The 251,225-nt window shown below is 47.5% G+C and overlaps 2 protein-coding genes and 1 pseudogene across 7 annotated transcripts in view; 1 reads left to right on the top strand and 2 right to left on the bottom strand.

Annotated features, from left to right (window-relative positions):
• Window positions 1-23,523: 23,523 nt before the first annotated feature.
• Window positions 23,524-41,067, bottom strand: LOC118082869 (transmembrane protein 121 pseudogene; annotated as a pseudogene). Its single transcript, XR_015949167.1, has 2 exons — window positions 40,022-41,067; window positions 23,524-25,910 (listed from the first exon to the last, which is right to left on the bottom strand). The product of XR_015949167.1 is annotated as a transmembrane protein 121 pseudogene (transcript).
• Window positions 41,068-67,483: 26,416 nt separating this feature from the next.
• LOC118083080 (phosphofurin acidic cluster sorting protein 2) lies at window positions 67,484-237,569 on the top strand. Of its 2 annotated transcripts, XM_035111139.3 has the most exons (25): window positions 67,523-67,849; window positions 181,858-181,945; window positions 202,572-202,661; window positions 204,622-204,747; window positions 205,993-206,152; window positions 206,722-206,813; window positions 207,437-207,517; window positions 209,292-209,351; window positions 214,060-214,211; window positions 217,984-218,077; window positions 218,759-218,830; window positions 220,106-220,233; window positions 220,887-221,019; window positions 221,741-221,845; window positions 223,552-223,658; window positions 225,115-225,269; window positions 225,563-225,673; window positions 226,315-226,417; window positions 226,779-226,850; window positions 230,970-231,012; window positions 231,317-231,359; window positions 231,663-231,804; window positions 232,068-232,291; window positions 232,914-233,027; window positions 235,351-237,569. In XM_035111139.3, exons 1-25 carry the CDS (start codon window positions 67,644-67,646, stop codon window positions 235,464-235,466), a joined length of 2,817 nt encoding a protein of 938 aa, XP_034967030.3. In that variant the 5' UTR covers window positions 67,523-67,643; the 3' UTR covers window positions 235,467-237,569. The 2 variants fall into 2 exon arrangements, with proteins under 2 accessions (XP_034967032.3, XP_034967030.3); XM_035111141.3 differs by lacking the exon at window positions 226,779-226,850 and having other exon boundaries at window positions 67,484-67,849.
• Window positions 237,570-240,557: 2,988 nt separating this feature from the next.
• Window positions 240,558-251,225, bottom strand: part of CUL7 (cullin 7) — a 37,230-nt gene continuing 26,562 nt past the window's right edge. For all 4 annotated transcript variants that reach the window (XM_035111145.3, XM_035111142.3, XM_035111144.3 and 1 more), the window contains exons 17-30: window positions 249,317-249,422; window positions 247,956-248,051; window positions 247,676-247,851; window positions 247,063-247,196; window positions 246,775-246,960; window positions 246,404-246,519; window positions 245,672-245,854; window positions 245,032-245,189; window positions 244,311-244,551; window positions 243,979-244,153; window positions 243,415-243,560; window positions 242,467-242,572; window positions 241,926-242,122; window positions 240,558-241,839 (exon numbers count right to left, since the gene is read on the bottom strand). In XM_035111145.3, coding sequence (XP_034967036.3) covers window positions 241,555-241,839; window positions 241,926-242,122; window positions 242,467-242,572; window positions 243,415-243,560; window positions 243,979-244,153; window positions 244,311-244,551; window positions 245,032-245,189; window positions 245,672-245,854; window positions 246,404-246,519; window positions 246,775-246,960; window positions 247,063-247,196; window positions 247,676-247,851; window positions 247,956-248,051; window positions 249,317-249,422 — 2,305 coding nt within the window. In that variant the 3' untranslated portion in view covers window positions 240,558-241,554. The remainder of the gene's footprint in view (window positions 241,840-241,925; window positions 242,123-242,466; window positions 242,573-243,414; window positions 243,561-243,978; window positions 244,154-244,310; window positions 244,552-245,031; window positions 245,190-245,671; window positions 245,855-246,403; window positions 246,520-246,774; window positions 246,961-247,062; window positions 247,197-247,675; window positions 247,852-247,955; window positions 248,052-249,316; window positions 249,423-251,225) is intronic.

Raw genomic sequence — 251,225 nt, 5'->3', positions numbered from 1 at the left:
TAACAAACCTACTAGCCTTTAAGATACTGTGGCTGCATATAGCCCTGTCCAAAGGGCTAGAAACTTGAAACACACGCATTCTTTACTGTTCTAGTCTCTAATATGGAAGAGAGCCACACTGCTGGAATCCACTTCACATAAAACCATAGTTAATTTTAAACCATGGTCCAACAATACATGGAAACTGAGCTACTAAACAGCTACAAATACAGTCTAAACCAGGCATCCCCAAACTGCGGCCCTCCAGATGTTTTGGCCTACAACTCCCATGATCCCTAGCTAACAGGACCAGTGGTAGGGGAAGATGGGAATTGTAGTCCAAACATCTGGAGGGCCGAAGTTTGGGGATGCCTGGTCTAAATCAAAATGCTAGAATCCACCTGAAAAGACTGAACGTGATCAATAAAATAAGCAGGGGTGTTGCTAGCTGATCTTGTCGTGTCACAACACACAGCCGAATCTGCACAACCAGATTCCCTTGGAAAAAACATTTTGAAAGGTGATGTAGAAGTTGCCTCTGTGGCATTGGAGTGGGGGCTCATTCTCACACAGAAGTTGTGCTCAGATGCTGCAGCCCTGTGTACAGATATGATGAACCAGCAAAGAAGGGGAAATTAATGTTGGGAAAAAGAGGCACAGGAACTCTGGGTTCAGTACTCAAAACAGTCCTAGTGCACAAGCAATAAGGACAGGTTGTTTTGCATCTGTCTTCTGGCGAAAGATGGAGAAATGAGTTACACTTTTCTGCCTGCCTTTTGAGCTTGGGCTGCAGCCAGGAATGTTTGGTTTTCAGCCAGCCTGATTTTAGAGATGGAGGGACTTTCTTCCCGGCTTGGCCTTAAACACTAGGCAAGTGGGGATGTTCTGTAGCTCAGTGACAGAGCATCTGCAGACAATCCCCGGCATTTCCGGGCAGAGCTTGGAATATGCCCTGCCTGAAAGCCCGGAGAGCTGCAGCCAGTCAGTGCAGGCAACACTGAGCTAGATGGACCGACTATTATCCTGTGTTCAAAATTGTAAATTTGCAAACGCAGAAATGAATGAAGGTGCAGACAGTCCTTTGCACCTTGTCTTCGAATGCTAACGAACAGACAATCTGAAAAGTAAATTTAAGCAAATTGATGAGCAAATGAGCATAGTTTCTTCACCTGGGCTGCATCAATAGGAGTATAGCATCTAGATCTAGGGAAGTAATAGTACCACTGTATTCTGCTCTGGTCAGACCTCACTTGGAGTACTGTGTCCAGTTCTGGGCACCACAGTTCAAGAAGGATACTGACAAGCTGGAACGTGTCCAGAAGAGGGCAACCAAAATGGTCAAAGGCCTGGAAACGATGCCTTATGAGGAACGGCTTAGGGAGCTGGGTATGTTTAGCCTGGAGAAGAGAAGGTTAAGGGGTGATATGATAGCCATGTTCAAATATATGAAAGGATGTCATATGGAGGAGGGAGAAAGATTGTTTTCTGCTGCTCCAGAGAAGCGGACATGGAGCAATGGATTCAAACTTCAAGAAAGAAGATTCCACCTAAACATTAGGAAGAACTTCCTGACAGTAAGAGCTGTTCAACAGTGGGATTTGCTACCAAGGAGTGTGGTGGAGTCTCCTTCTTTGGAGGTCTTTAAGCAGAGGCTTGACAGGCATATGTCAAGAATGCTTTGATGGTGTTTCCTGCTTGGCAGGGGGTTGGACTGGATGGCCCTTGTGGTCTCTTCCAACTCTATGATTCTATGATTCACCTGGAAATCACACAGGAAGAGCATTGCAAGCTGTATTTCCAAACTTTGGCCCTTTCCCCCCCTTCAGGGTTTGTAAAAAAAGAAGAACAATAATCTTGCTGGAGACGTTGAGTTAATGGCTGGCATAGCGACGGTGCCAGTGATCTGAATTATGGATGTGTTGAGTGATAGAAAATATTTTCTAGTCTCTATAGAGAACACTAAATCCAGAAGACTTGGCTTAAGGCCAGAGGTTAAGGGACAGTTGCTCAAAAGAGATTACAGGGCATTTTCTGAGTCCTTGGTGCTTGCAGAAGAGCTCTGCGGCTGCTTAGCCGCCTTTCTCGAACCATAGTCTCTAGGGTGGGAATTGCCAAAGTGGCAGCAATGGGCAATACCACCTCCGATGCCCATGAAAGATCTCAGTAAATACCCCCTTGGAAATCCACAAGGCACGAGCGACAACTTCCAACACCACCACCTCCCAATTTTCTTCCTCCGATCACTCGTCATCGTCCCACCGCCAATCCCAAGGCTCTGAGCAGCCTTCCTTTGGGGTTCCCGCACCTTGTGACTCTCAACATTCCTTTGTGTCCAACCAACCCATTGCTGGATGAGGGTGGGGATTGAATTGAGGTCTTCTGCATGCCAGACAGATGCTCCACCAAGTTATGGGCACTTTTCAAAGCTGTGAGATGGGGATGGGAGAGGCTGGAATTTTGAGCCTAGTTGTTCTCACGCAGTAGTAACAGTGTTTCCCCATGAGCACGATTTCCATGGGCTTGCCATACACCCTACCCTTGTTGCATGCTGGCAGAAAAGCCTTATAGCAGTGATGGCGAACCTATGACACGCGTGTCAGCACTGACACGTATAGCCATTTTTGGTGACATGCAGCTGCATGCTGAGACCATACTTCCGGCCGGCGGTGGAATGCCGCAGGCGACACATCTCCGGGGGCCTTGTGGACTTCCAGCGAGGCAAGATGGCGGTCGATACGGAGCCACGGAGCTCCTGAAAGTGACCAGCGCTGCAGGAGCTGCCGGACGGGCTCCTGAGCCACCGAAACCACCACCGCCACTGCCCAGACACTGGGGGTCACCAGTGCAGCAACCGGGGAGCTGCCGGATCCCACCCCCACCCCACGAACCTGATGGCCGGCCTTTTTTTTAAAGGGGAAACAATTATACATTTTTGTTATTTAAACTCTAAATATCGTGAAATAATGGTATTTTTCTCGAAGTGACACACCACCCGAGTTATGCTCGGTTTTTTGGCGAATTTTGGCACACCAAGCTCAAAAGGTTGCCCGTCACTGCCTTATAGGCTGGCATTTGTTGGCGCTGCCTGCGTATGAGCTGATGTGCGGGATAAGAGCATATTAAACATGCTGGGGAAGTGCATAGGATGCTAGCATGTGCGCATGCTTTAGCTGCGGCCCACAGCGCATGGAAAGCAGGCCATGGTCACGGAGGAAAAGCAAGCAGCTACCCTGGAAGACCTGTTGTCTTTGTCCCTGGAAAAGACCCTGATGCTGGGAAAGATTGAGGGCACAAGGAGAAGGGGACGACAGAGGACGAGATGGTTGGACAGTGTTCTCGAAGCTACAAACATGAGTTTGACCAAACTGCGGGAGGCAGTGGAAGACAGGAGTGCCTGGCATGTTATGGTCCATGGGGTCACGAAGAGTCGGACACGACTAAAAGACTAAACAACACCCTGGAAGGCACTCACAGCACCCGAAGGAGTCATTTCACATCAGGGTTGGGGACAGCCAATACAATAGGAGGAGCATGTAACCGTGTCGGTTCGAAGGGACATTTCACAGCTCAATTAGCACAGTCGGAAACTATACCGCCACATGGCAAAGCGCTTGTCTGATCTTGTCCACATGAGCGGGCTAATTTTCATCACCTGCAATCAGTCTGGCTGGGCCACAGAGCAGTCAACCAACCGCTTCATTGCACAGCCAGCTGTAGCATGTCATGTACTCGAGGCAAGTTTTTGGTCATGTGGGATAAGCCCTTGGGCTTCAGCATGAGCTTTCAACTGCAGTCGGCCTTACAGAGCATCCTATTCGAGGCAGTTCATCTTCAAAGGGAATACTGTTCTGCAGGCATGTTTGCTTGGGAAGCCATACAAGATAACACCAGCCAGGTCCCAGAGGGTGCCGTTCTATGAGCCTGGATTTTCTGCAAAGAGGGGGAAAGTCCAAATATTCATACTGAATGAGCAGTAGGTAGATGCGTGGATATACATACAGATTTATTTGTTTTTTTCCAAGGGAACAAAAGAGTCCTTGAGGCTTTCGCCTATCTGCGTACTTCAGCAGAAGTGGATCTACTTGAATTCTCATTCCTATTTAATCAAGGTTGTGTTCAAGGCAATTGTGTGTTGCTGCTCTCTCATCTTGGATGAGCCACCGCACAGCCTACAGCAGACCCGGCAGGGCTTCTAGCATGGCATTACTGCAGAAGTCCTAGGGGACCACTTCGCTTTCCCGGAACAAAACAGAAGTTTGCACTGCCATAGCTAGAGCAGTATCCTTTGTGAGACAGATGCCACTGAGCTCCCTAGGGCTGTGTCCTGCTACCATATTGACCCCCATGCCAGCCCCGCTGGACTTTCCCTGCTTCTACTGCTGGCATACAGGGCAACTAATCTGAAATATACTCGGAGTCGAGAGTGAATTTCATGCTCTTTATTCAGCTCATATTCATCAGGGAGAAGAAGAGAAGACGAATGGCTCTTTTCCCAAAACCATCTGCTTATATACATTATTTACACAATGGGCCTTGCGTGATTGGCTACTTCAGGGCTACACCTGTGGGCCAATTATATTGTGGATTGACTTCTGCCTGCAGCCTGATTGGCTGCTCCTACAGGCCAATCAGGTAGCAGATTCACTTCTGCCAGCCGCCTGATTGGCTGCTCCCGCAGGCCAATCAGGTTGCGGATTCACTTCCACCTGGAGTTGGATTGGGTAGCTCCCGCTGATTCTGAATCCTATTGTTCTAGGATTCAGCTCAGTACATAACACCCCTCCCCTCTAAGTTCCAGTCCTGCCCGGGAAGTTGCATTCGTAGTCCCCAAGGTCTGCTGGCCGCCTCCGTGTGCGTTGTGGCCTGGGGTGTTCCTTGGTCAGGGGTTCTGGTTCTGGCTCGTGTTCCGAGGCTGCTGGCTGTGCCGGGGCTGTCTGGTCTGGCGCCACTGAACCACTAGGTTGTGACTCTGGTTCCGGTGTCCTTCCAGCCTCGGGGCGCCCCTCTGTGCCTACTGCTTCTGCTTCCCCTGCCCACCCCTCTCGCTCTACAGGCCTCACTGCCCTGCTGTCCCCTTGGGACCCCTCTGTCCCGCTCTCCTCCCGGGTTCCTCCTGGGAATCGTCGCCGTAGCTGGTCGCAGTGGCGGCGCCAACATTGCCCCCCTTCCGTTAGTACCTCGTACGACACGGGACCGGTCACCTTGGTGACTGTGGCGGGTACCCATGCTGGGCCTGCCCCAAAATTCTTTGCATACACTGGGTCCTGGGCCACAAATGTCCGGGGGTTCCTGCCTTTCCCCACCACTACCTCATCCTGAGCTCTGTCGGGGTGAAGTCGGTCCAGTCTAGTTGCAAGGCGCCGGCCCATGAGTAGTTCAGCTGGGCTCCGGCCCGTCGTTGTGCTTGGGGTGCTGTGCTGTGCTAGAAGAAATGCGGCAAGGCGGTATTCCCAGTCCCCTTGTGTTATGCGGCGGAGGCTGTCCTTGGTGGTCCGCACCATGCGCTCCGCTTGGCCATTGGTGGCAGGGTGGAATGGTGCTGAGCGGATGTGGCGGATGGCGTTCTGCGCTGTGAAGGTCTGGAACTCCTCTGACGTGAATGCGGTTCCATTGTCCGAGACGAGGGTGTCAGGGAGCCCGTGGGTTGCAAACAGCTTACGTAGTACCCGGATGGCTGCCGCCGTAGAAGTGGACGGTACCAGTGCGACCTCCAGCCATTTGGTGTAGGAATCCACCACTATGAAGAATGTTTTTCCCTGGAAGGGTCCAGCGAAGTCCACGTGCAAGCGTGACCATGGATGTCGGGCGGACTCCCAGGGCTGGACTGGGGCCCTTGGGGGATCCGGGCGGGATTCTTGGCAGGTCTGGCAGTGTTGGACCCAGGCCTCTATCTCTCTGTCAATCCCCGGCCACCACACATAACTCCTGGCAAGGGCCTTCATCCTCACTACCCCTGGGTGTGTCTCGTGTAGGGCTGTGAGGACCCTTTTGCGGAGGGGCTGGGGAACAACAACCCTGCTTCCCCATAACAGGCACCCCTTGTGGGCCGACAGTTCATGTTTGCGGTTTGTGTAGCCAGCGAATTCTGGCCCGGGGCTGCTGCTGGGCCATCCTCGCCACACCCAGTCCAGGACCCGGGAGATGACCCTATCTTTTGTGGAATGGTGCGCAACTTCTTGTGCCTGAATGGGTCGGTCGGGAAGCAGCTCCAGGGTCATAACCTCTTGCGCAGGCGCTGGGTCGGGGCCTGTTTCTGGTAGTGGTAGCCTGCTGAGTGCGTCTGCGTGGCCCATCGCCTTCCCAGGGCGGTGGATTAGTGCATACTGGTAGCCGGCAAGGAAAATTGACCACCTGAGGACACGTGGAGACAACACTTGGGGGGTCTGCTTCTCGGGGGCAAACAGGCCAAGCAACGGCTTGTGGTCAGTCACTATGGTAAAGGGCCGCCCGTACAAGAAATCATGGAATTTTTTTACGCCCTTCACGATTGCCAGACCCTCCTTGTCAATCTGTGAGTAGTTTCGTTCGGCTGCAGCAAGCGTCTGGGAGAAGTATGCCACCGGCACCTCTCTTCCATCCGGGAGTTGGTGTCCCAGGACAGCGCCGATGCCATAGGGAGAGGCGTCGCATGCCAGCACCACTGGCAGCCTCTCGTCGAAGTGTGCCAAGACCGAGTTCGAGACGAGCAAGTCCTTGACTGCCTGGAATGCGGCCCTTTGTCGCTGGCCCCACACCCAAGGGGCCCTTTTATCTAGGAGTCTGTGTAGGGGCTCCGCTACCGCTGCCTTATGGGGAAGGAAGGCATGGTAAAAGTTCAATAGTCCCAAGAATGACTGAAGTTCGGGCTTGCTCTTGGGCGCTGGGGCCTCACAAATGGCCCGTACCTTGTCACCGGTTGGATGGACCCCTTCTGCGTCCACCTTAAATCCCAGAAAGTCCACCTGCGGCACTCCCAGTAAACACTTTTCCCGCTTCACCTTGAGGCCCGCCGTCTGGAAACGGTGCAGGACGGAGCGGAGGTGGTCCTCAAATTCCTCTGGTGTGGGCCCGGCGATCAGTACATCATCGAAGAAGGGGGTGACGCCAGGAATCCCTTTAAGGAGAGAGTCCATTAGATTCTGGAATATGCCTGGTGCCACGCTAACGCCAAATTGCAGCCGCTTTACTCTGAATGCCCCTCTGTGCGTCACAATCGTCTGAGCCTCTGCTGTGGCTTCGTCCACAGGCAACTGTTGATACGCTTGGGCCAAGTCCAGTTTGCCAAAGATTTTTGACCCAGCCAGGGTGGCGAGGACATGGCTGACCACTGGCACTGGGTATGCATGGGCCGTGAGAGCCTTGTTTATGGTGCATTTGTAGTCTGCACAGATGCGGACCGAACCGTTAGGCTTGACGGGTGTGACAATTGGAGTTTCCCAGGGGGAGTTGGGCACCGGCTCCAGCACTCCTTGCTCCACGAGCCGGTCCAATTCCTCGTCTATGCGGGGTTTCAGGGCGAACGGGACCCGGCGGGCCTTGTGCCTGATGGGTCGTACAGCGGGGTCTAGCTGTAGGGCAATGGGGGGTCCTGTATATCGTCCCAATGCCCCATCGAAAACCCCTGGAAACTCTTTGCATATGGCGTCCACGTCCACTTGTAAGCTAGTGCGGTTCACCCCGGTAACGGCTAGCCCCAGAGGTCCAAACCATGCCAGTCCCAGTAAGCTAACGTAGGGGCCCTTAACTACCAGCAAGTCCAATTGTTGCTTTCGCCCTCGATATTGCACCCTGAAGGTCCCCACCCCCATTGTAGGGACCTTACGTTTCTGGAAGTCCCGGAGGGTGAATGGGGCCGGCCTTAGTTTGGGACCCCCATTAGGGCACAGTTCCCTTAATGTTCGGGCCGAGATTATGGATAGAGTTGAACCCGTGTCCAGCTCCATGCGGCATGGGGCTCCCTCTATCTGTACCTCTATATAAATTTTCTCTGTGCTGGGATGGGGCAACTGGAATACCTGGTAGTCCGTGATCTCCGTCGAGTTGCCTTGGTGCATGGTGCCGTGTGACCTGGGGCTCCTGGGTCGGTCATCTGATGCTTGTCGACGGGTGAGTCGAGCCCGACACACCCGGGCGATGTGTCCCAATTTTCTGCACTGCCTGCACTCTGCGTTGCGGAAACGACAGGTCCTCCTCTCGTGGTTCTCCCCGCAGCTTGCACAGTTCCCTCCTTCTCGTCGAGGCTGCTGTGGTGTGTGTGCTGCTTGAGTGCGCCGCTGTACTCGGTGTACTTCCTCCCTGTCAGATTCGGATTCGTCGGTGAGGTCTTCGTGGTAGACCCTCGGTTGGGATGGCGGGGCCGGTCGTGCCTCTTGCGTTGACCTCTCGGCGGCTTCGGTTGCCAGGGCTTCCTCCAGAGCAATCTGGAACGTGAGGTCTTTTTTGGCGTAGAGGCGTCGTTGCAACATCTCGTCCCTCAGGCCACCGACGAGGCGGTCACGAAGCATGTTCTCCAACTCTGAGAAGTTGCATAACCGGGCGGCTTGGCGGAGGGAGGTCACAAACCCAGTTATGGTTTCCCCCGGGGCTTGCCGCTTTGCGTAGAAGGCATTTCGGCAAGCTACCACCGAGGGCTGTGGTGAAAAGTGCTCCTTCAGCCGTTCCATTATTGTTTTGTAAGAGACGGTAGCGACATCTCTAGGTGCAAGGAGAGCCCGGGCGATTTCAAACGTCTCCTCTCCACAGACGCTGAAGAATGTCGCCCTCTTCATGGCATCGTTGGTGACTTCTTTCGCTTGCAGGAGGAAGTTGAAACGGGCGGCGTACCCTTCCCAGTCTCCTGATGCTGGTTTGAATGGCAAGAAGCTGCTGTCGGTTGCCATTCTGGGTTCCTTGGGTCCTGGAGCTGAAGCCTGGATGCACGGTGCGATGCAGCGGTGCAGCAGGTGGCGGTGCTGCGGTGCAGTGCGTGGTGGCGGTCAGCTCAGCAGGATCCCATCCTCGTCGCCAGTGAAATATACTCGGAGTCGAGAGTGAATTTCATGCTCTTTATTCAGCTCATATTCATCAGGGAGAAGAAGAGAAGACGAATGGCTCTTTTCCCAAAACCATCTGCTTATATACATTATTTACACAATGGGCCTTGCGTGATTGGCTACTTCAGGGCTACACCTGTGGGCCAATTATATTGTGGATTGACTTCTGCCTGCAGCCTGATTGGCTGCTCCTACAGGCCAATCAGGTAGCAGATTCACTTCTGCCAGCCGCCTGATTGGCTGCTCCCGCAGGCCAATCAGGTTGCGGATTCACTTCCACCTGGAGTTGGATTGGGTAGCTCCCGCTGATTCTGAATCCTATTGTTCTAGGATTCAGCTCAGTACATAACATAATCCAACAGCCTACAGATTATAGGCAGGGAGCCATTGAAGCCAGGTCTCTGTGATCTGAATTCCAAGGTCTTGGGCTGCTTGCACAGATTACGTTCAAAGCACAATTTACTCCGAAAGAATCCTGGGAACTGCATTTTGGTAACTTCAGGTTGCTGCCCGATCCTGCAGGCTCCCTCCAGGGTGCTGGGAATTGTAGCGCTGTGATGGGTGAATCCTGGTTTCCAGGATTCTTTGGGGCAGACTGTGTGCTTTAAACACATCAAGGGGTCCTGATTCCGTTTTCATTTTTTATTTGTGTGTGTGTGTGTGTGTGTGTAATTTTTATTAGATTTTCTGCTTTACACTTTAAAATATTCATTTAAACAACCTTAAAATGTCAATGACTTCCCTCCTTCTCTTTCCATGGTTCATTTTGCATATCATAAATCCCTGCATATTTTACACAAACTAAACCATTCAGTATTCCATTATTACATCCATCAAAACTTGTTTACTTTCAAGTGTACACAACCCCCCCCCCCCCAATATATTCAAGAAACATTTTCTAGTCTTCTTTAAACGTATGTTCTTCTTGTTCTCTTATTCTACGTTAGGTCCTCAGGCTGCGCATATTCCATCAGTTTAAGTTGCCATTCTTCTTTAGTTGGGACCTTGCTTGTTTTCCATTTTGGGGCTAACAAAACACGGGCCGCAGTAGTGGCATACATACGGTAAATAACCTTTTCTGACACCTGGGAATTTCCATCTGAATCATCCCCAACAAAAAGGACTGGGTTTTTTGGGGGGGAAGTATTTTTAAACATGTTTTTCAATTCATTATGAATTGTTTCCCAATACTCTTTTACCCTTTTACAAGTCCACCACATATGAAAGAACAGTCCCGATTCCGTTTTCAACGCTGTTCGTGCCTGCAACTGTGTTAAGGCGGTCCTATTGCTTCGTTCTGATCAGCTCATATTCCACAGCTGCCTGTTGAAATTCTGAAACGTTTCATACAGCAAATGACCCGGTGGGGGGCTTTTGGCCTGCTTTGTTGCACTACAGAGCAAGGATGCCTCATCAGATGGCAATCTTGCCTTAACGCCTAATAAGCCAGAGCGATGCGCGGGCGGCAGCCCGTTGTAAAACCGCCACTGATGCACTGCCGCTGCATCAATGCCATGTTGCAAAATACACTGGCATAAGAAAAAAAAACACACACCCCAGTCTGGAAGGGCACTAAGACTTCCTCCCAAAGGTGAGCTCTGAACTGGGCACTCGCCGGGTCTCAGCTCAGTCTGTTAGCATCTTCGCCCCAAGGATTTGTGATGCCCAACGTTCAGGTGGGGTTGGGATTTGTGGGGGCCTGGTGCCCCCCTCCCCATGTATGGTATGGTATTTCATTCCTGGAATTGCCTTCGTGCGAACCGGCTCCTACAGAATCAGCGTGAGAATTTGTGGGCGTTCTGACGGAACACGTAACACTCTTTCTTGCCTACTCTTGACCCTTCCTTTGCAGCCCCGAGATGCTCCTCCGGCAAGAAACCTTGCAAATTAGCAGTTCTGATTTAGCAGGCTTAATTTGCTTCCTTAGCTCCAGAAGTGGTGTTGATTAGCTCTTGGGGGTGGGAGACAAGACAGCCAAGCCATGCATGATGCCTCCAGCCGCATCTGCAGACAATGGCCCTTGCTTGCAATGAGTGGGTGTTTCTTCTTCTTCTTCTTCTTCTTCTTCTTCTTCTTCTTCTTCTTCTTCTTCTTCTTCTTCTTCTTCTTCTTCTTCTTCTTCTTCTTCCCCTCCCTCCCTCCTTCTCTCTCTCTCTCTGATCTTTTTATTAAAGAGAAGAATGTTTGAAGCATTAGAGGAGGGTGAAAGGTTGTTTTCTGCTGCTCCAGAGAAGCGGACACGGAGCAATGGATTCAAACTACAAGAAAGAAGATTCCACCTAAACATTAGGAAGAACTTCCTGACAGTAAGAGCTGTTCGGCAGTGGAATTTGCTACCAAGGAGTGTGGTGGAGTCTCCTTCTTTGGAGGTCTTTAAGCAGAGGCTTGACAGGCATATGTCAAGAGTGCTTTGATGGTGTTTCCTGCTCGGCAGGGGGTTGGACTGGATGGCCCTTGTGGTCTCTTCCAACTCTACGATTCTATGATTCTATGAAGCAACCACTGCTAATCCTAGAAGCTTGCAATGAGTGCTTCTGCAATGCCCAAAAGGTCACCTGCTATCAAGGCAGGTCAGTGTATACTACAGCAAAGTTCATCAAACTGCAGCCAACCTACCCCGGGGTCATTGTGTGCAATGTTTTAAGTGCAAGCCGCTCAGCTAAGGCGGCGCTCGAGGATTAGAACATTTGTGGCTGCCAACCACACACTGCCCCAAAAGGGTTTCCCAGGCAGGAGACAAGTGCTTTGTGTTTGCCCTAAGGCACAGTTGTATCTCGGGCCTATCTGTCTAGACACAGACATAAGAAGCAGCTCTGTGTCTCAGGAAGTCATCTCTCGCCAGTCTCTGCGGTGTCTCCATCCTTTCAGTCTTCTCATTGGCAGAGGCTGAGGACTTGCTTATTTGGGAGCTGTTGGCTCATGAGAAAATAAGAATCTGCTGGATTAAGCCTCTTTCAAACGGCCTTTGGACCTCTGAAAGAACAATTGTCTGCCTCTGCCTGGACATGCATTTCAGCTTTTCATGCACCTGGGCTGTAATGTCTGAAGAGGAATGCACTTTGACACTTGCAGGAATGCCCAACTTCGCCAGCATCTTCGCCCCTTCTTGCCTTCTCTCCAGCAATGGTTGGGCTGCTGCTACGGAATTTTGATTCTTTCTCTTGAGCTGCTAAAAAGCAGGTCTGGGAAGGCATTGGCCGTCCAGGTGATGTTAAACTATAGCTCCCATTGCCCTTGCCCCTTGGTCGTGAGGGCCACTGGCTCCCCACCCCTCAGCCCAAAAGGGCCACATTCAACGGGTGTTAAGGTTGCCTTCAGATCGCAAGAATCAACATGGATGCATTTTAAGACCAATAAGCAGGCCGAAGGTGCAACATTCAGACAAGCAGAGGGCTCAATGTGGCACAGTGCTTCCATCAAACAAGATCAGCTCCAGCGTCCATTAAGGCGAACTAGGCAGCTGCCTAGGGCGCCAAAATGGAGGGGGCGCTGGCCAGCCTGCCCACCGCTCGCCGTCCCCCGGTGCTGACTGGGGCCGCTTCCACTGTGCCTGTCAGCTGTTGAGCGGCTTCAGGCCGCTATCCCGAGACGCGCATGCCTCCAGAGAACGGCCTGAAGCCGCTCAACAGCTGACAGGTGCAGTGGAGGTGGCCCCAGGCTCGTGCTCCCTGCGTGAAGCTCTAGAGGCGCGCAGGGAGCACGAGCCTGGGGCCACCTCGTCGCGCCTCTCAGCTGTTTTTAATTTTATTTTTAATTTTTCTATTTTCTATTTTTATTTATTTTTTCTAAAAAAGGTCAACAACTCTGGGAAATGGGGGGGGGGCACCAGAAGGTGATCTCGCCTAGGGCGCAAAAAACCCTAGCACTGGCCCTGATCAGCTCTCAAGCTTGGTCTTCCAGAACACAGAGAGGAACAAAGAGGGCAGAGGAAAGAGAGACAAGAGGAGGAGTCTCAAGTTGCTGGGGAAGGACTTGGGAGGGAAGAGTCTTAAAGAGCATTGGGAAGGCAGGGTACCTTCAGTTCTTGTAGGGGAAGACCTACTAGGAAGATTTGCTGTGATCACTAGACCTGCACTGATTTGGTTTCTTAAAGAGTTAACTTCTCTGACACTGGGTGTCTTACTGCTGACCTGCTCCTCTGACAGCCATGCTATCCAAAGCCAGCTGCCTTCAGGACCTTGTTACATTTGCATTGCATCCAACCCTTCCCCTATAACCTATGATATAGGTATTAACCAGACCCAGCCTTCCTTAGCTCCAGAATTAAAATGGCAAGACTTCTGAGCTGGCCCTTGCATGGTTAAATTTGCACCTCCCCTGTGTGTGCTGCATGCCGATTGAAGGCCTGTTTTCAGGGGAAAGGGAAGTGGGCTAGGCAGCTGCCTAGTGACCAGGCCAGGGCTCTGCAGAGCCTGGGAACCGTCCATTGATGGAAGGGCTTCTGCTATTTGGCGCAATCGCTGCCACGCCTGTGCGCAGGCAGTCATTAAAGGGAACCGGGAGCACTGAGCGTCTGCAGTAATTTAGCACCATGCATTAACCCAGGCCATGCAGGAGGGAGAGCACTCCATAAATCCTTTCCCTTGTCGGCCGACTCGTGTACGCAGGCAGCTTCTTGCCCTGTTCCCTGGAAAAGAGCCAGTCATGGCAGCGGCCGCAGAGGGGTTTCAAAAGAGCTGGTGCTGTTCCAGGGGCAAAAAGGTGGCTGGGAGGCAGCAGAGAAGAGAGAAAACATAATCCAGAAAAAGATACTGAGTAGATGGAGAGCAGAGCTTCTCCTCCTCCCAATGTTTTGCAGACAAAAATAGATACACACACACACACTTATAAGCTGCCCAGCGCCCAAACCGAGTCTCGCTATCTGTGCTCGCCACCACTTTGCTGAATGCTCTCTGTTCATTTGCTCTGCCATCAGCTGCCCTCCGCAGATTTAAAAGCCAGGTTGGTGTGATTTTGTTCTTTCGGTTAAAGTTATGCTTTTGAAAAGCCTGCAAATGCCTACGAGAGATTGCAAACATACTCCAGCAGCAGCAGCAGCAGCAGCTGCAGTGTGAAATGACAGGTTGCGCATCCTACAGTGCTGCATGCCCATAGGAACCTGCCTTATCCTGAGCTGGTCCATCTAGCTTAGTATTGTCTACACTGACTGGCAGCGGGTCGTCAGGTTTTCCAACAGGGGACGTTCCCAGCATGACCTGGAGATGCTGCTAGGGATCGAAGAACCCAGGACCTTCTGCATGCAGAGCAGATGCTCTGCCAGTGAGCCGTGCAAATCAGAGTCGTGTGTTTACATTTACACGAGAAAAGATGCCTATGTCCCTCACTTAGAAATGGAAACCCTAGACCAGGGGTAGGCAACCTAAGGCCCATGGGCCTCAAGCGGCCCACAGGGGGTCGTTTAACCGGCCCCTGGGCCGCCCCCGAACTGAGCTGCCCGCTCGGCGAGCCCCCGCGTGCTGCACTAAACTGGCGCAGCACGGCGTGGGGACTCGTGTCTGCGCATGCTCAGATGCTGAAAATCGCATCAGTGCAGACGCCGGAAAGGAGTCAGGCCGACGAGGAAGCCAGAGGGTCTCCTCCTCTTGTGGCAACCAGCACCCCTCCTCGCTGGTCTCCCAGAACCCAAAGAGGTATGAAGAGGACGGAGCAAAGACAAGCAAGACAAAGGAGCCTCAGATTGCTTAGGAAGGAGACTTACCGTGTTTCTCCGAAAATAAGACACCGTCTTATATTTATTTTTCCTTAAAAACCCCCACAGTGGCTTATTTTCAAGGAATGTCTTATTTTTTTATTACATGTCCAGCCTCGCCTCTTCCTTGGGACCCTCCAGAACTGCGCCTATCACTATGTCTTATTTTCTGGGTATGTCTTATTTTAGGAGAAACAGGGTAGAGAGCTATGGGAAGGCAGGGACCTTCTGTCCTCACTACTGCCTCATTGGGGCAAGACGGGCCGGGAAGTTGCCGTGCTCATTAGGGCTAAGCTGATTTGTTTCTTTGAATAAAGAGTTAACTTCACTGGCACTGCCTGAGTTATGGCTAACCTGCTCCTAGCTCCCGCCCCTGGCACTGGAAAATTTGGGGCAGACCAGAGAAAGTACCTCTTCACACAGCACATAGTTAAACGATGACGTCCACTCCTGCAGGATATAGAGTTGGTCACCACCTTGGATGGCATGGAAGGTAGGGCTGCTATGGTAGTTATGATGGCTGTGCCCTGCCTCAACAGTCAGAAGCAGCAATACTTCCAAATATCAGTTGTTGGGAATCACAAGTGGAGCAAGCACTCTTGCACTCAGCCCCCCACTTGTGGGTTTTCCATTGGGCATTGTAGAAAGAAGGTGCTGGGCCAGATGGGCCTTTGGTCTGATCCAGAAGATCTCTTCTTATTCTGTTCTTCAATAGATTATTAGCAGGTGTCAGTATAAGATATGACTGCTTGCATCCATCCATAACAGGAACGGAAGTATGATTTGCCCAGTTCCCCACCACCAACACCGACATCCGGCAAATCTGTTCTGTGTGTTGACTGAGAAACACCGACAGAAAATTCTCAGCACTCTCAGAAAACTACAGCTCCCAGGAGGTTCCTTGAGGGAAGCGATGACAGCTAATCCAATATTATGACTGGTTTCTGTTCCGCGTATGGATGGGACCAAAGCTCTCCTAGGAAAGGACGGGTGAACAGGGCTGTCAGCCGATTTAACGGATTTTTAATCATCTGTCTTTGAACTGATCGCTTGATTAATTTGTCCATTAAATTTTAATAAAATGTGCACATTGCCAAATACTGCCTTTTTTTTTTTTTGCAGTACTGAATGAGGCGCCAGGCAACGTACAATTTAATTAACAAAAGCTACCGCTTGCTGTGAGGAGAAACAGCCGCCTTTAGTATTTCCCCTCCCTGTCACTGAAAGGCACCAGAATCGAGGCAAACAAACAAGTGAAGCCCTTAACTTGCACAGAAATTTATGGAAGGTTTTTCCCCATGCCAATTATTCAGCTGAGGCCTTAACTTGAGGAATCTACCAATTAAAGCTTGCTTGCATCCCTTCCTGGGACACCTCGCCTCATCTGAGGTAAAGAACATTCAAGGCCGGCTCTACCATTAGACAGATGCTGGAAGTGGGGAATGTCAGAGTGCCAAGTGTGCCATATGGCCTGCGATGTGAAGATAGTCTGCTGCTCTCAGGTGCGGTGGAGGATACTATCCTGTGGCTGGTGTTGGAGTAATTTTCAGCTGCCAGTTTGGTCCATTTGTACTTATGGCAGTGCCGGCCCACATGTGAGGCAAGGTGTGGCGACTGCTTTGGGCAGAAGAATCCACGGGAGCAGCAAATCCAGCCTCCCAGGAATGTCTCACCCGCTGCTGCTGCTACTACTACTACTCAGGGGCGTACCCAGGATCAAAACTGGGGGGGGGGCAAGCCATGGTCGTTATGGGGCAGGGCCAAGGCACGGAAGGGGAGGGGCCACAAAGTGGGAATGTGGGCGGGGCTACAGGGCCAGCGGGCCTGACAACATCGTGGTGGCGGTGGCGGCAGCGGCCACCTTGTGCTTCTGGGGCTGGCAGCTTCGGCGGCTACCCTGCTTGGCTGGAGAGGACGGGAGGGTCGGGCAGGCGGGAGGGGGTGGCAGGGCGGGTGAGGGCGAGGCAAGGCACGGCCGCAGTCATGACGGCTCCGAGGCGTTGCTGCATATCAGCATAATGTTTCAACCATGTCGTGGGTTCAAGCCCCACCTTGGGGGAAAATTCCTGCATTGCAGGGGGTTGGACTAGATGACCCTTGTGGTCCCTTCCGACTACAATTCTATGATTCTATTGCTATATTACCATAGCATATGCATCATTCTGCTTTCTTGAATTCTCCTACTCCTAGGCATAGCAGCCAACTCCTAGAGGCCTAGGTGCCTCCCCCCCCCAATTACTGGTAAATACCGTATTTGAAAGAGTCATCCCCCCCATGTTGATGGGCTTTCTATGTGGGGCTTATCTCTCTCTCTCTCCCCGTATTTTATTAAGGATGGAAGAGGGAGGGAAGGAAGGAAGGAAGGAAGGAAGAGCTTGACGCATAAGCTTGCAGAGCCACCTTAGTCAAATTGAATCCTCTGCCCCCTCATTAAATCGCCAATAGAACTCTTAATGCGATCCCTGAATGCTCATTAACAACTCCCACTGAAGAACAATAGGGTGAAGTGGTGAGCTATCGAATCTTGCCTGAAAGGGGATATCTGCTCCATTGTCTTAACTGCTTAACTACCGGTAGCCACTTTGCTTTATTTATTTGATGTCTTTTTGTTACAGCTGTGTTCCCGCCCCCGCCCCCAGCAAGCGGAGACCGAGCTGCTCTCACTAAAGCAAAGCCCTTTCCACTTCAGTTTTTGGAGGGGGAAAGTGCTGGTTATGGTCTGTAAAATACATTAATTTTTTGCTTCTGGGGGGGCAACTGCCCCCCCCGCCCCCTGCCTACGCCCATGCTACTACTACTGCAGTGGTAGCAACAGTTGCAGTGTGCTACTTGGAGGCTGGATCTTAGCCTTCTCAGCAGCCCCCCCCCCCCCATGCTGCCTCTACAATAGCCTCTTGGCAAATAGGAGGCTCTGCTGGTCTCCTCCCACCCCGGGAGGAAATGGCGGGGCTGCCCTCTGGAGTTTCCTGGGCTCTGCACTTGATTCAGAGCGAGTCCCTCCACTCTCCAGTACGATTGCCTTGAATTCCCACTTCAACCAGCAAGTAGGGTTGATCTGATTCCCTCCTTCGTTCCTTGTTCCTTCACCCCTTCTTCCCTGGTGAAGGGAGCGCCATTTTGCAGTTCACCTCAGGTGCCAACATGTCTTGGGTCGGTGCTGACTCTTGGAGAGGGAGCCGTAGAGCATCTTGTTCTTCCCCCACCTGCACTCTGCGTTTAAAGAAGTATTATACCGCTTTAAATGGCCATGGCCTCTTCCAAAAATTACTAGGCATGGTCCCTTGTCAAGGGCACTGAAAGTACAGGTGAAACTCGGAAAATTAGAATACCGTCGAAAAGTGCATTTATTTCAGTAACGCGACTTAAAAGGTGAAACCAATATATGAGATAGATGCATGGCATGCAAAGCAAGATATGTCAAGCCTTTATTTGTTGTAATTGTAATTATTTGTCGTTAGGCGAGTCAATTATAAATGGAATGTAATTAATGATATGTAATAGTGGTGTTTATTTTTGTATTATTGTAACTATTTGTTTTATTACTGTGGAATTTCCAAAAGAAAGCATTTGTAAAAATTAAAAGAAAAATAAAAAATAGTAAGTTGCATTACTGAAAGAAATGCACTTTTCGACGATATTCTAATTTTCCGAGTTTCACCTGTTGTTAGGAGACCCCTGTTCTCCACACAGAGCCACAGCTCCCAGAATGGGCTTTAGCAATCAACCCCTCGCTGCTGGCATGTATCGGCTATCAATTTAACTTGAGCCTTCTGATTACTTTATGAACAGCTTGATCCACAGCTTTCTCGAGCTGCGTCAGGGCTTGCATATAAGCTGTTTTAGTTCCATTGTCCTCAGCTGCACTGAGGCTGGCTTAAACCCAAGGACTTCAACCTTACTGGAGGTTGGGCTCCCATATTGGCAATAAGGCTGCTTTTGACAATGGGAGTCTCATACACATTGAATCAAAGCTTCAATAGACAGTGAACGGGCACCTCCTTCTGCCTGCCTATTTGGGCTAATTCACACAGGTATGTTAAGCCCCTGAGAGATGGAACATCAGCTGGTGATTTGCATGTGCGAATCAGCTGCAGCAGGCAGGATTTCCATTTTGCCAACCTCAGCACTTTCCGGTGGAGTCAACTTGCACATTCCGTGGCCCTGTCATCAAGGGATTGTTTGTGAAGGCACACTCATCACTTGATGGCTGCAACATCAAGCGATAGCTTGATGCAGGAATGGACCCCCTCATCGGGGCCCAGCCATCAAGTAGACAGCAGTCACGTTAAGGGGAATCAAATCATAATCAAATCATAATCAGGTGTTATCCTGGCTCCCAGCCCATTTCCAGGCCCAGTCCTAGGTGCTAGTTAGCCTCTTTAAAGTCCCAAATGGTTTGGTTCCAGTATACTAAATCAACATCTCCTCCATTCCACGTTACCCAGCCTGCTTATTAATCAGCAGTTTCATGAGGACTAGTGACCAATCTATGGCTATGACGACACTCCTCTTTGACAATTACATGCCAGCCAACACTCCCTATCACAACCCCGCCAGTTGGGAATAATGAACTGTATTTTCCCCGCAGTGGTCATATATTATACCCCCGAGGAAATACGATGCCGCAAAACAAAGTGCTTCTTTGAGAGAGAAGCCATTATGGGCAATAGCTTTGAATTTGATGCGCTATTAACAAATCATCTGGAAAAGTCCAATGAGGGTAGGATGAACAGTGTGGCAGGAGATAAACCTGGGAAGTGAGCAGGCAGGGAGACCGGGAGAGAAGAGGAAGCAAGTGTAGATCTTTAAGCATTTTGACAGCGGTAGTTGTGATCAGAAGCAACAAATAGGAAGCTGCCTTGTACCGAATCAGAACATTGGTCCATAAAGCTCAGTCTTGTCTGCTCTGACTGGCAGGTCTCCAGGGTTTGAGGCCGAGGTCTATCCCCTGCCCTACTTGGAGATGCTGGGATTTGAACCTGAGACCTTTATTCATGCTAGGTGGATGCTCTGACACTGACTATGACCCCCATACCTGTCTATCTAGGTGTTCAAGGAACTACTGATACATGACTCAGCTTCTTCTTTCCAAGCCAGCCAACCTCTCCCCCCCCCCACCTTCCTGCTCTCTTTCTGGTAGTTACAGGTAGGTAGCCGTGTTGGTCTGAGTCGAAGCAAAATAAAAAAATTCCTTCAGTAGCACCTTAAAGACCAACACGAAAGCTCATACCAAAATATAAACTTAGTTGGTCTTTAAGGTGCTACTGAAGGAATTTTTTTATTTTTCTTTCTGGTAGGTTATTGCATTCTCCAGCTGCGAGACCCTGGAGAGCTGCTGCCGATCAGAGTAGGCTCTATTGGGCTGCAGGGACAAATGTGTTATGTCCTCTCTCTCTTTTTTAAAAAAAGTGTTTCGTGATAACGTGTGGCAAGTTTGGAAAAGATGAGAGTCCCCAGCCAGCCCAGGATCGTCCACTTAATGAATTTGAACGGTGGAAAGTGTTTGCTTGCAAATGTAAATATTACTGTGAAGTTCATTTACATGAGAATTGATTAAAGTTTGTGTTTACCAGACCAGCAAGCTCAGGCAGGCAAGCTCATTAGACGGAGCGGTGGGGGTCCCACTAACAGAATCCCTGACAGTGCAGGAGTGGCTATTAACACTCTTGTGCCAAAAGCTGCGTTCAGTTTGGCAGCAACCACTGTGCTAGTCTTCTGGAGGAGCTGAACTGGGGAAGGACTACCGCTCATCTGGTTGGCATGTAGAAGGTCCCATCAAGCCCAGCATGGTTTTCTCACTATGACCAGGTTTATTTGTTTTCTGCTGCTCCAGAGAAGCGGACACGGAGCAACGGATTCAAACTACAAGAAAGAAAATTCCACCTAAACATTAGGAAGAACTTCCTGACAGTAAGAGCTGTTCGGCAGTGGAATTTGCTGCCAAGGAGTGTGGTGGAGTCTCCTTCTTTGGAGGTCTTTAAGCAGAGGCTTGACAGCCATCTGTCAGGAATGCTTTGATGGTGTTTCCTGCTTGGCAGGGGGTTGGACTGGATGGCCCTTGTGGTCTCTTCCAACTCTACGATTCTATGATTCTATGATTCTATGACCAACTAGACACCTACAGAAAGTCCACCAGGAAATCACCATGTACGAAAACCCAACCTTTGGTCAACAGATTATGTGGCAGAGCATGTGTTTTGTACGGCCGCAGGCCCGGTCTTCAGTTAAGAAAGGACGTTGTGTAGCAGAGGTGAAAAGGACCTCTCCCCTGAGGCCCTGCCTATCAGGAGCAGATTGCCCCAGTGGTGCAGAACCTCCTGACAACAATGTTGCTGCCACATACCTGCATGAAAGCTCAGTACGTAACAGATGCAATGGAGAGTGGTGTCCATGAAGCCTGATAGGGTGGAAGGTAAGGAGGCCAACAGTAGGGGGAGCCAGAGCCAGCAACAGGCACAGCTAAACTAAATCCACATTCGCAGCATACATTTAAAGTCGTGGCTGAGAGTTGTTAGGAGACCCCTATTCCCCTCCCAGAGCAGCAATTTCCAGAGTGGTTTAACAGGCAATTCCTCTTCACAGGGAACTCTGGAAATTGTAGCTCTGTGAAGGGAACAGGGGTCTGCTAGCAATTCTCTTTTTTAAAAATTTTTTTTACACTTTTCAAGTTTATACATTTCATTAATTTTACAATCATTTTAACATTCCAAAGTTTGACTTCTTTCTTTCTGCGGTTCCATAAATTCATTTTTTAACTTCTTCTGCATATCCAAATTCATTTAATTCACTCATTTAATTATCTACTTTAAATATATACTCTTGTGAAACTGCAGGTTATTACAATAATCCTGCCAATCCTTTTATCTTTTTGCAATTTATCTGTAAATAAACCATTTCCATTCTTTTATAAAAAGTTTGTTATCTTGATTTCTTACTTCTTCCGGTAAGTTTTGCCGTTTCTGCATATCCCATAAGTTTTTGTATCCAGTCTCCCGTCGCTGGGACTTCTGCTTCTTTCCATTTTGGGGCGAATAGCATTCTTGCTGCTCTAGTAGCATACATAAATAAAATTCTATACAATCTAGGTAGTTCTGTCCCTATAACTCTCAGTTTCTGGCAATTCCCAGCGCCCCTAACAAACTACAGCTCCCAGGATTCTTGGGGGGGGGGGAACATGCCTGTTTAGATTCACTGTACTTTAAGTGAATGGTGTGAATGTGGCTCTAGATTTGTCCCTGTCCTCCTCCCTGCTAAGCTCCACACATTTAACCAAAGACCACTAATGCCACCTGCTAGAACGGTTGCAAGGACATAGGCAGGTAGGAGCTGGCTGAACGTAGAGCAATCTTTTGACTTAAAATGTGGTTTTCAATGCATTCGTGTACCCTTCTGAGCTGAGAGCTGTACCTAAAAATCCAGAGACGTGCAAAATCTGAAAGATAATTATGATCCAAATCGGCACATTAGTCTGGGAGGCGTGAACTAGGTCACTTCAACTTTAAAAAATGCGGACTGAGCAAAATTCTCCTCCGTCCCTAGACTAGAGTGTGTTGCGATAGATGGACAAACGGCTTGGTTTTTATATATGGCATCGTCAGGTGTTCATTTGCTACACGTGATGCATTTCAAATTTAGAAGACAGATATTTTTTTAAAAGCACACGCCTTCTCTCAAGGAGAGAATATATTGTGCAGGAAATCTGGAAGGAAGATTGCCCCGATTTTTAAAAGTGGCATTTTTATATGCAAAATGCATCAGGTTTAGGGGAGGTTTCTGGAATTCTTTCCGCACAGAAGGGTTGCGTCACCCCTTTTAAGGCTTGCCTCTCTTTCGGCTGGGCTCTTCCATCTCTCCAGAGGCTTTCAGAATTCCCACAAGACATCAGGCAGGGTCCAGCAGCAGGTATTTCAAGGCCCTGGCATACAGCTAATTATTCCAAGGCATGAGTCATACCCAAACCATTAATTTGGCTCTGAAGCCATGACACCTGACTGCACAAACACTGCAGACGTTTGATGTTCTCATTTAATTGCTTTCTGTTTTCAGAGGCGTTTAGGATACACTTTTAGGCACACACACACACTTTCAAGGTTTATCTCCAAAACAAAGGGCTCCCGCTTAGCCTCGTGACCCACTGCATTGCCTAAGAAGGGCTGGTGGTGATGGAAAGTTGACCATGGACCGAGAGTCTGAAAGAATAGGCAGCACGTTAAGAATGGCAGGCAGGCACCAACAAGAAGTAAAACATCTGGACCCCATGTATAGACTTACGGCTATGCATGGAATGGTGTCAAGAGGTTGGACTGCAGCAGGACTATTGGTTCTAAGTTGTCAATATTATTAAGTAACTAGTGTATTTCAGTCCGTTCAATAACGGGCGCTAGAACATCCTGGGGTTCGGAGAAGCGCTGCTTTCTCCTCCTCCGTTCCTTTCCCCAAGCCGCGGACAGGAAGGAGGCATCCCGGGACCTGTCCTTGCTGGACGCACACATGTGCGTGCTCCCCCCCCCCGCCAACGCTCAGTCCAGCCAGGAGCGGCGGTTGGCAGCCGCAGGGAAACGGTAGGTGGGGGGGAGAGAGAGCGTGTGTGTGCGTCCAGTCTCTGCTGTCCAATCCCTGTGTCTCCTATCACCCCCAACCATTAGATGTGTTGGGAGCTGGAGTCCAACATAATGACGTAAGCAGAGTCCGCTGGCTCAGGCTAAAGACCCATCTAGTCCAGAATCCTGTTGTCACAATGGCCAACCAGGTGCTTACTTGCGAGTAAACCCCTTGGAACTTGTACATGTACAGCTTCTGGCTGCAAGCTACAGAACTGGAAGATGGATGAAAAACAATAAATTAAATAAGCTTGAAATGTAATCAAAATATGCATAGATTATTTTTTAAACAACAACCACAACCACCCCAAACCCTGAACACTCCTGCAGCTGAAAGAAAATACTGTAAAAGGAACCGCCTCGTCCATTCTGTCTTTTTTCATTCTCACGAGATCAGTCATATCCACAGCTGTCTCTATCAAGTTACAAGAGCATTGTCAGGCTTAGAATATTGTTTGAAAAAAAAAGCCTGCACCTGCTCCTTGATTCAATAAGAATAAATTTTCTACCCAGTCCCTGGATGAATGAACAGAGAATTTTCAAACAAGAATTTCAAACCACGCATTAGGTGAGGGTTTTGTTTAGTTTCGTTTTAAAGGGATTCAGAACAGAGCAGTAACACAATCCTTGGGGTGACAAATTTGGAAGCTATTTTGTGCCCCTTAGTCCTTAGTTTGATTCCTGCAGCCAAAACTTGTTTTTGCCTTTCTCGCCCTCCTGGAGAACACCATATATTTTCCAAATTGCTGGGGGGAAAATGTCATCTGCAGAGAGAGAGAGAGAGAATGAGAGAGAGAGGGAGAGAGGGAGAGAGAGAGAGAGAGAGAGAGAGAGAGAGAGAGAGAGAGAAGAAAACCTCTGGGATTGGCCTTTTGTTTTATTGAAAACATTTTCATGTGGGGAAAGAAAGAAAATAAATGGACATGAGCCAGCATGTTCCCACTGGGGGAAGACAATTGTAGATGGAAACCCTATGCTAGACTTCCTCAACCTGTTTGCCTCTCCAGATGTTTTGGACTACAATTCCCGTGAGCTGCGGTGACTGAGGCTGACGGGAGTCGTGGCCCAAAACATCCGGAAGGATTCAGTTTGGGGAAAGGCTGCCCCAAAATGTCCTCTCCCCTCAGGCACTCCCAAGGCATGTGAGCAGGCAGGCAGTAGGACCAAGAGCCTTTTGCCCATCCCAGAAAGGAAGGTCACCAGCTTTGTAAAAATGTGTGTCAAACAGATGCAGAAAGGGCGCTTTACCAGTTTTCTCGAGGTCTGCCCCCAGGCAATCCAACTGGCTTACGTTCCAGAGCAACTTGGGTGACAGATATGAATGAGTACACAAAAGCCCAAGGAGGGAGTCGAATTGCTTGCTGCTGCCCGCTATCCATTAAGCAGATCTTATCATCCCCAAAGCCGCCACTCTCCAGTCTCTGCGGCCTGCTAGCTTGCACCTTGGAGTCAGGGTTGGGATCCGTTCTGCGCCACTCTAGAAGTGACCCCACCTCGGGCCCAGGGCAATTCCAGGACACGGCCAGCAAGGGAGGGAACAGGTCTCTTGCAGACTTTCTGGAGGGACCAGCACTGGCTATGCAGGGCCCAGCCGGCGTGGTTCATCTTTGCAGTTGACCCTAGTGACCATAGACAGGTCCTCCTTGCCGCCTGGTGTGGGAAGGACGCCCAGCGTGTCATGTGTTCTCCTGGGCCAGCCCTTCGGGACAGCGAGTCTGGTTTTGGGGTTTCAGCGGGTGTATGGCAGGCTGCGCCTGGGCAGCGGCGTGGTGCTGGGGGTCTGCTGCCGCGGCGCCAGATCCCGCCGGCGCGTGGCGCAGGTGCTTCCTGTATTGCGCGAACATGCAGACCTTGAGGGCGATGGCCAGCACGTTCTTCCCCATGAAGATGCCCGAGACCCGGATGTCCCTGAAAAACACCATGTTGCTCCCCCTGATGAAGATGGTGGCGATGTTGATGGTGAGCATGCTCAGCATTGGGTAGAGCATCATGCGGTGAGGCACGATGCTGATCCCTTGCATGCTGATTTCGCACAGCGAGACGCAAGGCAGGACCAGCAGCAGGATGTAGCAGTAGAAGAACATCAGGCCTTCGGCCCAGATGGGCAGCCCTTTCTTCTGGGGCTCCCAAAGGTTGGCCTGGATGTCGAGCACATCCAACATGTCCACAATGACCCAGAAGAGCCGGTTGCGGAGGTCCTCCTTCTTCTTGAACGTCCTGACGTATTCCATGTGCTCTGTGGCCACCAGCAGCACGTACAGGGCTGGGATGCAGATGGAGAGGAGGAGGGTCAGAGCCTTGCGCGCCATGAGGTCCAAGCTTTTGCGGTCCACCTTGTAGTTCTGGTAGATGAAGTAGACCTTGATCTCCAGCACGAAGACGTACAGGAACCAGAGGATCATGGCATAGCCCCGCTTGGCGGTCCTCACCTCGGCCCCGACCCAGACGGCCACATACCGGAGCACAACCAGGAAGCAGATGTCCCCGACGGAGACCATGATGCAAATGCCCAGTTTCTGGGAGCCCTGGTTCTGCTCCACCAGGTAGGCGTCCATCAGAACCATGCTGCTCATGATGAGGGTGGTGGAGAGGCAGACGTGGGGCTTGTTAATGGGTGGGGGAGGCACCATCCTGCAAAGAAGATGCACACGTTAGTCAAAAACATTGTAAGGGCTCCTGAGCCATCGCGGCCATGCGCCCTGCCCATCCCGGACGTACTGTGCATTATGCAGCTTTTGATAAGGATGTCAAGCCTTCTGTATCTCCAAATCAATCTCCTCTTAGTTCCCATGGGGATCGTATGACCATCGTACTCTAGCCCTGAAAACTGAACAGGGGTGTTTCATTCAAGCTGTCCTGAATGTACCTGAATGGAAGTGCTTTCCAAGCCAGAATCTATAACATTTTGGGATAATGGTACTGTACTTGGAGCACTTTGGAGGAAAGGTTACGTAAGTACCAAGTTTCTCTCTTCTTATTAAAGAAGAAGAAGATGTGCCAAAAATTTGCTAGGAGCTGACAGTCCCAACAGGGCAAATAAAATATTTTGGATTACAGGCAACTCCAGGGCAAATAAAATATTTTGGATTGCAAGCAACTTACGTTCCAGGCCCCTGTGCACATACGGTAAGCAAAATGAACTTAAGTGGGGGACACCCTCTACACACCTGGTTTTCTTCTTCTTTTTATACAGTACCTTTGCCTCCGGATCACCAGAAAGGGCAGGGAACAGTGTGCCCGAGCTTGCTACAAGGCATCTTCCTACCAAACAGCTGCTAAGTGGAGCAACAGCAAGAGATCCCACAAGCCTATAAGTTGAAGCTTTTTAAACCACAATTTCGGCTCACTGACATCCTCCGGGAGGGTCTCCTCATGAGCCACGAGGACGTTCCAGCTCTCTCCCGCCATTCCCAGGTCTGAATTACTTATTTCCCAGTGCTGCGCATGTGGGGAGTTGCATGCGCTAAGTACTATTGGGAAGTTTCAAGGTCAGGGATGAGGAACTTTTTTTTCCCAACCCAAGGGCAATGTTTTTTTTTATCAACCTTCTGGGCAATGTTCTGAGGGCCACAGGCCAGTGGCAGGTGAAAGAATGAATGTGATTTTCCCCCCCTTTGTGCTGTGGACAGGAAAGTTTCTATACCTCCTTCCTTAACCTCCATCTAGACAAGCAAGAGGAATTATGGGAGTTTGAGGCCACATTCCAGCCAGGCAAAAACACTTGGGGTGCCCGGGAGGGGTGTGGCCTGGAGAGCCACACCCCCTCCTGCACACCGGTGGTGTAGTGACAATAAAGGTTTGTTTTATTTATTTTATTTATTTTTTATTTTATAGAGAGTTCTGAGGGCCAGTTAAAAGGTCCTGGAGGGCCGCACTTGGCTCCTGCGCCTGAGGTTCCCCACCCGCAGAAGGAAATGCAGTTCTCAGGATGAAAGGGCCCTGCTCTGGATTCTAGATCCCAGAATCCTTTGCAACGCACTGGTATTCTACAGGGGTTGCGTAGCAGATATTACGGCAAGATGAGAAACGGCTCCAGGAAAGTAAAGTCTGAAAAGCACCCCTGTAAACCGAAGCTGGTTAGCATTTGGGAGGAGAGAAAACAACATAATGGCTTGCTTTGCGCATGAAATCATTCCAGTCGTGGTGTGCCGCTGAAATGTGGGCCCTGCCTCCTTATTGAGCGGAATGGCTTTTGAAATGCAGATGGGCTGGAGGCTATCAAGTTAAGCCTGCATTCCCACAACCACCACAGGCGTTATGTTTTCATTACGTTTTTCTGTGCCTCAGCCTCTTGCACGCACGGTGTGGGTAGGGCTCGGAATAGCAAGGCTTATTAAGTCGGCTGCTAAGGCTGCCTTTAAAATTCCAAGGCTTGCAATGCTCCCGCTGAGCCAAGAGACCCCCTGGGCCAGAGAGGCATCAGCAGAAGGAGGGGAATGCTAAGATGCGCTGGGGAGCATCTGAGAAGGAAATGAGATGCTGAGTGGGAGAACAAGCTGAGGAGGAAGGAGAGTCTCTCACTTAAAACAATATAGATCAACTTTAGGTGAAGGGTGGTAGCTCAGTGGCAGAGCAGCTGCCTTGCCTGCAGAAGGCCCCGGATTCAATTCCAGGCAAGGCTGGGGAAAGCTCCTCTCTGAATACCCTGAGAGCAGCTGCCAGTCAGAGTAGACCATGCTGGGTCTTCCATAGGAACACAGGCAGTGCCAGTAAGGGGTGAGGTCCACGGAGAGGAGGTGTGATTGAAGAGGGTTTGTATGCGTTGCAGGGGGTTGGACTAGATGACACTTGGGGTGCCCTCCAACTCATAATTTATTTATTTATAAAATTTCTAAACCCCTTGTGGGTTTTTTTAAAAAAAGAAAAATCTGACTTTGTATACAGCAAACCTCCTTTCCTATGTTCCTATGAACTGACCCCAGCCTCTGGTTTCTGGGATGTAGCCACAGCACCAAAACAATCAGGTCAAAAACTGACTCTCTCTATTCCAGTGGTTCTGGGAGGCTCACTATAGCACAGAATGGGGTTTGTCCAACCTAAAGTAAGGGTCACTGTGATTAATGAAATCTCATGAAGGCTTAAATGCCCCATGTATCTAAAAGGTTACGGTAAGGTAAAGGACCCCTGGACGGTTAAGTCCAGTCAAAAGCGACTATGGGGTTGCGGCGCTCGTCTCGCTTTCAGGCCGAGGGAGCCGGAGTTTGTCCGCAAACAGTTTTCCGGGTCATGTGGCCAGCATGACTAAACTGCTTTTGGCGCAACGGAACATTGTGACAGAAACCAGAGCGCACAGAAATGCTGTTTGCCTTCCCACCGCAATGGTACCTATTTATCTACTTGCACTGGCGTGCTTTTAAACTGCTAGGGTGGCAGGAGCTGGGACAGAGCAACGGGAGCTCATCCCGTCATGGGAATTCAAACTGCCGACCTTCTGATTGGCAACAAGCCCAAGAGGCTCAGCGGTTTAGACCACAGTGCCACCTGCGTCCATGTATCTAATGCTAGACTTCCCAAGGGTAGTAAAGTTGGGAGGGACCCCCCAAAGGTCATCTAGTGCTACCCCGTCCAATGCAGGAATCCCAACTAAAGCATCCGTGATGGCCACCCAAGCTCTGTTTAAAAACCTCAAGGAAGGAGAGTCCACAACCACCACCCCAAGGGAGTCAGTTTCACTGCCGAACAGCTCTTACTGTCAGAAAGTTCCTCCTGATGGTTAGTCGGAATCTCCTTTCTTGTAAGTTGAAGCTCTTGGTTCGAGTCCTACCTTCCGGAGCAGGAGAAAGCAGGCTTGCTCCATCTTCTATGTGACAGCCCTTGAGATATTTGAAGATGGCTATCATATTTCCTCTCAGCCTCCTCTTTTCCAGGCTAAACATACCCACTCCTTCAACCATTCCTCATAAGGCTTGGTTTCCAGACCTCTGATCATCTTGGTTGCCCTCCTCCGCACATGTTCCTGCTTGTCAATATTGTTCTGAAACTGTGGCACCCGGAACTGGACACAACACTCCAGGTGTGGTCTTGACCAAGGATGAATAGAGTGGTATTATTACTTCTCTTGACTGGAACACTGGGCATGACTGAGTTGGCTTTGTTAATTGCAGCGGGTGTACTCTGATACAACCTCACAAGTGTAAGTGAAAGATTTTATCTACCCAAGCCTCTGAATCTGCCCAACAGAGACTCCATTTCCTTAGAGTATTGCGAAAGAAGAAGAGTTTGGATTTGATATCCCGCTTTATCACTACCCGAAGGAGTCTCAAAGCGGCTCACAATCTCCTTTCCCTTCCTCCCCCACAACAAACACTCTGTGAGGTGAGTGGGGCTGAGAGACTTCAGAGAAGTGTGACTAGCCCAAGGTCACCCAGCAGCTGCATGTGGAGGAGCGGAGACTCAAACCCGGTCCCCCAGATTACAAATCTACCACTCGTAACCACTACACCACACTGGTGGTCAGAAAGATGTCAATCAACATTTGATGACCTCCTTCTACAATAGAAAGTGTCCCTTTCATACTGCATCACGGTGTGTTACGCTGGCTTGACATCAACGGATAGGAAGTGCCTACAGAGGGTGGTGAATACAGCACAAGATATTATGGGCTGTCCCGTGAATCCGCTGGATGACATCGCGGAATACCGTTGCCTCAGGAGAGTGAGGAAAATTCTTAGGGATGAGTCACACCCTGGCCGGCACTTTTTTGATCTCCTGCCCTCAGGCAGAAGATATAGAAGCATGATTAGTCGCACCAACAGGGTAAAGAACAGCTTCTATCCGTGGGCTGTTAGGCTGCTGAATGAAAAGATAACAACAGGGCAACTGACTTTCGGGTTTGGTGGGTGTGCGTCAGTAAACGAGGGGAATTAAGACTAAAGAGAGCTGAGTGGGGGCACTCGTGTAATCTCACTGTATACAAGTTGTACAAGTGGCAATAAAGTACTGTATTTCAATTTCAATTAAAAGTGATTCACTTTGTCTTCTGTCCCTGTGTAGGCCTATAGTTACAGAAGTCGATAGCGACATTCCTTTCTGGTTTCCCGGGTATAAATTGTATTAATAATATTATTCTGATGTGGGTTTCATTGTCAATTTCTTAGCACTGCATTTGAGCAACGCGGGGGAAACAGTTTTGAGACATTACAAATAAATACTTCAATGGAGAGGCGGATTTTAGCATTCTTGTACATGCAATGCGTTTCTAATTGCTTTTAGTTCTGAATTTTCAATTGTTGTAACCCGCTCTGGGGACCTGCTGGTGAAGGGGAGGCGATAAATTTAATAAACAACAATAATAGCCACTTTTAGGTTGGGGGTTGTCCAGCAAAAAACCCTTCTCAAAAGCCGAGTTTCAAAAAGATACATAGGTATTGGACTTAACATTGGGACAGCGATCAAAACATTTTGCATCTCATTAATCCATACTGCAATTCAGGTGAATATTACTATCCTCATTTTAAAGGTGTTGGGGAGTAACGCTGTGGCCGAGAGATAATGGGTAGCTTAAGGCCACCTTCTGAGCCTCACAGCAGAGGTGAGATTTGAACAGAGTCTCGCGCAGTACGAATCCATGCTCAGTTATTTGGGAGTAAGCTCTATGAAAGAGGCTGAGATTCAATCCCGAGCAAACAATAGGATCAAGTTGTTAGTTGCTACGCTGTGCAGGCTCTGAAGACTCTCAGGTTACAAAGGGCAGCGACTGCGAGGACGGCTTTGACAGGGGAATCGGGGATTTGTTCAGCGACGACTTGAGAAGACAGGCTAATGGCATTCACGACTGCAGATGTGGGGAAGCTGCAAGTTCCAGCAAAGACAAGCAAAACGCAACAAAAGAAACTACGAAGATTAGAGACAAGAGCAGAAAATAACACGGCAAACAATCAGGAGTCGGAATCAATGCAGATAACAGATCTGCGGAGAAAAAATCCCAAATGAGGCATGGGAGGCAGGGACCGGAACACTTTCAGGCTGCTTAAAATGAGGTATTTTCCTCCACATGCAGCACTTTTGTGCGGGGTGTGTGTGTTTGTGTGTGTGTGTGTGCGTGCAGAAACGTGCACGCTTGTGTGCATGTTCCCTTCGCTGGTCTCCCCTCTTTGCTGTGTTTGATCCTCCTTGCCGCTTGTATATCTATCCATTGATAAAGTTGCCAGGAGCCCTTACGAAGAGCAATATTAGTATAGATCGCTCCGTGCAGAATTTATGCCTCTTCCAGGTTTAACTGGTTTTTAAGAGCAACGTATTAAGTAGTGCCACAACATTAAGTAGCGAGCAATAAAACAGCTGTCACAGGCTCTAGGCTCTCATCTAGTTGAGCCAATATGCTTCTCGTGCCCAGACCTAGCCCTAGTTTGACCGCAACACAGGACGGCAGGTACAGACTAATCATTACTGGGCTAATGGTAGCTCCCTTCACATGCTGCAGGCAGGTAAAGACGGGTGATCGACACAAACAGGAGTGAAACAGAGGCGACATCGATGCACCACCTCCTTATTTAATCTGGTTTCCAAACTCTCCTCTCCTAAAGAATATCCCCAAAAGACAGTGCACGGTCAAGGATGAATTTATGAATTCCCAAACCGAAAACCCAGGAATGTTCCTAAAAGAAGAAAAAAATATTCAAGGGATGTAAGAAAACATGCCTGGCGTGCTATGGTCCATGGGGTCATGAAGAGTCGGACACGACGAAACAACAACAACAACAAGAAGAAAACAACAGGAACGGGGGAGATTGAGTGATAACCAAGGCTAATCCTATTTGGATTAGATTGTGAAGCTGAGGCTCCAATACTTTGGCCACCTCATGAGAAGAGAAGAATCCTTGGAAAAGACCCTGATGCTGGGAAAGATTGAGAGCACTAGGAGAAGGGGACGACAGAGGACAAGATGGTTGGACAGTGTTCTTGAAGCTACAAACATGAGTTTGACCAAACTGTGGGAGGCAGTGCAAGACAGGAGTGCCTGGCGTGCTATGGTCCATGGGGTCACGAAGAGTCGGACACGACTAAACAACAACAACAACAATCCTATTTGGAGCAGACCCATTGAAATAAATGGAGTTATGGTCAGTGATGCCAATGTGTCTATTCTACATTGGGCATCATTCACTGTTTTTAATATTTTGTTGTAACTTAGATGCTGGTTTATTTTATTTTATTTTCTAAAGGCAGGACAGGACAGTTAGAAGTTACAAAGCACCCACTTCATGTAACATGGGGGAGGGTGGAGAAGATTCATCTGTCTGTTAGTTGATTTGCCGCTGGTCGGTTTCTGACTACCAATGGTTTAACCACGGCAACAACAAAACAATTCCTTTTCCCCACATCCACATCCTAGTTATATTGCTGAGATGAAGAGACCTTTGTGTAAGCAACAGTGGAATGTTTCGTGCGGGAAGACGGTAAGCTCCACTCAGTTCCGCAACTTGGACCAAAATGTACCCGGAATCCAAATTCTTTAATTGTGTGCCTTGGATTTTGGGGATCTAGTAAACAAACAAAGTAGACCCTGCAAGCATGAAGTCTGTCCACTGCGAGTTGTAAGGAAAGAGCCTTTGGCGAGGAGGAAAAAGTTACAGCTGGCAAGAATTAGGCTGCTTTACAGAGAGAAAGAAACAGCCTCTGCTGATAGAGATGGAAACAGCATCACAAAATCATGCAATTTAGAGGTACAAGAAGCCTTTGGGTTAACATTTACAATTTCGCAAAAAGTGTTTTCTGCCAGGGGTGAGGAATCTTAAGCCTGGGAGTCGAACGTGGGCCGCAAGCCTCTTTATTAGGCCCCTGAGGCTTTAACTAGGTCACGCAACCTCCCTGATCTTTGCTCAGTGCCCTCCTCGCGTGCTTCTGCCTGACTGGAATATGTGATAATCCCTCTTGCCTGCCTGTATGTTTGATGGAAAGATTAGAGTAGGTGTGGAAAACTCTGAATTTTTACACGGATGGAATGTCGTCTCCTGTATGAGAGGTGAGAGTAACAACCGTTTGCCCATCTGCTTTTAGCTCTGTCCCAACCACTTCTGCCACTAGGGAATGTGTCCCTCCAGATAAAAAAAAAGGTTGCTCACTCCTGGCTTCTGAGATAAACAAATCTGATTGGAGCCATCAGTCTTCAGACTCCAGGAACTTATCTGGGCGGCTGTCAGACAGGATGGAGCAGCTTGATCTAAGATACAGAGCATCATGTATTTTAAGTGCTTTGAATCCAATATTGGACTGTTTGTATTGCTCAACCTAAGGCAGGTGTGGGGAACCTCCCCAACCATGTTGCTGAACCACAACTCCCATCATCCCTGCCCACTGGCTACGCTTGCTAAGGCTGATGGGAGCTGTAGCTCAGCAACACTGGAAGGGGCACAAAGGTTCCCCAGTCTCAGGGGTGCCAAAATATTGTGGGGGCCCAGGTAAGCCCTGCCCCGTATAATCAATCACATGACGCAGTGCACACATGCCATTTGAATTCCCATCAACTTTGTGGGGGCCCAGCCCCCTTAAAATTTTTATTGTGGGGGCCAAAGCCCCACACAGCCTCTAGGAGCTGGCTCCTATGCCCAGTCCTAAGGAAAGATGAGCAGGTAAATTGAGAAGTTGTGCCCAAAGTGGCCATCATTTGGCTAACAGAATGCACACCACACAGGTTTTTATGTGTCCTATTTCTATCTCTATGTTGTACGTCGCAGGTATATTTTTCATACTTGTTAGGTTAAGAATGTGTGGGACACCAAATTTGCATCCCAAGATGCACTGCTTCTCACTGGCTGGAAATGCGCGGAAAAACCCCCACCCCATTTCAAACACACACCCATCACATATTTCTTGTCACTGATGAATCTGAAGTTGCTGCCACTCAGTTCATGCCTTCATATTGCCACATGACAGCGAATCAAGTAGCCTGTCCTAATTTATTAAAGAGGCATCACTCACAATGAACAGGGGTGGGAAGTGAGTGGAAGATTTTATTATGGGCAACGAACAGGGAGGGAAACTCAATTGATACTTTTAATGTGACTTCTATTTTGGGGTCTATTTTCACATTTGCACCCCGCCTTTTAGTCCCACCAAACCACAGCCCGACCTCCTTTAGAGTTGATCCCTATTAATGTGCGGTTTGCTCAGGGCAAGTTAGAAGCAACCACTTTTATTAGCAAAGTTATTGGGGTTGATGTGCACATCTGCAGATCAGGTTGAGACTTGTAGAAAAAAAATCAAGAGTACGGGATAAGTATTCTGGAGGAAACTTTCCAATCCTTTCTGGGTAGCAGGGTGGGGAACCTACGCCCCGCCCCCCGCCCAGATGTTATTGGACCCCAACACCCATCAGCCATGGCCAATGAATAATAATAATAATAATAATAATAATAATAAATTATTTATACCCCGCCCTCCCCAGTCAAAACCAGGCTCAGGGCGGCTAACACCAATAAAATTACAATAAGACATAAAAGAAAAGAAAACAATTAAAATACAACATTAAAATGCAGCCTCATTTTAAGTAGTCCATAAATCCAAACCATGAGGGAGGAAAACACAGGGCTCAGGCTGAATCCAACCCAAAGGCCAGGCGGAACAGCTCTGTCTTGCAGGCCCTGCGGAAAGATGACAAATCCCGCAGGGCCCTGGTCTCCTGTGAAAGAGCGTTCCACCAAGGTGGGGCCAATACTGAAAAGGCCCTGGCCCTAGTTGAGGCAAATCTAGCCATCTTATGGCTCGGGATCTCCAGAATATTGTTGTTTGCGGACCTTAAGGTCCTCCGTGGGGCATACCAGGAGAGGCGGTCCTGTAGGTACAAGGGTCCTAAGCCGCATAGGGCTTTAAAGGTCAAAACCAGCACCTTAAACCTGACCCTGTACTCCACCGGGAGCCAGTGCAGCTGGTAAAGCACTGGATGAATGTGATCCCGTGGCCGGGACCCCGTTAGGAGCCTCGCCGCGGCATTCTGCACCCGCTGGTCAGTAACAGTGGGAAATGCAGCCCAGCAACATATTGTTGTGTGCACCCAAGTCTCTAAATGGCGAGAGACTCTGAGGATGCCCACGCTGACCCAGGGTTCAGCTTCCTTGGACTGAAGGTCAGTGGAAATTCTGGTGTATTTAGGATATATGCTTTTATTTACACATACAGTGGTACCTTGCTTCTCGAACTCAACCCATTCTGGAAGTCCGTTTGACTTCCAAAACGTTCGCAAACCAAGACACGGCTTCTGGTTGGCCCTGGAAACAATGCCAACAGCCGAAACAGACGTTCGGCTTCCGAAAAACGTTCGCACATCAAACACATCCGGGTTTGCGGCGTTCGGGAGCCGATTTGTTCATCAACTAAGTAGTTCAGGAACCAAGGTACCACTGTACTGTATATAGAACCTGAGCAGAGAATGGAGGGGTTCAAAGCATTCGCACCCGAACAGATCCGACTCCCCTGTTAGGTTTTCAAAGAAGCCTGAAGTCACAGATTTTGGTCTACCCAAGAGCAGACATGCCTGCGTCTCTCCAGCTTCCAGCACCAGCCAAACTCAGCGCACAACATTCTAGCTATTGTTCTTCTACCTTGAGATGATGTCCCTTCCAACCAAGTGAGGAGGGTTACCCCCATTTGTTTCTTTGGCAACATGGCAGCCTCTTTCTAATGTAAATGGCAGGACTTAACTGGCTGGCTAGCAAAATGAACGGGTCTGACTGGTTTCCTCTTATAGATTCAATTCTCATATACACAGGATCACAGCTTTGGAAGTGTTCAAAATTTGCCAGGCGCATTTTGCACGTGGCTATCGTGGCTACCTGTGACCAGGTGAAGATTCCCCGGGCGCCAGGATGGTGCCTGACATCTCCACCACCTGGAGGTGCATGCCTGGGGATCCTTGGATCTTGCCTGTTTTCATACACATCCTGTAGAATTTATCTGTGATATTTTATCTGAACTGTCAGAATGGATTCAGGAACCACCTGGCCCTGAAATGGCAACAAGACATTCCATATTGGCGACTGCAGCTCTGGTTCAAGGAGCCATCTGGCGTCTAGCTTATATATCTGAATTTCTAACACTGGACAGGGACCCATGGATATCATCTAGTCTGACATGCCCCCAGAGCCACTGTAAGAGCCACTGTTTCCCCATGCCTACAAGGATGGCCAAATGGGTTTCCTTCAACAGATGCTGCTCAGATGAGTATTTTAGTTGGAATCCCCCGCTCCTGATACCCTTGTTCTTACCTGGCAGGTGCCTCTCCATGTGGGAAACAAGAGACACTGACTATGTTGGCTCCGACTCATGCAACCACCTCCATCCCTGTAGGTTAAACCACAGAGCCTAGGGCTTGCCAATCAGAAGGTCGGCGGTTTGAATCCCCGTGACGGGGTGAGCTCCCATTGCTCGGTCCCAGCTCCTGCCAACCTAGCAGTTTGAAAGCACCTCAAAGTGCAAGTAGATAAATAGGTACCGCTCCAAGCGGGAAGGTAAACGGCATTTCCATGCGCTGCTCTGGTTCGCCAGAAGTGGCTTTGTCATGCTGGCCACATGACCCGGAAGCTATACGCCGGCTCCCTCGGCCAATAAAGCAAGATGAGCGCCGCAACCCCAGAGTCGGTCACGACTGGACCTAATGGTCAGGGGACCCTTTACCTTTACCTTCCTAGCAGCAATCTTGCCATTCCATCAGATGGTCTCAGCATGAGAGAAACGAAATAGGGCTCATTCCATCAAGACCAGCTTCATCCGTCACCTCCTACCCCTGAACGCTGCCAGATGGCCATTATAAGAACTGTTTTTAAGGATTGGCCATTTCCCCCAACTTCCTTCCCCTTCCTTTCCCCCTTATGAGTCATGTTTTCTTTTTAAGATTGCGAGCCCTCAGGGTAAAGGACTCTTGTTTTAATTTATTGTACGTAAGCCACCCCGGGGAGCCCTTTTTGGCTGAGGAGGGGGGTACGAACGCTACAAATTAATTAATTAACCGCTGTTTGCTCATCGATGCCCCTAACTGCAAGATGAATCCCACTTGGTAACACGCCTTGAGTGGGTGGAGGAAACTCACCCTTGGGTAGCTGATTCCCATGGCAAATATAAGGCTCTAGGCTAGGGCAACTCTTGGGAAATCAGAGTTCAGCATTAAGGCACCTGTCCTTCAGACACACCTCCTGCTAACCCCCCACCTGAAATTGGCCTATCTCCTCTCCTTCCCTTAGGATAGGACTCATGGGTCAGCAAACTTTTTCAGCAGGGGGCCGGTCCATTGTCCCTCAGACCTTGGGGGGGGGGCAGACTATATTTTGAAGGGGGGAAAATGAACGAATTCTTATGTCGCACAAATAACCCAGAGATGCATTTTAAATAAAAGCACACATTCTACTCATGTAAAAACACCAGGCAGGCCCCACAAATAACCCAGAGATGCATTTTTAAATAAAAAGACACATTCTACTCATGTAAAAACATGCTGAGTCCCAGACCGTCCGCGGGCCGGATTTAGAAGGTGATTGGGCCAGATCCGGCCCCCAGGCCTTAGTTTGCCCACCCATGGGATAGGATAGGTGTTCTCACTTAGGGAAGCGCTCAGAAAATTATGGGCTGGGTCCCCACTTAGCAGCTTATCATGCAGCCCTGGAAGAGACACCTCTCTGTTCCCCAGAGTGATATGTGTCTATCCAGTGACGAGACACACAACCCCATTAACTGAGTGAGTTCTACATAAGACACACCTGATGGGAAAGAGCTTTTCATAATTGCAAGCTGGGTCATGGATGGTGAAGATGATGGTCAATGAGAAGGAAGGTTAGCCCCTGCCTTTCAACACAGCAGCAATGTCTCAAACCAAACATACTGCATTTCTCTCTGTCTGTATCTAAGAGCCCCTTCTCCAATTCTCGAGCGTTCACACGCCTCTGGTCTTCCTTCCTTGTACGTTGGTCTGGTTAAAGGGCTTCTTCCTCCATGCCAGAAGGGTCCCAGGTGGCGCAGTGGGTTAAACCACTGAGCCTAGGGCTTGCCGATCAGAAGGTCGGCGGTTCGAATCCCTGCGACGGGGTGAGCTCCCATTGCTTGGTCCCAGCTCCTGCCAACCTAGCAGTTTGAAAGCACGTCAAAGTGCAAGTAGATAAATAGGAACCGCTACAGACAGCGGGAAGGTAAACGGTGTTTCCATGTGCTGCTCTGGTTTGCCAGAAGCGGCTTTGTCATGCTGGCCACATGACCTGGAAGCTATACGCCGGCTCCCTCGGCCAATAATGCGAGATGAGCGCGCAACCCCAGAGTCGGTCACAACTGGACCTAATGGTCAGGGGTCCCTTTACCTTTTTACTCCTCCATGCCAGAGGTATTTGACCTAACCTGGGGCAAATGGCAAAGTTCAAAGGTCATCTAATGGAGACAAAGCAGCTACATCCTAAAAGCCGGAAAAGAGGTTCCCCATCCTTCCATTCACCAAACCACAAGCCCTTTCAAAAGCTGGAAGTGTCTGTCTGTCCATCCATCCATTCCTCTCTCGCTGGAATGCTTTCACCCAATTCTTTGCACCCTTCGTCCCTTGCTAAACGTGGGACTTTTGGGGGGGCATTTGATCACAATTGCAGGGTTTTGAGCGGCTGTGAAGGAAGCGTGGAAAGAGAGACCAGCCCAGCACATGGCATGGAAACGGTCAGCTGTCCAGTTTGATGAGGAGAAAGTCATAACATAAACAGAGAATGCTGTTAGCCACAAGCTCAAACGGTCATGTGAATGAGAGGCAAGGCAACTTTGCCTTCTCAATTCCTCCAAAAGCAGCCAAAAACATCGTAAGGAGGGGTTATGGGGAAGAGCCGTAAGCTCAGTGGTAGAGCATCTGCTTTGCATGCAGAGGGTCTCGGGTTCAATCCCCAACATTTCCAGGTAGGGCAAGGCGAGAGACCCGTGTCTAGAATCCTGGACAGCTGCTGCCGGTCAGTGTTGACAATACTGAGCTCAAAAGGCCAATGGTCTTGCTCTGTATGAGGCAGTTTCCTATATTCCTACGCAGCCCTACCCTTTCCTGCACAGCTTATCAAACACATGTGTTTGAGTGAGAGAAACAGAGGGAGAGAAAGAAAGGGAGCTGCCTGCCTAGATAGTTAATATTAGGGTCAAACTATGTGTGAATTCGGTGCACTGGAACTCCCGAGTCTTTATGTTTTGAAAAGCCAGCATAGGGTGGGAGAACCAATCTTGCTGTGGTCTCTGAAACAGACAGAATGGGGGCTCTAAGCCCTTCCAGTTGTGGAGCAGGGGCAATCCACACTAGCTACCCACCCATCCTCGGGCTGCTTCTTTTTTTAAAAAAAAAGTTAAACCACAGAATTCCTTCCCAGGTCACATATCATTTGATTCCAAATAGCAGATTTAATATTCAAAATATGGAGGCTATGAACATTCCTGATTTAATTTTGTGAAAGGGGGAGGACATACACACACAGAGTTTCTCCCCCTTTCACAGCTGAAAATCACATTCCCCTGCCTGCCAACACTCTTGAGCTTCATACGGTCACAAAAAAATCGCCTGGAGTTACTAGCAATCACGTGAGAATGCCATATATGCCCAATATCCAGACTTCCACCATATGGTTCACAACGAACCCATCGCCGCATTCATACAGTATCGGTTATTTGATTTGTCAGTCAGTCTGCCTGAGCAAAGCTTCTGGGCACTTTCCAAATAAATCCGAGAGCTTTTCCTTTTTAGAAAAAGAAATCCAATTTAATAAGGGCCTTGTCTGAAGACTTGTTACTATTACTATTATTATTACCTAGTGCCGTTCTTGGAAGCCCTGGGACGCAGGAGGGACTGGTTCCCTGAAGAAGCCTGATCCGGTCCGGTCCGCCGATCCGCCGGGTTGGAGCGCGAGAGCGAGATCCGTGGGAGAACAGCAACCTCCCGGAGCCAATGAACGCCGCCCAGCAAGTTCCGCGCGTGGATTCCGAGCGAGCTCCTCCGCTCACACTCCGGGAACCGGATCCCGGCCGCTGCGCCGCCGCCCGCCTCTCTCGCCGCCAGCACCGCCAAACATCACGGCAACTCCACAGGCGGACTCCTGGAGACAGAGGGCGCCGCCGTGGCCATCGCCGTGGCTCGCAGACCCAAGTTGTCCCTCCTCCGCCTGCTGTTGTTCCTCCTCCGCCGGCCCCTCCAAGCTCCAGCTCCCGGGGTCCCGTGCCCGCCCAGCCGCTTTAGCGCAGCCCGATCCCCGGAGCGCGCTGCGCCGCTGGGCTCGCCCTGCCTCTCCGCCGCGCTCCTTCCCCCGAAAGCAGCTTCCTCGCCGGCATAAGGGACGAGCAACCCTCGGCCCGGAGCCCTGCAGGCCCCGAGCCCCGCAACGGCATTCCCCGCGATGCAACCCCGGGCAGCCTCTCTCTCTCTCTCTCCCCCTCCGCGAAGGTCAAAAAGCGGTTCCCTCCGACCGGAGGCAGCTCGAGGTTTCCAAGTCCAGGAGTGTGATTCTGCCACCCAGTTGCCCGGAAGGTGGTGCGTGCGTGTGTGTGTAAAATGCAAACACCCTCCGACCCACCCCTCTCCTATGGGCTCCAGGGGAGCCGGACTTTGCTCGGCTTGTGCAGGCTGGGGCTGCCGGTCGGCTTTCGCCTTCTCTCCGCCTCGGTGGATCGCGAATGCTTTCCTTTAAAATAGAAAGGGAGGTTTTTTTGGGGGGGGGCAGTCCCAGGCAAAAGCTGGGAGAGCCGCGCGGTCGCTGCCGCTGCTGCAGTCTGGCAAGCGCCAACTGTGCTCGGCTCAGGCTGCTGCGAGCGCGGCTGGGATCAAGCGAGCCTCTGTATCGATTTGGAGGCGAGCGAGAGCAGGCAGTGAATTAAAGTGAGTTAGTCAGGCGGCAGGTTGGCTGAATGGCCACTCCCGCCTGGGGGAGGGAGAGGAGGAGAAAGAGCGGGGGAGTGATTAATCCGTGCTAATCGAGGGCTTGCCTCGCTGTGAGGCCTTTTTGGAAAGTGGGGGGGGGGGAGACTAACGCCCCCCCCCCGGGAGGTGGGGTGCTGCCGCGTGCGCTCGTTTTTTGCAGATCGCGCTTGCAAAAGCAAGTCAGAGCACAAGGTAGGACAGGGCGGCCATGGATGCATGCCCTCCGATGCTCCCCTATCCATTAGCGGTCTTTTCTCGCGCAGAGACGGAGCTTTGCACTCCTCATTCACACAAACGTACAGTGTACACAGCACGCTTAATCGCCGCCGATTCTGCACCAAGCGAATTGGAATTCTTCCCCGGCTGAATTCTGAAAGCAGTGTAAATTACGCAAAATAAAGGGATTCGTTTCTCACAATTCTGAACCTGTTAATCGCTAGGAGGAGCACAAAGGAACCCCAACACACTATGCAGGGTCCCTGTGTTACTGGCTTGTGACATTTCACCGGCTGTTTACTGAACGCTTTGCAGCCAGAAAACTCGCTTCATATCCAATCGGGATAACTGCTGCCAGTCAGTGTAGATAGACAATACTGAGCTAGATAGAGCAATGGTCTGACTTGGTATAAAACAGCAAGAGCACACACAAGCATAGAATGGCTATTAACAGGATGTGACCACTGCCTAACTAGAAGGTGCCAGTGGTCCAAATATATAATTCTGTTCCAGAGTGAAACTATTACTGTACATGGGTTCCGTTCATTTTCTTAAACTCCCTCTCCAGTTTTTTTCTTTCATCTCAAAAATTAAATGCAAAAAGAAACAAGAAAATCAAAGGAATGACAACTATGTAATTCAAAGCTAAATAAAACAGTGCCATTTCAGTATCAAAACTCCCCCATTACAGAAAACCAAAATGACATAAGCGATATATTCGGGTTGCAAAAATAAGGTAGCAAAGTTAAAACATTAGGTCTCTGATACACAAACAGTATTTTGTAATGACGAAACTGTTTCTGTGGGTCTTTTGGAAAATTCTGTAAAATGACTTCAGGCAAGTAGGAATTCATTTTTTATTTCCTGGGAGATACTGTGAGCGACGTACGTTTTTCCATTGATCCCTCAGATTTGCACAAAACCAGAAAACTGCATTAGCAAACCACATAAAAAACTTCTACATCAGATACTGAGGAGCAATCGGAAAAGTGTGTGCCTGGAGAATTTACAATCATTTTCATTTCCTTTTTCCAGCACACTTGTGAACCAGAGATATGCAGCCTTTTTTTATTGTGGTCCCTCAGATTTGCACAAAACAAGAAAACTGCTGAGAATTCACAATTGCCCAGCCATGTGCTTTTGCACACTTCCTGGGCAGGAAAAACTTCAATAGTTTTGCACATTCCTTGACAGCACTTCCTTGATAGAAGCAACAATTTTGAAGGCAGGGACAAACAAACACAAAATGTATGAGCCCACGAGTACGAACAGGAAAGATCAAAGGTACTCTTCGTATACAAATTCATATACATGCAGATGTGAACTATTAATTTGAATGGGGGAAACAGCAGATTAACAGCTAAATAATGCTCAAATGTGGAGAAAGTATTTGACTCTTAAGATACTTGAAGCACTTCCCTCTCCCTCTTTCCTTATTCTTCTTCATGTACTCTGAAGTGTCATGTAGAGTGAGCATATTTGCATAAATAAAATAGACTGATTTAGTACAATTAATGGCGGCTTCAGTTTCCCAAATTCTTAGTGATAAGCAAGTTCTTGTACATGCAACTATAGACATGTAAATGCCTGGGTCACATGATATGCTAATGATGTGAAGTCAACACAAGTTGCTAGTTATTTTGATACATGACCAGCCTAGTAAAAGCTTTACCAAACAGACAACTCCCTGTGTCCTTACTAGGTTAACAGTTCCAGAGTTCCCCAGGACATGATGAGCCACAATCTCAAGTCTTCTTGGATCTTACAGAAGCAGAAGCTGCAGGCTTGCAGGATCTACAGTTGTTGATTTTTACTAGAACCTGATGTCCTGCTGGAGCTGGATGCAAAATGCTGGTTTAGGGGGTGAAACCAATTAGTTTGTGTCAGCCCCCATATGCCATACACTGGAGAATGAACAGCATGTTTAAGTACATATTTACACCTGGGTTACTATGAACCAGGAATTCAAAGCGACCCAATTTGGAGACAAAGGAAGTTGTTTTGTTTTTGCCGCGGGTGGCGATGTGGGTTAAACCATAGAGCCTAGGGCTTGCCGATCAGAAGGTCGGCGGTTCGAATCCCCGTGACGGGGTGAGCTCCCGTTGCTCGGTCCCAGCTCCTGCCAACCTAGCAGTGCGAAAGCACGTCAAAGTGCAAGTAGATAAATAGGTACAGTGGGAAGGTAAATGGTGTTTCCGTGTGCTGCTCTGGTTCGCCAGAAGCGGCTTAGTCATGCTGGCCACATGACCTGGAAGCTGTACGCCAGCTCCCTTGGCCAATAACGTGAGATGAGCGCCGCAAGCCCAGAGTCGGTCACGACTGGACCTAATGGTCAGGGGTCCCTTTACCTTTACCTTTAAGCCTCCAGTGAGAGGCCTGTGCTAAACAACAAGATAAGCAGTGGATTTTCTCTTTTGACAGCAGGATGCCCAATTTCAGGTTTGAGAGGGCTTCTTTGGGGCACAGCCTGGTACCAGGCAGGAGCGTTTTCCTTGAAGGCAATCAAGCAACAGGCAGCGCCTTTGAAAGGATTCCCCTTGGGCATGGATAATCCAGCAGTGAGTGACAGGTTTGTGAAAGGATTCAGCGTGGGCACATTCAGTCACCAAGGGTTAGGTCTCAAGGGATTCCCTTTGTGAACAGCCAGTGTGGCATCAACAGCAGGCAGAGAAGGCAATCAGAAACGGAAACAGCAGTCCGGAGATATTTTTTTTCTTCCACAGAAACAATCTGGCACCGACAATCGGATGCGGGAAAGAACACAGAGAGACCGTGGCACTATGCGAGGATTATTCTTAGCTGTAGAGAGAGAATTGACTTCTGGTTAAGCACCGAGGGCTGATTTGAGGTTGCTGTCAGGCGTAAGCTGGCCAGTGTGAAAAGCAGCTTTGGGCAGTTCCCTTCAGGGATAAGTGATTGTGCTTCCCTGCATTCTGATTCACACCTAGTGGTGCCGTGCTTTCTTCACTCCAATGCACTCGCCTGTATCATGACTTCAGTCCAGCTCTCAGCTCTTACAGTACTGTGGTTCCAGATGATAATTTAGCCTCCAGACCTTAACTGTGTTCCCATTAGTGGTATAAAATTAAGTTGCTGAAACTACTGCAGACATCTGTTTGCTGCTGACATCAGATTGGGCAGGTGGGATGAGTCAACTAACAGTGCTCTCTTGTACAACACCGCAATTGCTCCTTTGTGTTTCACTAAAATGACTAGCTTTAGAGCTATGGTTTTCCCAGTTGTGATGTATGGAAGTGAGAGCTGGACCATAAAGAAGGCTGATCGCCAAAGAATTGATGCTTTTGAATTATGGCGCTGGAGGAGACTCTTGAGAGTCCCATGGACTGCAAGAAGATCAAACCTATCCATTCTGAAGGAAATCAGCCCTGAGTGCTCACTGGAAGGACAGATCCTGAAGCTGAGGCTCCAATACTTTGGCTACCTCATGAGAAGAGAAAACTCCCTGGAAAAGACTCTGATATTGGGAAAGATTGAGGGCACAAGGAGAAGGGGACGACAGAGAACCAAGATGGTTGGACAGTGTTCTCGAAGCTACTAACATGAGTTTGACCAAGCTGTGGGAGGCAGTGGAAGACAAGAGTGCCTGGCGTGCTCTGGTCCATGGGGTCACGAAGAGTCGGACACGACTAAAATGACTAAACAACAACAACAACAAAATGACTAGGTGGTTGTTCACATCTGTTTGCTGAGTGCTGATTGCTCAGTTATTTGTTAGTGGCAATGTAACATGTCCCTTGACCTTCAAGGCAGCCATGAAAGTTGGCATGCCTGTTTTGGATATACTGTAGGTTTTCATTTAAAGTTTTAATATGAGCACAGCCTGCTCACTTGTTTTCACTCGGCTCACAGAATTGTGTACTGTACTCCCTGTGAAACTTATTATGTCCCTAGAACAATAAGATAGAATGGCAAAACATTGTTTGCACGTTCAGAACTTCACTTCTTTATGCTTTTTCAGGTTCAGAAACTGGCTGGATCCGTCTAGTTTTCAAAAGAGGTACTGTACTTGGCATTACTAATGGACTGTGGTCCCACAATCACTTGTACAGATTGGAATTGCCGCTGCACTTGAAGGCCCTCCGTAAGATCATACTCTTAAAACCACTTAATGCAGATTAGTTAACTATTTTAGCTTTATCTTGGCATAGAAAGGATGGGAATATGGACAGAACTCGATGTTACCTCAGTAAATGCCTGCTCCCAAACCTGCATTTGTGGAGATGGCATGAATGTCAGGGCAGAAGGCCTTGACAGGAGAGAATTAGTAGAAGGGATATAGTTACATCATTTGTAAGGTGGTCACCTCAGGAACTGGTACGGGAGAGTGGTGGGAAAATGCCAGAGAGCAGAGTTGTGTGTGCTATAAAGTTCATCTTGTGTCTCCTATCCAGCTAGCCTTCATCTTTGACAGCAGAATTTCCTGGGCTGACGCTGCTTGTGTTGCAGTAAATCTGTGTTTGTCTCATGACATGCAGTTCCGCCCTAATATCAAGGAGAAGGTTCTTTCTAGCATTGTGGGAAAGGAAAATGGTGGGTTGGTCCTGAGCCCACCCAGCTACCCAGCACAGCAGGGTAGGGCAGGCATTAGTAAACACATTGCCCTTGCTTGGGTTCTAGGGAGCCAGTAGTTGCCCAGGCAGGACCAGCCTACGATGAGACATTGAGAGATGACCGACCGCCTCAGGCGGCAGGATCCACAGGGGCAGCAGATGCAGTCTTCAAGGAATGCATTGCCTGCTTCTGCTGCCAGTGGCAGCAAAAGCTGTGGCACGCTCCACAGTGGCTGGATTTGCCCCTCCCTCGGCAGCCCGCCCTCCAAGGTCACCTCTATCGTAGCTCCTTGGCGAATAGGAGGGGCTGCTGGTCTTCTCCCACCCCCTTATGTATGGGCTGCCCTCCGGGGTTTCCTAGGCTCTGCAGCTTCCCCTCCAGCGCAATGGCTTTTGATTTCTATCTCAACCTTTGGGCAAGGTTGATTTGATGCCCCCACCCCCATTCCCAATGTAGACCTGTTTTCCTTCTTTGTTCCTGAAGTACATCTTCACTTGCCCCTTATTCCCGGGGGGGGGGGAGGACGGACGGACGGACGGACGACAACACACCATTTTGTGGTTTGCCTTGTGTCAAAATGTATTGGGCCTGTCCTTTCCCAGGGGGGAACTATGCGCTTATTATGCTTAAGCCTGGGCCTACAAAATCACATGGGTTGCCATGGGCAACACCAGCCTCTTTCATGGAGAAGGCTCTAGCCAAGGCTAGCCAAAGCCATTGAGCAGATCATTCAGATACTTTCCCGCAACAACAACATCATAATATATGAAGTAACCTTTAACAGCGCTTGAAAACAGCAAGCTGAGGCAGCCAGCCGCTATTACTCCAGCTCAGACTTAACCCAACCCGGAGTTCTAGACGTTTGCTGGGCTACAATTTCCATCATTCCTGACCGTGGAACATGCTGGCTATGGCTAGCGGGAGTTGTAGTCCAACCAATATAATGGAGGGGATCAGGTTGGGGGATTGTTGCTGTAGCTAATGGTGAGGCTGAGCCTGATCTCACCAGCAGGAGAGCTTCTCTCTGCCATGTTCTTATCCAATATAATTGAGGTTGTCAGATATAAATATAAAGAGCTTCAACCAAAGCAGCCACTGGGTGTCACTGAGTCTCTACAGAGAAGCTGCTGATCCGACATTTCTCTGGATGAGCAGGGGGTGGTTTTTTTGTGTGTGCAGACAGCAGATGTTACAGGACACAGGATTCGCTCCCAGCTTCCCAGTTGTGCTGCATCTGTTGAGTACCCCTTACGGAATAATCTGCAGCATTTCCATGGCTTCTTGCCTTCCCTGTGGGCCTTTAGTCCACTGACTTGATGCTTCTGCCAGATGCGGCAATTTTTTTTCTCCTGTGGGGCAAATTTTAAAAGCTCTAAACAAAAAGTACTAAGTGGACTGTTTATTTAGTAAAACCGTACCCTAGTGGTAATGTCGCATGTATTCCGTTTCAGGAATGTCGGGAGTGTCTCTATGAATGTCTGTTTCTGCTTCACTTGCTAGAGGGGAAATTGGCTTAGAGCAGGCGGCGAGGAACCTTTTCCAGAGCAAAGGCTCCATTCTCGTCTGGGCAACCGGAAGGGGCCACCTGCCCGTGGTCTGCAGGGTCAGGAGCAACAAACACACATTTCATCTTTGTTCATGAAGCTAGTTTCTGCACAGATGTACCCCTCTCTGTGAACCATCCAGGCAGCCAAGAAGCGTTTTCAGACTTTGACATGTTCCAGCCAGGCAAAAACTCCAGGAAGGTATGAAGCAGAGCTTGTGAGGTGGGTTGTTTTTATTTGTTTTATTTATTTAGATCATCGATTGTATCCTGCTGTTTTAATTAAAACATGGCAGCCCTTGCCCATAGGCTTACAATCTAAAAAAAAAAACACGAGGAAAAAAAGGAAGAGGGGGGGAATGCAAACTCAAGCATCAGTTTGTATAATGACCAGCTGGAGTAGAAACCAGGATGTGGGGCAGTGAAGGATGTCAGCTGGACTCTAAATCAGAAATGATGTGGCCAGGCAAGGAAATGATGATGATCATATGCTTGGAAGCGGAGCGGGAAACCTGTTTTTAAGAAATTGCATTGCATTAAATTGAATCTGGTTTGATTTGTAATAATTTGGAAAATGAATAAAAATAATTTGGAAAGGGGCAGTGTTGTAAGGAGGGTCCCAATGGCCAGATAGGGAGCCGCATTTGTCTTTCTGGCTTGAGGTTTCCCACTTCTGAATTACAGGATGATGAAGATCTGCAACAAGTTCAATCAGTTCTTTCTCTCTTTTTTTGCAGGTATTGCTGAAACGTTGGAGCTTCTCTCCACGGGTGCTTTCGGATGTATTGTGGGAGGTGTGAAATTCACATACAAAAGCCACATGCTTTTTATTCCTATGTCTGAGATGTCTAGTTGCCCAGAGCAGGACTCCCGCTACATACCTTTAATAGCTGCAGGGGAGAGAGAATCTTGTCAAATGCAGCTTTGCTCGTTTTCTCTTCCACAAGGAGCTTCTTCCACAAGGAGCAGCTAAAAATGGCTGCCAAGAGTAAAAAATGTTGGCCACTCCGATATATGACACCTGCTCACCCTAGAACATTGGTTCCCAACCCATTTTTTTCCCCATGCCCCACCTAGCATCTCTAAAATCCTGGTTTCTTCCACCCCCTTTGACATATAATTCTTATTATTCAAAAAGTGAACTCCTATTCACGTGGAGGAAGCCTAAAAGGCCATTCACTGTTAATAATTCTGTTAAGTTGTGGGTAAGCAGCAGACGACACAGCGATTCTCCAAACAGCTCTTTATTTGAGTCAGAACAGAACTGAACTGAAGTGCTGAGCCAGCCAGCTTTTATAGAGGCTGGCTCAAACAATGTAACCAGACATCATTCAAAATTCCCTCCTAAAGTTCCCTCCTAAAACAACTGCCACGGACCTGAGGGAAAACTATATACAGTGACTTCAATACATAACAAATTCATTCTTGAATTGCCCCTCTTAAAAATCAAATTGCCCCCCCCCCGTGGGGCGTGTGCCCCACATTGGAAACCACGGCCCTAGAATCTACAGCTGAATATGGATTTGGACCTGAGTTTAGGGCAGGCATCCCCAAACTGCGGCCCTCCAGATGTTTTGGCCCACAACTCCCATGATCTCTAGCTAACAGGACCAGTGGTCGGGGAAGATGGGAATTGTAGTCCAAAACATCTGGAGGGCCGAAGTTTGGGAATGCCTGGTTTAGCGGCAAGACACCATCTACCAGTTGAATCATATATACTGTACTTAGTGCAGAAACTGTGCACTCGGGGCAGTTAACCATTTAAAATGTGAAAAAAGAAGGAAAGGAAAAAAGTATCAATAGACAAAAGAATACAGAGCAAAAGATAAAACAGCATAATTACCGTATTGGCCTGAATATAAGCCTCAAACTCCCCCCCCCCCAATTCCAACTGTGAAAAGTTAAAGTCCGTCTTAAATTGACGACCTTACAAAAATTGGCTTTTACGATATCGCTGCTGAAACAGACATACGGTAAAACCTAACGGGTGTGAGTGCCGGCAGAATTTTAAGGGAGCAGCTTATATTAAGGTATTGACCTTTTCCCTTTTGAATTTTAAAGGTGCGGCTTATATCGGGGTGCGACTTATATTCCGGTCAATACGGATTTTGGGGTGATTGTGCAGTGACTTCAGAGGCTGATGGCATGACCTTCTCGGCCTGGATTCCTCCTCTTTTGCCTTCCCCTTAGATGAGGTAGTGTATTAAGCTGGAAGTTAGGGGGTGAACTCCCCCAGCTGAATTATCAAGGGCCCCTGGGGTAGGGATCTCTTCAGGATCCATAGTATGAGCTCCTTAGCCTGCCTTCTCTTCTCTCTTGGCCCTTGTGGTTTGGAATCTCCACTTTAGCCAGAGAACACCATGAATCACCCTTCCCTAATGTGGACTCCAACTCCCTTCATCTCTAGACAATGTGATGGGAGATGTGGTCTAACAATACCTGGAGACAGCACCAAGTTGGGGGAAGCTGCCACAAAGAAATCCATGGGGAGAGGAGGAGGAAATCCCCTGCAGTTGTTTGCTTGAAAAATCGTATTTGGACGCTCTAGAGAAGGAAAGAATTTATGTGTAATTCTCAAAATATCTGTGTGATGAGTAATGTAATGTCCCAAGGACTTTGAGAGATTTTGTTTCCCTTAGGTTTTTGGCATAAGGCAATGTAATTTTAGCCACTACTTAAACTTTCTCCAATCTTAAAACCACGGTTAGGGCATCCACATGGTTAAGCTTGCATGGTCCAAAATGAGAAGAGAAAGGCTCCCTTTTCCTCTCATTCCATGCCTTGTACCATTGCCACAACGTGCATTTAATTCCATTGTTTTCAGCAAAGCGTGGTGGGCCAAGTAATTGGTAGAGCTGCTTTGAGGGCCTTTTATTTTTGAAAAGCCTTCTGCTTATTTTGAAGCATCACAGCTCCAGGGAATGCAACAGACACTCCATTTTGCATCCAGCCTCACAAATGGATGCCTCTTTTCCCTCTCGCTGTGGGTATCTCAGATCCTAAAAGCCGCCTTCGCAGATAAGAGGAATCAGGCAAGATGCTTCTACGCTTGTGTCTCTGATGAGGAGTAGAATTATCTGCTTATTAGTCACAGAGCCCATCAGGCATTCCCTGCTGGAGGTGCTGAGACAAATAGAAAACACAAAGTTAAGATGTTTCTGGCACCGAGGTTAGAAGCGTTGGGAGTCTCATGCCTGTGCATGTTTTTTGAGTGGCACATAGAACGGGAACTCCTTGTGGACTGGCATGCCTCAGCGTTTGCAAACACAATCTTTCTGCTCAGAGATCTGTTCAGGACAAATATGCCGGTTCATCATAAATCATTTCAGACGACTGACAAGGCATGCTAGAGAGGGCTGAGAGTATAAAAAGTGTGAGTGCTGCTTTCGGGAGAAACCTCCACTCTCCATGTTCTACAAGTGTGAGCACAGAATGTGCATCATGTTGCTAAAACCCCACTGGGAAATCTCTCAGTGGTGTGTGGCCGGTGGACTAGGGGGATTAGGCTAGTTCCCTAAATGTTCCCGGTAAATTAGAGTACTGTATTATTAAAAACCTAGCACCTCATTTCCAAAGCCCGGGAAGCTTCTGCTTGGCTTAGGGAGGGAGGTGTGATGCTTTGATGGGGTCCAAGAGCCTTCCCAGCACCTTCTCAAAGCCCACCTGGCTTTGGGAAGGAGGCAGGAGGACTCCAGTATCCTGTCAGAGGCCTGGCGCCTCCTTCCCAAAGCCCGGGAAGCTTCTGTCCAGCTGAGAGAGGGAAGTGCGATGCTCAGGCATGCAACGTGGGGATGTCACAACATCACGTGTGCAATGTCGCACCCCACAGTTGCCCTCACAAACCAGCACTTCTGGCGCTAACTGTTCCCCTATGAAAAATTTCATCACATGCCACTGAAATCTCTACAGTATTGCCTGCACTGAAGTAGACCTTTTTAAAAAATCAGAAGGGATAAAAAAGAAATGCCAGAAGGGATAAACTTTTTGAAAAAATCCATCAAGCTTTCTCTCTCTCTCTCTCTTACTTTCTTTCAGCATTTTTAAAAAATATTACTCTTTATTTCACATTTTTTCCATAGAGCAATGTAACACATGTGAACAATATACAACCAAAACCAAGATCACTGCCCTGCATGTACAGCAAAGAAAGGTTACAACAAATATATTCAGAGGGCACCATAGACACAGATTTTAGGGAAAGCTTCTTACATACTTTGGTTGCCGCTTGTAGAATAACAAATGTCTAGGTAGGAGGTCCAGCCAGAATGATTTAAAAGGACTTGGAGATTGAATTGTCCCTTTCTGATCTGTCACATACCATAAGAAAGGTTGACACATGTTCTCAGATGTGGTTTCACCACATAAGGCACAGCGCTATTGGGTTAGTTTTTCCGCTAAGGTGATATTGCACTCCCCCTGCCAGCCTTTGTATAGTAAACGGTGTGGCATATTTCCTATGTTGGGCTATCTCCAGTCTCGCAGCTGCAGGAAAAAGGAAACGGATTAAGTCCTTATGCAAGAGTCCAAGCATAGTCTCTTGAAATGGGAGCCAAAACCTGGGTCTGGGTAGACAATTCGATTGAGAATAGCTGTGATTTCTTGAAATATCCTGAGCCAAAAAGATTGCACCATGTACTTCCAACATCATATGAAATAGTGTACTGATTTAGCCAGAGCCCTTCCAGCACGTTGTGAATAAATCTAACATTGATGTGCCCCAATTTAACTGGGGTGACATACCACCTGTAATTATTATAACAAATTTAACAAAAAAGAAAGAAAAGGGTTAATACCCATCATCTCCCATCAGCAATACAATAACTGCAACCATCTCTGTTTAAACACATCAGTCAATATATGCCATCCAAAGGTCTTGATAGTTATCCGGACCAAAATCCATCAAACTTAACAATAAATCAACAATACTGCTCCCCCTCCACACATAAAAAATAACGCAGAAACACAGCAGTTAGCATGATAATCGTACGTTTCTGAGCACAATTCAAAGTGTTGGTGCTGACCTTTAAAGCCCTAAATGGCCTCAGTCCAGTATACCTGAAGGAGTGTCTCCACCCCCATCGTTCTGCCCGGACACTGAGGTCCAGTACCAAGGGCCTTCTGGTGGTTCCCTCGTTGCGAGAAGCCAAGTTGCAGGGAACCAGGCAGAGGGCCTTCTCGATGGTGGCGCCCGCCCTGTGGAACGCCCTCCCATCAGATGTCAAAGAGAAAAACAGCTACCAGATTTTTAGAAGACATCTGAAGGCAGCCCTGTTTAGGGAAGCTTATAATATTTAATCTATTATTATTATTATTTTTCTGTTGGAAGCCGCCCAGAGTGGCCGGGGAAACCCAGCCAGATGGGCGGGGTAGAAATAATAAATTATTATTATTATTATTATTATTATTATTATTATTATTATTATTACTACTACTACCTAAAATGCCTAGGAGAAGAGGCATGTCTTAATCTGGCTCTGAAATGATGTTGGTTGGCTCAGTCGGTAGAGCATAAGGCTCTTAATCTACAAGTCAGTGATTCTGTGATTTTAATGCTGACGCCTGGCAGGACTCTCCGGGGAATGCATTCTATATAGAGCATAAATATTTATAAGCCCCTTTTTAGGGTAAACCTTCCCAAGGAGACTACAGCAACACAACATATAAAGCGTAACAAAACTTAAGGAGCATGGGGGGGGAATCACAATAGCTAATTAATAGCAGTTACAGCAACAACGTTAAAACATCACTCAGCCCAGCGAAACCATAACATTGCAAAATCAGTTAAGCTAAAAAAGCATTAAAGAACAGGAGCCCAGTTAAAATCTCTAATCACAAAAGGCAGTAATGAACAAATATGTTCCAAAGGTTCCCCCACCCCAGCAGTGGGAACAGATTTGCCTTCTGCAAAGCCCGGTGTGCAGCCTGCCAGTTTCAATCAATTTACTATCAATTGCTAGTAGAAGCAGCTGCAGCTGATCCTATGTCTAATTAGGTCTCTCCTCCAAAAGCCCGCCCGAAATCGGTGCATCTTAACCACCCATTTGGTTAAGAGATGGAATCAGATGCACCTATGTAGGGAGAGAGGTCCACATGCAAGGAGCCAACACTGAAAAGCCCCTTCCCTGGGCCTCCACGCCGCATTCTGGGTAGGGAACAACCTGGCAGATCTCACTGTATGGCCAATTTTTCCGGAAGTTATTTGTACTTCCGGCATGGTCATTTCTTCCTGCCTCTGTTCACTTCCCCTCTCTATCTCTTGTTCTGCTCTTTGATAGTTGAGAACTGACTTTAAATTGTTGGAAGGAAGTGATAGTGCAGGGTACCTTCTGACCTTATTTGAAGTTAGACATTATTTGGAGGAATGCGCAGTATTGGAAGAGGGGGCTAGCTAATTAATAATCTGCACTAGCTAGTCGGACAAGGCACGTGGGCTAACAAGTTAGCTATCTATAAATCGGATGGTTTATTGGGCATAGTTCAGAGAAGCTCGTGCATGGACTGATTGACCACAGAGCCGTGCAAACTGGGGCCACCTGGGGGTCACTTTGCCACTTCTTGAGAGCTTCCCAGTGGCAGATCATAGTGCTTGCTTGGTAATGTATATAAGGGTAAAAGGTAAAGGACCCCTGGAAGGTTAAGTCCAGTCAAAGGCGACTATGGGGCATAGCTGTCAACCCTCTATTTTTTTTGCGGGAAACTCCCTTATTCCAGTGCCGTTTCCCGCTGCTATCCTGGATTGTTAGATATACTGTAGACCAGGCATCCCCAAACTTCGGCCCTCCAGATGTTTTGGACTACAATTCCCATCTTCCCTGACCACTGGTCCTGTTAGCTAGGGATCATGGGAGTTGTAGGCCAAAACACCTGGAGGGCCGCAGTTTGGGGATGCTTGCTGAGTCCCCGGGACAGGTGAGGCTGCTGATCCCTTATTTTGAAATCTGAAAGTTGACAGCTATGCTATGGGGTTGCGGCACTCATCTCACTTTCAGGCTGAGGGAGCTGGCGTTTGACCACAGACATTTTTCTGGGTCATGTGGCCATCATGACTAAACCGCTTCTGGTGCAATGGAATACCGTGCCGAGTGCCAGAGTGCACGGAAACGCCGTTTACCTTCCCGCTGCAGTGGTACCTATTTATCTACTTGCACTGGCATGCTTTTGAACTGCTAGGTTGGCAGGAGCCGGGACAGAACAACGGGAGCTCACCCCGTCAGTGCTTGCTGTTTAGAATGAAATCTTTAATCTTCTCATTCACTTCTGTTTGCATTGCTTCTGAATCTCAGGCCCGGCTCGTCGTAGACCCCCGGTGGCGCAGTGCACCATGGCGCAGGGCTGGTAAGCTGGGTGCCGGCCTGGGAAGGAGGGCGCCGCGCGGAAACCAATTGCGCCCTGCGAGGGCGGGGCGGGGGGCGGAGCGATCTCCGCCCCTCAGCACCAGGGCGCGCGATCTGCTCAAGACGGCCCTGCTGAATCTCATTAAAAGAACCACCTTGTATTTGGCAAGACACCCACCTCCCTATCTTAAAGCATAGGCACCTTGATATGGAAGAAGGCGTTCTTTCATATATTGGGATCTCAGGCCATTTATAAATAAAATCAATTATAGCACCAAGTTAGCACAATCCACTCCATCCTCAGATATACTACATATAAATAAGGAGGTCCTCAAAGGATTCAGCAGAACTTCCCCTGCTCCCATGCACCACGACATATCAGCCCTTGCCTGCTACGGGTGACTCCTAAATGCCATCTGTATAGAAATCTATCTGCCCTGGGGCTGCCAACAAAGCAGAGCTTATTCATGCTTTCCTCTCACTTCCACTGATCTAGCATTATCAACAAATTCTTCCTAAATTAGTTTTTAAAAATCATGTGCTCATGCTGTGCCATATGAAAAGTAGTGAGGACAACACTTACGGAAACTTTACCTGTGGAACTTATGGGCTCAAATTAAGCAAACATGGGGAAATTTTACATAATGAATCTTTCTCCTTTTGGATGTTGTTTTTCCACTAAGGGCCTTGGTAACGGAGCCACCAAGATATCTTGTGATTTTCTTAAAAGGCCTGTGCAGCCATGGGTGTAGCCAAGGGGAGGGGGCAGGGGGCAGCTGCCCCCCCCAATAAAGTAAGTCAATAAAGATAAGTAACTGAGGTTCTCCGCCCCCTCCACAAACATGAAGCCTGCCCCCCCCCCAACATAAATCCTGGCTATGCCCATAGATGCAGTGGTGAGAGGTCCTATTTAGAATTGCGGTGAAGGCATTTTTGGAAGTTTTAAAAAATCCTTCCACTTACACCATTTTCCTTGTCGGAGTTGCCTTAATTAATGGCTGTGTTTGCTCTTTACTAAGATATCAGGAGCTCTGACTGTGGATTTTCTGCCATTTCATCTATTTTGGCCCTTGGAAAACTAAAGTAAATACATGGCGCTGAGTGCTATCCGCTTCCTTAAGTGCTGGCAAGACCTACTTTCCAACGGCACTGGAGATGTATCTGTAATGTTTGCTTTATTTACAGCTGAACAACCACAGAATATTAGAAGCAAATGTACGCCACAGAATATTAGAAGCAAATCCACACTTTGGAATCATGTTCCCACTCTCAGGGTGCTTCACTACCAGCCAATTCACAATTCCAAAACTCTCTGTCCTCCTGATTCTCTCAGAATTTAAACGTACTAACTTGGCTCCAAATGGTTTCTCGGCTTGTTCTCTTGAAGCTGGAGGCTACCAACTTCAACCAGCTCTGTCTGCTAATGCATTTCAAAGACTGGAGAGGAATAATTCCCAACTATCAAGGAACATTCACATAAATCAACAGTTGTCAAACTTTTACCCACTAATGGTGTTCAATGGGTTTTAGTGGTTTGCTTTAACCTGTTAGGTGACAGCAGTCACGAAATCAAAAGACGCCTGCATCTTGGGAGAAAAACGATAACAAACCTAGACAGCATCTTAAAAAGCAGAGACACCACCTTGCTGACAAAGGTCCGTATAGTTAAAGCTATGGTTTTCCCAGTTGTGATGTAGGAAGTGAGAGGTGGACCATAAAGAAGGCTGATCGCCGAAGAGTTTATGCTTTTGTATTATGGTGCTGGAGGAGACTCTTGAGAGTCCCATGGACTGCAAGAAGATCAAACCTATCCATTCTGAAGGAAATCAGCCCCGAGTGCTCACTGGAAGGACAGATCCTGAAGCTGAGGCTCCGATACTTTGGCCACCTCATGAGAAGAGAAGACTCCCTGGAAAAGACCCTGATGTTGGGAAAGATGGAGGGCACAAGGAGAAGGGGACGACAGAGGACGAGGTGGTTGGACAGTGTTCTCGAAGCTACAAACATGAGTTTGACCAAACTGCGGGAGGCAGTGGAAGACAGGAGTGCCTGGCGTGCTCTGGTCCATGGGGTCACGAAGAGTCAGACACGACTAAACAACTAAACAGCAACAACAACTTTAACCTATTAACTCTGGTGCTATATTCTAATGGTGTCTGATAATAATAATAATAATAATAATAATAATAATAATAATAATAAGGCAGCGGAGGAGTAAGAGACATCAATCTCTTATTGTGGCATCATCAGCTTCCCTGGACTATAGTCCACTTCATCAGATTCATGAAGTATTATCCTGCATTACAAGCATGTATATTTCAACGGTTTGTGGGGATTTGTTAACAGTGAGAATCATAGAATTATAGAGTTGGAAGGGACCCTGAGGATCATGTAGTCCAACCCCCTGCAATGCAACTATGCAGCTGTCCCATACAGGGATCAAACATGCAACCTTGGCATTATCAGCAGTGTGCTCTAACCAGCTGAGCTATTTCCTCAGCTTAGGTCAGAGAGAAATGGAATATAGAAAGTACAGAGTAACTGCATAATTAGAGGTGGTCATTCACAAAAAAAGTTATTGAGTACAATCCAGCAATGCTAGGATGTTTGCGTTATCAACAACTGCTTTATGAAGGACCACTGATTACGTAATTATCACCAGCATTGCATTTTCTCCATTTCCTTTCCCTCCGACCTCACTATTTTCACCCCACATGCACCCATAACACCATGCCAGGCAGGGCCGGATTTAGGCTTGATGAGGCCCTTTCAGGGCCGTCTCAAGCATGTCGGGCGCCCTGGCGCCGTGGTGCGGAGATTGCTCCAGCGCCCCCGCCCTAGTGGGCGGGTGCAGCATGCAGCACGGATTCCACACGGCTTCGCCGCACAGCGCCCCCCTGCCGGCCCGGCACCCCGCGTCACCCAGCCTACCCCTAGAGCCAGCCCTGGGCCCTTTATATGTCCAGCTGTCCTTTGTCAACAACAAATTGTCACTGTTTTTGTGTTGAATTTATGGTACAAATGGTATGGTATATGGTAATTTATGAACCTAATAGGTATCTAAAGCCATTTGCACACAACAAAATATGTATTTGATCAAAGTAATTGTTGAACTTAATCTTATATTTTGCAAATGTACATCTAGTTTTTTCCTTTAATTTTTTTGGGGGGCCCCAAGAATGGGGAATGTAGCCCACGAAAGCTTATGCCGGAATACATTTATTCGTTTTTAAGGTTGTACAAGACTTCCACGGCTACTCATCTACAAATAATAACAAAAATAAACTCGTGTGTGTGTGTGTGTGTGTTGGAATACAGTGTAAACAGTGCTGATCTTCTTTATTAGATTCCAGATGACGGGAAGTCCAGATCTTTATCACACTTTTTCAGTTGCCTATTTCTGGATACTTCTGTTCTACCCAATATTTTCAGTAAACAATCATCTACAATGCCAACACGTGCAGATCACAGAATCTGCCATGAACTGTGCTGAGAGGGGTGATATGATAGCCATGTTCAAATATATGAAAGGATGTCATATGGAGGAAGGAGAAGGATTGTTTTCTGCCGCTCCAGAGAAGCGGACACGGAGCAATGGATTAAAACTTCAAGAAAGAAGATTCCACCTAAACATTAGGAAGAACTTCCTGAGAGTAAGAGCTGTTCGGCAGTGGAATTTGCTACCAAGGAGTGTGGTGGAGTCTCCTTCTTTGGAGGTCTTTAAGCAGAGGCTTGACAGCCATATGTCAAGAATGCTTTGATGGTGTTTCCTGCTTGGCAGGGGGTTGGACTGGATGGCCCTCGTGGTCTCTTCCAACTCTATGATTCTATTATTCTATGAGAGTGTTCTGTGAGATTCTGCTGCTAATCAGCTGCCTGAGCACTGCCATCTCTGTTCTTGCTTCTCCAGAAGGAAGGAAGGTCTATAAAGTGTAGACGTATCCCATTGGCAATCATATGTTTTATGAGCCCTGAATAGATTTTACTAGAGGTCGGGAGTTCTGCTTAGACGAGCCCCCGGGCATCACGAAATCCAAAGAGCGTGACTCACAGAGTCTATCAACTCTTAGGAAAGCTTTGTGAACTCCATAAACCCAAGGAGAGTGAAAACATTACTGAATTCTTCCCTAATGTAGCTTGGAGTTGTTGCTTCTGTAGAGAATAGATGGACCACCAGCAGTAGCTTCTCCCAAAAGCAAGCACTCCTGGAAATGTGCAGTAATTTTTTAAAAGATAGAAGATGCTAGGATTGTGTTTTGTGTTGGAAAACCCTCTGAAAGCCAGTGTAGCCCTGTCAATAATGCTGGTGTTGAATCTGGCCCCAGTCCTATCTCAACCATATTATTATTATTATTATTATTACTGTATTATTGTTATTATTATCCTTTATAAAAATATGTATATACCGCTGTAAAAATCACAGTAATTTACAACAATGTAAAAACTAAACCAGGCAATAAAATAATTAAAAGTTGAAAACAAGTTAAAAGGAAATTTTTTTAAAAACAATTCCCCATGTGATCTTTATAATCCATTATTTTAGCAAATTCTGCATCCCAAAAATATTGTGAAATAAACATATTTTATAACGCATTCATACCCACCTACCTCACAGACTTGGGTTTTGCACACGCTACAGTTTATGGTGCTGGTTTTGCACTTGCAACAACCCTGATCCAAAAATATTCTGCTTCTTTTGATGAGATGATTTATTTACCCCCTCACATACCAGTTTTAATGTGAAAATATATTTTAAAACTGAATAAATTTGTATTTCAGCTCCATGGAGTACTGTGTACATAATTTCAAGGTAACATTACACTTTATTTCCACTTTTTCACATGAGGCTCGAACTCACAACCCTGATCATTAAGCATCTCACGCTCTACCTACCTACTGACCTACTACAGGGTTAGCTGTATTTCAGCTCTATGTGTACAAATGAAAAACAGGTGAGCAGTACTTTTCTTTTGCGGGTTGTTCCCTACCACACTGATGTGTGTGTATCCCAGCAGAGCATGTTGGGAATCCACCCAGGCAGTGGAAATTGCTCCCAGTACTAGGCACCACACAGAAGCAGAGAAAGGTTCAGATAGTTTACTGTTGCAGAAGATAAGGTAAAGGTAAAGGCGCCCCTGACCATCAGGTCCAGTCGTGTCCGACTCTGGGGTTGCGGCGCTCATCTCGCTCTATAGGCCGAGGGAGCCGGTGTTTGCCCGTAGACAGCTTCCAGGTCATGTGGCCAGCATGACAAAGCTGCTTCTGGTGAACCAGAGCAGCGCACGGAAACGCCGTTTACCTTCCTGCCAGAGCGGTCCCTATTTATCTACTTGCACTTTGATGTGCTTTCGAACTGCTAGGTTGGCAGGAGCTGGGACCGAGCAATGGGAGCTCACCCCATTGCAGGGATTCGAACCGCCAACCTTCTGATCAGCAAGCCCTAGACTCTGTGGTTTAACCCACAGCACAACCTGGGTTGTAGAAGATAAGGCTCAATAAAACAGTTTTGGATGTAGATATATACAGCTTGTAGGCTGATAAAGATATGTACAAGTACAAAGCTGCTCTAAATAAGTACATTAATCAAGACATAACACTGCAAGCAACACTGACTGGCAAACTGACTAACAGACTGACAGACAAACAAACTGCACATGTGTGAGGGACAAGGGATACAGGGAAGTCCCTCCCATCTTAAGTTCCAGCCCATCACCAAGCGCTGGAGAGAGTAAGGAGAGCTCTGCCTCCAGCGGAGAGTCAGGAAGTGGTGTCCGAGGCTCAGGCAGGGTTGTGGAGCCCATGCCTCAGGTGGGACAGGAAGTTGGACGCACGGGGGGGAGGCCAATCCCCCCAACTCCCGAATTGCGACGCAAACGTAGGGGGAAGAGGTTGGGTCTGCCAAAGTTGTGGTGCTGGAAGAAAACGCGCCAATCGCCATTCGGGAGTTCTGACACCTCACCTTAAGGATGCATTTTTACTGCTCTGAACACTGTAAATAGTCAGCACTTAATAAAAGCCTTAAAAGACCATGCTGGAGTCGTTACTCTAGAGTAGCCATACCAGGCCCTCTGACAGCAACTCCCGAATCTTTTTTGGCTACTTTGGAGTGCAGCGATGAGCGCTCAAGAGGCTGAGCATTGGAGGCTGGAGGCTGAAGCAGCGAAGCAGGAGCTACAGACCCTCACAGCGCACGCACAGCAGCAATTGCATGCCGCTCAGGAGGAAGCGCGAGGGGCGCAGGAGGAGCTGAACAAGCTGGTGGACCAGGTGAGGACAAAAGAGGAGACTGAGAAACAGCTAAGGGTGATGGTATTAGACCTGCAGAAAAAGTTGGAAGAGGAGAAAGCCGCTAGAGGTGGGGGGGCACCCCAGCCGCAGCTAGTCCAAGTGAGAAGGGGACAGAGCCTAGTCACCAAGTTCAGCGGAGACCCGAGGGAGTACCTCGGATTCGAGACTGAGATAAATTATGCGCTGGAATTGCATGCAGCAGAATTCCCAGATGACGCGCACAGAGTCTACTTTATCATAGAGCATTTGACGGGGGCCGCCCGGGAATGGGTAAGACCGCTCATCGCGCAAAAAAATCCTTGCATGAAGAACGCAACTTTATTTCTAGAAGCTTTAAAATTAATGTACGCTAGCGACAGTGAAATGGAGGCCACTAAACAGGAGCTTCATGACCTAACACAAGGAAAATCGACAGTTAGAGACTACTGGGCGAAATTCACCATGCTGGTGCACAAACTGGGGTGGGATCTGAACAGTGAGCCAGTGAAATCAGCCTTCTACCTGGGTTTGCATGCAGACGTTAAGGATGAGCTGGCAAGAGGTCCTAGACCGCAGACTATGGATCAGCTCAGCAAAGCGGCGCTAGCGGTGGGGGTGAGGCAGGAATCCAGATGGTATGACAAACAAGCGACGCGCGCAGCAAAACCTTGGTTCCCACGCTCTCAGGACAGACCACATCACCAAAACCCACCCCAGGGACCGCCCCCAGACCCGCCCAGACCAAGCCCAGAGCCGGAACCGATGGAGATCGGGGGAGCGCGCGCGCGGGCTTTTCAAACCCCGGCGGCGCCAAAACGCAAGGAGGGAAGAGGCGGGAATTGCTTTCTCTGCAACTCCCCCCGGCATCGCGTCAGAGACTGCCCTCATCGCAGGGAGTGGCAAGGAAAGGCGGGAACGGTTGTACCTTCCCCCACTGACGTAGCACCACAGCAGGGAAACGAGACAGCCTGGCTGCAGGAGACAAGGGGCAGCAGCCAGGCACAGTCAGCAGTGAACAGCCCCAGCCCGCCCACCCGCACAGAGAGGAGCAGAGCCAGCCCACCCCTCCCAGAGCAGGAGTGGTTCTAGAAGTCACGCTGACGCTCCCAAATGGCTACCCCCTGACAGTCCTCGCCTTAATTGACAGTGGGGCATCTGCCAACTTCTTCTCGAGAAACTTTGCAGAAGAGCACCAAATCCAACTTCTGCAGCTGGATTTTCCCCTGCATGTGGCCACCATTGATGGCAGAGAGTTGCTGGGAGGGGCCATCACTCATCAAACCCCCCCCCATGAGAATGACTGTGGGAAGGCACTCAGAGACACTGGCTTTCAACGTCACGACCATCTCAGACCCCCCCATCGTTTTGGGAATGAGCTGGCTGGCGCGCCACGACCCTTCCATAAGTTGGCACCAGAGATGCATCACGTTTGGGTCGGACTTTTGTCTGGAACATTGCATGCAGCACCAACCAGGGGAGGGGCCTCCGATAGCCACGGTGGCCACCATGCACGTCAAAGGGGGTGAGGCGATACCCAAGCCGTACTGGGACCTGCAGGAGGTCTTCAGCGAAGCGGAGTCCGACCACCTACCCCCGCACAGGCCTTTTGACTGCCAGATCAACCTGGTGCCAGGGGCAACTATACCCCCAGCCAAGCTGTACGCCATGTCAGACCAGGAACTGGAGGATCTGCGCGCTTTCATCGACAAGAACCTCAAGCGGGGGTTCATCAGAGAAAGCAAGGCAGCAGGGGGCAGCCCGGTCTTCTGGGTGGACAAGAAAGACACGCAACAGCGCCGCCTGGTGGTGGATTTTAGACGGCTGAATTCGGTGACAGAGCCAGTGGCTTTCCCCATGCCCAGAGTGGATGATCTCCTGACAGCGGCACGCAGGGGCAAGATTTTCACCAAGCTAGACCTGAGGGGGGCGTACAACTTGATCAGGATCCGGGAAGGCGATGAATGGAAGACCACGATGTTCACGCCTCTGGGCTCTTTTGAATATCTGGTGATGCCCTTCGGGTTGCAAGGGGGCTCAGCCTGCTTCCAGGCCTTCATGCACCACGTCCTGGGGTCCCTCCTCTTCAAGAACTGCTTGGTCTTTCTGGATGACATCCTTATCTATTCCAATGACCCAGTGCAGCATGTGAAGGATGTCAGGGAGGTGTTGCAGCGCCTGAAGGACAACCACCTGTATGTGAAGCTGGAGAAGTGCAAGTTTCACACCAAGGAGGTGGACTTCTTGGGCTACAAGCTGTCAGACAAGGGGCTGGCAATGGACAAGGACAAGGTGCAGACCATCCTGGACTGGCACAGCCCCAGGACGCGCAAAGATGCCCAACGACTACTAGGCTTCGCTAACTTCTACAGGAAGTTCATCCAGAACTTCTCTCGGGTCACGGCTCCCATCACCGACTGCCTGAGAGGCAAGCAGAAGTTCAGGTGGACACCAGAGGCACAAGCAGCGTTCGAAAGCCTCAAGAGGGTGTTCGCGTCAGACCAGCACCTGTTCCACGTGGTGCAGGATGCGCCCCTACGCCTGGAGACAGATGCTTCTGATAAAGCTGTGGGAGCGATTCTGTTGCAACTGGACGCCAACAGAGAGTGGAGACCCTGTGCCTTCTTCTCCAGGAAGCTGACCCAGCCTGAACGCAACTACACAGTGTTTGATAGGGAACTTCTCGCGATCCACGCGGCGTTCCAGCACTGGCGACACTTCCTGGTGGGCGCCAAGCACCCCATCCAGGTGTGCACAGACCACAAGAACCTGGAGTTCTGGAGAACGGCCAGGGTGCTCAACCAGCGGCAGATACGGTGGGCAGAGTTCTTCTCGAACTTCAACTTCTCCATCCACTACATCCCGGGGGAGCAGAACGTCAGGGCGGATGCCCTCTCCCGCAAGCCAGAGTACATGGAGGAGGAGTTGCCACCAGCACCCAGGCACGTTTTCCCCCCATCTGCATGGTCATGCGGTGCAGCAGTGGTGAGCGAGGCAGAACTCACAGCACTGACGGCAGCGGATGAATTTGCCACCCGCATCTTCAGAGACCTGAGAGGGGGGAGGGAGCAGGCCAAAGACTTTGAGGAGAAGAGGGGTTTGCTTTTTTACAGGGGAGCCCTGTACCTCCCGACCAAACAGCTGAGAGGTAAGGTTCTCAAGCAGATGCACGACAACCCAACGGCGGGTCATTTCGGAAGGGACAAAACCACTCACCTAGTCATGAGACACTTCTGGTGGCCAGGGGTGCGGGAGGATGTTCGGGATTATGTCAGGGGATGTGACACCTGCCAGCGAGCAAAGGTGGTCAGAGCGCCACCAGCAGGTTTGCTGGAGCCATTAGCCACACCGCACAGGCCGTGGGAAGTAGTGTCCATGGACTTCATCACAGACCTGCCGTCGTCCAGGGGCAAGACCGCAGTGTTGGTGGTGGTGGACCTCATGTCCAAAATGTGCCACTTTATACCGTGTGCCAGGGCGGTCTCGGCAGAAGAGACGGCCAAACTGTTTGTGGACCACGTATTCCGACTGCATGGATTGCCTTTAAGAGTTATTTCGGATCGTGGCCGCCAATTTGTTTCCAGGTTCTGGCGACGGCTCATGAACCTCCTGCAGGTGGAGGTCAGCTTGTCGACGGCTCGGCACCCGCAGACCAATGGACAGGCGGAGCGGGTCAACGCCATTCTGCAGCAGTACCTGAGATGTTACGTCAGCCAGAGGCAAACGGACTGGGTGGATCGCCTGCCACTGGCAGAATTTGCCTACAACAATGCGGTGCACGTCTCCACAGGGGTGTCGCCCTTTAAGGCCAACTATGGGCGCGACCTCAGATCTTTCCCGGAGAGGGAGGGGGAGGAGGAGGAAGAGGGCCCACAGGCCGAGGATTGGGCAGAGGACCTGGAGACGGTGCACCAACAGCTCAGAGAACACTTGGAGAGGGCCAAGGAAGCGTACAAGAAGGGGGCAGATCGCCACAGGCGGCCGGGAGAGGTCATCAGGGTGGGGGACAAGGTTTGGTTATCCTCGGAAGGTCTTCCCACCAGGGGGCGATGCAGAAAGTTAGCACACAGGAGGCTGGGCCCCTTCACGGTCACGCAACAGGTCAACCCGGTAGCCTTCAGGCTAGCACTGCCGGAGGACATGAGAGTGCACCCAGTGTTTCATAGATCACTGCTGTCGCCGTACAGGGAAAGTACCAGGTTCAGGGACAGCGATCAACCTCCAGAGGGAGGGGGGGAGACGGGAAACGCCCGACAGCTCAATGAGGCAACTGAGATTTTAGACTCAAGGAGAGGGGTGAGAGGACTGGAGTACCTGATAGCATGGGAGGACACTCCGCCATCCCACAATGAGTGGATACCGGCCACGGAAGTACCTGAGGAATTTTTAGTGGAAGAATTCCACGCCCTGTTCCCCCACAGGCCCAAGCCCTGGCACATGGAAAGGGAGGGAGAGGGGGAGGAGCAGGAGGAAGGGATAGCAGGCAGCAGCTCCCCATGGAGATGGGAAGCGGAATTTGAGGACACGGAAGAAGAGGTGTGGGTTTCACCGAGGTCAACGACGTCAGAGGCAGGAGAGGACTGGCAGAACATTTTTACTCCCACCAGCTCTGATGCCACTGACTTCTTGGGATTTCCGTCTTCTCAGGGGGAAGGAGAGAGATCGCAGGATTGGGGGGAAATTTTCACACCCACAGGCTCGGATGCCACTGACTTCTTGGGATTTCACTCGTCCCCAGCAAGCAGAGAGCCACTGGGGAGGAGGAGAGAGGAGCCTGGGAGGGGGGTGGATGTGAGGGACAAGGGATACAGGGAAGTCCCTCCCATCTTAAGTTCCAGCCCATCACCAAGCGCTGGAGAGAGTAAGGAGAGCTCTGCCTCCAGCGGAGAGTCAGGAAGTGGTGTCCGAGGCTCAGGCAGGGTTGTGGAGCCCATGCCTCAGGTGGGACAGGAAGTTGGACGCACGGGGGGGGAGGCCAATCCCCCCAACTCCCGAATTGCGACGCAAACGTAGGGGGAAGAGGTTGGGTCTGCCAAAGTTGTGGTGCTGGAAGAAAACGCGCCAATCGCCATTCGGGAGTTCTGACACCTCACCTTAAGGATGCATTTTTACTGCTCTGAACACTGTAAATAGTCAGCACTTAATAAAAGCCTTAAAAGACCATGCTGGAGTCGTTACTCTAGAGTAGCCATACCAGGCCCTCTGACAACATGAATGAACTACTGACCTGATACCCATTAATCACAGATATAGTTGGGGCACTGGACCATTACTATAGCAACTTGCTTGGCTGACCATGCATCTGTGATTAGCTCATCCATGGAGTGATTTATACTCATGCCCAGTCACTCCAACATAGCATCCAATCACAGAGAATCATAGTTGGTCTTAGCGGCAGAAAAAACCCACCCAAGATATATTATGAAAATACTTGTGATTTGTCCTAGAAGTGAGTATCCTAAGCTTCACCAGAAATCCTCACTTTTTTTCAGTGTGAATGTGCTTGAAACAGCAGCCTCACATATATGGTAATTTCAATCAGATGGGAAGATTCCTTGGAGATGAGCCAATAAAATAACATCATTTTCATGTAAGTTACTCCTTTCACTGCTTCTTACCCCAAAGTACAATACGTACAATAAAATAAAAATAAAACTCTACCTTGGGGTAAGACTTTTCATTAAACTGGAAAGACAGGCGTGTCAAAATAGAATTAGAAACTGAACTTGTCATATGAACACAGCTAACAATTATTTTCCCGGTGCAGTGACTGAGTTGCATGGCTGGGTACTTACACTGTTGCTGAGAATCGCAAGGGCAGAGAACACTCTTGCTTCCCGTAAGCGTTGTAAGAAAAAAAGGACCAAGAGATTGGGCCACATATATACTTATAAATTGGTGTTAAATGCCAGATTGCACAGGTACTGTAAAATGAGAGGCGGGGATGCACGGCTTCTGCTGTCAACCTGACAGCCATGGATTCAATCGCAGATGAGCACCTGAGATTTCTGGACTGAACCAAATATGTCACATAACGAAGCTTTACACATTTGAAGGAGGAATCCTATATTGTACTGAAGATCCGCTGGCTGAAGGGGCAACGGCATGTGACAGTGGAATGTGAGGTTTGCAAACAGAACACCGAGGTGAACCAGTGGAGTCATTGGCCAAACAGCCACAGTGGCTATGCATATATTTCGTTATTGGGCGAGCCCCGCGTCACTCAGCTCCTCTCCGATCCTTCGAGGGTCCGGCTTTGCCCCACCCCTTTCTCCAGACTCTCCACCCCGAGGCCACGCCCAGTCGAGCCTTTCCTCCTTTCAAAAGCCTGCCTCCCGCGCCTCCGATTGGTCGGCAGCCCAGAGCCGGCCGCTCCTCCCCACGCTGGTTGGCCCGAGGCCGCGGCGGGCCCCGCCCCTCCTGCGCGCCTCTCACGATTGGTCCGGCGCGCGCGAGGCTACGCCCCACTCCGCCCGCGCTGTGAGGCGGAGGTCGGGGCTGGGCCGAGGGTCCCGGCCGCCCCCCGACCGCCGGCCCGCCCTCTCTCCCCTCCCAGCGCACCCAGCCTTCGGCTCCAGGGTAGCGGCGCGATGGCGGCGGCGGCGACGGCAGCGGGAGCAGCGGGCTCTCTGGGGTCCGGGCCCGGGGCGGCGGCGGTTGCCGGCTCGGCCGTGCCCGCTCCGGGTCCGTGCGGGGCGGTGTCGGGGGTCTCTGGGGGTCTCGGGCCGGTCCCGGTGCCTATGAACCTCTTCGCCACCTGGGAGATCGACCGCTCGGCGCCCAGCTGCGTTCCCAGGTGAAGTGGGCGGTCGCTGGACGGAGCTCCCCACGCCAGGGCGGGGTGGGGGCGAGGCGGTTGGTGGGAGGGGAGGTTGACCCTGTGCGCGCGCGTGGTTGTGGGGTTCACACGGCGGAATGTGGGGGGGGGCGCGGAGGCGTGGCGGCGCCGACATAACGGGGTGTCTGCCGGCAGGGTGGGGCGGATGGGGTGGGGCTTTCCGTGGGGTGGATTTTTATTTTTAAGGGTTTGGGGGCTTGGCTTGGGTGGGCCGAGTTAGGCTGGGGTGTTTGAGGTGCGTGCCTTTGTGATGTGCAAAAGGGCTGATGTGGACTTTAGGGATGGTGTGCAGGTCACCCCACCCCCCTTACAAAAAAGAAAGGTGTACAGTACATTTGTGGAACAAGGGTTTGTGTATGGGAGAGTGAACACAGATTTTTTTTTATTGTGTGTATACACACATCACACTTGCACAGAGGTATGCATCTATACGCATATTGTTGTTTAGTCGTTTACTCGTGTCCGACTCTTGGGTCGCAGTGAGAAGCCAAGATTCCGCTCAGATCTTTTGAGGTTCTTCAGGAAGTTTGTGCAGGGATATGTGGGATGGGTTTTAGCTCATCTAGGAGAAAGGCATTATCCCTAGTTGGTTTGGTTTTTAAAAAATGTGTGATCTGGAGGATAGTTTGGGGTTTGCTGCCTTCCATAATGGATGCGATAGACACCTGTTCATAAAGAGGGATTGGACAACAGGTGGACCACCGGAGTGCTGATATTTAGCCCATAATTGCCAGTAGTAAAACATGACTAGTGTGGATGTATAATTTTTTTGGGGTGGGGGTGGGAGAATTGAACTCTGGGCTTGACACGTGTAAATTGGTGGCTGCAAAGGGATGTACAAGATGAAAGGAGAGAAGGGTGTGAGGGACTCACTGAGGCCTTACACAATTATTTACTCCTCTGCTTCACTTTGTGTTGTGTACTTTGTGCTGGCTTTCCCTAGTTTAACTTTTTAGCAAGGCAGCAATGGCAGCTCTTGTCCTAGAAATCTGCACACTGCTAATTAACATTGGTAATAATGAAGATGCTGATGGGTGTGTGTGTGAGATACCACTACATAACATCCATCTGTTCAATTGCTTTCACCCAGCTTATTCTATTTGTTTTCTTCACTTACTCATCAGTGCTTGTTCTCACCTCTTTGCGCCTTGTTGAAATGAAGATTGGTCTGATGGTAATGAACTGTTACTGTCAAGAGCGGCGGGTGGGGCAGATGAGTTTGTTTTTTTAATGCTACTTGGGTGTTCTGTTGGTAGGATGGATAAAAAGCGTTGATGTACTGTACGTGGTTAGGTATTTGGGATTGTTTGGCCAGACAGCCTTCATCCTGACCTGATGTATGCACCTATTACAGTATTCACATTGAAATTAATGGCTTTAGGTTTCAATCCTAGAGCCATTTATTATAGAGTGAGCCCCACCGAACTCAATGGGGACTCAGCTTCTGAGAAGACAGATCATGCTCTTAGATACTGTATCCATTTTAGTCTTCCTGTGCCTGTCAGTTAAATTGTGGTCAATAAGCAATTTGCTGTAACTGCTCCAGGACAACTGTTATACCAAGGGATGGAAAGTATGTCCTCCAAGTCTGGGACTTGGAATCCAACAACAACTGGAGGGCCACTGGTTCCTTATTTTTGATTTAAACAAATAAAATAGTTGTTTGGAATACTTAAGTTTCTGTTAAGAGTGGAGAGCTGTATGGCTGCATGTGCATTGCAATAAACACACATGCCATGGCTGGCTATCACATATATCATAAGGTCACAGGCTGTTTCAACAAATGGCCAGGACAAGAAGCTCCTGGTTGAAAGGGAGAAACCCGCACTCATGCTCATCCTATTGGAAAAGAAGACTTTTGTGTTTATCCTGGCTGTGTACCTCATTCTGCCATCCTTAGTGGCATGAAGAACAGGGGTTTTCCTCTTCCTTCAGTTTACTTGGCTCTTGTTAGAAGTGTCTTTGGGGGTTACAAATGGTGCAGACTAAAGGAGGGGTAGCTAAGCCTGTGACCCTCCAGATATTAGAATCATAGAATTGTAGAGTTGGAAGGGACCCTGAGGATCATCTAGTCCAAGCTCCTGTAATGCAGGAATATGCAGCTGTCCGATATGGGGGTGGACTCCAACTCCCACCAGCCTCAACCAATGTTGCCAATAGTCAGGGAAGAGGGGAGATGTAGTTCAACTTATGGAGGGCCACAGCTTGTAGCACTTACTAATTGATTCCCTGAGCTAGTTTGCTGAGATTAATTTGGGGGAGGAGAGGGAAGGAAGATTAACCTCTCAAACTGGTAAACAAGTACGGTATTTATGCAAATGCTGTACAGAAGAGGGTATGCTACCAAAGCAAGCTGCTTTTGAAAAGCTTTGTGTATCCACAGGCTCTGTCACATTCCATGGCAACTGATGGGGACTGTCTCCATGCAGACAAATCATGACTTGGAATCTTGCTTCTATTAGCAGTTTGTATTGTTTATACAGCTCATCATTTGTGCTTTTCAGCCAATGTGTCCTGCTGTGCAAAGTTTGTTGGGCCTTAACAAAGCAGGTACCTCTTTTGCTATATGCAGGGCTGCAGAGCAGCCTGTCCCAAGCTGGTGCCCTCAGAAATTTTGGACCACAGCTCTCATGCTCATCTCAGATGAGCATGGTCTGTAGTTAGGGATGATGGGAGTTGTAGTTCAGCAACATCTGGAGAGCCAGAGGTTCACCATGCCTGCTTTTTAGGCATCTTGCAAAGCTGCAATGGTATTTATGAAAACAAGCTTGGCTTAAGTTTTGCAGGAGATTCATGAAGGGTGGTTGGCTGCCTTTCATAAATGCATGCATGCAATGTCTGAAGAGTACTTGAAACTTGTGTATTATTTCTCAGCCTTGATGTGTATGTGCTATACAGTTATATTAACAGATCTGGAAGGTGCACATCTGAATGTCCCCAGATTTTTAAGAGTGAACATGGTTGCTTTATGCTGGGGAGAATCCTGGCAAATTATGCTATAGTTGGTGAAGATGGCTGTTCCCATTATCAGCATTTGCTAATAGCTCTTGCTTCTGCTCTACAGGTTCAGAATTTTCCTGGCAGATGAACATGTGATGATGAACTTAGACAGAGGGAGCTAAGTTTTGGTGCCCACTGCTCTGTGTTAAGATGTTCTTTAGTTGTGGTAGGAATAGGAACTAGTCTGTTGCTGAGAAGATTGAGGGCATTCTTTACTGCCAAGTTCGTGTCCAAGTTCCTAACCTTTTCTAGATGTGTCCTTTGTTGTTGACTGACAAAACAGAAAGTGGCTCGGAATCTCATGCAGGAACAGTTTCCTTTTATGTTAGTTGGCAAGGGGATCTTTGGCACTTGCATTGTGGGGCTATTTATGGCCAATTTTCTGTGGTCCAATCTCTAATTTTTATTTTCACAGGTGCCACGCTGGTGCTTGGAATGAGCACAAGCTGTGATGTTTGAGATACTGATATATTGGAACACTTCAGGTTGCTTAGGAACAGGAGAAAAAGAATACCATGGAAGAGTAGGAAGTGTCACTTTTCAGAGAAAGCACAATCTCTCTCTCTTTCTCCAATCCTAAAGCAGAGACAAAAGGCATCTGTTGGACTCAGCTGTGTTAAATTGCCGGGTGAGGTGCACCCAAGGATCCATGTATTGCTGAAACCGACAAACAAGGCTTTCAACAAGGTCCCCCATGATATACTTCTTGGCAAGCTGGTAGAATGTGGGCTGGACGGTTCTCCTGTTAGATCGGTTTGCAGCTTGTTGATGGACACTTGTCAATCTGGAGAAAAATGGCATGTGAGGGAGCTGTGGGGTTCTGTCCTGGGCCCAGTGTTGTTTAATATCTTAATCAACTTGGCAGGTGACACCAAGCTAGCTGGGTAGTATAGCTAATGCCTTTGAAGACAAAAATAGTACTCAAGATCTTGACAGGATGGAGATTTTAGATATGGGGAGAGCTGCCCAGAGTGGCTGGTGAAACCCAGCCAGATGGAGGGGTACGGTATAAATAATAACATTTTTATTATTATAGAACTTAGAAATTTCTCAACCAGGATAAATGTCAAGTTCTATGTTTAGGTGGGAGGAATTGGATGCTTAAATACAGAGTGGATGACATCTGGCTTGACAGCAGTACATGTGAAAAGGACGTAGGGGTTTTAGTAGTAAACTACAAGCTCGGCATATGTGAGCAGTGTGATGAGAATCAGTGCCCTTCCAATGTAGATCTAGAAAAGCTAATGCAATTCAAGGTTGTGTCAACAGCTGCATGGTGTCCAGATCACAATAAGTAATGGTACCACTCTGTTCTGCTTATGTTGGATCTCACCTGGAGGCACTACAGTTTAAGGATATATATGAACTGGAACGTGTCCAGAGAAGTCTGACAAAGTGTCTGGGTGAACCTGTGATGAAAGGTTGAATGAGTTGGGCATATTTAATATGGAAAAGAGGCAATTAGAGAGATGATGATAATAATAGCCACCTTCAAAAATGTGAAGCACTGTCTCACGGATGATGGAACAGATTTGATCTTTGTTGCTCCAGCAGGTAGGATCTGAATCAATGGGTTCAGATGAAAAGAAAAAGAAATATTTAGACTCGGGTGAGCTGTGGAGCAAGTTGCCTTTGAAGGTGGTCTACTCTGTTTCAAGAAGAGGCTGAATGTCCTTAGCTCTCAGGTATGCTGTAGTGGTGAATTTCCCCTTATCTGAAAATGGTCAGACTAGAGGACCTTTGAGATACCTTACAAATCTGATTCTAGGCAAGCATGCACACACATAGCCCCCCTCCCTTTCTTCCCTTCTGCCCATCTGTCCTCTTGTCCAACAATTTTATTCTTAGATCCTTGTTTGAAACATGTGCAGGGGATCTCAAAATAGGAGAGATCTACATTTGAAGGGCATTGATTCTCATAGACTTCTCTTATCCGGCCAGAAATCCTCTTGAGATGAATGCGGGCAGCAAGTATCTTTGTGGTCTAACAAAAATCTTGGGAAGGTGACATTAATGAAGAGGGGAACCAGTTGGGGGTTATGTGAGGACAGAATCTGATTGGACTAGCGGCTTTGAAGTCCTCCACGTATGAGAATCTGGAGTTGGGGTAGAGAAACTTTAGCACAGCTTTAACCCATCTGGCACCCTCCAGATGTTTTGGACTACAACTCCCATCAGCCTCAGCTATGGCTGTGTGAGCTGCAGCTGATGGGAGTGGCAGTTCAGAACATCTGAAGGGTGCCAGGTTGGCAAAGGCTGCTTAAGTGGGAAATAGAACAGATGTTGAAAATATTCTAGTATTCCTTTGCAGAACAATAGATGTCAGAATGCCTGGACCCTTTTACTTGGAGCATCTTGTTTACACTTTTAGCTAAATGTGGAAGGAGATACTGTGCCATGCTTTATTTTTTGGGTGGTGGGGAACCATGGCTGTCCATACTATATTACATACATTGCAAATTGCAGAGCCTGTCGGCAGTGAGAGAGTCTTCTAGTTATGAAGGTTGCTACAGTACCTAAACACCTGTCTCTCTTAGCAACAGGAAGGAGAGCTGCCTAGGTTGCTCTGATCCTTCAAAAGCAGGCATATTTGAAGAAAAAAAAACTCCATTTTCTTTGCTCAGTAATTTCTTCTGGCCTACGTAATAGGGGCAGGGGGTGGCTTTGAGGTGGCACTTGATTATTATGTGAGCTGCCCTCCATTTTGTGAAGGAAAACCCTCTTTGTTGAGAGAACATTCTTGACCCTGGATCAAAGTAGGGGGAGGGACGTTGTTGGAATTCCTGTATTGCTGAGCCCCACTATGGAACTCTGTTGTGCTTCCTGGACTTTTGTGTTCCAAGTACCATGTGCAAACTGAGGAACGGGAATTTTTTCATTGAAGGATGGACTAGGGACCTAATACATCATAGAATCATAGAGTTGGAAGAGACCACAAGGGCCATCCAGTCCAACCCCCTGCCAAGCAGGAAACACCATCAAGGCATTCTTGACATATGCCTGTCAAGCCTCTGCTTAAAGACCTCCAAAGAAGGAGACTCCACCACACTCCTTGGCAGCAAATTCCACTGACGAACAGCTCTTACTGTCAGAAAATTCCTCCTAATGTTTAGGTGGAATCTTCTTTCTTGTAGTTTGAATCCATTGCTCCGTGTCCGCTTCTCTGGAGCAGCAGAAAACAACCTTTCTCCCTCCTCTATATGACATCCTTTTATATAGCACCCCTTAACCTTCTCTTCTGAAGGCTAAACATACCCAGCTCCCTAAGCCGTTCCTCATAAGGCATCATTTCCAGGCCTTTGAGGAGGACATCCTTCAGGAGGTCAGGTTCACCTGAAGGCCTCAAAGGGTTGGGTGGGATGGAAGAAGGGGATGTGGCCAGCAGGGTCAGCACTGTTTGTAGAGCAGGGGCAGCTAACCTGTGACACTCCAGGATGTTTCAGAACTAAAACTCCCATCAGCTCTAGCCAGGGATGGTGGCAGTTGTAGTTCAGCAGCAACAGCTTGGAGGGTCACAGGTTAGCCACACCTGTTGTAGATCTCTAAGGAGTGGCTCCATCCTGAAGCCTAGGAAACAGATGGCTCTTGGCTGACTCCACGGTTCGCAGGTCCCATGGAATTTCCTCCCCCAAGAGTTAGTGATGGCTACCTACTTGGGTGGCTTTAAAAGATAATTCATGGAGGACAAGGCTATCGGTGGCCACTAAGCCATGATGGCGTCAGGTTCTACCTCCACTGTCAGAGGCAGAACACCAGTTGCTAATTTCAGATGGGAAGAATGCTGCTTGACTGGAGCTGAGGGGCATCCAACAACATCTGAGGGACCCCAGATTCCTTGATAGTGAGAGGCCAGTTTAAGACAGCAGAAGATGAAAACCAACCAAACTGTTGTCCATCTACACTATTTTTGGTGGTGCTCAAGCTCAACTTTGTTGTTGTTGTTGTTGTTGTTTAGTCGTTTAGTCGTGTCCGACTCTTCGTGACCCCATGGACCATAGCACGCCAGGCACTCCTGTCTTCCACTGCCTCCCGCAGTTTGGTCAAACTCATGTTCGTAGCTTCGAGAACACTGTCCAACCATCTCGTCCTCTGTCGGCCCCTTCTCTTAGTGCCCTCCATCTTTCCCAACATCAGGGTCTTTTCCAGGGAGTCTTCTCTTCTCATGAGGTGGCCAAAGTATTGGAGCCTCAGCTTCAGGATCTGTCCTTCCAGTGAGCATTCAGGGCTGATTTCCTTCAGAATGGATAGGTTTGATCTTCTTGGAGTCCATGGGACTCTCAAGAGTCTCCTCCAGCACCATAGGAGGAGACTCTTGAGAGTCCCATGGACTGCAAGAAGATCAAACCTATCCATTCAACTTACCCTGGTAAAACTGAAGGACTTGCTGCAACACCATAGCTGTCAAGTTTTCCCTTTTCTCGCGAGGAAGCCTATTCAGCATAATGGAATTTCCCTTTAAAAAAGGGAGAACTTGACAACTATGTACAACACTGAATTCTCAATAGGAACAGATGCTGAGTTGAATGATTTGTCAAGATCCTGTGAACTGCTATATGACTGAAGCCAGGTGATCTAGGGTTATTCTATCTATTTTAATACTATCCACGTCTAATGTCACATGCACTCTTATGACCATCATTAATGAAATCTGGGGGAGTTACCAGTGCCTTGCTCATGTAGATTAGAATCCCACCCTTGTGCTTGTCATCTTGTCAAGGATACAGACAATGAAGCTGATGCAGGCAAACTCACATTAATTTTATACAATAATAAAATTGGATATTAAATTTAAGCACATTTTCTCCAAGTAACAAGTCAGTTGCAGATCAAAGTGATTGGAGTGTCACTTGAAGCAAAAAAAAAGGTATTCTGAGATGGGGGAACCTTTCTGAATCTATTGTGATCTAGTTAACTAATGACAGATTGTCAGGCTGCGTGGGATAGGGTCTCTAGCATTGCAAAAAGCAAATATGAAGAGTAACTATTATTTAGGGTAAGAATATAGTCTTCCTGTTTATCACGGGCATTATATTGGTAGGATGAACTGATGGTGATTCAGGTGGCCTCTAGACTTGCACTGTGGGTTAAGGAGCAGCAAAACGCTTTAAACAAAAACAGTCCTTTGGTGGTTTAGAAAGGTTCACAAAAGGGCCACCTCTTGTTTGAGGAAAGGTTGCAGCATTCGAGACCTTCAAGTTTAGTGAAATAGCGAGTACAAGGTGACATGATAGAAGTTTATGAAATTATGCATGGAGAAAGTAGGCAGAGAAGAGTTTTTCTCCCTCTCTTGTAACCCTAAAATTCACGGGGGCATCTTATTATAAAGCTGAATGTTGGAAGATTCGGGACAGATAAAAGGAAGTCCTTTTTCACACAGCACAATACCCTGTTTCCCTGAAAATAAGACATACCCATAAAATAAGCCATAGCAGGATTTCTAAGCATTTGTGCAATATAAGCCATACCCCCAAAATAAGACATAGTGATAGGCGCAGTTCTGGAGGGTGCCAAGGAAGAGGCAAGGCTGGACGCATAATAAAAAAAATAAGACTTCCCCTGAAAATAACTCATAGTGTGTCTTCTTCAGGAAAAATAAATATAAGACAGTGTCTTATTTTCGGGAAAACACGGTAGTTGAACTATGGAACTCGCTCCCACAAGAGGCATTGATGGCCACCAACTTGGATGGCTTTAAAATTTACAGGGAGGAAGGCTGCCTGCCTGGGGCTACTAGCAGTGATGGCTATGCTCGGCCTTCATGGTCTGAGCAGTAATGTTTCCGAATACCAGTCCCTGGAAACCACAGGAAGGGAGAGTGCTGTAGGCTCAGGTTCTTGCCTATATTTTTCCCGTGGGCCTCTGGTGCCTTGGTGCCCGTGGGCACCACACTGGATACCACATTGTGCACCCCAGATCATTCTGCGTTCCTTCAGCCTGCTTTTTTGAGCAATGCATTGCCTGCAGTGCAGCTGTCCCAAGTCCGACTGAGTATGGTCTCTCTAAACCACCATACTGATTTGCCCTTGGATAGTTGTGTTATAACCAATAAATTCCTTAAAAAGAAAATAGAGAGGTGAAGGACAGAAACCTGAAGGAAAGTAACGCGACTGCAAGTGGAAGCCAGCTGAGATGTTTGAAGAAGTAGAAGTTAAGCCCGTGGGTCCTTTTAACAATGTATTTGGGTGGGAGGGAATGTTGAGGATAAAGTTATCCCATTTAAGATATGAGGGGGATTACATTAACTTGATTCCATTCTCTCATTGAGCTCTTTATTCTTGTTAAAGGCATTAAGAACCTTTTACTCAGAAACAGGCGGGTGGGGTGGATGGCTGCAAGATCTAAACTTATGTAAATTGTTCTTGAAAGAAATGAAGCAACCTCTTCTGTTGAATCCCCAGAGTTTTGAAATGGACCTGTTCAATCTGGAATATGGTGTGTTTGAAGCCAGGCACAGATTTATTGCAGAAAAAGGTATAGGGGATTTAAACAGGAGGGCCCCTGCCAGAAGCAGCAGCAGGAGCAGCCAGATAGAACAGAAATTCCAAAGATGCATTGGGCTGTTTCTGACAGTATATTTTTGATCACAACCCTGCAGCCCACCCCAAGTCATTTCTAGGATAAACAATAATGCTGGAAAGGTTTTCGCCTTTTGGCTTACTGCGGTCTCTTTCACCCTTCCCAGTAATTTGGCACCATAGCACAGAAAGGGGGATTGTGATCCCACCCATGGGTGCCTTAATTCACACTGTTGTGTGGCTCTTTCCCCCAATTGATCTGTATCCAGTTGAGAGGGAAATGCTCCTACCACCATCAATGACGAGTAGGATCAGTGAGAAATGTAAAACAAGCATTTATTGGGATTGCACTGTTGCTTGCGTGCATGTTGTCTTTTGACCAAAACATTAATAGGACTAGAAGTAATTTTTGGACAGCTGGTATAAAAGCACTACTTACCCCCAAACAAGCATCCAACCCTGATATTTTATGGATGATCTTAAAATTTGTGCAGCAATGGCCTGGTTTGCAGGACACCCCAAGCCACTCCATGGCTTTATGAGAATGTGCAGGAGAGGAGATTGTGCGTGCTCTGCTCCTCTGTGGTCATCCTGCTGCTGCACTGAGCTAAGCTATGGTTTGCCTTAATGTGCCATCCAAAACCAGGCTTGTGGTTTAGCTGTAGCCAGGGATTGCCTGTGGTTTATGGGTTGTGGTTTGTCCGGGACAGCTAAACCATAAGCTTGGGTTTGGAAGACACGTTAAGCCACACCATGGCTTAACTCAGTACAGCTGAAAATCAGCCAGCGAGGAGCAAAGGGCTGTGATCCCTTTTACTGGAGCTGCACACTCGCATGTTTGTGCTAAGCCATGTCATGCTGCGTGAAACCAACCAATATAGAGGAGCTGTCATTGGAAGGATGCATCCAGAAAAAATAAGATATTGAAATACATGTCAGCAAGTTTCCTTGTTACGGAGTCGCTGAAGCTCTAACCACTTTCAGTTCTGGAATGTTTGGAAGATCAGGTTTCTGAAGCCCTCCTTGGGCATTATTGCCTGAAGAGGGAACACAGGTGGTAGAGCAGGGCAGTGGGGGCACATGTTTAACCCTGCCCCACGTGACTGCTCCAGTCCCTCTGCATGCGTACAGTGAACCTCTTCACCGGGGTGCCGTGTGCATCCGCGGAGGCTCTGCTTCTTAGCTAGAACCCTGGAAAAACAGGACTCACACTATGAACATGTGAAGGGGGCAGAAGTAAAGCTGCAGCCCCCCTCTATCGGTGTTCCCTCTTGGGGCGATAATTCCTGGAGAGAGCTTGACTCTTGACTTTTGTCTCTGTCCTAAGTCCCTTTGCACTATACCTCTTAAAAAAATTGCAGACCATGTTGACTTCCTATGCCATTTAAGACTGAATGCCTCAAGCTTCTGTGAGTCTCAATTTGTGTGGTGACGTTGCACGTAATGCAACCCAGGGGTATAAATAATAAAGAAGTTGTTGTTGTTGTTACATGTGTGGTGATTGAATTTTGGATTTTGCAAGGTGGCTGTGCTTGCGATATTTCCACATCCACATGCTGTGCTTGCATAATCATTTTCCACCTCCTTTCTGCCTGCCCTCCAGCTCCCTCCCTGGCCTGCAGGACCACAATAACCTTGTGAGGCACTGAGATGTTTACATGTTGAACCCCTTGCCCTTAAGAAGACAACATTCCCCCCGGGGAAGGGGAAAACCCTTTTTGAATGTGAACTTTGCTGGCTAGGCCTATGGGCATAAAAAAGAGCCCCCTGAAACTCAGTAGGGAGCATTCCTGACAAATCTCTGCTGGAAGGGTGGACCACAGCATGGGGCTGGCAACACTAAATGCCTAGATGAGGCCAGTCAGGCCTCTGTAACACAGGGGACACTGGCGGTGCTCCTCTGGATGATCTCTGTGAGTTAGAGATCAAGCAGTCCTTAGGATGCTTTTTACGCTTGTCCTTGTTTGACAAAATTGATTAAACCTTGAAAGTTCACCTGAAGATGTCATTGTTTGGGTCTTGAGCTTTGAATGAGCTTGGTCTGATGCAGCTGCTGGAAAGGCAGGATTAGACTGCCTTGCACCGTGCACTCCATGACTCCCATTTTGCAAACACTCACCAAAGGCCCTGAAGAACTGGGAGGCACCCGATTTGGAAAAGGTCAGTTAGATCATCCACTCCAGGGATGTGTCTCTCTGGCGTGTGTATTAATCACATATCCCAGCCATGGAAATCTAAGCCCTCACCGCTCTAGCCAAGAAGAATTACTCGTCAGATTTCTGCCGTGTCTCCAGTTGGAGAGGGGCCTTTGCCTCCAGGCAGCCATACGAGGTGAATAGGGAATGGTTTCTCCACCCTCAGAGGATTGACTTGGCACAGGGAGGAAAGCTCCCTGCCCTTTTTGAGGCTGAGTGGTTACGGAAGGCTCCCCACCCTTTCCTGTTCCTACCAGGGTGAAGTCTTATGGTAAAGAACCGAGCTTGCTGCCTTAGGCCCAACTTGGCCCTCTAGGCCTCTATTATTCTCTCAGAATTCTTCCCAGGCCACAATCCTACTTCATGTGCAGAGGAGGGCAACCAAGATGATCGAGGATCTGGAAACCAAGCCTTCTGAGGAGTGTTTGATGGAGCTGGGTATATTTTGCCTGGAAATAGATGAGACTGAGAGGAGATATGATAACCACCTTCAAATATCTCAAAGCCTGTCACATGGAAGATGGAGCAAGCTTGTTTTCTCCTGCTCTGGAGGGTAGGTCTCAAACCAATGGCTTCAAATTATACAAGAAAGGAAATTCCAACTAAGTATACAGAAAACTTTCTGACAGTAAGAGCTGTTTGACAGTGGGACCGTCTCCCTCAGAATTGGGTGGGCTCTCCTTCCTTGGAGGTTTTTAAGCCGAGGTTGGATGGCCATCTGTTGTGAGTGCTTTGGTTGAGATTCCTGCATTGCAGGGGGTTGGACTAGAAGACCCTTGGGGATCCCTTCCAACTCTACAATTCTATGATTCATACCCGCCTTGTGGTTTTTTGCCTAGCTGGAAGGTGTCTGAGCTCTTGCTTTACCAGATGGAGGCTAAAAAGGGTGGTCTGTATAAACTAGGCTACACTATTTTGACTGCCTTATCTAAAAGGTGGTGTCTTTACCTGCTTTTTGCCTCTGGCTCTGCCTAACACTGTCATGTGGCCCCCGGAAGGTTGCCCCACATGGCAGTGTGGCCCTCATTCTTAAAAAAGTGCTCCTGCCCCACATCTCAAAACCCGAGAGGCTAAGTGGATTTAGGATTGCAGGCTAGATGCATGCTCGAAATCCAATTGCACTAGAGAAATTCTTTAACTTCAGCCTTAATATTAAAGCTGCCAAGTAAGTCTAGCTTTTTAATTTGCTGCCCAAATCTAATTTGTAGAAGAGGGAGAGGAACATTAATGAGAGGCTATCTGGCTGATATATGCCCCAAATACTCGGTTTAGACAGATGTAATTTGAAGCAGGCTAAATATGAAAAGTGTGAAAAATGGTAGGCAATGCTAGGTGTCTCCAGGCTTCTAGAAATGATTACAGAACTGCAACAAAGAGAGGCAGGGAAAGTGAGCAAGCTGTGCCTGGCAGGAAGGGCTATCGGCCCCTGTCTGCGGCTACATCTGTGCGCCTCAGCAGGTTGCTTCCCAAAGTCAAGTCCAATTAGAAGTGGCCATTGGATCCCCTGCGCGACACAGTTGGGCGAGAGTCTGAAAATGCTGGTGCTGGATGGATCTGACAGAAATCAAAAGGAAGGCTTGCGTCTCTGTTGGATACAGAACAACCGGGTCCAGATCTGTTTGCCATTAACTAGCTCTCCTCTTGCCCTCCTGGAGGAACAGTGGTATGATGGAGATCTGTGGTGTCACCCAGTGCTGCACACCAGCCACCGCAGAATTAAAAAAAATTAAGTTGTGCCCTGCTGTACTGCTTCTGGTTGCCAGCTGGGTCAGCAGGCCTATTGTGATCTTATGATGCCTCCACGATTCTCCCACTGTAGCATGCAGTGCCTTAGGGGACCTCAGGGCATCCTTACTCTGAACCTTGAGGTGGTACCGTTGCCCATGTATTGCCAGAGAACAAGGAGGCGCGATCAATGTTGCGTGTGCTTTGCCACTCTATGGAGCATAATGCGTGGTTTGTACATCTTGTTTGGGGACTGAGCTTTTCAAGAAAGCTGTGCTAGTGGGCATTCTGTGCTAGAATTTCAAGCGCAGCTGTGCTAGTGGGCATTCTGTGGCATGTTGGCAATGAAACCCCCCCTCCCCTTTCTGCTGATTTAATGTTTTATGGAGTTAACTGCCTGGAGAGGTGAGAAATAACAAATCTACAGCTCTGAATTCAGAAATGAAATTGAGATCATAAAAGCAATTGGTGAAATTGATGGGTAATCTAATTTGCGCCGCATGCAATAAACTTGGGTAGTAACCCCTTCAAAAAACTTTGAAAATTGCTGAAAGTTTGTGTTAGTTTTTTGAAAGAAAGAAAGAGGATTCATTTTCTCCGTCTTTAATTACAGAGTTGCTATAACGCCTCCCATAAAAGTACATGACAGCCTTAATTAATGGCTGCAAAATTAAGCTCTCCCGAGTTGGGGGATTCCGGGAGGTGGAAGAGTGCAGTGTGAGAAAACACTATTTCTTGGAAGAGCTTCAATACTGATATGTTGCAAAGCACCCTGGCTGCTTAAATTGGAAATAAGCTACTGGAATCTTGGATATCAAGGCAAGAGGGCAGAGTTAGCTGCTGCTCCTAGCAGCTACATCAAACTGGAACTGTCGAGCTTGAACTGCCGCTTAAATTCTGGGCTCTCAATTGTGTACCTTCAGTAGCTCTAGATCGGTGAATATGGATATACTCTTTGAAGAACTTTATATCGCTCATGGCTCATGGCTTTACCAAGACACCACCTTTTAGATGAGGCAGTCAAAATGATGCTGGCGGTGGAGGTAATGGGATTCAGATTATGAGTCGTGAACTGTGCTAGCTAAGAAGGGATCTTTGTATATAGTACCTTTTATTACCAGGTGCTTGGGATGAGGACCATAGGGACACTACTGTAGAGGAAGCCAATGTCCTCCAGAGGTTGTTGGAACTACATCAGCCCCAACTAATTGGGCTAATGGTCAGGGATGATGAAAGTTGTAGGCTGGCATCATTTGGAGTGCACCAGCTTGGGTATCCCTGGGCTGCTTTCATTGCTGAGTGCCTGGTTAGCCACGGTTGAATGCAGAATGCAAGGCTTAATTGCGCTGCCTTTAACCCGTTGCAGAACCCGTTGCAAGGTGGTGATCTTAGACTCCACACCAGCCAGCCTTTTCCCGCTGTACTTGGGTTTTCAACATCAACATATAATGGGCTGTATCCTAGGCTACTTAGAATCATAGAATCATAGAGTTGGAAGAGACCACAAGGGCCATCCAGTCCAGCCCCCTGCCAAGCAGGAAACACCATCAAAGCATTCTTGACATATGCCTGTCAAGCCTCTGCTTAAAGACCTCCAAAGAAGGAGACTCCACCACACTTCTTGGCAGCAAATTCCACTGTCGAACAGCTCTTACTGTCAGGAAGTTCTTCCTAATGTTTAGGTGGAATCTTCTTTCTTGTAGTTTGAATCCATTGCTCCGTGTCCGCTTCTCTGGAGCAGCAGAAAACAATCTTTCTCCCTCCTCTATATGACATCCTTTTATATATTTGAACATGGTTATCATACCACCCCTTAACCTTTTCTTCTCCAGGCTAAACATACCCAGCTCCCTAAGCTGTTCCTCATAAGGCATTGTTTCCAAGCCTTTCACCATTTTGGTTGCCCTCTTGGTCAAAGGAGTCAACTTGCTGACTCCTGACTATTCTTGTTTAGCCTGAACTCTGGAGGTTAACACTTCATTCCTAGATTGACTCTTTCCCCCAAGTTGCCACTTCATCTCAGCTTGCTGCTTGGCTTTCTTTGCCAGTTCTTTCCAGCATGACCCCTTGCTAAAAATCACTACTGGTGCCTCCCCTAGACCTGTGGCCCTCTGGGTGTTACTGAATTATGACTTCCATCATCCCTCAACATGGGCCATGCTGGCTGGGGCTGATGGGAATTGGAGTCCAGCAACACTTGGAGGGCACCAGGCCCCTCTTACAATATTGTTTTTAATTAATTTGATGGAAAATTGTGAATATCTGTTTTAAAACATTCTAACCTTGTATCTCTGCAGCTTTCAGTGGCTGGTAGGGGACGTTTCTTGAAGCTTGTTGCAGAACTCTGAAAACTTGATTCAAAAAATTCCAGGAATTGGTGTCTTGGCTGCGCAGCCAAAGAATGCATGAGACCACCTTTTCTTGCTGACTATGGGTTGGCAGATTTTCAATTGGCCATTGTAGCTATGCTTTTGTTTCTGTGGTTCAAGCCACTCTTAAACATCATTGCCTGGCAATGTTTGTCTCGTTGCTTTGGGCTTTTTCTTTTGTATAGAATTACTGACAAATGCAATAGATAACAATGTATGTGCTGCAAAAAATATCATTTGCTGATTTCTGAAGATCTGGAAGTCATTAAAGGTATAGGAGCAGACCAGGCTGGCTTTATTTTAAGTCAGTTGGAACTATATTACTTGCCTTGAATCATTTATGGGACACTGCACTCCTCCATGGAACTGTGGAACATTGCATTTAACATTGCTAACGCTCTTCTTGGCAGATGAACTGTATTTTTAGGCAGAAACTCTACGGGTGTGACTGCATTATCAGTGAATCTAATGCCAGGGGGAGATGCACCTGTTGATTCCCTGCCTGTCCTGCAGCTCTTGATGGTGCAAAATGTTAAGTTCACTACCACACTGGGGTCCACACATTCTGACTGCTCCTTCCTCTGCCTGTGTCAGAGAACTGGGGTGTGGGAGAGAGATGAAGGGAGGGGGGGTCCCCCATCTTGCTGAACTTTGGAGTGGACTGAAGCCGCACCAATCTCTGGTACTGCTTTATTTATTTAATTAATTTATATACCGCCCTATACCCGGAGGTCTCAGGACGGTTCACAGAATAAAATCAAAATATAAAACCACAAAATACATAATCAACATAAAAACAACAACCCAATAGCCCTACCCCACAAAAAACCCACATTTTAAAAGGGCATAGGATGTCAATCAAATCAACCAAAAGCCTGGTTAAAAAGGAGTGTTTTTGCCTGGTGCCTAAAGGTGTATAATGAAGGCGCCAGGCAAACTTCTCTGGGGGGAGCATTTCACAGACGGGGAGCCACTGCAGAGAAGGCCTGTTCTTGTGTTGCCACCCTCCAGAGATCTCAAGGAGGAGGCATACGAATAAGGGCCTCAAAAGATGATGTCAGGGTCTGGGTAGGTTCATATGGAAAGAGGCGGTCCTTGAGGTCTTGCGTTCCTGAGCCATTTAAGGCTTTATAGGTCAAAACCTGTTCCAATTCTCAGCGCATTATAATAGGATTCCCTCATTCCCTCCAAGTTCCTTGCAATTGTTTCTGGGCATCCTGCCTTGCCAGGGACAATGATCTCCGCCAAGCCAATTTGCAGAGGTCTGTTGTCAGAGATGAGACCATCTCTCTCTTTCAAGATGCAAAGAGGAGGGATGGCTTGAGAGCCTCTGCCTGACCTTGCCAAGGGTTTTCTGGCTGCCCATCAGCACTTTTCAATCTCCCACTCACAGCTAGGAACAAATCAGAGGTTGAACTGGATGGCCCTTGTGGTCTCTTCCAACTCTATGATTCTATGCTCTCTCGCCCTTAAACACAGAATGACTGCAGAGACAAATGGTTTGTCTCATGATCCCTCTTCAGTTTCTTCTTGTCTGAAGGCTCTTTTGGATGTTTGAGAAAAATGTAAGTCAGCCCTGTAATGAAGCCTACAAAGGTTACTAGTCTTCCAAGAGTTTCCACCACTCCTGCTCCAAATATTAATGGGACCTTCATTCATGGCTAGCTTGGAAATCTAGTGGGCTGGCGAAGGAGGCGGAGAGCACAATCTGTCCCCGTTCCATTAGCCTGCTCACTTGCTTGCATGGTATTGCACACGCTCGTCTTCATGAAGCTCCCAATTGCCTATGGCAACCAGGCTGAGTTGTCAAATACAAAGCTGCTATATATGTTGCTGAGGTTTTACGATATTAGAATGGAATTAGAGTGGCTGACCAGAAGCATCTTTTAATTATAGGTTTCCGAAGTAGGGATATAGCTATGTTGCTGCTTAACTTAGATGACTTAAATGTGCATTGGCTTAAATGTTATTGGCTTAAATGTGCATTGTTCTGTTGTGCAAAGCTGGAAGTTGTATTGACAGAGGACCATAGAGATTGGGCTTCTAACACCATCTTGTTCAGCAGGGATGGCTAACCTGTGGCTGTCTATCTAGACCACAGATGCCCTCATCTCTGACCATTGGCTATATTGGCTTGGGCTAATGGGAGTTAGAGGATCTTAAGGTCCCCCCCCCAACCTGCTGTACATGCTTACCACAGTGGGACTAGTTACAGGTAGGTAGCCGTGTTGGTCTGAGTCGAAGCAAAATAAAAAAATTCCTTCAGTAGCACCTTAAAGACCAACTAAGTTTATATTTTGGTATGAGCTTTCGTGTGCATGCACACTTCTTCAGATACACAGTGGGACTAGGCACACTTAACTTGGAACTAAGTCTCATTGAATAAAGAGGGATTTGGCTACGACCTGTATTTGGTTGCCTTACTAGTAAATTCTAATAAAGAGGGGTCTGGATACTCATCCTCCACATGGTTACTTAGAAGCAAAGCTCTTTCATTGTGTATGCCAGATAGAGAACTGAAGTGGCATTTGCTGGCATATTAGGTGCAGGATTTTGAAGAGTGCGCTGCTATGGAATTAATTTGAATTTAACTCAGTTTCTGCTTCTGTTTCAGAGGCTTGGGAGTGCCTGGCTCTGTATGTGCCTGGGTGTGTGGGGCTGACATTTTTAAGTAGCAGATAATTAAATCACAAAGTTTCAAAACAATGAACACACACTTATTTCCAAAAAAAAGAGTTAAACCATTTGACAATACTTCTGTCTGAAAGTCTTCATCAAGGCTGCAGTCCCGTACAGTGCAATAGACCCAAGTACCTGGGCGAAAAACCACATTGAACTTGGTGGGACTTAACTTCTGAGTGGGCATGTATAGCATTGTGTTGTCAGTCTAAAGTACAGTATTCCAGTACACAAGGATCACTGCTCCGTTAAGCAACAAAGCTCCTGTTCTGTTTGTTATTTCCTTTAAAACATTTGCACAAGTGGATTTTCTTCATCAACATATGTTTGCCGGGCCTTGTGCAGCTATTTCCCCTTTGTTGGCAATATGTCCCTCCCCCATTACATTGTCAAAAGGCACCAGCCTGATATTAACAAATTGCTCATTGAAGCATTATGTTTTTGCAGCACGAATGGCCGGGGGTTGCCATCTTTTTCCCAGCTGTACCTTTTAGCAGCAACTTGACATAACACTCAGGTTTAGCAGGCGAAGCTTTTCCTGGCATGGGGCTTAGTGGGGTGGCAGAATCTTCACCTGCTGTCTTATCTGCACTATGGTATCATAGCATTTTAAACTTTCATGGCTTTCCATCCCAAAATCCTGGGAAGTGCAGTTTGTTAAGGGGGTTGAGAGACACCTTTCCTGTCACAGAGCTGTAGTTGTCAGAGTGGTTTGGTACACACCTCCATTGTCTGCTGAAACCGATGGATATGCCAACCAATGAACAGCTAATCCCTCTTTCCAGGGAACTCTGGGAACTGTAGTTTTTTGAGGGGAATAGGAATCTCCTAACAATAAGGCTCAGCACTCTTAGCAGACTTCAGGAGAAGTCATGGCTATTTCAAGTGGTATGATACTGCATTTAACGTATTGTGCAGATGGGGCCTTGTAGCTCAGCAGCTTGAGGGAGCTTTTTCAAGGAAGGTGACAAACCTAACAGGTGTTCTCGGAAAAGAGGTTTAGTTCAGTTGGATGAAGCACATAACCTGTGTCCCAAATAAGATACTCGAATGATTTCTCGCCTCTTGGGGCTCTTTATTCTAACAAAACTGTCGCTCTAGATTTTTATCAGAACATCGGTCTTGAGCCAGGTGGCCCAGAACGCTATCTGGGAGTGTTGATTGATTTCCGGAGTGTGATTTTTATGGCCCATTTTGAAACTATTACTCTGGCTTGTAACTCCAGACTGGCAGTGCTGAGGTGAGGTCATCGTTCTTCATAGAATCAATTGCCTTTTTGGTAATAGATTTTTTTTTTGGTTGTCTTCGTTTCTGATGGAGTATAAATTGGGCTAAAAGGTGCCTCCGAAATGATTACTGGATTGCTCTGTGTTCTGTAAAACCGTCTTGACTATATTTTACTCTGTAATCGCATCTGTTTTCCACGATAGTTTTGCTACTGACTTTCCTGCCGTTCCCTTTTCTTTCTCAGCTTCAAATACACTGGGGCACCTTTTGTGCTTGCAACCTGGCAGCTTACTCTGTAGCAGTTCCCCCTCCAACCAATGCTCCCCCTGCCTGATATTTTGGGCTATAGCTCCCATCCTCCACCATAGCCATTAGTCATAAGAATATAAGAGCTTGACTGCTGAATCAGTCCAGCGCTTTGTTTGCACCGTGGCCAACCAGATCCCCATGACAAGACTACAAGCAGAGCCGAAACACAAAAGCAACTCTTCCCACCTGTATTCGGTATTCAGGGCACACTGTGGAGCACCACATAGCCCTTGTGGCTAATAGACATCCATAGCCTTATCCTCCATGAGTTTGTCTAGTCCTCTTTCAAAGCCTTCCAAGATGTTGGTTATCACTAAAAATATAAGGAGAGCTTGCTGGGTCAGGTTGTCATGGACTGGCTGGATGAAGAGGAGTAGAGGGAGGCACCAGGTGGGAAACCCCCAAGGAAACCCCCATGGGAAGAAGGCTCAGCGCCTGGGGATAGGTGGTGGGATGATGATGAGTGGTCAGAGGGAGAAGAGGGAGCGGACTGGAAGGAGGAGGTGTCAGAAGATGAAGAGGTAACAGGGTTTAGCGAGCAGGAAGAAACTGGGGCAGATAGCAGTCCAGAATCAGAGGCAGAAGCGGAGGCTGGAGAGGAGGAGGGCCAAGAGGCAGAGATGAGTCAGACTGTGGCCAACTCTCCTCCCCTCTGGTCTCCCAGAACCGGATGAGGTATGAAGAGGGTGGAGCAAAAACAGGCACGGTGTCCGAGTCTCAGATTGCTTGGGAAGGAGCCGGGAAAGAAGGAGACTTAGAGAGCTGTGGGAAGGTGGGAACTTTCAGGCCTCACAACTGCTTCATTGAGGCAAGTCCTACTGGGAAGAGTTGCTATGATCAGTAGGTCTACACTGTTTTGGTTTCTTTGAATATAGAGTTAACTTCATGGGCACCATGTTTTTTATTGCTGACCTACACCTCACTCCAGCTCCTGACACAGGCCAATGGCCCATCTGTTCCAGCATCCAATTCTCATAGTGGCCAATCACAACTGCCTGTGGAAATCCTGGAAGCAGAACCTGAGCACAAGAGCATCCTCTCTTCCTGGGGCTCCCCATCCTTACTTTTAGGTTCATTTGCACATTTTTATTCATTGATTAGGCATCTGTGTTCCATAGCTGTTCAGATCCTTAGATGGGGCCACTCTTATTATGGTTCACAGGGAGGAAATTCACTGTAGCACTATGTTGGTAGTTCCATCAGCACAATGCCTTCAGTTTGCTGGATAGCTCAGTTGGTTAGAGTGTGGTGCTGATAACGCAAAGGTTGTAGGTTCAATCCCCATAAGGGACAGCTGCATATTCCTGCATTGCAGGGGGTTGGGCTAGATGATCCTCAGGGTCCCTTCCAACTCAGACCACTGTTTGAGTAACAGACATTTCCTCTCACTGTGCTAGCTGATTTTCAGCTACCGGCATTTGCATACGAGTATAGGCAAAGCTGTCAGAGGCTTGTCTAAAACTAGAAATCGAGAAGCACTTTTTCAGAGTCTGGCTTCCTGGTAGTTGAAAGGAAGATTTGTGTGTTAAGTCAGTTGTACCAAAGACTGATTTCTAACGAGCTTCTGATTGCAAGAAAAAGTCAGCTTGGTTGATTACCTTAATTATAGATGAAGCTGTTAGCTATACCTCGTCATGTTTGCATAATATTTCTATTATAAGCTTCTTTTTCCTCAGCTCCTTTAGTTAATTTTGCTGGGTGTGGGTCCCTGGTGGCCTTTTTAAAAAGTTGCTGCAGAAAAATTAGGCATGTGCCATGTTCCCTGTCTGTGAAGAAAGATGCTCCTGTTGAATGTTTGCAAAGCTCAGGTGCCTCTGTGGCAAATCAGATTAAGCGCTATGCAAATCTTCCATGCTTCCTATCCAAGTCATAGGCACAGACTGAAGCAACCAAAATGCAGTTGCAGATGTTTTCGACTACAACTCCCATAACTCCTGACCGCTGACCATGCTGGCTGGGGCTGATGGGCGTAGTAGTCTACAGCATCTAGAGGTTACCAAGTTCCATACCCCTGGCTTGGGCTGTTTAGAGAAGGAAATGTAAGGTGCTTTGAGAATTGGATACCAGTTGCTTAATTATGCTCCTGTGTCCAGTTCTGCCAATAAGTCAGTACAACTCTTAGATGTGACGGGGAAATATTTGTGTTTTTTAATTAAAAAAATATTTAGTTTTTCCAGGTTTTAACAATTTACAATTATCAAACAATCAACATAGAAAGAGAATTCCGAAGAATCTCCTGAACTTCCCTCCTCCCCTTTGTGGGTCCTTATATTGACCTTTTCTGCCTACATCTTACCTATTAGTCCAAATCTTTTAAATCTCCGTTATACCCAAAATTCAACATTAAACTACAAGTGTTGTTCCAATTCTACTAATAATTTTAATTGTTTACAATGGTTATTAAGGTAAATTATATATTTCCCCCATTCCTTACTGAAATTTTGGTCTTCTTGGTTTTTGATTCTTCCGGTCCTTTTCACCAATCACAGTCCATCAACTTAATCTGCCATTCTTCTCTGGTAGGGACTTCTTTCCATCTCTGGGATAATAACTGATCCATTGGAATTTCAGATCAAAAAAGCTTCTGTTTTGTTTTTTTAGAAAAAGGTTATTTTAAACATTTTTTTCATTTCATTTTATATCATCTCCAATAATTCTTTTACTACCTTACATGTCCACCACATATGGGGAATTATTTGTTGTAGTTGTTGAAATTATTTAGCATACACCATAACATAGGGCATGATGACATTGTTTTCCATAACTTTTTTTGAGAGTGATGCTCCTTTTTGTATTCTGATTTTTTTAAAAAATATTAACACAAAAATAAATGAGGACATGTTGACTGTTCTGCCCTAAGAATTTTAACATCTTTCTGTTTGAATGCTTCTTCCCCACCCCCACCCCATTTTTGAAAGAGACAGGTTGAGCATTTTTGAAAGAACACAGGTTGCTTGAGCACCAATTGGCAACCTTCAAGTCCTTTGTCCTTCGCTTTAGAGAGAGCTGTTAAGTGGTACCTTACAGTTGCAAACACTTGTGCTGTTTTCATGTTAGTTCATTAGCACATCTCCCTGTTGCAGGTGGAAACAATAGGTGAGTCACTTAGCATCTCCTGCCACAGCACAGTAGGCCTGCACTTCCGAGCTGACAAAACACATTTCGAGCCCTTCAATGCAGTGGTCTGTACCAGCGAAAGGGCAACTTGTTTGTTGAGTCACACAAATCATGGCCAAGTCAATTATTTTGCTAAATCTCCCTTTTCATGTAAAGCGGATTGAGGGGCAATTAACCCCTCTAAAAGTAAAACGTGTGGGGTGATAAGATTCAGAAGGAAGTCATTTTGAAACTACAAGTAGGAGCTGAATATTTATTGGAGCTGTGCACTTGTAAAACTGGAAGATGATTGGGTGGGGGAATAGGCTGTGACGGGGGGGAGAATATTCCATAGGCTGTGAAGGGGAAGATTATTGCGGCAAAACAGAAATGAAGAGCCCAAAGCAGTTGGATTTAACACCTTTTTTCAGGAGCTCTTACCGTTGCCTCCAAGGAAGATTTTAAATGAAACTTCGTAGTGCTTGATCCTAGCATCCATGTGACTTACATTCTGTCAGAATAAAACTGGGGAGAGTGGCTGCTGTGCTCAAGTTTGCTTTTGGGCTTGGCCACTGCGACAGCAGGATGCTGGGCTAGGTGGGCCTTTGGCCTGATCCTGCAGGCCTCTTCTTAAGTTTCTTTCGGCGCCAGCATGAGACTCACCCTTTTCCTTTTCCTTCTATTTTCTGGTGCCTGTTTCCCCCAGCCCCAATTTTGTAAAAGTGAATTTCCCATTGATAGTAATTGGTACTGTGTGCATATTGACGACCTCGGGTCTCCCTCTGGAGGTCATGGGCTCTCCTTCCTTGGAGGTATATAAACCGAGGTTGGATTATTTAGCTGAGAATCCTGCATTGCAGGGGGGGGCAGACTCAATGACCCTTGGGGTCGCTTCCAACTCTACAATTCTATGACCTGAAACAATTGGGTATGTAAATACCTTGGGTAGCAACCAGTGCTGTGTGCATGGAGGTCTACTTGTGTGGCGGGGCTTCCCGTTCCTCTCCTCTCTGGTGAGCCCCAAAAGCTGTTTTAGAGGGTCCCCAAATCCTCTGGAACAGTTTTTGAGGGTGTGCAGGATGCTGCATAGGAGAGGAGGCGAAAGCTCTGTTGCACCAGAGGGAGTCTGTTGCGCAAGTTGAGCAACTGAATTGGGTACAGTCCTTCAGGTTCGGTGTCTAGTCCTCTTCTTTTGCCTTCTGGAAATACGAGATCTTTAACCTGTGTCTGAAGCTTATACATCTCTGCTGCTGTTGGATTTGCCTTTGTAGTAAGTCTGTGATCTTTACTGCACCTTTTCCTGGGATTTGTGAAGCTGCTCCAGGGCTACCCCGAGCATCTTTCATGTTGGATGAAATGTGGACCTTTCTTTTGGTACAGTATATGTGTTTCCCATGTTGGCTCAGTGCCAAATTTCATGGCAATATAATGGTGTGAATAAATTACAGTTGATGCCGCAGACACTAATGCCTCTGTGGTGTCTCCTTTCCAAGAACCTTACGATGTAGCCAGAATTCTCCCCTTTTCAATGAGAAATTGATAGGCATGTTCCTAGCCACCTAGTTCGTTAATGGCCAAATCTGCTCAATCAAAGTTCAGTATCCAAGTTCAGTTTTGGGTTAGGGGTGTGTGTGGAAGCAAGGACAGGGTTATAATGCAAGGCCAAAGGGGAATAGAATTGTTGTTTGATTCTGTTGTAAGTCATTCATAATAGATTGGAGTGTTTTTAGCTGGGAACTGTAGGTGATAACAAGTGGTATATTCTCTTACAGGTGTGTTCTGCTTATTCCTGCGCCCTTTGTTTGGTGATGTCATCCCGTGTGTTCACCAAAGGTCTGGTAGTTTTGAGAAATGTCTGTTGCAAATGGATAAGGGTTGAGTCCTTCCGTGCCTCCAACCTGCCAGCATTTTGTGGGAGGGATCCAGAACTTTAGGTTTGTGCAGTCAAAGTGGATTAAAGTGCTCTGACACTGTAGGTCAAGAAATCTAATTAAAAAGCCACAGCAGACTTTTCGCCGTTTAGAAAGTGATGGAGAAATGAACTGGAAAGTGTGAAATGAATGAATGATTAATGGAGAGAACCAGGATGAATGCTCGTCGTTGTATAACTGCCCTGTAAACAAAATCAGAATGAATGCTCTGTAAAGACCAGACATAATCTAATATCTGCGTAAGTTGTTTTCAAGCAAATCAAGATGAATGCTGAAGAAACCTATTATCTCGAGGAGCCCCTTGTCTTCTGAACTGCGCAAAGCTGCTCTTGGCTATGATTATTCTGTGCAGTCACTAGTTCCGTACACTGAATGAATTTTGCAGATTTTCGTAAGCTTACATTTTATTTTATTTTTTGGTAGAGCTGATGGCTTTTGCTACCTGCAGGGAGGCGAAACAACCCATTTGGTGCATGACGCTCCCAGACCCTGAATCTCTTCGCTCATCCACATCCCTTGATGTTCGTAATTGTGCGCTCAGGCGCTAGCTGCTTCCACCAGTGGGACCTGAGATAATTACCACACCGGTGTGTTACGCACACGCAGCAGCCAGAACCTCTGGAGAAAAATCATTAGCCTTGGAGGCATATGGCTGTGTACCGGAGGCCCTGGGAGGCTTTTTCTCACAGACAAAAGGTGAAGGTCACCCAGTGGGTTCTCAGTGCTTGGAGGGTCACAAAGTTGGAAATAAGGGAGAGGTTTGCAAGCTCCCCACCCCCACCCATAGCTTTAGAATAAAGCGCTTATCTTTGTTGTGAGGAGCATGCCAAAAGTGGCGATAAGGGGCCTGTTCCAAGGAGGTGAAAAGCCAGCCCTTGAATGCAAATGTCTGCTGTGAGATCCACAAGGGGCTGGGGAAGGTGCACTAATCCCCTGCCAGGTGGTTTTCTGCCTTGCACTGCCTCTTGGCCTCGTTTTTTTTTTTAAGTTATCCTTTTCTCATTCTGATCTTTTGCAAGATTGTCTGAACTTCTAGAATGTGCCTCTCCTGCAAAGTGGCAGGCAGGCGGGGCGGTGGGGGGGGCAGGGAACCAAGTCCTTGATTTCCTCAAATCTTACTTGTCTCTTTTCACATTGTCTTAGAACCAGAAAGGGGGGGGGCGGTGGTGCCTTATGAGGAGTTGACAAATGTGCGATCGATCGCTTCCTGGAGAGCACAGATGGGAAGGGGTGTTTGAAAGCAGTTACTCAAGGGAGTTAATTTAGTGGGAGCCGGAGAAGTCGAAAAAGCTGGGAATCGTGTTAATGTTGACAAGTGTCTCCCCCCACTCTTACGCTCCTGGATAAGCTTCCTTGTCAGGTGGGGGTGGGGGTGGGGATCTCTGCCTCAACCCCCTTCACCAGTTTGCTGTCCCAGACCTGCACCCGGGGGATGCATCTGACGTATATATTAATTTTGACGGTTTGGGCTTTCTGAAGTTGCATCCTGCAACACTGCACTGAAACAATTCATTCAAAAATAGAGGCTTGCAAATCATGCAAATTTAATTAGTTCAGCGTGTTTATGTCTGAAAATGGATGGAAATCTTGTCTGCTTAGGTTTTGTGCATTCCAGACATTAGCTCTGTTTACTTCCGGACATTAGCTTCCCCCCTGTTTATTCTTGAAAAGGAGAATTCAACCCTAGGTAGGAGGCAGGGTGCTGGGTAGCCACCTTTTCTATTCTTGACCTTTCTCTGTTGAGCAGACACAGTCCAAAAGGGGCCAGCTGCCTGCATTGTGTGTTGAATATGCTGCCTGACCGGGAAATTCTTGACAAAATGGTGTTCTAAATTGCATGGCTGCTTTTACTCACCTTCAAGGAAACGCAAGCAGGGGCCATATTCATCTAGTCAGCCTAGGAAAGGACTAAGAAGGTAGGGAATGGGGGCATTGCATCCTGGGATGGCATGCATGGCCCCGTGGCCCCCATATGGATTTATGTTTATGCTTATACTGAATGGGACAATTTTGTTTGTGCTCAACAACCATTCTCCTGGGGATGGAACATTTCACTTAGTCTGGTCCACAGCCTGATTCAGTTGAGACCTTCTTTGAACTGAGCCACAGTTTAGCTTGGATTTGTTAGGGTTCCCATACGTCTGGAATTTCTCGGACATATCCAGAATACTGCATTTGGAAGGTGTGTCCGGATGGAAATCTCTAAAAGTGTCCAGGGGCAAATGCGCTTCCTGCTGACCATTGCTCCATGTGGTGAGCTGTGCCACTGTACCAGGAAAGAAAGAAAGAAACAAACCTTGGGAGGTCTCTCCCAAACAGCCCAGTGTTCAGTGCGATGCTGGCGGCGTCAGCAGGCATAAAAACGGAATATCAAGGAAGAAGACATGACTGAATAGGAACACTCCACGGCATATTTTATTACAGGTTTCACTTGCGTGTATAATATATAGCTTTTGATATCAAAAGTCAGATCCCCTTGGGTTGCTAACTGACCGAAAAGAAACTGCCTCAGCTAATTTATTAATTCTCTAGGGCCAGTTGCCAAGTTCTCTCCCCACCCCCCTTGTAAAAGCCAGAAATTTGGCCTGATTGATGGCACTTGTCTGAATAAAAGCCAGCCTCATTATCACCACAGAGTGCACATGCTTAAACTGTGCATCTGGCCCATCGTGCATATTAGGGTGCCAAGTTGTTGATGTCTGTTCCAGTGCTCCATGCTCCATGCTGCACACTGCTGCATGTGAGGCCACAGGGGCTAAGGTAAAGGTAAAGGACCCCTGGACGGTTAAGTCCAGTCAAAGGCGACTGTGGGGTACGGAGCTCATCTCACTTTTCAGGCCGAGGGAGCCAGCATTTGTCCACAGACAGCTTTCTGGGTCATGAAGCCAGCATGACTAAACTGCTACTGGTGCACAGAGGACTGTGATGAGTGCAGAAGTGCATGGAAACGCCGTTTGCCTCCCTGCCACATTTATCTACTTGCATTGGTGTGCTTTCAAACTGCTAGGTTGGCAGAAGCTGGGACAGATAAATGGGAACTCACCCTGTCACATGAATTCGAATTGCTGACCTTCTGATCGGCAAGCCCAAGAGGATCAGTGGTTTAGACCACAGCGCCACCTGCGTCCCTGCCGCAGGGGCATATACATGTGGCTCCTCTATAGCTTCTCCCCACAGGCTCTGTATCCTGGGGCAAGTGGGGGGTGGGTGGAAGAGTGCCATGATAATTGGTGATGGAGGCAGCCTTTTGATAGTTGTGAGCAGTCTCTGCCCCCTGTCCACAGGTTGTTGCCAGCATTTTTGAACCCCAAAGCTGGCAGCCCTGTTTGTTCTGCACTTCGTTCTTTTCACAGTCAAGGCGTCTGTTTTTTTTAAAGGGATCTGCCTGTAGATTTGTAAGTGTTGCATTCATATTTCCTTTTAAACCATGCTATTCGTAAACAGAAACAAAATAAATCCAGTTTTATTTTTTAATGAAAACCATACCCTTCATCCCACCCGCCCCATATGTTTAAAGAGCATGTAAATTCCCCCCCCACCGCAAAAATCCAGGGGACTGTAGTTTATCAAGAGTGTTGGGAATTGTAGCTCTGTGAAGGCTAAACAGCAATTTCTAGGATTCTTTTAAATGTGTGGATGGAACCGTAGCTTATGTTTTACGTTCTTATTTAACTGAGGAGGCTGGGAACTGAGAATGGGTCTTCCTTTTAAAAACATATACTTTCCCACTGAACTATATAGCTCATGTCTGCTTCAAGACAGGATTCACTTGTTCCTCCTGGGGATAATATGACAATGACATTCATCAAACCATCAAGCTGTCAGGACAAATTCATAATCCTTTTCCTCTCCTCCTTGTTCAAACCAGGCTATTGTTTTGCCTAGTCACCTCCTTGGAGGTGTGGAGATAACATCCCATTTCCTCCTGTGACTGTGGTGCCCTGAAGCCATTTTAGCTTGATGAGTTCACATGTATCTGAAGAAGTGTGCATGCACATGAAAGCTTATACCCAGAACAAACTTAGTTGGTTTCTAAGGTGCTACTGGACAATTTTTTAATTTTTTAAATTTATTTCGACTGCGTCAGACCAACACAGCTACCTACCTGAATATTTTAGCCAGTTTGTTTTTTCTGGAGAAAGGCGTCTCCCCCACTTAGGGACCCAACTGGGCCCTGATTCCACGGGAGCAAAACACCAATGGAGTTGACATCTGTCAAATCAGGTCAACCTGAAATCAAATGCGATATGCATGGTCAGGTGCAGCATAAAGGTCGGTTCCAGGGTGGCCATCGGAGGGAGAGGGAAGCTCCAGAAACCCAGTTAGGGAAAGTGGGGGTCAGGTTAAGGAGAAGCAAGAGAGTGAGTAGCACCACGGAGAGCTCCTAGTGGGGCTAGAGCTGAATGTCATACAAAACTGGGCTGCTCCTGTGACGACTAGAAAACTGGCTGAGCGTTAAATCAGGTCATTAAATCCAATTTATGACTTACTTCCCAGATAAAATTTCAAAGCAATTTCACAAATAAGGACATCAGCAATAAAAAGAACAACACAATTTCTAATAGAAAAGATCAGCTGAAAACATATTTGTATGTAAAAAACAATAATTTAATACAGGAAAAACATTTTCAAATTGAGTACAGATACAGACTGGGATGTTGTTGTTTAGTCGTTTAGTCGTGTCCGACTCTTCGTGACCCCATGGACCATAGCACGCCAGGCACTCCTGTCTTCCACTGCCTCCCGCAGTTTGGTCAAACTCATGTTCGTAGCTTCGAGAACACTGTCCAACCATCTCGTCCTCTGTCGTCCCCTTCTCCTAGTGCCCTCCATCTTTCCCAACATCAAGGTCTTTTCCAAAGATTCTTCTCTTCTCATGAGGTGGCCAAAGTATTGGAGCCTCAGCTTCACGATCTGTCCTTCCAGGGAGCACTCAGGGCTGATTTCCTTAAGAATGGATAGGTTTGATCTTCTTGCAGTCCATGGGACTCTCAAGAGTCTCCTCCAGCACCATAATTCAAAAGCATCAATTCTTCGGCGATAAGCCTTCTTTATGGTCCAGCTCTCACTTCCATACATCACTACTGGGAAAACCATAGCTTTAACTATACGGACCTTTGTAGGCAAGGTGATGTCTCTGCTTTTTAAGATGCTGTCTAGGTTTGTCATTGCTTTTCTCCCAAGAAGCAGGCGTCTTTTAATTTCGTGACTGCTGTCACCATCTGCAGTGATCAAGGAGCCCAAGAAAGTAAAATCTCTCACTGCCTCCATTTCTTCCCCTTCTATTTGCCAGGAGGTGATGGGACCATTGGCCATGATCTTGGTTTTTTTGATGTTGAGCTTCAGACCATATTTTGCGCTCTCCTCTTTCACCCTCATTAAAAGGTTCTTTAATTCCTCCTCACTTTCTGCCATCAAGGTTGTGTCATCTGCATATCTGAGGTTGTTGATATTTCTTCCGGCAATCTTAATTCCGGCTTGGGATTCATCTAGTCCAGCCTTTCGCATGATGAATTCTGCATATAAGTTAAATAAGCAGGGAGACAATATACAACCTTGTCGTACTCCTTTCCCAATTTTGAACCAATCAGTTGTTCCATATCCAGTTCTAACTGTAGCTTCTTGTCCCACATAGAGATTTCTCAGGAGACAACAGACTGGGATAGATCTCTATAGGTCTGTATTAAAAAGGCTTGTTGGAAAAGGAAGGTCTTCAACAGGTGGTGAAAAGACCTTAGAGATGGCACCCATCTGATATGTAATGGGAAGGAGTAGCAAAGGGGAGGTGCCACCGCGCTAAAGGCCTGAGTCTGGTGATGCTACCCCCTTGAGCTGAAGAGGGCCTAACCACACAGCCCCTGTTGATGATGGAAGCCCTGAACAGGGTCTTCCTGGTATGCAGAAGTGTCTGGAGCTTCTTCCTATAAGGAGGACAGATTGTCACAACCCAGGGCTCTGACAGGATGGCTGATGGAGGCTTTGTGTGAATGACACAACAATATGGTGCAAGTTGTGTGGAGTTTGCTTACCCAGTTGGTGCCATCCCTCTGGAAAGCAGCTGACCGCATGGAAATTTGCCAAATGGGAATCATAGAGTTGTCAGGGACCTTGGAGGTTGTTTAGTTTGACTCTACAGTCAGCGCAGAAATCTTACAATTGTATCCCTGACAGATGGCCATTCAGCCTCTGCTTACGTACTTCCAATGAAGGTGAGCTCGCTACTTTCCAAGGCACCCTGTCTTTCTGTTGGACAGCTCTTACTGTTAGGAAGCTTCTCTTAATATGACCATAAGTCCTGTTGGATTGGGTCAAAGGTCTGTTCAGCCCAGCTTCTTGTTCTCAGAACGGACAGCCTGACGCTGATGGGGAGCCTACAAGCAGGACCTGAGCACAACAAAAACTCAACGCTCTCCTCGCTTGTTATTCGCAGCACCTGGTGTTCAGAGACTTACTGGAAATAGAACATAGCTCTTGTGGCTGGTAGCCATTGATAGCCTTGTCCTCCACGAGTTTGCCTTAAATTGCAAAGCTATCCAAGTTGGTGACCAACTTCCTGGGAGAGAATTCCTAATGTTTAGCCAGAGTCTGTTCTCCTGCAATTCCTACCTTCCCGTTTCAGTCTTGGCAACTGGGACAACAGAGAGTAAGTCTGCTCTGTTTTCTGTCTGACAGCCCTTCAAAGTTTTGACGACAGCCTGCCCGGGTCTTCCAGCTGTTTCTCGTAGGGAAAAGGCCCGTGCGGTTGCTGCGTTGACATGCCGTTCCCAGCAGCATGGGGTTGTGTTGCGGAAAATCAGCTTTCCTGAAATCATGCTTGTGTGTGAAAGGCACCTCAGGCAGGTGCCAGGGAACAGCAACTAACGCAAAGTAAATAAGAAAGCATGCACAAAGTGTTATTTTAAAATCGAGTTATGGTGGAGACACAAGCTTGTTGCAGAGAGCCTGTTTGAACAATTTGACTTGGTGCGTGTCATTTCTGCAGTAGGCGGTAGGCAAGCTGCAACCTTGCAAGATTACTACTGCTTGGTAATTTTTATTTAACAAGATTGATATACCACTAAACGAAAACCTTAAGTGGTTTGCATGAAACAATATAAAAGAGCCATTTGAAAATGCTGATAAAACCAAACTTTAAAATTGGCCATTTCAAAACCTAGCATACATGCCTGGGCAGGCTTGCCTAAACAAAGGGGTTTTTTTAGCAGGCACTGCAAACTACAGCAAAAGCTCCTGCATAATATTGTTAGGCTTGTAGAGAGCAGGTGCTGCCATGCTGAAGAATCGATTACTTGCAAGTGCAGAGCAAACATAATATTGCACTTGTACAATGGAAAATATTTCTACCTTTTTTTTTATTAAAAAAAAGTGTTCTCATGCACAAGGGCAGACCTGTGTATATCAAAAACGTTGGGTGAGGATAGATTCCCGAACTTCAGAACATAAGGAGATTAGACCCAAAGCTCTGTCTCGTCTCGCATCCTGTTTCCACAGTGGCCAACCAGATGCCTCTGGGAAGCCTACAAGCACAACATGAGCGCAATAGCAGAACCCTAAAATTAGGTCCCACAGCTTGCAGATCCTTGCCCGGTGTAACCTTAGCTTCAGGCATCAGTGACATTTTGCAGGGCAGTTCTTAGCTTCCAAATCCTTGCGGTGTCCTCCTTAGGCATGCTGTATCCTTGGAAGTCTTTCCTGATGTCCAAATAGATTCTGCTGCCATGTGCTGCTTTGAACAGAATGGCCCTGAATTGCATGTGAACCTTGAATATGCACTATTTTGAGCTCTCCGGCCTGTAAGGTGACTGCAAGGGAAGCCCTGGACTTGTAATGCAAATTGGGAAGATTGGCTGGCTGAGCAAGGGCACATTGGCGTAGAATTTTCAGATCTCTCCTACAGTTCTGGCAAGGCCTGTGGATGGATCGGTCAGAATTTGGGAGAGGCTGGGAGGAGTGATTGGAATGACAACGAAGCTTGCATTTTGCTCAGCTAGTAGTAGCAGAGAATCAGCACTTTTCTCTCTCTGTGTGAGAGAGAGTGAGAGAGGTGGGGCTTCTTTTCTTCCTGATACAGTGGGATGAATAAAATGATTTGAAAAATTAAACACCCAAGTTCTTCCCTCCTCATATATTCTGATCCTGGTGTCCTACTTTCTTTCTCAAAATGTGTGATTGGCATTAGCATGCTGATGATTGCCTTCTGCGAGAAACCTGTCTGAGCACTCGACTTCATGTTCAGAGGCCCTTTTCTGTTTGCATCTTCTGCTGCATGGCTGTGGTGGGTGGGGCCAGAAGCAAAAGTGGGTGGAGCAATAAGTGTGACCTTTACCCCCTCAAACATTTCTCTGATGAAAATAGGGACATCCTATTCCATGATGATGATAATGATGATGATGATGATGATGATAATAATAATAATAATAATAAATTGTTATACCCCTCCCATCTGACTGGGTTCCCCAGGCAGCTTCCAACATATATAAAAGCATAATAGAACAATAAACATTTGAAAAATGTCCCTATACAGGGCTGCCTTCAGATGTCTTCTAAAGGTTATATAGTTTCTTGCGTATCTCCTTGACTCGGGAGTTGCATAACTCCATACCCTCGGATGAAAATAAGGACATCCTACCATATCTTCCAATATTTTCCCGATGAACGCCCTAAGGAAAAGCGGGACATTCTGGAATCAAATCAGAAACCAGGGCGGGTTCTGTGAATCCCGGACTGTCCTTGGAAAATAGAGACACTTGGAGGGTCTGCCATTGTTCAGTACAGCCTCACAAAAGTCAAATGCTTACACACACACACACAGTGCTCTTCCTAACACACTAATGCCCAGTGCAGGATTGGAAAAGCAGCATGGGTATTTCTATTATTTGGAATAACTTATTTTCTCCCCCACAGCAGAAGCAGCTGGATTAATAATCCTTTCTAAATGTGGCACTGCAAGTGATAAGTGTGGTTTGTTTATCCTTTCCCTCTTCCCTTCAGCATGAAACTTGCATTGTGTGAACCCCTAGGAGCAACAAGAGTAGCTCAGTCTCAGTCAAATGGTGTTTGTGGGTGATAAATGAGAGGCGGCTTAGGAGAAGCTGGCATTTCCGTGGATGTGCAGTGATGAATGCAGCGACGGCCACATTCTCTTTGTGGAAAGTGGTTGGAGGCTGCATGCTGGCAGTGGGCGAGACCAAAGCGCACCACTCTGCACACTCTTGCCTAGAAAGAAAGACGTTCCCCATTCTCAGCTTGTCTTCCTCATTATGCTGAAAACGGGAAACCCTTTCTTGGTGCACAGTGAGGCCAAGCGCTTAGCTGGCGATGCAAAAAGAGAGCAATCTGTTCCTGATTCACCAGTTTGACCCCGTCCCTTTGCGGCCCCAGATCACCTCATCATTTCAAACACTCACAAGTGACCACAGCTGCTGTGATGACCCGGGATGGGGTTTGGGCGATATGAGAAGGGGGAGGAGTTGAATGGGGGCATGGCTTAGGGAGAAGGGGTGTGGCAGGCTAGACTTGGCCCATAGGCCAGAGATTCCGTCTCATTCATTAGCAAAACTTCCTGTTGTAGGCTCATGTTGCCTTTTTGCTTTTCTACGGTTCTTTTTTGTCCAGTCCTGGACGTTTCCTATTAGTATTGCCAAATTACAGATCAGTAGGTAGGAGAGGGGGTGATTTGGTCAAGGCCCCTCCGGGATGATTCAGATATTAAACAGCAATTAAACTCCACCACGAAGAAGAAGAAGAAGAAGAGTTTGGATTTGATATCTCTCTTTATCACTAGCCGAAGAAGTCAAGGAGTCTCAAAGCGGCTAACATTCTCTTTTCCCTTCCTCCCCCACAACAAACACTCTGTGAGGTGAGTGGGGCTGAGAGACTTCAGAGAAGTGTGACTAGCCCAAGGTCACCCAGCAGCTGCATGTGGAGGAGCGGAGACGTGAACCCGGTTCCCCAGATTACAAGTCTACCGCTCTTAACCACTACACCACACTGGCTCTCTCTAAGTGTGTACTCAGCAGGGAACCCACAGCCAGTTCTGGCTCTCTGGAGACCTTACTTGTGTTTTCAAATATGTGTTTACCAGGTACGTACTTTTCATGACAAACAATGAAGGTGAACACTTAATGTGTTTTTTGTACACGTATCCACCTCCCTAGTGTACGAAGAGGTTTTCAGGGAGCCTATGACTGAGCAGAGATTTGCACCCAGGTCTGATCCCAGACAACCCTGTGGCCTCAGTCAAGCCCTACTGAGGAAATACATTGTAGAGTCTGCCTTGCACAACCACAGCTTTACTACTTGTACAGTAAATAAAATTATTATTTTATTTGTACCCCGCCCATCTGACTGGGTTTCCCCAGCCACTCTGGGCGGCTTCAGGGAGCTTGCTGTGTGGGTAAGTTGGACGGAAGTCAGCATTTTTTGGGGTTAGATTTCCCACTCCTTTCTCACTGGGGGATCTTCAGCTTCCTTTGTCCTGCTGTGGGGTTGTGTCTGTAAGGCACGAACCAGGTCGATGTATGGGATCCACTGCTGTCTGGGAACACCAGCTGGACGTACATTCAAAGAGTACAAATTACATTTAGGGTAAATGAGCATTGAAACTCTGGCGGTTTCTGTATGGATTGGAAGTCACCAGGTGTGACAGCTTTTTCTAGGCCAGGTGTGGGGAGCCAAAGGTGGCCCTCTAAGCCCCTCTATTTGGCCCTTGGCACTCTCCCCAGGCCACACCTGCTTTCCCCAGGCAACTCTGCTTCATCACCCTCCTTTAGTGTTTTTGCCTGGAGATAATGTGTCCTTGAACTGTGACAAGAACTCTTGCTTGCCTGAGTAGAGGGTGGAAAGGGGTACTGTATTTGAGTTGTGTATAGAAACTAGCCTATTGCACAAAGGTAACATTAGCATATTCTGTTCCACCCAGTCTTGTTTCTGACCCTTGCACCTTACTGGCATGTGGCCCCCAGAAAGTTGCCCAGAAGAGAATGTGGCCCCAGGGCTTCAAAATGGTCTGGGCTGAGTACGTTCCATGTATCCATAGGATCTCCATCAGATTTATTATCGGGTGTAGAATTGGCCACCTTTAGAAAATTGACAATAATGAAGCTGTTGGGAATGCATGATCAGTGTCACTTGAAAGTCATAAACCAGAGAAGTACTAACTAGGTAAGGAGTGATGTGAGACTTGAGTGCCTAATCTCCGTTCATTTCTCTCTCTCCCCTTCCCTTTTTCCACCCCAGAAATGTCAAATTATGCAAACCAAAGAGTAGCTCGATTCCTTTTATCTATTTTTGATGCAGACTTTAGGGCTTGGCTTGGAGTTTTATGGGAAAGAACATGTGCAAATTCTGAGTTCAGAAGTCAGGATGATTGGGCTCAAATTTTTCAAGGCTGTTTTAAAAACAGTGGTGAAACAGAAAAGTTGTAGTTCAGGCACGTCCAACAGGTAGATCCTGATCTACCAGTAGATCACTGAATGTCTGTGGTAGATCACTGGTAGATCACTGGCTCCCCCCGAAGAAGCTCAACAACTTTGGCTCCCCTAAAAAAGCTCATTTTTTTGCTCTGCACCCTCCAAAAATGGGGCATTCCCCCTCCCTTAAAAAGCTCAACAACTTTGACCTGAACACAAAAAAGGGGGTAGATCACTGCCAGTTTTTAACTCTGTAAGTAGATCGCAGTCTCTTGGGAGTTGGCCACCCCTGCGAATGAAAAGACTAATCTAAGATCCACAAGAAGTACTTAGCAGGGGAAAGTTGAGTATCGTACCAAGGATGGCTGGTTTTAAGATTATAGTTCTTATTGATTTCTGAAACACCAGAACTATGCCCCTGATTTAACTAGAACAAAATGTAGTTTTCCAGTCTTTGGGTTAAATAATTCTTGAAGCACTTCAACAAACTGGTTCAGAGATCACATTCTCAGTTCAACAAACCTTGGTTGAAATCAGCTTTGCAAATTAGGATGGCAAACCATTGTAATGTGTAGGGAGCACTCAAACTTCAGTTTCCTGCTTTATGTGTCAGAGCAGACTGGAAATTTTGTATTAAAGTCAGGTACAGAAGGGGAGGAGGGAGTGCACTGATTGCTATTTTAATTGATCATATGGCAGTATAATTATTACTCATCTGCACCAAATCCTACAACAAATAAACATTTCTGAGGCAAGTTGCCACCACAGTTAACCGATTTAGAATGCTGTCCTTGATTGGACATTTTACTGCTGTGTGATTCTGAAAATCTTTCCCTCCCTTCCCTTCATAAGGCCTTTCAAAGTGGACCTTAGTATGATTTAGCATGAATGAGTCACATACTATTGCATGATAGCCAATTGCTACTCCCCTGGTATAAATGGTTAAACAAGCCAAGAAGCTTTGCCTTCTCAAATATTGGGGATTGTGATTTCTTGCTCCCATGGTTTTTAGTCAGCCTTAAGTCATGGTTTGTTTTTTGCTGATTGGAACTTGTTAGGGACCATGCTTGCTGATTGGAACTTGTTAGGGACCAGCAAACCATAGTTCTTGGTTCTGACATAACAGGAAACCATGGCTTCCTTATTGGTTTTATGCGGCTTCCAGTCAGGGAGCAACAAAGTGAGAGTGATCACACAGCATATTGTTTTTCCTTGCTAAACTAGATTTTCTGGCTTACTGCAAACACTGCCACTCTCTGTTTGGTCGCCAACATGATCCAAAATTCCATGTGCAAAGTACTCCTGTTCATTTTCTGGGAAAGGAGGTAGCTCCATGGATATGCAGCGAATGGATTTATCTTTCTGCAAGCTGAGCGTCCTCTACTCATAAAAGGGAACATGAGGAAAACACTTGCTTATTAAGCAGAGCATCAATGGAGTCAGTCTCTGTATTCAGCAAACACTGAACATACCCAGGATCTTAGAAAGTCCTGCAAAATCAGATTTGATGTGATGCAGAGATTGCAATAAAGGTTCCTGCTGAGGCGCTGGCAGGTTTCAACCAGTGCTTTTATCAGAACTGCAAAATAATAATAATAATAATAATAATAATGATGATGATGATGATGATGAAAAGTTTCCTGAAATACAAAAAAATGTTTATGCACTGGGAGCATAGGAAGCAGCCTTATATGGAGTCAAACTATTGGTCTATATAGCTCAGTGCTGTCTGCACTGATTTGGCAGCAGTTGTCAGGCTCAGGTCTCTCCCAGTCACACCTGGAGATGCCTGGGATTGAACTGGGGACCTTCTCTATGCAAATCAGATGCTCTACCCCTGAACTATCACATTTCCTTATTACATAACTAAGATACATTCTCATTTACAAAGGCTGTAGAATTCTTCTCTGTGATCCCTTTTTTAAAAATGGGGATGGGACAGGACAGAGGGAATCCACGAAATGTTGTCCAGCATCTGTCATATATAGGATGATGCTCAGCCAAGTATCATCTCTCTTTTTTGAATAGGCACTGCATTCGGAGTTGGGCCAGTCCAAATATAGGCAAGAAAGGAAGGCAATATTGCCTTCTATAGGTTTCCTCATTACTGCTCCCTCCTTTGAAAATCTTAGATTAATCTGGCCTTCGCTAATATGGTGCCCTCTAGATGTTTTGGACTACAACTCACATCCTCCCATCAGCACATCTTTGGATTGAATATTTCCAGATTTGATCTTTTCTTCATGATCACTTTGGAGCACACCAACCATTAGTTCACCTCATTGGCTACCCTTTCAAAAATCTCCCCAAATTTCTTCCAAGTATCTATTGAGAAGGACTGAGATTCCATTAAAAAGCGACTCTAGCTCTCCATCGAAAGACACTAGTACCTTAATTTTCTTAACCATCTTTCGGTTTTTCAGCGTGAATAAGTTATTCAAAATGAGTTAAAGATTTGGGCACACTGTGTTCTCTCAGCCTGTGTGATAAGGTATGACCTAATTTGTAAATATTGATAAAGCTGAAGTCTCATTCAGCACTGTAATTTCCGCACAAGAAAGTAACTCTGTTATCTGTAATTAAATCCATTTATCTTGCCGGGTCACTTTGATTCTAGACCCTAACATCATACTGCTCCAGAAAAGAGGTAGTATGTAAAAAGGGGGCGAGTAGAGTGACATGTGGTCTTGAAACAAATGTGAGATTTCCCCATACTGTTGGAACTCCACTGTCATACATTCTTCATTTCCTTATACCTAGTTAGTCCTTCTAGTTCAGTATTGTCTACACCAGGTGTCTTCTTGAAACCATTTAAGACTCAGGACCCACTTTTAACCCAAACATGCATTTGGAGACCCATTTCTTAATTTTTTGCCAGGAATTTGCGTGGTGGTGGCGCTTCTGTTGCAACCCACCTTGAATCAGGCCATGACTCACTAGTGGGTCCCCACTCATCCATCAGTTGACGACCAGTGGTCCAGCCCCACCTGGAGATGCCAGTGATTGCACCTGGGACCTTTTGTATGCAAAGCAGATGCTCTGCCACGGCATTTTGGCTCTTCCTCCGGAGAGGGGAGACCAGGGTTCAAATCACTCAGCCGTGAAGGTCCCTGGGTGACCTTGGACCTGTCGCCATCTCTCAGCCTAACCTATGTGAGAGGGTTGTTGTGAGGATGACATGAGGTCGGGGAGGGACCATGTGTGTTTCCTTGAGCTCCTTGGAGGAAAAGTGGGGTCTAAATAAACAGCTGTTATAGTGCTCCCATGATATTAAAGCAGACCAAGGAACCATTAAGACAGACCAAGGAACCATCATTTCATTTTTAATTTGTATGTGCAGAAGTAGAGTTGTGGGAAAGTATAGCGATTCAAAATGTACCTTTTAAAAAAATGAACGAAGTTCAAGAATATGCATGATCGTTTTACTCAGAGAAGACCCATTGAGCTTAATGGACATGATTAGCTTATTGGCAAGTCACAACAAAATAAGACGAGAGCAGTTCATTAAACGAGAAAGGGTCAAGACAATACATAAAATGCCACAGACTCTGCAGAGGGCGGGGATACCATGCACTGTTCATTATACTTTGTATGATGTTCATTTCCTACTTTTCAGTTTACTCTAAGATACTACACGTAGACAATATTATAGAAAATTATGTAATGCCTTCAAGAGAAAGCTGCATTTCAGTGGGAGTCCTTTGGATGGTGTTCTGTGAAGTTTTTAGCTTTGTGACAGTAGCACTGCGTGAGGTCTTCCCTGTTCCTGTTACGGACCTTAAAACTAAGGAACCGATTGAACTTTCTAGCTTTTGAACGTAGCTTAAAGGAAGAAACAAGTGGCTTGCTTTTACTTTTGCCAAAATGCATACCTTTTAAATTTTTTAGATGTTGATAAAGAACAACTCACCTTGTGTGATCCCCTGACCACCCCTGCATGCTTTAAATTGTTTTCTTTCTTTTCCTCTCTTAATTTAAAATACTAGCTGTGTTCCTATTTTGGAAGCTTTCAGAAGGAGAGTAGCATTGGACCCGGGGTATTAGATGCTGAATTGGAACAGAGTGCTTAATGGAACTACCTAGCTTACTTCTTTTTTTAGTATCCTGATGTTCTCAGGAGGTGTCAGTGATGGAGTATAGTTGCATGAGTTAATGGACTACAAGCTGTAATGCTGTAGTTTGGCTCTTTACCCAGAGCCATGACATTATTCTGTAGTCATTTTTGGACGTAAGTTGTAAACCATGGTGTAGTGTTATGTAAATGAGTATGTTGTCCCCCCCCCCCATATTTGTCTCTGGTGTTACCACAAGGAAGAGTTTTGAAGCATCTTTTATTTTCAACTAATCTTTGTTTGTCTGAACAGGGGCAAACTGTGGTTTGCTTAATCTATGGTTTGTGCAAGCAACCCACGATCAAGCTGTGGTTTCTTGTTCGTTCGCCTCCTTTGCTGAATTTATTTTGCTCCACTCCATTTTCGGATGGTTTTATGTGTTTTAAAATTGTAGAGATTTTTACCTGTTTTTAAATTGTATTTTCTCTTTGTGTTTGCCTGCCCTGGGACATTGTGGTGAAGGGTGGGTAAATTAATCCTGTAAATAAACAAACAAACCATAGTTTATCAATGAGTCCATTTCCTGATTCAGATAAAATGACAAGGTGTGGTTAGTTGAAATAAGCGAATGTTTCTGTACTTCTCTTTGTGATTGTGGTGGAGGTGAATGCAGAGGGGAGAGTGCATAAGCCTATGGTTTGTCCCTGTAGCTCTAAACTGTGGTTTAGCATTCTGTCCAAATATGCCCTGTGTGTGCAGTACTGTGTTAGTGTGGTTGGCTTTTTGGGTGGTAGCTTTGCTGTACTTGCTGTTTTTTAAAAATGAGAGTTTCTTGCCGTTTCCTGCCCTTGCAGGTAAAGCAGGTTTTTTTCTGCTTAGGAGTACTTAATTGCTTCATTTCAAGGATATATGTGCATATACACCAGAGCTATGAGTTTCTATTCTATTCTCATGTGAATTTAGAAATGCTGAATTGCCATGGTAGCTGGCATGCGGTTTTCTTGGAGGGCAATTATCTCCTCTGGAGATAATCTTTACTGTCTTCTCTTCCCCCTACCCTCAAATATTTCAGGTAGCGTGGAGTGAGGGCTCAGACCTGGGGAGAATCACTGATTCTCGGCCTTGGTCCAGTATACCTGAAGGAGCGTCTCCACCTCCATCATTCTGCCCAGACACTGAGGTCCAGCACCGAGGGTCTTCTGGTGGTTCCCTCGTTGCGAGAAGCCAAGTTGCAGGGAACCAGACAGAGGGCCTTCTCGGTAGTGGCACCCGCCCTGTGGAATGCCCTCCCAGCAGATGTCAAGGAAATAAGTAACTATTTTACTTTTAGAAGACAACTGAAGGCGGCCCTGTTTAGGGAAGTTTTTAATGTTTGATGCTGTACTGTTTTTAATATTCGGTTGGAAGCCGCCCAGAGTGGCTGGGGAAACCCAGCCAGATGGGCGGGGTATAAATAATAAATTATATTATTATTATTATTATTATTATTATTATTATTGGAATTGTTAGTAGGAAACAAGGGGAATCCTCTCCCCCACAAGGGGCTACACAAATCCACAGTCCACAGCATATTTGGGTGAAGATGGTATTGAGAGGGCAGCCATTGGTTGTCTTTTGCTTCAGGTAGGCTGCCTGTTAGTTTTCAGGTGCTGATGCTACCTGTCTAGGGGACAAGTTCAGAATATGCAGCCTGACTGTCAATCCTGACTTGCAGTGGCTATTTAAGCATTTCCTGTCCATGTCCCTGTTCTTCTCCAACAGCGGAACGCAATCACCTCTCCAACTAGAGATGTTGAGAATTGTATGCCAAGGTCCTTTGCATACAAACCATTCGGATGCTTTTAAGTATGTTGCCTGCTGGTAATGGGGCTAAGAGTGTGCCTTCCTTTGGCTGAAACACAGGTTGTTTTACTACCCGCTTATTGATTGATATACTGTTCATGAATTTAGTATTTATTTTCAGTCGAGCTGGAGCCTCTTTCTTAAACACTGAAAGGAAAGCCTGTAGGTTTATGATAGCATTGTCACTGTCAGATAATGTTCCATATTGTTTGCTCTTTGCTATTGTGTTTGCATTACGTTAAGCCACTTTGGGGATCATTTCACAGGGAAAAGCAGGTCGCAAGTGATGGTGTGCCCTTCTGCTAAGCAGAGGCAGAAAGCTGTGCCAGCAGTTGGTTTTTCTAGGATGCATGGCTGTAACTCGGGGATGGGGCATTTGCCTGGCATGTGGAACGTCCTAGGTTCCATTTCCAATATCTCCCAGGTAGGAGTGGGAGAGACATTTGCCTGGAATACTGGAGAGCCTCTGCCAGTCAGTGTAGACCAGGCACCCCCAAACTTCGGCCCTCCAGATGTTTTGGACTACAATTCCCATCATTCCTGACCACTGGTCCTGTTAGCTAGGGATCATGGGAGTTGTAGGCCAAAACATCTGGAGGGCCGCAGGTTGGGGATGCCCGGTGTAGACATTACTGAGCTAGATGGACCAATAGTTTCCCATGTGAGTTTGGAAGCTTCTCAGTCACAGCTGGTGCAAGGAGTCTTCTTTTGCTCGGAAGAAAATAGCCAGTGTGGCGTAGTGGTTGGAGTGCCATACCAGAACCTGGGAGACCAGGGTTCAAATCCCCACTCAGCTGTGAAGCTCACTAGGTGACCTTGGGTGACGGGTCAGCCATAGTTTCTCAGCCTGACCCAACCTTGTTGTGAGGATAAAATGGAGAGGGAGAGAGGCATGAGTGCCACCTTGAGCTGTTTGAAGGAAATGTGGGATATGGATGTACTAAATAAAAAGATTAATAGGAAACGGTAAGACCTCAGGTCCCTTCTGGGAAGGAGCTCCCCCCCCCCATCCCTGGGAGCCTGTTGACTCCTTGGCAAAACTAATTGCCAAGTTTACGGTTCTGTGAGTTAGGCTTTGCTGCTGGTGCTGTGGCCTGAAAAATCAGACCACAGAGTTTGGGACAGACTCTTTGCTGCCTTGCACAGTGTGCTCTGCTTCCTTCCGAGCTGTAATTGTGTGGGTATGAAATACAATATTCCATCATTGCTCCGGAGCGACTCAGGACATGTACAAATATTCCCACTTGACCATTATTCTGCCCGGCATGAAATTGTTACATGTATTTTAAAGCTTATTATTGTGTCGTCCTTGTCCTATGAAGCCTGGTTGCCTTAGATACCATGGATCCTGTAACTAGGGCAACTAGACATAACTGACAAAAATGGAGAAAGCAGCAATGAATCTTTCTTCATGCTTTCTGAAATCAACTTTGGATAAGACACTTGCTGAGAGACAGAACCGGGAGGGGGCATTGCCTGTCCACGACCCCCTGCCCACCCCTGAGAGACCTTTGTGGGGCTACGCTCGTTCATTCCACTTACCATCTCTTTTTCTGCAGCCACCCTCTTCCTTCGAGGGCCCACAGCCCTACCCTCTGTACTTCTCGAGATGACCCAGGTGTCCCATGTGTTATGTGGCAGGGAAGAGATTTATGAACTCTGACAAGCAAAGTTGTCCCGCCTGCAGGAGGATGTCTGCCTGCTCAGCGGCACTTCCTCTCCCCCTCCCTTCCTAGAAACCTAAGAAGAGCCTGCTGGATCAGGCCAATGGCCCATCTAAGTCCAGCATCTTGGTCTCACCATGGCCAACCAGATGCCTGCGGAGAACGTTCAAGCTGGGACCGGAGCACAAGAGCACTCAGCCTTCCTGTGGTCCCCAGCAGCTGGTGTTCAGAAGTATTGCTGCCTCCAGCTGTGGAGGCAGATTATAGCCATTACGGCTAATAGCCATTGAGAGCCTCCTTCACCGGGAATCTGTCTAATCCTCTTCTAAAGCCATCTAAATTGGTGTTGATCCCAGCCTCCTGTGGGAGTGAGTTCCATAATTGAACTGTGTGCTGTATGGAGAAGCACTTTCTTTAATCTCTCCTGAATTCAGCTTCATTGGAGGTCCGTGAGTTTTGAGAGAGGGAGAGAGGGAAACTTTTCTCTATCCAGTTTCTCCATGCCATCTACAATTTTTATAAACTTTGACCATGCTGCCTCTTCTCTAAACTAAAACCGTCCAAGCACTGCAGCCTTTTTTGGGGTCCCTCCGTCCCCTCGATCATTTTGGTTGCCCTTTCCTGAACCTTTTCCAACTCGACAGTGTTATTTTTGAGGTGAGGAGGCCAGAACAGGCTTCCAAATGGAGTCGCACCTTACGATTGTGCCTTCTCCCCCATCTGCTCCAGATCCTACACCCAGCTTTGCTGTTCAGGGAGCTGCGATTGGCTTGTACAGCTCCTTGTCGCTGCTGCTGATCTCAAACTTACAACCACTGCCTGTGGGGAAGGGCCTTTCCTGCAGCCAAGGGTCAGAGCTGTGGATCCACTGCGCTTTTGGTGTCCTTGCAGCTAAGGCTGTGCAAAAACAGCAAGAAGAGCGCCACTGCTTTGGGGAACAATATCCCCACCCCCACACTACCCCAAGTCCGACTGTAGTGCTGAAATTGTTAGATCCATTTGGAGTTATTTTCTTTTTATTCTGCAGGCGACTACTACTCTCTCACACTCTCACACACACAGCCTGGAGGCTGAGGCTGTGTGCTGTTCAGAGTACAGAAGCATATTGAGTATTTTTGGGTTTTTTGTTCTTGTTTTCCCCGTTGGCAAAGAGCTGGGCTAGGTGACTTGAGAGATCTCCTTTCCCAGGAATCTAGGTTCCTATTAAGCCATCTTCTGCCTGAATTGGCACAGCTGGGTCATCTGCCTGGGCTCCCTATATTGGAGGGGACAAGTGAGGTAGAATACGTGCTCTCAGCTGGCATTCATCCACTCTTCTGTCTGTGGTGGTGGGCTGTTGGTTTCTTTTCTTTTTCTTTTTTTGGCAGGGGGTACGGTATATTTTTTCCAGAATCCCTCCACAAGCTGGTTTCTTGAAGCAGGAGCCCTAACCTGCCTCTAACGTTAAATGCAAAGCCAAGCCAAAAAAGGGGAGGTGTCAGAGAGGGAGAACCCCGCGATGGAACCGTCCGAATAGGAGCTCCTCCCTGATGGAGAGGCCATGCTGGTTTGCAGGGGGCCATGCTGAACTCTGTGAGCGATTGCTTTGACGGCGCGTGTTGTCAACTAGAAATAATTACTGAGGCATCAGCTTTTTACCCAGGCTCTGGCAGGAGCATATGTTTCCAGTACGAAAGGAGAAGCGGTGACAGATGTCAAAAGGCTTGCAGTGGTGATACTTGTTTTTTCTAAAGCCCTGGCAGGGTTCCACGGAGAAATTGTGCCATGCGCAGGAAAGGGGAGTTGTGCTCCAGTGTTGCATTGGGGAAGAGTGCTGTTTCCACCCAGTCTCTCTGATTTAATGGAAATGTATCTGTGTGGTGGTTTCTTTGAATCGGTTAATAGGGCCAAAGAAGTTTCAAGGATGTGCCTTCCTTCTTTTTATAATGTTTTACATCTTGCCCTTCTTCCAAGGAATTCAAGGCGGAGCACATGTCTCTGCTCCCACCCATTTTACCCTGTGATACTGAGACACACACACACACACACACACACACACACACACACACACACAGAGAGAGAGAGAGAGAGAGAGAGAGAGAGATGCTTGCCCAGAATGGCTCATCATGGCTGAACTGGAGTTTTGAATCTGCCCTATTATTGCTATGAATTTAAAGTACAGTCATACCCTGGTTCTCAAACAGAATGCACTCTGGGAGGCCGTTCGAAACTCCCAGAACCATTCGAAAACCAAGGCACAGCTTCCGATTGGCTGCAGGAGTGTCCTGCAGCCAACTGGAAGCCACATCGGATGTTTGGCTTCCGAAAATTGTTTGAAAACCGGAACACTCACTTCTTGGTTTCGCTTGTTCGGGAGCTGATTTGTTCAGGAGCCAAGGCATTTGAGATCCAAGGTACAACTGTAATAACTACTTTAATGTTTGCAAATAATGCATTTAAAGTGTTATTATTATTATTAGCAGCAGCAACAATAAATGTTTTGGATGTCACCCATCATCTCTGACCATTGGTCACGTTGTCTGGGACTGATGGGAGTTATAGTCTAAAACTTATAGAGGGCAGCAGGTTGGAGAAGCCTGCATTAGATGGACTGATGGTCTGAGTTCAGAATAAGGCAGCTTGTTCATATGTCCACGAAGTCTCATGTACCTTTTAAAAATCTTGCACAGAGGAAAGAGCAAACCTAGCTAAAGGCTACAGAGATGGGAAAAGCTGCATTTGGTGATATTTTCTGTTGGCATTAAAAGTCCAGGAGCTCATTCAGGATCTGGATGTGGCAACCTTGTTTATGAAGTACTGTACCATCAAAAAGTCTGAAAGCAAAGTTGGGTAAGGCTATGGCTGTTCTCATTTAGGGTATGGCCTGATTCTGCTGCTAGGGAGCCCCTGCCCCCTGAATTCTAAATCCAGTCTGGTTTGTTTAGCAGTTATCTCTGCTTCTGGGCACAATTCCAAGTGCTAGTGTTGACTTAACCTGATGGTAGGCAATTTAGGGCTTTGTATCAGAAAGACCTCCTCCTATATGAGCTGAGCTGTTTACTGAGGTTATCATCCTAGATCCATTACAGCACTGGAAACTGCAGGAGGAGAGATTGCTCCTGTGCTCGGGTCCTACTTGTGGGTTTCCCACAGGCGTCTGCTTGGCCACTGAGAGCAGGATGTTGGAGTATGTTGGGCTGCTGGCCTGATCCAGCAGGCTCTTCTTCCATTCCTATAACCAGGACTTGGGAACTTGTGGCCCTCGAAACGTTGTTCAACTCCACACGTTCCCTATCCCTGTCCTCGGCCCTTTTCCAGGTGCCCCCGCTTTCATAGAATGATAAAATCATAGAGTTGTAGTGTTGGAAGGGGCCACAAGGGTCATCTACAACAAACCTGTTTAGGGAGGTTCTTAATGTTTAAGAAATTAGTATATTTTAATGTTTCTGTTTGGCTGGGGAAACCCAGCCAGATGGGCGGGGTTTAAATAATAAATTATTATTATTATTTAGTCCAACCCCCAGCAGTGCAGGAATCTCAGCTAAAACATCCACGACAGATGGCCACCCAACCTGTGCTTAAAAACTTCTAAGGAAGGAGAGTCAACCACCTCCTAAGGGTAACCATTCCACTGTTGAACAGCTCTTACTGCCAGAAAGTTTTTCCTGATGTTTAGTTGGAATCTCCTTTCTAGTAACTTGAAGCCAGGGCAAAAGAAAACAAGCCTTTTCCCTCTTCCATGTGAAAGCCCTTGAGATATTTGAAGATGGCTATCATACCTCCTCTTGGTCTCCTCTTTTCCAGGCTAAAAAAGACCCAGCTCCTTCAACTGTTCCTCATAAAGCTTGGTTTCCAGACCCTTGATCATTTTGGTTGCCCTCCTCTGCACACAACTTGTCAACATCCTTCTTAAATTGTGGTGCCCAGAATTGGACACAGTATTCCAGGTGTGGTCTGACCAAGGCAGAATCGCGTGGTACTGTTTATTTCCTTTCATCTGGACACTATACTTCTGTTGATGCAGCCTAGAATAGTGTTAGCTTTTTTTGCCGCTGCATCACGCAGTTGACTTATGTCAAGCTTGTGGGTCACCAAGACCCCAAGATCCTTTTCACATGTACGGCTAGTAAGCCAGGTGTCCCACATCTTATATTTGTGCATTTGGTTCCTCCTGCCTAAGTGCAAAAGCTTTACATTTGTCCCTGTTGAAATTCATTTTGTTCGACTGGGCCTAGTTCTCCAATCGGTTAAGGTCATTTTGAATTCTGATTCTGACTTCTGCAGAATCAGAGGTCAGACCTGAATAGCCCTTTTACAGACACCCACTCTTCCTTTGTTTTGGCACTAGGCTTACTTTTATTCGAAAGATCTTCTAAGGATGGGTGACCGGAGGTCCTTTTGCTGTTGTTGCCATTTGTTTTAGGTTTTATTTTTGTGCGGGTCATCTGGATTGGATTTCATCTGTGTGTGTCTGCATCTTTGTAGACTCCCCTGCGACGTGTCGATGTATTAATATCTTGGCGGCAATTGTGTTTTCCCATAGCATAGCTCAATCTGAATGAATTGGAGCGGAAGAAAAAATGAGTTCCTGGGAGTGGGGTCAGAAAGGAAGGCTAAACCTGTGCAAACCTCTGGCATGGCCCTTCTTTGAGATACACGAAGAACAGGGTGGAGCTCATGGCAAGCTACTGGTGACCAGTAAGATGCCGTTTCCAGTCCACAGGGACTAGAAGGGTGTGTTTAAAATACCTCATCATTCTTTTCCATTGGAAAAAAAATAGCTTGGACTGTGTGCCTCATGTCTGTGTGTAATATATACACTTGATGCCAAGAAAACCTAGGGTTTTACTGTTAGGAATATGGTATGCAATATCACATTCGCACATATTTGCTTAATTTTTCACAGCTTACTCTTGATGCCTAGAGCCAGGTTTTGAAGAAACTTGGAAGCTTTTGTAAGAGAGGGAGGAAGGAAGGAACAGTATGTGGCATGGCTTTGCGGGTTGAGGAGACGAAAGAGTCAGAGACGTAGGGAAGGGACAGAGCTGAGCCCTGGATCTTCACTCCCCAGGCTACTGGGGAAAGCCTTTTGCTTGCATCTACGTTATCTGCATGCTTGCAATCTTATCCTCACATTCATTAGCAATGGAAGCATTATTTTCAAGGTGAGAAAGCAGACCTAAAAAAGGTGGCAGCTTTGAGGATATTGAGCCCTGTAGCCGATCTGAAGACAATCTTGCGGGAATGTGCAATAGCTGCCATATTTTTCACTCCATAAGACGCACCTGACCAAAAGACACACCCAATTTTTAGAGGAGGAAAGGGGGAAAGCCCTGTTTTGGGGGGATCAGCTCACAGTTGTGCAGCTTTTTTGCAAAGGGGGAAAGCTCCATTTTTGAGGATCAGCTCAAAGTTGTTGAGCTTACCTTGCAAAGGAAAAAATCCTGTTTTTATGGGGTTCAACTCACAGTTCTGCAGCTTCTTTAGGAAAGGAAAGGGAGCCATTTCTATTTGTTTCCAGACAAATAATCTAATCAGCTGGTCACATGTCAGCTGGGGAAACACAACAATGGAGGCCTGGGCAAGGGAGCAGGGCTGGGAAGGGAGCTAGTATCTCTTATCTCCCTCCCCGATCTCTTGCAACCAGCTGCTGAGCGGGTTCCTTTAAACACCCTCTTTCCCTCTTGTTAGCCTTTAGCTCTTTCTTAAAAAAACCCAACACTATCTGCTTTTCGCCCTGGGCAATTCGGCTCCAGGGAGCATGCATTCGCTCCATAAGACGCACAGACACTCCTCTTACTTTTTAGGAGGAAAAAAGTGTGTCTTATGGAGCGAAAAATGTTGTCATTTTCAGTCTAGCTTCTTGTACTGCCAACTGCACAAAGAACACATGCTCTATAAGCTTCAAGCCCTGGGTGTGTGCCCATGATACAGGTAACTTATCCCTTTTTCTCCTTCTCTCTCCCTCCCCCCCTCTCTGTTTCTCCCTCCCTCCCTCTTTCCCCTTAGCCATCCCCAACCTGGCACCCTCCAGATGATGGCCTATAACTCCCATAAGCCCCAACTGGTACAGTTTGGGAGGGCTGCTCTTTTCATGAGACTGCTGCAACTCCTCCCAGATCTACAATTCCCAGAGTTCCCTGTGAAGAGGCATTGGTTGTTAAACCACTCTGGGAACCGTAGTTCCAGAAAGTGAATAGGGATCTCGTAACAACCCTCAGCACCCTTAACAAACTATAGCTCCCACATTTTTGGGTGTGTTAGTGTGTGTGTCGGGGAGGGGGGCGGGTTGAGAGCCATGGCTGTTCAAAGGGCTTTAAATGTGTTGTTTGAATGTGGCCTTAGTATCGAAGCCAAAAATGCCTGCATTGGTCAAAAGGGCATATATACTCTTAGAAAGGGCCTGGCTGTGGAGGGTTGTCATTAAGAGTACCTTTATTACAGGATTTACCTCTATATCCCTGATGGTGGGACTGGGAGGAACTGACTAAAACAACTATTTGGAATCTAAAGGAGGAGTGAAAAATGCTGAAAGGTGCTTATTGTGCTACAAGGCAAAGGATAACATTCACTTAGTATGGATAAATGTAAAGTGATGGACCTGTGAGAGAAATGTTCAATTGCTTATCGTTCATGCCAGACTAAACAGTTCAGGGAAAAGATGTGGACATCTTTGTAGAACACTTAATGTACCTCATTACTAGGCTTCTGTCTCAGAAGATATGAGATATTTGGCCGTCGTGCGAAAAGGCTGGAAACAAATAACACAAGTTAAACACCGCTATGAATCACTTTCTTTGCCCTTCTTTGGACTCCTCCAACTGCCTTGACTCCCAACTGCCGAACTGGAGGGTTGTGCGGTTTTTGAAGGCCCAAATAAGTGTGCTGCGAAGAGGCTGACAGGAATGGAATAGTTCACATTAGTGAAGAAACTAATGTGGGAAGACACTGGCGTTTAACGTGATGGATGACACAGAGAAGGCAGATTGGGAACGGTTTTACCAGTGCCTTCCTGATAATGCAAGAACAGAAACATATTCAATGACATTGAAAGTTGGCAGATTTTTTTTTAATAAAAAAAACACCACCCTGTAAGAAATAGATATTCAGGCAATGTCGGGTTAGATTACAGAGCTCTTTGCTACACCCTGTCACTTATGCCAAGGGCTTGGTGATATTTATAAAGGTCCCATGGGCATTTTGATCAATACCCGCAACTGTACGCGTCAGGTTTCTAAAGGATGCCTTGTGTCTTAAGTTCCTGCAGATAAAGGTGTGAGAACCAGTGTGGCTAAATTGGAGAGTGGTGGACTTGGGCCTAGCTCAAATCTCTGTCCAGCAGTGAAGCCTCCTGAGGTTAAGGAGGCTGCAAGATGGCGACTCGTCCTATACCGCTTCCTAGGGTGATTGTGAAGACAATAGTTAGGGGAAATGCGTGTTGCAAATGCAAAATACTGTATGTCAACAAAAGTCCGCCTGGCACTTTCGAGCATTTAAAATTCAAATTTCTTTAGGGTTGATTGCTGATGACCTTGTAAGGGTTATAGAGACGTTGTAACACTGCTGGAATGGGAAATTGTGGTGAGAATCATAGAATCATAGAGTTGGAAGAGACCACAAGGGTCATCCAGTCCAACCCCCTGCCAAGCAGGAAACACCATCAAAGCATTCTTGACATATGCCAGAATACGGGCCTGGTTGGGGTGGGCGAGACTTTGAATCTTAAACAGATTATACAATGGCAGGCAATGAAAGGTTTTATTTCATCCTGTAAATTAGGCTGGAACCTCTCTCCCCGCCCTGGTATAATTTTTAGCTTTCCCTCCCACAGTTTAGTGACTTTATCTACAGTTGCATGCCCTACAGCTCTACTTCGTTGCGTTCTGTAGTTTATTTATTTCTCAAATTTATATCCCGCCCTTCCTCCCCAAAGGAGCCCAGGGTGGCAAACTACAAGCGATGAAGCATCTTAAAAACGATGCAGAAATGGTGAAACTTACCGGAAAAATAATAAATCAAGATAACAAACTTTTGATCAAAGAATAGAAATGGTTTCTTGAATATTTTCAAACAAACTGTAAACAGATAAGAACATTGGCAGGATTATTGTAATAACCTGCAGGTTTTTTTTTATAAAAGTATACATTTAAAGTAGATGAATAAGTGATTAAGTTAAGTTAATTTGGAATAAGCAGAAAATATAAAAAATAAATTTAAGGAACTTCAGAAAGAGGGGGAAGGAAGTCAAGATTCGAAATGTTAAAATGATTGTAAAATTATTGAAATGTATGAAATTGAAGATCATAAATAAAATATATAAATACTTAAAAACGATTCCAAATGCAGATGCCGACTGGGAAATAACTTTAAAGACTTGTTGGAAGAGGAAGGTCTTTGGTATGAGCCAAAAAGACAACCGAGTTGGCTCTTGCCTAATGTTTATGGAGAGGGAATTTCAAAGGGAAGGTGCCACAACATAATAAATACCTGATCCCCACATAGTACAGAATGGTGCTCCTGATAAGATGGTGTCTGCAGGAGGCCCTCACCTGCAGAGCGTAATGTTGGATTGGGCATATAAGGTGCGAGACTATCTTAGGTATCCTTGTCTCAAGTTGTATGAGGCTTTACACACCACAACCAGCACTCATTGAGCTTAACCTGGTACCTAATTGGCAGACAGTGCAATTCTTTCAACCGTGGGGTAACGTGTTGGCGGCATTTCGCCCCACTGAGACATTTTATCTTGCTGCTGATTTTGGTTTTTTGAATGTTTTAAATGGGTGTTTTAAACAGGTGTTACCAATGAGTTTGTTTTCTCCCTTTTGTAAGGTATTTTCAGGTGGTGTGTATATATATTATGAAATAAAAAAAGATAAATATAAATAGAATCATAGAATTGTAGAGTTGGAAGGGACCCCAAGTGTCATCTAGTCCAACCCCCTGCTATGCAGGAATTAACTGCGGTTAATATGTACTTACTTATATACAGTGCAACCTCTGTTTATGAACACCTCGGTTTATGAATTTTCGGGTTATGAACGCCGCGGACCCATCTGGAACGGATTAATTCACTTTCCATTATTTTCAATGGGAAAGTTTGCTTCAGTTTATGAATGCTTCAGTTTATGAACAGACTTCCGGAACCAATTACACCCATGCTTCGGGTTAAGTACGCTTCAGGTTGAGTACTCCACGGACCCGTCTGGAACGGATTAATCCACTTTCCATTACTTTCAATGGGAAAGTTCGCTTCAGTTTATGAACGCTTCAGTTTATAAACAGACTTCCGGAACCAATTGTGTTCATAAACCGAGGTACCACTGTATAGATATATGTGCTTACTCAACCGTTTTAGAGATTATGGGAGACCGTGTCTAGGCAGTACATAGTTCAGCTTGCAAGTTGGCCAACTTCTTTGAGGAAGTTGGAACTTCTTAATGTATAACAGCCCTTGTGGCAGGGCTGCCAGTCTGCAATCAGAGCAATTCCTCTTCTCCCTTTAAATCTGCTGCTAAACTGGGGGACAAAGCCTCTGTGCCTTCTCCCACCCTTTCTCCCCCTCCAGATTCTTCTTTACCTGCCCCTTTCCCAACATGCTACATATGGGGAGGTAGTGGGGAAAACACATGAAGGGACCATAGAGGAAAAGGGCAAAAACAAGCTTCCGCAGCTGCCTCTTCTCCCAGTTTAGCCGCAGACTTAATTAAAGGGAATCTCTGGGGCGCAGCCTGGCAACTTTACTTTGTGCACACCTGTGCTCTGCTTGAAGCAGTGTGATCTGGAGTACCTTTTGAGTTTGTGATGTGTATAATTGGTTTTTGGAGCATCTTGCCCCCTCCGCCCACCTCCCTGCAGTGGATTGAACTGGGTGGCCATTTCATTACATTCAGTTCTTGTTTCCATAATGGCTGGGCTTAATAGCAATTTCCCACTACCGGTAACTAGAGAAGATGCTCATCTCCCATGATAACGTCTTAACGGGGAAGGAAATTACCCTGGTAGTTTTTTGGATGGTTCTGTTGCCCAGCTTTCCCCCCTCCTTCATTACTTGTGTAAATTCTCTGCTGCATTTTTTAATTCGGTTCTTTGTTTTATCTTGTGTACATTAATGCTTTTAAGTGCCACCTCCAGGCACATTTAACAATGGAAATAAGATTCTCCCCCCTCTAATAGCCTGTAAAGAAGGGTGAGAGCAAGAGCCCGATTTGGTTTTAAAGATTTGTTTGTTGGGTGTGGGAAGCCAAGGAGTGTTCCAGATTTTGTTCAGAGTGTGTCGAGGTCTTTGTTTCCTTCCCTAGGTTGGCTTGGGTTTCGTGATTTTTAAGTTGGTCTCTCGCATTCAGAAGCCTTGACATTTGGCTAGGAGCGTGATGGTTTCCAGTGGAATCTAAGTACTGTTGGGGCATCTATTGTCCTTTTTTTCAGAAAGAAAAGGAGGGTGCCTTTCAGCGAGCCTGTGCAGTGGCTTTGAAGCTGGCACAATCTGTAAGATGCTCTTGTGTTTGTTGGAAAGTGGGGCTATTTGTTGTGAGTCCCTGTGTTGCCAAGGAGACCGGCTGCTCCACTTTCAAAGGACTGGAGGCTCTTCAGGTGGTAGGTAGCTTTTTGTTCTTCAGGAGCAGCACTGAGCCGAGAGACAATCAGTTCACTGGCTCGGTTTGGCAAGGATTAAACCAAAGAAAGAGGAAAGACTTGTGTTGTGGTGGTGGGGTTTATTTTTATTTTTAAGTTCCAAACAGTTACAATGCAAAGTTCCCTTTGTCTGGAAATCTGGTAGAACAGAAGGATCTCAAGAAGCACCAGTGAAGCAGATGGGCAACAGGATTCAGCCTGTTCTCTCTGGTGGCTTCCACATTGGGGTCCTTTAGCATTGCTGAGGCATTGCTTTTCTGCAGCCGGTTTTGAAACCTAATGAAAGCGATGATTCCACCTGGCACTTAAGATTTTAGCCATCAGCACCCTTGCCGCTCATGGCGGGAGTGGGCAACTATCAGGGTCCAGCGCTGCATTATCTTCAGGGAACATGGTGGGGGACCCCATACCTCTGGCTGTGGGTGAAGCCGAAGCAAAAAAGGTCTCTCTCTCCCCTTCACCCATCATCTGTTAATTCTTTCTCTCTTCCAGTGTTAGATATATCAGAGTTTCCCATACCTGGGTCTCCAGCTGTTGTTGGATTAGAACTCCCGTCATCCCTAGCTGGCAGGACCAGTGGTGAGGGATGATGGGAATTGTAGTCCAAAAACAGCTGGAGACGCAAGTTTGGGAAACCCTGTGTTAAATGGCACATTTAACTTAGGTTGCGGTTGCTACAACAAAATGTCTAGGCACTATTTCTGCTCCCCCATAGGGAATAATAATAATAATAATAATAATAATAATAATAATAATAATAATTTCATTTCTGTACTGCTTTATATTTTAATGAAAAAAATCTCAAAGTGGTTTACAACACATTAAAGCAAAACAGAATAAAACAAATTCAAGCTTCAGGGAAAATATTTCATATCCTTTTCTAGGTGACATTTTCCTTTCCCCAGATTTATTTACCTACTTAATTCATAGAGTGGCCCCATAGCAGAAGTACTCTAGGAAGCCAGGATGGTGTAGTGGTTAGAGTGTCGGACTAGGACCTGGGAGATCAGGGTTCTAATCTCCCCTCAGTCATGATGCTCACTGGGTGACCCTGAGCCAGTCACAGCCTCTTAACCTACCTCACAGGGTCGTTGTGGGAATTAACTGAGGATAGGGGTGAACCATGTGCTCCTTGGAGAAAAAAAGTGGGATATAAATGCAATAAATAAGCTCTTCTGCTTACTTGCTTTAAGAAATCAGGAGGGTCCAACCAGACAGAGATGTCAGTCACCAACCTGGCATCCAGAGATCTCCACGTGGTTGCAATGGATCCTGCGCCAGTTGCAAAACGTGCCTGGCGCCTGGCTAATTTCTAACACTGCCCTCTTCCCACACATCTTCACACAAGCAACCTGCCCTCTGTCCCGTCCACCCACCCATCTATTCTTTTCCTTTCTTTCATGCTGTCTCTCTGGGCTGTGCTTGTGTGCACCAGAGAAGATGGAGAGCAATGGACTCTGTGCTCTATAATATAAGCTCACAGCTTAGTCTCATTCAGCAATGGTCCCTTGCAGTGTTGATTAAATTTCCTCCTTGCAGCCTTTTCCTCTTTTTCTTAAATGCATGTTCATTGTAGCTGGCAAATTAGTGATGAATTGTCTCCTAATTAGTCAAGTTCTGTTCCCTGCAGTGGAATAACGGTTTCATTTTTTATTTTTATTTTATAGCAAAATAGTTCTAAAAGACAGAAAGGGTGGGGAGGGGTGGGGAGGGAGAGGAATAAAGGAGACCATTAATTAAAGTCTCCCCGTTCCTGTGGAGAACAGCAATTGACTAATTAAAGGGCAATTCCTGACTAATTCCCTGGCTGAGGCTGAACAGGAAGGGATAAAAAGGGCAGAAGCTGCAAGGAAGAAACTTTAATTAAAAACACAGTAGCCCCTACAAGTCCTTATACCAGGAGCAGGCAGGCTTCAGGCTTGTGGAATCTACTTTTGAGTTTTGATTGGAACTCCAAAATCTACCAACCAGAGCTGGGTACAAAAGACATACAGTTAGAACTGGAGGACGTGAATACCTTCTGAGCCTAAGAATTAGCTTTCAGTAGCAGAACTGAACCAAAGTCACGGCCCTTTCACACAGAGGTCCACTCCTGGTTATCTTTCTTCATTCAACAGCCTGATTTAAGCGCAGAAAGTCATTGTGCTATTGCTATTGTTGGAACAATTTGGAGTCAGAAACTCTTGCCAGTCTTCTGCAAATCAGCCAGTGATCTACCAGGAGACCCCAATCTGCCTTCTGCCTTCATCTGTACCAGTATAGTACATTGCCTGTCCAACACTGGACAAGCTGGGACTTTAGCTGTGTTATATTGTAAAAAATAAACGAAACCACAAATCACTTTCTGGGGAATAAAAATATGAAAGGGCGATACAGAGAATGTTGGAACACAACTATTTGTCAGCAAGATGGATTATCCATAAAAAGCGAATGAAGAGGGGGAGTCATTGCAGAGAAGAACTAGCGCGTAAGCAGCCTCTCCTTTCTATGTGTTTTTGTTTTGGACGAAAGCTGGATCTGGTTGTCCTCATAGGCAAGAAAACACCCAATGTGTCCTTGTACCTGGAGATGCAGCTTAATTAAGACGATCTAAAAGCCTTTTGTGATGCTCAAGGAGTTGACTCATGGTTCAAACATCTGGAGAGCAGAGCAACATGGATGCTGAATCATCAATTTTATAGGCCCTTCAGTGTAAGCTGGGAGGCAGAGGCAAATTTGGTGCAATGATGCACTTCTTTCTCCCTTGAACAATATCCATATTAGCAAGTCTGTGTCTCCTCTCTCCCACCAGCCCCAGCCCCCAGCTGGACCCACAAATGCACATTTCCTTTCACAGTCTGATCTCAGGATGGTCCAATTGACTTGGGCATTGTTGAGGTGCTCCCTCCCTATTCAGTAGGCATACCTCTCCCCCGTCCCTCTTACTTTCTCTCTTGAAAGCTGCCAGCCAAGCCTTTAAGCTTGATACAGGGCTGAAATGGTTGGTGGTTGGAGAGGAGACAACATGGCAGTTGTACCCCATTGATATCCAAGGAAAGAGGTGCACCTTTGGAGGGACATGTGGCTCCCCCAGATGACCCGTTTATTGACTATACGTCCCAATTTGCTTGCACAAAGCTTTCACAGAGTTTGTCCAATGCCTGTTCTTTAATGACCATTCATTGTTTGTGGGGAGGTTGTACACCTTCCTGTCAATTGGTTGTTGCCTGCACTTTTTCAAGCATTTTCCCATTTGCTCTCCTAACTGTAAAAACCTCATTTTTTCAAAAAGTAGATTAGTTGCAACAGAGCGCTTTAATCCACTTTCGTTGTGCAAACCTAATATTCCAGTATGTGAACAAATCCCTCCTGCAAAAGAGGGACCATCTGTAGGTGTCTATAGTGTGTGGATGTGTGTGTGTGAGAGAGATCCGCAAGGTGTCTTTTGCACACCCTCCAACGTCACACAGATGAAAGCAGGGACATAACTTGCTACTCCCCTGTTCCCTCCTACAAAGGATCAATGCCCTCATCCAAATTATATTTTGCTGAAGGCTCTGCTCCACTAGCTATATTGACTTAATCTGCAATCATCTTTTGGGCAAAGAAGAACATAATTGTCCTGCAATATGCTTTTCAGCAGCCTGAAATATCCTTCATTAGCGGCAGTGTTTGAAATGGCAGGCTACCTCGTTTATTTTTAACGATTATACTCCACTTTTCAATCAAATGATTCTCAAGGTGATTTACAACAGTTTGTAACAATACAAGAATCAACACACACACACACACGGACCCAGGTGGCGCTGTGGTTAAACCACTGAGCCTAGGGCTTGCTGATCAGAAGGTCGGCGGTTCAAATCCCTGTGACGGGGTGAGCTCCCATTGCTTGGTCCCAGCTCCTGCCAACCTAGCAGTTCGAAAGCACGTCAAAATGCAAGTAGATAAATAGGTACCGCTACAGCGGGAAGGTAAACGGCGTTTCCATGTGCTGCTCTGGTTTGCCAGAAGCGGCTTTGTCATGCTGGCCACATGACCTGGAAGCTATACGCCGGCTCCCTCGGCCAATAATGCGAGATGAGCGTGCAACCCCAGAGTCGGTCACGACTGGACCTAATGGTCAGGGGTCCCTTTACCTTTACCTTTACTCCACTTTTCAATCAAATGATTCTCAAGGTGATTTACAACAGTTTGTAACAATACCAGAATCAAACACACACACACACACACACACACACACACACACACACACACACACCCTCACTGATGGATGGGGTCAGGGCATGCTTCCCTTTGGTTCCGTAGTTCTGGGTATTTGGTGGCTGGAGGCAATAGTTCTCTCTGGGAAGAAGGGCCGGTGGATGGGACCTGGCTGGTCTTTCTTCTGCCACTGTGCTCTTCCTGCATGGCAGGGAGTGTAGCTTCCAGTGGACCTTGGTCCCCTGGCTCTTTAGCGCATGTGCTAGGGACAAGATGCACCCATGCTCTCCCACAACAGGGATAGACAACCTGTGAGGCACGACCATTATAAAAATAGATTTTTTTTAAAAAAAACCCATAAATTAAAACCATTATATCAAATTGTTGCAGCTATTTCTTCTTCTTCAATAAGCCTAAAGTGGTTGGGACAGCATGATGGTGGTGGTTTTGTCATTCCTCATAATCTCACACTTCTTGAAACGTCTAAACTAGGGATGGGGAACCTTTCGGCCTGCCAATTATTGCTGGACTGCAAGTCCCATAATCCTGATCGTTGGCTGTGCTGGCTGAGACTGAAGGGACTTGCACTTCGACAACATCTGGAGGGCCAAAGGTTCCCCACTCATGGCCTAAGCAGACATTTTTACAATACTGTAATATGTCAAACGAGGGTGGGACCTACTGAGCTACTTTTAAACACAAAGCACGAACTGTTCTGGGCTTAACACTGTATCGGGTACCTTAAACGTTCAGATTGTTTAGAACACCCGAAGCCACTTCCACAAATTCTGGTGCCTTTCAGTCCCCATGAGGAAGACTTGACTGCAATAAGAAGATACGGTATTGGCAGTTGGGGGTGTCCTGGCCTCAGCAAAGAGCAGCCTTTCTCTAGAAACACCTGTCAACCTGGTCTGATCCAGGAGCAGAACTGCTCACAGCTGTCCAGGCTGACAAGAGCTGCTCCTGCCATACATTTATTTTTTTCCCCGGGCAGCTGACTGTTACCATCACATGTTGGAAATCCATCTAGATCAGCGTTCTGATTATTGCAGAAATACAGAAAAGACAAATACCTGTCGGGATTCTCTACCGAGGAAAGCCCCGTGAAGCTGAACTGTTACTTACCTGTCAGAAGGAATTAACTTTGAACCTTTTGTCAGAGCCTTCCTGTAATTAAAATGCTGGGAACGTTTGCGCTGGCTGTGCCCTGCAAGGAAGGGAGTTAAAAGGTCAGCAAATCCCATAGGCTTATATTAAAACAGGTTTCCTCTCACAGTTCACTGCCTGTCTGATGGGGATCAGCTGGTGAAATAGTCTCACCAACCTGTGCACTTTCACTCTCGTCTCATTGATGCCTTGGAATCTGTAGCTGCTAAATCCGTTCTCCTGCAGTTTTAACAGCTAGTATTCCTCCGCCCCACCCCCGCCACTGTGAATCAATGCTTCCTAACACAGCAAGGAGCCATTAGCCACCCCTCATTTGGCACCAGGCCCCCCACTAATCCAGTTTTGGATTATGGGGATCTTGTGTTTTCAGGCAGGTAAAGCACATAATCTGGAGTTTTGTGGGTCCTGAAAATACCCAGCAAATCACTTGTGGGAGTTTTCCCCATCCTCTGATCTCAGGTATTTTCTCCAGCACCTGCCTCCTTTGACACTGAGTAGCAGCCAGGTCATTTCAGCCTTAGATGAGATAGAATACTTCCACAAAAGCAGTTTGCTTCCCTGTCCAGCAGAACCTTGCACTGTGGTGAGTCCACTCAAAGGGACACCAGAGCACCCACCTCATGAAACTCTTCAGTTCTGATGACCCTGATCTTAAATTTCAGATACTTTGGCCTGTCTGCTTGCCTGTCTGTTTGGGTTTGGGCACTGTAAGTTTCCAAAGAAGCCAAAGAACAGCCTTCTAGCTCTGTAGCTTTTCTGGCATCGAATGCAATTCTAAACAAAAGCTTGCCTCTTTCAGCTTCCTGATGGCATCTCCATTGCTGCATATCACAACCCTTGTTTGTCTGAGATTTGTCCCGGAGATTAGGGCTTTTGGCTTGCTCCATCTCTGTCTTGACTGCCACCTGCTTCCTCGTGGAGTTTCACATTAAGCAGAGCAAGATTTAAACTGCATCGAGTTGATGCACAGAGGTGATTGTCCCCGAAGTTTAAAACTGTAGCCGCAGTATCAGTGCTAACCCACCCCACTATGTTAACAATGTTGTGATTTAGTAAGTAAGCCTGAATAGTTAGGATTGCCTTCTCCTGTCTCTAGCCAAATAAGATGGCTCCTGGCTATGGGTTAGATTGGGTATTTGTGATCAGAGTTGGTAAAGGACTGCTTTTAGCCATCCGTGTTCCTCTCAATCTTCTGTTTTTCATTTAAAATTAGGAAATAATTGACAGCTCTCCTGTTTTGCTGTTCTCATGCTGCTTTTCAGATCACTCTAGAGAGTCTTCTTTTCCTATTATTTAACATCTCTTTAACTGCTAACAATGTGTTCTATGTGCTGTGCATGTAAATTCTGTTTACGTCTGGATGTGAGATGCTTGTGTGGTCTGTCAAAGCATTCTGATTATACATCCTCTTCATCCTCCGACAACCTTCCCCCAAAGGGCGGATATCTCACTCCAGTGCTACCGGTACCTTGCCACTTGATCCATCCGAGCTCCTCCCTTTATGCCTCAAGAGTTTTGAAGTATTTCAGCTTGGCTGTGTACTGCAACATCACCCTAGCCTATTGTAAACATGAATTGCATCATTTAAAATGCCTTTGGGAATGGACTTTGCCCCACTTCCTTTTCAGATATGCGTGCCCTGTTGGTGCATTTTGCACTCGGATAAATTAAGTGGTCACTTGGCGGTCTTGGCTTAAAAATGGGCAAAACTCCCATTTGAAGGTAACTGGAGACGGCAAACATGTTGTCGCAGATGCCTGGGTGCTGAATTCTGCTCATCAGCAGTTTTGTTGTTCAAAAATTAATCTGTGAAACGTAACTAGTTCCAGGCATGTGTGTTTGTGTGGTGTGTGCTCATTGGAGAAGAATCCTAGAGATGCATACAAAGCCAAATGACAAAAACTCCCCAGAGATTCTGACTTCCTAGTAGCAGTGGGCATTTGGGCATGCGAAACCTCTTAAAATGGCATGGGCCCAGACTATCTGAAGGACTGCTTCCTTGTGTATGAGCTTTCCCACTCACTCACGTCTTATCTGAAGGCGTTTTTCAGGGTTCCTCTCCTTGTATTGAAGAAGGTGCGGTTTAGAGTTGGGACCTTCTCTGCTGTGGCACCCATCCTCTAGAATTCCGTTCCTCAAAGTGTTTCCTTGGCACTTTCATTGTTGGCTTCTAGGCAGAAGGTAAACTTTTACATACTGTTGGGAATTTCAAATTCAGTCTCTGCCGAGGGTTGAGCAAGGGTGCCTGCAAACCCTATTTTGGTAGGGATCTTTGTTTGTAGCCCAGCGTGTGCCCAGCTGCAAAGGGGGAAGGAAAGACTCGGAAGCATACGGCCTATTCTTTCCTTTGGGTCACTTGGAATGGGAATGTCAGGTGATTGACACGTGGGCAGTCCCACCCACATGCAGTGTTAGAAACTGAGATATGACAGCTAGGAGCTAAATGGCACCTTAAACCTAGGTTATGGGCGCGACAACGGAATGTCTAGGCGTGCTTTTTTAATAACAAGAATGCAAAGCTGAAAATGAATGAATTGCTGCTAAAATATTATGTCCATTTTTCACATGGTCTAGTCCTTCCCCTGCCCACCCCCCTAATATTCTTAAGAGGGTCTCTTCTCCAGTCTTCAGAGAGTAGCTGGAAGTGGGGAGGCAAAAAAGGGTCCTCCTTTCCTTCCACTCTGCCGTTTTAATCTGAAATCTTAGGCACAGTACTGTGTACTGAGCCCAGAGCTCAGAAACTGCTTGTGCTAATGGAATTCCCTGTCGCAAAATGCACCTACCGTGTTTCCCCTTTTTTAATACGTAGTCAGAAAGTAAGCCATGGCAGCATTTTTTAGCATTAGTGAAACATAAGACACCCCCCGAAAATAAGGCATACCTCCATGCCGTGTAGAACGAGACCGTCGAGTGCCCCAGCCAGCCAGCGGGACCCAGCCAGCCAGAGGGGCCTGGAACCGGCTGCTGCTGCAGCAGGGAGCGCCTGGAGCGCCCGTGCCAGCAGCCTGGCCTCTCTTTTTTTTTTGCCTGCCCGAGGCAGCCTGCCGCCCCGCCACCGGAACCGGCGGCTGCAGAGCAGAGCGCTCCGCAGCGCCGGGCAGAGCGCAGCGGCTTGGCCTCTTTTTTTTTCTTTTTTGCCTGCCGCCCCGCCACCGAAACCGGCAGCTGCAGAGCGGAGCGCTCAGCAGCGCCGAGCGCTCGGAACACCCTGCAGCGCCAGGCGGAGCACAGCGGCCTGGCCTCTTTAATTTTTTTTTTTGCCGGCCGCCCCGCCACCGGAACCGGCGGCTGCAGAGCGGAGCGCTCCGCAGCACCGAGCGCTCAGAACGCCCTGCAGCCCCAGGCGGAGCGCAGCGGCTTGGCCTCTTTATTTATTTATTTTTTTGCCGGCCGCCCCGCCACCGGAACCGGCGGCTGCAGAGCGGAGTGCTCCGCAGTGCCGAGCGCTCGAAACGCCCTGCAGTGCCGGGCGGAGCGCAGCGGTCTGGCCTCTTTTTTTCCCTTTTTTGCCTGCCGCCCCGCCACCAGAACCGGCAGCTGCACAGCAGAGCGCTCCGCAGCGCCGATCGCTCGGAGCACCCTGCAGCGCTGGAGGGAGCGGAGCGGCCTGGCCTCTTCTTCTTCCTTTTTTTTGCCTGCCACCTCGCCACCAGAACCGGCCTGCTGCCTTGGTGCTTGGAACCGGCTGCTGCAGCAGCACCGCACAGAGCGCCCAGCAGCACCCCGAGCCAGCTGCCTGGCCCCTCCGAGGAGGCCTTAAGGTACAAGACATCCCCTGAAAATAAGACACCGTGGGGTTTTTTGAGTAAAAAAAAGAATAAGACGGTGTCTTAAAAAGGGGGAAACACGGTAGAACAATGGGAATTTCAAACACCGCCCACATGTCAAAGTGGCCCACACAGGATGGGTTTGCTCCCCTGCTTCAGACGCATGGCTCACCAGTGTATGTTCCGGAAGCAAATAACTTCCATGCCACTGTTTTGATACTACAAGGTAAATGCTTCTCTTGCTGGCATGGAGATTAATATTAGTGCTGGTAAAAGCAATTTATAAAGGAGCTCTGCATTGGTTACTAAGCAAGGCTGTCCATTCTCTTTAATGGATACCCCTGAGTTTCAAAGCTATGCAGTGTTGCCTTGCAGCTTGAATAAACAAGGCTTTTAAAGCTGTCCAAATCAAGCCAGACCAGCAGTGTGTATGTAGCTTAGAAGCTTTTTCTACTCTTCCAGTGTTGCTGTTTTCCCCCCTATTCCCCTCTCTTTCCATAACGAGATGCAAAGAAATTGCTCTTCTGCCTAAATAAAGCAACCTCCCATTTAAGCTCGGCGACCTGGCTTCTCTAAAACCTGATGACAAGTTGTGTTACGTTTATCAAGTTAGACAGCACAAATCTGGGGCTGGGATTTGGAGGCCACAGTGACCTCCAAATGCAGTCTGGTGGGATTGTCCAGGTATTTGCATACTCATAATACCCCCTTCTCTCCCCCCCCCAACCCCCATACTCATTTATGCACAAACACACTCCAGGACTTAAGCCCTGCCGCAGTTAAATCAGCACTAGAGAGGGGCCTTAACAATCGCTGGCTGTTTTAATTATACTAATGATGATACGTGATTCACATCTTTACTCTTGTCAGCTCTTAGATCCCCAAAATCAGATAACGGGGAGACATATGGGGATAATTTAAAGCAAATAATAAATAAAACAAGTAACAGGTGTTTGGTGTCTGGCGTGTTTGAAGTTCTGGCAGCACTTCTTGGAAATGATAAACTTGCGCTCATAAACTTCAAATGCAATTCTCGCCTGGTGAGGAAAGTTTCAAATGGAAAGTGGTGTGCTTTATATATATATATATATACTTAGTTGAGGTCCAGGTTGGTTGAAATCACCAGTTCTACATGGTGGTTGATACCCATTGGAATTGTTTGAATCAATAACGAATCATCTCTTCCACTGCTATGAGTACCAGAATTGGTGTTTTGGTATTCTTGGCGCATACGCCGAGCATCACTTGTAAGGTAGCAGTGTTTTGGAATGCCAACCACACTAGCTGTACCGCTGCCCAACCCAGTCTGACTCATGTTAATCTCTTGTCTCAGGAATATAGAGAAGCTTGTTGGAATTCAGGTGCTATAGCTTCCTCCGGGGAAAGTAGGTCGGGGAATGCATCTTTCTGTCAGCAAAGCTGGCATGCAGAGGGTGGCGGTGGAGAAAGAGAGGGGGTTTGATGAAGGTTAGGGCACCCCCGGCAAATCCACTGTCCATTTGTTTGTGGACGTTATAGCTGCTTTGAATGTAAATTCGGCAGCTTGGTGGCAAAGGGCTACACATCACCACACCCTTGCATCTGTCTGGATTGTGACTCCCAGCTTCTGTTCATAGGGAAACTGTGGTGTGGGTGCGCATATGCTTGCTGCCTCCTCCTCCTCCTCTGAAACTGGGACCCATTTCTTGGTTTGCTGGCAATATGTCTGCAATGCTTTTCAGGCCCCCAGTGAAAGGAGCTGCAGCTATCCTGAATGGGGTTAGGGCAGCTGAGCAGGGGGAGGGAGATCCTGGCGCAGGCTGTCACCAAACTGTTGGGGACAATAGCAGACGCTGTTTTGAGGCAAGGCAAGAACAAGCCTGTGTGTCTGTTTCTGGCACTAATTGAATGACTTTTAAGCTCAGAAATTGGGAGAGGAAGGATGGAGGAAGGAATATGCAGGGACATTGTGTTGGAATAGTCTTACCTCGAAATGAATACGCAGCTACAAGAAGCAAGAGCACAGGACATTTCCCTCTGTGAAAAACAGCAGATGCCTGTGGCAGATTTAAAACCAAGGGTGCTTTGTTTTTGCTCCCCATATCAGTGATTCTTAGCCGGTTTTATTCTACAAGTATATACAAGATCCTTTATGGCAGAGCCCATCTGGGTCTGCTGGGTTAGTTCATCTGTAGTTTCCACCTTCCCCTGTTCTCCCCTCTTGTTGTGGATGCGCATATAAGCATGCGGAGCTGCCTTATGCTTAGACCATTGGCCCATCTAACCCAGTATTGTCAACTCTAACCCGCGGCAGCTCTCTGAGGTCAAATGCAGATGTCTTCCTCAGCTGTGCTCCCTCAAATAATGGGGTTCCTGTGTGGAAAACATGTTTCACTAGAGAGCCAGGGCCCTTCCCCAGATGTTGTCAAAGAGCAAGTTGGCAGTAAATCACACCATTTGAAGTTGGAGTTAACTCTTTACTAGCAAAAACATGATCTTCGCTTGGCTGAGTGTCATGCCTAATGAGCACAGCAGCTCATCTCTGGTAGGTCTTACCCATGCATCAGATGAAGAGACCAACATTTCCCGCCTCTCCACAGCCCTCTAAGTCAGGCATAGGCGAACTCGGCCCTCCAGACGTTTTGGGGCTACAGTTCCCATCATCCCTGACCACTGGTCCTGTTAGCTAGGGATCATGGGAGTTGTAGGCCAAAAACATCTGGAGGGCCGAGTTTGCCTATGCCTGCTCTAAGTCCTTTCCACTCCAGGGCTTTTTCCAAGCCACTGGAGACTGTGCCTGAGTGCAGCCAACTTCTCCTCCACCCATTTCATCTCTCTTCTGGTTCTGGGAGTCAGGGAGAGAGGGGAGCTTGTTTCAACAGAAAGGGGAAGCACCCATGACTCTTCACCAGCCTGACTCATCTCTGCCTCTTGGCCTCCCTCCTCCCACTCTCCTGCTTCAGCTTCTGCTTCTGCTTCTGGACTACTATCTCTCACAGGCTCTCCCAGCTCAGGGCTGTTCAGCTTCTGACTGCTCCTCCTCCCAGTCTTCTCCCTCTGACTACTCATTGTCGTCTTACTACCACTCCCTGGGCTCTGAGCCTTCTTCCTTTCATGGTTCCCCAGCTGGTTCCTCCCACCACTCTTCTGTGTGAATGAATAAACGCACCTCCCCCCTCTTTTGCCAGTCCTTTCACAGTTCAGTACCCTAACTGTAGGAGAGATGGGCTTAATGCTATCCTAACCTGATGTAGTCCAGCAACAGCTGGAGGGCAACTCCCATAATTCCTGACCATTGGCCATGCTGAATGGGGCTGATGGGAGTTGGTGTCCAAAGCAGCTGGAGGGAATGAGCTTGAAGAAAGCCGGTTGAAGGGCGATTATGGGGTCATTAGCCTGCATTAAGTGATCTTGAAGATGCAGCAATAGTTAGGAAACGTATTCCCACCGGTCTGTATGCCCCAGCTTCTAGACCAGGGGTAGGCAACCTAAGGCCCATGGGCCACAAGCGGCCCACGACGGTCATTTAACCGGCCCACGAGCCGCCCCTGAACTGAGCCACCCACTTGGTGAGTTCCCGCGCGCTGCACTAAAATGGCACAGTGTGGGTCCCACACACTTTTGCGGTGCTGGAAATCGCATCTGCGCATGTGCAGATGCCGAAAATCACGTCTGTGCAGACGCAGACACCGGAAACCGCGTCTGTGCAAATGCTGGAAATCGCGTATACACACACACACACACACACACACACACACACACACACACACACACACCCCGATCCGACCCACTGAGGGATCTCCACTGGAGTGAACTGGCCCAGGCAAGGTAAATCTTGCTGACCCCTGTTCTAGACAGTCCTTGGAGTCCTTTACACCTGTGCTTCCTCCTTTACACCGCTTTCCTTCCCCGTTCAGGAGAGGTAGGCAATCTCCACACCTCACAGCTCCATTAGTCTTGTTTGAACTCCAGCCAGCGTGTTTGTGTTCTAGCACACATCGGATTGATTTCGGAAGCTATTCAAACCCACGGGGCTTTGCTTTTGTGAAATAGCTCCCGTTTTAATTCCACTACCTGTGCCAGAGAAGGTTTTAACAACTTGCCTCCACGCTGCGCAGAACTGGCCTATAACACCTTTTGTGTTTAAATCAGTTTTACAATTGAGTAAGCAAAAGCACCGAGAGACCACAGTGTTCACATTAAAAAGAAGGGCCATTAATTTTCATTTTCAATTTGGGAGCAAATTGAGTTTGTATAGATGTACGCATGCACATTCTGGCCAACCCGAATACAAACAAGCCGCCTTGCTGTCTGCAGCTTCAGTTCTTCTAAAGATTGTAGGCACTTTGAAATGTGAGTTCTGTGTACATTCATAGAAATAGTACGTCTTTCTCTCTCATGCAGGAAAATTGCCTGTTGGATTTAGCTACATCAGACTGCATCTTTCTACTATCGGGTTCCACTTCTCTAGGTTTTTCAGTGTTTTATTTGCCTCCTGCCTTGCTGTATTTTGTTATGTTTATTTGTTTTCATGTTTATTTTTTGGCAAATTGAATTCATACATTGGTTGTAAGCATTTCTAAACTGTGTTGCCACCCGAAACCTAGATCCCAGGAGGTATCGATTGATATTAAAGCAGTAGGGTTTGTTTAACAATCGGAACTTCATAAAATCTGAGAAATAATAAAAAGTATATTTTAAAAGGCAAATAAAAATGTCTTAAAGTGGCGCCGAGTAGGTTACAGTGCTGTGCGAGTTAGTTTTATTTTTCTGGATTTCTTGTTATGAAGGGTGGTCAAGAAATACTTCAAATAACTAAAACTCCTCCTCTTCGCTGTGCAGGAGGTGGCAAGAGGAAGGGAAGAATGTGTGAGCCTGGGAGGAAGTAAAGCCCCTTCATGTAGTGTTTAACCATGATTTAGCATTGTGTTCAAATGCCATCATTCATTCATTCATTCTCTCTCTCTCCCCTCCTTGCTCATGCACCTTAAACATTTATATGTGGGAGGATGGAGAAACAGACATTTTTTAAAAAAATCACTATAATATCTCAAGAGAATAAAGGCTACACTTTAGTGCGCAAATTGATGACGCTAGATTTTGTGGGATGCTTACTGGGAAGAAGTGGGTTGCATCCAGCTAAGCTGAACCTGAAATAGGCTAATTGAAGCCAGTGAACTTAAGTAACCTGTCCATTAATTTTAGTAGGTATACAGTATTCAGAATATGGACCATTTTGCCCTCCATAAGAAGAGCCTGCTGGATCAGGCCAGTGGCCCATCTCATCTAGCATGTCTACTGGAAGTCTGAGAGAAGAACCAGACCACAGTGGTCCTCTCCTGAGAGCACAGCGGTACCCCCCCCCCCAGAGTGCAATGACACACTCCAAGATGTTGCTGGACAACTCCCATCATCCCTGATTGTTGGCTATACTGGCTGGGGCTGATGGGAGCTGGGAGTCCAGCCTCACCTGCATAGGAGCTTACTCCTATGAGCCGAGGGGTCTTCAGCCCCTCCAATAAAATATTTGCGGGGGACAGTCCCCCCCCCCATTGATGGACATTGCCATTCAAATGGTGTGCATGCCCCGCATCATGTGTAGGGCTGGGTGATACCTGGTTCTCAACATCTTGATATATCAGCAACTAAATACTGTGATGTGCTGATATATCACAATGCCTGGAACTTATCACCCAGCCCTACACAATGAGCGAGCCTCAGTGCCCCTCTCAGGCTCGTGTGTGCGCCAGAGGAGCATTGGAGTTTTGCTGAACCATTCAGCCTCCTCCTCCCCCAGCTGAGCGAGCCCCTAAGCCTCTCATCTGACCTGCCCCCCATATTTTATTCAAGTTGGCACCCCTACACACCTGGATGGCAACAACCTCTACACCCATGCCAGAGGGTGAAGTCCAACTTATATTTGGAGCAGGCCCATTGGAATAAATGAAAGTGATCAACACTGGATCTGGATATCACCAATAGTCTCTCTCTCTCTCTGTGTGTGTGTGTGTGTGTTTGTGCCCCCCAGTCTCTTGTGCCTTGAGGCATTAATCTTCTTTATCGTTCTCTCAAATTCTAATGCAAGCTCTGGCATGCTATTGGATTAAGTCTGTTTCCCCCCTCCTGAAATGTCAGATAAGCTTAAACCATGGTTTTCCTTCAAAGATAAATTTCACTTTAACTATGTGGCAGAAACTCCCAGATCATCGCCTTGTGGCGGGGGGTGGCGGATGAGGGTTGGAATTGCAGGCTTTATGAGGTCAGGTAAAGGTTGGTTTTGCCCTGCTAGTGAGACAGGTCCCCGCTGTGGAGAAAGATTGCAGGAGCGGAGATTAAATAGGAAAGGTTTAAAAGTGAATTTCTTTTTTGCTCAATAGCTGAAGTCTATAATGAAACCGTAGCCGAGAGGGTCAGAGTAGGACTGAGAGTGATTTGATGAAAAAGATTATCATTCCTGATGAATAGCTAGCATTGTGCTCACACCCAGAATGCACAGTTGCTTGTAAAGAGTCTGTTGTGTAGTATCTAGTGAAGAATGCAGCCTCTGTCTGATATCAGAGTTCTGTTCGGAAATACTGGGATGTGGGGCCTGCTGCTTAGAATCATAGAATTGTAGAGCTGGAAGGGACACCAAGGGTCATCTAGTCCAGCCCCTTGCAATGCAAGAATCACAGCTAAAGATGCCCTCACTGATGGCCATCCAACCTCTGCTTTAAAACCTCCAATGAAAGGTCCCCCACCTTCCAGGGGAGTCTGTTCCACTGCTAAACAGCTCCAACCATCGGAAAGCTCTCCCTAATATTTAGCTGGAATCTTCTTTTTTTGTAATTTGACTCCATTGGTTCAGGTCCTGAAGCAGCAGAAAACAAGCTCCATTATACAAGTGACAGCCCTTTAGAAATTTGTAGATAGCTATCATATATCACTTCTCAGTCTTCTCTACTTGAGGCTAAACATACCCAACTTCCTCCACCAGTCTTCATAAGGCTTGGTTTCCAGAGCCTTTATCACCTTGGTCTCCCTTCTCTGCACCCGTTCCAACTTGTCAGTATCCTCCTTAAACTGTGATGCTCAGAACTGGACACAGTACTCCATGTACTCTGACTGAGGCAGAATAGAGTGGTACTACTACTTCCCTTGATATGGACACTATACTTCTATTGATGAAGCCTAGATTTGAAAAATAATAACCCAGCCCTTCATTTTTTCCAAAGTTTTGAAAAAACTTCCTGGGCCTCAGCATGGCCAATTCTCAGAGTTGGTTCAACTTGTGGTCTAGAACATCTTCCATGTTGGGGAAGACTAGTGTAGTAGATAATACTGGTCCAGTTTAAGACACGTTTCCATGCTCACCAATGTCAGGGATGAGGAATATGTGACTCCAGAAGTTGCTAGACCATAGTTCCTGACCACTGGCTGGGCTGCCTGAGGTAGATGGGAGTTGTGGTACCCAATTCATCGTTTCGTGTTTTGCTGTGCTGCAGTCCAAAACACCAAGAGGGCAACAGTTTGGGGAAGGCTCTCCAGGGTTGACGAGGGTTGTAGTCCAGCAACGTGAAAAGCCCACAGCTTCCCAGTCCCAGACCTGTGCTGTTCAGTGAGCTTCATTCATGGCTGAGTGAGGGTTTTATCCCAACCCCAGCCCAACACTCAAACCTCTACACCACACTGGCTCTCTTCGCTACTTTCTGCTTCTCCAGCTGTTTTGGTGATACCCCGATTTCCCAGAGCTAGGTCTAGGTCAGGGGTGCCCAAACTTTTTTCAAAGAGGGCCAGATTTGATGAAGTGAACATGCGTGAGGGCCGACCAAAGTTGTTGACCTTTTTTTAGGATTGAAGTTGTTGAGATTTTTTTTACTGCCACAGGGGCCGGATTAAACTGGCTGGCGGGCCGGATTAGGCCCCCGAAGTGGACTTTGGACATGCCTGGTCTAGGTGAATCCTTGGGGATGGTGATAAAAACGCTGTGTCTGAGGTGAGCATCTGTCCCTTCTCATGTTACTCCCTTTTGTAGGCACTCTTAAGCTCAGAATCATGGGTTCAAGCTACACATTGGGTGAAAGATTCCTGCATTGCAAGGGGTTGCACTAGATGGTCTTCATGGTCCCTTCCAACTCTCCATTTCTGTGATTCCCTCCCCACCCTCTCATCTCAACTTCCTTTTCTTCTTTTTCGGCCCCTCTGGGCTGGTGTGTTCTGCAACATGTTATTAACACAATAACAGTGTGTCAGGGGTGGATTTAGTCTGCTTTATCAGTTCTGCGATGCTTCCCTTACACTTATCACACTATTGCTGTCCGGAGGGGGTATAGCGCTACCAAAGTGGGACCAACATAAACCCTTGAATATTTGTGGCACAAAAAGTTACCGGATTTCAGCAGGAAGTAACAGGATGTGCCTTGGTGGGAAATGAAGTAGTAGGCCCACTCCAAAACTTTTGCTAGTGCAGAACAGTACCGACCACTGTCCTGATAGCATCATGAGCAGAAAGAATCAAGAATGCGCAATGAAAAGGATGACCAGAGCTGACCTTATACTTGTATGACCTTCTACAGTGCTGTCAACGTCTCACAGCAACCTTCTCCTAGTAGGGATACTGGCATCTAGAATCAAACGTAGACTGCGTGCTTGGCTCTAATATTTGTTTCTAACAGAATTGGAAGCCCTCCAGAGTTGTAAGGAGCTCCCTAAAGATTTCGGCTGTTTCGAATGTGTCTAATTGGACGACTTTGCTGGTTTTAACTAAAATTGGATTTGCAATTGACTTGAACGCAAGCTCTTCTCCACCAACACTGTATGCAGTTTGAAAACTACTTTATATTGATTTGCTTTTAATCTCACAATTTTTGTGCCACGATACATCTGCCGTGAATGGTTTTCTGGAGAATAACCCCATCCTTTCAGAGGGGTGCTTTTTAGAGATTACAGCGGACGCTAGGGTTGCGAACATGATCCGTGCGGGAGGCACGCTCGCAACCCGCAGCGTTTGCAACCCGCGTCTGTGCACGCGTGGGTCACAATTTGGTGCTTCTGCGCATGCGCAAAGTGCAATTTAGTGGTTCTGCGCATGCGCACGCGCCAAAACCTGAAAGTAACCCGTCCCAGTACTCCCAGGTTTGGCGTGGAGCGCAACCCGAAAAAACGCAACCTGAAGTGGCTGTAACCCGAGGTATGACTGTACTTAACCATTTCTGCGGTTTCCATATCTGACCTAAAACTGCCTGCGCCCTGCTTACAAATGGGGCTGAGGGAAGAAAGGTCTTCTGCCTTAAGTTCCTACACATTACAAGAAACAGAACCAGTTTCTTGGTTGTAGTCCTGGTAGCTCCTGACAGTCAGAAATTGTGTTTGCATGAAGACAGGCTGAATAACGGTGGGTTCCATTGGATTGTCTCTTTTTGTTCAACGTATTTTTAATTAAAGATTTCTTGGTTTACAAAAGTATGTGCAATGTCTCTTTTTTCAAGTTACATTTTCTACAGGTCAGTTTCATTTGTTGAGACATTAGTGTTACATTAGGAAGAAAAGGGGGGAAGAGATGGAGGGGGCCATGGTGAGTGGGGGTGGGGTCGGGTGGCGATGTTTCTATTTTACTTAATGTACGTGTGGGGTTTTGTGTCAGCATCGCTTATGCAGGTTCTCTTTGCTATTCGCTTGTGTTCCTTTGGTGGTGAGAGAGGTTGGGGTTGGCCTAGGGTGTGGTTGCCCGTTTGTGATTGGCTGCGGTGAATTTTGTTTTCATGTGTGAGTGGGGTGGTGGGTGGGTGTTTTTGAATCAGGTTAGCCATATTGACTTGTATGCTGTTGGTGGATTCTTCTTGTTGTCTTGTTGGGCTGTGGATGTGATGAAGGGGAGCCATTCTGGGATGAAGGTGCATACCTGCCAAGTTCCTGTGGGTGAAATAAGGGACGGACCGGAAGTAGCAGACCGGAAGTAGCGCTGTCGCCATTTTTGGAACTGGGCGGAGCATGCTCAGAAGCGACTTTTGATGCTGCTTTGACCATTTCCAAAATGGCCGCCATGCCAGAAGTCGCACTGCAGCCATTTTGGAACTGGGCAGAGCTGCATCAAAAGTCGCTTCTGAGCATGCTCTGCCCAGTTCCAAAATGGCCGTCGCGCCAGAATAAACCGGGGAAAAACAAAAAAAAATCATTTTTTTCAGCTGGGAACAGCTAGAAAAACGGGGGTTTCCCAGGGAATACGGGAGACTTGGCAGCTATGTGAAGGTGTCTTCTTCTATTTGTCCCCATGTCAGTTTCAGTTTATTGGTCATTTTTTCTAATAAGGCTGTTTCCCATACTGTTTGGTACCATTGGTCCATGCTTACTTCTCACAGGTCTCTCCAGTGTCTGGTTATTATGTTTCTGGCTGCTGAGAGTAGGTGGGTTATGAGTTCTTTGTGTTGAGAGTGGGCATTATTGACTTGGAAGATGTTTAGTAGGGCCAGTTCTGGGGTGATTTCTAATATTTGCTTGGTTATGGATTGTGTCTTTTTAAAAATTATTGTTATTGACACCGTTTAATCCTCACAAAATAACATTCCCTGCTGTCAGGAACCTTGCAAGATGTAGCCCTGACTCTTCAGTTTCCCATAATTTATTCATTGCATTTGCAAACCGATCTTTCAACATAGATTCACAAGGTGGTGTACGTAATGACAACAACAATGCAAACACCATCGGGTCTAATTAAAACGATGTCGGCGAGTGCAAAACTAATAAAAACAGCTAAATTAACAGTGAAAGGTCCCTATCTAAATATTTGGCAGGAAAAGTGTGTTTCCCAGTTTTCTGAAAGTAGCCGGGGAAGACAAATGAGTTTCTCAAGGGAGAGCATCCCATAGCTAGTACTCCATAAATTACCATGACAAATCTGACTCTTCACTCTAGTAGTATCCATGCATACAGCTTTTGCCTCCCCCCTCCCACCTTAAAGTGAGTGACTTTTATTCATTCATTCCTATGAGGAAGAGCAAAGTGCTGCCCTCAGGAATAAGCTGGCATTGTCCTCGGGCTGCAGAGCTGAATGGGCAGCGCAACGGTGCCCTCTGCCCTAGGCCTGGAGACCAAGGCCTATGTCTTCCTTGCCTCCCAGAAGGAGCATCCCAGGAAGACCAACCTGGCTCTATCCATTGGCTAAAGAAGATGCAGCTGCTGGGAACCCACTTTCTTCTTCCTCACAGGACAGAATGCATGGCTCCAACAGCCATCTGCCTTGGGAAATGAGACTCTGGGCCAGAGGAACAAGAGCCACCAACTGTTTTTGGAACAAAAAGTGCCTGGACTTGCCTCTTGCTCTGTCTGAGGCAACAGCATCACTGATGGATGAAAAGTAGGGGAGAGAAGTAGGGGAAGGTGGCACTGGTATACTCCCAGCCTGCCAAAACTTGGAAAGCCTTTAGCTAGTTTTCTGATTAGTGGTTTCTTGGCTTTCGGGATCCAAGTAGCAAATAAATAAATAAATACCAAAATCTCCCCATCATTGCCAAACCACAGTAGAATGTCTTCCTCTCCTCCCTGTCCTAAATGTGGTTGTGAAACTTGCTGAATGCCGAAGGCCAAATGGGAGATATATAGTGAGCCTGAAGGCTTCATCTAACCTGCATATTTCAGTCTTCGGTAATTAATGTGCTGATTACCATATACGTAGCTGGTGGACATTTTGCACCGCTTCTGGAATTGTTTTACCATAAACATGAGAGGACTTGGTCCAGCCTCTTCAAGCTTAATATGACTGCAAAAACCACGTGTTGTCTGGAATTGGGAGACTTAAAAAAAAATCATTTAGCATTTGTCATCTTGTTTTGCAATTTCTCCTCTTCATTCATGGGCTAGACAAAAAAGCTGTGGTCCAAAAAGCACACTCGTATTTTGTGTGTGTGTGCATCTTCCTTCTGATCCAGCTGACGTCCTGCCAGCCCTACATTCTGAGCTTTCCTGAGATTCAGACAGCTTGAGTTTTGAGGACGTGATTTTGCAACCCTAAACTTTTGTGCATTTTTATTCTTTCTTTTTTTTAGAGAGAGAGTGAGAGAGAGAGAGAGACCTTGCAGCATGATGCTGGCTGGTGTGTGTATTTTGGCAATGGCCATCATAGGCTTCAGAGGGCCAAAATTGTCCTCTCTCCTTAGTGACAGGATCTCCTTAATGCAGAGGTTTTCAACTTTTTTGAGTCCACGGCTCCTTTGACCAACTACCGTTCCACCATTGAACAGCTCTTACTGTCAGAAAGTTTTTCCAGATGTTTAGTCGGAATCTCCTTTCTTGCAACTTGAAGCCATTGTTTCGTGTCCTACCCTCCAGAGCAGGAGAAAACAAGCATGCACCCTCCTCCATATGACAGCCCTTAAGATATTTGAAGATGGCTATCATAGATCCTCTCAGTCTCCTCTTTTCCAGGCTAAAAAAGACCCAGCTCCTTCAGCTGTTCCTCATAAGGCTTAGTTTCCAGACCCTTGATCATCTTGGTCGCCCTCCTCTGCTCACGTTCCAGCTTGTCAACATCCTTCTTAAATTGTGGTGCCCAGAATTGGATACAGTATTCTAAGTGTGGTTTGACTAAGGCAGAATAGAGTGATACTATTACTTCCCTTGACCTGGATACTATACTTCTAGATGGAACAAGGGAGGAGGAACAAGCCTTTCCATGGGTCCCCAATACTACCACACTATGACCAAACATTATGACCAATGCCAAGAAGAAGCAGAAGCAGAGGAAGCAGAAGAAGAAGCCACTCTTGAACTCCCAGGAGTCTGCTATTCTGTGGTTTGGCTTTCCAGTGTAACACTATTAGCCAGTCAGTGCAGCAAAAGTGCAAACTAAAATTAATAACATAGCTGTGTGGAGGATATTATTACTATTCTGTTATAATTAGGAATACTATTACTATGATTACTATTTATATTATATTACTGGCTGTATTGCCAAGATGGCTTCTAAGTGGTTTGCAAATAAATAAAAACACGCATATTTAAGATACGCAATAAAACAAATTTCATCAAAAGCATTAAACATCCACAATTAAAAATATGCAATGCAACAAGCCCATAAAAAACAGCATGACAATTAAAATGCAATTAAGCAGGAAGTCCAAATCAAGAAATCAGGGAAACCAATGTGTTTTTAGATTATTGGATGCGTATCTAGTCCCTGGCAGATGAACGTGCTTGGAGGCTTAATTCCTAATGTAACTCATTTGTTTTAACACTGGATTTTGAATACTGTGCAGAAGACTTTCTGGTTTTGTGAAAACAAGAGTGTTGCTTTTAGGAAACTCTCTCTTTCCCTCCCCAGCTGCCTTGAGCCAGGTCTGTAGTTACCTGCAGCAAGTACATGTCTCAATGCAGGGGTAATCTGCCTTTTTAAGCTTAATGTGGGCACTTTGGGAGTTTTGATTGAGTGCCATGGGCACCACCCCTTCTGGTCATTTCTCTTTTCTGTTCCCAAGATCAAATGCCACATCAAGAGACAGAAAGTGTGCACCTACAACTTCCACGTTTTCCAGGGGATCTGGGTAAAAGTTGAAGCCAGTAGAATTAATCTGAGCCTTGTAAAGTGCACAAAGTTAAAAGAGGAGGTAGGAAAGGGTGTTGCTCTTCTACTTTCCCCATTCAGCCCTGTGTATTTTCTCAAGAGAGAAAAGGGTAACCACTCTCACCACTTCACCAGCAAGGGTAGGAGGCTTTGTGAGCACCAGGGGAAGACTTCAAAGGTGCCATTTTGCCCACAGGACCCCTGGAATGGTATGTTTTCAGGGGTCTGTCCTAGGGTAAATATTGGAGCCCAAGAGATTGCCCCTCTAGTGCAGGGGTGTATTGGACTACAGTTTCCATCATTCTTGAATACTGGCCATCATGGCATGTACTGATGAGAATTGGAGTCTAATGCCATCTGGTGGGTCACAGGTTCTCAAGCAATGCTGCTGTAGCACATGAGAATCTCGCACAGACACTGTATTTTTATGGAAGGATTAAGTATGCTCTGCTGATTCTACTGCCTTATGCCTCTTCCTCCCACTTAACGTCAGTCATTCAGACGAGGAGTTAGCATGGACTGAGACCTGGCTCTCCCTGCACATTGAACACCCACAAATAGCCTATGTAGGTGTGCCATCAGCGCATGGAAGCATAAATGAACAGCTTTGTCTCAATGGGCTGCACTGCCTTGGGAAAAGACCAAGATGAATTCAAAGAAGGCAGCGAAAGGCCCTATAAATAACCCACAATGTCTTTAATTGACCCTCATTTGATCTTAAGCCAAGCTTTATGGATTTCCCAAGACTGATAATGTCTTCTCTGCCATCAGTGTTTTTCACTTACGAGAGGTCGGACGTGAGATGGAACGATCCCTCTTCAAGCATTCCTCTGTTTGGTGCTGCTCGGCACAAGAGTGGTTGAGTTGCGCTAGCAGCTAGCGACTGCCTAGTCCACATAACCACCACAAGCCTCTCGCATTGACCCATCTGCATTATGAGGCACTCTCAAGCAATTCGCTACGTTTGTTCCTCTGTAATAGCACAGTGATACGCTGATGGCATTATTCTGCTCCCTTTCTCCCGATCACTAAGATGGATGGCTGTACAGCCATCTTGGCTATAAAGTACCCACTGAGATTGGACTGAAATGAGAGGGATTTGCGTAGATCTTTTCCCACTCATTTACTCTAGCAGCTCTTTATTCATCGGTGCAAAGGATGCCAGAAACTCAGCTGCTGATGTTTTGTAGAACTTGTAGATGGAGTTCCTCAAGTGCTATTCATCTTTAAAAGTAGTAATGTACTGTGCAAAAATTGGTTGAAATGGGTTTTTGAACAGTAGATCTCGGGGCAAAGACTCTCCATGCATCTTTATGCTGGTTAAAACCTTTTTGAAAGATTGTTCTTAAGTGAAAGTTCACTGGTACACCAGCATAATACGCATGCAGGTTCTTTGCACAGCACGTTTCAGCGAAGGGGGCAATCTTCATATAATAAATTACTATATTTAAGTATCAACTTGAGACCTGCCTTTTCCTTGGTTCATCTGGGTTTTTGGTTCATCTCCACCCCGACCCTTTCCTATTTCCAAGTTCCATCAGTTGCCGGTCAAAACTAGACAGACATTGGCATTTGTCCATTTGCCGTTACCATGGCACAGAAAGGGGGAACCTGTGGGCCTCCATATGTTGTTAGATTCCAGCTTCCTTCAGCCCTGCTCACCGTAGCCAATGATCAGGGGTGATGGGAGTTGTAGTCCAACAGAATCCCCATTCCTAGCAAATTGAGATTCAAGGTGTTCCTTGTTCTTACCTGAGAAACTGACCTCAAGATTTGTAGAGGATGGGAATGGCTTGTTCTACTAATTAAATCTGCCCACAGCCACAGTGGCATTATATTGGCATTTGATGCCTTGATCTTTCCATGTTTGTGTGCTTGTGCGTTGGGAGATGTTGAGAGAAAGGAAATGACCGCAGGTGAATTTTGCCCTTGAATGCTTAGGTCCCTCGCAAAATAAGTGCAGAAATAACAACGTTGCATGTAAAAGTTCACCACTGGAAAGGCTTGCAAGGGTTACGGGCTTTTGTGTGTTCGCGTTACGCTGATGTTTGATGCGAAATGGTTCCATTATGCCTGATAAAGGCTGAGTCAACTCAATTTGCTCATCATCAGGCCTGGCCAGGAAGGCTGCGCAGGCAGCGATAATCTGCAGCACTTCACCTGGAAGAAGCTCCCAGCAGGGAGGGTGCCATCTTCAATATCTGAAAGGGCTCTTGCTCTATAGGCCTCTTTCTTTCCCCGGAGAGAGCTGCCTCATCTCGTCTAGGCTGCCAGTGACGCTTCCTGAACGGAAGGGACAGACCTCGGTGACATGAAGCACTTCTGACAAGTGAAGCTGTAAGACCTCTGCGATAAATAATTCAGCTTCTCCCCGTGGACTGTTTGGCGCGCAGGCTTCAGCAGCAAGCTTGCATTTCTCGCGGTTGTTGCATCTGTAACCACCCTTGCAGACTTGCTGGTGCCTCCGCCCCTTGGAGGATTGGGCTTGGAAGCCTACTTTTGAGGCACAACCTGTGTGCTGTCGCAAGGCTGGCCCTATTGATTTTTTTTTTTTGCTGCTGTTGTTAATTTGACAAACAAGACAACAACCTCTTTTCTTCCTTTTTGCAAAGAAGGACCTTTTCCCAGGTCATCACGGTTTACCAATGTCAAGTCCGTTGGGTTTCCTCCCTATGTCACCTGTGCACTTGTGAACTGAACAAATGGAAGTCAGGTCTATGCCATATGTTTAAAGCGCTCTTACGCCATTTTAACAGTCATCTTTCCCCGCCCCGCTCCCCCAGTGAATCCTGGCAACTGTAGTTTGTTAGAGGTGTTGATCTACCATAAGTGCAATTTCCAGCACCCTTAACAAACTACAGTCCCCAGGATTCTCCAGGAGTCTAAAGTGGTATAAGAGTGATTTTAATGTATGGTGTGGGTGTGAATTGGAGATGCAGGCATCTAGTTTCTGTTTCTCCAGCTGCCATCCATGCCTTTCTGTCCTTGTGCTTTAAAAATACAACTAAGTCCCAATGGTTGGCTTTTCTAGGAGCTTTATAAAGGCGTATTAACTTATTCATTACTCTTTTTTAAAAAACACACACACACGAAAAAGGAATGGGCTTACAGGAGGGGCACTGCAGGTGTTGCTTAGATTCCCAGCTCCCATCAGCCCCAGCCAACAGCCAATTGTCAGGGATTATGGTAATTGTAGTCCAACACAGCCATCCTGCTTCTGGCAAGGTCCAAAATGTGCTGGGTTATTAATGTTTGTTGGCATTTCAGCAGTTTTTTGAAATGAAATGGATGTTTTAAATGGCTTTAAAATCCTATTGGGCTGATTTATTTTATGGCGCTGCCTATTTAGTAAACCAGAATTATTTTCTTGAAAAACAGGGTAAATTTTGTTAAATAAAAATGGGAAAGCCAACACAATAATTGTTGGCATATAATGCAGTGCATTTGTTACTGGTTTATTTGTGTACCACATATTCTACAGATTTATGCCCCAAACGGTCTACAACAGAATAGTCCAAAGACAATAATGCAGTGCCCATAATCCCATAATTAAAATAATACCAATTACAGCACTGCAAATTATCAGTTTAATAATTGCTGTTACTCAATAATCAACCATTTAAAATACATCCAGAAAATTTAATGAACATAAAACACACCTACAGGCCAATTAATATCCCAGAACAGCCATAAAGCTAATGACAGTAATAACTGCAACTAACACATTTCTCTCCAGCAGCATAGATTCACCAAAGGGGCACCAAGCACTGCTTTTCCAATTCTAGTAGCATTGCCTTGCAAGACTTCTTAGCTGAAGGGATCCTTGTGACAAGGACCTCAAGGCTGCATCCTGGACTAATAATTGCTTCTCTGTCTTGTGGACAGAATCTGCTTGTGGCAATAAGTATAGACAAATTTCACTGGATAAGACACCTAACATTACAGGGTCTATTTTGACATTGTCTCCATCGAAAGATGCTCATTAAACCACATTAAAGGTGTCAACTGCTACCAGTGTAGTCATCTTACAGTATTCTGTTCGCTTGGTGGAAACAGACTTCCCTGGGAGCAGCACTCAGGCAGAATTGGGCTGAATCATGCATTATAATAATAATAATAGCAGTAAGGAGTGGGAGAGTTCAGTTAAAAGTGGAGGGTTTTTGCTGCATTCTAGAAACCTCTGTGCAGGGAAAGGAGGAGTGCTGCTCCCTTTTCATTCCCTTGGTGAAGAAGGGGAACTATTGTGACGTCGGTGTATGTGGGATGGATGAGATGGTACAATCCTAAATTACTAAGAGAGAACTGTACCAGTTTGTATTGCAGGTTTGGGTGCCATTATGCTGTCCCACATTAAAAAAATAAATTCTGTAATAATAATAATAATAATAATAATAATAATAATAATAATAATAATAATGGAAAGGGTTTTTGACCTAGCTTGATCTCCCCTGTGCTACTTTAACCCATATGTTCCAGGGAGGAGCAAAGTGGGAATGATCATAAAATCGTAGAGTTGAAAGGTGTCTAGACTCTAGAGGATCGTAGAGTTGGAATGGGTCTAGAGGATCATCTAGTCCAGGGGTCAGCAAACGTTTTCAGCAGGGGGCCGGTCAACTGTCCCTCAGACCTTGTGGGGGGCCGGACTATATTTCGAAAAAAATAATGAATGGATTCCTCTGCCCCACAAATAACCCAGAGATGCATTTTAAATAAAAGGACACATTCTACTCATGTAAAAACACCAGGCAGGCCCCACAAATAACCCAGAGATGCATTTTAAATAAAATGACACATTCTACTCATGTAAAAACATGCTGATTCCCGGACCGTCCGTGGGCCAGATTTAGAAGGCGATTGGGCCGCATCCGGCCCCCGGGCCTTAGTTTAGGGACCCCTGGTCTAGTCAAACCCCCTGCAATACAGGACTATGCAGCTGTCCTGTCCCATACGGGGATCAAACCTGGAATTTTGGCATTATTAGCACCACACTGTAACCAACTGAGCTATCCAGGCAGATAGCTGAGAACGATCAAGCAGTGCACACCAGCATCCTGATCATACACACTAAACCATGATAAGCTACCAACTGGAAAGTCTGGCGTATTGTTACATGCAAACTCAGCTAGTTGCAGCGCATGATGTTTCCCAACCAGCTTTTTCTGAGCTAAATTACAAAAAAAGTCTTTCCATCTTTTTTCTCTGCTTCTGGAATAGTGTGTGTGTGTGTGTGTATACGCGCGCGCGCGCGCGCACACACACACACACACACACACACACACACACACACACACACACACACACTGTTCTCTTCCATCTCCTCTGCCCCTTCTCTCTCCCGTCCCCAGATTGCTCTTCTTATAGTAACCCTCTGGCCATAGTCTGCCTAAGTGATTTATATCGCTATGAATCACTGTCAATAATGAAGATTCGTCTCTGGCTCCTTTGCTCAAGCCCACAGGGCTCAGCAGGTCTTCTACCTGACTAGAGCAGTGTTGAACAGACCTAAAGGCTTGGAATTTAGGTCCTGAAGGATTAGATTGGTGGAAGGAACAAGGCAGTTAAGGCTGGGTTTTCCCTCCCGTGTCTGCAGGTGTGAACCTGTGACAAAACAGGGTGATGAATGAGTGTGGAATTGGAACAGCTGCTTAGGATGCTGGTGGGTCTCAGTCATGGCTGGAGAATCTGACAAGCTTTGTCTCTCTAGGGATGCTGGTTGATTAGCAGCCCTTCTAGGAACTTAGAAATCTGCCTTATATTGGGTCAGGCTGCTGTTCCATCTAACTCAGGGTTGCCTCCAGGTTTTCCAGCAGAGAGTCTTTCCCAGACATACCTGGAGAGTCAGGGGATTGAACCAATTACCTTTTCTAGGAAAAGCAGATGCCATAGTTGGGATTTTCTGGAATGGGAGTTCCCAGACAGGGATCTGCCGGCCACCGGTGGTCCACAAGCTTCAATCAGTAGGACCGCGGTGTAAAAACACTATTTAAAATCATACAGCATGTAGCACAGTACATTACAATCGCTACTAAAGGCACAAAAATCGTTAAGTGGTCTGCCAAGGCCCTCAGCAATTTTCAAGCTATCAGTGGAATCAAGGTTTGGGAACCGCTGTTCTAGGAGAGACGGGGAGAGCTTTCATTCAGCCTTTCTTTTCTCCCCTAAGATCAGGGGTCCCCAGACTACGGCCCGGGGGCCGGATGCGGCCCAATTGGCCTGCCAATCCGGCCCGCGACGACCCCCGCCGCCCGCCACCACCCGCTCTTACGGCGCGCAGCGCGGCAGCGCTCTTCTGGGTCGGGGAAAAAGCGCCGAAACTCCTTTGTGCGCATGCGTATGGGCCTCTCCCGACCCGGAAGAGGTCATTTCTGGTGCACTTCCGGGTCGGGGGAGGCCCATACGCATACGCACAATGGAGTTTCGGCGCTTTTCCCACCCTGGAAGTGCGTCGCCGCACCAGTAAGCGCCCGTGCGCATGCGCACGGGCCCACACTCCCCGCCCGCCGGCCCGCACAGGCGCACGCTCCCCTGTCCTCCGGCCCGCCGCGTGATCGGCGCGGTGGGAACCGGCCCAAATGCCGGTAAGTCTGGGGACCCCTGCCTAAGATCATCAACATTCCAGTTCTTGATCTATGCATATGAACAAGCGCTGCTTGACCTGGCCGAGAGTTAATTAATCTCCAGCATTCTACAATGGCCAACCAGATATCCATGGGAAGCCCACAAGTTAGACCTGAGTGCAACTATTCTCACTTGGGTAGAAGGTAGATTGGCATCTGCTGGTAGATCTCTGAGTAATTTCAGCAAGGATTCTGACCATAGCTGCCAAGTCTCCCGTTTTTCGCGGGAAACCCCCAGATTTTAATCCGTTTCCTGCTGTTACCCTGAATAGGAAAAAATCCTGGAAATCCCCCGGATTTCCTACCTGCCACGGAAGCTCCATTTCGGGTGCCGCTCTGCCCATGTCTGGGCATCGGAAATCGGGCAGAGTGGCGCCAGAAGTTGTTTCTACGCATGTCTGGACATGCGTTGAAGCGAATTCCGGTGCCGCGCTGCTGCTGATCCCGCATTTTTCAGCGGGAGACTTGGCAGCTATGATTCTGGCTCCAAATTGCTTAATGATAGAAAAAACAACAAACCCCCATTCCCCTTATAAATCATTCTGCTGAGATGAAGGAATCTTGGGGGGGAAGGTGAATGGGTAGTGGATCTTTCCATGGCAGGAGTGTAAACTCAATTCTGGTCCTGAATATAAATTCCTGGCCTGAACATGGGCCCTGAGGCACCCTGTTTCTTAACAATCAATTCATGCCTGGCTCTGGTTGGGTGAATCTTTGGGTTCTCTTAGCTTCATGTACACCATGCATTCAAAACACATTGCTTCCTCCAAATAATCCTGGGAACTGTAGTTCCCACACAGAGAGCTGCAGTTCTGAGCACCCTTAGCAAACTGTAGTTCCCAGGTTTCTTTGGGGGAAGTCCTGTGCTCTGAATGTATGTACACAGCCAAAGCAGATCTCACAAGCCTGAAGTTCATCTGCCCCTGCAGTAAAGGAAGCAAATCTCTTCCCAGGTGTATGCTTTGCTGCCAGTAAAGGGAAGGCCTGCCATGGAGCCTCGCTAAACACAGTACAGAATTAACTCTGGGCTTCTGATTCCACGGCTAACTGCAGATAAAAATAAGTATTCAGGGAAAACTAGAATGAAAGAGGAAATGCATAGATTATCAAGCTGAGAAACAAAAACAGTGCTCTTGGATTTTAAGAGACACTTGAGGGAGGCCTTGTGAATGAAGATGACAATTGAGGCTGTCAGTTTTTATTCCAGCAATTTATAAAGGGGCTTTATAGTTTTAAATTGGGAATATGATGAAATGGATGGCCAAATGCTATCTTACAGGATGACGGGATGAGGGTGGGATTGTTGACGGGATGAGTAAACTGCGTGGGATTGTTTGCAGGGCTGTTTCCCTGCTCTTGAAATTTAAAGCCTCTCCTCCAAAGGAACACAGAGAGGCTGAGTTATATAGCATGTATAAAGTATACATCTTCCTGCACTTAGGCTTACAAGCTTGAGAGACTGGATTTGCTTTAAGGTTTTAACTCACTTGCTCACTTTCATTACCTATCTGTTGCTTCAGAAACTCACCTGTCTCCTTCATCAGGGGCAGAGTTTGGGGAAATGATGCCCCGAACGAGGACAAAATCCCCCTCCCCATTTCCTTTTTTTCACAATAATTCCATTTGGAATTGCTTCTTTATGGATCTTCTCAATAGGTACCCATAGGTTTTACTTATTTATTCCAGAAGCAGGGGAGGAGCCAAGTAGTCATGATTTTAGCCCCCATGCACCAGCAAGTGATACATTCACCTTTAAACCATAGTTAAGCTTAACCATGGTTTAAAGTGAATGTGACCAGGCTCTTGTTTGTCACTCTAATGGAGACATAGGCAACCTGGAGCCCATCAGATGTTACGGACTACAACCCCCACTAGCCCAAGCCATCATGGCACACAGTAAAGGATGATGGGAAATGTAGTCTGCAACAACTGGAGGGCACCACATTGCCTCCACATTATACTAGTGTAATATAATGTTCTAGCCATTCCACTGCACTAATATACCTTTGCTCAATGATAAAAGTTCCGCTATTTTTATTCCGCTTGCTGTTCCTTCCCTGTAAAGAGAAGATGCAATTATTTTTTGTCTCTTTTATTTGCCAGCATCAATTTGATGTGTGGTTCCAGCTACTAAGCCTGGTGAAGATGCAGAGTTTTACCAGCCTGATTTCTGAACCATGGCTAGGAAAGGTTGGGCAGTGCCATCTCACCACTGGGCACCAGAAATAAATGTTATGTTTAGCTTATAATACAGTAACCCAAGCCAAAATGCAATGCATGTCCAGACTTGGAGTTTATACAGTTTGAAAACTTTCCTTTAAAAGTGATGGCAGAGTTATCTGCTTTAGTAAGACCTACACACCATTTCCCACAATTAAGATTATATTTAGGATTCTTTTCTTAAAAGATATAAAGCCTAGCAGTATTATGCTATCAAGTACTGTATGGATTTGTAACAGTAAAATAACAATGAAGAGAGTGGAAGGAGAGAATGAAGATGGCAAATTGCAGCTGTGGTGCCAATCCAGATAAGATGAAGTCAGCTCTGTGCAGCTAATAGAACTACGTTTCTCCATTTTTTCCATAATTGTGTTGGGTGCCCATGTGAAAACAGAAAAACAGCCACGCACATAGTGACACGTTTTATGGGAATTGCACAGCATTCCCTGGATATTTGAAATGAGAAGAAATGCTACTTAATAATAAAAAAAGAAGAGGAAGAATAAAAATAAGATTTGCAGAGTTGATGGAGCATAGTGGTTTTGAGGATGAGGTGTATGCCTGAATGTTCCTGATTCAAATGGCACATCAGTCATAAATGCTCTGGCTGCTCAGAGGCAAACTATCATAGCTCTCCTCTCAGCCTTGGTCCCATCCCACAATCTGTAATTTATGGATATTTGCCTGCCTCATAAGGTTGTAGTTAAGATTAGTGAGAATGCACCTGTTTAGCACATGTTTTGCATGTAGAAGGTTTCAGGTTCAATCCCTGGCATCTTCAGGTAGGCCAACAGAGACTCCCTACGTGAAATCTTGGAGAGGTGCTGCCATACTGAGCTATATGGACCATCAGTCTGCTTCAATGTAAGTCAGCATCCAATATTCTTCCTGTATTCCTCTCCATCAGGCATCCCCAAACTTTGGCCCTCCAGATGTTTTGGGCTACAATTCCCATCATCCCTGACCACTGGTCCTCTTAGCTAGGGATCATGGGAGTTGTAGGCCAAAATATCTGGAGGGCTGTAGTTTGGGGATGCCTGCTCTCCATCATTCTGCTGCCAAAATAACTCACTTCTCTTGTTCCTCTGACCACGTGATGCCCTTTCTTAAATTCTTACTCTAGCTTCCTATCTGCTCTGGCCTCCTGCACAAGCTTGTGCTCCTGACTTTCAAAACCGTTCATGGTTTTGCCCTCTGTATCTCTCCACTTTTAAAACATCATTTCTTGTGATCTTGGCTCATCCCTTAGCTATCCAAATAACTCCTTGAAATTACTTTGTGTTTCCTGCCCCATATTCCCGAAACACCTCTTTGTGACCACCTCTCTTCCTTCCTTCAAATCCTTCCTCAAAACTTGTATTTTCCAGGAAGTATTTGGAACAGTCCTATAGTCCAGGCTTCCCCAGAATGCTACCCTCTAGATCAGGGTTTCCCAAACTTGGGTTTCCAACTGTTTTGGACTACAATTCCCATCATCCCTGACCACTGGTCCTGTTTTGATGATAGTAGTTGTAGTCCCAAAACAGCTGGAAACCCTGCTCTAGGTGTTTTGGACTACAACTCCCTTTATTCCTGACCATTGGCCATGTTGGCCTGGCCTGATGGGTGTTGTAGTTCAACAACTTCTAGAGGGTACCAGTCTGTAGTAGGCTGCTCCAGTGGCAATAACTTGTAACTAAAATAATTTCATATTGCTTTCCTGTTTGCTCCTGCCTCTGCGTTACCTCCCCTTCGTATTTCTCTTGTGTATATCTTCATAGATTGTAAATCTGTCAAACTCGTTCCTTGAAAGCGATGTCTCACAGACATGGCACTATATAAACAACACCACTGCTTATTAGTACTATTTGTGCAATGATTTTCCTAGACATTGGTAAGTTAAGTCAGCTATTCTATACACACCTGTCTGCAAGTTACTTTCCACTGACTTCGTTTGGACTGATCTCTGAGTACACATGCATAGGAATATGTCATGTGCTGGATAGTGCATTTGGCTCAGTATGTCTGCACTGACTGGCAGAGGCCCCCCAAGATTTCTGGCAGTGGTCTCTCCCAGCCATCTCTGCAACAACAGTCCAACTGGCTACCTGTCTGTTTCTGGACAAAAAAATCAAAGTGCTGGTTATGACCTATAAAGCGGTACACTGCTTAAGTCCAAGCTATCTGAAAGACTGTGTTTCCTCATATGAACGTGCCTGGGTTTTGAGATCTTCGGGAAAAGCCTTCCTCTCGGTCCCACCATCCTCACAGGCATGCTTGGTGGGGAAGTGGGAGAGGGCTTTCTTGGTGGTAGCTCCCAGACTTTAGAACTTATTTCCTAAAGAAGCTAGATCAACTAGCTTCCACCAGCAGATGGAGATTTTCTTGTTTCAACAGGTATTTGGGAAACTGACTGCTTTTAATGAGGCGGCTGGTGTCATGCTGTTTTTATTGTTATTATTTGTATGGTTTTAATAGATGCTATAAATGTATATAGTTTTAATTCTTCAATGTTTAATTGTTTTTTAATGATGCTCCCCCCCCCCCCGCTTTTAGTGGGTCTTGTTTTTAATCTGTAAGTAGCCTTGAGTCCTGTTAGGGAAAAAGGCGGGGTATAAAAATATGATAATGATGATATTAATAATATCTGTACTTGCTAGGGATTGAAGGTGGGATCTTCTGCATACAAAGCAGATATTCTGTCACTGGCCTATGGATCTTATTTATTTATTTATTATTAAATTTATATACTTTCCTTCATCAAAGGATCTCAGGGCAGTTCACCGAATAAAATACAAGATAAAACACAAGTTTTATCCTAAGGAAGCATATGATGGTACTGTGGCAATATGTATGGAATAATTTTCTTGGGTACAAAGCATACTTTTTAAATTCCTTGTGAGAGCAAGGTCCTTAAGTTTCCCCCAGTGTGCGAGGGAGTTGTGACCACATTTGACCAGTTTGGAAACGTCATTTAAAATTCATCAGCAGAAAACCAGCAAACGTGTTTCAATTTACGGAAGGTATAAACATAATCTTCAGATAATATCAAAGGAAAATCAAATTGTTCTTTATTTTCCCCTATAATCATTGCATCTTTCCCCCCCTTCCCCTCTGCAAGCGCTGCTTCTTAGATTCCTTTCCTTCTCCAAGATTCATTTAAATATAATGTGCTTTTGATTTTCTTTTTGCATAATGTGTGGATTATGCTTGTATCATGAACTGAAGTGCAGTCACTGGTCCTTCTGCTGGTGTGTTTAAAATAAATTTCCCAAGCTGATTTCAGTCTCTGGTCATATCTGGTCAACAAACCTTTCACCCACTCTTCTTCTTCTTCTTCGTCTTCTTCTTCTTCTTCTTCTTCTTCTTCTTCTTCTTCTTCTTCTTCTTCTTCTTCTGTCACTCGTAGCTGAGTAAGATTGTCTTCCATAAACACGATTTTAACAATGGGTCCATTCCGTAAGTGACTGTGGAGGCCAATTTTGGATCCACACATCCTTCCACAGTGGGGACATTGGTTTCCAGGCGGGAGTTGATCACGGTGTGGATTTGCCAAGTGTGCCTTCCTCTTAGCATGTTTCTCCCTTGCATCCTGAGATCGACTTTCTTCAAAGCCCATGACACCTTTGGTAAAGGCTGTTCTCCAACTGGAGCGCTCGCAGGCCAGTGTTTCCCAGTTGTCAGTGTTTATACTACAATTTTTAAAGATTTGCCTTGAGAGAGTCTTTAAACCTCTTTTGCTGACCACCAGCATTACACTTTCCATTTTTAGGTTCGGAATAGAGTAGTTGCTTTGGAAGACGATCATCAGGCATTTGCACAATATGACCAGTCCAACGAAGTTGATGTTGAAGAATCATTGCTTCAACACTGGTGATCTTTGCTTCTTCCAGTACACTGATATTAGTTCGCCTGTCTTCCCAAGTGATGTGTAAAAATTTTCGGAGACACCATTGATGGAATCTTTCGAGAAAGATTCCATCAACCCACTTGGGGGGGTGGGGAAGGAATTAAAGACCTCGCTTTCACCTTCGACGTTTTTGACCTTAGCAAAAAAAAAAACCCCATTTTTATCTGGCTATGTTTGACACTTAGACACCCCTGTTGAGCAAATGTGGGGCTAACCCTGAGTCACTATTTTGGTACTTTGTGAAACGGAGACTTGAACTGAAGACGCTATCCGTTTCACTGCGTTGAGCGCTTTTAGAAACATTGCCAAACAGTTTCTGAGAACGAGTGTCAATCTTTCTAGACTCTGGTGCCTCCAGAGCTCTCTTTGGGCAGCAAGTTAGCTTAAGGGGCATTTGATTGCCAGGATTCCATTCTTACTCATGTATTTCTCCAAGATCACCATCTGGCATTATTTTTAAGAGCCATATGTGTGCAGGGATTTTTTTTTGGCTCAGATGCAAATGAAGCCCAATATGAGTTGCAGGGGGGATGACTTAGCTGCTCCAGGAAAAGGAAAACATGATCTCAGGCTGAAATCCTTAAATATCTTACTGCGAGACTTTGCTTGACTTCAAATACTATGGCAGCAGTCCAAACTGAGTTCAGTGGGACTTGCTTCCGAGTATGCATTGGTTAGGATCGCACTGGAATTTTTTTCTTCCCGTACTAACAAACTGGGAATGTGGCAAACAGGTCAGTAGCAGAGGGTTTTTGTTCTAACCTTTCCTTGTGCAAGAGGAACTAACGAGGCGAAAATATAAAGCTGTATTAATGATGTTTTAAAGAACTTTATTAGTCACCCTCTTCGTTGCTTATTCCGCAGCTTTTAATCTTTCTATTTAAATACCAAGCGCTCCTATTAACTTGGAGCTGACCAAGTATTGGATTTATTTTCAAGGTGGCTACATCTCATTTCTTTCCTCAGCTCCCCGGTAATTAGAGGTGTATGAATGTATCGTTTTTATTAAACATTACAAATGATACTGTACAGGCGGCACAAACAGTACAATTATTATTTGATTGCACGAAAACCGAGAAAGGCCAGTCATGCGGTTTAGTATATACTAATTTCCAAAGCTTGTCAGGCAGCCCACTTGATGAACCCGCTAGGGATTCTGCACACTTTTTAAAATTGCTCTCCATAAAACACTTCTGTGGTAGGAATTAACAGGCAACCTGCCTTTTGACCCTCACGTGCGACAAATTGTGCAGATAGTTTTACAATGTGTGCGCTCAGTTGGGGTGGTTGGGGGATGTTTTGAAAATGTGCGTTGATCGACCCTGTCGAGCAGCATGTCAAGTCCTATACAGAACCGTTTTCCATGTTTGAATTTCACAGCGTGGAAATTTGACCTTCACTCTCAATTGCATAAGAATGAAACTTCCTAACTTGCTGCATATCACAGCTGAAAGAAGGCATAGAAGCCACCTTGGTTTGCTATAGTCGGTTTGGTGATGGATGACCTTAGTTGATTTACTTCTGAAACCAATGTCCTTCAGACTTCGTCAAAGGAAGCTTTTCCCACCACCAGGTTGAGAAGCAAATGGGAGCATCCTTTTCAAAGTGTAGTTGACCAAACGAAAGGAGGATCTCAGTTCTGTTCCATATTCCTTAAGGGTACACAGATAATAAAATATTTGACTTTCCTCCACCAGCTCCCAGAAAGAAAGAAAGAAAGAAAGAAAGAAAGAAAGAAAGAAAGAAAGAAAGAAAGAAAGAAAGAAAGAAAGAAAGAGAGGAGGATAAGGTTGACAATGGCTACTAGCCATGATGGTTATGTTCTGCCTCCACTGTTAGAGGCAGCAATGCTTCTGAATGCCAGTTGCTGGATACCACAACGGGATGGGAGAGTGTTCTTGTGCTTGGGTCCTGCTTGCTGGTTTCTCCCAGGCCTCTGGGATAACTCGTTGGATAGCTCAGTGGGTTACAGCATGGTATTAATAATGCCAAGGTTGCAGGTTCGATCCTCGTTTGGGACAGCTGCATATTCCTGCATTGCAGGGGGTTGGACTAGATCAGGCATCCCCAAACTGCGGCCCTCCAGATGTTTTGGCCTACAACTCCCATGATCCCTAGCTAACAGGACCAGTGGTCAGGGATGTTGGGAATTGTAGTCCAAAACATCTGGCGGGCCGAAGTTTGGGGATGCCTGGACTAGATGATCCTCAGGGTCCCTTCCAACTGTACAGTTCTGTGATAGCTGGACTAGATGGGCCATTGGCCTGATCCAGCAGAGCTCCTTTGTTCTAAAAATGTCCCAGGAAATGCTGGGACTACCTGGTACAGCTTACATCTTATCCTGAGTGTTTTTATTTAGGTTTAATTGAATTGCATCACTGGTGTGTTTGCTGTCCCCTGAGCTTGTTTGGCAGGAAGGGTGGGATATAAATTAATTCTTTTTTTTAAAAAAAATGCCTCTGATTGGGATCCTCCTCTACTAGGCTTTGTTACAAAAGTCAGTCTCTCATCAAATAGCTACTTTATGCTCATAGCATTCCCTCCAACATATGGATAGGTGCCGTAAAAGATTTTTGTGTGCGTTTCGCAAGCTGTTTTACTTAAAACAGCAGGATGCATCATTTACTTACTCCCCCCAAAAAGATTAAGTAGGGCACATGGAAGACATTTATAGTGTTATGAACTGTGTTGTGTTAGTTGATAGAGAGAGGTGTTTTGTCCTTTCTCTCCCCCCCTCTGTTTTTCTTTCCTGTAACTCTGGAACTGGAGGTCTCCCAGTAAAATTGATTGACGCTAAGTTCATGGCAGACAAAAGAATTCTTCACAAAACATGTAATTATGGAATTCGCCGCCACATGATGTGGTGATAGCCAATAGTCTAGTTAGTTTTAAAAAGCATTAAACAAACCCATGGAGGGTGCCTGTTGGGGGCGGGCGGGAAGGAAGGAAGGTTAATTCATCTAGACTAGGGGTGTGGAGAGCTGCCATCTCTTGGGTGTGGGAAATCTGTCCAGTTCCAGAGCCAAAGATGGTGGGCACCCACTTTTCTCTCTTGATTCTGTCTCTTCTCTCTCTCTGTGTGTGTTGTTAGACTACAACTCCCATCATCCCTGACCATTGGCCATGCTGGCTTGGGCTGATGGGATGTGGAGCCCAAGAGCACCTGGAGGGCCCCAGATTGCTCATCCTTGTCTTGCGGTGTGAGTAAGCCGGTGTCCGCTCCCACTCCTAGAACATTCCCTTTCATTCCATTGGAGAAGAATTGCAGCTCAGTATGAAGAGCACTTTGCATGCATCCTAGTTTCGGGTTCAGTTACCACCCCAGGCTAGAAGAGACCCTATTTGAAATCCTGGAGACGTGCTGCCATGTTGACCCCATCGTGGGCCAGTGGTCTGGCTTATGAGACATCTTCCTATGCTCCTCTGATGCCACCATGCTGCTTTTTCACTGAAGGAGTCCGAAGTGTCTTTTTTTTTTTTTTTTAAACATACTTTTTATTAATTTTACAAAATACAAAAAAACAAAAAAACGGTACATACTTAAACCCCTTTTCCACCTCCTTCCTACCCACCCACATGGGTCCTCCCCTGCCACAGAAGTATCCCATGTTTGTGAACAGTCAGAAATGGTCCATTTTATGCTTGGATTTCTGTCCTCCTCCCCCTCCCCTGACCCCAAAGCCCCCCCCTGCCACCAGGGAGCTCCAGCAAACCAGGGCAGTACGCAGGAGGACATCCATCCAACCATCTATTGTTATACCAAAAAAAGAGAAAAATAGAAATAGGAAAAAAAAGGGGAAAAAGAAAGGGCGAAGAAAAAAAAGAAAAAGAAAAAAACAATACAAAACAGAAAAAATTTTCTTGCATTCATAGTTGAAAAACCATATTTTATGGGCTTCCCCTCCCCCCTTCCCCGGTTTTCATCCCTTTTTTATCATCTGCAACAGTTTCTTACTTTATAAAAATACACCTTTGTATCTTATACAACTTATAAATCAATTGTTAACATTTTCATCTAATATTCAAATCACTGAAAATTCAAACTCCCATTTTCTCTTCCCGTGCCTAATTTTTTTTTCTCCCTCTATAAGCCTCCATATTTTCACATTTTCCAAAATCCATTCACTTTTAAAACTATAACTATTCTCAATTTAACCTTACATCCCCGATTACCGGCTCCACCCCCCCCAATCCAGCAAATTCCAAAATCAGCAGACCAGTTATAAACCTGTTAATCCATCCTTATAATCACAACATCACTTTCCCTTCACCCCACCCCCTGTTTACAGTCTCTTGCCATCCAGGTCACCATACAGGACCCCTGAATTTCTTCTCTTCTCTGCATATTTTTTCCTTCTTCCCTGTGGGCGTTCTGGAGTTCCAATAATACCAATCGTGCCCCCCTCAAAGACAGGGCACTCCATCCAACTTTTTGTAGAGTAGAGTCATCATTTTTTTCATGGTGTGTTTCATTTTGTGTTGAATCATCACAGTCCTCATCTTCATCTTTTCCTTCCCCATCATTGTCATTCTCACATTGCTCTTTTTCAGTGTCAAAAGCTTCATCTCCTAGAAAATCATATTCCGCCATCACCTCCTGAAATTTCTGCTGTAACTCCTGTCGTCGTGTCTCCTCTTGACATAACTCTATTCTTGTTTCCCACATTAAGGTCAAAACAGACCGCTGGAACTCAGGGGAACACTTTTTTGTTGACATATTTCAGTCCTGCCAAGGTCAAAACTTATCACGTGGGGTGGAATATGATCACAGTTTATTTTCTCGACTCCATTTTAACAAGCTGGCTGCATTCTTCAAGTCTTGTTAACAATAAAGTTCGAACTCACATTTCACAAGCACTTAAGCCAAAAAAGAAATTCCACAAAGTCCAGAAATACAAAGTGAAGTAAAAATTGACTTATAAATCCTGATCAACTCACTGAATTGCCTAGGCTGCCGGCTCCCGAGGGAAAGAAAGGTTTTTCTTAGGCTTTACCTCATTGCTGCAGGGCAGTCATAAACCACAGTCTCTCTCCCCTTTTCACCCTGCATCAAAGGGGATATTCTCTTTGATGCCTTTGAGGGATCCTTTTGAATTACAAATCTTCTGTTTATGGCTTCGGGTTTCTATTTACTGTCTCTTTGTTGCCGTGGGGGGGGGGTGGCTTCCTCTTTTCTCCCCTCTCTCCCAGACCAAATTGTTTTATAATCCAAATCGTGAGGTTACTTACAGTCTTTTCCAATCGTTTTATTTTCGGAAGAATCCAGCGCTCTCCGCCTTCGGCTTGAAGCTTCTCCCTGCTAGAATAACGTTGCCGCTCAAAATGGCCCCCGCGACTTCTACCCTCCTCGCTCCGGAGCTCTTATTAGAGCTAACCGAAGAGTTGGGGAGTCCGGATTGGGTCTGTGCCGAGCAAATTGCCCTCGGGACGCCCTTCCCGAGGTTCTAAGGGGCGCAGCGTTGCTCTCGCTGCCCTCCCCACTCCTAGCAGAGACGGGCCGTCTCGGAGACGAGACGAAACCCCGCCGATCGACGCTGGCGCTGAATCCGGAAGCCGGAGTCCGAAGTGTCTTAACTCCTAAGCTTCTATCACTTAAAATCTTCCATGGCACCCTAACTGGGATCTGGAGCTCTTTGAATGCTGGTTTCATTTTGCCCAGCTTAGTCCTGAGCATTACACTTAAGACGCTTAATGCATCAATTCTCTTCTTACCAAAACTTTAGAGGCATAGTTAGCAACTAAGTACCTGGCAGTCCCACTTGAGGGGGAGCCCCCTTTGTACATGTATAGCCAACCCTCTTCCTTCATCCTCCTCTCTCTCCTGCACACTGTATGAAATGAATGTGGGCTGGGACAGGGATGTGCAAGAGAAAGTCGCCTCCTCCTTATGCTTTTCTGGTTCCTCCTTGTTAGTTTTCTGGCTGAAGGGCTAGAGGCAGAAGATGGAGAGCTCGTGCCTCTCTATCTCTCACTTGGTCCAATCGCTTGGAGCATTTCCAGTGACATGCGGTAGGGGAGTGGGAGACGTTCGATTCAGTTTGAAGCCGAACCGAAACCCAGCCACCCTTTGAAATTCTCACTTCTTCAAATTTTGCATCACCGGTTCTCCAGCCAAGGAATGAATGTACTAGAGTAAACAGACTGTCTATTGTAGCAAACGTACGGAGGAGACACATTTTTGCATTGCATAAATGTGCATATGAGGAGAAATCCGCACCAAAATGCTGTGAATTTTCACAAGGTCTTAATTCACAAACCAGTGCAGAAGTGTGGAGGACTGAACTTTATAACGGAAATCAAAATTGACACCTTGGACCATACCTACATTTGGCAGGGGCGCGTGGTGGATGCTCATCTTATGCAGCACCCAAAAAGAGGAGAACCATCAACCAAAAAAGCGGGGACAAAAGGACACAATTTGCTTAAAAGTTGCATGTGCCATTTTATGTGTCTAGATACAAATGTAGAACCAGTTAATAAAATTTAAGTAGAAATACAGGGCATCTCACTATAGTGGGGAAGGCACTGGCCAGAGGTGACCTGTAGTGCTTGCTCGGTCCAATTCCCAGGTTCTTTCTAAGTATTTGATAGGTTCTTCCTTCTTAGGTTTAAACTAGACTTGGCTTCAGCTAGACTCTGCAGGTATGGCCAAACTTGGCCCTCCAGCTGTTTTGAGACTACATCCCATCACCCCTAGCTAACAGGATCAGTGGTCAGGGATGATGGGAATTGTAGTCCCAAAACTACATGGCCATGCCTGGGCTAGAGGAACTGTCCCCTATAAAGCAGGGCATATCACCGAGAAGGAGAATGGGATAGAGAGAGTGCAAATTGGCGAGAGGGGCAGTACTCCTCAGGCTGCTAGTTGCTGATCCTCTATTCTAAGATAAGATTATATTGAAGATGCTTTTATAGACTGTACATTGCACTTTGACATGAATTATTAACTGGCTATTGTTCATGCTGAAGAAATCCAGGCAATAAAGTAACTAATAATGTCCAAATACCCAAGTGTGCTTTGTCTACATTACTTATCAAAATGCTAATGTCCTTGTAAAATACCACTTTTGACTCTCGGCTAGAAGAGCCCTTTGAGTGCCTTCAGTGAGGAAAAAGGACCTGATTTGAGAGTACCTGCATCACAGTTTTTTTTTAAAATAAAAAACATTCTGACGGCTTAAGCATTCTATGGCTCTGTTCTGCATTTCCGCACCAATTTTGGTTTATATTTTTAACTTGAGTTAGATAACTTGAGATATAATAATCCTCTCATGGGCAGGCTATCTTTGACTTGAAACCTTTTATCTTGCTAATCAGGTGACACCATATTCCAAATGTGTCAAACTAAATCAGGATTATGATTGTCAGTCTTAACTCTGATTACTTAACATCCTGGTTTTCAAATGGCTTCCCTGGGAACCCTTTGAGGTTCTTTGTTACTATCAGCTGGAGGAGCAGGCGGGGAGAGAGAGAGAGACATGCAGCTAGGATTTTAGTTTTTAATTATGCAAAATACGGTAAAACCATGCTCCTAGTTGCTTTGAAACAGCATAGAAAGGGTGGGGAGAACACCTTAAAAAGGCAGGAAAAATATAAAGGAAATAAAGGTGTGATTCAATCATATACTGTAGTGGCAAATTTGGGGTGCACAGTTCTAGTTGCTTGGGAAAAAGAAGAGTTTGGATTTGATATCCCGCTTTATCACTACCCGAAGGAGTCTCAAAGCGGCTAACAATCTCCTTTCCCCTCCTCCCCCACAACAGACACCCTGTGAGGTGGGTGGGGCTGAGAGACTTCAGAGAAGTGTGACTAGCCCAAGGTCACCCAGCAGCTGCATGTGGAGGAGCGGAGACATGAACCCCAGATTACGAGTCTGCCGCCCTTAACCACTACACCACACTGGCTCTTGGGCAACAAACCCGCTTCCTACAAATTTCTGTTAACGAACCAGAATGACTTTGGGCACATCCACTTTCCTACATGTAGCAATCCACCCCTTTCTCATTAAGGCAAACCACAGTTTACTGGTTTGGGCAAACTACGTAATGCTGATCATGGCTGAACCACCCGCCCCCCTGTAATAAAGGGGAAGGGGTTAAAAAAATGTTTTTCAAAGAATTGTGGAACTTGATCAACAGCACATTGGCTCATTTTCTTTTTTGGCAGTGCTTAATTCAGGTCCGTATATTTAAAGCTATGGTTTTCCCAGTAGTGATGTATGGAAGTGAGAGCTGGACCATAAAGAAGGCTGAGCGCCAAAGAATTGATGCTTTTGAATTATGGCGCTGAAGGAGACTCTTGAGAGTCCCATGGACTGCAAGAAGATCAAACCTATCCATTCTGAAGGAAATCAGCCCTGAGTGCTCACTGGAAGGACAGATCCTGAAGCTGAGGCTCCAATGCTTTGGCCACCTCATGAGAAGAGAAGACTCCCTGGAAAAGACCCTGATGTTGGGAAAGATTGAGGGCTCAAGGAGAAGGGGACGACAGAGGACGAGATGGTTGGACAGTGTTCTCGAAGCTACCAACATGAGTTTGACCAAACTGCGGGAGGCAGTGGAAGACAGGAGTGCCTGGCGTGCTCTGGTCCATGGGGTCACGAAGAGTCGGACATGACTAAACTGCCATTCCTTCAGTATTGCGGGTGGGGGGTGGGGAGTTGCTCAGAGATGCTTGTGAGGGAGCCTGAGGCCAGCACAGGGAAGGGCGTGAAGAGCAGGACTGGCATCCGAGAGGAAGGCGTTCTTTGAAATGCACAGGCGGGCTTGCTCAGCTTGCAAGCGAAGCTGTGGCTGCTTCAGCTGAGCTCAAAGGGGTGCTGGGAGGCTCAGCCCGTTCCTTTCTTGTGCCTATTTTAGGCCTTTAGCTTATTTCCATGAAGGATATTGAATCCATGGGGATTCAAGCTTAGCAGCGAGGGAGCCTGATGGGTGATATTCACTTTACAGGATGCAGCTTGCAATTTCCAAACAGACTGGCATTGACAATAATGTAATTGCTGCGCAAACCCCACTGTCCACCACCCCAGATTTTGTTCGTCCTCTCTCTCTCTCCTCTCGGTGTCCATGTTTAGAGAGCTCCACCAACAAGCCTACCGCTGCTTTGGGGCTTGGGAGCGGCTTCCAGTCCTCTCTCAGCCCCAGGGAAGTAACGCTGGCTGTGGATTGCTGTTAGCTCCAATTGCAGGAAGCAGGCACCCTGCAGGGACACCATAATGAACATGGCAATGAGAGAGAGAGAGAGAGAGAGAGAGAGAGAGAGAGAGAGAGAGAGAGAGAGAGAGAAGCAGCGATCGCTGTGAGCAGAACAGTGAACTGATGCCAGCTTAGCTCAGCCTCCGCCAGTGTTTCCTCTGTCTGTGTCGGACCATTTCCAACGTCTGCCCTTGCATGTGGAAGGAGCGATTTAGTAGAATCGGATGCATTTCTCCTCTTCTGCGGCTTTGTAGTAGCTGCACACATGCTGCTTGGACAGATCTGTGTGCCCGGCTTGTTACCAATAACCCCCTTTTTTAGGGTGGGGAGAGGAGGGAGAGAGAGAGAGAGAATATGTCCTCCTGTTTTCAGAGATTTTCACATTCCTGAGTGGTCTAGGCAGTCATTTATTTCCTCTGTTCCTTACCTAAAGGGTGACTGAAGCCAGTAAACTGCTGCCACCTTGAGGACATTGCAGGCTAGAGGTGTGGAGTTTCCTGTTCATCAGACCGAAAATGAACTCTTTGCGAAGCCAGGCCTGGGTGGCAGAAGCTGTGGAAAGGGTTAGAGCAGGGGTAGGCAACCTACAACCTGGGGGCCGGATGCGGCCCAATCGCCTTCTCAATCCGGCCCACGGACAGTCCGGGAATTAGCGTGTTTTTACATGAGAATTAGCGTGTTTTTACATGACGCAGGTGGCGCTGTGGGTTAAACCACAGAGCCTAGGGCTTGCCAATCAGAAGGTTGGCGGTTCGAATCCCTGCGACGGGATGAGCTCCCGTTGCTCAGTCCCAGCTCCTGCCAACCTAGCAGTTCGAAAGCACGTCAAAGTGCAAGTAGATAAATAGGGACCGCTACAGCAGGAAGGTAAACTGTGTTTCCGTGTGCTGCTCTGGTTCGCCAGAAGCAGCTTTGTCATGCTGGCCACATGACCTAGAAGCTGTACGCTGGCTCCCTCGGCCAATAATGTGAGATGAGCGTGCAACCCCAGAGTCGGTCATGACTGGACCTAATGGTCAGGGGTCCCTTTACCTTTACATGAGTAGAATGTGTCCTTTTATTTAAAATGCATCTCTGGGTTATTTGTGGGGCATAGGATTTCGTTCATTCCCACCCCCACCCCCAAAATATAGCCTGGCCCACCACATGGTCAGAGGGACGGTGGCTGAAAAAGGTTGCTGACCCCTGGGTTAGAGGGATTGGCTAGAGGGATTGGCATGTGGAGCAGGCTTGCCCGAGCTGTCCGAAATATTGGTGTTACGAGAAGTGTGGCATGTGGCTTGTCTTGCTCGGATAAAACTGCAACGAGTCTAGGGACACCTTTGAAGACCAGCACATGCATTATGACATAAGCTTTATTGTAGGGCTAGAAGAGCATTTTTCTCACCCGCATTTGGAAGTGAACCAACCCCATTCACACCGAATCCCCAGACTAACACATGAATGAGAGCGCGATAACCTGTCAGATTTTGCCCTTTTCTGCATTTCGCAATACAGTGCTTGGCTCAGGAAAAAACAAACGATCAAAATATTTAAGGAAAAGAAAGCACATGTTAAGGCAAATAGGGGAAACGAGTACTTTGAGATAAATAAATGCAAATTCTTAGGCACATTTTTTTTTAAAAAGTTCACAGGTTAGTGCACAAACACGACAGAGTGGATCTTTGAATGAATGCATCCATAATTGACGTAGATAGGAAACAGACAGATCCATCCCTAATTCTGTGGGTTAGAGTCCACTTTTGTCAGGTGCCTGAAGTGATGTCCTTGGTTATCAGGTGTGAGTGTGAAGTGTACCCCTAGACAGGAGCAGCCAGTGGGTTGGTGCTGGGACACCAGCCTCCCAGTTGTAGCTTCACGGCGCCACTCGCTGAGATGGTGTGGGGGCAGGGCAGGGCAGAGCAGAGCACGTCAGCGCTGTCTCCCCAGTCCGACATTCCCATCAGCGCTCCCACACTGGCGCAATATCCCTCCTGCCCTCCTGTCCCTCATGCTGGTAAACAACCGCAATGCTAATACTGGGAGGCCAGCTCTGTAGTGCTGCACCACACCAGCAAGTATATGTCTGTGCCTCTATCTGTCTGTCTGTCTGTCTGTCTGTCTGTCTGTCTGTCTGTCTGTCTGTCTATCTATCTAAACTTTTAGGCACCAGGTGAAGATGTTGCTGTTCACTCAGGAACATGGCTCATAACTGGGGGTCATATGGTGTCATGATACCCTAGCAGTCTTGGTGCTCATCTTGTAGAAGGATAGGGTAGAACTTGTCCCTTTTATGCAGTTGCAGGATGAGCACGTTTTGTCCATGATGTATGGTGTATTTTAGATATTGTAGTATACAGTGGTGCCTCGCTTAACAAATGCCCTGCTTAACGAAATTTCCGCCTAACAAAAGGATTTTTCGAGCGAAGGTTGCCTCGCTAGACGAATTCGTTTTATGAAAAATTCATCTAGCGAATCGCGGTTTCCCATAGGAATGCATTGAAATTCAATTAATGCGTTCCTATGGGCAAAAAAAATATTCAATGCATTCCTATGGGATTCGCTAGACGAATTTTTCGTTATAATAAAAGACCCGTGGAACGAATTAAATTCGTCTAGCGAGGCACCACTGTATGTGCTTTTATAACTGCATTTTATATAATAAACATAGAATGAATGCAATAACAACACGCACAAGCATAGAGGAAAACATGGCAAAGAATGGGACATGGTTAAAAAATGTTGATCTAATAATAAACTGGGGAAGGGGGACGCAGAGAATCGGTTTTTGTGTATTTTGCTCCTACTCCTTTTGAGAGGGGAAATCTCTCCCCCCCCCCTTTCCACCAAGAACAGAGCCTCTCTGCCTCCAAGACTCGGCTTTTCTTCTTTCCTTCCCCTTTGTTGGCTTTGAACTTTCTTCTTCCCTCCAAGCATCCCTGAACAAGACTTATTAACAGCAAGATTGAAGGAATTAACAGAGAAACGAATCTCCCACCCCCTTTTTGTCACTGATAAAAAGAAGACGTAAGCCAATAGGGAGCCCATGCTGAAAATCTGTATTTGAAATCAAAAGAAGGTTGAATACGCTATTCTTTTGACTTTAAATATTGCTTTTTAACTTTTATGTGTGGTCCCAAGAGGGGGGGGGGGGCGGCGGCAAAAATTAGTGCAGGTAGGAAGAGAGATCCAAAGAAAGCATAACCCCCCCCCCATTTCCTTCAATCACCCTATTCTTCCATTTTCTTGTTGGCATCCAGTTAAGGGCCAAACTAGATGATACATTCAATATGTGTATGTATTTTAACCTGTTTAATTTTTGTGGGAGGCGTATGGATCAAGACAACACAGTGCAGTGAGGGACTTACCCTCCCTAACCCATGTAGAGGTCTTGTTGAAAATCCCCCCCAAGCTTCAGAAAGGAAACTTCCAGTGGCCCCAATGGAAGCTTCCTTCTTGCAGTGAATAGCAGTTCTATGGGAGGTGAGATTTTTCCTTGACTCTGCATCGTGGTGACCAAGGCTATAACCCCGCTCCTCACATGGTTCAATCGTGATTTTGATCTCTCCCGCACTTGTTCTTTTGAGAATAAAAACCAGACATTGTGAAATGCCCACCCACACACCCATACCATTGGTCACAATGCCTAGCGGAGCTCTTAAGAAGATTGGTGTGCAGAAGCAGCTTCTGAACACGAATCTCATTTGTTGGGGCAGAAACAGGTCTAAATTTGAGTGCGGGTCTCTATTCACCATGCATTGCTTTCAGTGGGGTGGACTAGATCGCCCAAAGTGTGAGAAGATGCATATTTTGTATCCTTGCAAAGTGGTGCAAATGAGCACCACACCCAATTTATTTCTGCTCCTGCTCCACAAGTAACTTCTTTGCCTCTTAGGAAAGTGCATATGTGTAACTTGCTTTGCATTCGTCGCTTCAAAGCTAAAGGTTGTGTAATGTGCATTTCACAAGGCTCTCACTATTATATCTGGGAGCTTGAGCGTATTGCACTGGCTTCTTTTTCTGGTTGCGAATCAATATGTTGGCTTGCAACCCAATAAAACAGGGATGGGGAACCTAGGACTCTCCAGGTGTTGATGGGCTGCAACTCTTAGCATCCTTCAGCATTGGCCATACTGGCTGTGACTGATGGGATCTGGAGTCCCGCAACATCTGCAGGGCCACATCTCCCCCATCCCTGCTGTAAAGCTTTATGTGTTTGGCTTAGGAAGGCTGGTCCCACGGTTGTCTCCTGGATGTCCCACTATGATACATCCGATTACCTGGGAGTTTTCTGTTAGCAGCGCCTGCGCAGCACAACTTTGCGTTATTTCAATGTGCCGTAAAATCGTTTTATTTGAGCTGCCATTTGTGTGGTGTGCAGGTTTTAGATGCATTTTAATTGACTGTTAAAAGCTATAAAAGAACTATTTTATAGGTTTGATCTACTGTTGCCCACTTTCAGCCTTTGGGCTAATACCTATACACAAATTCTCCCCATCTCTAATTAGAATCTTCTTTGTTTTACTTATCCCCAAGGTTGCTGTTCCAAAGACAGCCTTTTGGTATCAAATTCTGCATTTTAAGAACCCCAGTTTTTGCTATTCTTTTTAGAAACATTGCTAGGCACTTATGGCTATAAAGAGAATTAGAAATGCTTAATATGGTCTGTGCCTGGTGGTTTCTTAGTGGATTCTCAGAAGCTAGGGATGAGCTAAACAGAACTGTGAGCTTTAAGGCTCATCTCATCTCTTATTTTCCCTCTTCCATTACTACAATTCCCTCCTCAGGCAGCCTGCTGATTTAAAAACGGGGGTATTGGAAGCACAATAAATTATTGAAAGAAAGAAATTGTTGCAGATTTGCTTAAATGCCAGAGTTAACTCTCTTGGAATTTTGGCAATTGTTTGTATCACAGTACAGGGCCACATACACACCATATATTTAAAGGACACAATTCCCCACCATACCTGCCAAGTCCGGGTCGTAAATATCCAGGATCGGCAGCGCGCGCATGACCGGAAGTTGCGTGACGCAACTTCCGGTAGCGCTTCGCCCTTCTATGGGCACCAGAAAATGGCGGCGCCAGCGCCGGAAGTCGCTTCCGTGCATGACCGGAAACACGTAAAAGCGACTGCCGGCGCCGGCGCCGGCATTTTCTGATGCCCATAGAAGGGCAAAGCGCCACCGGAAGTCGTGTCACGCAACTTCCGGTCATGCGTGGAAGTGACTTCCGGCGCCGGCGCCGCCATTTTCTGGTGCCCATAGAAGGGCAAGCGGCACCAGAAAAATGGCCGGGTAATTAGGGTTGCTAACAATTGCATTCTCCTCCACTCATAGCTGCCAAGTATCCCGATTTAAGGGACAATACCGGGATTTTTCGCTAAACGGGAGACCGCCGGGAAACGGTAAGAAAAAAGGGGTTTTCCCGGCGGATACGGGATACTTGGCAGCTATGTTCCCCACAAAGAATCCTGGGAACTGTAGTTTATACCTCACCAGACTAAAGTTATCGGCACCGTTAACAAACTATCCTTCCCAGGATTCTTTGGGGGAAGTCATGTGCTTTAAATGTATGGTGGGCACACAGTCTAGGATAGATTGCTGGGAAGTTGGAGGTGTGTTAGCAATTCGTAAGTAAGGGCTGCTGGCTTTTAAAGAATGTTCTTAAGGGGCTGTTGGTTCACAGTCCGTTCCCACTGTGCTTTCAGGGCCTGTTCACACGACTGCCAAATTACAAGAATGTGGTAGAATGAACCTGTGCTGATATTAACGCCCCCACCCCACACCCTGGATTGAAGTTTTCTTGCACATGTATTCTACAACATGCCATTAATGAATAACAGTGTGTTAGTGGTGGATTCATTCTGCAGTGCTTCCCCAACATCATTGCCTTACTGCTGCAATGCAAGGATGTTGGGGCACTCGTGTGCTATAGTGAAAAGCGGGGACGACAAGCAAACCCTGGAACATTTGTAGTATTAAAAGTTGCAGGATGTAAGGAGGAGGCTGCAGGGCACATACTGATCGTGGAAATGAAGTTGTCTGCCCACCCAAACATTCTGTAGCTACAAGTAGGATTGAAAGCTCAATATGTGTAACTGCCCTGATAACATTATGATCGCAAATCATCATGAATGCACAACAAAAAGGATGTCTGGAAGGGCTGCTCGACATGCATAGGATTGTGCTACCGGTATATGTTTTGGTTTCTATGTCTGTATATATTACTCTTTCCAGTGTATAGGGATTTGTCAAAGAACACTCCTGGTAACAGGTTTGTTGATTAACTCAGTGTTGATTGCCCTATTAAAAATCAAATATGAAAATTATGATTTTAAGAAACAGTTATTTTAGAAAAAGTAATGCTGCACATAAGACACCGATCTGCATTTTATAAAGCTTGCCATTAAAATTAAAATGTGTTTCCCCTGATAATTTTATGTATGAAAGCAAAATGCTGCTGGCTGCTTATGATATGAATGCAACGAGCCAACATTTTTAAAATCTTGATTTAAATGACTTGGATAGATTAGGATAAATGGAGGCATTAACAGAAGTTGGCCTATATTTTACTGCATTTTAATCAGGATTTTTTTTTTTAAGATAAATTTGTGTTATAGTTGCTCACGGGTACGAGAACAAATGGATGGGGTATCAAAGGAGTAAAAATCTTGATGAAATCTCCTTAGAAGCAACATGCAGAGAAGGATGGAAACTGAACTGAAAAACAAAACATATGAGGACTAGTGCATGATACTTAACTTTTTGCCTTGGTAACAAGTCTATTTGGGTGAGGTAGGTAGTTTCTCTTTCCACACCCTTGTCCTGGCAAATATTTCGTTGGATAATATTTGTTGTTTTTATTTTTGTTATAAATATTGTGGTTTTATATTTTGATTTTGTTCTGTGAACTGCCCTGAGACCTCCGGGTATAGGGCGGTATATAAATTCTATAAAAAAATAATATTTGTCTTAAGTTTTCCAGATGCTGTTAGATTCTCATTAGCTCCAGCTGGTATGGCCAGTTGTTAGGGATGATGGGTGTTGTAGACCAGTGTTTTTCAACTAGTGTGCCGCGAGATGTTGCCTGGTGTGCCATGGGAGAATTACTTTATATATAGTCAATATAGGCACAGAGTTAATTTTTTTAACATTTTCTAATGGTGGTGTGCCTCGTGATTTGTTTCATGAAAGAAGTGTGCCTTTGCCCAAAAAAGGTTGAAAAACACTGTTGTAGACCATCAACATCTGGAGGGCCAGAGATTAGCCACCCCAAACAGGAATCATACCCCGACTTGACAAATTGAAATTGACAGACCTTTAGTTAAGTCCAGTGATATTGACGGATCTGCTCTGGTTTTAACTAACATTGGGTACCACTCATAATCTTCTACCAAAGCATTTGACTAGAACCAGGATCAGGGACTCGCTCGATTGGATGCCTGTTGAGACCCAAACCCCTGCAAGGGCCTCGCTGACATTCTCTGATGCTCCTTCTGCTATTCCTCCGCACCATCTCCACCTAAAATAAAAAAATTCCTTCAGTAGCACCTTAAAGACCAACTAAGTTTTTATTTTGGTATGAGCTTTCGTGTGCGTGCACACTTCTTCAGATACCATCTCCACCTGTTTGCTTATCCTCTCCTAGCCTTGGCTTGATCCTGGAGCATGGGAAATACGGTAGTAAGCGAGTATGTTGGAACTTGGGACACCTCTGGACTGTCTGCATTTTGTGGGAGGGATTCTAGCGCTTATCAGGAAATTCAGGCTTACACAATGATATTGTTGCAGGCACAAAGCCTGTATTCTGCTTCAATATGGGACTAAAGGACGCTTTAAAAAAGAAGTGCATTGCAGAGCATGGAACGAATGGATGATGGACAGAAAGGTGTGTAAACACCCACAAGCAAATCAGGACGAATGCTTCATCGCCGTGTAACTGCGCCATGAATAAATCAAAGTGAATGCTCAATAAAGAGGCTGTCTGGAGGAGCCTATGGTCAAGAGTGTGTTTCCTTCACCCTAAAAGAGCAACCTACCAGTGGCAGAGCTTCATGCTCTGGCACCGGGGGCGGAGAGCAGACGGGGGTGTGGCGGGCGGGCGTCCCGGGGCCGTGCCGCGTGTCCCGGGGCCATGGTATGCCGCCCGCAGGGGGAAGCAGCCACAGTGGCACTCCACTGGGACTGTGGTGTCGGGGACAGTGTGCTCCCCCCACCCCCCTCTTCCTCTGGCAGTGCAACCCACCTCCATCCATCCAGAATTAAGGAGCGTGCCTTATTAGGTGAAGGTGGCAATAGGGGTCAGAAGGATCTGAACCTTGGCACCATTCTGAAAAGCAGGTGCTTTGCGAAAAGTATCCTGCTAGAGCAGATCCCCAGAAAAGAGCAAAGAAGAGAGCAGTTGTTGACTGTTGGATCATTCCCTGCGTAGTTGCAAGACAGCAAGAGGACAACTCCTGTGGGCTCCTTCCATCTTTCCCTATAGATCCTGAAATGGCAGGGGAAGGAGCTGGTGGAGGTTTGGGAATTAGTATGTGCGTATATGTTTGCGTATGTTTAGAGATCTGTGAATACCGGTGCCCTCTCGGGACCCAGACTTTCCCTTTAGGGGCCTGTGGCTGGTCTCAGGGCTGGTTTATTATAGCGAGCCAAAGATCAACGAAAGCTAGTGCTCAGTAGCAATAAGAGGATTGGGGTAAAGCATTTTGCTAGAGTGTCCCAAAAGATGCATTCCCCTAATTGGCTTGTGTGGAGAGGCCTGTTGTTCTTTGCGGACTGACTAAAGAATCATAAAGGGAATGCATATGGTAAACCCTCAAAATTATCTATAGGACTGACGAAAACCCCATTGTAAATACAGACTTCTTAACTGGAGGGCGAAGGCTTAGGGAGCCTTAAAAGTGTGGTTGTTGTAGAAAAAAAGTTTTGATGGCTTACATCTGCTGTAGTTGCCATTCTGCTGTGGCTCCATCACACAGCTCTCCAGGTAGGGGCTGGCTGCACAATACACCAGAACTGGTCAGTCCTTTGGGGCCAGTGAGCACGTTTGGAACTTTTTGGCCGTGCTGTGGGTACCAGTCACAAAATGGCTGCGGTGGGGGGGGGGGTGGCATAATGCAAAGCAGCTGCCACGTCTAAAAGAGAAAACTTATCGGACCAGAAAATGATGCAATCATGGCTCCCCCGGCGGCAGTGGTTTGACAACCTGTCCTCCTTCCCAGGGAACCCTGGGAATTGTCGCTGTACAGGGGAAATAGGGGTCTCCTAACAACTCCCAAGCCCCCTTAATCAACTACAGTTCCCAGGATTCTTTGGGGAAGCAATGGCTATTTAAAGTGGTATGATACTGCTTTAAATGTATAATGCAGATAGGGCCTTAGTCTGTAAAATGCACTAGAAAAATCTCCCCACAGGGAAGGGAGGGAGAAGGAGATGCCAGCCAAGTACGGCTTCTTTTCCATTGATGATTATATGCCATCTAAACACACACAATTTTTCATACCAATTCTTGGTTATGTGAGTTTAACGCTAAGCTTTCTAATAGATGTGGGCTAAGAATGCAAGCTGGATCTCTACTTAATGGCTTACTCAACTCATTTGAGATTTCAGGCATTCTCTTTGTGACAGTCAGTCATCTTCAGCGACGCTGGGAATGAATGGAGAGACTCCATGTTTTCATCTTAAAATGATTTTACTTTCTTATTCAAGCCTTTTTAATCCCCGCGATTGCAGAAGCTGAATCTACCTATAGTCCTGTGTTTGCTCTCCTGGAACCGAGCAAGACTTCCTCCCATGTGATCATGTTTGGGAGTGGGCTGCAGGGGGAGGGAGGTTCCTTGCCTGTGAGTAGACGGGGTTTAAATGACCTAGGGTTCAATGCTTTCAGGTTTATAGAGAGAGCAGGGGTGGCGAACCATTTTCAGACCAAAGGCCTTATTCCCTCATGGGTAGTCTTTTGGGGGCAGAGTATCAATGGTGGACAGGGCTAGAGACAAAAGTGGGTGGAGTGACAAATATGGCTCATTGCAGCAAACAACATTCTAGCCTTGTAAACGTTAGAGGTTTCTTACGCACAGTCCTCTATCTATATCCAGGTGAGCGAAAGGCATTATTACAGATCAAAATTACATTCTAGCCCCAAAAAGGCATTCAAGGAGAGAGAGAGCAGGGCCACACCACGGTGACTTGGAGAGAGGCGCTGTGCCTTGGGGAGGGGGTGTGGCCATGGGAAAAGTCCCAAGGGCCAGGTAGAGAGGTCTGGGGGGGGAGGCCAGACCCCCACCAAACACCGAGAGAGAGAGAGAGAGAGAGAGAGAGAGAGAGAGAGAGAGAGAGAGAGAGAGAGAGATTGCTACAGTTTTCCCTTTGCTCAAATCAGCCAGCATACAAGCCAGGAAGCCTTCCATTAATTATAGTTTCCCGTTTTTTTGTCCAGGCTGGGAAATGGTTAACAGCTGACTGTTGTGAAGGGAGGAGCAAAGTGTTAGCATGTAAGGAGCACAAATGTCATTCATCATTAAGCTGACAGATGACCACCCAAATCTGATCAGGGTGTGAAATGTAGAGATGGGCGAATCTGTCAACTTTGCGTTCTCTCTGTTTCTCCCTTTTCAAATCCTAAGTTCTGTTTCCCACATTTCCACATCAGTTTGTAAGTGTTTAAAAAAAACAAGTCCTCATGAAAATTCAGCAGTATTTTGGTGTTCATTTCTCCTAACGGGCACATCATTGTGTGCAGTCTTGCTTCACGTAGTTTTGGAAAGCAATTTCCTCTTATTCAATGAAGTTTTGCATTCTCCTTTCACTTGCTTCGTGCATCTTCCTCTCTCCACCTTTCTGCCAGCCCTGGTTGATAATGGAAAGCTGATAAACTTGCCAGTGTCAACCCCAGAAAGATGGTTTATATTTGCCCCATTATTGGGAATTGGAAATTCTGTGCCAAGGTGACCTAAGCTCTAGGCAAAGGAGACCTGACTTTTGTGATGATGCGTTTTGTACATACTTGCAGACATCCTCCAATGTTTTCATTAGTGTGCCTAAACGTGAGTGCTGTATCCATGAATGGTAGGCATGGGGGTCTATGCCAGCCTGCTCCCAGCATTCCCTTATGCACCCACCCCACATTGTGTCCCTTATCATCCCCACCTTGAACTGGACTTTATCAAAGTTTTTTCTGAAAATCCAAGTATGCCATTTCTGGCAGATCACCCCATGTTCAGTCATGTCTGACCCTTCATGACCACATGGACCAGAGCACACCAGGCACTCCTGTCTTCCACTGCCTCCCACAGCTTGGTCAAACTTATATTAGTAGCATTGAGAACACTGTCCAACCATCTCATCCTCTGTCGTCCCCTTCTACTTGTGCCCTCCATCTTTCCCAACATCAGGGTCTTTTCCAGGGAGTCTTCTCTTCTCATGAGGTGGCCAAAGTATTGGAGCCTCAGCTTCAGGATCTGTCCTTCCAGTGAGCACTCAGGGCTGATTTCCTTCAGAATGGATAGGTTTGATCTTCTTGCAGTCCATGGGACTCTCAAGAGTCTCCTTCAGCGCCATAATTCAAAAGCATCAATTCTTCAGCGATCAGCCTTCTTTATGGTCCAGCTCTCACTTCCATACATCACTACTGGGAAAACCATAGCTTTACCAAATGGACCTTTGTCAGCAAGGTGATGTCTCTGTTTTTTAAGATGCTGTCTAGGTTTGTCATAGCTTTTCTTCCGAGAAGCAGGCGTCTTTTAATTTGTGACTGCTGTCACCATCTGCAGTGATCATGGAGCCCAAGAAAGTAAAATATCTCACTGCCTCCATTTCTTCCCCTTCTATTTGCCAGGAGGTGATGGGACCAGTGGCCATGATCTTGGTTTTTTTGATGTTGAGCTTCAGACCATATTTTGCGCTCTCCTCTTTCACCCTCCTTAAGAGGTTCTTTAATTCCTCCTCACTTTCTGCCATCAAAGTTGTGTCATCTGCATATCTGAGGTTGTTGATATTTCCTCCGGCAATCTTAATTCCGGCTTGGGATTCATCCAGTCCAGCCTTTCGCATGATGTATTCTGCATATAAGTTAAATAAGCAGGGAGACAATATACAACCTTGTCATACTCCTTTCCCAGTTTTGAACCAATCAGTTGTTCCATATCCAGTTCTAACTGTAGCTTCTTGTCCCAAATAGAGATTTCTCAGGAGACAGATGAGATGATCAGGCACTCCCATTTCTTTAAGAACTTGCCATAGTTTGCTGTGCCATGTGCTAATTGACATTCTTGACAAGGGGTATTTGTCTTTTCTTTGGCATCCCACTCAGTAGGCAAGGAAAGTGGAGGGTGGAAAGAGATAGAGAGAGAATAAAGTGATCCCATCCACTACAGGCTATGGCAAACATGCATCCTCAGATAGAAAAGAGGCTTCCTTCTCCTGCCACTGTGGAAATCCGACTCACACACCACTCTGGATTCCGAGGCTCACATGTTTACAAACCTGCCTTATTGGCTATGGCTATCAGGAAATCTTCAAGCATATGCTTGTTTGTTTTTAAAAAGAAGGTTCAGTATCTAATAGCAGCTGCCAAAATATTTTTTGGCACGCCTTTGGAAGGACTCTAAAGTGCCAGGTGTTAAAACACGGTTAATATGTGGGATGTTGTGTGTTTGTGTGTGTGTTTGTGGAGAAAGTAACCAATTATATTAAAGTGAGAGAGGCCAGAATTTCTGCAGATGCCTGCCAAGTAAAGTGACTCTTGGGTATATAGTCTTGGTTCTCTGCAGAGTTGGTGGGAGAAATGATCCAGAAATTGGTCTTTGCTTTCTGTTGCTGAAAGACACTTGGACTACTACAGTTATTGAGAACTCTGCAGATTAAAGGGCTAGAAATAATAATAATAATAATAGTTGAAGATGCTGAATATTATGGTGTCAAGTGTTATTTTCCACCCTACTTGTGCAGTATCAAAATTCACACATGGCTCTACCTGAACTTTCGAGGTGCATTACATAGGACCGTTGCCCCATGTCACTTAAATCTACCCATCTGGAGTTAATGCACAGCCACATCTGGACCACTTCTGTCCCCGTACTGATGCCAGCAAAAGGGATGCTGGTGGTGCAGATGTGGAGAGTGAGATTCTTCCATCTGCTTTTTACAATGACAATGTTTAGTGCTGCCCAGGTGCTGTGAGCTGTATTGACCCCTTTCCCCAGCAGCTGCTCCCAGGGCCATCTCAATATTACGAAACTGTCAGTATAATGAAACTGGTCCTGGCATGTTAAGCAAGTACGGTATGTGGAATTCGTAGATAATCTGGATCTTCTCTTCCTGATGGTATTAGGAGCAGTTTCCTTTCTCTGGTGGGCAGCAGCTAGTAGACCTCATGGAAAAGCACAGGAGGGGAGTCTTGTTGTGGTGCTCGGGAGCTGCATGTGGTTTTCCTACGGGCATCTGGTTGGCCGCCATGAGAACAGGATGCTAGAGGAGATGGGCTGTTGGCCTGATCCAGCACCAAAGCAGCTCTTCTTAAATTCTGAAAAAGAAGAAAGAGATGATGGGTCATATTTTATACTTAACTAGCTGGCCAGGCCACGCGTTGCTGTGGCTCATCCCTGTGATTCCCCCCCCCCCCGATCCATGACCTATCCTGTCCCCTTCTGCCCCCAACCCACAGGCAGGCGCGTCCCCACCTCCATTCGGCCTAGAAAGGCGAGCCTCCATTCGGCCTAGTAGCTGCAGTACCAGTGTAGCCTCCGATAGAGGGCCAAGGTTTTCTAGCTGTGTTCCTTTGATGTCCACTGGAAGGTGCTATTTTTTCATAAAATGCCATTTTTACTTGTGATAGGTATCATATTTCTGTAATGTAAGTTTATAGGAACCTCCGCGCAGCGGAATGGAATGTTGTGTCCAAATTTGAACAGAATCGGTCAAGCGGTTTCTGAGAAAGGTGCTGTGTCACCTACATGTACCTTTTACGTTTTATATATATATATATAGATGCACCCAGTCTTCATTTCTGTAACCTGTATTGGTTTTATTTCTTCCCCTCATCTTGAATACCTACAATGTGATTATACATGTATTTTTGTTTGATTCGTTTTAAAAATAAATCATGATGCGCAAGAGGGGGGGGTTGGCATTTCCCTCTACTCTCCCCAGTTCACGCAGTGCAGGTGGAGCGGGAAGAATTGGGCCAAGGGATGCTTGCAAATCCAAGGCAGGACAAAACTTGGGGGAGCCAGCATGATTGGACCAACAGTCCAAGAGATTCATGGACTTGCTTGCCAGCTTGGACTGCCAGTTTATCATTCAGCTCCTGTGTTTCTAGCGTCGGATTGGAGCACTAATAATCCATCGTAAAGAGCAGCTGCTTTTTTGCATCACATGGTTAAAATGCGACTTGTAAATAAGCAAGGTGAATTTCTTTTCTTTTCCTTTTGGTTATGTGAAGTTGAGGGCAGGGTTGCTTTGAACCGGGTCATTTCTATCAAAGCAACAGCAGGGTTAGCTGAGATGTCTGAGTGAAGAGCTGGCCATGGCTCCTGCTGGGCAGGGATCTCTGCTCCACATGCCCTGCAACTTCCTGTCGGCGCATAATCCCCCTTAATCCTGCTTTGGCTCTGTTAATTTCCCTCCTTTCCTCTTTTTCTGATCTGCTTTCTCCGTGGCGGCGCACGGCTTCGCCCTCTTCCTCCGCCGGGCAGGCAGCTGCGGGGGCAGCGGTGGCCCGCCGACCTTCCAGGCTGTCTCCAAAGCGCCTCGTACCATGCGGCAGGGGCCCTGGGATGGTGGTGCCTGAATGTGTCCCATTCTCTCTGTCTTACAGGCTGTGCAGTCTCCGCCTGAAGAAGCTGACCGTGCTGAGGGAACTGGACAAGGAGCTCAGCTCTGTGCTCATTGCTGTGAAGATCCAGGTAAGCCGCTGATCTTGTGTCCTCAGGCATCTCTGGGCAAGGCCAGACTGAGCTCTGGCTGTGGGACAGGTGCCTCGCTCTGCTGTCTCGCACCTGCCGCCTCTCCATCTTCACGTTGTTGCTTCTGTGCATTGTGCCCTTGGCCTCTACATGGGGGCTACTTGTTGCTTGGTTTTTGCAATACTTTTTTTTAAAAAAGAGAGAGATGGAGGAAGGGCACCACCCTCCATGTCTCTGTACCTTGGCCTTTGAATTCTAGGAAGCAGCGAGTGTGTTGGAGCCGGCAGGCTGCTATAGAATGGCGAGGTTGTTTAGGAAGGGCCCAGAGGAGTAAAACGTCCTCCTCCTTTGTTTCTGAGCTCGTGGACCTCCTTGCTTCATTCTTTTTATTTCGAGAAAATAGCTCATCTCGTTCACTTTAAGTCAAGGGAGAGGGAGGGCTATTATCTCGGACATGGAAGCTAAGAAAGTGGGACCAGCCTTTTGCATCCTGTAAGTCAAGGATAGTGAGCCTGCGGCCTTCCAGCTGTTTGTGGGACTCCAACTCCCATTTGTGACAGCCAGCAGGGTCAATGGTAAGGGATGATTGGGGTTAGAGTCCGGGAACAGCTGGATAGACAGGTTTCCCAGCTTTCCCCTAGTTTCCTAGGTTCCTATGTTTCCTATGTTCTAGGAGTTAAATAGAAGCCCAGAAAAAACCCCAGCTTTCTTTTCCTAGCATCTGTCAAACAAAGATTTGCCAAAAATACATAAATTGAACAATCAAATGAATGGAATTAAGCGTGCCAACAGAATTATGCAGATTCATGCAATCCATTTCTGTCTCAAAACTCAGAGTAGAGTTCTATACCAGGAAGCCAATCCCCATCAGGCCGTCTTGCTAGGAATCGCTGGGATTGTGGCCTCGCTTCTCCAGGGTAGGCACCTGCAGAGCACAAATCTCCCTATCTTGGGCCTGCCTCAAATGCTGGACCAAGGGACCGTCTCGTAAAGCAAAGAAGCCATCTCGTAAATGAGACAAACGGCCGCTTTTAATGAAATATTTGCCTATCACAAGGGAGGCCTTGCATTTTGAACTTCGGAAATGCTGTCAGGGGCGCTTCAGCCTTCTGTGTTTTCTGCTTTTCTTGGATCCCTTCCATCTGGGGATTTTGAATGTGCCGTTCTTGTCCTTTGGGGCTCATAACCTTCTAGGAGTAAAGAAATATATGATGTGCATTACAAGGATATATGGATACAGTCTGTGGACTGCGCTGAAAGGGTAGCTACCCCGCAGCGCTAGAATGCAGCAGCTATTTCGTAGCCTTCAAACACTTAACACACAATGGGATAGGAAGCGAGGAGGAGGAGGAGAATTTTTGTTTCAGTATTTATTTAACAAATTTTTTGTACTGCTTGATTGTAAGAAAACTTTTAAATTTTTAAGAAACATGTTAAAATTATCAGTAAAAACAATTAACACGGGTATTTAAAAATGCCCAGGAATGATTTAAATTAACAGTAGCTAAAAAGAAATAAAGGGCCTGTAACTTATACATGTCTTTGTAGGCCTTCCTAAACAAAAGTGCTTTGTGCGGGCAGCAGAAAAAGTTCAGCGCCTACCTCATGTCAATAGGCAAGGAGTTCCAAAGTTAGGTACAGTCAGATGGGTGGGGGTATAAGTAATACATCATCATCATCATCATTCTGCAGAAAGTATTGAATAAGAACTTTGCTAAATGGGGCGCCAGAAGTAAAAAGATGAGCCTACTCTACATCTTATAGTTTTGAGACATGTACTTGCATATGTGCTTAAAACTGAAATGTTTGAATGAGCAGACATACGTCATAACAGACCAGCCTTCCCCAACCAACTACCCTTTAGGTGTTGCCGGATGACAACTCTCATCGGACCCAGCCAGCGTAGCCAATAGTGAGGGCTGGTGGGAGTTGTCATCCCAACAGCATCTGAAGGGCACTAAGTTAGGGACAGCTGATATAGGCAAAATCCAGGGAGCCACAGTTGTCTGAAGCTCCCTGTCGAGTGCACGCTTGGTGACAAACCTAAATTTGTGGCTAGAATTTCTAGCGGTGCTTGGAGTACAGGGGGCGGCAGAGTGGCCCCTTCTCCTTGTCTGACAGTTCCTTAGCTCTCGTTTTTGTTTTGTTTTAGAAGACTATATTGGGCACTGTTTGGCTAAAGTTGAGGACAATTGGGGCGGTTGATGGGGGATGTCATTAACAGATCTCTTCTTTGCCCTCTCCTTCTAAAATGCATGCATTGTTCATAGGAAGGAGGGGGAAATCTCCTGGATCTCTCTAATAATGATTTGTGCCCAGGTAGTAGGTAGTTATTACAATAGCACTTTGGTGTGGGTAGAGCAGGGGGGTGGGCAGAAGGTGGGTCTTGGTCTACTGCTAGATTTCTGGGCGTTGTGCAAAAGATCAGCAAAGATCTCTTTAATGTTCCCAACGAAATGATCGCTCCCAATCCCCTTCAACTTAGACTGCTGAAATGAAGGAAACTTTAGCTAACCAGGCATGGATGTTGCTTTTTTTTTTTCTGTGGAAGCCCATTGAACTCAGGCCAGTAAATCCCTGTGCTAGCAGCATCCTGCTATTTAATTTAAAATGTGTGGCTTTTGCACCAGGCCCCAGTGGTTGGATCTCTGGGTTTTAGAAAAACACAGAGTAGATCATGCAAGCCTGAAATCTGCCTGCCCCTCCCACTGAAGAGCTTTTCAAAAAAAGCTACCTTATACCGGAACCACTCATTGTCCATTGAGCCTAGTGTTGTCAGCTCTGACTGGCAGGAGCTCCCCAGGTTCTCAGGAAATTTTATCTCCTTCCACCCAACCCTTCCTCCCCCCCCCCAGTGTCACCCACTGAGCTGCAGCTCCCTCCCTTTCTTGCACGCCTGTTGAAGAGAACTTGCGGTCTGTTCTGAAAGGCATTCTCTCTCCCCCCCCCCGCCCCCAAGTCTTCCCAGACTTCCACTGTTCCCTTCCTAGTGAATGTGTCAAGAGAAGGGTGGTTGTATTGAAAGAAGAAAGTGGGAGAGCTCAGTCAGTAGCGCATGAGACTGATAATCTCATGGTTATGGGTTCAAGCCCCATGTTGGGCAAAAAAGATTCCTGCATTGTAGGGGGTTGGACTAGATGATCCTTGTGGTCCCTGCCAACTCTACAGTTCTGTGATTCTATATTGCTGAACAGACATATTTGGATCATTACCTCAGTATGCAGCAAGTTGCTGTCCTCCTCCTCTAGCCAAGGTTTGTTTTGTTTATTTATTTATTATTTACTTACTTATTTTGTAAACCCCTTGCTCAGAAAATAAATTCTCTAAGCAATGTATAAGTGCATGTTTATGTGTGTGTATACACCAAACATACACAAAATCATAATTAAAATCACAATAAAATCAATAAAACGTTGGAAACAAATGTTAGCTAAATCAATAGGCTTTCTGAAATGGAAAAGTTTCCAGTGGGGATATGGAGAAAGCGCAGCGGAGGTGCCTGCCGAATGTCAATTCCCCAATCCTCTGACCTTCTTCTCCCTCATTCTGCAGCAAGCGGAGCAGAGCAAGATGGGTGCATAAATTCCTTTGATGGAAATAAAGGCCTCGCCACCCCCTCCCTCTCCCAGCTTCCTGGCTGTGCCCTTCTTGTGCTCTTGTCAGCTGTTTTGTAAAGCCGCTGATGCGCCCAGCAGCAGGCAGGGGCGAAGGGCCGACGAGAGCTTTGCGTCCTGCCCGGGCGTTTCTGTGCACTGCAGTCATTAGGATTTAAATCCAGGATTAGTAGCCGAAGCTGGTGTGTGTTTTAAAGTCGCCCCGGGGCCTGGTCTTCACATGCATATCGAGGGGAATGGCATGTCCGAATGGGAGCCATAGGGAGGCATGGTGCACAGAGAACAGCTGGCCATGTGACACCCAGACGCCCCACATTGGATGGAGACGTTTCATAGCTATGCTTGGAAATATAGGTACTGTACCAGTATGTGTTGTGCATAAGGCCCAACCTCAAAGAAAACTAGCGAGACACTAATATAGGGGTAGGCAACCAATGCGGCCCAATCGCCTTCTCAATCCAGCCCGCGGACGGTCCAGGAATCAGCGTGTTTTTACATGAGTAGAATGTGTGCTTTTATTTAAAATGCATCTCTGGGTTATTTTTGGGGCATAGGAATTCGTTCATTATTTCCCCCCCAAAATACAGTCCGACCCACCACATGGTCTGAAGGATGGTGGACCGGCCCCCTGCTGAAAAAGGTTGCTGACCCCTGCTTTAATATGACAGGTTGTGGTGGAGGTTTGTAGGAACAACCATATTTATTGAGTCAAATTCAGCCGTGATATGGGGCAGAAATTTTTCTAGTGCTTTGTTTTTCTGCAGAAAAATTGCTGGCTGCAAAGAATTGGCAAGCTCGGCATTTTCAGGGTTTTTAGCTTTGTTTACCAATTACAAGGGTTTTTTTTTATCGTACGTACTAAATTAGATCATTCTCTAGGGCAGGGCTTGGGAACTTGTGGCCCTCCAGGTGTTGTTGACCTACAACTCCCAGCAGCCGTGACCAGCATTGGGAGCTGTGGTTTGAGTGTCTGGAGGTGGTTGGAGGATGGATGGCGGCTAACAGATTGAGGTTGAATCCTGACAAGGCAGAAATACTGTTTGAGGGGGCAGGGGGCGTGTGGGTGTGGAGGACTCCCTGGTTCTGAATGGGGTAACTGTGCCCCTGAAGAAGCAGGTGCGCACAACGGTGTAGCAAGCCACTCGATCACCCGGAGCGGCAACCCGCTCTGGAGCACGCATGCGCAGCGTCGCTATGGAGTGATGCATGCGTCGCTACAGAGTGATGCTGCGCCCGCATGCTCCAGAGTGGGTTATCGCCGGCGGCGCTAGGACCCCGGCGCCACAGCGCCAGCAACCCGCTCCGCAGCACGCATGTGCAGCGTTGCTACGGAGTGACGCATGCGTCGCAACAGAGCAACGCTGTGCACGCTCTGGAGTGGGTTGCCGCTGCCAGCGCTAGGACCCCGGTGCCACAGGGCTGGCAACCCGCTTCGGAGCACGCTTTGCAGGAAGAAGCAAAGCAAGCTTCGGAGTGGGTTGCCGCCGCCGGCGCTAGGATCCCGGCCCCACATTGCCGGCATATGTCTGGAATTTCCCAGGCATACCCAGAATAAAGAAGTCGGAAGCAGTGTCCAGGCAAAAATTGGTAGAATGTCAGGGAAAATCTGAACATTGAAGCAGTGTCTTTTGCTGATTTTCCTTAAACATAGCTTTAAAAAACTGTCAATTTTTCTTTTGCCTTTTTGCCCAAAAAACCCTCAACAACTCTTGTGTCCGGAATTTTGAACTATGGCATCCTTGGTATGTTCTCTTCTCAAGGCTCCGATTTGCACCTCAGCGAAGAATGTACCGTGCAATGGCAACAATGTTAACAATCCTTAAGCCAAGTCAGTTAAAACAGTTTATGTCAATGTAAACCACCAGCCACTTATATATGACTCTTTATATGTGGTATATAAATCTATAAAGCAAAACAAACAAACAATTCTAAGAGAGCAACCTTTAAGCAAAAACGGTCCAAAGCACACCAGCAACATTGAGGCCATAAGCAACTCTGCGGGGAGGAAATTCTACACCCTGGGGGACAGCACAGAAAAGGCCCTGTCTCTTGCACCCACCAGCCAAATCAGTCTGACAGGCGGGCATGCAAGCAGGGCTTCCACGACAGATTTTAACAACCTGACAGGTTTGTATTGGTGTAGGTCAGAGGTTGTCAGCCTTTGGGGGTCTCAAAAGAGAAAGCGCAGACACACACACTTATTATACCCACATGTGAATCCTTAAAGGGCCAACCTCTGGCTGAAAGGTGAGCGAAATCCTGGAGAATTTCTGCGGCTGGCTGAAGTGTTGAGCTGGGCTGTCCACAACACTGTTTTCTTTACCCCACAGTCATGACGCCCTGCCCTATGTATGCCATAGACCCATGAGATGTTGGCTTCTACTAAGTCAGCCCCTTGGTCCCCCTAGTTTAGTATTGTCTACACCAGGGGACGCGGGTGGCACTGTGGTCTAAACCACAGAGCCTAGTAGGGCTTGCCGATCAGAAGGTCGGTGGTTCGAATCCCTGCGACGGGGTGAGCTCCCGTTGCTCGGTCCCAGCTCCTGCCAACCTAGCAGTTCGAAAGCACGTGAAAGTGCAAGTAGATAAATAGGTACCGCTCTGGCAGGAAGGTAAACAGCGTTTCCATGTGCTGCTCTGGTTCGCCAGAAGCGGCTTAGTCATGCTGGCCACATGACCCGGAAGCTATACGCTGGCTCCCTCGGCCAGTAAAGCGAGATGAGCGCGCAACCCCAGAGTTGTCCGCGATTAGACCTAACGGTCATGGGTCCCTTTACCTTTACCTTTTAACACCAAGGTAGCCAACATGCCTTGTGCCTTCCAGATATTTTGGTCTTCAAATCCCATCTGCTGCAGTCAGCATGGTTGAATGGCCAGGGATGCTGGAAGCTGTAACCCCAAATATCTGGAGGACATCATGTTGCCGACCCCGGTCTGCATTGACTGACATCAGCTCTCAAGGGTTTCAGACAGGGGTCTCTCCAAGTCCTAGCTGGAGATGTTGAGGGCTTTGCACTGTAAGGAAATTTAAATGGTGATGCTAGGAAATCCAACCACCCAGCTGTGTCTTCTGTTGGGGTGGGTGGGATACGTGGATGTTGACAACAGGCCCAGTATGAACTGTTCCAAATTTGGACTACTCCAAAAGAAGGGTGCGACTTTCTTCCTGTGCCTGCTGTTCCCTTCTGCGATTGCATCTATAGGATCCACAGCCTGCAGGTTCTTCGTAGCAGAATGAGAAAATGCTTGGGGTGGTTATGTGGGTTCCGGTTGTAGCCCCTGGAGGTGTGATTTTTCTGCACGTCTGTATACTCAGAATTTTCCAGCGATAACAAGAACCGAGTGTGCCAGGGCTAGGTTCATGCTGAAAATGGGAGTGGGTGGCAAAAATAGGTTCTGAGAACCAGAGGCACTGAATGTGGGACTATATCTGAGCTGAGTGCTAAGAAGGCAGTTTATCTGCCGGCTTAAATTCTAATGTTTTAAAACAATTTAGCTAATGTCTGTAGCAGCTGTGATACTAACTATGTACTCTACTCTTGCCATCAGTGTAGTATTTTTCCATTTTAAAGTTTGAATGTTGCCACTGTCAGACGCCTGTGACAGCAAATGCCATTGTTAGAGCAGATGGGAGAAATGCCAGCGTGAATCTGAAGGCTTATCATGGCTTGGGTTTTTATTCTGTTAAAAATTAATGGATTTCTTAAGCAACTGTGCAGACCTCATTATACTCCTTTTTCATAGTTCACCTCTAATTTTTCAGGACTTGCAAATTGTATGGTTCTTTAAATTAGAGTTTACTTGCATCATTTTTGCACCCCGGATTGCAACGGCTTTTGAATGCAGTAGAGAGGAATAGGTTTTTTTCCCTTTCCCGATCCGTTTTGTTTGTGCTAGTGTCTTCAAATGACTGGAGGGATTTCTTTGAAACCAAGCAGAAACATGTTCAGAAAACAAGAAAACATATGCCCCAAAGGGGAACATTTCTCAAGACTTTTTAGTATCTGGGACACACAGCCACAGAATGGAAATGGCTTTGAGAATGCATTGTGGAGGCCTTTTGCCATTCAAAACACTGGCTAGGCTGGAAGTGTCCAGTCCTGAGAGATGGGAGTGAGTTAGGAATACAAATGGGGGCGTCTGGTTGACAGCAATCCCCCCCCAAATGCCGGCTTAATCATGTTGCTGTGGCTTGCAGTGCAATGATGGTTGGGGCCTGCGTGGCTACCATCCTGAAAATCCTACAATATGGCACAAATGTCCATAGCTCTTTATTTTATTTTATTATTAATTAAATTTATATCCCGCCCTTCATCCGAAGATCTCGGGGCAGTTCACAAGATAAAAATCTGAAATAAAAGCTCAAAATAGTTAAAACAAATCAATAAACCCCCTCCCACAACTATATTTAAAAGGCCAAGGAATATTAATCAGACAATGACCTAGTTAAAGAGGAACATTTTCGCCCAGTGCCTAAAGATTTATAATGAGGGTGCCAAGTGAACCTCGCTGGGGAGAGCCTTCCACAAATGGGGAGCCACTGCAGAAAAGGCCTGCTTTCTTGTTGCCACCCTCTCGTGGAGGAGGCCCATGAAGAAGGGCCTCAGAGGATGGTCACAGAGTCAGGGAGGGCTGTTTGTGTTCAAAATATCCTGATACCTAGGTTGGTGGCAGGGATGCTATGGGGAGACTGGCAAGCAGAGGCCTTAACTGATGTGACTCCAAAAAGAGCTCAGGTTGTGGGGTATGTGCTTCTCACCACCACCACCTATTTTCTTCCTACAATAACTCTGCAAAGGTGGCAACTGATCCCAGGTCCCTCTGTGAGCTGGGGTAAAGGCTGGATGGGGATCTTTAAATCTGGGTGTCTCTAGGCCTAATCCAACCCACTCTGACCACTGCAACCCCACAGCTTCTCTTTTTCTACACTCCCTGTTCAGGCATTCAGAGCAACACAGGAGGGTTGAAACTGGGCAGTGACAAGCATGCGCCTGCCTGCTCCATCCTAACCATCTCATGTTGAGCACAAAGGGGGTTGTAAGTGTGTTCGGCTGAACGCTGTTTATTTGGAGCATTTGTGCCCCAATTAGTTCAGCCAAAAAAGGCTCTCAGAGTGGCGACTAATACTGACTAATACAAATCTTCAAACTGATGCAGAAATGTGGAGAACCGGGATGGGGGGGGGATAAGATTGATGGATTTGCCCAACCCTAGCAAGCACTTGGGTCGGCAGCTTCCTCATCCTCCAGCCTCTGCCAGCCTTTGCAGGAAGGCGGACCATCCATAGGAGTACCTGACAGCCGCCTCTCCCAGCTCCACCAACAGCTCTGTCCTGGGCCAGGGTAGAAGATGACAATAACATAGTGATGAGGATGGTGGATGGACCATGGGCTGAATTGCGTTTGGCCTAATTTGAAATGGAGCCACCCCACTTCCTTATCCCCCGTCCCACTTTGAGAATTGGTGGGAACTGAGTAGAAGGATGAAACAGCAAGGAGTCTGAAGTAGTCATGGCCTGTGGCAGGAATGGGAAACCTGTGGCCTTCCAGATATTATTGGATGGTGCTTCCCATCACCCTTGACCATTGACCATACTGACCCAGGCTGAGCCCAACAGCATCTGAACGGCCACAGGTTCTCAATCTCTGGCTCTGGGTTGGAGCAGAAGCATCCTGCTCTCCTGATGCTTGGATGACAGAGATGGGGAATTTCAAAACTCTCCCCAGGCAACACGCCCCGCTGACCATGCTTTGCACTCCCGAGTGTTTTTGCCTGCCTTGAATGTGTCATTGATGGTGCCTCTTGTTTGCTGGATGTAGGGAGAAGGGGGTGTTAGTGTGTGTAGAAACCAGTCCACTGTACGAAAATGAAATTGATATTGGTTGTCAATTGCCCGTCACTAGCATGCAGCCCTCAGAAGATTTCCCAGAATGGAATGTGGCCCTTGAACTGAAAACACTTTCCAATTCCTGTTGTAAGAGTTCAGGACAGTATAGGGAACCTCTTGGTGGCGCTGGGGTATAAATGAGTAAAACTGGAGTTTGGAGAGATGCTGTGTTCCTCTCCTGCTTCCTGCCAGGGAGGAGATAGGAAGACAAGGAGGCAGAAGCTGAGGCCAGTCCAGGCTCATTTCCTATTTGCATTTGATTTCCACAGCACAAAATGCTTCCCGGCATGAATAATTATAGAGGCAGAGGAACAAAAACAACTTGTTAACTCAATTTGTGGGTGATTATTTAGGTGTCACAACCAGCTGTTAAGAGGGTGGGATAATAACACCCAAAGAACAGAGAGGGAATAAAAATAAGGGCAAGAAATTAACACAACAAACCATTCAGCTGAAAGCAGTGCTACCAAATTCGCTTTTGAGAAAGCTGAGATGACCATGTCATGTAATTGAAACAGTGAGGAAACATTTATTTCCCAAATTTTGGGCCAATTTATGAAAACAGGTTCATATATTTGGTAAATGGATGTGCAGTTTGGCCCAAGACAAAGGAGGCATTCCATAGCTTCACCACCGACACCTCTTCCTTTCAGGTCAGCTTGTAACTACCATAGCACTAGAAATGACCCATAGCTCAGTTGGTAGAGCACGAGACTCTTAATCTCAGGGTCATGGGTTCGAGCCCCACATTGAACAAAGGATTCCTGCATTGCAAGAGGTTCGACTAGATGACTCTCATGTTCCCCACAATTCTACGATAGTTCTTAACATGAGACCCCTTAACGTTCCACCCGGTGGAACGCCCTCCCATCCCTACTGTTTGAGATACTGGTTCTTGTTCTCTAGATGTCCTTGGGTCCCTGTTGATGGGAGAAGTATTTGTATCCAGAGTTATATTAATGTGGGTTAAGTACGTTATGTAAAGACATATTTAACTGTGAATTGAGAGGGCTCCCTAAATTGGATAACTGCACTTTCAGTGCCATTGTGATCTTCAAAGAATGCCAGTTAGTTTTCTTTCTGGTAGTCAAGAGCTTCTGAAAACATCCCAGATACTTTCGATTCCTGTCGGGAAGGTGGTTCTCCAGCGTTTCCTTTGTTCTTTAAAGAGTCTTTTTTAAAGAATGCAGTACCATTAGGGGTGCATCTTTGCAGCAATGGTGGTTCTATCTTCAACTCTTAGATCTACTCTGTACATCAAATGGCTTCCCGGGATAAGCTGTTTCTGCCTCCCCATTGAAATGAAGTGTTCATTCTGACAGACAGTCTCACTCCCAGCAAGTGATCTATCTAGTCCCCTCCAGATTGCCATCATTGTGTAGGACAGGATTCATTCGCATACCGGAAATTTATATTTTGAGCAATTAAAGTGGATTAAAGCACTCTGGCACAACAAATCCATTCTCCCCCCCCAAAAAAACCCCTGACTTTTTGCAATTAGGAGAGTGACAGGGATAAATGTCTGATTAACGGGAAGATGTATAACCCCCACCCAAGCAAATCAGAATGAATGCTCATTGGCATGTAACCTCCCTGCAAGCAAATGAGGATGAATTCTCAAGAGGTCAACTGGAGGAGCAGTTCAAATGGCTGGATGAAATTCTGCAGAACTGATGGTTCTGATAGTTACAAAAGAGTTATCTTAATTTAGCTCAGGTGTGTCTAACTTGTGGGCTGCAGGTTGCATATGACAAAACTTCAGTAAGCCCACAACTTACATGTGGGTTACATTCAAGCATTGTGCCTAAGGCCAAAATCTATATGGGCTTAAAGCCGTAATAAATATCTATCTATCTAAGGCCAAAATCGCTTACAGTCATACCTTGGAAGTCAAAGGGAATCCGTTGCCGACGTCTGTTTGACTTCCAAAACGTTCAAAACCAAATTGCGGCTTCTGATTGGCTTCAGGAAGCTCCTGCATCCAATCACAAGCCGCGGAAGCCCCGTCGGATGTTCAGGTTCCAAAAGAACATTCACAAACCGGAACAATCACTTCCGGGTTTGTGGCATTCGGGAACCAAAACGTCCAAGTTCCAGGGCGTTCGGGATCCAAGGTACGACTGTATAGTAAAAACCCATTGAGTTTGTTGGTGGGTGTCAAGGAGCTGTCAGGAGAGCACAAGTCATCTACAGGGCAGCAAAGAATGTGAGGAACGAAATGCAGTTAGCTTTTATTCACAGGAAGTGACAACACAGCAGAGTTCCTCTGGTTCATCTTAATACAGCTGGAGACGTTACTGAAACTGACCACTGGCCCTTCCCTTCCCCTCTAACCTCTCACTCTGGATCCCTCCCTAGCAGACGGGGCTCTTCCTCTGGGTCTGTCTGGCTCCTTGCTCAGCAACGTGCAGGATTCTCCTCGAGCTGGGTATCAGAGGGAGTACCAGAGGACTGGGCCTGAGTAGCAAGGGCAACCTCTGACTCCTCTCTGCCTGAGTCTGTGCTCACACTGCGACTCTCAGCCTCTAGCCCTGTCCTGGAAGGGCCTCCTCCTTCTGACACCCCCCCTTGATTGCTCAAACCCCCTGCTTCAAGCACCTCCCAATTGTCCCTTCCCCAGGCTGTTCCCCAGTGCCCACCACCACCACAATCCAGGGTCGTCTTTTTCCCTATCCTCCCTGGGGGGCTCTTGGGCACTCGATGCCCTCCACTCTTCCTCATCCAGCCAGGCCCTGACAGTGGATGGGATTGCCAAAGTCATTTTCACCAAATCCCTGGCCCCTTTCCACCCCTTTTAAAATTTCTGCCATGTGCGTAAAGCTGAATGTTCGCAGGTTAAATGTGCGTAAGTTGAAAACTTACTGTACTACACAGTGAACTTGGGTGGAAATAAGTCTTGCAGTGAGCTGGGGGGACGGGTCTGAATGGAGATGGAAAAGGAGGGTGGGAAGCAAGAGAAAGCAATGGTTTTATTAGAGAATGTTTGGTTGCAGATCAGGGTACAGGCAGTAAAGCGGTATATCTCATTCCTGTGGAAATTGGGTGGATACAGCACTCTTAGCAAGTCTTAGATGGAAGCAGCATATTACAAGGCATGTAAGTCCTGTCTGGGGAAGGTAGGTGGCAGGTCAACCTCCAATGGAGGGGGGAAGCAGGATGGGAGCCAAAAATGGATGGGGATGGAGGAAGAGGGGAAAGCAGACACACACATTGCCACTTCCAATATATTTCCCCCAAGGAATGTGACCCTCAACAGTAAAATAAGATAAAATAAAATACATCTCATAGTCCATCTGAATAAGTCTTCAGTTCTGATTTCCAGATTGACTCCTGGGCTGTAAAGTGATGCCTCTATACTGGAATTGGAGTAAGTTTTTCCCTTTCAAAGCGCTTTACTGCTGGAAATTCAATCTTGAAGTATGTGCCCATCTAACTGTCCTGTAGAGCAGCAGCAGCAGCTGAGGAAAGAATCTTAGAATTATAGCATTTCAATCCTTCATTTTATAGTCCACAAAATAGTGTTGTTGTTGTTGTTTAAAAAAAAACCCAGTATTGTACCTGATCTGCTCTGGCCCAACCCTACTCAGAGTTTCAATACCCCAGGTTTGTGCCGCTGGTGTTTTGATCTATGGATTTTAGAATAAGTGGCATAGACAGATTTTCAGGAGTGAAGCCGAGATGAAGTGAAAAGTCAGAAGTTTGTTGAAGAATGAAGGCATAAATATCTCCATAGAGGTTCTTTTAGTTGTGCTTTCCCCCCTCCTCAGACTTTCACTAAGGGAATAAATAATACATCGCATGGTGGCAGCTAGTTTGCTGTGGCGTGATTGGCACCCATGCAACAGCTAGGGTGACTAATTGCCTTCCGAGACCGAATTAGTGCTCCTCCCTGGGGGTGCCACGGTAAAAATAGAAGTAGTTACTTACCAAGGACCCCTAGATCTGTGACAGGAACATTAGAGGCTTATTCCAACCACAGCATAATGGGGCACTTCACGTAAATTAATGTTCATTTCTCCCACCCCACCCCCCACTGCCCCGAATGCAGAGTGCAAAATAATTTTTAACAGTTTTCCTGCTTCATTTTTAACAACTGCCTGCAGGTAAGATCTGCTAAGAGAATGAAGCAGTTAATGTACCATTCAGTCACTCCATACTTGCTTTCTGCTATGCTTCTACTTTGTTTAAATTGGGAAGGAGATATCCCGCTTTCCTTACCTCCACTCGTTCTTATCTCCTCCAGATTGCCTTTTCCTCCTGCCTGCCCCCCCTTTAGCAGGCAACCTCTCTTTTCTCCAGGCTCCTCCCACGCCCCTTCTCCAGTGGTAGCTGGTGGCCACTGTGGGTGGTAGGATGGACAGCAGGAGGGGCCAACAGTAGGTGGAGCCAGAGCTAGTTGACAGAGCCGACTAGTTGTAGTTTTGCCCTACTGAGGCTAAGGAGGAGGAAGCCAGCAAGCAGTGCCACCCCTGGACTAGCTATGAGGAAGAGGCCAGGCAGGTGGGAGCTCAGGGCATTGGGAAGGACCCATCTTGAAAGCTTGCAACATCTCACCATTCCCATTTTTTCCCATCTGCAGCCTGTACAAGATGAGTGTGCTGGTCAGGCTACAGTGGTACCTCTACTTACGAATTTAATGCGTTCCGAACACACATTTGTAAGTCGAAAAAAATTGTAAGTCGAATCCCATAGGAATGCATTGGGAGAAAAAATTCGTAAGTCGAAGCAACCCTATCTAAAAATTCGTAAGTAGAAAAAATCCTATCTAAACCGCATCCAAGATGGCTGACAGAGCTCCATTTGTAAGTAGAAAAATTCATAAGTAGAGTTATTTGTAAGTAGAGGTACCACTGTACTTGCAAGTAACCAGCTGGCTTGTGGCTTCTTCCACCTGTTCTCTACACAGTGACCTGCAGTGCTGAACCAGTAGTGCCTGATGCATTTTGACTCTTGGTTCCATTTTCTCTGTTCTCCCTTTTTTCCTATCGCCTCCAGGCTTACCGTCACTCCCCACTTCCAAACTAAATGTCAGAAAAGAAGGCGTTTGTCTAACAAATCTTCTTGCAGCAATAGAGCAGTGCTAGAAGAGAGCGATCTCTCTGCCTTTTTGAGAAAGAGAAGTTAAGCTCTGGGGATTCTAGAGCAGCGTTCCTCAACTTGGTGCCTTCCAGATGTTTTAGGCTTCAGTTCCCATCAGCCTCAGCCAGCACTGGCTGGGGCAGATGGAAGCTGTCGTCCAAAACTTTTGGAGGACACATGTCAGGGAAGGCTGGACTAGATCAGGATCTTGCACTCTGTAGCCCGTGGAGAGTATCAGGGTGGGCCACCTAGTGAATACTACCAAGAGCTATTTCACCTCTTTGTGTTGGATGAGTTGAAGTTTCTGGAGAGAGCAGCAATCATAGGAAGTTGCCTGCTGTGTCTACCTGTATCACACATATGCTTTGGAACCCAACCATTACGTTTTCAGCCATATGCACACGAATGTGTGTAGTTGCTTTTATCTGGAGGGACCTTGTACAGCCGTACCTCGGGTTGAGTATGCTGCGGCTTGCGTACTCGGTGTACCCGGAAATGTTTACTTCCGGGTTCTGTCGCGCGCGCATGCACTAAAGCGCCGCTCGGGTTAAGTACTTTTCGGGGTGCAAGCGCCACCCCGGAACAGATTGAGTACTTAACCCGAGGTACCACTGTACTTATTAAGTTGTCTCCTGATCCATGGTGATATCTACCACCAAGAGAAGGTGATGGCCCTGAGGAGATCAGTTGTCCTGGGGTTCTGGAACAGATGGCAAGACAAGGCTAGACCTGTGAATGAGGACCAAGGTCCTGATTCAGGACCACGGTCAGCAATCCTGTAGCTGAGGTAGAAAATACAAGTAGTCTCAGCAGGGTCTTAGAACTAAACAGCAAGGGTATATGAAAGATACCACAACCACCAATAATAATGTAACCACAGCAATTACACCAGTTCAGAATGAGAGCAACCATTTACAGTCCAAAAGCTTTCCTGAAAAAGGAGGGCTTTGATTGTCTTGTGGAAGACTGTTAGAGATGAGATGAGACGAATTTGCATCAGGAAAACAACAACAACAATGTTCTGGGCACAGTTGCTGAACAGACCCCCTCCCTATTCCCAACCAAGAATATTTTTGGGAATACTGGTAAGTGCCTGACAATGATCTCACAAGGCAGCCAGGCTTACGCTCCTTCTCTTGACACCAATAATTATGTTATTATTATTGCCAGTTGAGACGGAATCATGGAAGTAAATGCCACTCAGAAGTGGCGCTGCACATAGCCACACCCAGAAGTGTACTTCATCAAATGCTATTCCTCAAGGCAGAATTTGAGACTTAATATCCACACCGTATGAGGAAGGACTAAGATGATCTGTAGCATTCACTACCTTGTTTAATTCTATCCCAAAGCAACCTTTGAAGTAGGTTATCGTTCCCTTTATGCAAATGGAGAATTGGCACGGAAACGGGGTGGCTTCCTTGAGGCCGCCCAGCAAGTTATTAATTGGGTTGGGCTTTGAACGCTTCTCTTCTAGGCCTTAATTTACACTTCAGCCAATGGGCCACATTTGCTTTTATTTACAAGTCATGTGAGAGCACAGCAGGGTAGGCCCTGAAGCAGCAGGTAGTATCTTCCTTCTTGTGGAGCTTCCTTCCTCCCCAAACACTTCTCTCCAATGATTTTATCCCCCACCCAAGCAACTATTTTTGACATTGGTCACATGCTCTGCCTGTTTTAGGTTCATTCAAGTACATCTCAAATTAGCCCTGTTGTGAGTGTCAGGAGTTATATCTTGTCCATTCCTTCTGGCTCGTCTTTCATCTGGATTATGCAGAGCGTCTACCAGAGGCATTCGGTCCGTACTTTTACCATAAATTCTGACCTGCTCAAGGCCTTCCCCTTTGGCAAGGCAAATGATGTCAACTTTCTGAGAGTTTGGAGAAGCCAGGGACAATTAGCCATTTAAGAGAGTAGGGCATTATTTAGGCCTGTGAGTTTGTTTCAGAAAGAAATGGTAGAAGTAGAAATACTGTGTATGACTATTTCAGGTGTGGGGAACCTTTGCCCCCCCCCCAGATGTGACTGAACTACAACCCCTATAATCCCTGACTGTTCACCAAGCTTGCTAGACCTGAAGGACGTTGTGGTTCAGCAACATCTGGGGGACAAAGGTTCCTCACCCCTGCCCTATTTCAGGTGCTGAACACCTCTGGAATTGGTAATAGGCTGAAAGGTAAAGGTAAAGGGACCCCTGACCATTAGGTCCAGTCGTGACCGACTCTGGGGTTGCACGCTCATCTCGCATTATTGGCTGAGGGAGCCGGCGTATAGCTTCCAGGTCATGTGGCCAGCATGACAAAGCCGCTTCTGGCGAACCAGAGCAGCGCACGGAAACGCTGTTTACCTTCCCGCTGTAGCAGTTCCTATTTATCTACTTGCATTTTGACATGCTTTCGAACTGCTAGGTTGGCAGGAGCTGGGACCAAGCAACGGGAGCTCACCCCGTCACAGGGATTCGAACCACCGACCTTCTGATCAGCAAGCCCTGGGCTCAGTGGTTTAACCCACAGCGCCACCTGGTTCCCTAACAGGCTGAATAAAGGCTAATTAAATCTGGACAGAATGGTGGCACTAGCAGTAACTGCCTCACTAGATTAATAGGGTGGTGTTCAATCTGTTTTGGACGGGGTTGCGCTTCCCCTTAAGGATCACGTTTGTCACTGTTGAGTACTGTTAGATTGGGGTCTTACTTTGGTGGCCTGAATGATCCTTGACAAGAAAGGAGATTCCGACTAAACATCAGGAAAAACTTTCTGACAGTAAGAGCCGTTTGACAGTGGAATGGTCTCCCTTGGGAGGTGGTGGAGTCTCCTTCCTTGGAAGTTTCTAAGCAAAGGTTGGATGGTCATCTGTCATGGATGCTTTAGTTGAGATTCCTGCATTGCAGAGGGTTGGACTAGATGACCCTCAGGGTCTCTTCTGTGATTCTATCCGTGTGGCACAAAGCACTTTTCACCTGCTTAAGTCTGTGAACCAGTTGTGACATTTCCTACACAGAGAGAGCCTTGTGACTCTTACTGATGCCCTGCTAATGTCCAGCCCTGGTTACTGCAGGGCATTATACATGAGACATCTCTTGTTTCTTTACTGGCTGCCAATTTGTTTCCAGACATAATTTATTGGGCTGATTTTGACCTATAAAGCGCTCTATGTCTTGGCACCAAATTAGATGAATGGCCATTTTCTCCTGCATGAACCACCCAGTTTCTTAAGTTGTTGTTGTTGTTGTTTGAATTTATATACCGCCCTATTCCCGGAGGCCTCAGGGTGGTTCACAAAATAAAATCAAAATATAAAACCACAAAATACATAATCAGAATAAAAATAACCCAATAACCACCCCCCCAAAACCCCCTGAGCAACCTGGCAGCTGAATTCTGCACTAGCTGAAGTTTCTGAACCATCTTCAGAGGCAGCCCTACATATACTGCATTGCAGTAATCTAAACTTGAGGTTACCAGAACATAGACAACAGTAGTTAGGCTATCCCTGTCCAGATAGGGGCATAGCTGGGCCACCAACCGAAGCTGATGGAAGGCACTCTGGGCCACTGAGGCCACCTGAGCCTCAAGCATCAGCAAAGAATCCAGGAGTACCCCCAAGCTACGAACCTGCTGCTTCAGTGGAAATGTAACCCCATCAAGAGCATCTAGGGAACCACCCTAAAATGTTTGTGGGAGGCTTTTCTCAGATTAGCCTCAGTTTCTGATGTGAGCCCTGCTCATGTCAAACCAGAGGCCCTCTACCCTGTTTCTCCTAAAATAAGACATACCCATAAAATAAGCCGTAGCAGGATTCCTAAGCATTTGCGCAATATAAGCCATACCCCGAAAATAAGACATAGTGATAGGCGCAGTTCTGGAGAGCACCAAGGAAGAGGCGAGGCTGGGCGCATAATAAAAAATAAGACATCCCCTGAAAGTAAGCCATAGTGTGTCTTCTTGAGGAAAAATAAATATAAGACGGTGTCTTATTTTCAGAGAAACACAGTAGATGTTGGGCTGCCCCTCCTTCCTGCACTGGACAGAGTGGTCAGTGGTCAGAGACAGTGGGAGCTGTAATCAAGCAATGTCTGGAAGACCACGGGTTCTCCATCCCTGATGTAGGGTCCCACCCGACAGACTCAGATGAAGGACGATGAACACGCAGTGTGGCACTGGCTCCACCTACTGTTGACCTCCTGCCTTGCGCCCCACCAGTCCCAACTGGCAGCCTGCCCCCTTGTCCTTGTTGCGGCTCACCTTGTAGACTTAACCCCAGAGGATTATAGTATCCAGCAAAGGCTACTGTTTTTCTCACACATAGAGTGCCTTTGAGCTCCGAAGGCACCAGAATGCCTTCTTCGATAATGCTTGGTGGATTAATATTATTTTAAAACTAATTAAAAGGGCATTACCAGCATAACGCCTTGGGAGTCCTGGTGGGCAGAGTGGGAGAGCTGCCGCAACTCTCCGCTGGCTAATCCGTTTCCTTTTCCCCTCTCAAGGTGAGCCAGGTTAATCCTGCTGGAAGTGGAATCTCTCCACTCAGACAGATCTGTGTAATGTTTGCCCCCGAGCCAAGTTAATTCCGCGCGGCTTAATAAGGTGAGGTGGGTGGATAATTTGGCCTCGCTGCTCTGCTCTGCTCTTTCTCTGAACTTCTCACTGGCAGCGGAGCGACCCTCCCTGCAGCATGGAGAAAATCCCCCCGGCTCATTTGAGCAGGGAAATAGGCAATTGCTTTCTTAGCAGTGACTTGGCTGCCGAGGTGGAGGATCTATGCGTCTCTGCACGGTGTACCAAGCATTTGGGGCAGCCTCGGTTCAGGGATGCCCAGCTGGGGCTTGATAAGCTGTGCTTGCTTTTTCCAGATGAGAACTGGAAGCACACTTCAACCTTAAACACCCAGGAAAGTTTGCTTTTAAGCACGGGTACGAGCATAAGAATTATTCTGACAGCACCATGCTCTGCTTTTCTGTCCATTTGTAGCAGAGCACATGTTCCTCTGTGCAGTAGATCCCAAGGCTCACCTTCAGCTGAAAGGATCTTGGGTAATAGAGTTAGGAAAGGAATCTACCTGAGACCGTGGAGAACTGCTGCCCGTCAGAGTGACCTTTTGCACTTGTTCAAACACAGTAGCAAAGATGAAACCCCAGAATAATGAGTCCTTTGCAGTTTTGGACTTTCAGACATCATATTGCTTACAACAGTCTTCCTCAACCTAGCACCCTTCATATGTTTTGGATTAAAACTCCCATCATCAGCCAGGACTTATAGGCCAAAACTTATGGAGGGCACCAGGTTGAGAAAGGCTGGCCAACCGATGGCATACTCGTTGCATCCAAAATCCAAAAGAAGACTTGTAACATTAAAGTGTGGAAGGTCTCTTCATTTCCTACAACTCTTGACATTTCCCCCCCTTCCTCACAAGCCAAACCGTGGGCAAACCTTTCAACGTGTTAAAACTCAGTAAGACCACCAGGAGCATGTTGAAATCATTGGTTGCAAGGAGGAGGGCCAGTTGGCCATGCTCTGGTCTACCACAATTTGTGGGCAGCTGAATGGAAGGACTTGTCTCATGCCTTTGGCTCAGATCCAGACCAGCTGGCAGGTGGTGTGCTGTGAGAATATTGGGTGGTGCTTGTATATATGTATTTATTATTTTTAAAAAGCATGACATAAATGCAAGATATGTTGAAATATATAGGTAAAGCTCATCACACCCCTTCTGTGACTCCCCGGGTCGTCCTGTGTGAACTCATTCACAGTGGATTTTGCTTGCTGTGTTCATTTATTAGGAGAAAGTGTTCTTAAAGCATTTGTACCAGTAGTGGTAGTTGCTTTTCAGTGACATGCCACCACCCCTTGCCCCTGCATTCGCCATTTCCTTTTCTTTAAAGCTCATATCTCTGGAAATCTTCCTCTGCCTAATACAGACTGCTCTGTTGCTTCACCTTGTGTCATCAAATTCTTAGCGTTGTGTTTTCCCTCCCTTACACAGGCCAGGTGAGGTTGTGATGTGATAATTGACTCTTAACACTTCAATCCGTGTCTTGTTGCAGGGTTCAAAGAGAGTCCTGAGATCCAATGAATATGTTCTGCCCCCTGGAGGCTTGATGGAGACTGACCTGGAACTGACATTTTCGTTGCAGGTAATTTGAACTTTGCTCGCCAGATAGCAGAGAACCGTCCCTCGACAGGATGATTAAAATCTTTTCCCTGCGTCTCTGGTTTTCTGAACAGACAGTGCATTTAGAAACAGACAGGGAAGAGCTCTAGGAGTTTCCTTGAGATTCTGTTGAAGAGGCTTTCTCTTGCACACGTAGGGTATGATTGCTATTCTGACAGCAGCCCTAGATATGTTTACCCCCCCCCCCCCCACGGAAGTCAGTTCTGCTGTGTTCAATGGGGCTTGCTTCCTAGCAAATGTGTTTAGGATGGCAGCCAAAGGCTCCTTTCAAATCAGCCATTCATGAGAAGGTGTTCCCCAGCATGGCCTAGAGTCAGGGATAATGGGAGATAAGATCTAGTGAGCATCTGGAGCGACATCAGAATGGGGAAGGATGGGCTAGGCCAAGTGAACTGCTAGCCATGGTGTGATGATGATGATGATAATAATAATAATAATAATAATAATAATAATAATAATAATACCCCACCCATCTGGTTGGGTTTTCCCAGTGTTGAGGAGATGCATGGGAGAAAACATGGAGAGCATTTGAGAGATCAAGTTTGTTTGTTCTTGAGTTCTCTGCTGAGTGCTTATTTACGATTTACTTACTACACCTACTCCTACTACATTTATATCCCACCTGCCCTTCAGGGAGGTCAAGATGGTGTAGATGATTCTCCCTTTTTAATCTTATCCTTGTAACAACTCTGTGAGGGTGGCTGAGAGACTGTGACCAGACCTAGGCCATCTGATGAGCTGCATGGCTTAGTGGGGATTTGAACCCTAGCACTACCTTGCTTGGGATGCGGGTGGTGCTGTGGGTTAAACCACAGAGCCTAGGGCTTGCCGATCAGAAGGTCGGCGGTTCGAACCCCCGCGACGGGGTGAGCTCCCATTGCTTTGTCCCAGCTCCTGCCCACCTAGCAGTTTGAAAGCACGTCAAAGTGCAAGTAGATAAATAGGTACCGCTGCGGCGGGAAGGTAAACAGCGTTTCCATGTGCTGCTCTGGTTCGCCAGAAGCGGCTTAGTCATGCTGGCCACATGACCCGGAAGCTGTACGCCGGCTCCCTGCGGCCAATAAAGCAAGTTGAGTGCCGCAACCCCAGAGTTGGTGACGACTGGACCTAATGGTCAGGGGTCCCTTTACCTTTATCTTTACTACCCTGCTTATGGAGTGCTCTCCCTAGGAAGGCATGCCTGGTACCATAACTGGCTAGTTTTAGGTGCCAGGCCAAAACCGTTTATTTTCAGCTGAGCTTATGACCTTTCGCTTGGAGAGTTTTAGATTATGTGGCCTCTTCAGTGGGTGGGATGTGTTAGACCGTCTTCTGCGTGTGTGAATGTTTTAGCTTTTGTTTCGTTTTCATTTTATGTTGGTTTAATTTTTTTCTATTATACCGTAAGTCGCTTTGCATTTACTTCTTGCAATTGGAAGAAAAAGTGGCTAATAAGTGTAATTCATCATCATCATCTTCTTCTTCTTCACCCTAACCCAGGGGTCGACAACGTTTTTTGAGGCCGGTCTGGTCCACTCCCTGCCAGACCTCTTGGTGGGCGCCCACGCATGCACTCAAGCTATTTCTGGCGCTCTTCCGACCTGGAAGAGCGCCAGAAATAGCTTGAGTCGGAATAGCAGGTCGGAAGAGCGCCGGAAATAGTGTGTGTGCACAGGTGCTCCTCTGTTCCGGAAGTGCACCAGAAATAGCATGTGCACACACTATTCCAGCGCTCTTCCGACCCGGAAGTTGGTCCCCGCGGTGACCAAAAAATGGCGCTGCGGAAAAAAGAGCATGGAATCCCCACACCGATCCATGGAACGGCCGTGGGCCAGTTCCAGGAAGCTCATGGGCCAGAACCCAACCTCTGCCCTAACCGCTACACTGAACTGGCATCTCAAGAACAGCATGTTATCTGAATCTGTCTCCTCCTCTCCCTGTAGTACCCACACTTCCTGAAACGTGATGGCAACAAGCTCCAAATCATGCTCCAGCGCAGAAAGAGGTACAAGAACCGCACTATTTTGGGCTACAAGACCCTGGCAGTGGGCATCATCAACATGGCTGAGGTAAGGGAAGCAGCAAGGTGGGCAATTATGTAGGCATCCCATGCCTTTAACCATCTCTGAGCAATGGGCTCTTGGTGGTGCCAGAGCTGATGGGGAGCAAGAGTGGCTCATGCAGAAACCTGTTCTGGCACCAGGGCATCTTCTCAAGTTCTTTGTAGGTTGTGCTTCTTGTATGTGGGAGGAGACTGGTCTGTTCCAGAAGCCTCTTCCTGCACAAGGAAGTAGAATTGGAGCCCCCCCTTCTATGTAGATCCTGTCTATGAAGCTGCTCTTCCACATGGAGGCCCAGATGTTGCTGAGCCGCAGTTCTCATCAGCCCCAGCAAGCAAAGTCAATGGCAAGGCATGGTGGGAGTTGCTTGCTTGTTTTGGCTGGTGTTATTCATTGTATTTGCCAGTCGCTGTTTTCATGGAGTGAACCAAAGCAAGTTATCTTAAAGCCAATTAGGAATTTCCCCCAAAAAATCCTAAAAGCACAGCTGTACAGAAAAAAGGCAGGGCTTACAAGTCCCACCCCACTAAAAGAGGGCACAGTGTCACCCTTCAAAATAAGGGCTAAAAGCCTAGGTAAAGTGAAAAGCCTTTGCTTGGCACGTAAATGCAAATGGGATGGGTGGGGTGTGCCAGGTGTGCCTTCCTTAGGAGAGCATTCCACATCTAGGGGGCCACCACTGGAAAGGCCCAATCTTGTGTTGCCAAGTTCTGAGCATGGAGGGGCCCACTCTAAGGAGGGTCTCAAGATAATGATCATAAATTGTAGAGTTGGAAGGGACCACAGGATTCTTCTAGTCCGACCCGATGCAGTGCAGGAATATTTCGCCCAATGTGGGGCTCAAAACCACAACCCTGAGATTAAGAGTCTCATGCTGTACCGACGGATTGCAGGGTCCAGGTTGGTTCCTGTGGGGAGAGGTTATATCTTGAAGGTCCTGAGTTTCTGATCTGCATAAGGCTTTATAGGTGGAAACAAGCATTTTGAATTAAGCCTGGAAACATAATTCGTAGCCAGCACAGTCATGCCAAAAGTGGTGTTCTTTGTTCAGACAGTCCTGCTGTGATCAAAATTCTGGTTGTTGAATTCTGCATCGACTGCAGTTTCCAAACCATCTTCAAAGGCAGCCCAATGTATAACACATTTCTCTACATGGAGCCCAAATGCATGTTATTCTGCCTCCCTATGGCAGGTCACTGGTCTGCTCCAGAGGCTTCCTCCTGTGCGCTGAGTATCCATTGATCCCTTATTCAGGTCATGCAACACCCGACAGATGGAGGGCAGCTCCTGGGCCTCCACAGCAACATCAAGGATGTGAGCATCCGAGTGGCTGAAATCAGCATCTACTCTCTCTCTAGCCAGCCCATTGATCATGAAGATGGAAACGTCCCCTCTGGCCCCAAAATCAAAGCTGGTAATGTATTACTTATTTTTATTTCATTTATAAATTTTATTTTTCGGTAATTTTTCTGTAAAAGAAATTTACAGATGTGCAAATAACACAAACACAAATCGCATACATTTCTAATACATATATATTTGACTCCCCGCCCCCTTTTTGTGGTTTCTTTTACATTTAAATTTTCATGCTGCATTTTCCACATTACTCCATCTTTAAGTTATTCTTCAGTTTCTCATAATAATCTAACTGCTAGCCTAGTACCTAAAAACTGCTTTGGTCAGGTTCTCATCCAACTCTCATCTGTACCTTCACTGACTTTCTGTCCTGTGATATGTCCTCTCCTACATCCATCCAGAATTGCTTTGTTCCTAAACATGCCCTCTATTCTTTCCCTCTGCTTGTGCCACAGCTCTTCCAGAATCCTTACAGTGGCTCCCTACCATCAATGACAGATTTCTAGGCCTTAATGGCAAACTCAGTGGCTCCGTTCCATGTTTTCCTCTATTCCCCAGTCTCCCTTCCTTTCCCCCTTTGCTGGCTCAGTGCAGTTTGGCCATGGTCTCTGCCTTTTCCCATTCCAGATCGCTCTCCAGATATTGACAACTACTCTGAAGAAGAGGACGACAGCTTTTCCTCCGAGCAGGAAGCCAGCGATGATGCCGTGCAAGGCCAGGTAGCTACTGACCAACCAGCCTTCTGTCTGTCTGTCTGTCTGTCTGTCTGTCTGTCTATCACATTCGAGTCTCACCTTCCCTCTATGACAGTGGTAGCCAATGTGGTGCCTCTCAGGCGTTGCTGGACTAGAACTCCCATCATCCCTAACCATTGGCTGTGCTGGTTGGGGCTGATGGGAGTTGGAGTCCCAGCAACGAAGGCAGCACATTGACTTCTGCTGTTCTCCCCATGTTGCCTTCCAAGTTATGCTGCTGCTTTAGCAGCTCATCCGCATCCAGTCTCTGAGCCGTATTGCCATCAGTTACGTACAGTGGTCTTGCTCAGCCTGAAAATGGCATTTCCATCCTGAGGGCCACAGTCCCTTCTGGGCAACTTTTCAAGGGCCACATGGCAGGTATGGGCAACACATCCTGCCTTTCTACAGCAGGCTAGTTTCTACTCTCACCCCTCTCTGTCCTCCATTCAGGCCAGCAAGAGTCTTTCTCAAGTTCAGGGACACATTCTGCCCAGTGCGAAATAAGGCCAGTGAGGGGAGCTGCCTGGTGCATCTCTGAGGGCCACGTGGAGAGGAGGGGAACTTCACATTCTTCTGACTCTGTGCTGCCATCTCTCGCTTCTCAGGATTTATATGATGAAGAGGATGAAGTGAGGAAGCCGAAGAAAGCCAGGCGGAAAATGATCAGAACCACATCGATGACCAGAGTAAAGACAACCTTCCTTGCCTTTCCAAAGGGGAGTTTGTGGGGGGTTGGAGTTTTCATTTTATTTCATTCCCAGCACAACAGACTAGATGTGGGAGGCTCCCTGATCCTCCCCAGCAGGTGGCGCCATAGAGGATTTCGCGCTCAGGCTAGAGTCTGGTTGACCAGAAGTTGAACTTGTTGGTATGCTGTGCCTGATGAGCTTCGCTAGATGTGCTGATGGTTAGGGAAAGCAGAAGTTCATCTCCAGTTATTTCCCCCCAAATTAGCAGGAGCCGAGTAAATTGTGCAAAATAAGCAAATGTGCTTAATCTGCGTAATGGACAAGCTGCGTAACTCATTGATCCCATATAACAGTCTTCTCCTCTGATGCCCTCTGGATATTGTTGGACTGCAGTTCCCATCATCCCTGACCATTGGCCATGCTGGCTGGGGCTGAATGGGAGATGGAGTCCAACAATATCTGGAAGGCCACAGATCCCCCACCCATGCTCTTAAGACATGCCTTTGTGTGGCAGCTGCTTTTTAGCAAACCGGCATCTTCAAACCTCCCATGCATGCAAACTCCCATCCACTGTTGATTCCTGACCTCCACGTCCCTCCATCCAAATGGCCGTCTACATGACAGGCTTCTCGTGCGCCTGCTTATATGCGCAGCACTTAGGGGCACACGACTCAGCTGCCACATTGATTTGCTTTTAGATACGGCTGAAAGGGCTGCTTGTCAGCAGAGTGGCAGCTCTGTCAGGGCTGGGGCAATAATGGGTCTTGACATCCTCCCACCCAGAGCTTATATTCTGGCCTTGCAGATTCCGAGTCCCCTAAGCAAAGACCATGGCTGCTTCCATGTTCTGTTCAGTGCTCAGATTATTTATTGAGCAGTCGTACGTTGCGTTCTTGTCGTTGGCCGTAGTTCAGCAGTAGAGCAGAAGGCGCTAGGTTTAATCCCTGGTATCTCTAGGTAGCCTGTTGTCTTTGTCCATGGAGTTTTCTTGGCAGGGATACTGGAGTGGCTTGCCAGTTCCTTCTCCAGGTGGATCACGTTTAGTCAAAACTCTCCACTATGACCTGTCCATCTTGGGTGGCCCTGCATGGCATAGCTCATAGCTTCTCTGAGTTATTCAAGCCCCTTCGCCACGACAAGGCATTGATCCATGAAGGATCAATGACCAAACTGCGGGAGGCAGTGCAAGACAGGAGTGCCTGCCGTGCTATGGTCCATGGGGTCACGAAGAGTCGGACACGACTAAACAACAACAACAACATCTCTAGGTAGGGTGCAGAGAGACCCCTGTCCGAAATCTGGAGAGTTGATGCTAGCACTCAGTGCAGACAAAACAGATCTAGATGGACCCAGTGGTCTGACTTGGTATAAAACAGTGTCCCTAGCTTCCAAAGGGAGGCTGGAGGAAAGGTAGTGTTGATAATAGGCAGTGCAAGAGAACTGGCCCATAAGCCACTGTGGGGATTGGGGTGCTGTCAGCTACAGCAGCAGCAGCAGCAGCACCCATGCAAAGAGCCCTGGAGGTGGCGGTGATAAGTACTGGGCAGGGGGTGGTTGGTGCCGGGGGGACAGCCTGTCCAAAAATACCTGGAGCTGGGCCTGCTTGGGGTTCCCCGCCAAATCATTATTATTTTTTGGCTAGTGGGTTTTTGTTTTCAGGGAAAGAAGCCAGCGAGGTGTGTGTCTGTAGCCAGGGTAGGTGGGAAGTGAGAAGCCTCTAGCACTGTGATTGAAATGTTTACCCCCATCCCCAACTTCCTTCTCATTTTAGCAACCAAACTTCAAGCAGAAATTTGTTGCCTTGCTGAAGAGGTTTAAAGTGACGGATGAGGTAAGAAGCTGTGAGTCTGTCCCTGCATGTGGCCAGCCGGCTTTCTCTCTTCTGCCCTCCTCTTCCTCTCTCTCTCCCCCCCCCCCACCTCCCTACATAGGTTCCTGTTTGCAGGAGCAACCCCTGTCTCTTGGGCAGCCGGCACCCTGTGAGCAAGACCCTGCCGAGGAAGACTTAGATAGCTCAGTGGTGGAACGTTTGCTTAGAGCGCAGAAGGCCCCTGGTTCGTTCCCCGGCATCTCCAGGGAGGACTGGCAAAGACTCCCTGTCTGAAACCTGGGAGAGCGGCTGCCGGCCAGTGTAGATGCTGCTCAGCTAGATGGTCCCATTGTCTGACTCGGTATTAGACAGCTTCATTGTCTACGGTGGGCTTCGTGCCTGTAGGTAGGGGTGGGGAACTGCAGGCGTGTGTCCCCGTCCCCCCACTTACGCGGGGGTTACATTCCGGTGGGATGAAATCGCATAATGTGGGGAGCATCCTCTATAAAACACCCTTTAAACGTCCTCTCTGCCGCTACCTCTTCAACCCCTACCAAAAACATGGCAGCCCCAAATATCCACAACTAGAATTGGCGCTCCGGGACTGGCTGGAACGATGCACGGGACGGCAGCTGCTTCTGTGCCACCACACACATCAGCTGTTAGGTGGGGAGGCTGAGCAGAGTAAACAAAGTCCGGCTGCACCTCCAGTCTCTTCGGAGCTTCCCCTGCCCTTACTGACGTCGTTCTTCAGGCTCCGGGGAGGGTCTCCTTGTGAACCACGAAGGCACCCTGGCTCTCCCTCTCTCCCAGAGGGACGATGCCTATAGCTGGAATGGGAAAGGAGGAGCTTTAAGGGGTGGTTGCCCAGCAGACCTGACACGGACTAACCTGTTCACCCAATTTAACCCTTGCTGCGGACAGATCTGGCTGGGTTTCCCTGGCCATTCTGTGCAGCTTCCAACAGAATATTAAAAACACCATAAAACATCAAGCATTAAAAACTTCCCTAAACAGGGCTGCCTTCAGCTGTCTTCTAGAAGTCAGATAGTTGTTTACAGTGGTGCCTCGCAAGACGAATTTAATTCGTTCCGCGAGTCAATTCGTTTTGTGAAAAATTCGTCTTGCGAATCACGGTTTCCCATAGGAATGCATTGAAATTTCTTTTTCTTTTTTTGCCCATAGGAAGGCATTAATTAAATTTCAATGCATTCCTATGGAAAACTGCGATTCGCAAGACGAATTTTTCATAAAACGAATTCGTCTTGCGAGTCACCTTCAGATCGCAAGACTCATTCATCTTGCGAAAAATTCATCTTGCAGGGCATTCGTCTTGCGAGGTAACACTGTATTTCCTTGACATCTGATGGGAGGGCATTCCACAGGGAGGGTGCCACCACCAAGAAGGCCCTCTTCTTGGTTCCCTGTAACCTCACTTCTCACAGTGAGGAAACCACCAGAAGGCGCTTGACCTCAGTGTCCGGGCTGAATGATGCAGGTGGAGACATTTCTTCAGGTATACCAAGGGCAGCTGGTTTCTTGCAGAGGTGAGAGAATGGCCCTGCCTCCCTTCTCCGCAGCCTGACAGCAGATCGCATGCTTTGAGTACAGAAGGTGCGGTCTTCCAGAACCAGCAGTTTAAAAGAATCTCTTGCAGCCACGTTTGGGGTGACTTCTTCTGGAAGGACCTCTGCATTGCGCAGCGGACCGGCCTTTGGCAACCTGGTGCCCTCCCGATGTTGTGGATGGCAACTCCAGACAGCCCCAGACAGCACTGGGAGTTGTAGTTGCAAACATCTGTCGGTCCAGGTTGGCAAAGGCTGCAGGAGATAATCCTGGCCTAGGTGGGCCATTAACCTGACCCAGTATAAATCCACTTTGTATATTCATAGCTGAAGTACAGGTGGGATTTACACTGGGACAAGGAAGATCAGAACCCCTCACCCCATGCTTGGTGCATGAGAAGTAGGTTAACTCTGCTTCCTCCTCCCACTCTGGCAACATGAAAATGCTTGTTATTTCTTGCTTGCTTCCCACCCCCTCAACCTGGCTAGATCCCCTTAAACAAAAAAACAATCGTTTCAATCCGTCCTTACTTAGCATTCACAGCTTTCATCATTAGTAATATCCGCAAATGCCATTAACATGCTGTTTTAATGCCATCTTCTATGAACAAAAGGGGGGGATGAAATTAAAAACCCTGCAGATATATTGCCCCTTACAGTATTATTTATTTATCCTTTCGGCCTTGGTTTAATGGACTGGCTTCAGGTCACCAAAATGTCATCATTAAGGGTTTCCAAGCAGGTCTTAGCAGATGCTGTCCGGACAGGCAGAGGGGGCACAGCAGACACACCCTCACCAGGTTTCATCTGTTTGATTGCATGAGATTGATGAGAAAGGGGAGACTGGGTGATGTTGTCTAGTACTGAACAGCCGGAAAATGCTCTTTCTGGGCGTCTATGGTCAGGGTGTGTGCATTTTGATACTGCAGGGCAGCAAAAAGGGATTTTCCCCCCTCCCCGCAAATTCATTAGATTATTGTTTGATTTTTGCCTGGTGTTGCAGAGTGCACTACAAACTCCACTGGCATTAGAATCCTGGGCAGACCAGGATCCTGCAGGCATGCACTTTCTACTTCTCTTAATTCCCCCCCCCCCCGTGGCCTGGTTCGAGCTTGAACTATTTATTTATTTCATCCAGGATATTTGTACCCTTCTCTTCAGCCAAAAAAGTCTCCCAGAGCAGCTTACAAGAAATCATTTGAAATGAGACAGTCCTAACTAGCAGGCTGACAATCTAAAAAAAAGGCACAGCACTAAAGGGAAAAGGAGCAGGGAGGGTGGAAGAAGAAAGCAAACTCACTTTTAAAGTTAAATAGTCTTTGCAATGACCAGCTGTTTTGTTGTCGTTGTTTTTAACATGATGCACTTCTGCCTTAGAAAGGTAAATAAAGGTGTTTCAGAAGAGAAAACTTTTTTTAAAAAAAGCTGCCTGTGGAGTAAAAAAGCTTATTCAAAGGAGGGGGGGCGGGGAGTGACTTCGAGAATCAATTGTTTCTGTAGCTATACACAGAGCTGTTTGTCTTCTCAAAACTCCCTGTGTGGATAATTTGGTATGGAATCTAATGCCTGGCACAGAATCTGGTAATTGGATTTTTTGAAAAGACTTTTTTTTCATTGAAGCACAAGTATATGCATTGCGAGATGGAAAAGCAAATAACAGAAAACAAATGTGGATAAGGCAGCTTATAACAAATATAAATTGCCATAGCCCAGAAGACCTATAAAGAGGATTACTTTCATGAGTCGGGCAAGTGTGCCTTTTCAAATTAGATGATGGAAGATTAACTCCCCAGCACCCCTTTGTTGGTGTCAGACGGGTGGGGAGCAGGGGTAGAGCTGGGTGCTCCGGCACCCGGAGCAGCACACATGCTGTGCACCGGGGGCAGGGCCAATCCGCCCACAGGGCCAATGCACGCAGCTGTGTGATCCTCCTCGGGGGCAGATCTTGGCAGAGCACCGCGATCCTCCCCTACAGCAAGCCAGGGGAAGGAGGAGAGCTGCAGCTTTTCTGCTTGCAACTTTGCCGCTTGCCGGGCTTGGAGTAGTCGGGATGACACCCGGGGTGCACCACACACCCCTTCCTACGCCCCTGGTGGGGAGCAGCTTTCAGTCCCAAGGGCCACGTAAACTTATAAGGAAGCTTTCTGGGGCCAGCAGTGAGTGTGGCCAGAGTCATTGGCAGAATACAGGAGATGGCTCTAACCTTGGCACATAAATAGGCCACATATTCCATCCACGCAGAAATCAGAGGTTTTCACATCCACACCTGCAAGACCCGCATCTCTTCCTCCTGCTGCCAGGCAAGCAAAGAGGCATCCTCTGAGTTCAAAGACACATTCCCAGTTAGGCTGTGGGGAAGGGCCAGGGAGGATTATTGGAAAGGGAGGATCCTGGGAAGGAAATGTGACTCTAAGCACCAGATAGAGAGGCATAGAGCGCTTCATTCATGCCTGAGGCCTAAGGTTCCACACACCCCTATAAAAGATGTTGAGGGAAGCGACAGTCACATCCACACCACACATTTGAAGCACTTTTATACCGCTTTAACAGTCAGGTATCTCCCCCCCCCCAACCCCAAATTCCAGCAACTGTTGTTTTTTTAAGGGTGCTGGGAATTGTAGTTCTATGGGGTCAGCACCCTTAATAAACAACAATTCTCAAGCTTCCTTGGGGGAATCCCTGACTGTTAAAGTGATATCGGAGTGCTTTAATATTTTTAAATGTCACTGTTTGCTTTTAGATTTTGTTGCATAGCACAAAACGCAGGTTGCAAATGCAAAAACCTCAGAACCACCATAGCACATCAATTGCACAGAGAAGCGTCACATCCAGACGTAAAGACCAGTTTGAGAATCTGTAGGGACAATTTAATCAAGAATATGTCTAGGAAATAGCTCCAGCTAAGAGGTGTGTCCCCCCCACCCCAGTAGTTGGGGGTATTTTGCCTCCTATATTTCATGCTACAAATATCATAAATAGAGTATGCTAGAAAATCTGTAATCTTCGACCTTTTCTGAATGGATTACAACACTTGATGACTTCGTTTTTTTAAAATTTTGGTCTTGGAAAGACGGGGTTACAAGCGGTGAAATTCACTTTCAAAATGGTCTTGTGGTGTACGTGAGATTACCCCCACACCCCACTGTGTGTTTTGGGTTCTGCAGGTTCTGGATTCTGACCCGGTGGATCAGACGCAGGAAGTGGAAGAGGACCTGGGTCTGCTCTACGACAGCCTCGAGGAATGCAACAACAGTGACAGCGGCCCCGAGATAGAGGATAACGAAAGCGTCCACAGCACTCCAAAGCCCACCTTGAGGTAAGAGCCGACAGGAGGTGAGGCAAGAAGCTCAGGCCCCGTAGCAACGGGAGACTCGTAGGGTTGCAAGGTCTTCCCCTGTGCTGTGGAGGCCATTTCCTCCTTTCCCAAAGGAGACACAATCCCCCAGGCAGATGCCTTGCCGGAAAAACAAGACCGTTCAGCTGCATACGCACCATGCATTTAAAACACATTGGAAGCTTCAGGAACCCTGGGAGCTGTTAGGAGTTGCTATGGATTGTAGCTCTGTGTCGGGCATTTATTATCTATTTCTTTATTAAATGCATAACGCCACCCTTCATCCAAAGATCTCAGGGCATCTTGCAGCGTAAGAAACAGGCTATTTGGGCAGGTTAGAATGTGCTTTCAATACATTTTAAATGTTTGCGGCCTTGGTTTCCTTTCCCACGGTGAAGCCAGGCTCCTTGACGGTGCCCCAGTGGCAGGGTATGACTTATGAGGTACATACAGCTCCTGCACTTTTGATTCATTTTCTGAGGGGGAAAGAGGGAGGTTTGGGACTATAAAGTAGCTTAGTGATAGATGCTGATAACTTGAGGCTGACCTTGGATTTGACAAGCTTGACAGAGAGCCCTGCGTAAGCCCCACCAGAGACCGGAGTGGATTGATGGAGCAGGAGAGCACCTCCTTGGAGAGGCTGCGCTGCCCGAGGGAGGGGAGGACGTTACGATCACATCCATCCCTGCTTCAGAAGCAGCCCTTTTGTGTGTGCGCTTGGAAGAGGGGCAGGGAGGGAGATGGGGGGGGGAAACAATTGCATCTCAGAGCCTGGTAGAGGAGATAGGCCTGGCCACCTCACTTAGCAGCTGTGTTTAAATGGCTTGTTTTCTGCTGGGGGAAGGCTGGGGCAATGTGGAGAGAAAGAACATACAGTGGTACCTCAGGTTAAGTACTTGATTGGTTCTGGAAGTCCGCACGTGACCTGAAGCGAACTTTCTCATTGAAAGAACGGAAAGTGGATTAATCTGTTCCAGATGGGTCCACGAAGTACTTAAATTGAAAGTACTCAACCTGAAGTGTACTTAACCTGAGATATGACTGTACATATTGGTATTTCATATTCTCTTATGATCCCGCAGGTCCCCTTTCTCATCACAGAGCTGAGGTAAGGGTGCAGAAAAGCGCAACCAAATGATCAGGGCAGGAGCAGATAAAGATAAAAAACTTCTGGAACTTTGGGGTTCAGAAAAAAGACTCTTGGGAGATGGAGATGATGAAGCAGGGCTGGAGAGCCTGTGTCTGGACTCCCGATTCCCAGTTGCCCTGGGCAACATGGCCAGTGGTCCAACACGACATTGGCAGGGGGTTGGACTGGATGGCCCTTGTGGTCTCTTCCAACTCTATGATTTTATGACAGGAGTAGCAATTTTACTACATCCGGAGAGCCGCAGGGTCCCCAACACTGGGACAGAGGTTTTGAAAAGTGTGCATGGGTTTGAAGAACAGGGGTGGTAGGTTTCAACCAAGGTAATGGATTGGGCAGTGGATTCAAGAGTACTGGGCTCTGTAGTTGCAAAATGTGGTGGTGGGCACCAGTTTAGGACAGGGATGGCAAACCCATGGCCTGCCAGATGTTTCAGGAGTCCAGCTCTCACCATCCTCAATCGTGGGCCATGCTGGCTGGAAGCTGATTGAGTCCAGCAACATCTGATGGAGCCGTCGGTTCCTCACCACTGGCTTTGATGGTTTTCAAGGGAGATGGGACAAATTCACAGAGGATACGTTGACTCAATGGCTATGCGTTGATCCTAATGGCAAATTGGTACCTCCAATTATGTAGTCAGTTGCGGGGTTGGGGGGCGCTTGTAAAGCTTTAGGAAGTGTCTGGTTGGCCTTATTGCAGATGCTAATGTTGCACAGCTTGAAGCAGCTGGATGCATAAAAACCGACTCCTTTTGGAACGGAAGCCTTGTCCAGACCCATTAGATATTATTTAATAACTTTACTTGCAGAATTTTCTTCAAAACAGAACAGATACATCAAATGAAATATCCAAACCGTTCCATAAGACATATCCCAGTCCAAGGCATAGGCTCAGCATCTTACGAAATATGAAATAATTCCAACATCTGTAGAAATAGAGGTCTGTCTCTCCCCATAGCCTGTATTCCAGACTGCATCCTTCCTTAGGATAGGCAGCTCCTGGAAGAGTCTTTTACATCCCTGCAGAGCCTGGGAACAAAGACTTCAGCCAACACCCTTCCAAAATGGCGAATTTGCAATTCAATACCTCTCATGTGATCTAAGGTTAAAACTCCAGCCAGAGCTACCTGAGAACAATAACAATTAATTATCAACCCATCAAGGCAGCTCAGAGAGCCCTTTTTGCTCTGAATTTAGCTTCCGAGGAATCTTCCAGTTAAACCCTTCCACCAGTGCACACAGGCATTCCCATTTCATTGTGAATTAAGCCAATTATACTTAGCTGGTTTCCCTGTGAAACAGGGTGTTCAATTAGGTGGAGTGTTTGACCTCTGAAATATTGCTATCCCTGCTGATCTCCTGCCATCAGACCCAGCAGGAAAAGGATGAGAATGTGGCTTTATGCAACCTCCCAGAAAAGCTTCTTGGCTGCTCACCTGGAGGCAATTGTGACTCTCCCAGCATATTCACCTACATTTGACGTCCCCAGTCATTACGTTTGTCTGTACTGTCTAGAGCTGCAGCTCTGAAGCACCAGGAACAGTCTGATAGGGTAGGGGGGAGCTGTTGAAGCTGTGTCAGGCATCTGAAGTCAGACACAGCCTAAGTCGTTCCCATCCCCTCTGGTGACACCACAGCAGAGGCCTCTACAGCACTCAGGTGTGTCCTTGGTGTAGATCTTGCGGCGTGGCTATAAAATCCAGGCCAGAGCTTGAACCACTTGCCTTTGCCTCTCTCTCTGGGGCTTCTTAGCAGCCTCATCCTATTGCGATGTCTGCAGTTTCTTGCTCAGAGAAGTGCTGTGGCTCAGTGGCAGGACACACGCTTCGAATGCAAAAGGTTCCAGGTTCATTCCCTGGCATCTGCAGGTGTGGGCTGGGAGAGACTCCTGCCTGAAACCCTGGAGAACCTCTGCAAGTCAACGCAGACCAGGGTTAGCAAACCTTTCGCAACCCGAGGGACGCGTTGCCTTCTGGGCGACTTTTCAACGGCCGCATGCCAGGGATGGGGGCAGGAGCAAAAGTGGATAGAGCGACATGTGCAAATGTAACCTCTGTGCAAATTCCAGCCTGGCAAAAACCACTCGAGAGCGCAAAGCAAGGATGGTGAAGGGAAAGGTGGTGGTGTTGCAAAGGGTGTGTGGTCTGGGCCGGATAAAGAAGCCTGAGGAGCTGCATTTGGTCCCTGGGCCTGAAGTTCCCCACCCCTGGGTGTAGCCAATAGATGGACCAGTGATCTGACCTGACCTATAGCAGATTCCCAGTTTAGTGGAACGGAGAGGATGTGACTTTTTCTACCTGGAAACAGGTGCTTTGCTCTTGCGGTGTCCTTTCTCTGCCTCGAAGGTAAAGACTTGCTTTCACGCTGCTCATTGGGCCCCACCACTCCCTCCACCCCCCGCAACTGTCTTTGTGTGTCCATGTCAGGCCAGGGCTCTGGTGACGGGTTTTTTTGCTTGTGGTGCTTCCTGGGGGCAGAGGCTGGGGAGGGGTTTAAGCCCAGGAGGCGGGGCGGGTGATGGTGACTTCACTTCTCCCTCATTTCTCTTTCTCTCTGTCCGTCTGTCTCTCTGTCTGTCCGTCCGTCTGTCCGTCTGTTTCTCCTGCAGGCGCTTCTTTGAGGGCGTCTCTCACTCTGGTTCCCAGACTGAGATCAGCAGTCTGCACGGCCAAAAGGGGCAGGAGCGAGAGTCGGGCAGCCCTGTGAGTTATTCCTCCTCCTCCTCCTCCTCCTCCTCCTCCTCCTCCTCCTCCTCCTCCTCCTCCTCCTCCTCCTCCTCCTCTTCCCCCCTGCTAGCAGCCTGTCTGCCTGGGCCTGCCCCCTGCAGAACAGCAGTGGGGAACCTGTGGCCCACCTGATATTTACCGGACTCCAGCTCCCATCAGCCCCAGCTTGCATCTTGCATGGGTAATGGGAGTTGTAGTCCAACAACATCTGGAAAGCCTCAGGCTCCCCACCCCTGCCATCGTTCCAGAACTGGCATGCTGTCGAGAGCAATCCCTGTTACATTTCTTCCTCCTTTTCCCCACCCCACCCCCTGTCTTTTCCTGGATAAGCTGCTTCTTTTCACAGTATAGGAGAGGTGGGTTAACTGGACTTACCGGCTCAGCCGCAGGGGTCACCCCGGTCCCTGCAGTGCTGGGCGTCAGGCTTCCCTGCCCCCTGACCTCCGCCGCCATGTTGCTTCTCTCCTGGGGCGCCTAAACCAAGCAAAGTGTGTTTTGGAAGGGTTTTGTTTTCCCTGTGCTCAGCACCGACCTGCTTCCGCTCTCTTCTTGGAGATGCTTGAATCGGAGGTCCTATCCACTAACTTATTCAAACTTTTATTCTCACTCCTTTTCTCCCCACCTCCACTGCCTCCTCGCCTGTCCCCGTTCGCCTAGGGAGAAGCAGAGAAGCGGAAAGTGGGTGTCCCTCGCGCCCAAGACGAGGGTGCCATGGAAACGGCGGCTATGGTGAGTCCAGCGTGATGGGTGATTTACCAGTCCTCTCCGGGCAAGGCTTTGCTCATTTTACACTGCCGTTCTTTGGAGCATATAGCTCAGCTGGTTAGAGCGTGGTGCTGGCAACGCCAAGGTTGCAGTTTCGATTCCCCGTACGACACGGCTGCATATTGCACTACTAGATGACCCTCGGGGTCCCTTCCAACTCTACAACTCAGTGATTCTATCTGTATACAGGAATGGCAATCTTCATATTGGCCACCTGTTTCCAGCAGTTCACATGTATTTGGGAACTGGATCTCACACCAGCCCTGAATAGATGAAGAGGCTGCCTGCTGGATCAGGCCGATGAATGGCCCATCTCCTGCAGCATTCTGTTCGTGGCCCCCCCAAGCAGGACCTGAGCTTGGCAACACGCTCGCCCCAATGGGCATTCGGAGGCCCATTGCCTCTGGCCCTGGAAGGAGAACAGAGCCAGTAGCCTTAATCCTCTGTGAATTTGTCTGATCTTCTTTTAAAGCCGTCAAAGTCGGTGGCCGTCACGACTTCTAGTGGGAGAAAACGCCACGGTTTAAACGGCATCTGCTTCATACGTTTATGTGCTACTGCTCATATGCCATAGGAAGACAGCGCATGGCAACATGCATGTACACTAGTGGCCAAAATTGTGGAAATCCATTTGGGGAAAGTGTAGTTCCAAGGTTTGATGGCTCAAAGCACCACTTTTTGGGGGGGAGTAATACCATAAAAATTATATATCAATGGAAAGATAATTTAACAAAGAATGTAGTGCAATAACTTTTATGACGGATTATTTATTACAACAGCAGTCATAAAGATGAAACATGAAACACATAGAAAAAGTGAGGTATACAAAAATTCTCATAGGGACGCTGAAACATAAAGCAACATAAAAGCAACACAAAACAATCGTTAACACGAATGGCTGATCACGAAAGCTTGTACAGGCATAAGAGGGTCTTCAAATTGCCCTTGGAAGTCAGAAACAAGGACGCCTGCCGGATCTCTGCCGGAAGAGTGGCCAGGGACACCAAATGCCCAATTTCTAGCTGAAGCTGATCTGCTACTTGGGGGGCAGAGGGTGGGAACAGAGCTCTTTTCCAGGGCTGGCTCTGCTCTGCACGTTTTGCCCAGGGGTACCTGCCCAAGGGAAAAGAAGCTGGCTTGCTCCTGTCAGTCAGGCAGGGGAAGAGGCTGGCCTGGTAAACTAGCTATTTGATGTTACCAAAGAATGAAAGAGGAAAGACTTTCTGTGCATCCCCTCAGGAGCTGGAGGTTGATGAACCCTGCCCAGGAGGGCCAGGCGAGACAGTCCTGAAGGAGAGCAGCGTGGACAGGCTGGCCCAGCTGAGCAGCGGCAGCAAGCCGGAGTTCCCGGCCACTGTTTCTCCCAGGTAAAGAAGGCCTCTCTCTTGTGGCTGGTGGCTGGCCTCATGCGGAACAGCGGCTGCTAGCCTGTCCCTGTTTGGCGGGTGGGATTCTGTCACATGCCGGCAAATCCAGGCTGCGCAACTGAAGTGCTCAGGCAACCGCAAACCGGCTGTGGTCGCAGTGCTCTGAATGGGGATGGAAGAGGAACAGAGCCTGGTGGAGGGGACACTACAAGAGTAGCGCCTTGATAATGGCACAGTCTGGATGCTCAGGGGGAAAGTGAGTGAACAAGCACAGCAATTCTGAGTTGAAACACCTTGCGTGGAAGCAGCTTGAAAGAGCTAAAAAGCAATGAATTGTAACTTAATTAATTTGACAGGCATCCACCAAGAATGTCTTCCTTGGAGACCCTTCCAGTCCTAGGTTGGCACATAAATACTAAAAGCAGGGAAAGGTGATCTTTGGAGGCATAGTGGCTCTTCCCTGCTCTCTGAATCCATGTAGGAAACACACACACCCGGAAATGTCTGGGACCCAGTGGGGTCTCTCTGAGTCTGGACCTGTCACTTTCCTGCTGCAGCTAGTGGCGACTGCTCAGTCGCCTGGCAGGCTTCTTTTTTTGCCACCCGCCGGGTCCAGCTTCCTCTGTATCACTTTGACGACTTTTGCCTTTCAGCAAAGTTGAGAACAAGCAGTTGTGGCGGCCGCGCAGCATGTCCGTCAAGGACAGGCAGAACTCCAGGGGCCAGGGCGATCGAACCAGCAGCCTGGACAGCGAGAGCTCCCCAGACTCACGGCAGGGCACCCAGGTCAGGCAGTGGGGTGGGGGGGAGTGGCTTGTAGGGGGAGAAGGGATTTTTTCCTTCCTTCCTTCCTTCCCTTCCCTTCCCTTCCCTTCCCTTCCCTTTCCTTCCTTCCTTCCTTCCTTCCTTCCTTCCTTCCTTCCTTCCTTCCTTCCTTCCTTCCTTCCTTCCTTCCTTCCTCTCTCTCTCTCTCTCTTTCTTTCTCTCTCGCTCTCTTTCTTTCTTTCTTTCTTTCTTTCTTTCTTTCACTTTCTTCCCTTTCTTTCTGTTGTCCCTTTCTTTTCTTCTTCTGTTTTTCTCCTTTTGTATCTTTTGCAACTGCAATTTTACTGTATTATGGGAAAATGTTGATTAAAAATACTAGTAATAGTAATAATAATAAAGGGGTGGGTTGGTGGAGCTCTAAGATTAAAAGAATCAGTCATTGGCAGCTCCTGGCATCAGAAAGGGGCCAGGTAGTGAAGGCTGGTCCATTAGGGGCAAAGGGAAACTACCCCATCGTCCTTAGCAACCAGTCAGGAAGTGATTCTATCATTGGCTGTGGCGCCACCTGCTGGTAGTCTCCTCGACTTCGGCCCTACCAGTCCCAATGGACACCAGCCACCACTGGGGCCACGAGGTCTTACCTGCCTTTGCCATCCTCTAGGACGCTCTTTGCGTAGCCAACTCAAGGGTAGCTGTGGGTTTCATGGCAGTCTGTGACTGCTCCTCTGTTGTGCTATTGCAGGTGCCCCGAAAGTCTGTGTATGATCAGCTCAACCAGATCCTGGTCTCGGATGAGCAGCTGCCTGAGAGCATCATCCTGGTGAACATAGCAGAGTGGCAAGGCCAGGTAAGGGAGCCCTGGGGATGGGCAGGGAAGCCTTGGTACCACCTTGCTGCATCTTGCATGCCTCTAAAGCCAGCCTTTTCCAGCTGGATGCCCTTCGAGTGCTTGTTGGACTCCAGCTCCCAGAGGTCAGCAGGGCCAGTGGTCAGGAATGATGGGAGTCGGAGTCTAGCAATATGCACACTGGAAGCAGCTCTTTGGAGATACCTGGAGATACCAGGGATTGAACCTGGGCCCTCTTCTTGGCCATGGCATGTGTTCTACCCCTGAGCCACAGCCCTTTTCAGTGAGTTTTCAGCTCCCCCATAAAATATCATCCTCTATTATTATTATTTGGACATTAAGCCAGAGCTTTGCAAATGTTGCTAGAGGCTCCAGGGAACAGTCCCTGAGCAAGGGACCAGCTCAAGAAAACTAAGGAGGCTTAGTTCATCTGAATAAACTGGGAGAAACACCCTGAGCCCAACTGATCTGAAGCAGAGGCCCTGAGCTCTTGGGGTGCTTCCAGATGGGTGTTTATTGTGGGATGAGCGCTCCTCATGCATGCAAAAATAAAATAAAATGCTGCATCCCTGCAATATAATTGGCATCAAGATGTCAGCCCCCTATCCCTCCTCCAATTTTCCAATAAAAGCCTACTGTTAAATAATTTTAAAAAACCAACTGCTGCCAATGACCCATTTGCAATACAGTATTTGAACCACCCTCTTACAATACAGTGGTACCTCGGGTTAAGAACATAATTCTTTCCGGAATTAACCTGAAACTGTTCTTAACCTAAAGCACCACTTTAGCTAATGGGGCCTCCCGCTGCCGCCGTGCCGCCGGAGCACGATTTCTGTTCTCATCCTGAAGCAAAGTTCTTAACCCGAGGTACTATTTCTGGGTTAGCTGGGTTAGTCTGTAACCTGAAGCGTCTGTAACCCGAGGTGCCACTGTATTAAAAACCCTCAGCTGGAAGCACTACCTACCTGGAAACTTCAGTGGCTACATGTTTGTTTCCACAGCTGATTTTTAAAGTGTGGGTAGGTTCATGTGAGCACAGACACTCCTTCAAGTAACCTGGGCCTTAAGTCAGAATGGGGAACCTTAGAAATGCTAACGATGAAGCGGTACATAAAATTCCCAAATAAAGCCAACGAATTAATGAAATCAACCTGTGGCTCCTCTAGATGTTGCTGGAATTAAAACTCCCATCACCCCTGACCATTGGCCATGCCGACTGTGGGCAATGGGTTGAAGTTCGACATTGACAGGGGTCAGCAAACTTTTTCAGCAGGGGGCCGGTCTACTGTCCCTCAGACCTTGTGGGGGGCCGGACTATATTTTGGGGGGGAAAATGAACAAATTTCTATGCCCCACAAATAACCCAGATATGCATTTTAAATAAAAGGACACATTCTACTCATGTACAAACACCAGGCAGGCCCCACAAATAACCCAGAGATGCATTTTAAATAAAAGGACACATTCTACTCATATAAAAACATGCTGATTCCCGGACCATTCACAGGCTGGATTTAGAAGGCGATTGTGCCGCATCCAGCCCCTGGGCCCTAGTTTGGGGACCCTGTTCTAGAGGGCACCATGTTGGCGACTCCTGGATTTGGGGGAGGGCTCTGGTACCTCCCCGCCCAGTTATTTTGCAAAGAGTTTGCATGTCTTCTTCATCCCGTTCCTGCCTCCTATTTCTGGTTTCTTCTCGGCAGTATCTGTGCGACCAGCTGCAAGAGCACAAGCAGCCCATTGTCTCCACCTGCTCCATGGCGGATGTGCAGGCCGCTTTCAACACCATCGTCTCTCGCATCCAGAGATAGTGAGTATTGCCGGCGGGCAGCAACAAACCAGGGCCTGCGTGCCCCACGGTGGTTTTCCAGGCGGACCCCGAGGAAAGGACTTTGGGGATTGATGTATGCGGGGGTTGCAGCCGCCCAAATTGCTAGGAGGTGTGTGCCTGAATGCTCAGGCATGCATGATACTCATCATGCAGCTCTCCAGGAGGATTGGAATCTTCTGTGTTGAGTTAGTACCTGTGTCCATGAAAAACGCCTGTGTGCCTTTAACCCTTATAAAGAACGCGTCACGCCAGGATGTAGGAAAAGATTGGTTTGCTACACGGAAATAAAACGAGAATATATGGATGCTGACCAGACCACAAGGATACACATGTGTGGGCAGCAACCATTAGGCACCCACACCTTGAAATCTGTAAACAGAGCGTCTGATGACCCGCCCCCCCCCCAAAAAAGCCTGGAAAGTAAGTGCAGGAAAACCTGATCTTGAAGCAAATGGGACTCAAAGGCACAGAACAGAGATCTGAGCCTTCTGCAAGTGCTAAGCTCTACGCTTCAGATCCCTGTGCTTGGCAAGGGAACAGCTTCGCTCAGCATGGTCCAGCAAACTATAGGATTGATCCTTGAGGTTCTTGAGGAGCGAAGAGGGGGTCCCATTGAAGCCGTGAGCTGGCCAGCCATTGAAAATATGGAGTTTATAGTTTGTGGAGAGGGAGTTCCCTGAGTAATGTAGTTCAGAAGTCCTTTGAACTATGTGTTTACTGGCTTGAAGGAAAGAGGATGGAGTCTTAGTTTTGGGAAGACTGCATCTTTATCTCTGTGGTTCCTGGATAAGAAATGGACCTTGAAAGAGATTTTGGGTGTCTGTGTGAAGTCTGGTTCCTGCGATAATATAAGCTTTTTTTGGTAAATAGAAGGATTAGTGCGTTGATTATTTATACCCCACCCATCTGGCCGGGTTCCCCTAGCCACTCTGGGCGGCTTCCAACAAAATATTAAAATACAGAAATCCATTAGACATTAAAAGCTTCCCTAAACAGGGTTGCCTTGAGATGCCTTCTAAAGGTCTGGTAGTTGTTGTTCTCTTTGACCTCTCCTGGGAGGGCATTCCACAGGGTAGGTGCCACTACCGAGAAGGCCCTCTGCCTGGTTCCCTGTAACTTGGCTTCTCGTAGCGAGGGAACCGCCAGAAGGCCCTCGGAGCTGGACCTCCTTCTTTCTCTCTCTCTCTCTCTCTCTCTCTCTCTCTCTCTCTCTCTCTCTCTGTCACCCCCCCTTCCTTCTGCCACCCCTTTCTCTGCCCCCCTCCTTCCCACTCGCATGGAACTGCCCCTGGTTTTGTCCAACGGATGGTAGATTCTAGGCTTTGTGATGGCAGGGGAGTAGCGAGGCGCCAGGGGTGGGGTCAGTAGTTTGGCTTTGCTCTTTCCGGGGGGCTGCTTCTTTGTGAATCCCTCAGCATTTCTCTTCCTCCGGCAGCTGTAACTGTAATTCCCACATGCCTCCCCCAGTGAAAGTGGCCATCGCAGGGGACCAGAGCTACCTGAGCATCGTCCTGCGCTTCTTTGTGGAGCAGCTAGCCGGCAAGACCCCGGACTGGCTCAACTATCTCCGTTTCCTCGTGGTGCCGTTGGGTAAGAGCTTTGCCACGGGGGTCGGGGTCGGGGTATGTGGCTGTCCTGGAAGGCCACTGTGTCTTCCCTGCTAGGATGTCCACCCTGGTTGACCTGTGAGAACGTCCCTCTCCAACTGGAAAAAGAAAAAGATGGGCTGGAAAGAGTGGAGGCAAACCAGGCGAAACAGGATTTTGCCCTTTGGCACAGCTCCCTAAGGCGGTGTGAGCTTTGCTCTCCTCGCCTTCTCCAGCGTCGTATATTTATTTATTTGTTTTACAAAAATGCTTCCTTTTCCTCTGTGTCGTTCCCAGGCTCTCACCCCGTGGCCAAGTACCTTGGCACTGTGGACAACAGGTACAGCACCTTGTTCCTGGATGCAGCGTGGAGAGAGCTGTTTAGCAGAATTGAGCCCCCTAGCTCAGGTAAATAGTCCAAGCAGGCCTTTTTAAAGACAACATCTTTATTGAAAATTCAAAAAGTACGTGATTATATGTGAGACGTAGATAAGAGAGAGAAAAAGAGAAATAGAACCCGTGTAGAAGGGAAAATAAAGGGGGGAGGGGGGGAAACCAAAACTGTATATTTTACAAAGTTGTTATTGTACTTCACCAGATCTTAAACCTATAACAGAATTTGTAAGAATGGATTCCAAATACCATGGAATTTGTCCATGGCAAGTCTACGTTTATATGCAAGTTGTTCATATGTTGCAAGTATGTATACGTCTTCAATCCAATCGTAGAAGGAAGCCGCATTTTTATTTTTCAGTCTTTTTGCTGCGGTCAGGCCACGGAGAGTCCACTCGTATTGTCCTTTTGTAAGGTTCAATGTGCTGGGTATATAGTTCAAGAAGATGTTTTGCCGTGTAAATGTAAGGTTGTTCCGTACAGCTCTGTTGATAGTTTCAGTTACCTTCTGCCAAAACTCTTTCAATGTAGGACAAAGCAGGCCTTTCTCCAGCTGCCGAGACCCCTGGGGAGGAGCATGGTGGGATGGGGCAGGGGCCTTGTTCCCTGAGGATGTTCTGCCTTGTCTAACTCTTCCACTCGCCTCCTCCTTCCAGACACAGTGGATGTCCCGGGTCGGGTCGTCCAGTTCATCACTGGCGCCAATGTGTCCCACCAGTTGCCCATTTCCGAGGCCATGTTGACCTACAAGCAGAAGAGGTAAGAGGTTTGGCCATCTTCCTTTCATACACACAAACAAACAAACACATACCATGGGCAAATGGAGGAGCTACTTAGACCAACCTTATACACCACATGGGACCCTATCATGGGCCATGATTGCTTCCCCAGATTCCCAAGGGATAGTGCTGGGTCAGGTAGTGGTGCGGAAGCTACATAGAGAGTACCACTCTTTCTTCTCCTGAAGCACAGTAGGGTTGAGAGCAGAAGGAACAGGCAGCTCTTCTGCCACGGGGCGGAGAAGAAAACATTCTCCCAGGTGCCAGGAGAAAGGCAGGCCCGGTCAGTGGGTTTTTTGGGGGAATTGCAAGTACTGTTTCTGTGCTTCCTCCCCCCGCAGTTCAGGTGTGTGGGGTACTTCAAGCCCTGCTGTTCTCTGCTTGCCCCTACAGCCATCGGGGACTGGCACACAGTACGTACGGCTGGCTTGCTGCACTCCCCGCGGGAGCTTCTGCAGGGTTAGGGGCTCTGCTTTGGGCTGGGACATGTCCTGCGATGGGTGTCACCACGCCCCAGCCAGGCAGGGAAGTCTCTGAGTTTTGGGCACAGGGGAACTTCATATCCTTCAAACCGGGGGGGGGGAGGGGTGTTCCTTCAAACTCATTTCAGAGTCTTGGAGCACTGCCTTCAAGTGGAAGCAAAATGGGCATTGGCTTCTGAGCAGTGTATCTCCACCATCCACTTACAGTAGTTTCACTTGCCGCTAAGTTAGACCTTGGACCTGGCCAAATATGGTCAATGAAGCTCAAGGAGCCGGGTTTTGGTTTTTTTGCAGGCATGGGCAACATGTAATTGATGCAACAACAGTGCATTAGTGGTAGATATCTACTGGACCATTTACACTTCATTATGCTTCATCAGTTGTTTGGTGATGCTTCCTCGATGCGATCACATTATTGGCATCAGAACAGGCCCTACAGCAAGGGTGGCCAACTGCAGCGGCCGCCATGTGCAGAATTTGGCACGATATTTTGTGTGCAGACTGCAGAGCTTCGCTTTGCGCAGGGTTTGGCTTTTGACGTTCCCTTTCAGACATCTGCAGCGGCGGATGCCGGAGGTGTAACGCTACGTCACAGCAGCGCATGTGTGCAGCTAGCTTGCCCACCGGCTGCCATACAATGTGCCCAGGCGCTTCACATAGTTAGCGCAAGCTCGTGGTTGTGCGACTAGATGCAGCTGTTGGGAAACCGAGGCTGGGGCAAGAGGTTGCTTTGCGTTGGGGCAGGGCAGGGAAGAGTCTGCAGTGGTCGACTTAAGAAGCGGTCATCCATGGTGACCTGAAAGCTCTGGGCTAGCCTGTCCCCACTGCGCTCTGGGCTGGCCCAATGGGTGAGGAGCCCAAGGGCCCTGTAGCTGTGTCATATTCCCATCAGTCCCAGGCAATGTGAGTTGTGGTCCAGCACACCTGGAGGGCCGCAGGTTTCTGACCTCTAAAATAGATGGTTTAGTACTCCATTGGCAACTAGCCTACAAGTAAAATAAAAAAATTCCTTCAGTAGCACCTTAAAGACCAACTAAGTTTATATTTTGGTATGAGCTTTCGTGTGCATGCACACTTCTTCAGAAGAAAAGCTCATACCAAAATATAAACTTAGTTGGTCTTTAAGGTGCTACTGAAGGAATTTTTTTATTTTGCTTCGACTCAGACCAACACGGCTACCTACCTGTAACTAGCCTACAAGTAGTTTTCAGTCCTTCGGCAAGCTGGTAACCTCCATTGTTATTGGACTTCAAATGCCATCAGCCTCAGCCAGAGTCCCAGTTAGAAAGAGGGTAAGATCCACCTTCCCCAGCCTGTAGTTGGACTCCAACTCCCATCATCCCTGACTGTTGGCCATGCTGGCTGGAGCTGATGGGAATCAGAGTCCAACAACATCTGGGGATCCAAGGTTGGCCAATGCTGGCGTCGAGCAGAGTACATATTCTGGAACCCGCTGCAAAGTGTAGCAGCTTTAAGGCAATATATTCGGGCAGCGGCAGGGGAGGGGTGTTTTCCAGAAGCCGTGTGTGTGTTAGATGCGGAAAATGCTCTTCGAAAGCGTGAAAACTGTGGCACCAGCTCCAGCACCAGCCTACTAAATCCCAAGATCAGGTGGAGAGGACTCTGGGTGTGCTGTTGTCATCTACATGGGCATAGCTGCCAAGTTCTCCCTTTTTTTAAGGGAAATTCCCTTATGCTGAATAGGCTTCCTCGCGAGAAAAGGGAAAACTTGGCAGCTATGTACATGGGGCATCTGAGTAAAACTGTGTCATAAAAAAAAACCCAAACAAACCCAATAATAATGATGATGATGATGATGATGATGATAATTTTATTATTTATATGCCGCCCCTCTGGGCAGCTCCCAACAAAACCCAGTGGTGCCTGCCAAGCCTGGCACCAAAAGTTGGCACAGCTCAGTATCTGCCTGTGCCTCAGCAAGGGGCCGTCGGCCGAGGATGGAAGAGAGGCAGAACCCCCCCCCCAGTGCTGTAAGACATTATGTGTACTGACAGCAGCCTCTGCCAAATCCGGTGCCCAGCCAGTAGTCCAATTCACCAGTGCCAGGTTTTACAGAACCATCCCAATCAATTCCGTTTAGGCTACTGGATGAAATGGGATGATTCTGTAAATAAAGATGATTCGCCAGCAGGTAAGAAGACAGTCTTTCCCAGTCTGATGCTCTACAGATGTTTTGGGCTGGCCAAACAAGTTTGGCCTTTCTTTCTCTTTATGCAGCTGTCTCCCCTCCACCACCTCTTTTCTCTTTTTGGCCCCTCTGCAGGACACCCACCCCACCCTGGCCCTCCCTCTCCCTCTAACTAAGCAAGAGCCTCCCTCTTCTTTGGGGTCACTGTGCAGTTTGGACCCAGAGAGAAGAGGGCGCAGGCAAATTGGCTGGGGCCAGAAGGAAGTGGGTCTTTAATGGGGGAAGGGGGATGAGGATGGTGATGAGGATCATGAAATTACCCAATCTCTATCCTAAGATCCTAGGGTGGGTTACCAGTATTAAAACATGTGAAACATGAAACTTCAAAACAACTTAAAATCATACAAAAAGGTGGGTCCTAAAAGCATGCACCTGTTAAGATCTGGAGCCAAATGACAATCCCTACATTTTTGTTATGATTATGGTTAAATTCGTTTAATCACCTTCATGCCTCAGTGTGGATGCCAAGTGGAGCATTAAAAACAGTTGAAACAGATGGCAATCACAGGGATAGCTGTTTGTTTACTATTGGGTTTGTTTCCTATTGCACAGTTGTATAGGCCACCCCTAATCTGTACTGATACCAGTGAAGGGCAAGCCATAAACCCGGGGGGGGGGGTGCATTTTCTAGCCCAACGGTTGCATTCCTTTGTCTCCATCATCCACCATGTGTGATCTAGTTGAGATTCCTCCTTTGCAGGGGGTCGGTCTAGGTCTCTTCGCACTCTGAAGTTCTATGATCCTATAAATAGGGTGGGCCCCAAAACGCAAACCTTGCAGGTGTCCCAAGGCCAGAGTAAACAGGTGTGTCTTGAGGGAGACATCCCTCTTTCCCTACTCCTGACTCCGTTCACAAGCTCAGAACCTGGAGCTCCTCCAAGTGGCTGCTCAGATTCAGCCAGAAGAAGCTTCTCCCCCTGCCGCTCAAGAGTTCTGCACCCCTCTCCTCCCCAAAGCCGCCATTCAGACGGACACCACTTCTGTGTGTGTCACCTCCCGGCGCCCGTCATCTAGTGACCGCTTACGTTCCAGCAGTTCTTTACGCCTCTCCCTCTTCTTGGTTTTTGTTTTGTTTCTTGTTTGTTTTGGCATTCAAGGAAAAGAAGCCTCTATTTTGATTTTTATATCAGGTATTGGAACTGTGGCTTGCTGCAGTGTTGCCCTTCTTCCCCGGTGTCTGTCCGTCTCCTCTTTGTCCAGGAACAGAGCTGACTCCTCCTTCCGTTCTCTCTCCCCCACAACCCCCGTCTTCTGCCTTGTGTGAGACAAGGGCTGCTGCCTGTTCCTGGTTGCATGTTGGGGTAGGGAGGGAAGAAAAGCCCCCCCCCCACTTCCTCCTGAGCCTCTTAAGCGCATCTGTCCCTGTGCTCCATGTCTTACTCCTTCCCTCCTGCAACCTTCCCTTACGCCGTGTGATCCTGTGCTCAGCATTTGGGGTGGCCGGGGGGTGGGGTTGCTTTGCTGCGCAAGGCAGAGGAGTCTATCCTGCTTCCCTCGCCCACCCACCCCGTCCCATCCTAAAGATGAGACATCATCGCTTTGGCTCTCTCAGAACTGCTGCTTGTTTATAACTCTTTGCTGGCTGGAGGTGGGGCGGGGGTGGGGGGGAGGCTGCGCACTGCTGAAACACGTCGACAAGAACAGGAACAAAATAGCCTGGATGAAGCGTCACCTCGGGGTGGGGGGTACAGCAGCTCAGGATGGTGAGCAAAGGATGATGGGAAGTCCTGCTGGTTGCATGAGCTACCCCCTTCTCCGCAGTTGCCTTTCCAGGCCAAAGATTCTTTCCAGGAGGGGGGGGGGGGTTTGCAGCTTTTAATTGCCTCTGCTCCATTTCACAGCCCTGACGAGGATTCCTGCCAGAAGTTTGTGCCGTTTGTCGGGGTGAGTGCTGTTGTTGGGGGGGGGGACACTAGATCGCTCAGAAAAACCCTCGCCCTTCTCCTTTCCCCTTCCCCAAGGTGGTCTGCAAGGGAGGAGGTAGTTTGGCAGGAAGCCACGGTCACTGTCATGTGAGGTGTTGGTTCAACCTTTGGCGGCCTGGCACCTTCCAGACGTTTGGGACTACAACTCCCATCATCCCCTGCCAGCACGACGAAGGCTGTGTTAGCTGCTCCTTGGCATGGAAAGTTGGCTCTTGGCAAGTCCTTGGATACTGACTGAGGCTTTTCTCCTTGTTCCCTGGCAGGTGGTGAAGGTGGGCCTTGTGGAGCAGTCCTTTAGCACCTCAGGTGAGAAAAAGGCACTGAGCCAGGCGCCCGGAGGCTACGGCCAAGACAGCCTGGCTCTGGTCTCCCACCCTGCCTGCATCTTGCACAGATCCTCCTCCTGTGTGCTGGTGGAATCTGGTGGCTGGGTGGCTGGGCTCAGAACAAATGCTTAGTAAATGTCTAAGACAATCGTCTAAGCTTCCCCCAAACTTTGTACTCAAGAAACGGGTCATCTGGAAGCATCCTGAATTGGATGAAGATTAAAATGCCACAAGCCACGATCTCCCCTGGTATAATATGTCCATTCCCCCCCCCTTTCCTTAGTTGATTCTGACGATGTGACCATCTGCACCACTTCGCTGCTCAGCTCATCATCGCCATCTGGCGGAGGCGTCCCCTATACCAAGGAGGTGGTGGGTACCCCTCCGCCCTCTCCATCGGTCAGCAGCGGGCTCTCGGGAGCTGGGTAAGTGGTACACTTCCACCTCTGTCCCCCCTCAGAACCTGGGGTGGTACAGTCCAGCCTGAGCTATGCCATGTGGTCTTTAAGCAGAGGCTTGACGGCCATCTGTCAGGAATGCTTTGATAGGTGTTTCCTGCTTGGCAGGGGGTTGGACTGGATGGCCCTTAGGGTCTCTTCCAACTCTATGATCCTACGATTCTGCTGCTCGCCTAGCTTGGCTCAGGGTCTGTTTTGGTTGCAGCTTCTGTTTCCCCTCTTCCTCCCAGCAACCTGAGTCCTGGCGTGGAGGTGATGGGCCTGCAGGTCGATTACTGGACAGCGCAGGGTCCAGAGAAGAGGAAAGAGGCCGAGAAGCGGGAGACAGGCATCAAAAACACCCTGAAGAGCAATTTCCGCTCCCTGCAGGTCAGCCGCATCCCTGGCCCTGGGGAGCTGACCGCCCCCAACACCATGGCCATGACTGTGGTCACCAAGGAGAAGAATAAGAAAGGTAATCTTCCCCAGAAGCATCACAGCTCTTTGTTGTCTGCCTATGCCAGCTCAGCCTGCTCGTTTGTTTGTTGCTATTATTTTACTATTGGCATTGATTAGTTTCCTACTAGCCCAAGAGCCTTCTAGTCCAAAGTTACTAGCGATCCCACTCAGGTGGGCCAAGACGTGCCAATGGATTTGTGGTTGAAGACAGGAAACGGAACGTTCCACACAATGCATATATTACATTTTAATTGCATTGTAATTGCTTTTCTTATTTCTTACATTGCACTTCATTTTATTTTATCACGGTTCAAATTTCACGGAATTCAAAATGTAATACGATGAAATGCAATATGTAAGAAATAAAAGAAGCCGTAAAAACACAATTGAGAATCATAACGCATCTAGCCGCACAACTGCCGCCTCAGGCAGAAAAATCGGTAAGTGGGCTGGCAAAACCCCCAGCAATTGGTCTGTGGGGCAGGGGGGGGGAGTTTGGGAACTGTGCTTCTAGTCCTCATGGGCAGACTCTTTGCATACACTGTGGAAAGGGGCACGAAACTTTCCCTGTGCTTTCTCAGCAATAGGATTTCACTGTGTGGACACCTGTTGAATCTCGAATGGTTCTCTTTTGGCAGTCATGTTCCTGACTAAGAAAAACAAAGAGAAGGACTTGGAACCGAAGAGCCAAGTAATTGAGGGGATCACACGCCTGATCTGCACAGCCAAGCACCAAAACACCATGCTCCGGGGTGAGTGGGCCAGCCCTATGGCGGCGGAGTTGTTGTCCTTTTCTGAATAGCCCCAGCCAGAGCTCGGTTCGCCTCGTGGCTCCGCCAGTGCTCTACAACAGGGCGTTTGCCAACCTATTTGGACCAGCAGGCACATTTTGAATGTTGAGGAAGTAATAATTTATTTATTGTACCCCTCCCATCTGACTGGGTTCACCCTGGGCAGCTTCCAACATACCCTGTTTCTCCGAAAATAAGCCATACCCCGAAAATAAAAACTGAAATAATGGGCTAATGCTGCCAATTTCTTCAAAAGTCCAATACAGTACAAGCAGCACGCAAGGGCACAAGATTCAATCAGGTTTCAATCAAGTATTATTAGTACAAAAAGAAAACAATAAGAGAACCATATACAAACGCTGACACAGAAGCCAAAACCAAACATCAAGCAGATAGCATATACAAAGAAATACCGAAAGGCAAACCAGTCTTTATGGTCTTTGAGGCTATGTAGCGGTCAGCAAAGTGGCAGCAGGTCGAACGAAAATAAGCCATAGTGATAGGCAGTTTAACCGTGTAGGTTAAACTGTACCATACTTAACACACACACACACACACACACATATATATATATATACACACACACACACACACACATCCCCTGAAAATAAGCCACCATGTGTTTTTTTGAGGAAAAATAAATATAAGACGGTATCTTATTTTTGGAGAAACACGGTACAGTGGTACCTCAGTTTAAGAACAGCCCTGTTTACAAACTATTCGGTTTATAAACTCCGCAAAACCGGAAGTAGTGTCCCAGTTTGCGAACTTTACCTCAGTCTAAGAACGGAAGGTATGTGTAAGGGGGCCGAGTTACAGAGAACAGCCCCCCATCATAAAGTTCCATGGGGTCACGAAGAGTCGGACATGACTAAACGACTAAACAACAACAACAACAAAGAACGGAATCCGAACGGTGGAAGGGCACCGGTGGGAAGCCTCATTAGGGAAAGCGCACCTCGGTTTCAGAACGGTTTCGGTTTAAGAACAGACTTTCTGAACAGATTAAGTTTGTAAACTGAGGTACCACTGTACTTAGAAACACATTAAAAAGCTTCCCTATACAGGGCTGCCTTCAGGTGTCTTCTAAAAGTTATATAGTTGGTCATCTCCTTGACATCTGAGGGGCGGGCGTTCCACAGGGAGGGCGCCACTACCAAGAAGGCTATACCACACTCACATTCACCACACAAACCGTCCACACTCCTACTTCTTTGGATCTCTCTCACACACATACCTCTCCTTTTCAGACCACACATACATGTGCTCCATCTCTCTCACACACAGACCACACGTGCATCTCCTCCTCTCTCACACACATAGACATGCGCAAGACTTTTCCAAGGGCAGCGGGGAGGCAAAGTACACCGCTGAAAGGGCAAGCAAATTTCTCACAAACAATAGGCAGGATGGGGTGTGTGCATTTGGCTTCATATTGCACATACTAAAAACACTTCTTACTCTCTTTCTAAGTGGAAGATGGGAATCTGGGGCTTAATGGATCATCCTGGGGCCACTAAAAAAGGCCTCCAGGAGCACCACGGTGAAAGTTCTCATAAGAAGGTCGGCAGAGAATGCGGGCACAATTCAGGCCGCGGGATTATTGCCTGAATTCTCCACCAATCTTTTACACTGTGGTGTCTGCAAGCCGTAAGTTAGCAACCTCTGGGCTGAACTTGGTTGACATTTCCTCCACCACCAGCAGCACACAAGACTGTCTTTTACTCACATTGGAAAGGGGAATATGTAGCAGAGCAAATAAATATGGCAAAATTAACCACAATAATAAGAGGAAAATCAAACCAAAAAACAAAGGAAGAATGGAGTTGCGTAAGAGAATATATAAAGAAACATTGTTTTGGAATGCTGTAGAAATACTGATACGCAGAATAAGAACAACGCAAGGATAAGGGAAAGGGTAACAATAAGCAAAACAGAAATAGAAATAAATAACAACCGTTGAGCACAACGAAAGACGACAAATATAAAAGGAGGGGGTCACACACAGGTGAAGGGAAGTTGGGTTTATTCTATATATAGTTAAGTTTTGTGTTATTTTGCATGTTTATGAAAACGTATGTTTTTCTTTTTTCTTTATGTAAATTTACTTTATTTTAGTTTTGTATGATTAAATAAATCAAATAAAATAAAATAAATAAAAAGACTGTCTTTTACACTTCCCTGGAAGCCCCAGTTCAGCTTCCCTTCTGAACGCTTGCTTCTACCACCTTCCCTGCTCCTGGCCTGAATGTCCTTCTTCTCTTTTGCTTCCTCCTTCCTGCAGTTTGTATTGACGGCATTGAGTGGAACGATGTGAAGTTTTTCCAGCTGGCCGCACAGTGGCCGACACACGTCAAGCATTTCCCCATCGGCATCTTTGGCTACACAAAGAGCGCGTGAGGATAAAGGAAAGGAACCAGCCCGAGGCGCAAGAGCCTCGGGGAGGACTTGGGCTCTGCCATGCTGAACAGAGGAGGGATGATCCAGCTCCTTGCTTCTGCCGAAGATGACTGACTGGACTGGACTGGACTGCCTGATGGCCCAGGGCTGGGGCCCTGATCCGGCCAGGGCCCTCTTTGGCTCCATTTGTTCTGTGCAAGGAGCACCCCGATTTGCTTTACGTCTCACCCATGAGGTTTTTTTTGTTTTTGTTTTAGTTTTTTAACGTGAACTTGGTCCTAGGAAACGGAAGGAAGGCACACACACCTGCACGCATTCACAGAGCTTTCTCAGCCCGAACTCTTGAAGACTCGGCCGTTGGGCTAGTCTTCCTTGTTCCAAACAGGGTCAGGAATGAAAGAGGCCGGGGGGGGGGGACTTCCACAGCTCCCCAACCAGCCGTCAGCTCGGGGCAGCTGGGACTCTGTTCCCTCCCATGCCTTGCCATGGGCAAGAAAGGGGGTTTGCTCAGCCAGGCTCACCCCATTGCATTCTGGGCAAGCTGGACCTCTGCCCACAAGTGCCACTCTGCAGTGCCCACCCCCCATGCACAGAGGGCTCCTGGGATCTTGGGTACCTTGCCATCTTTTGACACCAAGTAGCTTTCCCCGTCTCTCCTAAAAAATACTTGGCTTCTCCTGCTTGGCACCACTCAGCTTCTCATGCCCTGAGGAGATGCGCAGACGGGAGTATAGAAAGCAAGTGGTAGAGAGATGGCAAAAAGGAAGGAAGGAAGGAAAGGCAGGCGCAACTCTTTCTGCAGCAGGCAGCTGGTCCAGGTACGAGCTGCTTTGTGTAGTTCAAGACGTTTGCAAGACAAAAGGCTGGAGTTGCTGCGTTTTTGTTCGCTTCCCCCCATTTGTCAGTGGGGAAGTGCCGGAGCCCAGGGCAGCGCCTGCCTCCGGGACCTGATAGACAGTGGGATTGCTCTGGTGCAGCAGAGCAAAGGGACTGAATCCTAGAGCGGCTGGTTCTTTGCCACTTTAAAGCACAGTAGACCGACCTCCATGGCAAAAGGCGGGAGAAACTCAACTGAGTGCCATTCCAATGGAATGGGAAGGGGAGGAAAGGCCTCGCTATAGCAGCACAGCTTGTATGGGGCTGGAGGGGGAAGCCTAGGGGCTTCTTCACTAACCAATCTGTTCCGGCTTTTATTTGTGGGGGGCAGGGAGGGGAGTGCAGAGGAATTAAGACGAGAGAAAAAGAGAGTTGCGGCAGGGCAAGGCCGTCTTCTTGCGGGCTGTACTGCAGCTGTGTGTAAAACAGGGTGTGCTTTCATTGCCGCATTGCTGGGCCCTGCTAGGTAGCGGGAGCAAGAGGGGGAGCTAATGCTCGCACAGCTGAGGGAGGGCAGGCAAGAGGCCCCTGCGGCCTGTGCCCCCGGGAAAGGCTTTCTGGCCAAGGTGCTCTCTTGCGATGGAGCACCAGCTCACATGCCGTGCACTCCATTGATGGCCACGGCACTCACTGCAGCGCTCTCCGAAGCTCCGCAAGCTGGGCCCGGTTGCACCTTCGCGAGGCAGGTCTCTTGCAGAACAGGATGTACAAGGAGGAACAAGTTCCTTTTAAAAATGACTGGCACACACACACACACAGGCACAGATAAATACACATGAAGACATCCTAAAATCCCACACGAGCACCAGAACGAGAGAGCCAGTAACTGCATCAAAGGTGTCATGAGCCTAGCCTTCCCGTGGCAGCTATTTGTGCCTCTTTGCCCTCCCCTGACGAGACCGCCAGCGCCCCCACCCCTTCCCTTCTCTCTCTCCTCTTCTCAAAAACCAAGTGGACTCCCAAGGACCAGGCCTCCCTGCCTTCCTGGAGCTCCTTGCGTCACTAGAACTGCCAAACCAACCTTCCCCTGCCTTGAAAGTGTATCCTACCGAACTCAAGAGACCTAAACTGTGGTATTGCGCCTGCTCGTCGGACGCAGCTGCTCGAGGTTAGGAGAGCAGGCATGGTGGGTTAACCCCATTTTTTACAAGATTCTATTTTTGTTAAACTTAATGTAAGGTTGCTTTCTGGATTAATTTTAATAAATTAATGCTGGTACCATTGTGACTGACGAGCCTTCGGGTCAATTTGTGAGTCGGTTTGGAATTTTTGCCTTGTTTTGAGAAGTGAAAGGTCAAAGAGCCACAGCGACTAATTCTGTGAGCAAAAGGGGAACCCGGGCTTGCCGTTTTTTGAAAACTCCGGCCTCTCCCACTGCCATGCATGTGGCAAACTGCGAGGGGGGCTTCGGAAGCGGTTGTGGAGCTTTCCGGTTTTGAGAAAACGTAAACGCAATGGCACCAGGCTCCTACTGCAAGCTCCTTGCATGAGGCCAGAGCAGCGTTTTAGCTCTCAAATGCTGGGTCTAAAGATGGGTCCCTGATGTGTGAATGTTAATGCAGCAGAAAATATGCCTAGCTTCTGCAGCACATGTCAGAAGTTGGTGCTTTGTTCCTGGACTCTTCCTTCTTGTCTCCCTCCTTTAAAAGCTATCTAAATTCCAACCAGCGTGCACTTCATCACCTATATCGCCAAATGTTTCCCTGTTCAAATCTTCATAACGGATTGATCTTTCGGTGTCAAAGGTAGCAGGCCAGCAATGGAAACCACTTTCTGGTATCTCAGACTTACCTGTTACCAGGTTAGACACAGAAGCATGCAACACATGCGTACTTCCAAGAGGAAAGGCACTCTAAGCCTTTGGATAAATGTCCATCTTGTACTATTGGCAGCCCCTCCTGCCTCCTGTTAAACCTGACCCCAGCCTGCACAGTTAGGCGCTGTCTACCAGCATGCTGAATTTAGGGAGAAAAGGTACAGTGTGGGTGCAAGCCAGCTCCAGAAGCCTCTGCATTGGCTTCCACTGTTCCACCCGTCCCTAAGCAGTTGAAAATTTGCTTTCCAAAAAAGTTCAGGGCCAAGAGTATAAAGCCTTTTTGGTAGATATTTTTTCCTTGTCTAAAGAACTGGTACTTCTTTGTTCCACATCCTGTAGTAATCTGCTGAAATCTTTGGCAATGGGAGGGTTTTTTTAAAAAAAAAAAAGGTGGGTGTATAAAGATGGCTGAAACTGTTGTGCAAAGTTGCTTGTGCTTAACTGGTTAAGGTGTCCAGCTGCATGAAGGCAAGACAGCTACGGTGTGGACATCAATGAGATGGTGATGCTGTGACTGCCTTTCAGGTGCTGAGTGTAACTGCCTTCCTTCCTTGTTGCAAGCTGAAGTTCATCAACCCAAGCATCTGATCTCGTTTCTACCAAACAACACACCACCTGAATTCAGCTGCTTGCAACAAAGACAGTAACTCGGTTCATGCTAACGTTATACCGCTGGACCCATAATAGTTCAAGGAAACCAGCCATGGATTGTTAACCTATTTATTTATTTATTATTATTATTTTATTATTATTTGGACTTCAGCAGTTGATGGGATTGCAGGTTTTGGACTTCTTCAGAAGGGAAGGGAATGACAAAGCAGCTGGCTGTTGCATTGAACAGAGGCAACAGAAAGCATAGGAGGTAAAACAATATGCAGAAGTCCGTGTGAGTGAGATGTCTTGCACCTCATTTTTGACCCTCCAACAGCACAGTCCAATTTTTCATACCAAGTGGGCCACAAGAGTACTTTGACACACAAACTCTGGGTTGCACACTGCCCTAATGTGCGTGAGGGGGAGCAAGGTGAAAATATTAGGCCCCAGCCCTCACACTGGCTTCCCAAAAATTAGGTAAGCAAGGTGCTGTGCTTTGGGATGGAGGCATGAAGCTCCGGCAGGGTCCTAGAGCTCTCCAGTGTGGTGTAGTGGTTAAGAGCGGTAGACTCGTAATCTGGGGAACCGGGTTCGTGTCCCTGCTGCTCCACATGCAGCTGCTGGGTGTCCTTGGGCTAGTCACACTTCTTTGAAGTCTCTCAGCCCCACCCACCTCACAGAGTGTTTGTTGTGGGGGAGGAAGGGAAAGGAGAATGTTAGCCGCTTTGAGACTCCTTTGGGTAGTGATGAAGCGGGATATCAAATCCAAACTCTTCTTCTCTTCTTCTTCTCCCACCTCCTTCCCATAGCTGGGAAAGCGCTAACTAGGCTTTGGGAAGGTGTGAGGACTCTCGGACCCTGTCACGGTCGTCATGTCACCTTCCCAAAGCCCAGCACCTCACGTACCTGATTTTGGGAAGATGACAATCCTGTTTATTTCTGACCCCTGGTCATGCTGGCTGGAGCTGAGGAAGGTTGGCGTCTTAACAGAAGGTCAAAGGCCACACGGCCCATCCCCACAAGCCATCTCAATGTGTAATGTTTAAAAACTGGGTGGCTCCAACCATCCCTTCCTTCAGTGACTGTAGGTCCCTATAAAGGTAAAGGGGCCCCTGACCATCAGGTCCAGTCGTGTCCGACTCTGGGGTTGCGGCACTCATCTCGCTCTATAGGCCGAGGGAGCCGGCGTTTGTCCGCAGACAGCTTCCGGGTCATGTGGCCAGCATGACAAAGCTGCTTCTGGCGAACCAGAGCAGCACACGGAAATGCCGTTTACCTTCCCGCCGGGGCGGTCCCTATTTATCTATTTGCACTTTGATGTGCTTTCGAACTGTTAGGTGGGCAGGAGCTGGGACCGAGCAACGGGAGCTCACCCCATTGCAGGGATTCGAACCGCCGACCTTCTGATCAGCAAGCCCTAGACTCTGTGGTTTAACCCACAGCGCCACCTGGGTCCCTCGTAGGTCCCTATAGACCTCTACAAATACACATATTCCCTACTGGCGCTGTAGGGACACAAATCATGTGCACTTGTTATGTAAACGAACTTGCTCACAAGCTACATCTGAGAGTACAAACTTCTAGGTCTCGTTTTTGGAATGAAATAAACAGCTGGCCCTTAGCAGCTAATTTACTGGACCGTGGTTTGCAGTGACCACCCCAGGCCAGGTCTGGCCATTGGCAAGGGCTTCAGCACCCATCAAAGGCTGACTCATCCATTGCAAAGGGAAAGGTGCCGGCCGTTCACTCTTCAGCCTCTGCCCAATGGCACTCATTGTCAGGCTAGAATGCAAGAGGCTCAATCATTATTGTGATTATTATTTATTACATTTGCATACCACCCATCGTCCAGAGATCCCAAGGCAGTTCACAACACAAAAACGAGAAAACAAAATGCATTAAAAATAAATAAAAATAAATACACCAGCGCTAGATTCCTACACAAAGGCTAGGCCGGATGTCCTGTCTTACGCACTGAAAGGATGTCGTAAAGAAATCAGAGCACATGCAGCCAACAGGAGGCACTTTAGATGACGACGGACTACAACTCCTGAAGATCCTGGACCACTCGCTATCTTGGCTGCAGCTGTCGGGAGTGGCTAGTGCCAACATCATCTAGAGGACACCATGTTGTATCAGCTCAGTGAGGTCCTAGCTTTGTCCAGCAGCCAAACGAACATGCAAGGATGGGAGATGCTCCTCCCCTAAGGCCAGGGGGCATGAATCAAAAGATCACGTTCCCAGTGAGGGGGAAGGAAGCAATCCTTCCACCGGACCATGTTTGCAAGGCAATTTGACACGGGGGCAAATAAGGCAAGTATATCATCTGGAGAAGACGCTTCCCGAGTCGCCTGGGTTTTACAACCACAAGTGACTCTGGACATTCAGGAAAGGCTGTGGCTGCTTACCAACCAGTCTTCGTTGCATCCTATTGCACCGAATAACAGGCCGGCTGCTAGCCCGGGAGGCCGACAGCAGCCAGGCAGTGGCAGAGCCCCATGGCTTTAATAAAGAACATCCACCTTCTGGAAGCAGCTGCTTGCGACAGCTTGGCTAGTTTCTCCTTGCAGGAGGGAGCCAGCTCTGCCCACCGCAGGCCACGGCGTTACCGAAGCACACTTTGCTCTTTGCTGAAAAGGCAGCTTGCGATCCTCCTATTCGGAGGAGTCGGAGTCAGCCGTGGAGCAAAAACAACGCCCATCGCCTTCCTTGCCGTTGCGTCGAAAAGCAAGGGCCGCTCTCTCAATCCCACGCAGGAAGGCAGCATTCTGGGCAGCTGTGTCAGAATGCCGGCAGCCAGTTCTACCTAAATGTAGAGAAGGCCTGTCTCTTTTCTGGGCAGGGTGCAGTGGGTGCTTTTTTTATCTCAACGGTCTGGAACACTACTTGAGGCTGGTTCCTTGGTGCCGGCAGGGCAGGGGGGTCCTTGGAGACGCACTGCAAGAGGTGTGGGTGGTCTTCCCGGCGCTGGATGGAGCCCTGGTTTAGCAGGTGGAGCACGCAGGACAGGACATCAGCGCTGCTGCAGCAGAAGCTGGAGAACTTTGAGACCGAGCCTGGCTTTGGTTTCTGGCAGGCGTCTATCACCTGGTAAAGGCAGAAAGAGTGGGTTAGTCCCTGGTATTGGCTACCAGCCGGACTGTGCTACAAGGTCAGACCCCTGCATTTCGTACCCTGAACACCAGGCTGTCAATGTGCAGCTCTCTCTCCTCTTTCAGGATCTCGAGAAGGAAGCAGCAGATGGTGTTCCTCTTCCTCTCCAGAGCCCCGCCCTCGTTCTCTTCCACATTGAAGTAGGTCTGCTTGGGTAACAGCCACAGGCGCTGGCTGGGCACTAGGGCCAGTGTCCCCTCACTCAGCCTCAAGATACCTGGAACCAAAAGGCATAGGGCAGGCATAGCCAAGATTGTGCCTTCCAACTGTGGGGAACTACAACTCCTATCATCCTTAGCCAGGCTGGCAGGGGCTGGTGGGAACTGTAGTGCAGAACACCTAGAAGGCCCTAGGTTGGCTACCCCGACGTAAGGACTTCAGACTGGCAGAACTTCTCAGATTTCCAGCGTAGCCAGCCCTTTTTGAGGCCTAGCTTGGGAAACTCTCCTTGGCTGTATAGTTTTCGAAAGGATTCGGGCAAAGCAAGTGCTCCGTGGAAATAGCTGGAAGTCAGGATCCCACCCACCCCAAAGTAAATCAAGATCCCATCTCCATACTTACCCTGGCTCTGGGTCAAGATTGCATTCGCCGTCAGAGGTTTCAGCGCACAGTTGAGGAGCTCAGGGGAGAGACCTGTGGCTTGAAAGAGCCTTTCCACAGAAACCTCCTAGGGCCAAAAGGGAAAAGAAAACGGAGGTAAACGAAGACAGCCTCAGAGGAATTCCTGAACACCTGCAACGGTGATGGAAGCAGGTTGGGTTAATGCCTCCTTCAAGAATTAGAGGGGATTTGCATATATATATATATATAATTTTATTATTTATACCCCGCCTATCTGGCTGCGTTGCCTCAGCCAATCACAGGAAATAGGAAATTTGCAGGGTGCATGCTCAAATCCATACAGCAGGAGTCGCTGAACTGCTAGTTTCTGCCACAACGGCAATCACAGGATGTGGGGATAACCATGAGAAGGTTTAGCAACTTCTGAAGCAGATAGAAGGCGAGCTAAGCATTGTCCAACAGAGCGCACCTGGAGTTAGTTAAACAGGAACTGTGCTTGGTGCTAAGCCAAGCCTGGGGATCCAGTAGGGCTTTCAATCTCTACTGTGCAAAATTAAGGCGGTGGGGCTGTTTCAAGACAGGGTTGCCAACATTTCAGGATCTGTGGGTGGATCTGCAAACTGGAGGATTTGTCATGGGCAACACACACACACACACACACACACACACACACACACACACACACACACACCATTACCATTGCAACCAAGCACACCCCAAAACCTATTCTGTTGGCTACAACAGATTGCTTCTCTCAAACTAAACTTCAGCGAGTAGAGGAGCAGAGGAAGGGGCCTTGTGAGTACAAGAGAAGGCCTCTCTGAGCACATCTGTGCTAGCAGGCATCACATTGGCAACCCATGTTTTTACGCAAACGCAGGCCATCATATGAGTCACGGAAGATGCCCAGCTGACGGCAAACAAGTGGGGATCAAGGGAGTCTCAGACCTCGGCAGTGTTGAAGCAGAGGAGGATGTACATCTGTAGGGTAGAGACATGCAGGAGGCAGCCCTGGTACTCAAGCTCCGCGTGGCCCAGCCACGTCCACTGCAAACGCCGCGGCTTGGTGTGCTCCAGCCCAAAGCGGCTCTGACCTGAGAAAGACAAAGACAAAGGTCAGCAAGAAATACAGTGGCCAGACGGGCAACACTCTCCCTGCCTCTCTGCTCAAGGACAGGATATCACAATACTGGGGTTGGAGAAGCATGAACAAAACACAAATCTTGCTTTTTTAAAATAGTCTTATCCCATGTTCCTTAGATTAGCCAGATTTCTCAAAGATTATGAACCTCTTAACGCTGCCTCTCTCATAGCATGGTTTAAAGACTCACAGCTCACCGTGAAGGTTTGTATCATTTCTTTATAGAAAGATTTATGATTCTCAATTCCAAGTTCAGAGTCTCGGGTAAAAGTGGGGTCCCCCTGCCCCCCAGAAACTCAGCCTGAGGGAGGCAGGGAGGCCTGCAAGGAAGGAGCTGCTCATTTTGGGCTCAAGAACAGCCTGGCACTCACTCTGGGTGTAGAAGTCAGCAAACTTGCTCAGGTGCTGACTGAGGGATTCTGGGAAGAACCTGGCAGGATCCTCCAGGTAGCAGAACGAGGAGATGGTCCAACAGCGTGGAGACAACGCCAGCACCTTCACCTCGGCCTCTTCCTCCCAAGAGAACAACTGCTGTGCCTGCACCATCTGGGGAAATACAGAAGGTTTGTGGCTTTGGCAGACAGTGGGAGCTCCCCAGGCAGTGTCAACGGAGGAAGAAAAGGCCGGGGGGGGGGGCAGAGGACCTCCTGCGTGGTCCAGAGGGATGGCGCTCTGCCCTGCTGGTCCCTCCTTCGTCTCTCACCTCGCCTTCCTCCATCTCCTCCTCCGCCTCCCAGTTCCCATCCTGGTCGTGCTCCAGCAGGTGCTTGTCGAGCTGCTCCAGCTGGAAGAGGTGGAACTGCTGCTGCTGCTCCTCCAGCTCACTCAGGTTCTTCAGCATCTGCTGGGGGAAACGGTTGGGGAAGCACAGCCCAATGTGCTCCACCACGGCACACTCCAGCCACGTCTTGCCCTGCGACAGGAGCCGGTCTCCCAGGTAGTACCTGCACAGGCAGAGAGATCAGACCAAACGCTGGGCACCCCCGTCAGCCCAGACCCCCCTCGTCCCTCCTGCAGGGCAGGGCAGGCCAGTAGAAGACCCAGACCCAAGGAAGGAAGAAACCCAGCAGCTGACTGAACTGGCGTTCTCAATTCCTTCTTCCCTACGGAAGTGCCAGGAATAGGCTGCACCCCTTCCTGCCCAACGCCTGCGCCGTCTCCCAGAACAACCTGATAAGCAGCTTCTTGGGAATATGGGAAGCTGCCTTGTACTGAGCCAGGTCCCTTGGTCCCTCCAGCTCAGCATTGGCTACACTGACTGGCAGTGGCTCCAGGGCTTCAGGCAGGAATATCTCCCTCCTTCCTGGAGACGGAACCCAAGACCTTCTGCATTGACGGCAGCTGTTCTCCCCACCCCACCCCGATCTCTGGCCCTCCCCTCCCCACTACGATTCCACATATCTGCCCCACGAAGGCCTCCTCACCGGTAGAAGTGCTCAAAGGTGTTGGCCAACTCCAGGCCTGCCAGGAAGAGGAAGGGCTCCAGGCTCTGCTGCAGGCGCCGCAGAGTCTCCACGTTGCCAGAGTCCGCCCAGCTCTTCTGGATCCACCGGTCGATGTAGCGGGCAAACTGCTCACTCACCTGTTGGCCACAGAGCAAGAGGCACCAGTTGAAGCAGGGAGAAGAAGCAGGCGGAGCTTCCATGAAGGGAGAAGGGAGGCGAGGGAGGCGGAGGGGATCCCTCCCTCCAAACCAGCAACGCCTCCAGGGAAGGGGATGGACAAGTCATCTGGGGAAGATCCCAGAAGGGGAAGCTAGCTGCTTTGTGATGCCAGTGGAGCCAAGAGGCTGTGAGGTGAGGCCACGTCTGACATCCCTGGAACTGCAAGGGGCAAGGCTTTGATGGTGTTTCCTGCTTGGCAGGAGGTTGGACTGGATGGCCCTTGTGGTCTCTTCCAACTCTATGATTCTATGATTCTGATTCTAAGGCCAGGTTGCCTGCAGAGCTCAGAGACCAGAGACGGAGGCCAGGGGCGATGTCAGAGGGAAAGTTCTGCTCCTTGCAAATCACCTCCCCCATTACTAGGCCGTGCCCCCCACCCCACCCTTCCGCCCTTACTCACGTGCATGGCTGTCAGGAAGGAGAGCTGCAGCAGACCCCCCGAGAAGCCGTGGCACAGGGCCAGCATGAAGGACATCTGCTGCCCAAAAAGCTCCTCCATGGCGGTGCGGAGGCGCAGGTAGGTGTTGCAGTAGCGCTCCACAAAGTCCGAGGCCTGCCAGGAGGACTCCAGGAACAGCTTCACCTGGGCAGAGGGACGGCAGGAGCACAACAGGGTCAGAGCAACCCACACGCCCTTCCCTGGCTCCCTGGGGCCTGCCTGGAAGTCTTCCTGCTGGCAGTGGTGCCTGGCGTTGGGTTACGAGAGAGAATGCAGGCTGGTTGCCTGTCCTGGGTAGTGGTAAACACCCTTCATCTCATCTTTTGATTGGTTTGTCAGTCATCAGGAAAGTCTGTGCATGTGACTGGAACTGGGGCAGAAGTTTCCAAATAAGAACGAGGCTCCCACCTAATTTAGCAGCACCACGTAGAGCTTGAACCCCCTTTCCTGGGAGAGTCTGATCCACCCCCAGTCCTGCCCTGCAGCCTCAGCTCTCCCCAAGGCTGCCTTCCCAGTAATAGGCAGGGAGGCAACTGCATGCAGACACAGATATACAAGCAGCAGGACTAGTGGATGGTCTGCCATGGAAGACGTGGCCTGGAAGACATCCGTTTGCAGCCAGGGAGAGTCGCTAAGGCCCATCTCACCCTGCTTGGCGCCTCCAATCGCACCCTGTTCCTCTGCTCCCCCTACCTGCTGCTGGACCACCCCTTTCCAGCACTGGGTGATGCCAGTAGTGCTGCTGGGCTTCTTCACGGCTGCCTTGACGGCCCCAGAACTCGTCTCTTTGTTCTTCCCGTTCTTCCCGTCTGCAAAGTGGGGGTTGTGCAGCGTTATACACGAGGACCGGAGCACCAGGCACCCCCTTCTGATTCAAGGGGGCCTGGAGGGCTCTCCTCCCTCCCCAAGGAAGCCTCTTCCTCCAATGCCACGACAGACACTCTTGCTCCTGCCAAGGTCTGCCTGGCTCCCCTGCGGTGACCTTCCCACCTTGACCTCGGAAAGGGGACCTGCCCCTCCTGGGGCTGCCTATCCGCCCAAGCAGGGAGTGGGGAGACACTCACTGGATTTCACAGGGGGCTTGAGCTCCTCAGGGTCAGGGCTGCTGGAGTCCACGTGCACCAGCAGGTGGCTCAGGCGCCGGACGCGAGAGTTGAAGATGGCCGCCCGGCTTTTGGCGCTCCGGGACGCCTCCAGGTTCTCCAGGTATTGGCTCAGGAGCCAGGAAAGGGGGCTGATGCCGCTGGGATCTGGAAGGGCAGGAAAGAGTCAAGAGGGAGGGCTGCTGGGAGAGGGGAGGGGAGGGATGGTGTGGCTCCCTGAGGACTTGGGCCAGGAAGGAGAGGCCATACCTGGAGTGGTGATGCTCTGCACCAAAGGGCTGATCAGAGCCTCCCAGCAGGTCTTGCCCAGGGCCTGGGCAGCTTCGTCGTCGGGAAGGAAGCGGTCAGCAAAGACCTGCTCATGGCGCAAGGCACTGTTCAACCTGAAACAGCAAAGGGGTGGAGGGTCAGCTGCTGACTTGGGCGACGCTTGGAGGCCTTTGGAAGCCAGGGACAAATGGGCTGAGTGGCAATGCCTGCACAGGGTGCGGGACAAAGCAGGCAGGAGCTTGAACAACATGAAGCCTAGCCAGATGAGTGGGGTATAAGTAATAAAATTATGATGATGATTATGATTACTGAGATGAAAGGGGAGAGGACCAGGATGGATATTTTCCGACAGGGTTTCCCAAACTTGGGTCTCCAGCTCTTTTTGGACTACAACGCCCATCAACCCTAGCTAGCAGGACGTAGGAACAGGTCCGATGGGAATTGTAGTTCATCACCAGTTGGAGACCCAAGTTCGGGAACCCCTGTCTTGGGGTAAGCATGGGAATATGAACCCCCTCCCACCGCAAGAGGGAGACCCCTCCTTGCCCCTCCCCACCTGCGGCCCCAGGGAAAGGGCAGGAGAGGCAAAGACCTGTTGAAGAGCTGCAGCAGCTGCAGCCGGTCTCCCGAGATTTCCTGGCACCAGGTGTGCGCCTTGGTGGTGTAGAAGAGGTACGTGCGCCGGCACAGCTGCTCCTTGAAGATGGGCCAGAAGGTGGGCTTGGGACCCAGCACCTCGATGCCACGCACGCGAGTGTCAATGCCCCCCTGAGAACGACACAATCCTTTCCAGTGAAATCAAGGCAGCCCCCGTGGGGAGGGCCCACTCAAACACCCCAAAAGGTGCGCAGTCCTGCCTGCCTGCCTCCTACCTGCTGACAGCGCTTGATCTTGATCTGTATGATGGGCCAGAAGCAGTTCAGGTTCTCCAGGAGGATCACTCTGCTGGCTGATGGCGGGACAGTCACCTTTGGGCAGAAAAGGAGAAGATGCTGCTTGGATTTGTCATTGCGAAGATGCCTCTTTATCACAGAGGAGGAGGAGGAGAGGGGCAGGGAGGCCCTAACATTGTATGTGCCTAATTCCCTTGCTCTCTTCTTCCCTCCCACAGGGTTGTTAGTGTCAATTGCCTCTGTATGTATTTGTGCATGCGCACCTAATACAATAATTCTGTAAGTTGCGTGTCTCTGTTTCTCAATTTGACACTTTTATCCTGTTTTTTTTTATTGTGCAATTTTATGCACCGTGACTTGCTGCTATTTTTATTGATGGTGGTTTAGAATTTATTTATTGCAATTATCAAGAGTGAATTTCTGGTTAATTATTATTTGCTAGTGTTTTAATTTTATTAAAACCCCCATCATTCTGCCCGGACACTGAGGTCCAGTACCGAGGGCCTTCTGACGGTTCCCTCGTTGCGAGAAGCCAAGTTGCAGGGAACCAGGCAGAGGGCCTTCTCGGTGGTGGCGCCTGTCCTGTGGAATGTCCTCCCATCAGATGTCAAAGAGAAAAACAGCTACCAGATTTTTAGAAGACATCTGAAGGCAGCCCTGTTTAGGGAGGCTTTTAATGTTTAATTGTTTTATTTCATTTTTCTGTTGTAAGCCGCCCAGAGTGGCTGGGGAAACCCAGCCACATGGGCGGGGTATAAATAAATTATTATTATTATTATTATTATTATTATTATTATTATTATTATTATGTACGTTTTAAAGTTGTGTGTTTATCGTGACTTCTTTTTTGTATCAGGTCAGATTGTTTTTAAGGGGTGTGATCTTCGCTGCGTGTTTCTGGTTTCTTCAGCTTGTGATGCAGAAAGGTGGAATCCTAATTAAAAATGAAATGAAACTTTAAGCATTCTCCAGATGCTGCTTGAAGCACAACTCCCATCATCCCTGATAACTGGAGCGATGCTTGCTGGGGCTGGTGGGAGTTGCTGTTCAGCAACCCCCACTCCTGGTCCTCTCCGACTGGCGGCAGCTCTCAGCCAAAAGTCTTTCTTATTTCCTGGTGACTCCCTCCTTTGAACCAGAGACTAACCTTCTGAAGGCAAGGCTTGCATTCTCCACCACTGAACCTACAGTCCTTTTCGCTTAAAGCTGTGCCAACAAAGGCAAAACCTTGTCAAGTGTGGTGTGCGTCTCAGAGCCAGGAACCCTTCCGTGGCACAGGGAAGAGCTTGATGCTCTCGAGTCTCTAGCCACGCAAGCACCTTTCAGGCTGCAGCACTGACCGTATTGAGCTTGATGCTGACGCTGGCTGCGCTCTCCCCTCCCATGACCATAACACGCGCTGGCATGTAGCTGGAATCCTCGCTGGTCACCAACAGAGACATCTGCCTGTGCAGGGAGAGAGGAGGGGTTCAAGAAACTTGGCTCTCTATGCCTGGCATCCAACCGTCTTGTTTTATTTATTTGTACAGTGGTACCTCGCAAGACGAATGCCTCGCGCAACGAAAAACTCGCAAGACGAAAGCGTTTTGCGATGTTTTTGGTGACTCGCAAGACGAAGTTTTCTATGGCAGCACTTCACAAGACAAAGTTTTTTGGCGGTTTTTGTTGTTGTTTTTTGCCGCGGCAAACCACGCCTCGCAAGACGAAATTACCGGAAGACGAAGCGACTCGCAGAACAAATTACTTTCGTCTTGCAAGGCACCACTGTATTCAATTTGCTGTTTTACAATTTAGAATATTCATTTAGACAACCTTAAAATATCAATGACTTCCCTTCTTCTCGTTCCATGGTTCATTTTGCATAGCATAAATCCCTGCATATCTTTATATAAACTAAACCGTTCAGTATTCCATTGTTACTTCCATCAAAACTTATTTACACTGTTGAGTTTATCTTAATGCTCCCTCTGGCTCACAGTAAGAAATCTCAACTCATTTGAAAATAACTGTGGAAATAACTGTGGAAAGAGATAAAGAAAGAGCTGGAGATTTGGGAGAGAATGGAGCTCTCCCTGCTTGGCAGAATCTCAGCTATCAAAATAAACCTATTGGCCAGGATGCTGTTTTTATGCCAATCAATACCAACTGTAAATAATGCAGGCTGCTTCAAGGAGTGGAAGACGGATATTTCTAAATTCATTTGGTGGGGGGGAAAGCCAAGAATTAAACATAAAATTTTGATTGATAGACATATTTTGTTTGTTTGTTTGTTTATCGGATTGATATGCTGCAAGGGATCACAAGATCTCAGGGCAGTTTGCAAGATACAGGATTAAAGCAACAAATAAATAGAACAGAAACAACAAAACATTAACCCCCCCCTCTCCCCTACACACATTTAAAAGGCCAAGGAATATTAATCAGCCAAAGGCCTGGTTTGAAGAGAAATGTTTTTGCCTGGCACCTAAAGGTATGTAAGGAAGGGGCCAGGAGAATTTCCCTGGGGAGAGCATCCCACAAAGAGCCACTGCAGAAAAGGCCTGTTCTCATGTTGCTGCCCTTCAGACTTCACGTGGAGGAGACACGTGAAATCAGACGATGAAAGCGGAGTCTGGGGTGGTTTATATGAGAAGAGGCAGCCCTTTTGCCAACCTATTGATGAACGTCTTCCAAAACACCCACAGAATAAATGAGAAAATCCAGTTGGACATTTCCAGGGGGGGTGGGTTATTTTTATTTCTTTAAACAGACCACTTTGAGCAAACTGGCAGAAATGCCACCCCTTGGACTACTGCAACGTGCTCTTTGACAGTGACCCGGAAACTGCAACTAATTCAGAATGCAGCAGCTAGACTGGTAACTGGGAGCAGCCGCTGAGACCATGTGACACTGGTCCTGAAAGACCTACATTGGCTCCCAGAACATTTCCGAGCCCTAAACGGCCTCGGCCCAATATATCTGAAGGAGCGTCTCCACCTCCGTCGTTCTGCCCGGACACTGAGGTCTAGAGCCGAGGGCCTTCTGGCAGGTTCTCCTCACTGCGAGAAGTGAGGTTACAGGGAACCAGGCAGAGGGCCTTCTCAGTAGTGGCACCTGTCCTGTGGTATGCCCTACCATCAGATGTCAAGGAAATAAAACAACTACAGTACCTGACTTTTAGAAGACATCTGAAGGCAGCCCTGTTTAGGGAAGTTTTTAATGTTTGATGTTTTATCACTTTATTGTTGTTATTATTAGTATTCTGTTGGG

This window comes from Zootoca vivipara, chromosome 3 (assembly GCF_965207765.1).
Source record: "Zootoca vivipara chromosome 3, rZooViv2.hap1.1, whole genome shotgun sequence".
Taxonomy (NCBI): Eukaryota; Metazoa; Chordata; class Lepidosauria; order Squamata; family Lacertidae; genus Zootoca; species Zootoca vivipara.
Note: the sequence above shows the minus strand (reverse complement) of the source record. Positions and strands in the feature narration are given on the sequence as shown.

Bases quoted from the DNA above. Each gene is read 5' to 3' on its own strand.
- LOC118083080 (XM_035111139.3), top strand. From the start codon at position 67,644: ATGGCGGCGGCGGCGACGGCAGCGGGAGCAGCGGGCTCTCTGGGGTCC. The intron at 209,352-214,059 runs GTAAGAAGCTGT...TGGGTTCTGCAG, and splicing joins GGTTTAAAGTGACGGATGAG to GTTCTGGATTCTGACCCGGT. The intron at 226,418-226,778 runs GTAAGAGGTTTG...CTCCCCCCGCAG, and splicing joins TTGACCTACAAGCAGAAGAG to TTCAGGTGTGTGGGGTACTT.